The 271,170-nt window shown below is 48.2% G+C and overlaps 91 protein-coding genes across 93 annotated transcripts; 48 read left to right on the forward strand and 43 right to left on the reverse strand.

Annotated features, from left to right (window-relative positions):
• Positions 1-35,669: 35,669 nt before the first annotated feature.
• Positions 35,670-36,300, forward strand: LDX57_006847 (uncharacterized protein; the record flags this gene model as incomplete). The annotated part of the gene is made up of 2 exons (XM_046088566.1): positions 35,670-35,935; positions 35,982-36,300. 2 exons carry the CDS (start codon positions 35,670-35,672, stop codon positions 36,298-36,300), a joined length of 585 nt encoding a protein of 194 aa, XP_045944536.1.
• A 966-nt stretch (positions 36,301-37,266) lies between these two features.
• On the reverse strand, positions 37,267-37,893 carry LDX57_006848 (uncharacterized protein; the record flags this gene model as incomplete). The annotated part of the gene is made up of 1 exon (XM_046088567.1): positions 37,267-37,893. One exon carries the CDS (start codon positions 37,891-37,893, stop codon positions 37,267-37,269), a length of 627 nt encoding a protein of 208 aa, XP_045944537.1.
• Positions 37,894-38,412: 519 nt separating this feature from the next.
• On the forward strand, positions 38,413-38,621 carry LDX57_006849 (uncharacterized protein; the record flags this gene model as incomplete). The annotated part of the gene is made up of 2 exons (XM_046088568.1): positions 38,413-38,550; positions 38,604-38,621. The coding sequence occupies 2 exons, from the start codon at positions 38,413-38,415 to the stop codon at positions 38,619-38,621; spliced, it is 156 nt and encodes a 51-aa protein (XP_045944538.1).
• Positions 38,622-39,306: 685 nt separating this feature from the next.
• On the forward strand, positions 39,307-41,442 carry LDX57_006850 (uncharacterized protein; the record flags this gene model as incomplete). The annotated part of the gene is made up of 1 exon (XM_046088569.1): positions 39,307-41,442. One exon carries the CDS (start codon positions 39,307-39,309, stop codon positions 41,440-41,442), a length of 2,136 nt encoding a protein of 711 aa, XP_045944539.1.
• Positions 41,443-53,538: 12,096 nt separating this feature from the next.
• On the forward strand, positions 53,539-54,153 carry LDX57_006851 (beta-ketoacyl [acyl carrier protein] synthase domain-containing protein; the record flags this gene model as incomplete). The annotated part of the gene is made up of 1 exon (XM_046088570.1): positions 53,539-54,153. One exon carries the CDS (start codon positions 53,539-53,541, stop codon positions 54,151-54,153), a length of 615 nt encoding a protein of 204 aa, XP_045944540.1.
• A 651-nt stretch (positions 54,154-54,804) lies between these two features.
• Positions 54,805-58,431, forward strand: LDX57_006852 (uncharacterized protein; the record flags this gene model as incomplete). The annotated part of the gene is made up of 6 exons (XM_046088571.1): positions 54,805-55,326; positions 55,379-55,711; positions 55,795-55,856; positions 55,913-56,001; positions 56,055-57,835; positions 57,898-58,431. The coding sequence occupies 6 exons, from the start codon at positions 54,805-54,807 to the stop codon at positions 58,429-58,431; spliced, it is 3,321 nt and encodes a 1,106-aa protein (XP_045944541.1).
• A 669-nt stretch (positions 58,432-59,100) lies between these two features.
• Positions 59,101-64,416, reverse strand: LDX57_006853 (uncharacterized protein; the record flags this gene model as incomplete). Its single annotated transcript, XM_046088572.1, has 1 exon — positions 59,101-64,416. The coding sequence occupies one exon, from the start codon at positions 64,414-64,416 to the stop codon at positions 59,101-59,103; it is 5,316 nt and encodes a 1,771-aa protein (XP_045944542.1).
• A 3,965-nt stretch (positions 64,417-68,381) lies between these two features.
• Positions 68,382-69,568, forward strand: LDX57_006854 (ABC transporter substrate-binding protein; the record flags this gene model as incomplete). Its single annotated transcript, XM_046088573.1, has 3 exons — positions 68,382-68,553; positions 68,602-68,883; positions 68,946-69,568. 3 exons carry the CDS (start codon positions 68,382-68,384, stop codon positions 69,566-69,568), a joined length of 1,077 nt encoding a protein of 358 aa, XP_045944543.1.
• Positions 69,569-69,847: 279 nt separating this feature from the next.
• On the reverse strand, positions 69,848-70,237 carry LDX57_006855 (uncharacterized protein; the record flags this gene model as incomplete). Its single annotated transcript, XM_046088574.1, has 1 exon — positions 69,848-70,237. One exon carries the CDS (start codon positions 70,235-70,237, stop codon positions 69,848-69,850), a length of 390 nt encoding a protein of 129 aa, XP_045944544.1.
• Positions 70,238-70,916: 679 nt separating this feature from the next.
• On the reverse strand, positions 70,917-71,792 carry LDX57_006856 (uncharacterized protein; the record flags this gene model as incomplete). Its single annotated transcript, XM_046088575.1, has 1 exon — positions 70,917-71,792. One exon carries the CDS (start codon positions 71,790-71,792, stop codon positions 70,917-70,919), a length of 876 nt encoding a protein of 291 aa, XP_045944545.1.
• Positions 71,793-72,226: 434 nt separating this feature from the next.
• LDX57_006857 (uncharacterized protein) lies at positions 72,227-73,584 on the reverse strand (the record flags this gene model as incomplete). Its single annotated transcript, XM_046088576.1, has 1 exon — positions 72,227-73,584. The coding sequence occupies exon 1, from the start codon at positions 73,442-73,444 to the stop codon at positions 72,227-72,229; it is 1,218 nt and encodes a 405-aa protein (XP_045944546.1). The 5' UTR covers positions 73,445-73,584.
• A 1,063-nt stretch (positions 73,585-74,647) lies between these two features.
• On the forward strand, positions 74,648-76,631 carry LDX57_006858 (endonuclease/exonuclease/phosphatase family protein; the record flags this gene model as incomplete). The annotated part of the gene is made up of 4 exons (XM_046088577.1): positions 74,648-75,317; positions 75,373-75,741; positions 75,800-76,245; positions 76,299-76,631. 4 exons carry the CDS (start codon positions 74,648-74,650, stop codon positions 76,629-76,631), a joined length of 1,818 nt encoding a protein of 605 aa, XP_045944547.1.
• A 270-nt stretch (positions 76,632-76,901) lies between these two features.
• Positions 76,902-78,539, reverse strand: LDX57_006859 (MFS transporter; the record flags this gene model as incomplete). The annotated part of the gene is made up of 1 exon (XM_046088578.1): positions 76,902-78,539. The coding sequence occupies one exon, from the start codon at positions 78,537-78,539 to the stop codon at positions 76,902-76,904; it is 1,638 nt and encodes a 545-aa protein (XP_045944548.1).
• A 214-nt stretch (positions 78,540-78,753) lies between these two features.
• On the reverse strand, positions 78,754-80,151 carry LDX57_006860 (fungal specific transcription factor domain-containing protein; the record flags this gene model as incomplete). The annotated part of the gene is made up of 1 exon (XM_046088579.1): positions 78,754-80,151. The coding sequence occupies one exon, from the start codon at positions 80,149-80,151 to the stop codon at positions 78,754-78,756; it is 1,398 nt and encodes a 465-aa protein (XP_045944549.1).
• A 1,314-nt stretch (positions 80,152-81,465) lies between these two features.
• Positions 81,466-83,090, forward strand: LDX57_006861 (uncharacterized protein; the record flags this gene model as incomplete). The annotated part of the gene is made up of 5 exons (XM_046088580.1): positions 81,466-81,561; positions 81,612-81,772; positions 81,877-82,055; positions 82,105-82,690; positions 82,770-83,090. 5 exons carry the CDS (start codon positions 81,466-81,468, stop codon positions 83,014-83,016), a joined length of 1,269 nt encoding a protein of 422 aa, XP_045944550.1. The 3' UTR covers positions 83,017-83,090.
• Positions 83,091-85,699: 2,609 nt separating this feature from the next.
• LDX57_006862 (uncharacterized protein) lies at positions 85,700-86,065 on the forward strand (the record flags this gene model as incomplete). The annotated part of the gene is made up of 2 exons (XM_046088581.1): positions 85,700-85,825; positions 85,883-86,065. 2 exons carry the CDS (start codon positions 85,700-85,702, stop codon positions 86,063-86,065), a joined length of 309 nt encoding a protein of 102 aa, XP_045944551.1.
• A 1,079-nt stretch (positions 86,066-87,144) lies between these two features.
• LDX57_006863 (alpha-hydroxy acid oxidase) lies at positions 87,145-88,492 on the forward strand (the record flags this gene model as incomplete). The annotated part of the gene is made up of 3 exons (XM_046088582.1): positions 87,145-87,308; positions 87,377-87,714; positions 87,780-88,492. The coding sequence occupies 3 exons, from the start codon at positions 87,145-87,147 to the stop codon at positions 88,490-88,492; spliced, it is 1,215 nt and encodes a 404-aa protein (XP_045944552.1).
• Positions 88,493-90,258: 1,766 nt separating this feature from the next.
• LDX57_006864 (uncharacterized protein) lies at positions 90,259-90,417 on the forward strand (the record flags this gene model as incomplete). The annotated part of the gene is made up of 1 exon (XM_046088583.1): positions 90,259-90,417. The coding sequence occupies one exon, from the start codon at positions 90,259-90,261 to the stop codon at positions 90,415-90,417; it is 159 nt and encodes a 52-aa protein (XP_045944553.1).
• Positions 90,418-90,472: 55 nt separating this feature from the next.
• On the forward strand, positions 90,473-91,875 carry LDX57_006865 (uncharacterized protein; the record flags this gene model as incomplete). The annotated part of the gene is made up of 3 exons (XM_046088584.1): positions 90,473-90,959; positions 91,007-91,398; positions 91,453-91,875. 3 exons carry the CDS (start codon positions 90,473-90,475, stop codon positions 91,873-91,875), a joined length of 1,302 nt encoding a protein of 433 aa, XP_045944554.1.
• A 316-nt stretch (positions 91,876-92,191) lies between these two features.
• On the forward strand, positions 92,192-95,665 carry LDX57_006866 (uncharacterized protein; the record flags this gene model as incomplete). The annotated part of the gene is made up of 3 exons (XM_046088585.1): positions 92,192-94,531; positions 94,584-94,767; positions 94,830-95,665. The coding sequence occupies 3 exons, from the start codon at positions 92,192-92,194 to the stop codon at positions 95,663-95,665; spliced, it is 3,360 nt and encodes a 1,119-aa protein (XP_045944555.1).
• Positions 95,666-96,833: 1,168 nt separating this feature from the next.
• LDX57_006867 (uncharacterized protein) lies at positions 96,834-97,189 on the reverse strand (the record flags this gene model as incomplete). The annotated part of the gene is made up of 2 exons (XM_046088586.1): positions 96,834-96,885; positions 96,930-97,189. The coding sequence occupies 2 exons, from the start codon at positions 97,187-97,189 to the stop codon at positions 96,834-96,836; spliced, it is 312 nt and encodes a 103-aa protein (XP_045944556.1).
• A 127-nt stretch (positions 97,190-97,316) lies between these two features.
• On the reverse strand, positions 97,317-98,206 carry LDX57_006868 (WD40 repeat domain-containing protein; the record flags this gene model as incomplete). Its single annotated transcript, XM_046088587.1, has 2 exons — positions 97,317-97,352; positions 97,409-98,206. The coding sequence occupies 2 exons, from the start codon at positions 98,204-98,206 to the stop codon at positions 97,317-97,319; spliced, it is 834 nt and encodes a 277-aa protein (XP_045944557.1).
• Positions 98,207-98,328: 122 nt separating this feature from the next.
• LDX57_006869 (uncharacterized protein) lies at positions 98,329-100,850 on the reverse strand (the record flags this gene model as incomplete). The annotated part of the gene is made up of 2 exons (XM_046088588.1): positions 98,329-100,290; positions 100,344-100,850. 2 exons carry the CDS (start codon positions 100,848-100,850, stop codon positions 98,329-98,331), a joined length of 2,469 nt encoding a protein of 822 aa, XP_045944558.1.
• Positions 100,851-102,383: 1,533 nt separating this feature from the next.
• On the reverse strand, positions 102,384-103,180 carry LDX57_006870 (CVNH domain-containing protein). Of its 2 annotated transcripts, XM_046088589.1 has the most exons (3): positions 102,991-103,180; positions 102,740-102,921; positions 102,384-102,679 (listed from the first exon to the last, which is right to left on the reverse strand). In XM_046088589.1, exons 1-3 carry the CDS (start codon positions 103,127-103,129, stop codon positions 102,665-102,667), a joined length of 336 nt encoding a protein of 111 aa, XP_045944559.1. In that variant the 5' UTR covers positions 103,130-103,180; the 3' UTR covers positions 102,384-102,664. The 2 variants fall into 2 exon arrangements, with proteins under 2 accessions (XP_045944559.1, XP_045944560.1); XM_046088590.1 differs by having other exon boundaries at positions 102,657-102,921.
• A 429-nt stretch (positions 103,181-103,609) lies between these two features.
• Positions 103,610-105,499, reverse strand: LDX57_006871 (ATP-binding protein). Of its 2 annotated transcripts, XM_046088591.1 has the most exons (3): positions 105,309-105,499; positions 104,080-105,254; positions 103,610-104,022 (listed from the first exon to the last, which is right to left on the reverse strand). In XM_046088591.1, the coding sequence occupies exons 1-3, from the start codon at positions 105,337-105,339 to the stop codon at positions 103,618-103,620; spliced, it is 1,611 nt and encodes a 536-aa protein (XP_045944561.1). In that variant the 5' UTR covers positions 105,340-105,499; the 3' UTR covers positions 103,610-103,617. The 2 variants fall into 2 exon arrangements, with proteins under 2 accessions (XP_045944561.1, XP_045944562.1); XM_046088592.1 differs by having other exon boundaries at positions 104,080-105,499.
• Positions 105,500-106,074: 575 nt separating this feature from the next.
• On the forward strand, positions 106,075-108,536 carry LDX57_006872 (uncharacterized protein; the record flags this gene model as incomplete). The annotated part of the gene is made up of 3 exons (XM_046088593.1): positions 106,075-106,253; positions 106,306-107,518; positions 107,571-108,536. 3 exons carry the CDS (start codon positions 106,075-106,077, stop codon positions 108,534-108,536), a joined length of 2,358 nt encoding a protein of 785 aa, XP_045944563.1.
• Positions 108,537-108,812: 276 nt separating this feature from the next.
• LDX57_006873 (DUF453 domain protein) lies at positions 108,813-110,042 on the reverse strand (the record flags this gene model as incomplete). Its single annotated transcript, XM_046088594.1, has 1 exon — positions 108,813-110,042. The coding sequence occupies one exon, from the start codon at positions 110,040-110,042 to the stop codon at positions 108,813-108,815; it is 1,230 nt and encodes a 409-aa protein (XP_045944564.1).
• A 553-nt stretch (positions 110,043-110,595) lies between these two features.
• On the reverse strand, positions 110,596-112,648 carry LDX57_006874 (Zn(II)2Cys6 transcription factor; the record flags this gene model as incomplete). The annotated part of the gene is made up of 2 exons (XM_046088595.1): positions 112,545-112,648; positions 110,596-112,485 (listed from the first exon to the last, which is right to left on the reverse strand). The coding sequence occupies exons 1-2, from the start codon at positions 112,641-112,643 to the stop codon at positions 110,596-110,598; spliced, it is 1,989 nt and encodes a 662-aa protein (XP_045944565.1). The 5' UTR covers positions 112,644-112,648.
• A 709-nt stretch (positions 112,649-113,357) lies between these two features.
• On the reverse strand, positions 113,358-113,927 carry LDX57_006875 (uncharacterized protein; the record flags this gene model as incomplete). The annotated part of the gene is made up of 1 exon (XM_046088596.1): positions 113,358-113,927. One exon carries the CDS (start codon positions 113,925-113,927, stop codon positions 113,358-113,360), a length of 570 nt encoding a protein of 189 aa, XP_045944566.1.
• Positions 113,928-114,251: 324 nt separating this feature from the next.
• LDX57_006876 (uncharacterized protein) lies at positions 114,252-115,423 on the forward strand (the record flags this gene model as incomplete). Its single annotated transcript, XM_046088597.1, has 5 exons — positions 114,252-114,372; positions 114,425-114,465; positions 114,520-114,615; positions 114,694-115,164; positions 115,214-115,423. 5 exons carry the CDS (start codon positions 114,252-114,254, stop codon positions 115,421-115,423), a joined length of 939 nt encoding a protein of 312 aa, XP_045944567.1.
• Positions 115,424-117,703: 2,280 nt separating this feature from the next.
• LDX57_006877 (uncharacterized protein) lies at positions 117,704-118,817 on the forward strand (the record flags this gene model as incomplete). Its single annotated transcript, XM_046088598.1, has 3 exons — positions 117,704-117,976; positions 118,037-118,293; positions 118,352-118,817. 3 exons carry the CDS (start codon positions 117,704-117,706, stop codon positions 118,815-118,817), a joined length of 996 nt encoding a protein of 331 aa, XP_045944568.1.
• Positions 118,818-119,310: 493 nt separating this feature from the next.
• Positions 119,311-120,031, reverse strand: LDX57_006878 (uncharacterized protein; the record flags this gene model as incomplete). The annotated part of the gene is made up of 2 exons (XM_046088599.1): positions 119,311-119,761; positions 119,823-120,031. The coding sequence occupies 2 exons, from the start codon at positions 120,029-120,031 to the stop codon at positions 119,311-119,313; spliced, it is 660 nt and encodes a 219-aa protein (XP_045944569.1).
• Positions 120,032-121,366: 1,335 nt separating this feature from the next.
• Positions 121,367-122,547, forward strand: LDX57_006879 (uncharacterized protein; the record flags this gene model as incomplete). Its single annotated transcript, XM_046088600.1, has 3 exons — positions 121,367-121,387; positions 121,438-121,482; positions 121,534-122,547. 3 exons carry the CDS (start codon positions 121,367-121,369, stop codon positions 122,545-122,547), a joined length of 1,080 nt encoding a protein of 359 aa, XP_045944570.1.
• Positions 122,548-123,423: 876 nt separating this feature from the next.
• LDX57_006880 (uncharacterized protein) lies at positions 123,424-124,422 on the reverse strand (the record flags this gene model as incomplete). Its single annotated transcript, XM_046088601.1, has 1 exon — positions 123,424-124,422. The coding sequence occupies one exon, from the start codon at positions 124,420-124,422 to the stop codon at positions 123,424-123,426; it is 999 nt and encodes a 332-aa protein (XP_045944571.1).
• Positions 124,423-127,848: 3,426 nt separating this feature from the next.
• LDX57_006881 (uncharacterized protein) lies at positions 127,849-128,325 on the forward strand (the record flags this gene model as incomplete). The annotated part of the gene is made up of 1 exon (XM_046088602.1): positions 127,849-128,325. One exon carries the CDS (start codon positions 127,849-127,851, stop codon positions 128,323-128,325), a length of 477 nt encoding a protein of 158 aa, XP_045944572.1.
• Positions 128,326-129,444: 1,119 nt separating this feature from the next.
• Positions 129,445-130,770, reverse strand: LDX57_006882 (uncharacterized protein; the record flags this gene model as incomplete). The annotated part of the gene is made up of 5 exons (XM_046088603.1): positions 129,445-129,839; positions 129,892-129,956; positions 130,008-130,387; positions 130,447-130,514; positions 130,575-130,770. 5 exons carry the CDS (start codon positions 130,768-130,770, stop codon positions 129,445-129,447), a joined length of 1,104 nt encoding a protein of 367 aa, XP_045944573.1.
• A 1,014-nt stretch (positions 130,771-131,784) lies between these two features.
• LDX57_006883 (uncharacterized protein) lies at positions 131,785-132,135 on the forward strand (the record flags this gene model as incomplete). The annotated part of the gene is made up of 1 exon (XM_046088604.1): positions 131,785-132,135. The coding sequence occupies one exon, from the start codon at positions 131,785-131,787 to the stop codon at positions 132,133-132,135; it is 351 nt and encodes a 116-aa protein (XP_045944574.1).
• A 341-nt stretch (positions 132,136-132,476) lies between these two features.
• On the forward strand, positions 132,477-134,367 carry LDX57_006884 (putative isoamyl alcohol oxidase; the record flags this gene model as incomplete). The annotated part of the gene is made up of 1 exon (XM_046088605.1): positions 132,477-134,367. The coding sequence occupies one exon, from the start codon at positions 132,477-132,479 to the stop codon at positions 134,208-134,210; it is 1,734 nt and encodes a 577-aa protein (XP_045944575.1). The 3' UTR covers positions 134,211-134,367.
• A 587-nt stretch (positions 134,368-134,954) lies between these two features.
• LDX57_006885 (uncharacterized protein) lies at positions 134,955-136,938 on the reverse strand (the record flags this gene model as incomplete). Its single annotated transcript, XM_046088606.1, has 8 exons — positions 134,955-135,173; positions 135,341-135,748; positions 135,808-136,071; positions 136,129-136,387; positions 136,436-136,560; positions 136,606-136,652; positions 136,702-136,748; positions 136,796-136,938. The coding sequence occupies 8 exons, from the start codon at positions 136,936-136,938 to the stop codon at positions 134,955-134,957; spliced, it is 1,512 nt and encodes a 503-aa protein (XP_045944576.1).
• Positions 136,939-137,464: 526 nt separating this feature from the next.
• Positions 137,465-139,420, reverse strand: LDX57_006886 (Zn(II)2Cys6 transcription factor domain-containing protein; the record flags this gene model as incomplete). Its single annotated transcript, XM_046088607.1, has 3 exons — positions 137,465-137,905; positions 137,954-139,299; positions 139,348-139,420. 3 exons carry the CDS (start codon positions 139,418-139,420, stop codon positions 137,465-137,467), a joined length of 1,860 nt encoding a protein of 619 aa, XP_045944577.1.
• A 460-nt stretch (positions 139,421-139,880) lies between these two features.
• Positions 139,881-141,549, forward strand: LDX57_006887 (uncharacterized protein; the record flags this gene model as incomplete). The annotated part of the gene is made up of 2 exons (XM_046088608.1): positions 139,881-141,277; positions 141,333-141,549. 2 exons carry the CDS (start codon positions 139,881-139,883, stop codon positions 141,547-141,549), a joined length of 1,614 nt encoding a protein of 537 aa, XP_045944578.1.
• A 261-nt stretch (positions 141,550-141,810) lies between these two features.
• LDX57_006888 (uncharacterized protein) lies at positions 141,811-142,553 on the reverse strand (the record flags this gene model as incomplete). The annotated part of the gene is made up of 1 exon (XM_046088609.1): positions 141,811-142,553. The coding sequence occupies exon 1, from the start codon at positions 142,546-142,548 to the stop codon at positions 141,811-141,813; it is 738 nt and encodes a 245-aa protein (XP_045944579.1). The 5' UTR covers positions 142,549-142,553.
• A 1,015-nt stretch (positions 142,554-143,568) lies between these two features.
• LDX57_006889 (uncharacterized protein) lies at positions 143,569-143,980 on the forward strand (the record flags this gene model as incomplete). Its single annotated transcript, XM_046088610.1, has 3 exons — positions 143,569-143,612; positions 143,659-143,716; positions 143,768-143,980. 3 exons carry the CDS (start codon positions 143,569-143,571, stop codon positions 143,978-143,980), a joined length of 315 nt encoding a protein of 104 aa, XP_045944580.1.
• Positions 143,981-144,900: 920 nt separating this feature from the next.
• On the forward strand, positions 144,901-145,785 carry LDX57_006890 (uncharacterized protein; the record flags this gene model as incomplete). The annotated part of the gene is made up of 3 exons (XM_046088611.1): positions 144,901-145,000; positions 145,030-145,383; positions 145,441-145,785. The coding sequence occupies 3 exons, from the start codon at positions 144,901-144,903 to the stop codon at positions 145,701-145,703; spliced, it is 717 nt and encodes a 238-aa protein (XP_045944581.1). The 3' UTR covers positions 145,704-145,785.
• A 206-nt stretch (positions 145,786-145,991) lies between these two features.
• LDX57_006891 (uncharacterized protein) lies at positions 145,992-147,312 on the forward strand (the record flags this gene model as incomplete). Its single annotated transcript, XM_046088612.1, has 8 exons — positions 145,992-146,091; positions 146,138-146,186; positions 146,232-146,297; positions 146,347-146,504; positions 146,549-146,721; positions 146,776-146,882; positions 146,937-147,064; positions 147,116-147,312. 8 exons carry the CDS (start codon positions 145,992-145,994, stop codon positions 147,310-147,312), a joined length of 978 nt encoding a protein of 325 aa, XP_045944582.1.
• Positions 147,105-148,580, reverse strand: LDX57_006892 (alpha/beta hydrolase; the record flags this gene model as incomplete). Its single annotated transcript, XM_046088613.1, has 3 exons — positions 147,105-147,559; positions 147,615-148,374; positions 148,424-148,580. 3 exons carry the CDS (start codon positions 148,578-148,580, stop codon positions 147,397-147,399), a joined length of 1,080 nt encoding a protein of 359 aa, XP_045944583.1. The 3' UTR covers positions 147,105-147,396.
• Positions 148,581-149,139: 559 nt separating this feature from the next.
• On the forward strand, positions 149,140-150,682 carry LDX57_006893 (fungal specific transcription factor domain-containing protein; the record flags this gene model as incomplete). The annotated part of the gene is made up of 2 exons (XM_046088614.1): positions 149,140-150,042; positions 150,218-150,682. Exons 1-2 carry the CDS (start codon positions 149,176-149,178, stop codon positions 150,680-150,682), a joined length of 1,332 nt encoding a protein of 443 aa, XP_045944584.1. The 5' UTR covers positions 149,140-149,175.
• Positions 150,683-151,990: 1,308 nt separating this feature from the next.
• LDX57_006894 (uncharacterized protein) lies at positions 151,991-152,536 on the forward strand (the record flags this gene model as incomplete). The annotated part of the gene is made up of 1 exon (XM_046088615.1): positions 151,991-152,536. The coding sequence occupies one exon, from the start codon at positions 151,991-151,993 to the stop codon at positions 152,534-152,536; it is 546 nt and encodes a 181-aa protein (XP_045944585.1).
• A 266-nt stretch (positions 152,537-152,802) lies between these two features.
• On the reverse strand, positions 152,803-154,581 carry LDX57_006895 (uncharacterized protein; the record flags this gene model as incomplete). The annotated part of the gene is made up of 7 exons (XM_046088616.1): positions 152,803-152,829; positions 152,876-153,157; positions 153,331-153,844; positions 153,893-153,933; positions 153,982-154,260; positions 154,321-154,350; positions 154,408-154,581. The coding sequence occupies 7 exons, from the start codon at positions 154,579-154,581 to the stop codon at positions 152,803-152,805; spliced, it is 1,347 nt and encodes a 448-aa protein (XP_045944586.1).
• Positions 154,582-156,157: 1,576 nt separating this feature from the next.
• Positions 156,158-157,861, forward strand: LDX57_006896 (flavin-containing monooxygenase; the record flags this gene model as incomplete). Its single annotated transcript, XM_046088617.1, has 1 exon — positions 156,158-157,861. The coding sequence occupies exon 1, from the start codon at positions 156,224-156,226 to the stop codon at positions 157,859-157,861; it is 1,638 nt and encodes a 545-aa protein (XP_045944587.1). The 5' UTR covers positions 156,158-156,223.
• A 473-nt stretch (positions 157,862-158,334) lies between these two features.
• Positions 158,335-158,871, forward strand: LDX57_006897 (uncharacterized protein; the record flags this gene model as incomplete). Its single annotated transcript, XM_046088618.1, has 1 exon — positions 158,335-158,871. The coding sequence occupies one exon, from the start codon at positions 158,335-158,337 to the stop codon at positions 158,869-158,871; it is 537 nt and encodes a 178-aa protein (XP_045944588.1).
• A 1,802-nt stretch (positions 158,872-160,673) lies between these two features.
• Positions 160,674-163,373, forward strand: LDX57_006898 (uncharacterized protein). The gene is made up of 10 exons (XM_046088619.1): positions 160,674-160,859; positions 160,915-160,961; positions 161,015-161,065; positions 161,133-161,139; positions 161,196-161,240; positions 161,291-161,326; positions 161,378-161,499; positions 161,549-161,574; positions 161,629-161,659; positions 161,717-163,373. The coding sequence occupies exons 1-10, from the start codon at positions 160,806-160,808 to the stop codon at positions 162,369-162,371; spliced, it is 1,074 nt and encodes a 357-aa protein (XP_045944589.1). The 5' UTR covers positions 160,674-160,805; the 3' UTR covers positions 162,372-163,373.
• Positions 162,536-163,024, reverse strand: LDX57_006899 (uncharacterized protein; the record flags this gene model as incomplete). The annotated part of the gene is made up of 1 exon (XM_046088620.1): positions 162,536-163,024. The coding sequence occupies one exon, from the start codon at positions 163,022-163,024 to the stop codon at positions 162,536-162,538; it is 489 nt and encodes a 162-aa protein (XP_045944590.1).
• Positions 163,374-163,775: 402 nt separating the features above from the next.
• On the reverse strand, positions 163,776-165,991 carry LDX57_006900 (FAD-dependent oxidoreductase). The gene is made up of 4 exons (XM_046088621.1): positions 165,470-165,991; positions 165,144-165,415; positions 164,714-165,081; positions 163,776-164,658 (listed from the first exon to the last, which is right to left on the reverse strand). The coding sequence occupies exons 1-4, from the start codon at positions 165,766-165,768 to the stop codon at positions 164,167-164,169; spliced, it is 1,431 nt and encodes a 476-aa protein (XP_045944591.1). The 5' UTR covers positions 165,769-165,991; the 3' UTR covers positions 163,776-164,166.
• A 138-nt stretch (positions 165,992-166,129) lies between these two features.
• Positions 166,130-167,449, forward strand: LDX57_006901 (DUF3237 domain-containing protein). The gene is made up of 5 exons (XM_046088622.1): positions 166,130-166,261; positions 166,326-166,360; positions 166,431-166,567; positions 166,621-166,739; positions 166,812-167,449. Exons 1-5 carry the CDS (start codon positions 166,180-166,182, stop codon positions 166,967-166,969), a joined length of 531 nt encoding a protein of 176 aa, XP_045944592.1. The 5' UTR covers positions 166,130-166,179; the 3' UTR covers positions 166,970-167,449.
• A 61-nt stretch (positions 167,450-167,510) lies between these two features.
• LDX57_006902 (uncharacterized protein) lies at positions 167,511-168,363 on the forward strand (the record flags this gene model as incomplete). Its single annotated transcript, XM_046088623.1, has 3 exons — positions 167,511-167,793; positions 167,865-168,147; positions 168,201-168,363. Exons 1-3 carry the CDS (start codon positions 167,553-167,555, stop codon positions 168,361-168,363), a joined length of 687 nt encoding a protein of 228 aa, XP_045944593.1. The 5' UTR covers positions 167,511-167,552.
• Positions 168,364-168,881: 518 nt separating this feature from the next.
• LDX57_006903 (uncharacterized protein) lies at positions 168,882-170,860 on the reverse strand (the record flags this gene model as incomplete). The annotated part of the gene is made up of 4 exons (XM_046088624.1): positions 168,882-169,130; positions 169,188-169,830; positions 169,884-170,742; positions 170,812-170,860. 4 exons carry the CDS (start codon positions 170,858-170,860, stop codon positions 168,882-168,884), a joined length of 1,800 nt encoding a protein of 599 aa, XP_045944594.1.
• An 813-nt stretch (positions 170,861-171,673) lies between these two features.
• LDX57_006904 (uncharacterized protein) lies at positions 171,674-172,851 on the reverse strand (the record flags this gene model as incomplete). Its single annotated transcript, XM_046088625.1, has 2 exons — positions 171,674-172,433; positions 172,511-172,851. The coding sequence occupies 2 exons, from the start codon at positions 172,849-172,851 to the stop codon at positions 171,674-171,676; spliced, it is 1,101 nt and encodes a 366-aa protein (XP_045944595.1).
• Positions 172,852-173,417: 566 nt separating this feature from the next.
• On the forward strand, positions 173,418-180,759 carry LDX57_006905 (type I polyketide synthase; the record flags this gene model as incomplete). The annotated part of the gene is made up of 7 exons (XM_046088626.1): positions 173,418-173,487; positions 173,549-174,491; positions 174,543-176,451; positions 176,502-179,399; positions 179,452-179,619; positions 179,673-179,819; positions 179,875-180,759. 7 exons carry the CDS (start codon positions 173,418-173,420, stop codon positions 180,757-180,759), a joined length of 7,020 nt encoding a protein of 2,339 aa, XP_045944596.1.
• Positions 180,760-182,361: 1,602 nt separating this feature from the next.
• On the reverse strand, positions 182,362-183,383 carry LDX57_006906 (uncharacterized protein; the record flags this gene model as incomplete). Its single annotated transcript, XM_046088627.1, has 3 exons — positions 182,362-182,690; positions 182,750-183,274; positions 183,329-183,383. 3 exons carry the CDS (start codon positions 183,381-183,383, stop codon positions 182,362-182,364), a joined length of 909 nt encoding a protein of 302 aa, XP_045944597.1.
• A 543-nt stretch (positions 183,384-183,926) lies between these two features.
• Positions 183,927-185,843, reverse strand: LDX57_006907 (fungal specific transcription factor domain-containing protein; the record flags this gene model as incomplete). The annotated part of the gene is made up of 4 exons (XM_046088628.1): positions 183,927-184,199; positions 184,266-184,757; positions 184,829-185,342; positions 185,422-185,843. The coding sequence occupies 4 exons, from the start codon at positions 185,841-185,843 to the stop codon at positions 183,927-183,929; spliced, it is 1,701 nt and encodes a 566-aa protein (XP_045944598.1).
• A 3,013-nt stretch (positions 185,844-188,856) lies between these two features.
• On the reverse strand, positions 188,857-191,208 carry LDX57_006908 (GMC family oxidoreductase; the record flags this gene model as incomplete). Its single annotated transcript, XM_046088629.1, has 9 exons — positions 188,857-188,909; positions 188,976-189,110; positions 189,182-189,613; positions 189,684-189,837; positions 189,896-190,006; positions 190,065-190,635; positions 190,697-190,749; positions 190,804-191,007; positions 191,059-191,208. The coding sequence occupies 9 exons, from the start codon at positions 191,206-191,208 to the stop codon at positions 188,857-188,859; spliced, it is 1,863 nt and encodes a 620-aa protein (XP_045944599.1).
• A 529-nt stretch (positions 191,209-191,737) lies between these two features.
• Positions 191,738-193,134, forward strand: LDX57_006909 (SMP-30/gluconolactonase/LRE family protein; the record flags this gene model as incomplete). The annotated part of the gene is made up of 3 exons (XM_046088630.1): positions 191,738-192,123; positions 192,181-192,481; positions 192,532-193,134. 3 exons carry the CDS (start codon positions 191,738-191,740, stop codon positions 193,132-193,134), a joined length of 1,290 nt encoding a protein of 429 aa, XP_045944600.1.
• A 931-nt stretch (positions 193,135-194,065) lies between these two features.
• On the reverse strand, positions 194,066-196,286 carry LDX57_006910 (uncharacterized protein). Its single transcript, XM_046088631.1, has 6 exons — positions 196,099-196,286; positions 195,866-196,035; positions 195,645-195,803; positions 195,429-195,590; positions 194,857-195,375; positions 194,066-194,793 (listed from the first exon to the last, which is right to left on the reverse strand). The coding sequence occupies exons 1-6, from the start codon at positions 196,204-196,206 to the stop codon at positions 194,265-194,267; spliced, it is 1,647 nt and encodes a 548-aa protein (XP_045944601.1). The 5' UTR covers positions 196,207-196,286; the 3' UTR covers positions 194,066-194,264.
• A 372-nt stretch (positions 196,287-196,658) lies between these two features.
• On the forward strand, positions 196,659-198,296 carry LDX57_006911 (Zn(II)2Cys6 transcription factor domain-containing protein; the record flags this gene model as incomplete). The annotated part of the gene is made up of 4 exons (XM_046088632.1): positions 196,659-197,573; positions 197,628-197,756; positions 197,812-197,921; positions 197,978-198,296. The coding sequence occupies 4 exons, from the start codon at positions 196,659-196,661 to the stop codon at positions 198,294-198,296; spliced, it is 1,473 nt and encodes a 490-aa protein (XP_045944602.1).
• Positions 198,297-198,581: 285 nt separating this feature from the next.
• On the reverse strand, positions 198,582-202,652 carry LDX57_006912 (uncharacterized protein; the record flags this gene model as incomplete). The annotated part of the gene is made up of 1 exon (XM_046088633.1): positions 198,582-202,652. The coding sequence occupies one exon, from the start codon at positions 202,650-202,652 to the stop codon at positions 198,582-198,584; it is 4,071 nt and encodes a 1,356-aa protein (XP_045944603.1).
• Positions 202,653-203,241: 589 nt separating this feature from the next.
• On the forward strand, positions 203,242-204,213 carry LDX57_006913 (uncharacterized protein; the record flags this gene model as incomplete). The annotated part of the gene is made up of 1 exon (XM_046088634.1): positions 203,242-204,213. The coding sequence occupies one exon, from the start codon at positions 203,242-203,244 to the stop codon at positions 204,211-204,213; it is 972 nt and encodes a 323-aa protein (XP_045944604.1).
• A 227-nt stretch (positions 204,214-204,440) lies between these two features.
• Positions 204,441-204,818, reverse strand: LDX57_006914 (uncharacterized protein; the record flags this gene model as incomplete). The annotated part of the gene is made up of 1 exon (XM_046088635.1): positions 204,441-204,818. The coding sequence occupies one exon, from the start codon at positions 204,816-204,818 to the stop codon at positions 204,441-204,443; it is 378 nt and encodes a 125-aa protein (XP_045944605.1).
• A 420-nt stretch (positions 204,819-205,238) lies between these two features.
• On the reverse strand, positions 205,239-206,481 carry LDX57_006915 (uncharacterized protein; the record flags this gene model as incomplete). The annotated part of the gene is made up of 3 exons (XM_046088636.1): positions 205,239-205,543; positions 205,606-206,035; positions 206,089-206,481. 3 exons carry the CDS (start codon positions 206,479-206,481, stop codon positions 205,239-205,241), a joined length of 1,128 nt encoding a protein of 375 aa, XP_045944606.1.
• Positions 206,482-206,995: 514 nt separating this feature from the next.
• Positions 206,996-208,294, forward strand: LDX57_006916 (uncharacterized protein; the record flags this gene model as incomplete). Its single annotated transcript, XM_046088637.1, has 3 exons — positions 206,996-207,050; positions 207,115-208,109; positions 208,166-208,294. 3 exons carry the CDS (start codon positions 206,996-206,998, stop codon positions 208,292-208,294), a joined length of 1,179 nt encoding a protein of 392 aa, XP_045944607.1.
• An 885-nt stretch (positions 208,295-209,179) lies between these two features.
• LDX57_006917 (uncharacterized protein) lies at positions 209,180-209,455 on the reverse strand (the record flags this gene model as incomplete). Its single annotated transcript, XM_046088638.1, has 1 exon — positions 209,180-209,455. One exon carries the CDS (start codon positions 209,453-209,455, stop codon positions 209,180-209,182), a length of 276 nt encoding a protein of 91 aa, XP_045944608.1.
• Positions 209,456-211,120: 1,665 nt separating this feature from the next.
• LDX57_006918 (uncharacterized protein) lies at positions 211,121-212,948 on the forward strand (the record flags this gene model as incomplete). Its single annotated transcript, XM_046088639.1, has 4 exons — positions 211,121-211,124; positions 211,181-211,191; positions 211,247-212,035; positions 212,088-212,948. 4 exons carry the CDS (start codon positions 211,121-211,123, stop codon positions 212,946-212,948), a joined length of 1,665 nt encoding a protein of 554 aa, XP_045944609.1.
• Positions 212,949-213,799: 851 nt separating this feature from the next.
• LDX57_006919 (alpha/beta hydrolase) lies at positions 213,800-214,544 on the forward strand (the record flags this gene model as incomplete). Its single annotated transcript, XM_046088640.1, has 2 exons — positions 213,800-214,153; positions 214,203-214,544. 2 exons carry the CDS (start codon positions 213,800-213,802, stop codon positions 214,542-214,544), a joined length of 696 nt encoding a protein of 231 aa, XP_045944610.1.
• Positions 214,545-214,889: 345 nt separating this feature from the next.
• Positions 214,890-216,371, reverse strand: LDX57_006920 (NAD(P)/FAD-dependent oxidoreductase; the record flags this gene model as incomplete). The annotated part of the gene is made up of 3 exons (XM_046088641.1): positions 214,890-215,038; positions 215,095-216,060; positions 216,110-216,371. 3 exons carry the CDS (start codon positions 216,369-216,371, stop codon positions 214,890-214,892), a joined length of 1,377 nt encoding a protein of 458 aa, XP_045944611.1.
• A 766-nt stretch (positions 216,372-217,137) lies between these two features.
• Positions 217,138-218,984, reverse strand: LDX57_006921 (protein-arginine deiminase domain-containing protein; the record flags this gene model as incomplete). Its single annotated transcript, XM_046088642.1, has 2 exons — positions 217,138-218,897; positions 218,960-218,984. 2 exons carry the CDS (start codon positions 218,982-218,984, stop codon positions 217,138-217,140), a joined length of 1,785 nt encoding a protein of 594 aa, XP_045944612.1.
• A 362-nt stretch (positions 218,985-219,346) lies between these two features.
• LDX57_006922 (bZIP transcription factor) lies at positions 219,347-220,099 on the reverse strand (the record flags this gene model as incomplete). The annotated part of the gene is made up of 1 exon (XM_046088643.1): positions 219,347-220,099. The coding sequence occupies one exon, from the start codon at positions 220,097-220,099 to the stop codon at positions 219,347-219,349; it is 753 nt and encodes a 250-aa protein (XP_045944613.1).
• A 336-nt stretch (positions 220,100-220,435) lies between these two features.
• On the forward strand, positions 220,436-220,979 carry LDX57_006923 (Zn(II)2Cys6 transcription factor domain-containing protein; the record flags this gene model as incomplete). Its single annotated transcript, XM_046088644.1, has 2 exons — positions 220,436-220,539; positions 220,604-220,979. 2 exons carry the CDS (start codon positions 220,436-220,438, stop codon positions 220,977-220,979), a joined length of 480 nt encoding a protein of 159 aa, XP_045944614.1.
• A 39-nt stretch (positions 220,980-221,018) lies between these two features.
• Positions 221,019-221,255, forward strand: LDX57_006924 (uncharacterized protein; the record flags this gene model as incomplete). The annotated part of the gene is made up of 1 exon (XM_046088645.1): positions 221,019-221,255. One exon carries the CDS (start codon positions 221,019-221,021, stop codon positions 221,253-221,255), a length of 237 nt encoding a protein of 78 aa, XP_045944615.1.
• Positions 221,256-221,535: 280 nt separating this feature from the next.
• LDX57_006925 (fungal specific transcription factor domain-containing protein) lies at positions 221,536-222,921 on the forward strand (the record flags this gene model as incomplete). The annotated part of the gene is made up of 1 exon (XM_046088646.1): positions 221,536-222,921. One exon carries the CDS (start codon positions 221,536-221,538, stop codon positions 222,919-222,921), a length of 1,386 nt encoding a protein of 461 aa, XP_045944616.1.
• Positions 222,922-223,913: 992 nt separating this feature from the next.
• On the forward strand, positions 223,914-224,474 carry LDX57_006926 (uncharacterized protein; the record flags this gene model as incomplete). The annotated part of the gene is made up of 1 exon (XM_046088647.1): positions 223,914-224,474. The coding sequence occupies one exon, from the start codon at positions 223,914-223,916 to the stop codon at positions 224,472-224,474; it is 561 nt and encodes a 186-aa protein (XP_045944617.1).
• Positions 224,475-224,766: 292 nt separating this feature from the next.
• Positions 224,767-225,720, forward strand: LDX57_006927 (uncharacterized protein; the record flags this gene model as incomplete). The annotated part of the gene is made up of 1 exon (XM_046088648.1): positions 224,767-225,720. The coding sequence occupies one exon, from the start codon at positions 224,767-224,769 to the stop codon at positions 225,718-225,720; it is 954 nt and encodes a 317-aa protein (XP_045944618.1).
• Positions 225,721-226,283: 563 nt separating this feature from the next.
• LDX57_006928 (uncharacterized protein) lies at positions 226,284-227,783 on the forward strand (the record flags this gene model as incomplete). The annotated part of the gene is made up of 1 exon (XM_046088649.1): positions 226,284-227,783. One exon carries the CDS (start codon positions 226,284-226,286, stop codon positions 227,781-227,783), a length of 1,500 nt encoding a protein of 499 aa, XP_045944619.1.
• Positions 227,784-229,261: 1,478 nt separating this feature from the next.
• On the forward strand, positions 229,262-229,783 carry LDX57_006929 (uncharacterized protein; the record flags this gene model as incomplete). Its single annotated transcript, XM_046088650.1, has 1 exon — positions 229,262-229,783. The coding sequence occupies one exon, from the start codon at positions 229,262-229,264 to the stop codon at positions 229,781-229,783; it is 522 nt and encodes a 173-aa protein (XP_045944620.1).
• Positions 229,784-230,163: 380 nt separating this feature from the next.
• Positions 230,164-231,054, forward strand: LDX57_006930 (uncharacterized protein; the record flags this gene model as incomplete). Its single annotated transcript, XM_046088651.1, has 1 exon — positions 230,164-231,054. The coding sequence occupies one exon, from the start codon at positions 230,164-230,166 to the stop codon at positions 231,052-231,054; it is 891 nt and encodes a 296-aa protein (XP_045944621.1).
• Positions 231,055-231,472: 418 nt separating this feature from the next.
• LDX57_006931 (MDR family MFS transporter) lies at positions 231,473-233,379 on the reverse strand (the record flags this gene model as incomplete). The annotated part of the gene is made up of 4 exons (XM_046088652.1): positions 231,473-231,804; positions 231,859-232,232; positions 232,304-233,073; positions 233,134-233,379. 4 exons carry the CDS (start codon positions 233,377-233,379, stop codon positions 231,473-231,475), a joined length of 1,722 nt encoding a protein of 573 aa, XP_045944622.1.
• Positions 233,380-233,666: 287 nt separating this feature from the next.
• LDX57_006932 (uncharacterized protein) lies at positions 233,667-235,865 on the forward strand (the record flags this gene model as incomplete). The annotated part of the gene is made up of 1 exon (XM_046088653.1): positions 233,667-235,865. The coding sequence occupies one exon, from the start codon at positions 233,667-233,669 to the stop codon at positions 235,863-235,865; it is 2,199 nt and encodes a 732-aa protein (XP_045944623.1).
• Positions 235,866-236,224: 359 nt separating this feature from the next.
• On the reverse strand, positions 236,225-237,989 carry LDX57_006933 (sulfite oxidase; the record flags this gene model as incomplete). Its single annotated transcript, XM_046088654.1, has 2 exons — positions 236,225-237,701; positions 237,766-237,989. 2 exons carry the CDS (start codon positions 237,987-237,989, stop codon positions 236,225-236,227), a joined length of 1,701 nt encoding a protein of 566 aa, XP_045944624.1.
• Positions 237,990-239,102: 1,113 nt separating this feature from the next.
• On the reverse strand, positions 239,103-239,705 carry LDX57_006934 (MOSC domain-containing protein; the record flags this gene model as incomplete). Its single annotated transcript, XM_046088655.1, has 1 exon — positions 239,103-239,705. The coding sequence occupies one exon, from the start codon at positions 239,703-239,705 to the stop codon at positions 239,103-239,105; it is 603 nt and encodes a 200-aa protein (XP_045944625.1).
• Positions 239,706-240,226: 521 nt separating this feature from the next.
• On the reverse strand, positions 240,227-242,218 carry LDX57_006935 (uncharacterized protein; the record flags this gene model as incomplete). Its single annotated transcript, XM_046088656.1, has 3 exons — positions 240,227-240,723; positions 240,795-241,425; positions 241,877-242,218. The coding sequence occupies 3 exons, from the start codon at positions 242,216-242,218 to the stop codon at positions 240,227-240,229; spliced, it is 1,470 nt and encodes a 489-aa protein (XP_045944626.1).
• Positions 242,219-253,716: 11,498 nt separating this feature from the next.
• On the reverse strand, positions 253,717-254,109 carry LDX57_006936 (uncharacterized protein; the record flags this gene model as incomplete). The annotated part of the gene is made up of 1 exon (XM_046088657.1): positions 253,717-254,109. The coding sequence occupies one exon, from the start codon at positions 254,107-254,109 to the stop codon at positions 253,717-253,719; it is 393 nt and encodes a 130-aa protein (XP_045944627.1).
• A 1,180-nt stretch (positions 254,110-255,289) lies between these two features.
• Positions 255,290-257,197, forward strand: LDX57_006937 (uncharacterized protein; the record flags this gene model as incomplete). The annotated part of the gene is made up of 1 exon (XM_046088658.1): positions 255,290-257,197. The coding sequence occupies one exon, from the start codon at positions 255,290-255,292 to the stop codon at positions 257,195-257,197; it is 1,908 nt and encodes a 635-aa protein (XP_045944628.1).
• Between the last annotated feature and the right edge of the window lie 13,973 nt (positions 257,198-271,170).

The raw sequence follows: 271,170 nt of genomic DNA on the forward strand, positions 1-271,170 counted from the left end.
CAACCCGGACCCAATGTTGGGGCCCCAATAAAACCCAATATAACCCAATTCGACCCAACTTTTGCATAATTTTGTATAATTTTAATCATAAAGCTGCTTAGTAATTAAAATATTATATTTATGTTACAGATCTTGGCATATATGTTATGTTTGTAACCCAAGTTGGGGCCCCGGACCCAGGCTGGGTCACCCAACTTCAACCCGGACCCAACGCTGGGTCGGAGTCTTCGACCCAAAACCCAACCCAGCCCGGGTTGGGTCCGGGTTGGATCCGGGTTATGTTGGGTTGTGCGGAAGTCTATTGATACTAAATAATCTATATACAAGAATATTTCGTATAATTTCATGGCTAAAGTAGCTATGATATAAGATTAGTAGATATGGTGACCAGAACGGATGTAAATAGTTAACATAAAAAAAAAATTAATCAGCATTTTATCCATCCGAAATAGGAAATATCTTGGTAGAATTATGTAATTCAGGTTCCGTCAGGTTCGAACCTGAGTCGAACCTGATAGAGTCGCGATCCGATTCAGGTTCTAAAAATTGGAACCTGAGAACCTCAGGTTCAGGTTCGAGGTTCCGACCTTTAGAACCTGAATCGGACCATGCCGAGGTCTACTTAGATAGCTAGAAAAGAGGTCTTCAACCCCTTCAATTTGCTCGTTTGATATAGCCAATTCAATTGCTTCATTCGATCGTTTTAGTGGTCCAATCCATCCGGATCCTTAGTCATTTCGCTTGCCAAGCCTTCGCCCTTCAACAGAAATCAAGTTCGTGGAGATGTATACATGCTGGATTTCCTTATCGTTGTCTGAAAACGGTAGGCGGTGGGTGTTTGCCCAGGGCCCTGATCAGACCTGTTGGTCACGCGTATTTTGATCGCAAAATGAGGAAACGACTTCTAATTGTGTTGCAGCCTCCAACTTGTCAGTGATAGATTTACGGTTTTGAGAAGCGGGGTAATTGGAGGCAAAGCAAACATTCGGTCGTTACTTCCCCCCACCTGGAACACAGCCACCTCGGTGCCGCTTCCTGAAATTTTCAAGGGGATGTTTGGTTGCGGAGGTCGCAACACAAGACCATATCAGAAGAGAGAAAAGCTATCTGCCTCTTTTTCATATCCCTATCTACATAATTGCAACCGTGCATTCATTACTTGACAATGCTGTTATTTCTTTGCCCCTTTTTTATCTTGATCTTTTCCTTCTTATACCTCATTCATTTCGGTGCAAAAGCTCGATCCATAAGAAAAAGGGCGAGTGATGCAGAAACCCATACGACATCTGAAGAAATGAGAGTCAACCTTGTCAATCCATTTATATCACGGATGGAAAGACTCAGAGGACCTAAAAGCGGAAAGCCTTCCCAAGAGTGTGTTCCCCAGGCCGATAAGGATGAGGAATCAAACTCAGGAGACGTCAGGGAGATAGCCCCTGAAAGTATCACAATAGCCATCTTCTGTGCCCTGGCATATGAGGCTGTTGCCGTCAGATACACTCTAGATGAAGAGTACATATGTCGCTCAAAAGGAAATAATTATGTGTATGCTTTTGGAAGGTTAGCGGCGCACAAGGTGGTTATTGCCCAGTCTCAGGTGGGAACGATTGAGGCCGCCTATTGCGCCTTAGCCGTGAGCGAACAGTTTCCAAATGTCAGGTTTGCCTTGATGGTTGGTATTGGGGCGGGTATTCCCACCCTTCCCACGCATGACATTCGCCTGGGTGATCTTGCTATCAGCATCCCTAAAGATGGACATCCTGGCGTCATTCAATATGACTATGGCAAGTACGAACAACAAAACTTCAAACTAAAAGGCTGCCTCAATAAGCCCCCACGAATTCTAATCAGTTCGGATGGTGCATTATTACAAGAGCAAATGATGAAGAGACGTCCCTTGAAAAAGATTTTACGGAACATTACTGCTGCAAATCCCGATTTTATGCGGCCTGATACAGATGACGTCCTATACGAAGGGGATTTCCACCACGTTTATAGTGGATTTGGTTGCAGCGGTTGTGAATCTGCTAGTGGAAAAAAAGTTACTTTTCGTCCTGCACGCCAAGATCAGCAGCCAGTCATTCATCGGGGTCTCATTCTTTCAGGAAATGGTGTCATCAAAAACTCCTGGGATCGAGCACGATTACAACGAGACTGTAAAGATGCAATATGTTTTGAAATGGAAGCAGCTGGTATAATGGATCAAATTCCTTGTTTAGTTGTGCGAGGGATCTGTGACTATGCCGATACCATAAACAAGATGACTGGCATTATTATGCTGCGGCTGTTGCAGCTGCCTATTGCAAGGCGCTTCTATTGAAGGTTGACAGTCAGGGGGTGGAGGAGGTGCCTAGCATGAAAGAGCTACTAAACGGTGTGAAAAATCTGGCTGATGGAGTGAGTGAAATCCGAGATGCCCAAAGGTACGTACGACACCTGCATATAATTTTTATGGTTATTGCCTAGGCTGATCCTGAAGAAGGATTGCCCAGAACTCTGTCGACAGTATAGACAAGAGAATGCTTCTACAGTCGCTTCGTCCGATCAAGAAAGCCTCATTCGATTCCAATATGACTGATGTTGAAGGTGAATGTCTCCATGGGACTAGAACTGAACTACTATCAGAGATTGCCAACTGGGGCAGCTCTGCGTCAAAACAGTATATATTCTGGCTCAATGGTATGGCCGGAACTGGAAAATCTACCATATCTCGGACAGCTGCCGCATCGTTTGATCGTCAAGGCATTCTTGGAGCCAGTTTTTTCTTCAGAAGAGGTTCTGGAAATCAAGCAAATGGTAAACGACTTTTTTCAACGATCGCATGGCAATTGTCATACACCATCCCCTGTCTAGCAGTAAGCATCAAAAAGATTATTGATGAGGAGCCAAGTATCTCAGATAAAACGATTGAAAAGCAGTTTAATCGACTCTTGCTTCAACCACTTCTTGGTTTGAACCGTTCAGAGATAGGAAAACCATGCCTTGTGATTGTTATTGATGCATTAGACGAGTGTGAGAGAACTGCTGAGATGGACACAATCTTACGACTCCTGCCAAGAGTAAAGGATATCAAGTCCATCAGTTTACGATTCTTGTTGACAAGTCGCCCTGAACTATCGCCACTTCTTGGGTTCAAGAAATTGCAAGAACAAGACCGCCAGTATCTCATTTTGCATGAAATCCCCACACATATAATTACTCGGGATATATTACTATTCCTGGAGCACAGGTTAGCAGAAATCAGGAACCGGCACTCCCTCCCTGAAACATGGCCTGGGAAAACCAAGGTGCAGACACTGGTTACAATTTCCATTCCTTTGTTTATCTTTGCGGCCACTGTTTGCCGGTTCTTAGAAGATCTAAAATGGTCACCAGAAAAACGCCTGGACGGCTTTATTGCGGACCCAACTACAAGATCTGCCTCTGAGATGAACAGAACCTATTCGCCAATACTCAATCAGCTCCTAACATGCCCAGACGAAATTGACTCAAAAACGCTGAAAGAAGATTTCCGGGAAATTGTCGGCGTTATTATTCTTCTTGCCAAGCCTCTATCGATCAATGCACTGGCGAAATTTATTGACCGCGAAAGAGAGATTGTTCGAAAACGAGTGGAGTTATTTCGCTCAGTCCTCAGTGTACCAGATGATTCTGATATTCCAGTCAGGGCTCTGCATCTTTCCTTTCGAGACTTTCTTCTTAAAACTGAAAGTGATTACCAAATTAACGAGGCAGAGATGCATGGGAAGATAGGATCATACTGTCTTCGAATTTTACGAGCACGCCTTAAATACAATATTTGGAACTTGCCAAGTTTTGGGTCAGAGCGCATGGATGTTAGAAGTGACAAAATAGCTCAACGTCTTTCACCAGATCTGCAATACTCTTGTCGCTACTGGGTGTATCACATACAACATGCAAGGCCTCACGAGTGGGAAGCAGTCATATTCCCCTTCTTAAAAAAACATCTTCTTCATTGGTTGGAAGCTATGAGTTTGATGGGACTTGCATCAGAGACTGTGGGAATCATCAGTGCACTTCAGCCCAAACCGGTGGTAAGTCCCTATCTAACCTGCCCCAAGCTGCCTGTTAGAAGCAACTAAACCCTTTCAGAACAGGACAGGTACAGAATTTCACAATTTCTTACAGGACACTACTCGATTTCTTTTAAAAAACATGCAAATTATCAACAAAGCTCCACTTCAACTCTACTGCTCTGGACTTGTGTTCTCCCCTCTAGACAGCATCATTAGAAAAGCTTATAACCACCAGCGACCTAGTTGTATGCCTGTCTTGCTACGAGTGGAAAAGTCGTGGGGCGCAGGGTTGCAGACCCTCGAGGGCCATACAGATTCGGTGTGGTCCGTTGCTTTCTCACCAAATGGTCAACTACTTGCATCCGGCTCCAGTGACAAGACTATTAAGCTCTGGGATCCCACCACAGGCGAGCTGCGACAGACCCTAGAAGGTCATTCTGATTTTGTAAAATCGGTTTTATTCTCGCCGAACGGTCAACTACTTGCGTCAGGTTCCGGTGACAAGACTATTAAACTTTGGGACCCCGCCACAGGCAAGATGCAGCAGAACCTTAAGGGCCATACTGATCTTATAATGTCCGTTTCTTTCGCACAAAATAGTCAACTGCTGGCATCTAGTGGGCGTGACAAGACAATTCGGCTCTGGGATCTGGCTGTAGGTGAGCTGCAGCGGACCCTTGAAGATCATGCAGAGTCGGTATGGTCCGTTGCCTTCTCGCCGAATGGCCAAGTACTGGCTTCTGGCTCTAGTGACAAGACCATCAAGATCTGGGATTTGACAACAGGTGAGATGCGGCAGACTTTCAAGGGTCATACGGATTCAGTGTCATCGGTGGCTTTCTCGCCAAATGGTGAACTAGTAGCCTCCGGCTCTCATGACAAGAGCATCAAACTCTGGGATTTGACCACAGGTGAGCACCTACGAACGCTGGAAGATCAATCTGATCCTGCATGGTATATTGCTACAGTTGCGTCTATCGCCTTCTCTCCAAATGGTCAAGTCCTGGCAGCTGGTTTCTATAACAAGACCATTAGGCTCTGGGATAACAACTCAGGCGAACTCCTCCATGTGATTGATGGCCACTCTGATTCAATACGGTCTATCGCTGCAGTTGAATCCATTTCCTTCTCACCCAATGGTCAAATCCTCGCATCTGGCGCTAGTGACAATATCATTAAGCTCTGGGATCTGACTGTAGGTGATCTACAACAGACCTTTGACGGCCATACTGAATCCGTCCGATCTATCGCCTTCTCGCCAAGTGGTCATATGCTAGCATCGGGATCTAGCGACAATACTATCATACTCTGGAACCCCACCACGGGCAAAATGAGGCGGACCCTTAAGGGCCATTCAAACTGGGTTTGGTCTGTCGATTTTATGTCAAACAATCAACTGCTGGCATCCGGTTCTGATGACAATACTATTAAGATCTGGGATCCTGCTACAGGAGAACTACGGCGGACTCTTGCGGGACATTCACATGCAGTTCGATGTGTCAGCTTCTCTCCAAACGGTCGACTGCTAGCATCCGGTTCTGGAGATTCTACCATAAATCTATGGGATACTACTACAGGACAGCTGCTGCAGAGCCTCAGAGGCCATTCTGATTGGGTTTGGTCTGTTGCTTTCTCGCCAGACGGTCAACTGTTGGCATCAGGCTCAGGTGATAAAACCATCAAAATATGGGATCTAGGCATTGGAAAGCTGCAGCGAAGCCTTCCGGGGCATTCTGGCTCAGTCCGTTTCGTTAAGTTTCATCCAGATGGCCAGTCACTGAAGTCTTTCTCTGATGATAAGACAACAAAAATATGGGATCCCATCACAGGCAAGCTACGGCAGACCCTCAAGGAACATTGTGCTACAAGTCAGTCGACAGCAAATATTGAAGTCTCTATACAGGATAGCCAATGGATTTGTATAAATGGGCAAAAATGGTTGTGGATTCCTTCAGAATACCGCCCAATTTGTTTTGCAGCAAAGAACGGTGTTATTGCTCTTGGTCATGCATCTGGTAGAATCTCCTTTATGTCGCACTCTATTTAAATATTACGCATGAGATATTCATAGCACTTATGTACCCAAATCGGTCTCAAAATGAGGTTTCACAAAGTCCTGTTTCCAAGACAAAGAAGGGCACTCCCACGCAGCTTATTACAAGGAGGAGCTAAGTCGCTTCCCGAGCCAAGTCTGCCGAATTATGCAGCACAGCTCCGGTTCACGCAAAGCATCAAAGACGGGCACTTTGCCCAATCCAAATTTCCACCAGGCAAAGGGGATGCGCGGGGAACATATGGGCGAGGAGCAGTCATTGAATTAGATTACCATCCGAATACGTCACAAGGACAGCTGGGCGGCCTTGCCTTTGCATTTCGGATCCTTTAGTACATCTCAGAAATGTATTGGCGCTTCAATTAGCTACAGACTTGGAATGGATGGTTTAAGACTCTAGTTGCGTGGAAGAAGGCCAGAGCTAATCTTTAATATAGCTTTAAACTTAATTTAGGGTACTTTATACTATTATCTTCCCTTATTATCTCTTAGACGTCTCCGCCTTTACTCCTGCGTAAGTTACGCATACAATCTAATGCTCGATTGTAGAGTGTAAGATCTATATCCATTATCAATTTTAGATCAAAGGCCTAGAATATAAATTATAACCTTAATAAAATGCCACTAATATCATGTTTAGCGTCAGTACTAGAAGAGTCAAGTACAGATTAAGATATTGAGATCACATTCAATTTTTCAAAAGAACAGGGCGGGTCTGCTGCACCTGTCCCAGCGTCTTACGTAGTATCTACATTGTTCCCGAGGTTTGCTGGGTGCCCCACATTCACATCTAAGGTTAATAATCTATCTCAGCGAAAACTGCCTTGATACTGCACTCCCGGTCGATCGGCGGCCTTCCACGGGATTCTGTCTTAGAGTTTAGGCTTCATGATTACCTCTGAACCGGCTGAGTACCTCAGCGGCCATGGTGTTGACAGTATCTAAATTGTTGGATTTCCCAGGGCTTGCCCAGCGCCCCACATCACGGCTACGACACTGACAGCCCGCCTCAGCGGAAGCTGCCTCAGCAGTGAAATTTAGTCGACGGCGAGCTTCCACAAGGTTCTGTTTAGTTCTTTTCTCGATTATTTGTGATAGGCAGGCGTATAGTGCAACTGAATTTGAACATTTGGCATGCTCAACCATGTAATTGAGAGCCGTATCACCAGGTCAAGAACCAGCCAGAATAGATTACACTATAGCCCGAAGCGATGGCAGAGACATTAGTACACACACACACACACAATTTATTAACGCCCGGCGGCTAAGCCGAAAGGGCAACTATCACTGATCTATTATACATGTCCAAATATATATGCTGTGTCTTCTCAGAGTCCATGCATGATCATGTTTAATTTATGTTATATTAGCTGACAATATTATAGCGGGTCTTTATGGATTAATAATTTTGTTGATAGACTAGCTTAAAAGCATTTCTTTAAATATTTAATATCCTATTCTCGACAATTAAAGCGCGTCTACCGCCTCTAACACAAAATGATTGTTGTAAGTTAATTTAAAGAAGATATCACTGGTGTTAATTGAAATAGTTAAACAATTTTGAATCGACCCGTGACGATTGCAAATCATATTGAGATTTGTATTGTTTTCAAATTCGATAATTAGTTCTAATTATCAAAAAAAGATTTTTCATTTAAAAAAAAGAATATGTTTCTTTGATAAATATGGATATATTGCAACATTTCTATTCATTATATGATCCACTTCCGACATCGAAAAAAGAAATATTCAATTATTTTATTTATTTGTTCACATGCACATTGATCCGTTTGTGATACATTGATTTGATAAAGATATTCATTTAATTCTATCATATCAATTCGGAATTAAATCAACACGCTCGTTTTTTTCATGATAATCGATTATACAACTATCGGATATGTTTGTTTGAAAAAGTTATATTCATTTGTTTTATATATTTCTTTACATTGTCTAATAGACTATTTTTGGGATCTGTTTGAGAACATGCGATATTCAATATTGTCGACTTCATCTTGGAGACTTGTTCTTGCAAAATAACATCTTTTTGAATTGCAACTCTGACCTGCTTTTTGATCAGATCTAACAATTTATTGTTTTCATTAATGAAAATCCAACAGATATTGATTTGGTTTTTATTTTTTTTATAGACTTTTCATTAGCTTGTACAATTGCAAAACGAATTCCTGATTCAATTGTTGTTAAAAATTTCTTAATATTAAAATTGCCGTTTTATTGCTCGTGAACAACATAATTTTATAAATTTTCAATTTTATTATCATGTTTAATGCATGTATCATTATTGTTAATTTCATAAAGAATAAGTTTTGTTTTATTCTTGCATTCAATATAACAAAAAAGATTTTTAATTTCGGTTTTCAATATCAAAATAATCGCTTCTTAATCATTATTTCAAATCTTATCATTTTGTTCCGTGTCGAACTGCTAATAACGATCTGCATTATTTTATTTGATTTGATTTGTAACTCTAAAATTACTTATACATTAGTCTGCATGTGTGTTTTTTATAACGTTAGTGTAAACAAATTGATAATTTTGAATGTTTTCATTTTAATATTTTTCAACATGTCCGTTATCTGATACAACGATGAACAATAAAATCTTTTAAATTTTTTAATCCGAGCTATATTTTTGCGGAAAGAATTAATTTTTGATAAGATATAAATGTTCGTTCATATTTTCATGATTTGTTTCCAGAATCGCTGTTGTGCAGTAACAATGTGAATTTTTGTTTTTGTTACACTAATAATGATTGTGAAAAACATTTTTACAATGATTTGCGTTTTTATTTTTTGGATTCGGTTAATCAATTTAATAATCTTGTTTTTGCACACGTGCATTTAGACATTAAACGTGTAGTTCATTATCGAGACTATTGTCGATGTAAAAAATTGTTATATTGTTGCAAAAAATAGATTTCAAAATTGTTGAAGCTTTATTACCGCTTTCAAATTTTTAAATGTTGCTCTCACGATATATTTTTTATATTTGAGTTTTGTGTTCATTAAAATCTTTAAAATCTTGACATGGTCTTTTGATTTAACAATTAATCTTTTGATAATGAATAGATTCTGATTCAATTTATGCTTTTGGGAACAAAATATATGATAAATGTTTTGTTTGTTTTGAAAGTTGCTCCACTTTTCTTTTTTTAGTTAAATGTTTCACTAATAATCGTTTCAATATCTTTTCGGTTATTTCGTGCAATTGATTCAATTATTCATACAATAAAATCATTCATAAAGACAATCGCTTCATCCTAATTGTTGATCTGTTATTGAATAAGATCTATATTAAAAAAAAACAAAATCGGAAATAAAGATGAGTTTTGTGATAATTTAATCTATGGCAAACTTTGGATTTCAAATAATTGTTCATTAATTTAAATATTCATTGTTTGTTTCGAGCAAAATATCTCAATTTATCGAAACAAAACCTTCAATATGTTTCGGGTTTTCATTTTTTAAAACAATCGTTTTTTACACATTTCACTGTAAATTTCTTTGACATTAAAATTGATCAAATTTAATATCCGTCGATCGCGCCATGTCGTATAGATTTGCTCTTGTAGGAGCACGAGTGTTTGTTTCGCGAATTGTTGTTTTTGGATTTCAAAATAATTGATTGAGAGTAATCCATGAATTTTTATCGTATATGAGATTCTTTCTACAATCACTGATTTCAATATCTTTTTTAATGTCATTAAAAATGAAATTGATTTTCATGTCTTGACAATTGTATAATCTTCTTTATTTGCTTTTTTGAACGATATAATTTTTGTGTGTTTTCATTGTCTTGATAATGTGTCTTTTTTGAACGAGAATTGGAATAGATCAAGAATCTTATATTTGACTATAAATCATGTCATTTTCCAAACTATCACTAGTAGACCATCTTCATTAAATATCTTTCACGATTTCGCCGCCAACAATTATCGTTTTATTTTTTTATTATGATGGCTAATATCTCTATTGATGTTCTTTCAAATCTAGTTTTTTTATTGTTAATATTATTTGAAAAAAACAAAAAGAATTTAATCAACAATTTTTCTATTTGCTTCGTATGATCAATAATGGTGCTTCTATCTGTTTTCAAGAACTGCAAGATTTTTTTGAATGCTACATTCTTTTTCGAATTCAGATATTTAGCGGCTTTTCATATATTATCATTGTCTACAAGAAATTCATTCTAATGCTTTTTCTTCTGTTTTCAAATAACATTATGATATTGTTTTGTTGCATTTTGGATCGTCTTTTCTAGATGTGATATTTTTCGTTCTATTCATCGCTCAAAACGGGCATGATTTCGCCAATAAGTGTATATTTGGCGGAGCTATATCAGGTCAGTTGTTCACCATTTTTTCGCGTGTAACAACAGTTTTGTTTTTGGTGTCAAGGCATGTATCGTTTTCAAGATCACAGATATGAATCGATCAATTTTTTGTTGCACTGTGTCTTTCGACAGAATGACGGCCAAAATGTTTGTGATTTTGATATTGATCTTTTTTTATGGCGCGTTCTTCAATAAAAATTGTTTTTGATGTTTTAAAATTGGTCACGAGATATTAAATACAGTTTTAATGATGCAATGATCCGAATCATGATTTGTTTCATATATTACACATTTAGTCACAAAATCTGTCAAGTTTTCCGAGATTAGAATGAGATTAAACATGGATTCACAATCTTCATTGTGTTTTTTATTATATCATATCTTTGTATCTCATTTGAATAGATTGTTGAAAAAATATTCATTCATGAGATTAATGATTGAATCCATTTCATTTTGTCTTGTTAACGACACGTTGTTTTCTCTTCAAAGTTGATCATAACAATTAAAATCTTTTATAATCATAAATTTCATCACGGTGTTCATATCTCATTATATTTTCATGATTGTCTTTTTTAAATGATCATATACATCATCCAATGCTGAGACATCCTTTTCCGCTATGTAGATTGATGCTATAAAGATTAATCGCCCGAGAAACCAGATGATTGTTATTGTCAGATCTAGAAATTCTATTGTTATTTGCTTCGTTTTTATATCTTTATTAATTTAAAACTGTTTCGGATCGATCATTTGTTTTTTTTTTCAAATAAAAAACTTCATCTTTATTCATTTGTGATATTTCATCGGGGTAATCAAAGATTGATCTTGAATTTTTCTCATTTGAAATTTTTGAATCGTTAACGTCATTGTGTTCTGAATTTTTCTATTGTTAATTAAGCTCTCGTACATTGCATTCTACTTTCTCATATTAAGTTGAATTACTCGAAGAATTTTATTCATAACGCAATAAATAGAGCCTTTGATAGTTTTTATTATATGATTCATAAAAGCCTTCGTATAAAACACATTTTAAAACCGTTTGATCGCAGTTATTGTAACAATAACCTTCCATGACACATTTTGCACATTCTTAAACATTCTTGCATTGAAATGTCTTATAACTAATCTTCTAACAATTGTAACATTGTATCGATTGTAATCTATATTCGAAGATTCTAATTATATCAGATTCTTTTCCAACATGAAAAAATCTGTTAATTAAAAGTCTCCATGCATCAATGTCTTTCGTTAAATAAATAATTATTAATTCATAGATTTTTGCATTTTTCTTTTTGCTAAATTATACAATCTTAACAACAATAATTTTATACTTTTCACTGAAAGCTGCAACAACCCCAGCTCGGATCTCATAATTTTTATTCAACATTACGGTTTTGTTGACACTATCGACCTTGATCGAATAAAATTTATCTCGACACATCTAAATTTCTTTTCTAATCTTTGCTTTTGCCACTTTTTTAATCAATTGATATTCAACTTCATCACGACATGCTATTCTTATTCGATTTATGTTTTTCGAATCCATCATAACAACGCGACAACGTCAATGCATATGATTTTTCATTATTCAAATCTCTGTTTCAACCGTCGCCCGAATAAATGCTACAGACATTTTTCCATTTTCGTTGTTTATTATCTTTGAAATATCTATTATACAATACAACGTATCAATAAAAATACTCAATATTATATACGTCACTGAAAAAGTCTGTATATTATTCAAATGACTAATTGACGAAATACGGGCAATATCTGCATAAAACAGAAATCCTGCAATGAGATATAAAAAACTAATTGCAATGCGCAAAGATTGAATTTTGTGAAATATCTCATTGTGGCTGTTTTGAAAACATGATTCAGAAGACTGCGGTGTCAAAAGTCTATCTATCAAGATCTATAACTTCTGTTGGACTTCTGTAAGGGTGACATTAAATTCTTTCTTGACTTTCTACAATTCTTCTTGTATTTTCTACATCTCTTTTTTATGCAAATCATCTCGCCGTTTGATATCTCTCCTAAATTTCACGAATTCTTTCATCAGACTAACAATGTTTGTATTATCATTTTCAATCAAAATATCGTCTGAAGTTATCGTTTCATGTTGGATTATTGATTTGTTCTAGATCTTCGTTTTTTGTTGATAACGTATAAATTTTTGTTAAATGTCGATTTCTTGCTCTTATTCATAATTGTTAGACGATTTGATGATGCATCTCAATCTGAATAATCATAATAGTGATTTTTTGTATTCATCGCGATTAGACTTCCGCACAACCCAACATAACCTAGACCCAATCCGGACCCAACCCGGGCTGGATTGGGTTTTGGGTCGAAGACTCCGACCCAGCGTTAGATCCAGATTAAAGTTGAATGATCCAACCTGAATCTGAAATTCCAACTTGGATTATAAACATAACATATATGTCAAGATCCATAACTATATAAATTATGCATTTTTTATCGATAATATTAAATATTTTTTTTTACAATTAAATCGGCAAAAAATAAGAACGAAAAAAATTATGATATATTAAAAAATCAAAAAACAAAATATAATGTATTTTAATCTGCATTTGAAATCTAATTAATAATATTTAAAAATATCATTATCATAATTTTTGTATTTTTGTTTTAAGATCTGTATTTGGATATTATTCTTAAACAATGATATTTGGATTTTATTTATCTCACATATTTTGTTTATCTTATCTAATTTTATTTTGTTATTAATTATAATATCTTGTTTTTCAGTATCATTAATTAAATCTATTTCAATTTTGTCAGATTTTTCAATCCTTTTTTTTTTTCGCAAATTCCATTTTTTTATAAAAAAAGAATTTTTCAAGAAATTTCACTTCTTCTTTTTTTATATCAAATCTTGATGTGCAAAAAAATATCATTAATTTTTTAATTATTTGTTATTTCATTTTTCATTATTTATATTTTTGAGATTTTGATTTGTTTTTGTATATTTCAAATTTAGATTTTATAATTTTTATATTTTATGATTTTAATCATTCGATTTTTTGACATTGACGCATTTTGTGGTTAAAAAAATAATTTTATTAATTATTAATTGGATTTTATGTTAAATATTGTTAAATGTTATTCAATTTTGTTTATTTTTTCGAATATTTCATATGTGACGATTTGATATTTATTAATTATATTAAATATTTTTTATTGTTAATTTTGTATCATCTTGACAGTCTTGTTTGCTTTTTTAATACACATTTTTTTTAATTTAATGTTTTTAATAATATTTGTTATATTTGTTTTTATTATCATGTTTGTGTTTATTTTTTTTGATGAGATTTGTGTTTGTCAATCAATTATTTTTGATTTTTGTTGCTTTTAATCATTTGTTGATAAATTGTTTATTTTGTTAATTTCAATCATATATATATTAATGGATTTGTTTCGATATTTATCTGAATTTTTAATACAACATTTTATTGTTTCAACTGTTTGTCGAAACTAAATTTATTTGATTTTTTTTAATTCAATATTTTATTAATATATATATATATTATAATATGTTATATCGTTTTTTGTTTGAAATAAATCATTCTATTTTTTATTTTAATTTTACTATTTGTTTTACTATCATTTATTAATTATGTTTTCTTCATTTTGTCAACATTATAAAATTGAAATTGAATTTCAATATCACAATCTCTATTATATTTTGTGTTTACAAAATCTTGATTGATTTCAAAAAATTTTTTTAAATAATTGTTATTATTGCAAATTTTGCAAAAAATCTTATTTTGTTTCAAATTGTTTCGTTCGCTATAAATTATATATTTAACAAATTAAATTTTAATAATTTGTTTCATTATTAATTTTTCAACCTATATATGAAACTTCTATCTCATCAATAATTTTTATTTCATTGATAAATTCTTTACATCAAAGTTTTGCATAGATCGATATTTTTAATTTTTTTATTTAACATTTTTTAATCATTTTTGTTTTATTTGTGATTTTTGAATTTATCATTCAATTTATTTCGTTTATTTTGCGATTTATCACTCGCATAAATTCTTCAATATATTATGCATGCAATGTCCGACGTGATTTTATTATTATTAAACAATATTGTCATTTTTATATTTGTTGCATCCGCCTCCCATAAAGCTCGCCACGCTCAACGGAATAATATGTTGCACAAATGATCTGTATCGTTTTCTTTATTACAATTGAAATCGATATAATTTTTTTTAACAATCATTCATTTTATTGTAATCAATTTGACAATTTTTTTAATTTTATTAATCACTTTATTTATTATTAATTCAATTTATCATTTTCATCAATTATTTATCGCGATTACAATTTGGTAACATGTTCTATTAAAATCTAAATTCTATCAATTTGATTTTTTGTTTTGGGATTTTCAAATAATTTTTTATTATTTTTATGCGTTTCTTGCATTATTCTATTTATTTATTTCATATCTATTTGACGCCAGAATCCATCATTTTTTTTATTATATTAATCATTGACAATTCTTTCCAATTATTATTTTTTATTTTTTTGATTAATTTATGATTTACAATTGTCATTTTAAATATTTTTGGTTATTTTTAATCATTTTCTAAATCGTTTTATTGAAAAACAATTTCACAAACATTTCAAACAATTTGAAAATTTCGACAATCAATTGACGCGATTATGCGTTTTTGTTTTGTTATTTTATTTGTTTGACGATTTCAATTACATCACATGCAATATACATTTTTATTTTATTGTTTGACTCGTTTAACAATTCCAATTACGTTATCAATTTTTCGATTTTATAACATTAATCTTGACATTTAATTTTTGATTATATTATTTATTTTATAATCATTTGTTTCATAATCATCCGTTTTTATTTTGTTATTTTACAGGCTTGATATTTAATTTTTATTTTTGTTTTTTATTTTAATTAATAACATTATATCTCGCCGAATTTGATCATTAATTAAAAATTTTTTATAAATGTGCCAAATGTTTTTAATTTAACAAATTTTTTAACAATTTTGTTTAACAAATCCAATTCATTTTTATTATTTATTTAAAATCTTTTTTCGTTCGACGTGACATATCATTTCATATAAATTAATTGATTAATTGAACAAATTTTCATCAAATTATAAAAAAATTTGTCAAATTTATTCGTCATTTTAATTAAAATCAATAATTATTAACTAATGTTTTAAAAGTTATTTCAATTATAAAATTCCGTTTGTTTTTATCAATGTTATTCGATTTCAATTTATATTAATAATAAATTCTTCGCTTAAATGAAAACCGTTTATTAAATTTCTTGCAATTAAATTTTTTATCGATTCATTAATTCTTTAATTTGTAAATGTTTTTTAAAATCTTATTAAACTTTTTATTGCAATTCAATCATTTTATATTAAAAATTTTATTGGCAATCCATTTCAAACAATTCGACGTTTATTTGATAAAATTATTAACAAATTTTTTAATACAATTGTAATTTTTTTTTAATATTGATAATATTTTTAAAATTTTTCTTTCCTAGAATTTCAGTTTGGGCTGGAGCTGCCTTTTTCGGCCGCAAATGACGCCAAAAACGGCTGCTCCAGCCCATCCGCTAACTTAGCCGCCGTGCGCATAACGACTCCATCTCGGCCACGCACCGGATTCCTGACACGTGAGAGACACCAGTGCTACCAACTGAGCTCCCGCAGCAAGACACTGTCCACTCCTGGCGCTTTGTTAAACAAACCACAGCAATGCTCGTTTTCACCTTTCAAGATCAGCCTCTGAGAGAGCCGAAAATAGCTCTCTTCAAAGTGAAGCGCCTCCCTTCCCGAAGCAATCACCTTTTTTCTTATAAATGACACTCCTCCCCCCTCCCCTTCTCCCCGTCTATGTTCCTCAGCCATCTCATCTTTCCATATTATCTGTCTGCCGTCATCGTCACTTATCTTGCGATCCTACCCTCTCCTGATCTATTTTTTCAGTAGACCGGTCACCCAACTCTTTTCATTGAATCATGACTCGCCGCCCACGACATCATAACGCTGGCCACAACAGCAATGATAACGATGACGGAACCGTTAGTAATGCATCTTTCCGTCTAAATTCAGACGACACCGCAAGTGTTGATTTTCAAATGAATATTACAGATACCACGGACTCCAACGTGTTTTTACTCACTCGTCGAAGAGACAAGGGTCGAATTTGTTAAAACCGTTTTAAACAAAAGTCTTCGAAAAAGAAGTCTCATGAAATTGATAAAAAATTTTCTTCTTCAAACTGTATGAATACGGACTCAGACTGCAACTTTAAAAAAAATGGTATGATTGTTAATGTCAGTCATGTTTGTCGTTTAAAAAAAAGATGTTCCCGAAAAAAATCTCAAAAATCAGTTTTCTTGACAAATGTTGCAAAACAAGACGGGTATTCAAACATTAACTTTAACAATAATAATTGTTATGATAATGATTCCGTTAATGACTCTGACATAGATTTCAATATTGATTCGGATATCGAAATATCGTTAGACAGTGATGATGACAATTATGTAAACGATATCAAAAAAATATTACGCGGATAGAAGATTGATAAAATCAATATGCCGAAATTCCATACAGTCGCATAGAAGCATCAGATACAGGCTAATAAATGACCAGATATTGTCGAAAGAGAGAGAAGAAATACAAGGCGTCAGCGCGACCGGACTGCAAGTGGGCTGATCCAGCGACTGCACTTCGTGATGCTGGGCAAAAATGGTCGAAAGCTCAAGGGTATCAAGAAATTCAAGGCTCTGGATACGGACTGGAAATCGTTTTTCCGACACTATGAAAAGCTCACGAAAGAGTTGATGGACAATGCGTTCGATCGGCGAATGAGGAAGGTTGGGATGAGAACTTGTTTTTCTTTGAAATTGATTGCTAACCATCTTTGGCCCCAGAGTATCTGAAAAATTGTAAAAAAGCATGATTTAGATACAAATGAAAAAGAAAAGATTTCAATATTTATCAAAAATGTGATGTTTCTGCAGAAGACAATCTTACGTATCATAGAGAAACGTTTCGATTTTGGTCTTCAATGTATGCAACAATGTTTTTATTTTTTAATAGTCTGTTTTACGATAAATCAGATCAATGTGATGCGTCGTTTTCAATATTAACATCTATAATGTTCGATCCAATGGGATTTTTATGATGGATCTTCCCAAATCCTTTTAGAGATCAAGTATAAATTTGTCAAAATATACATGAATGTAATGCAAAAATATATAATTTTTTGCTTCATTCTACATTAAAAATTTCATTATTGATTGGCCCATCAAAAACATTTTCTTTCTTTTCAAAATTATCTATGATCCATTATTGATGTTGAGTTTTTATATGTTTTTTTTTTGAGATTCTTTTTTATAATGATGCATTTTGGGTTTTAGAAATAAAATTCATGAGAGATCTTCAACACCTGTAGATGGAAGATGATTGTTAGCAAATAGAAATCTCATTGAAACGAGACAAGATTAAATATTATATATTCTGCAAAATCACGAGCGTCCGCGACAAGATTTAGATATATCACAATTAATCCATTTTTTCAAATATTTTTTTTCGATAGCTCAAGATCTTCGATGAGATTGTTGATTTTAAATAATCATTGTTCACATATTGAATTCGATACGGTGGCGGCATTATTTTGAATGAAAACGATAAATTGTGAAATATATCATTTTGTTTATTTTTTTATCATATAATATTGATTTAAAACTGTTGAAATTGTTAGATTTTGTTAACGATGTTCAACAGAATTTGATCATGAAACATGCAAATATTTGAACATTTTTGAATTATTATCTTTCTCAACGCATCAACATTGATATGCAGGCGTTAATAAAAAAATTTAAATTAGATTTGGACATAATGAGGGTTGTCATTTGAATGAAATGATAGATTAATCAATGTCAGTTCTGAAAACTCATTAATGCGCAAAAAGCTATTGTGAAGTATGATCCAAAGTTGCAGAAAATTGTTTGAGAGTGGGATGCATTTTTCAAAAAATTTTAACACAATTAGAAAAAAAGTGATCGAAAGCTTGATAAGCTTGACAAACTAAAACGAAATGTCATGAATATATGGAATCGATTTTTATATGTGTTTTGTCAATATATGCGAAAGGAATTTGACGAAAAACAAACAATTTTTAATATTAAATGACAATTGACGAGGATTGCAATTTTAAACGAAAAAACAAAAAAATAATTTTAAATTAAAAAGCAACTCCTTTTTCAGCAGATTTATCTGCTAAATAAACTCATGATTTGGCCCCTTTTTTTGTCGATGAAAATTGAATGATAATAATGAAATAAGATTATCGAAATCATTCAATTTTATTATAATGTTTTAAAAAGTGGTCTGTAACAAGATCGACGATTGAAGCAAATTATTTTGATTCAAGACATCCGAATATTTAATTTTTTCAAAGAAATTATGACGTCGGTCAAATCTTTTCTTTTTTTTTTGTCATTTTTACGGCATGAGATCGTTTTGCAAAAAATTGACAAAAATATTCAAATTGTCGCGAAGTTTCAAGTATGCTTTCAATGCTATGAAAATCTCGCGAGATTTGACAATTGATATTTAATGTAATATTTCTGTTATAAAGATCTGTTACAACATTTCTGAATTGTGCATTTTGACAATTGTTACTGTAATTATTGCAACGAGTCGGTGAACAACAAGATGTATTGATAAAAACATATTGTAGACAAGCATTGTTTGAATGTTAGATATCTTGAAGATTATTTTCATGATTTTTAAATATGTTATGAATAATACTCTGGTTCAAGAGCATATTTACATTAGATCAGTTATAAAGAAGTTAATTGATTCGTTCACGTGTGATCATAGAAATGAAATCCTTTTTAAATATTCATTAATCTAGATTTAGATCTGCTTTCCGATTTCACGTTCTTGGTTAGAGTTTTCTGACGTCGCGCCAGATTGTATCAAGATGTTCTGCTGGGACGAGAATATAAGATCTTTTCTAAACAGACAAGAAAACCAATGTTCAATTGCCTCACACCTCAAACAAAAACAATATGATACTATAACTACCGGAAATGATTTAGTTTGGTTTACGTCAGCGTTGCCGTCCCAACCATCCTCCGTAAAAGAAACCAGCTCTACCTCTACGAGCCCCATCCCTACTTAAGTCGCCAGAAATGAGCCGTAATCCAATGTCTTTGCAAGTAATTCCACCCTAGATATTATTTCTTCAGAAAAGAAACTTCCTTGCCAGTCGCGCCATGCTGACAAGTTTTCTCCCAATTTTAGGTAGATCCCATGAACGCATGTCCCATGGAAGCGAGACTATTCTCAAAATATGTCATTTCTGAGACAAAATGTCATGAACCGACAGTTGATTCCTTGGCAGCACGAGAGGCCAAAGTGCTGAAGCGCTGAAACGGAAGGATCCACTGTAAACTAATCAGACGCACCAAGAGTCGTACTGGCAACGCTAATATCAATTACATTCTCAGCCAGATAGACTCATAGCCAATAAAAGCCTGTTTTGTTGAAACTAGACCATCGGAAAGTAACCCGCCGCAAGACTGTCCTTTTATTGCTCAGCGCCGTGCTCTCTTCCACATCAACTCTCTCTTCTTTACCGCTCTGCTCCAAGTTGATACTGTACCGGCGCACCCGAATCTCCGCGATCAATGCGGTTATCGCTTTCTGTGACGTGGAAGAGGGGTCGCCTACCAGACGACCGAACGTTTCCCAGTAGAACCATGCCGTCATGTTTCACAGCCTGACGCGGCCCAGGATGAAGTCACACCATTGCGAATTGAACACGGCGATCCAGAAGACACGGGATTCTGACGCGATATTTACCTTAGCCGCTTGGAGTGTTTCTGTTCCCTCGACTTCACGGCCAGTCATCATAAGTATGTGAGCAATAGAACATCGTACGATGCCGGCGTTGAAACCTCCCCCAAGTCCAATCTGCTCCAATACTACCAATGCGTTTTTCCATCGTGGTAGCGCCTCTTCCCACTGTAACTGTAAATGAGAGATCCTCGCAAGCGAAATCCAGACACGGAAGATATTGACTTGAGTAGTATAGTCTGGTGCGCCCGAGGTTGCAAACACACGCTGGAGAGCAAGTAGAAGTGACTCCGCTTCCGTATACCTGTGCTGCAGCAGATACACTTCTGCAAGTGATAGCTGCAGACGTCGGCCCGTGCTGATGTCCTGCGTTTTTCTTTCCCTCATTGGTTCCAATTCTCGTAGGAGGAGCCTTTCGGCATCGGACGGTTGATTTAATTCACAATACAGCTCTGCTATCCCGGAGACCAGAGCTCGATACCAACCTGAGCCCTCAAAGAAATCGTCAAGGAGACTATCCCGGAGAACACTCTCAAGCAAGTCGAGAGCCTCCCTAAATAGACCCTGAAAGCGAAGAACCTTACCTAGAGTTATGTCTCGCGCCCGTAAGGTTATTCTTTCAAGAGTAGAGTATTCTGCACGCAGCGGTGTCCATTCAGTCAACTCCGCTTTGGCTTCAGGGAATTTTCTTTGGCGAATCAGATTCTCAGAATATGATATGATGAGGTCACCACGATGCGAATTGAGTCTCGGTGTTAACTTTTCATCCTCCTCAGAAGACACACGACGCAGGAAAAATTCTAAAGCGGTTTCCGATTCCTCGTGCTTCCCCGACATCCTCAAGATTGAACTTTCTCGGTACGCAAGCCAGGCATGTAGGTAAAGATCGTTCTTATCTTCCAATAACTTTTTGGCGCGACTTATCGCTTCAACTTTCCAATTTGCGTTTGAAAAGCGTGACGCAGCAATAAGGGTCGATGCGAGTTCGCGTTGGAACCAACCCTGCTCTCCATCCTCAATGCAGATAGCGTCATATTCAGCAAGAACTCGGCTCAGATGAGGTAATATCACTCTTCCCATTTCTCCGTTACTGCGAACATGTCAGATTTTATCACTCAATGGGTGTCGTATATAACTTACAGTGGCTCAATGTACCTATTCCTCGGAAATGCATGGCAGATGAGTAGCAGGGCTTGCTTCCGCCAGCTGTTCACTTCTGATTGCGACAGTCGCTGCATCACACAGTACTGGACCAACGGATGAATAGAAAAGTTTCGGAATCCATTAGTCCCAGCATTGCAGGATATGAGCGAAAAAGCGAGCAATTTCTCAACTGCCACGTCAAAGTCAAAGTCACTTTGTATAACCCTTGATAAACGGGCATCCACTCCTTCATCCTCTGCGCGGATCTCTGTCACCTCACCGTACTCGTCCCATCTTTTCTGTGAAGACGTCCCTCGATGTAAGATTACTTCAGAAATGGTTGATGGCTCTAGGAACGAGAAGAGAAGAAGAATGCGGATTGCATCAGGTGACTCTTGTTCAAGTTGTTTGAAGTTTATTTCCCATGCTGTTAAGACTGCTTTTTCCGTGTCTCCCAGACGTGAGACAAACCGGAGCAGGTCCTGTCGGCGTGTCGAGTAAAGTCTCCGGTAATCTGCCAGAGACCTATGTCGTGAGCGTACAAATGCTCCCGCCTGCACTAGAGCCAAGGGAAGTGATCCAAGAAGTTCAGCAATGGCTTTGGCATCCTCAAATTCACTTTGGCACGGTTGCTGGATCCCGGCCCTTTCCAGTAACAACTGCACTGCGTCTTCGATCGCCAGAGGCGTGAGTATGTGACCCTCATTAGCTACAGTCCCGATAAGACCCTGGTCACGACTAGTGATGATAACATGGCCCCAATTGATGGCGGGTAAATACTTCTGGATAGGGACTGACTCCAGATCATCAGCATTATCAAAGACAAGTAGCCACTCGGTGTTTTCAGGTCTCGCCAACCAGCTCTTGATAGAACTTATCTTGCTCTTCGAATCGCCAAGGTGGAGAAGGTCATGTAATCGATCAAAGTCCGCTTCTAATGAAGCAATGGAGCTTGCGTTCAGAAAAGCCACCCCTCTCTTATATTTTGAAGTATTCGTGAGGAGATAGTGTAAGGCAGTCTGTGTCTTTCCTGAGCCACCTTCTCTTAAGTCAGCAACCACCATCGAACAACGAATTTAATAACTTACCTAGACCGCACAGGGCAAATATTGATCTTGTCCGTCCTTTGTTGCGGTCGAAGTACATCCTCATTGTTTCGAGGATATCAGCTCGACCGAATAAAGTCGAACAAGGTACGGTTGAAATGTCGAAGGGAATAGCGGGATCTTTTCGCATTAGCTATCATCAAGCGATGCTAGTAAGCAGGTAACCTACCTCTTTCCATATGTGGCGTTCTCTCTAAAGTGGAGAGGTCATGAAGATTGCCAGCAAATTCCTTCAGACGACTAACCACGGGACGGAAAGAGCGATCTTGGAGAGATTTGAATCTAACAATGTTCCGGTGATCGGCAAATTGAGGAACTGTGATTTCGTGAGGGACATTCAATACTGCGGATTGCTGTTCTACAATCTGCTGTAAATGTTAACAGCGACACTGCGAATGACGCTAGGGATGGAAGTACTACCATTTTTTTAATGAATGGGCCGATGGAAGTAAGTTCCAATTCGTAGAAAGAAACGAGATGCACCGTCCTTCTTCTCTTCACGAAGTCCTCCGTGATCTCTAGTAAGACCTCAGAGTCCTTCTGCAGATCCCTAATAAGAGTGCGTGGAGGCCTCAGAGGAGAGCATGCGGAAATAATGTTTGCCATGAGTTTGCCCATGACAGCAAGGTTGCTGCCATTGTGCGGGGTACCTGGCAGGTTGTTAGGAAGTATCATCAGGTTCGATAGAGCGATTACATACCAAGAAATAAGATCCCATACACTGCCTGTTGCACCTTTTCTTGTTCGTCAGAGCAACCAATCAATAAAGCCTTCAGCAAGAGTTAGACAGTGTTTAAGCTTCAGAGGCTGGAATCAGGCACCTTCTTCGCGACAATTCCACCCAAGCTATGGCAAACGAGCACAATGGGCCGGATCTTCTCCTTTATACTAGATCAGCAAAAGCAATCCAATCATAAACATAACCATGTTGTTTGTGTTCCCTACTTCTGCAGCTGATCTTATGTCAGCCAACTCAGTGAGTAGTTTCAATGATATACTGCGTAGGTCTTGCTGGGCGGTAAAATTTTTAAAGCGAGCATTATAGCCAAAAGTCGCTATCCTAATGTTAGGTAATGCCTCAGGCAAGAGATCCCTTAGCCACATGACTCCCGTGTCTTTATGAGTCCATGTGTCGAAGGGATCGCCGTTCAAGCCATGAATAGCAACTAAACTATCAAGCTGGTCATTATCAACTCGACTTATGTTGCGCAATGATTGTGTATCACGGTTTTTAGTCTCCAAAGAGGAGAGAATGAAAATATAATTCTTACTCGAACACGATATCACTCGGTTTATGTATCTTGCCCTCTCCTCTGTTGGATGAAGGATCATAGAGAACCGTGATTCCGTATTTATTTGCGCCCGTCATCATGATGTTGTAACCGTTCGCAATCGCATCCAGGAAGCATAAAAACGCTACTAAAAGAAGCCATCGGCAATTAAATACATCTCGCTTGGGCCAGGGGACGACACGTGTACTAACACCATACGCCGAGGAGATACGACCAAGTTCATCTGTCACACGAGCATCACCAATCCGAAAGCCCCTATAAGCGCCGACGGAAGAAACCGCAGGGTATTGTCTTATCACACCACCTGAACGGACTGCCTAGGGCGGCTTCGTCCCGCCCGAATCAGGCCAATAACGGACCCCTGTTAGGAGGATAGGATCTGCCGAGCGGGGTACGATGGGAAAGGCGCCAGGTGTGTTCATGCAGACTGGACTTAATAGTATCAGCGAACAATCGTAGTCACGTGATAATAAGCGAGGCTGATGTGTCAGCACGATGGTAAGAATAGGATTCATGATGCACTCTCAAAGTCCGAAGAATTGTAGCCCCAAAAATAGGCAGTGTCATGGTTCTAATTAGTATATGCAGTTCAGCATAGACGATTGTCGGCGGAGTTGTCATGTGAACCGTAATAGTTACAGTGGTATGTGCATCGGCCTGTTTGTCCCTCATAGACGGCAGTATGTGGCCTGGACCTTTTGAAGCAGTGTCAGGTGAAAAGAAGGACATAAATCAATGAAACCGACGCAAATCTAGATGGGCTACCAGTATTTATTTAAATACTTCTACCCTTATATTGAATGTACGTTAGCGTTCGTGGAGTGCTGCGGCAATGCCGAGTAATCCAATAGATACTGCCTAGTGCTAATTTTAAACATGGAGATTTTGGCTCACGCCAATTTCTACAATACCGAAGTAGCTGAAAGCCACCTTCTCCTCGTCAGATCCTCCAAGGAGCTACATACTCCCTCAAAACATTTTCGGAATCAATTTTCCCAACCGTCCTTAGACAAGCAATGGCCCGACCAGAACTCAGACTCAAGGCACTTCTCAACGACGATGTGCTTGAGATCGAGGCTGCCTTGGAGAAGCAGCCTCATCTCGTCATTGAAGCACTGATTGAAGCTTTTCTTCTATGTCCGATGGACGAAGGCATATTAGCTCGGCTTCAATTAGGAGACTGTTTCCGCCGATCCCTTCAATCCAGCCGGCAAAGAACACCATATCGACTACATACCATCGTCAGTGAATGTAAATCTGGAAGGACGGACTCACATTCGCTGGAAGGGAGATTTTATAACCATGGTGGTATTCGTGCTGTAGCTGCTCTCGCAACTGCAGCAACAGACAACAAGCAGGTCGTGACACTACTCAAGCACCTCCCAGAACGGCATCTGCAGGCACTTCTAAGGTCCATAGACGACATTGAACCACACCGCGGCTTCATCTTTATCGTGGAGACTTTGAGCAGGAGGAAACCGCCAAGGTTATCAAAGAAGAAGAGCATTCCAGAACCTCGATCCCGTCGGCGTTACCAGTGGCCTAATGGTGCCAATAAATCACCGAATACATTAGATGAGCAAGTTCCTGATCACGGACGGTTTACAGAATACTCAGCAAGAAACTCGCTTTCTAGGACCGGAGCAGCTGAACTCAGAAAACCACTTGATGAGCATGATATTCCATGTCCAAGATCTACCCCTCATGAAATTGAGACACCAAGCAAAGCTCCCCCCTGTGATCAAGCATCCACACACCGCTGTTACAGCACCCAACCCGCCACTGACGATCCTGCTGCAAATTTGGCAGGAGCCGACTCCGACCGGAACAAATCACAGATTATCTTCTCAGAACCTGTTCCGAACATGGCACACACACCTGTCACAGGTACACAATATCCCCATATTGCGGTGGTTCAAGAAATGAAGGAGAAAGGCACACATATTTGTGCGAGCCACGACTGTGATTTACAGTCTGCGGGAACCGTGCTAACATCTTTAACTGTCAGGTTACCCATATCCAACGGGCGTTACTTCGGACTTTGGAGGCACATGGCAAGACTCCGGTATGTGCAGGACATTTCAACAAGAGATGCAATTAACAGAGATAATAGATAACTTCCGAATTGATCTGGACAACATACATGCGATATCTTATTATGATAAAGATTCGGACAACTCTGCCCTCGAACATTATGGCATTGACTTAGATACCTTCAACGCTTCTTGAAAATGGCGAGCAGGTACAGAACCTCTCCTGAGGCGACCGCAATGTTGACTGCCTGATTGAATGACAACCATCTACCCATGATCAGAGGCTTCCCGTCTGCAGTTGATGGAAGCCGTTTGCCGTTGTTCAAAATCAACAGATCGCCTGGAAAAGTTTCGAAATCCGTTGGCCCGAGGCGTTCATTGCAAGGACCATGACACCGAATGAGAAATGCCGCCTTTCCTCTGGTCTTGCGATAGAGGTGTACTCAGTAAGAAAGCAACATGACACAATGGGATTTTGAGCTTACCTCAACACCCGCAGCCTTGATGAGAGGCATAACCTTGGTCGCCCGATCCGGGTGACTGCATTGTTCCACCACACTGCTTCCACGATAGGGCCGCCAGTGTTCCTGCGTTGTGGCTTCACTCAACCATGACGCAAAAGTATTTAGGGGTTCCATCGATCCATTAACGCCGACATAATCTTCGGGAGGGGCAGACGGAATCGACATGGTCGGAGTAAAGGAAATAGGCAAATGGCCCTACACTAGCTCACAGCTGTCGCATTATATAGACTGCTAACAGCGTCAGTAAGAGCTGCAGGTTAGGGGGAAGAGACTATTCTTACCACATGCTAACGGCAGTATCTTGTTTCATTCTTCTGGTGAACGAAATAACTGGAGTGGGGGTGCTCAGCAGCTGCTTAGCCGGACGGGGCGCCAGCACGTGATCACGCGGCTCTCTGGACCGGAGATGATAATCACACCTTGCTAATCTCACAGGTAGTGTCACAGCAATGATCTTCCCCCGGAGTTGCTTCTAAGTCAGCTACCCATGCGCATTAGCAACATGAAGCGTAATTATGAAGTATTACTCTCCGGCAATATACTGCTCTCTATACTGACTTGAACAGAATGCACTCAAGCTCCTAGAGACTCGGAGGCGAAAAGCGCGACCGATAACCCCTGCCGCAACGTTCCAACAGCAAACTGCAGCGCCCCCGAGCAATACCCCGACAGTTAGGGGTGTGCCTAGCTTGAACGGGATGAAGGGATGGCTGCAAATGCTAGGGCACACGGTATATATGTCAACTTGTACGGGAGCGCACTTCTTCTCACGCTTTATAGGAATCCGATTTGAACAACCTGAATATAATTCATGTTGCTGGTACGAAGGGCAAGGGAAGCACATGCGCTTTCGCTCGTTCTCTCCTTCGTGCGCATGGTCTGAGGACAGGTTTTCCAAGTCGAGTTGGATTATATACCTCGCCTGATTTGCAATGTATCAGAGAGAGGATACAGATTGACGACAGACCCATCACAGAAGAGATTTTTGCACGATACTTCTTCGAAGTTTGGGATCGCATCATAACGCAGAACCCTTCCAAGGATAAAGAAGGTGCTAGACTGCCCCGATATTTGCAGCTTCTGGCCATATTGGCGTTTCACACGTTTATAAGGGAGAACGTTGACGCGGCAATATTCGAAACACATCATGGTGGAGAGTACGACGCCACGAACGTCGTGCAGAACCCCGTTGTGACTGGGATTACATCTCTTGGCATGGATCACGTAGCACAACTCGGACCTACGCTAGAGGACATTGCCTGGCATAAAGCAGGAATCCTCAAGACTGGAGTCCCTGCGTTCTCCCTTGAACAGGAGGCTGTTCCTGCTCGAATGCTGCGGAACCGCGCAGCCGAGAAACGGACACATCTGGAATTTGTCACAGTCAATACCTCACTTCCTGACAATTCTAAAGTGTTGGGTGTTCCAGTCCAAAGATTGAACTGCTCACTAGCTGTCGAATTGGTCAGAACATTTGTGCAAGTTAAAGCACCTGGACACGAGTTGAATGCCGAAGATATTTCTCGCGCCGTCGACAGCTTTTCCTGGGGTGGCAGATTTCAGATCATAGAGAAAGGTTTCTGTCATTGGTTTTTAGACGGTGCCCACAATACCTTGAGCCTCGAACAAGCGGCGGCGTGGTTCTCAGAGAATACTCGTACCGTAAATTGTCGCAGGTCAGTTAGTATGGAAGTAAACCAGAGATGCCGACCATTAACCACATTGTGCAGATGTCGTGTTCTAATCTTTAGCCACTTCTCGGAGGAACGAGACGGTAGGGTGTTAGTGGAGTGCTTAGGTCGTGCGCTATTAGAACAGGGTGCGAAGCCAGAACATGTCATTTTCACTACATATAACGAAAGGGATGATGGAACTAGCAGACTAGGTAAGATTCCGCATACAGCTCAATTATCTGTTTCTGCGCTGATCAGTTACTCCACAGATAAAACTCTCAAAGTACCAGAAAAGCCTTTTCCCGATCTTTGCTCTGTATATACTGCGATCTGGAGCAGGCTGGATCCTGAAGCGGTCGTTTCGAGCAGGCCAACCATTGAATCGGCGATAAGGCTTGCGGAACAGATCGCTGCTAGATGTGGTGGAGCTCAATGTTTTGTGACTGGAAGCTTGCATTTGGTTGGAGGAGCCCTGAATCTATTAGAGTCTTAAAACGGCGCACACTGTAATTTCACTGTTTTTGCGATTTCCATTTGTATGTGTGCATGCTTGTCAGAGTCATCTATGCAGATATTATATTCTCCTTTGCACAAACGCTACTTACAACTTCCGAGTGCAATGTGTTTGTCCACATACAACTCTGGCTAGCTTCAACTTTGGCGTTTACTGCCGGCAAATTCTGAGACGGAACCTCTCTCCTTCTGGCATATTTAGAACCTTGTGCTATGTGAAAAGCAATCGGCTCTCTTGGCAGTTAGCCACACTGGCCCGCAGCAGCCCAAGACCAAGGTTTCGATATATGGGGACCACAACGAAATTTACCGTATAACAGACCAATGAAGTGCCATTCATTATGTGGGGAGGACCACTGCGGTACTACACGTTTCGACTTCCGCAGCCATCTCGGCCAATGCTATAAGCTGATATAGGCTGTCTTCAGGCTCAGGCTGTGAAGTATTGCAGGCACTAGTCAATAGCCCACGTTAGAAGGTATTGATAGATAATATGTGGTCGATACGAACGATGCTCTGGCGCTTAGGGTCACGACATTGATCCGCTCTGTCTGATTGCCGACTACCCCGAGTTATTCGATTGGCTGCAGCGAACCTACTCAAATGAAAGCGTCTATTGCCAGGAATTATTATGCGTAGAGTCATATTATCACTATGCAAGAAAAAACCACGGACCCTGTAAGTTGCGGCCAAATTTCAATTACCAAGATTCTCCATCGATTGAAACTTTGCTTACAACCAGACCTTTATAGGGCTGGACATTGGTGATTATTGTGATGGCCTTATTGATTCTGGTCTGTCACGGGTCCCTCGAGTGGACGACGAAATCAGGAAGAGACCGATATATCAAGGAACTCCTGAAACGAATTTGGCTGTTCTAGAATTTGCCCGCTCCGTGTTAAAGCAAATGGCCATGGATCTTCGAGTTTGCAGTTCCGCCTCTCCATTGTTGTTCCATCCGGATCTGCATGTGGCCAGTCTAAATAGCTGATCAATTGGGACTTGGTTGTAGACAAATGTGTGGGAATCGGGTCGATCGATGGCTGTTACGGTGAAAAAGTACGCGTTTCGGGGTCATGGGATGCCTGACGCGTGCGTGAGCCGAAGCGGGTGGGCCTTATCCGAGATGTTGGAGTCCGTTAAATGATTCCCCATAAGCACTGAGGTTCGCTGCGGTTGACAAAATCATACCCCGCAGGCGTGCTCTGCATCCGGAACCCGCACCGCAGTACTCACCATTAGCCTGTGCTCTAGACGCTCACCAAGTCCTCATCTTATAAGCCGCCCTGATCGTCACCCGGAAAATCACTTTCACCGACTCCTTTGGTCAGCTGATACATTACGGCGACCTCTCCGCATGCCCGCCTAGATGAGCGTCAATCGAAATCAACTAACAGTTTCTGATGAACGGATATCAGGCAAATGGACAACAGCAGCCCGCCAGACTACGAATCGCTCTTTTTGAGAGCTGAGGAGGAACGCCAGCGGGAAGCAGAGCTTAGGAAACAAGCAGAGGAACGCCAACGGCTAGCAAAGCAGGAAAGGGACCAGGGAAGAGAACAAACACAATAAACAACCTTTACTGAACTTATTCATTTCTGTCATGTCTACTTTTCTTGGTCTCTGCAAGCTGAAAGTCCGTCTCATTCTACAACAGGAAAGATACCAGCACTTACTAGGAAACACTGTCTGCTGCAGCTTCTACACTGAACTAACTATACAGCCGAGCAGTTAAAGATCTATTACTCTGTTTATACTTATCTTGCACCGTCTGGTCAGCCTGCCACATATTTATTCTTGCCTCGCCTTGCACTAGAAGACTTGGAATAATAATTCAACAAGAGAACAATAAGCAGTGAGCAGGATCTGGAGAGCTACAAGCAATTCAACATAAAAAATTTTATTCGTGATATCACCACAGAGCTCTGCAAGATACCTACTGCTCGAGAAGAATTTTACTTGAATAATATAATCCAGTTTAACAACCATGCTAACACTCTCGATGCAGTTAACGCCGACCAGTCACAAACAGATAAACTGTCAAGTTCCCGACGCTCCCGACCAGATCAATATTATATACACTGTATCAATGATAATTATAATATAATTATTATAACAACTAAGTACAAGCCGCCCTATAAACTATCCGTAGAGAATCTTCGAGCGGGTTTATGACCAATATTATTCTGAAATAAGATAATCAGACCAGACTCCATTCCCACAGAGAGACCTGAAAAACTAAAATAAAATATAACCTGGCTAACCGGCTCGGCTCTGATTCAGAAGTATCATATTATACTCCAAAAAGGACTTGAGTACTCATATCTAACTAATAGATTTATAATCATTTTACTGCAGATCCCCTATAATAATCCGGATATCTTATACTACCATCTCTGTGAACCCAACATAGAAATTAATCCAAATAATAAACTGAGTTCTCCACAACAGCCGCTAACAGATATTGCTTAAGTATTATGCTTATGCCTTATGAGTTTCCGCTCATAATATCATGACCAGGAGTAGTATAATATCACAAAGAATTTACCAGAATAAAAAACAAATTTCAATCATACACATTCCCAGATCCCGGAATCAGAATTGCAAAAAAACCTGCCTGATTCAGAATATACAATATCAGAGTATATGAGCTCCGAACCTATTACATCAGAATATATACTGTCTTCGTCTCCTACTCCACCCCCTGCCGGTGCCTGTCAAATAATCACCCGGTCTCAAATTAGCTGCACATCGCCAAATCTGACTCTACGTGATAATTCTGATTTTGACACAGATCAAGCTCCAAAAAAAAGAAAGCATGATTTCAATCAGATTCCATCATTTCCTTTGTCTCCATCTGCTCAACAATCAACACATCTGGTAGAATCTTGATATATCTAAAGCAGTAAACAAGGTCAGTAATATACCACACAGTTTTGCACCCAGAAATGTCTACGGAGCCTGCAACATGATGGTCAGCCAGATGATAATTGCCCAGATATCATGCTCCACTGATAGGGAGAGAACAGCAGCCAACACCTTATTAATGCCAAAATACTGATCAAGCAACTCAAGCAGCAACTAGATAAAAATATTGACCGAGACTGCACACCTCTAGGAGGTTATGACGCATCGGGAGTCCCATTTAAAGTCACCTGTGCGGCGTATAAATATACTATGATCAGTAAAGGAACAACTTCCTGACAGTAAAAGAAGATTAAACATGAGAAAGTCATATACCACATACTCAACAAAGCACAGGCTTCTGCTGTTCCTATTTTTCTAGGGGCAATCAATTTGGTCAAATTCTACTTCGTACATGGAGCTGGCGAGATCTGCCACATGCTCATAATGGCCTGGGGGGGTGAGCCTATACCTGAGATTGAGCGTGATAAGAGGACATGTGAGATTACGAGGTCTGTGAAGGAGATCCGTTCTCTGGGAGTCTTGCACCAGGACCTCCGGCTGGCCAATATTCTGTGGAACGCTGAGCTGGGACGGGCCCTGATCATTGACTTTCACTACGCGGAACTAAATCAACAACCGATGAAAAGGCGAACAGAGTCGCGTGGGAAGCGTCCCTATAGAAAAGAATTGCATAGGCGAAAACGACTTTGTATTGTCTAAATCTTAATGTCAATCTTTCCGAATCTTTTCCTCTACTCCTGAAGGTCGCCATTGAATGAATGGCAAAAGAAGAGCAGGCGACGTTAGTGATGCAATATCTTCTATCAAGGTTCCATAAATTTTTTCTTTCCTTTCTTCTGGTTCTACCATTTAGCACATGTCAGAGGAACGAGTGCATCATGAACTCCACTTCCATCGAATCAACCACTGCATGACAATTCGAAATCCCTGGTATCACACCCTGGATTTCCCGCGACTCGGGCGATACATTGGGACTATCCTGGGACATCGGGACCCCTGGGCGTTGGTTAGCCAAGAGAACAATGTATCACGCGTGATAAGCTATACTACTTGGGTATCAGTACAGCAAGTGACTACGGGGGCTGTGGATCTGGGCAGATTCTGGATGTAAGTCTCCACCGCCTAGCTCACCCCGGGCGATCATAATGCTCGACATCCTGCGGCTAGGTTGTGTTTTACCACTACGCGGCCCACGCCGATTGTGGGAAGTGATGGATGCTTGTCCAATTAGGTAGCCGGTACAGCCTTGTATCTAAAGATCACTAGCTGACTAAGTAATGGCTAGGCAATGCCCAACCACAGGGAAGGCACAAGGAGACGTCCGTAATACGGTCTTACCACACCATTATCCATAATCAAGTTCTTTATATGGTAAGATTCAAAGAAAACCTTTTAGAATAGACCTGTGAGAACTTGGATGATTCATAAACATGTCAAACTAACTATGATAGCCAATAATAAACGTGAAAATGCCCTGCGAACAAGCGAGAGCCACTGGAGCCAGCCCTCAAAACACCTGAAACCAAGCGCTGCGGTCTCCGCAGCGTATAGGTACTGAAACCATTTTCTACCGCAGCCGGAAAACGACATGCCGAGGTATGGTCTATACTTATATGTATTACAAACTATTCAGTGATAATAAGAATGGGTTCAGTAGTAAAAACCCAATTAATGCCTTTCCCTTTTTTCTGGAAGAGCTGGTATATCTCCCGGCTCTGACAGAGGCTCAACCTGGGGCATAGTATCCCCCAATACCTCCTGGATAGGAGGAGGGTAGTATGCTGCCTACTTATATCAACTTTTATTCTCAGAGGAGTAGATTGAGTATACTGTACCAGGTTGGACAGAGTAGCGATCCACTGGCTTGGCGAGGATGAATCGAGGAGATATATTTGCCCGGTTTTTCGAATTCGAACAGCCAAAAATACGTCGGACTCACATTCAAGACAGAATTCTGCTGCCTTTCTAAACAGAGTCTTTCTCCGTCTCTGCCGTTGTTGTGTTTTTGCTCGAGCGGTCTCAGCGCGACGTTTCTTCACCCAAGGAGATTGCTTGGACATACTGCAGGCTTTGATGTGAGATTGCCTGGGATTTTAGTTATTCGAAATACATATTGGAGCTTTTTATGTACTTCCCCGTAAACTTTGGGGGTCGCTGCGCTGTAATTGTTTTGTTAATATAGTTCCGCAGGCGTGCTCTGCTTCGGGGACCCACACCGCAGTGGGAATTACTTTTTATTATTGCAAAGTTACAGTATAAGAACCCTCATGACTGCAGACTTCCCTGGAGCCCTGCTGAGACCCAAATCTTCCCTTCTCTTCTCTGTCCTATTTCCTTCTCCTTTCCTGTTGGTCTGCGGCACGCGCGACATGTTCGTGGAGAGGCGTCGGGGGAGGGGCACTAAATAAGTGGGGCAGTTTCATTGTTAGCCACGATGTCAGCGTTTAGACCGTGACTCTTTGATGTGCTCGTAGGAGCTCACGTTCTGCTCACCCTTTGCTCACCCTGAGTGTCTGATCAACTGCCCCGAACATAAAAAGGCCAGCTTCTTTCACTTTCCATCATGCTCCATCCATCTAGTTTCAATGGCATGTCCATCGTTACCTGCCAAACGGCGTCCTTTCGTTCAGTTAATTCGTACCACTTCTGGCTGCTACGTCCACTCCCTTGATCATTCTCGTTAACTGACCTCGCGGGCTGGTCCTACGAACATGTTCATTTTAACGATCGGCATTCAGGGAAATAAGAACCCATTTGAGCCATTCTCACTAACTCATCTCCCGAAAGAACATTCAGAATGGTAGTCCAAATTGGACCGAGGATGCATGTTCCGATGTGAGTAGTCTCCCAACGGCCTCTATATGATGCTCACTTTAGTGTAGCTGGTCAACCATCTTGGTAAATTATTGGAGCAGGTCGGACGACTTCCTGATTTGCAGAAATCGGATGTCTTGATGCGGGCTCAACAAGGTGGATTTATCCGATACCACATTCTGAGCACCGAACAAGAGATCATTTCCTCCACATACCGGACTAGTTGCATAAATATGTTAAATATCACGGTCGGCCTCGAGGTGGGTTCGTTCTTTTAAGAGACCTGCAGCAACTAACACTCGTGCCGTAGGAGCAAGGCCCCGGAGCGATGCCTCCTCCTCTGGAAGAAAAGCAGTCTAGAAAGGTAGGTCCACTGAGAATCATGTTGGCGGCTTGTTCTTACCCTTGTAGCTTGTTCGAGATCTTGGGTCCGATCTGGAGCAGCTTGGGCAGCTGAAGATTTCCCAGGTAGCCAGCGTCGGGTACGGACTTGAAAAGGCTGGCTTTGTGGATTGTTTTGAATTGAAAGAGGCCGACCAGGAGCCATCAGTGTCCCCAGGTAAGAGCGTATCCATCTCACCCTTCTTACTGTCACTTCCTATCATACTAACTATTTCTTCTTCCGAAGTGAATTGTACTATTGCCGCCGCTCAGCCTATTCTATCCCCTCCGTCGGCCCCGTGCCTACCAATTAGCAATCCCAAGTCGTCAATCTCTGCAGATCCTATTCTAGCCGACGTCGTCAATTCATGGATGAATGATACACACGATAACAGTCATTTCCTAAACGGCGAAGTAAAGCAACTGTGGGATGTGGGAATAATACCCGAAAGCGCTCTTTATACCCCGCCAGATACAACTCTTCTCACCTCCTGTCCAGGCTTTGGAATCTCGTCACCCACAGAGACCATTTCCACACCTGGAATAAATGGGACAACTCCCTGCTATTCGACACCCTCTACTATGGGTTCTGGCTCCTCACCTGGGGGGAAACTCGCAGATGTTAGACCCGTAAGGCGGAAGTTACCCAATACAAGGAAAACTTCTATAGAGCCCAAGCCGGCAATCCTCTCACTACAATCTTGCGGCGGAGGAATATTATCCGAAGCGCATATTCAGGTGATTCTTGAAGCAGAAGTGTCTTTTTTCTCACAGACATCTCGCGAGCTGCTACGGTCTCTTTTGGATGGGTGGGACAACAATATGTCGCTCGGCCTGCACGCCCTTGGACTTCCCGTCGTTTGGAAAGGTATACAAGGAATGAAAAAAATGCTTTCCTTGATCCCGTTGCAAAGCGTATTGCAATGGTCTTGCTGTACCTCAACTACGAAGAGCTCTGTACGAACCATGACAGATACTGGCCTGCTCTTAAAAAGAAGCGTCCCAGTTCCCACGTCATTACCTGCACCCTGCAAGCATATCACGATGATCCTCGCAAATCAAAATCAGAGAAATCTCGTCGTGATCAGATTTCAGCCAGTTATGTGAATCGCGGTAGGTTGTGGTGGATACTTGCAGGGACACTGGGAGTTGGTATCATGTTAGTCGGGGGTGAGCTAATGAAACCCATGTAAGTTTACTGACTCATACAGTAGCCAGTTTACTCACGTTTCCAGCAAAAATGATTCGTTCAATGAGGATAAAATCAATGCCCTCGTCACTTTAGTCTTGAACACTCACCCAGGCACTATTTGCACCTTCCATGAGTTGGAGCCTGTGGTCAAATCTCTGATGTTTGGACAGGTCACAGAAGGTCTCCGTCAGGCCATCCTGAACGATGAGATTGGCATCTTCGGGAGACAGAGGATGGCACATACCCAAGCCGAGAATGCGGCAGCGATAGCGCGCCAGCGGACTGAGAACCCTTGGACAAATGTCGATGCCAAACATATTGCGATGGAGAATATGGCTATATTCCTCACTAACGTGCTGTAACATATAGTTCTAGTCTATTTTTCTTATCACCTACTCGAAGAGCGAAACCTGGGATTTGGGGTAGCGTCAAGGGGGTCTGCTCTTCAGCCTGATTCGTAGTCCTTTGTATTTATACATTGCATGACATTATCTGTCTTATTTGTGAGTTTTAATTATCGTCATGGATTTGATATCATTTGCTAGCCCGGGCGGTTCGCCTTGTTTACTTATAGCACTGTAGCACAATGGATGAACGATCTACCTAGGGTCTTTTTGTTGGTAATATGCTATTCCAATCTATATTGAATGCAATATATATTGAACTGAAAGGAAGGGTCGATTAGTGTGCTGTAACTAACTCGGAAAGAGCATCTGTATGGTTCTACATAAAAAGCATCAACGGTCTTTAGTGTACAGCAGCTCCTATAGTCACAATTGTAAACTACTTCTCTGTATCTGACTGAGGTGTGTACGAATAGAATGTACGTGCAGATATTAGAGCAAACCATGCAATCCCAATGAGGTCACTACGAGACCAACGGACTTCCGTCAGGAGACGTTGCTAAAAATAAATGAGCAGCTTTCAAATGTAACGAGGATACAACTAACCTTTTTTAGAACTCCCAATGAGCCGGCTGATGTCGTCGCTGACAGGAATTCAATAGCAGCTGGGCAGTTGCGCCAACGATCGAGGTTGTCAATCCCAACTGCTCCGTCATCCTTAACATATTTCTGCATGAGCTGCATCATTACTCGCGCAACGGAGGCCAAATCGTCTGCTTGGTCCGCCTCCGACGACCGGACAGCCCATAACTCAATCCGTGCTAGAAATCCCGGTCAGAGTTGCTTTCCCATGGGGCTAAAGTAGTGGAATTACCGATTCGGATCTCCCCTTCGAGACTCATGAGTATGCTGGAACAATCCAGGGACGTATGCTGGAGATTCTGGGAGACAAGGTATGACAAACCATCAATAAACTGGAAACAGTTAGCAATCAGATATATCAGCGTGAACTTGAATGACCTGAGATATAATCGCAGCCAGCTGCGGCTGGTCTGGAAAGGCCTTGCAGGCAACGACATGATCTAGCGTGAGTGGATAGAATTTGCCGAGAGTATACAGAGCATCAGAGGTGCGGAAGCATTCCCAAACAGAGTCCACGTTCTTATGGCGCGTGGACCGGAGGATAGTCAGGATTTTGTCAGTATCCTTGTGGGGATACTGACGAATCGCCCAGACTGCACGGCGACCAGAACATCGCACACATACAGCAACAGTGCCAGCCAAGTCACATTCATAATACTTTTTGAAAGTGTCCCAGGGAGGCTCCTCCCGTATAACTAGATCAGAATCCACACTGTTTCCCAACCCCGTGGCCTCCGGAAGAGCCAAACTTCGTGGTGGGCCTCGAATGATCTTATGGCTTGGGCCTGCAGGCGAGGGAGCAGCAGGCCTTTTGGTCAGACGCGCGCTGGATGATATAGTCCCATTAGGCTTAGGTCTAGGGACAGGTAATGGGGGCACTGCAGCTGCAGGATCTGGGGGAGGTTGTTCAAGCAGAGGAACCGCATCCGCCAGGAACTGGGTGGCCCGCTTGCCATCAGCCGGGGCCATGACGGTCTTGGAAGAGATCGAGTACGTATGGTCAAAGTGGCAATGAACGCGAGCGAGAGACGTGATTTTAAGTTAGGGTTGGCTGCTGTTTCAGGCCGCTGCGGGGAACTTGCGTTTCATGTTTGAAGCGACTGCGGTAGCACCGCAGTGGACGATGCATGGGAGATATATACATTCAGTCATAATACTGACTTCCTTGCCATCGCTCTTGATACCTGTTTCCATTTCCGGCCCTTGCAATGCAGCGGGCTCTCTTTACAGAGGAAGAGGTCCGGCTGGCGACGGAGCGGCGCTTGAAATACCTAGGTACAGCCAAAGTCAGTATCTATCAAATCCATTTCGATCCTCCGTTGCCCCGGGATCTTGATTCCCAAAACCTGGATCGGCTCTGTGAAATCTTCCGCAAAAACCAATGTCGCCGCCTGGATGTAGACAATCACGTCCCTGCGATCGTGTCTCGGCAAGATCTCGCTGACGCGTTGCGGAAGGCAAATATTCCGCAGCCAAGACTGCTGACTAATGACCCCCGACAATGTCCCCGACTGGAATTTGTGGTGGGGCAACTACGTGCCCTCCATGGCCGTCATCGTGTGCAGGCAGGAGCTACAGTGCTTCCTCCTATTGATCGCTGGTGGACCGTCGACCTTTACGAGCATGGTGAGTCTTGTGTGAATGATTACTTCGTCATGTAAAGACTGACAACACTTTAGATATTGGTGAAGAACTAAAGACCTCTCTGGTAGAGGAATATGCAAATCAGAAAAAACCGACCGATGGTGAAATATATCGTAAGATCCGGCAGTACGAGGGCGAGGATAATGAAGCTTTCCGAGAGCGGTGGCTTGTCCGACTGTCATCCAGCAACCAAGACCGCTTGGCTCAATTAGACAAGAGGAGAACCCGTCGTCTTCGGCGAGCCTTCAATCTGTTACTGCCAATACCCGGGCTTTGGCCACATGGGATGAGGATTAGCATGCTCCACCGATTGATCGCCACAGGCTGTATTGAAGTGGATTCTTGATCCCATTTTCCATCTTGCTCATCAATTTCTCATTTACTCTGTAGGAGATTGTAAACTATCTCGATCATATCAGAAATTTTTGGTCCTCCTTAGTTGACTCCGATCCTACTTCGATGAAGAAAATCGACACGGATACTGTTGACGCCTTGCAATTACTGACACCGAAGAAATCCCGGACCGATGCGAAAAAGGCCTGTGGGTTGATCCTTAGTGGCCAGGCATTCGCGGAATTTAGCGAGGAAGAGCGAAGGATAATATGGAGACGAATGAAAGACTCTGACGGGCTGATTCCATCCCTGTACACTTTTTTTGAGGATTTCAAGTATTTGGAAAGTTGTGCGCATTGTGTAAAGCGCCTTTTTGGACCGTCTGATGAATCTATTTGGAGAACCATGGCGTCGATGTTTGTTACCTCTTTAGATGGAGATATAGGAGAGTGTGAGATCCAGACTTCCGAGTCTACTTTCCGGCGTCAGCGTGCAACCGACATGGAGCGGCTCGACATGGGATACCTACAGGTGTGGCTATATGCAATGCGACATTATCCGTTGATGCCTCCGGACGCAAAGAATGATGATGACCTGCTAGCTAAGCCAGCGCGTGCCAAAGCCGATGAAAGAGCGATCTACGAGATGGCCGGACTTGCTCGCCGGCTCGGATTCAAGTCTCCAGAAATCGATGTTTTGGTAGATGGCTCCCCCGACCATCAGATTGCACGGGCAGCTCTGCTGCAGGCCAGGAAACCTAATCGGTTCCGATACGACACCCGACAGTTCGATATCCTGGTGAACCGAATTGCCGAGTGCTTCGCAATGGCGGCGCCCTACGAACCTGATATAGGACATGACCTTCTTGCAGAGAGCACCATGAAGCCCCGGGCTCGCTGCGGGATGCCACGAACGCGAACCCACAAGCAAGATAGCCCTTTGCTCTTCCTGGACCGTTTGCATGCCGACGACGTTGGGGCCACTGACACGATCACTAGCTTTTATGTCCGCCGCTGTGTCTATTTCTCCTTCTTCGGAAGATCTGCACGACCTGGACACACTGGCAGCGACCGGGCCGGAGAGTCTCCCGGGTATATTCCCCGGTCGCCGTTATTCGTCGGAGAAGATGGTCTATCTGGCGACCATGGATCCGCTCTGCAAGTGGCTTTACCAAGGGAGTCACCTCAACAAGAACAAGAACAGCCACAGGGGCAAGCGGCCCGACGGGATGAGGAGCAACGTTCTCTGCGCCGCCAGCAGGTACCGAGAGCTGAAAGAAAACGGGACATTGTGAACCGACGACGGACGCGGAAGGCTCAGATACGCAGGCGTCAGTTGCGTCCAACGGGAGAAGGGAACGACGATTCCGAGGAGTACGACCCCATGGAGTTGGAGTATCTGAGCATGGAGCCCTCGGATCAGGATATGTCCGACTGTTCATCCCAGGAACTCCCTGACGAAGGCCCACAAGACGAATCAACGCAGTCCAATCCAGCAACCGCCCTCACGCTGCACTCCACACATGGCCCTGCCGTCCTGGAAGAAGCAGATACCCATAGCCATTGCACGAGAATTTCACTTGAGGCAACCCCGCTTGAGCAGGACTCAGAAGACAAATCAACAGTAGAGGGTCCACCTCAGGACGATGGTCTTGAGGATCAGGCGCGTATTGATCATCCATCACAGCCACAGTCCACGGAAATTGAGGACGGCAATTCTTCAAGTGTTGGCGGCTCTGGTGGGCAACAACCGGTCTTGGATGAATACCTTGACCAACTGATGAGGGCCCAGGAAGAACAGGAAAGGTTGGAGGAGGAGTTAGAACGTGAGCGACTCGAGGAAGAGCTTGGTCTTTCTCACCAGGAGCAGCCAGTTCTGGAACCGTCACCTAGACCTCCAGAAAGGCAGAATTCACCGCCGACGCCCCCTGACGACCAACCGGCGGATGTGACGCATAATAGGAACCCAGATGTAGCACAGGCTGTTGTTCCAGAATCGTCTCAAGACCCATCGCCAGCTTCTCACCATGAAGAACAGCCGGAGCCCCCAGTGGAGAATCTCGAACATGTAGCACCTACTACCCAGGATGATGCCAGCCACCCCCTTGGTCAGGGTCCTCCCGCAGATGATGCTGGGCCTCCAGCCCCGGTGGAGGCACCAAAACCACCAGCTTTTGTTGAGATTTGCTTCTGGCGGTTTGAACGAGAGGAATGGAAGCGGTCCGACCGCCTCCGAGTGGATCCTTCCGATCCATCGCCGGTGGAACGAATTGCAAGAAAGTATTCATGGAAGAACTATTCGCTGTATGATCGGAATCTACAAAGCCTCAGCCCCGCCCAATGTTATCGCGCAGCCACTGTCGACGGCAATAATGCCATATTCCTGATCTCTGAGCATGAAGAGCAGAGGCTCGCAGCCGAAGGCCGGCTCACCAAGGACAAGCAGCTTCTATCGTTGGTCTCTCGAGTGCTAGATCGGGCCGAACTCGAACCGAAGTCTCCCACCAAACGTCACCGTTCTATGTCGCTCGGGAAAATGTGAGAGCATTCTCAGGACTGGTTTACACATATGTGGCTCTATCTAAGACTCTTATATACATATGAGCAGGATTGGTTCGAGAATGACGTCTCCGAGCGGCTAGCAGTATAAGAAAAGCCTTTTGTGTTGCCCTACGACACGTACGAATTATTTTATGTAGCGATACTTGAGCAGCAACTTATGGGAATAAGTTAATATGCGAAAGATCATAAGTTATTTTGAGACATGGAAGTGTCAGACCAGAAAGAGTCTTCCAGAATGGAATGGCTCTCATAAAAGTCTTCTTGTGAGGAAAATAGCCACGTGAGAATTGTTCTGAAATCTAAATACAAATAAGAAGCATAAAATCATGAGAAACACCTCTTCGAAACGCAGGCCTTCTGGAAGGCTTGATCTATAGCCAATACGATCATAGAACACTGAGTATAGGAGCCTGCAGCAGGAGAAGTGGCTGCTGCATCTGTCTTTGATACTAAACAAAAAACGCCTCAGCAAGAACGTCTACCTTGTTCATGACTCATATCTCATTTATCACAGCGGTGCTAACGAGTCCAATGATTACAAAGCGACTTCCAGCTGAACCGCAGTCGTCCCTGCCAAGTACCAGAAGTAAATGTTGATTGGCCTTCCGACCTAACAAGGTGGGTCATCACTGCCGTACATCCCGCAGTGACCATGAGGGGTTACTCGATTTCTTCCGCTGCGGTCCGGTGAAGCTCCCCGCACCTGCTCGTGAGTTTCCAAATCGGCATTGAGCCACGGAACCTTGACAATCAATCCTCCTGCAGGGAGAGCTACTGCGGCGCTAGTCCACAGGCCTTGACGCCATGGCTGTGAGAAGCCCATGCCCGTATATTCTCCTAAATGTACGTTAAAGTGATGTGGTCGTGCCGTCAGCCTACAAAAGCTGCTAGAGTAGCGGTACGAAATAAATTAAATATAACCTAAAATAACACTGGATTACATCCAGTACAGGCAGGATAGATGCACACTTAAAATCTATCATTTAAATCAAGCCATTACTTCCACATAGAACGAAAAATGGCTTTCTCCAAGGTTGGCACTCTGTCGAGGAGTTGTCGAAAGTCAGCATCACACATAAGGATTTCTACATTCCATACTACATAATGCTGTAGGACCATTTGTACGGCCTCTATGCATTCGCTTTCTTCGAATACAAACCTCAACAATGCCACAATATCTTGAGTCCGCTCCTTAAAGAGCTGAAAGCGGGCGAGGGAACGTATAAGCCAATAGAGCGACCGATCACGTAGCGAAACCCACTTGGTTCTACAACTGAGGCGTAAAATTTCCGCGTGGCTTAGCAAAACCGCTGAATAATCGACTGCAGGATCAGCGTTCCAAGGAACGTCGGCTTCATACCAGGGCACTGGGTCAAATCGCTCAACGTAGGGGGCGTGAGCTTGAGTCACCCTCGTTGGATGGAAAATATTCTCCGTCAGATTTGTAGGATTCCATCGAGGCTCGATTCCCTGAGATACCATATTGCTGTTGCCAGGTTGATCGACAGGGCTTCCCGAGTGGCTGGAGTTCGGCAACGGGACGGAGTAGTCGCCCGAATATACGAACTCACAGCAACGGCCAAAGACGACTTCATCCATTTCAAGGTGGATAGGAGACTGGAGTATCTCCTCTGGAAACAATCAAGCTACTGCCATGTGGATTTGGAATCTCTTTCGGTCCTTGCCAATGGTGAACTCTATAATCTCCGATTGCATGATGCTGGATAGGTGTCAACCGTCACAGCATTTCTCTATAAGACGTAGTGGCCTTACGTATGATACTCCTCGTCCAATTCCAACATTCTGGCAAGTAATATTGTACAGATAGTCGGTTCTTACTAGAGGATGATGGTGCTTGCAAGTGTCTCAATTAGTATGTGGAACCAAGTGTTGCGAGAATACCGGCATCCAACAATAACACAGTTAACTAGGCCGACTGTGCAGGTACTGGATTCAGTTCCTTGACAAAAGAATTCGTGCAGACTCTGAAGAGACGAGAGAAAGAAGAGAAGCAAAGTCTTTATGTATGTTGGCCGCTGCTTGTTCGCTTGTGTCTGGAACTCTGGGTAAAACAGCTAGTGAAGCCCGTTACCACTGCACAAGGTGTGACTGCGGCGCGACTGCGGCGCTATACTTCGCTCATATGCGTCCGCAGCCATATCTGAGACACTTGCCACTCTAGCCAAATTGACGGGCCTTTTCTGGCGTGTGAAAACACTGCGCTGGGCAAAAGTCAAGTATATGAAGAACTGTGCTATACTTTAAAGGAACATCTCGAAGATACGCTACAAGAACATGAAACATTCTTTGCTTCCAGGGAACCTTATGAGTCGTTTCCATATAATTGACTAAAGCACTTAGTCGACGTGGCTCTGCAAACGTGATAGTTGCTTCCGTAAGTCATCCAAATATGCGTCAAATGTTATAGAGGCATATGTTGCTCCATTCCAACTGAGTTCGTCATAGAATATGGCCATGCTCATTTCTTCTCTGATTATGCCCAATATTCTTTCGAAATCATTCACGGCAAAGCAAATGACATAATAGAATGAGTCTGGATTCCCTTTTTAAAAATGGCTCAACAACATAAAAAGTAGTTCGAGAAGTGAATAAAGTTCGAAATGTATCGGGTCTAGTCGGTTGCTTAATCATTCTTCTATTAAAGTTGAAAAGGCTTCAATGAAAATAAACAATATGTTGCATAGGCTCAATCGATCACTCTGAAAGTCTGCTAAATAGATTATGCGAATCTCGTCAAGGAAAAGATGTAGATCCTGCAAAAAGAATGCTATCTGGATTTGTCACAGGAGCACTAAGCCACAAATCACCTCGTGACTTGCATCAGATAATCGTCTATTTTCATAATTGCAGATTTGTTTAGTTGCTGTATAAACCTTTAAAAATGTTCTTGATATGAATAGTCGTGCTAAACATAATTCGACAAACTCCAGAGATTCTTTTGATGCATGATATAGTTGCGTTATAACATGTACGATCAGCTTTATCAAAACATTCATAACAAAAATCTCAGAAATATCTGTACCCCTGATAGTGTGATGCAAATCCTGCATCGCGTGATAAACGTTTTAAAAATTTATAGTAAAAACGATGATCAACAATGACATGACAAATCATATTTCAATGCCGATGAGGAATTTGTAGACCTCGCCACGACCCTGATATTGGGTCCCTCCTACCGACTCGCGACCCGGACCTGGACAGTTCCGGGTCCGAGCTTTATAACCCGGACTGACCCTCAAAGTCATAAAATTTCGTCAAAATCATTTTAATTATAATTCTAACTATCTTAAATTACATAATTCTTTTATATCTTTTTTAATTAAAATGAATAATTTCGCTAACATATCATTATATATTATTGTTTCTTATATCTGTTCTATATATCTAATTACAATCCTATTGATTTTTATCCATTTTTTATGTAATTTTTTGAAATAAGTCTCTTAAATAAGTCTACTAACATGATAATACTAAGCATGCCTTTTTTTAGATCTAAAATAAATGTTGTATTATGTTTTATAAAAAGTTGATAAAATCAATATATAAAGATGTAAAAATATATTTTAAATATGAAATGTTGTATCATATTTTGCAGAACTTGAACATTATTTATATATTTTTTTTAAAACATTTAAAAAAAATTATATTAATCAACATTATCATTATCATATTACTTATATTTTATCTATATAACAATTTATTCTTTTATTTTACTAATTGTCAAACCCTAGGATCCGCTAAAGCTGTGCTGACTGCTAGATTGGTTATAGTTCAAGCCTTCCAGCAAATAGTCCGACTATTCCTGAAAATGGATGATACTTGTTTAAGAGTTCCAAACTCCGAAATAATCAACAATGTTTTGAGTGAATCTTTCAGAGATTCCGATGAATTAAGATAATGATCAAAAAATCTCAATAATTAAAAAAGAAATAAAATCAGATTGATACGTATATTTTTCTGTGATAAAATATGAACGAATCATATTAGCAGTTATCGAAAAATAATTATCAAAAATAATGATTGTATTAAACGCGAAAAATTAAACAAGAATTATTTAACAAATGAATAAATGAATATTTTTATATAATTTTTTATAAATATATCATTTGACATATCATTTAATTCTTATTATATTATTTGATTGCAACATATTTGATGATATACAACATATTATATGATATCAACATATTATATCACATGATTGAATCCTTTTTGATAGTGTTATAGGTTTTGAACCGTTGTCAGTCTATCATTTCTGTTTCATGATTTTTAATGTAGTAGAGATTCGTAACATCATTCTTCCTTTTTCAAGTTCTTTGTTTTCAAAAAACAGATAAGACAATCACTCTTTCTTTTACTTTTCTGAAATAAATCATTTCTTGTTTTTCCATTATATGTTTTCATCATATCTCAATGTGATTATTATAAAAAACATTGTCAATAGATTGATCGTATCACTCGCAACAATATTCAAATTGAATTTTTTTGTTTCTAATATTTTTTATGATCTGCTTTGTTTTATAGATTTAAAAAATCGAAACTATATTATGTGCATCTGTTGTGACCGGAAATGCAAAAAGTGATTTCATAATGAGTGAAAGTGAGATTGTCTAAAATGTAACAAAGATTGATTATCTATCAAAATCGAACAAATTAAAATACAAATAAAATAACTGTTTATTAAATTAAAAAGTTTGCGAAAGCATTGCAAATTTTTAAAAAAATGTGATGGAAAAATGCTAGATTATGATTCCCTTGTGATAGATATATTAAATGAAAAGGATTTTTTGATTGCCGAGAATCTTCAAAAATTAAGATATGCTGTCAATGAGCACAAAACATTCCAATTTGTTATTATGTCCGATAATATTACATTGCGTCAATTGATAGATGATTTTTTTTTAAACGAATTTTGACTTTACCGCTGATAATGTTACTGAATTAATTAATGACATTTTATTAAGTTCTTGATAAATTCTCAAATATTTTTTAAAATATTGTAGTCTTTTCACTTTATCAAGTAATATGATTTCCTTTTAACTTTTTTGCGTTGCAGGATTTTTTCAACTTTGTATTTTTGCTTCGTGTTATCTACCATTTTCACATTTTCTGTAATCTGAACATTTTCTGGTGCAAATTTCAATAATAAGATATAAAACATTAAATGTATCTTTATTGATTCAAATAATTTTAAACGATAATTGATTTTTTCAATTTTTTTGTTGATTTTGAATGATCCAATTTTTTAATGATCAAATTTCTAATTTGATCATTTGATTTTGATGTTTTTGCAAAATAAAAACATTTTCTTTTTTTTTTAAGATTAGATCCTTCTTCATAATGCTTATTGTAATAAACTGCTGCTCTGAGATTGAAAAAATTGATATTTCTTATCATTTGTGCGTGAAAATATTTGAATGTGTTAAGCATTTTTTCCGCTTCTGCTACGACTAATACTCTTTTTCTTGATTTTTCAATCAAAATAGAATTATAACTGTAATTCACATAGAACAATGTAACTTCTATTGTCAAATGTATTGCGTTATTGTATGCGAACAATGTTACAAATAACAATCTTATCTAATTATTTTGTTGATAATTCACATAATGTTGTAAATATTGTTTTATCATTTGGTTCATTTATTTCGTTTAACCATTTTCTTATGAGTGATATATCGTGATCAATGAATAATTAATTTTCATGAAATCTATAATTGATTGTCAAAACTTCAATGTGAAGAATTTATTTTTATTTGAAATGATTTATTGTGACATTTCGTGTTGCATAATAATATATGCGATTAACAAATAAGTTATGTCATTAATAATTGTTGTAATTTTACTGGACACAAAATATGCGTACTTTGCCAATTTGTTTGTGATAACAATAATTATGTCTCATTTTTGCAACTCGGATAAAGATTTCACAAAATTTATTATGATTTATTTTTATAATCTCAAAAATGTGTCTGTTGATTGCATTTTTTCATAGAATTGATGTTTTGCTGATTTGTTTTTAATGTAAGTTTTACATTTCTTGATATATTTTTATATTTTTTATTTAACATTGAAAAAATAATAATTTTTCAAAATCTGCTTTGCAGTCTTTTTTGTTTCAAAATAATTATATAATGAATTGTTATGATATGTTATAATAATCTCGTTCTTTATACATTTAGATATGTAAATGAGTCTGTGCATATATATCATTCTATTTTCATTTGTGGTTATTTTATTTTTGTTTTCCGAATTAGTCAGAATTTCTTGAATCAATATATCATTTTTGATTGTTTCGATGATTTTGCTGATCAAATTATCGTTGATATTAATTGTTGTCAAAATTGAATGTTATTTATTATACAACAATGAATCATTCTTGTTTTTTTGAAAATTATTGATTTCACAATCCGATTAGAGTGGGCAAAGGGGAGGGTAGGTCAGGTTACAGGCCTCATCCACAACCTGACTGCCGGTTAACGGTTAGATTAGAGGGTTCATCTTTACCTGTCCAAGGTATAAAAAAAAATGCGACGGTTAACCGGATTAATCGTTTTGGGCGTCAAGCAACATGCATCTTATCTATTTGGGTTTAGCTCGGTTAAAGGTAGACGACGGTTAACCGCGGTTAATTTGATCATTTTAACCGATCTTTTAAAAATCTATATCAGCAACTTTTTTTAATTTCGAAAAAAATATAATAAATAAAAAACTGTCTCTTATTTTAGCCTGTTTGAAGAAAAGACATTATCTATAATGTAGCTAATATAAATGTGGTTTTTCTTAAATGATTGTTGTTATCTCGAGATACAGAGCAGAAATATATAACAAGTATACATTTTGTTTTGCGTTATCAGTACTAAATTCGGATTTTTAGTATTATTTTTGTTGTAGATATTAAATTAATAGCGTATAACAATAATATTATGGTTTATATCCATTCTTTATACTAAAATACCTTATTCATCATATATTATTTTTGATTTCTAATGTTTTTAATCTTCTGGACTGGCATCTGTGTGATTATTAGATACTCGAGTCAAAGATGCTATTCCAATGTGTATATGATATATCATTTTGAATCATGTTTCGCGATGCGTTCTTCTTATTTGTTTATTCAGCATCATATTTCTTAAAAATCTTTCATTTTCATCTTTCAGTATTTATACCATTCTTAATGAATTACTTTTTATTATAACAAATTTATTATATTTAGTTGATCTGGATTCTCAGAATATTATTATGTCATTTTCTTCTATTTTATAGATTTTTACGAATGACAAGGCTTTGACAGAGGTTGATAATTTTTCACTTTTTCTTTCGTTTCTTGATCTTATTTTCATACGTTTTTCCAAAGATCAAAAGGTCATTCAATATTCAAAAGATTCAGAAAGATTATCTTTTTCAAAAAATAATGGAATGTTATTTTTTTTGTCGAAACACGAAGAGAGATTAAAAAGCCATTAATTCAGTTTGGTCGGGAGAGATTATCGACTGTATGAAATGAATTTTACAAAGTTGTGGAATTCTCTGATGAAATTTTTTGTGTTTTATATGTTTTTTATTTTTATTTATTTCAACATTCATTAGTTGAGAATTTCGGGACTAGTTCAATGTTCTATCATGTTCGAAAAGGTTGTAAGAAGAAGTCTTCTTTTATTACATCTAAATGAATTATCATTCAAATGCTAAGTGAAACATCGGTAAAGTATTTTTTTTTATAATGAATTATATTAATAATATTTCTTTATTAAAACTTTATAATCATCTTCTTCGATCAAGATTTTTGTGATTAAGTCCTTCGTTTTATTATTGTCTGTTGTCTGTTCTTTCGAATCGTCGAATATATTCAGTTTAAACGAATAATCAATCTTTTTACTGTTTCATTATTTTATAAATCAAAAATTCCAAATCGAAAGCAGATTAAAAAAAGATTAATTAAGTTATCAGATGAAATACATACACAGTTTCTTTTGCGATTTTCATAGTCGGATAAGATGTCAATTGTAATTGATTGTTGAATAAGTCTGAATCAAAAGACATTTTTTGCTTTAATAGGATATTTTCTAACGAAAAATATAGATTATCATGAGATTATTCTAAGTTTCCGATCAGTATTTGATCTTTATACAAATGAAATCCTTGCTAATATTATACTTTCTGTTCTTCATAAACATAATCTATGTCATCGTTTATTAGGTGTGACGACGGACAATGTGAATAATAATGATATCCTTTTTTCTTTCTTACAAAGCAATTTCACACGCAATTGAATGAAAATATCCAATTTTAAGATACTATTATCAACTCCGAACTTTCTAAAATCATTCGGAATCAATATCACATTCTTTATCTTGCTCATGTTATTCAACTTGCTGTTATCTCCTTTATAAGCAAGTTATGGATTGCAATTGAGAATGATGCTGTTTCATATGTATAAGATTATGATGATGAAGCATTGAAATTATCTAATGATATCTTACGAATCATTGAAAAGGTATTTAATCTTCTTGGTAAATTTTTTAATATTAATATAAATCTTATAAATTTCTTTAATTTCTTTAGATTCGAAAAATCACTAAATTCGTGAATGTCAGTTTTCAATGTCAAGAAAGATTCCAACTTATATAACGCCTTGAATCTGATTCCGTATATTATTTTTTTCTTGATTGTAAGACCCGATGGAATTCCGTTTATTTTATAATTTAAAGAACATTAAAGTTTTGTCAATCAATTGAAAGCTTCATTCAACACTGAAATAATCAAAATATTGATCATTTTCGTTTTACATCAGTTGAATGAAAGCAGTTGAAATATTTTCTGGAGTTTCTTTATTCTTTTTACATCTTTATTTTTTGTCTTTCAAAGAATACTGGCCCGACTATTCATAGAATTTATAATATTTATGACGATCTATTTGATTATCTGAATCTTGCAATCAACTGTCTTCGAAACAAACAAATTTTTTGAAAACAACAAATTCTTGAAGATTTGAAAGAAATTCATAAAAAGTTTCGAAAATATTATCGGCAAACATATCAAGCAACAAATTATATTTACGTTATTGCAATTATTCTGGATCTCACATTCAAACTTGAGAAATTCAAAATTGTTATTTGACTAGATAACGATGTTGATTGATATCAAAAATATCGGACAATTTTAGAAAAAATTTTTCATTACTACCGCGACAAAAATCTTAATGTGAACACATCATCAATTGTTTCAAATCTATTGTTTAATCTAAACAAGACTTTTTTTCATCTTTCAAAACAACAAAGGCTTGCATTCTTTGCAGAAATCTTTGAAAAGCTTAAAATCTATCTTGATGTTGAAAATAAATAGTTTTATTGATAAATCTATGTCTTTATTCTGCTTATTAATAATAAGATATTACAAGTCAAACTAATATTATCATTTACTGACAATCTCGTCAAAATCAATTTCTGATTTTTTATTATATGACAAGAAACTTTCTAACAATCACAACAAATGATGTTAATGTTGAATGTCTTTTCAATAGCTTCCGGGATATTTGTCACTATTGTCGGAATCAACTACATTTCAATATAATTAAAATTATTATACTGCAGATGTGTATCAATCGTTTTACTATTAACAAAGAATATCATGATATTTTTGATGAAATTGATTCAAATTCTATTGTTTTTGTTTTTTAAAAAAATTTAATAACATGAATAATATTCTTTTCTACATCAGTGATGACGAGAATATAGATAATCTAAATGAGAATCCAAAAAATGAAACATTGCTAGAATCTGTTGAAACCCGATGCACAATTAAAATAATACGATCATTTTGACATTATGCACGACGCTCTGAACAGTATAAAAAATAGATATTCAAAAATAAATATTGCTTTTTTTTTGTTTTTCAATGTTCGTATCAAAGTAAAAAATTCAAATAACATCATTCTCGAAGCATCTCGGAAAATGGAATCATATTATTGATCATGAAATCATTAATACTGTAAAATAAAAATATATTATTTATTGTAAAATACAGAGAGTAATCAGAATGTATTAATTATTGATTAATCTGCGGTACTTAATCTAATTGCTTTAATCTGATCTACTTCACTGACGGTTAATGGGAAGTAAAATATACCCTGTCTTTTAACCTACCCGTATCACGGCGGTTATGAGCACCGTCATACCGTAACCTACCCGAGCGGTTATGGTCAGGTTATGGTTAAGGTACAGCGGTCAGGTTAACCCACTCTATTCATTTTTTTTTTCAGCAATTTCATTATCACAATCATCATTATTTTTTTTATTATTAATCATGTCTCTGTACGTGTCAAATTTAAAAATATAATAATTAAATTTTATTTTTGAATCTTTTCCAATTTTTGTACAAAAAAAACAAAATTAAATAAAATATTAATATTATTATAATTTCATATAATTTTGCTGATCATAATCATTTTGTTATTTTTAATTATTTTATTTTTTTTGTATTAAATATTCACAAATATTTTATTTAGATATATAAAAAATTTTAATCAAATCGTTATTTAATACTTTTTATAAAAATATCAAAATTTTTGAATCTATATATGTATAATTGTATACAAAAGAAGATGTTTGTTTTTTTGATTTATAATGTGAAATTTTTATAAAATAAAATTTAAATTTTACAGATTGTATCGCATTGTCTTTTATATATAAATGTTCTATTTATTTAATTTTAAAAAATCTGATTATTTAAATTATACATTAGATATTTTGTCGATTATAAAAATTAATTTTTTAAATATTGTTATTTATTAGATACATTCGATAAAATATATGTCAATTGTAAATAATTTGATATAAATAATAATTGTTTTGTTTGAAATGATATATAAATAATTATACAAAAAAATAAAAAATTTGCAATTGTATGTCAGATTTTGATTAAGAAAATTTATAATGATTTAATGTTTTTAATTGAAAATGAATCAATTATCATTGAAGATGAATCGTTTGTTATTAAGAATGAAATTAAAGAAATATAAAAAAATTTAATTAAAAATAATATTAAGATTGAAGATTCATCGTTCGAAAAAAAAGAAAAAAAAATAAAATTATTTTTGTTCAAATGTCAACTCATTTGAATCGAAATAATTTAATTGTATTGAATTAAATATATACAATTTCAATTATTTTTTTGTGATAAACATTTCAATTGTATGAAATATTTATATATAATATCTAAACAAGAATTTGTATCTTTATATAATGTTTAAAATCAATAACCGAAAAATGAAATCAAACAAATTACATATTAATATATGTATAATTTTATAATAGAACAAATTAATGACTTCTTATTTTGTCGGCAGATCCACTATAGGGTGTTGTTAACTTTAGTAACAAATCGCGTTTTTTCAACATGGCCGCTGCTATCCGCCGTAGTAACTCTGCTGACATCATCGGAACACAGGACCGGCGAGACTTTTGCCATTCCGCTTCCTCCTCCGCTCCTCTTCTCAACTCCACCACACGCGCTTTGATCGACCTTCATTCGACGCGAAGCGGATGTCCCCTACTCCACTGCCGGAAACGCAGTTGTAATGATGCCGATTGGTTGTATATTCAAGTCCACACCGCAGAGCATTGCGCTTGTATCTAGCGATCGGACCAACGCACGTCTTTCCGACCAGTGGCTCAACGCGCCTCCTGCACAATTAGCTGAGTTTGCCACGATCATTGGCCCCACGACTTGTTTCCATAGACGGGTCTTATCGGGAGCTTATCATGCAATGGACACGGACCGGACTGGGAGATTTCAGTATTCTCTGCAGGTAATCGAACGGATTGGTGGAATCTGACCCGATGAAGCAGTGATCGTCCGTCGGTCAATGAAGCTTGTGTCTGGACTCACGGGTTCGCGTTCACCAAGGCGCAATGGTGAGAAGGCGCTTATCAACGGGAGTCATGTGTCGCTAGACAGAAACTCATTTAGAAAAGGGCCTTGCCGTCTGTTCGCAGAATCCCTTTGCCCAGGAAGAATTTCAACAATCTTTTTCAAAAAGCCTTCTATGAATCACACCATGCCCGAGTTACTGCATGACTCCCTCCCAGCTCTGGCCGTGGTAGGCCTGTCGCTGAAATTCCCGGAAGATGCTGTGTCCCCCGATGCATTCTGGAATATGATCATCGAGGGGAGATGCGCATCGAAGGAGGTTCCAGCAGACCGTTTCAATATCGATGCCCATTACCACCCCGACCCAAACCGCCTTGCCTCGGTGTCTAATCGCGGAGGCCACTTCCTCACCGAAGACTCCAGCCTCTTTGATGCCCCCTTCTTCTCCATCACGGCTGCGGAGGCTGCCGCGATGGATCCGCAGCAACGGCTGACCCTGGAAACTTCTTACCGCGCTGTAGAAAGCGCGGGGTTGACCATGGAACAGCTGTCCCGCTCGAAGACCTGCGTCTTCACCGGCGCATCTGCGTATGATTACCAGACGATGATGACTAGGGATACGTTGGACGGCCCTAAATTTGGTGCCACCGGAACATGCGCTAACATGCTTTCGAATCGCGTGAGCTGGTTCTTTAACCTTCTTGGTCCCAGTGGCACCATCGACACGGCCTGCTCAAGCAGCTTGGTGGCCATTGACCTTGCATGCAAAAGTGCGCATTCCTTCGAACAAAAATTGTATTGAAACTGGCTTTTTCATGCGTCCTGTTCAGGATCCCACTTCCAAAAGCCCGAGTTGGTTCAACTTCCGGCTTTGCAGTTATGACGAGGGCAATTGGATTGAATGCTGTGCTGGATTAATTCAAATTGTGTATAGCAGGACTGATTCCTCGCCTTCTCAGGAGGACGAAAGAATATCCGAAGAGCTGCTCGCTGGCCAAGTGAAAGCTTACTCCGATGCGCAACGCAAAGCCACACTAACAATGGACAGTACTGCTTTATATGACCTTACGTCACGGTGTGGACTCGGCTATGGCGAGGCTTTTCAGTTGATCAGCAACCTGTCGTTTCACCGCGACGATGATTACCAGGTCGTGAGCCAGGTACGGCGTGGCGAGAAGGGCAATGAAACTATACATCCAACAACTCTTGACAGCGTGATCCAGACAGCGCTCTTGACGCTGTCGAAGTCTGGAACTGAGATGTTCCCGACAGTCGTTCCTAAAAGCCTAGAAAAAATGTGGATCTCTCATGAAAGACTGGTTCAGAGTTCACGATCGGAGCTTCTTCGAACACATTCCACTCGCTTCGATGACCCTGATTACGGATTCTCGGTGATATTCGTGCCTTTGATAACACGCTCCAGGATATTCTGGTCGACGTCACTGGTCTTCAAATGAATGTGATTAGTGATACGAATGCCACAGGCACTGGGGAAGATAGCTTGCAAGCCCAAAGATGCCACCAGCTAGAATGGAAGCCGGACCCCCAGCTGCTCACCAACGCGCAGGTGCTCAAACTCTGCACTGATTCGAAACCGGACAACTTCGAATTAGGTGACCTTTTCGCAGAGCTCGCATTCGTCATTTTCGCGCGAATCCTGAGGACATTATCGGACCTGCGCAAGCAAGAATACAACCCCCCACAGCCACATTTGGCAAAATACGTTGACTGGATGATTGAGCAAGAGAGACGGATGAATGATCCTGAAGTTGCTTTCGCGCATGAACCGTGGATCAGTCGGCTTAACGACCCCCTCTTCATTGAGCAGGTCGAAGAGCGCATATCCAAGGCTAATGCCCGAGGATATGTCGTGGCTAATGTCTCACGAAATCTCCCACAACTTCTCAATGGAGAGATAGACCCCTTGGCTTTCTTGTTTGGAGGAACCCAGCTAAAGGTCTTTTATTTTGAATCTGTAGGTATTGGCCTTCCGATCATTTGGGATTCACTGACATCGGTATCTCTAGCTCTACGATACTGTCGGTGTCCACCGACTTGGTACATACCTGGATGTCCTTTCTAATCACAATAATGAATTGCGGGTCATTGAGGTCGGCGCTGGCACTGGTTCCATAACGGACATCCTCATGCGATCCCTTGGTCGCACGGATGATGAGTCTAGTGAGCGACGGTATGCCCGATGGGACTTCACCGACATTTCCCGGTCCTTCTTCAGTCAAGCACAGGACCTTCTCAAGGCTGAGGGGGACCGCGTCAAGTTTAACTCGCTCGATATTGAGCACGAACCAAGCGATCAAGGATTCGAATGTGGAACGTATGATATGGTTGTCGCATCTCTGGTATGAAAGACAGACATGTTCGGGTTTTTTTTTTTTTTTTTTTTTTTTTCACACAAAGTCGTTGACAATCCCTCGTCATACAGGTACTCCACGCCACCCATGATCCGAAGACAACTTTGATAAATGCTCGGAAACTGCTGAAGCCGTATGTGCCTCTGTTTCTTTATACAACCCCTTTTGATATTAATGACCTATGCGCAGAGGCGGAAAGCTTGTCCTGAATGAGCTTGTAGCTCCAGATATTCTTCGGACGTCATTCATATTTGGCTTGCTGGAAGGCTGGTGGTTGAGTAAGTGCTTCTACCTCAGCGCATACTAATCGGCCTCTGGCTAATGCGTTCAGGCTCCGAATCATACCGCAAATTCGGCCCCTGTGTAGAAACTAGTCAATGGAACGATCTACTCCAGCAGACTGGCTTCTCAGGGGTAGACCTATCCCTGCAGGATTACGAAGACCCGCGGTGCTGGGAGTGCAGCATATTAGTCGCAACCGCTGTCGAGGAAAGCCAGGCTGCGACTTTGGACTCAGACATCGAGATTTATTACAGCAAACACTCGTCAAGACAGGCTGAGACAGCTGAGGTTCTTGCATCGCATTGCCAGCCGCTCACCAAGTCATCAGTCAACTGTTTAACTATTGAAGACGTCCCAGAGGCAGGCTCGAGCGCCCCTTCCTTGCGCATATTCTTGCTTGATATGGAAAGACCAACGCTGCATGAAATGGAACCTGATCAGTTCTTTACATTGCAGCACCTATTTTGCTCGACTACTGACGTGCTGTGGATAAACTCCGGCGGAGGTCTGTCAAACTCGCATCCTCACTATAGGGTGGCAGACGGGCTATTCAGGGCAGTTTCTGCGGAGGACGACCGCAAGAAATGCTATGTGCTCTCACTGGATCCCCGAAACGGTGGGCCACAGCAACAGGACATGGTTGACCATACAACAAAGGTGATTCAATCGCTGCTCGAGGCGGCGGCGAAAAATGCGATTGTTGATACCGAGTATGTCGAGCATGATGGCCTGCTGCATATTCCCCGATTGGTGGCTCCACTTTCAGTGAATGAAGAAATGTCTTCTCGAACGGCCTTAAAGCACAACAAGTTACAGAGCTTTGAATGCGGCATTCCCCTTCAACTTGACAGTGCGAACTCGAACCTTCTTCGCGGGTTCAAGTTCATTGAAGACGAACTTGCCGGTCAGCCTTTGGCGCCCAATGAAATGGAAATCCAAGTCAAGTGTTCTGGTGTCAACTTCCGCGACGTGCTCATTGCCGTGGGTCAGCTGAACTCACCACACACTGGATTTGAATGCTCGGGTATCGTTACTCGGACCGGGGAAGCGTGCAAACGTTTCCAAGTTGGAGATCCCGTCGCTCTGCTCAATAAGGGTTGCTTTTCAAATTTCATCCGCGTTCGTGATACTGGGGCAGTGGTGAAGACCGGGCGCAATGTCTCCTTCAGCGATGCGGCTGCTGTTCCAGTTAACTTTGCGACTGCCTTCATTGCGATCCACGAAGTGGCTCGTATGCGGGCCAACGAGACAATATTGATTCATGCCGTCGCCGGTGGTACTGGGCAAGCAGCAATCCAAATCGCACAAGACCTTGGAGTGGAGGTCTTCGCAACGGTAGGGTCTCAGCGGAAGAAGGAATTCCTCATGGAGGTTTACGCTATTCCAGAGTCCCATATATTCTCGAGCCGGTCGACCCTATTTGGTCCTGCTGTCAAAGACCGAACCCATGGTCGTGGCGTCGATGTTATCTTCAACTCCTTGGCTGGTGAAAGCCTGAGGACGTCTTGGGAGTGTATCGCTCCGTACGGACGCTTCCTGGAGATTGGAATCAAAGACATCCTAGCGAATGATCGTCTACCCATGGCCAAATTCCTCCACAACGTCTCTTTCAGTGCTATTAATCTGGCATCAATGATGACTGACCGACCGGATGTTTGTGCCACGGCACTGGATTCTGTGTTCAAGATGATTGCGGAAGGCAGGCTCCAACCCGCACGAGATGTACAGCTCTACGGTATTGGTGATATGGAGTCGGCCTTCCGTACGATGCAGAGTGGTAAACATATTGGCAAGATAGTTATTGAAATGCGGAAGGATGACCAAGTCACGGTAAGACTGGCCCCGTCGAAACTCACCTCTATCTATTGAAATCTATACTGACAATTTCACAGACTGTATTGCAGACTCATCCTAGTACTTCCTTGGATGCCAATGGTACGTACATCATTTCAGGTGGGCTTGGAGGTCTCGGTCGTACGATTGCCACCTGGCTGGTTGATCGGGGTGCCCGCAATTTGCTACTTCTCTCGCGCTCCGGTGCTCGCAGTGCCAAGGCCGCGGAATTGTTGCAAGAACTTTCCGCCAAGGGTGCAAGTGTTATGATCCCCCGATGCGACGTCGCGGACGCGGACTCTCTGGCGAGGGCCTTGTCCGAGTGCCAAGAACGCATGCCTCCGTTTAAAGGATGCATTCAATGCGCGATGGTATTGCGGGATTCCAGTTTCGAATCGATGACCCATCAGGCTTGGCAGGAAGTAATTTCTCCCAAGGTCCAGGGCACCTGGAATCTTCATCAACAGCTTCCCTCCGGCATGGACTTCTTCATCATGTTGTCGTCGATTTCCGGTGTTCTAGGATCAAGGGGCCAAGCCAACTATGCAGCAAGCAACACTGGAAAACTCACAGAATGGACAAGATTACCTTAGTCCCTCGTATAGGCCCTGTTCACTTGGCATCTTTAGCCCCGATGTCTTATCTGCAAGCTCTGCGCAGCCCTACCGGGTAGTCGTCATCCAGCCAACAATTTACCGCGCTTTCCACACTAAAAGCTAATTATGAGGCGAGGGTCGCGGAGGTGTTGAGTGGTAAACATACATAGCCGAGCGAAAGGACAATGTTACTGTGCCTGATAAGCCTACCCATCTTTATACCTCACAGTCGATACGTAATCTATACCTAAACATGTATTAGCTTTGACATACGCCATGTGAACTCGACACTCCATACTTCGGAATAGAATGCCCATTACCTAGCGGTATTCCCTGTATCCTGAATTCATTACTGCGTTCTCTCACTACTATGCAGATTATAAAATAATGAAAATACAGATTGGTGTCCGTCCCGTAAGGGAAAGCTGGAATGGAGGACCAGAACATGAATGTGCATCACGCTAAATTGCCCTGCTTTTGAGACACCACATTTGATGGGTGGAAGAAAAGAAAGATTCGTTGACTGATGTGTACTAGGTACAAAGATCAGATTCAGCAACGAACGTTCACATGTCCCATCCACCCAGCCTCGGTACCATGTCTAATGGAATAGGCGAAATCGTTATCTGGTACTGGACAGAACTTTATACAAACATAATGCCGCCCCTAGTGAATCATAGACTCGGCCGTCTGTAATCCGGCATCAACGAGGTTACTGACCGCCATAACACCGATAGGAATCTGTCGAGTTGAGGGATCCATGTCATTGACAGCCACAGCATATGACACACGGGAGATGTACGAGGTCAGACTCGACACCTCACCCACAATCGCAGCAGATCGTTCAGCTCCCTCCGGCTTCCCATTCAACTCGTAGAAGTGCCATCCGGTAACAAATAACGCAGGAATAATCAGGATAGAGTTCACAATTGCGCCCGTTGCACGGCCATCGTCGACTGCGAGTCCAGAGAACTTGCTGCTGGATGCTGCGAGCTTGCTCTGAACGGGGCCGCTGAAAACAATCTTGCTGGTGACAGTAGCCGCGGTCGTTACGTCGGAGATGACTTTGACGGCGGTGTTTTCAATCGGGGCTTTCGGGACCAGGGCATTGCCGCCACCTTCGAACGCAGCGACGATAACTCCCAGGACAGCAGAAGGAATCGAGAACGGGTTCTCGCCTGCTATGATCTCTGCTTCTAGAGAGCCCACGATGTCGCCGACAAAAAGCATAAATCCAGCGGTGGCGTGGGAGGCAATGAAGAGTGCGCTCTGCACGGCCTGTGGGAGGGTGATCAATGCCGAAGTTGCAGTGCGTCCTACTATACTGTTGACCTTCTTGACAGACTTTGGCTGAAACAAAGCCGTCAGATCATCCCAGCTTGACGCAGAAATAATGGCGCCAACCTCACTGGTATCGGGAAAGGGGGCTTCATTATTTGCGATCTTGTAAACCACAGTGTATCCAACGGCGGCGATCCAGGTGAATAGATCAAGGAAACTGATGTCAGGAACACCAATTGCATTCAGGATGTCCGAGATGATTGGGATATGCATCTTTGTATCCAAGAGGCCGGTAGCTGATTCTGCAACACTTTGGAGGACATCCAGTAAGGCATCAACCACCACCTGGGCACTGGACAACACGCCGTCGGCTAATATCACGGCAAGCTTCTTGAGGACGTCACCCACGTTTAGGCTGCTGAACTGACTAGCAAGGTCTCGAAGTTGGCTGTATACTTGTCCGAGGACGGCACCTTCGTTGGATAGCCCAGTCAAGAGTCGATCAACGAGGCTCTGAACAGTATCCTGCGACGGGAGATCACCCAGGATACTAACGTGATGAACTTGATTCTGGAAGTGGTCCGCCAGCAAACGCGAGCCCGAGGTCTGACCCTTGGCTGGGTTAGAGGTATTACCCGATGCTGGCTGGCTGGCAGCAGAGCCGATTGGGGTCCAGTCGGTTTTTGCCCACTTTCCCAACGTCTGCTCGGCCTCTGCAACGTGGGCATCGAAGGCGGCTTTAGCCCGGGGGATTTGATCCACCTGATTCTGCACGTACAGTTTGACCACGTTATGGAGCACATTCTTGGTCCTCTTGATGTCGTTCCAGCTGAAGAGAAACTCAATAAAGTGAATCAGATCCTCAATGGCGGTTTTTATCGCATTAAAGACCCACTCGACGGCCCCCACAATGGCGTCCACGGTGTCTAAGACTGCACGGTATACCTTACCGGCGATGGTGGCGATAAAGTGCCAGGTATCGCTGACAGCGTCACGCACGATGTCTATCACAGCTTCTACTCCTGATTTGAGCCAGTGAAAGAGGTCACCGGCTGCGATGGCGATATCGTCTAGAATACCGGTCACGTTGCGAGAGACGAGAAATCTTGTCGAGGGAACGACCCGTTGTGCCGGGACTGTCGATGAGACGGGCCGCAGAACCGAGCGTCTTTGTCTGTTCATATGTTTGAAAACCAATACGCTCTTTGACGGGGCCTTGTTATACAGGGTCTGGAGATTGGTCATGTGGGAAGCGATTGTTTTGACATCGTCATCGTCAGTCGAGGGGGCCACGAGAGGCGTAGACGAGGTGTCTTCAAGAACACCCCCGGCAATGGTATTAGTCGGGAAGCTTGCAGCGCGAAGCGAGTCCGCGGAATCCAGGCTAGTGAGCTTCTGGAACGATTTATCCATCGGATTGACCACAGTGCCCACGCTTCCACCATCAAGTGTGGCGGTGATGGTTACCGCGTTGAGGTCCTGGGTTGCCTGAATCACAGACAATGACCCACCGGCGTCCGTGGTCACTTTGACGGGGTCGGGTCCCAGCACATAGTAGAGTCCATTCATATAGACGGGAGTGCGAACCTCGGCGGCAATGCTCAGGGTGGTTTTGCCAGGTGGTGCATCTTTCTCTGTGTCCGTTACCTGTATATTCGTGGTGTAAGAGGTGAAGGACAGCGGTTCCGCTGTTACAGGGGCTGCCAGCTTGATATCTTGTGCTTGCCACACTTTGGCATCGGTGATCGTAGCCTGAGTTAGTACGAAGAGCCGTCCACTGCCTGACGCGAATATGGTGTTCCCCCCATCTATCCGATTGACGTAAGCAGATATCCGCTCGATGCTTGTCAAAATGGGGACTGGTGTACTCCACGACCCAGGCTTTGTCAACTCCGTGTTGAGACAAGAGACATAGTAGACTTCGTTGCTACTATTCTTGCCCCAAATGGTAGTCACCCCATCACTCATCATGGAGAGCAGAGTGTCGGTTCCAGAAAGAAAATCGTTGGTGATGAGGGGGATCGCCGTTGCCCCATCAGTTTGTGCGTTGGCAGCGAAATAGTAAAGCGATGAGCCGCTAATGGCGTAGAGATCTGTTGTTGCAAGTAAACTGGACGACTTATCCCCATTGCGTGCAGTCGTGATCGCCGAGGGAACCTGTGAGCCAGGGAGAGAAAGTCGGCGTGGAGCAACAGGTCCTGGCCCAAAGTCATTGAATAAAGGCATATACACAAGCTGAGGAGCGTCATGAGCGGTCCCCAGTGTGTACACACCGTCGGACCAGGCATTGCTGACCCGGCCAACGCAGCTCTGGTAATTGCCATCTTCGATATCCACTGGCACGTCATGTTTCACCCAAAAGCACCCGGTTTCTTTGGATGGGTCGATGTAATAGCGCACAATGTTCTTCACTGCAGAATCATTGAGACGGTCCAAGTCAACGATCAAGTATTGAGACGAGGACAGCTCAGCAAACAGAATGCCAGTGATGGTGATAGTGTCAGGCCACTCGGTCACGGCATCGAAGGGAACGTGGGTCCAGCGTGGACTGTCAACCCAGGAGGTATCTCCGCTGGGGTTTAACAACGACATGAATAGATTATCCGTTCCACCAGAAGAGACAGCCATTGCTAGACTAATAGTGCCATCGATTGCACTTTGGCCAACATCAAATGTTCGGACCACAGCATCAGCTTTCCCCGGGAAGTAAGCTTCAATGACTGCGGTGGATAGATCATGAAGCTGCCATCCGGTGCTTGTCAAGCCGCTCTGCTCCTGAATGACGTGGAATACCCCGGATGAGTCAATTGCAAATACGAGTGCATGGCCATCCTGTGTCTGTAGCGCTTCAAATTTGTTTGTCGGCGACACAATTTCACCCTGAACGTAGTTCAACATCATATCGGATGAAGATGCCAATCCTAGAGTGGGTTCAGAGGGCTCCAGCGCTTTCCTAACTCCCCTTCGGGATTTCAAACTGCTGGCAGGGTCAACGTAGACAATGTCGCACCCTAGGTCTTGATATGCCGAGAAACAGGGGGATTTGTAAGTAAACACCTTACCCCCTGGGAAGACGAAGTTTTGAATTCCATCAAGAGTAGTTGGTTTCATCTCAGAGGCTGCAAACGAGGTAACCTTTTCCTTGATCTTATCGGAGACCCCATTGATACCAGAGAAGAGATTGTTCCAGAAATTCAAGTCGGTGTCAGTTGAATTGTCCTCTGGTGTTGACTTGGTCCGGGCAATCTTGAGACGACCATAGTCGTCTACTGAAATGGTATATTCATCGGTGATTGTTTTGTCGAAGACGTTGGCATCTCCCCACTCCCAGTCAACTCGAGCATGGAGAGATACGAGAAGGTGCTGCTTCACAGTGATGGTTTGCTCCTCGAAGTACACCTCGCAGGTGTAGCTCGATGTCACATCGAGGACACAATACGTTGCGCCTGACTGACTGTCGTCACTTTTAGCACAAGAGTACTGAATCAGGGCCACTTTGGAGCCGCTGTCGGTGACCTGGGCAGTATCGGGGGTCTGGTCTCCATATATGTCCACATCGAAGCTCCCTGTGGCCCAGTACCAATCGGCATGAACTTCAGGTTCTATGCGCAGACAGCAGCTTTGAGCGGCGGGCCTTAATTGGTCAAATATATTCTGAGCAATGATGTTCCGGTTGATCGCAACCACACCGCTCTTGTCGTTGATGTTCTCGGGTAGCACCCAGTTCCAGTTGAAGCTTGAGACGCCGGGAAGCGGTTTGTTGTCAATGGCACAGAGATGGTCAAGTGTGGTGGCAGACTTCTGCAAATCACTCGGACTAGGGATCACAACGCCATTCTTGTCCTTGAGAGGGCTGACCTGTCTTTCAAAGCTGGTCATCTGCAGCTGTGAAGTATCAGGGGTTCCCGTGACGGCAGTAACTGAGACCAGAGGCAGTCCGAAGCTTTTTGCAATGTCACTGTAGGTGGATACAAACGACCGCTGTAGTATGCCCTCTGCCTGAGAGCCTGCCGGGATGCCCTCAAACCGAGGCACTGTCTGCAAGACAGCATTGTCCAGATCAAACACTAGCTGCTGCAAGCTAAAGGCCGTACTTGACAGATTCATAAGCTGAGCCTTCAGTTGGGCCTTCAGTTCCGGATGGTTGTTCAGGTACGGAGTGTCCAGCTCCTTGTCAAGGTCGGCCACAACAAGGTCGACGTTCACTTGCACATACCACGGATCTCCGGACGGCTGGCTCCAGACATTCCATGTTCCCGGGGTCCACCCATTGCCAGGGGTATTTTCAATCACGGTAAACTGTGAGCAGAACATGTTGAACTTAACAGTTTTGGCATCGTCTCCGAGATCAACAATAGGAGGAAGGTTCTTTGGCATAACACCGGGCGGCAACCCCATTTGGATCTGAATACCCACCATGAACCTGGCGGCCGTAAGCTTGGTGATCTTCGCGTCCGCGTAATCCGTTCCCTTAGGAATATCAAACGGATTGATGTTGTCCGTGAGCTTGAGTAACTCGTCCAAAGTTATCATATTCGTGGGGTTGGAATTCTCATCGGCCAGGAAGCAGAGGTATTGGACGGGCTGCTGGCTCTCGCTCAAGAAAAGAAGAAGATCCGAATTGATGCTCGCCTGGGTGGTGGAAACGACAAAGTCATATCCATATTTCGCGTTGGATAGGAAGGAGTCGGTGGCATCCATGGCGAATGTTTGCTTGCACGAGTATTCGAGAATGATATTTTGATTGAGTTTCTCTCTCTGTTGGGTACTCCTTTCTCAGGATTCCCGACCCTTTTATATTGCTTTGAGGTACCTTCAAGGTCGTCTTGAGCAATATCTCCCATTACGCGGTGGCGACAAATTCGCCATCCCCGACATCGTCTGTTGATCAATTCCTGATTCTGCTTTGCCTGCATACTTCATGTTTTATTCCCCGCTCTGAGGCATTTCCGTCCTGCAGGTTAGAGCTATACAGTACGCACTAGATGCAGCTATATTGGTGGGGGTACGAAGTGCTCAGAATCAAGTCATTGTGGGTGTTGTGTTAGTATGGGAGAAGGGAGCCCTTCGATACCCCGCTTCTGCGATGTGTGAACGAGCGCCGATGTGTTCAAAAGGAGAAGGTTTGGGCAGTTACTTCATATATCCAGTGGCAAGCTAGAAGTGATGCTGCATAAGTAGGCCTAAGCAGCAGTCGAAGACCCCTGTTGCTCACTATACGGAGTCGGGATCATTCGCCGCCTGTCGCTGTGCCCGGCTTGACCGATCCACTCTTCAGCTCCACGAACCCTGGCAACTCGATCAAGAGGCACTTTTGATTTATGGATTTCAAACCCACATTCTTCGATTTGGCTGACGCCAGACCTTTGCCAACTGCAGCGGACAATTTCATGTATGAGCGTCGTTGACTGTTCCTAACCCTCCCGAATCGACGCTGTGAGTACTGTGTTAAAACTTTGGCTGTAAACAGATACATGAAATTGGTTTAGCCATAAATCTTCAATGCTTTTGTTCACAGCCATACCTACAGCAACTGAGACTGAAATTGGTCTCATCTTTTGAGACTTATGACCAGTGAGGTAACCAATGTTTAGACAAGCCAATCCCAACTATATTATGTGCTCGGAAGCGGTCGCAAAATGGCGCAGCAAGAATATGCATCCATGCAAGCGAGATATGCGTCATTGCCTCCGGCACATACGTAATCTATGGCCCGAACTTCCCTAGATTCATCCTCACATCCATGTCACTCGGGTACTGGTAAGAGCTGCAAATGACGAGGATGGAATATAACCCTGGGATAAATGAGGGGTGAGCTTCGCTACTGCAGTGGAGGTTGCATCGCAAACGAGTCCATCGTGGTCTCGACTGATGATCAACGTTCAGTGGTGTGAGTGTTGAGTGTGATATGAAAAAAATCTCTGAAGTTAATCTTGCCAAGCCGGACCCACTGATCGGTCGGACTAGCCGGGCGCAGGGCGCCGGGAAGGGCCCGGAACACTAATTATCGTGTTTTATTTCCGGAAACTGAACCTTGATGTTTATTCACAGCTCGAATACAATAGGGCTGTCTTAGCCATATAACTGTCTCTGTTGAATGGAGTGGTAGCGATTATGTAAATAATAGATTGGAATTGCGAGATGCTAAGGAACTTATTTGGAGGGAAAAGGCGGGCGACAGAGGGAACTCAGCTATTTCTTTTTTCCAGGTACTTTTCCCGCGATGGTACAAAGTGTAGTCAAGGGTAGCGGTATCTGCTCCTAGCGAGATTTAGAGTCGACAGAGATCAACCGGTGACTTCCTAAACAGACAAGGACACTGAAGCACTACGGATGGCGGATTTTCGTTCACCCCATAGTTCTTGGTCTATGCACTCACAACACTCACGAGTTGTAGCCTGGGGCGCTTGACGTCTTGCAGGACACGCCGTCATCCCAAAAGTACACCTAGGATATGAATCCCCCCACAGCAATAACAGATCTTGAGGCAACCATCTCCTTATAGGCTCGGCGACCGAGCTGTCGGAAAATTCTACCTAATCACCTGGGCCTGCAAAGCGCCAAGGGAGCATGCAGCACTAGATGCAGGTTCATTAATTGGTGGCTGGCTGATCGGGCTAAAAACTCGAGTCAGTCATTACCCTGTGGGATGTCCGCCGGCGAAATAATGAGGGGCAAGGATGATGAGGGGAAGGGAAGGGCCCGGCGGGGTTTGAAGGCAAGTCGAAATTCTACGTACGTACCTCTCCATTTGATTCTATTCAAATCATGCCCTCAAACCCTCGGGGTGGATAACGCACCAGACCTTCACCACTTTCAACACCCCGGCTTGTTTGCTAGGGTGGTCAGCCACGGGTTAAAATCCTTCGACTCTTTTGCCATCCCATAGATTGGGCAATAATCGCTCAACCCATTATGACCGTGCCCCTGCCACGAGGTTTCTTTGGGATCCAGCAGTGGATATCTCAGTTTAGTTTGAGCTCGTAAGAGCTGTCGAATACTCTGTCAGTCTCAATGTTTGTCTCGAGGAAGATGGCTAAGCGGGCGGAAATAGCTGTTCGCTATACTTCAACCGTTGGAATCGACTAAATAACAAATTGCATAGTTGTACTCGCCCTTTCTAACCTCTTATTCACCCTCAGTGATAACGCCAGATGGTGCGATAGTAGCCTTTACTATTTCAATACCAAAGAAATTTTTTCTTTGGCCCATGGTTTGAATTTTGAGACGATAGGTAGTATTTGTAGAAAGTCACGTCTCTCTCCCAAATCCATTTATCTCGGATTTCTTGGCGTTCGCCTAAGGCAAAATGCCAAGAATTTCGCCGTTTGCTTCTCTCTTAAGGCATCTTTTAGGTGCGCAACACTATGGAAGACCTCGTTTCTTCCTACATTAATCTACCGATTAGATGTATTGTTGCTCAAGGCTTCCTTTTCGTTATTCGATTCATCGCCTTTGACCACTGCGGTGCGTGGTCCCTGCTGAACTTATAGAAACATATATATCTGGCCCGGCTTGTAAGCTCTATAAAACAAACGACCAACAATTGTTTCCATCGAGGAGCCTCCGGTATATTATTTTCTGGCTCTCACTCTCTATCAATATAGACTCTTCTTCCTCTCTCGCTGTTTCTTCTTTCCTCCCTTTTCAAAAAGAAACAATATACATGAAAACAAACTACAAGAAGAGGAAGAACGAAGCAAGGAAGGAACTTTCTCGAAAAGGAGGTACTATACTAGCCGCAGCGACCTATACACGAGTAGCCTGAATATTCCTCGAAGAATTAGCTTCCCCTCGTTGGTGTTTGATGATACAGAAGGGTTTAGCATGATCAAACCCGATAACATACAGGTAATTAACAAACTCAATATCAGCTTCTACCCATCGAATTTCCGGTTTTACCATAAGCCAACGTACGCCCGTACTTAGGTGCAACATCGCCCAAAATGGTCCGTCGACTATCATACCTATTTGAATCTTTAAACGCGCGATAGCGTCGATGACCCCTAGGCTATGAATCCAGAACCCAATCGGCAACTTTAGGCACCGCCGTAATTTCCCCGGAGCGGGAAGTTTGTGGGTCTGTCAAAGAACTAGCTTTTCAACCGCCATTAGTTAGTGGAAATGTGGCAAAGTGAAGAAGTTGATTCTCGTTGAATTCTCTCACCATCTGTATTTGCGCGGAAAGTAACCGTGGCTCTGGTCAATGGGGAAATGAGGCCCAATTGAAAGCACTTGGGAAGCGCATGAGAAAGTTTATGTTCAGTACAAGTCTATCTACTCGTTCCTTACGGGATAGCTTCTCGTTTATATTTCCCAAAATGCCGAATCCTTCAGGAATTAAGTTAACCTCAAGCATGTTACACGGGACTTAGCTCATCCTACAGAACCTTGAACAACTGCAGCCTGAAAAAAAGTGGATCTCTGTCTGGGATTGCACCATCATTGTCCTGATCTTCTCAATCTTAGTGGTTGAGGATTCGATGTTCGTTGGTCATCAACAGGGCTGTGGTTTCGACCACTACGCAGCTTGGTCATCTGTGCGGAATTGTTCCGTAAGGTATTGTATATCGCTTTATAAGGTACACCTTTCCACCAGTCTTCTGGATTGAACATACCCTTTCAACCACTGGATGTATCTTGAGAAAGTCGTGAATAGTCTCAGCATGAAGACAGCACTCCCTATTTGGGGCTTCCTCAGCCTGGCTGCTGCGGCATTTCCAGAGTGGAACTCGTACCCGGGACACTCTCCCGCGGTCGAGCACCGCACACTGGACGAGATCTACGCTGCGGCCAAGAAGGAAGAGGGTAGTCTCATTGTTCTTTGGGGAGGCGATGGTACGTATAATGATCCACCGGTGACAACTCATGACTGACATTTCACAGCCGTGAGCCAAGGCAAATCCACCATTGATGCCTGGAAAGCCCGATTTCCTGACATTGAGCTGAACCTCACCGTCGATGTATCCAAGTACCATGATAGTCGTGTCAACCGCCAGTTCCAGCGTACCGGGACTGATGGTGCCGATATTGCGGTCTTGCAAACTGTTCATGACTATGTCCGTTGGAAGAGAGAGGGCCGGCTGTACCCCTATAAGCCGGCGCATTGGGAAGATGTCTGGGCCGCTATCAGGGACCCTGACGGAGCATTTGTGGGAACTTTCATCTGTAGGCATCACCTCCCCCTCGGAAAGAATTAGCTTGTGCGAGGCTAATCAGGTCGACAACAGACGGCTTCGGAAGCCTTATCTACAACCCTTCATTGCTCAAAGAGGCCAATGTTCCGTCAACGTACGATGAATTCCTTCGTCCAGAATGGAAGGGTAAGCTCGTGCTAACCTACCCTAACGACGATGATGCCGTCCTGTATCTATTCTCTATTATCATCAACCAGTACGGCTGGGAGTGGTTTGAGGCCCTTCTCAAACAAGATGTGAAATGGGTCCGTGGTACCGGCGAGCCGGCAGCTGAGATCAGCCAGAGAAACTCAACTCAGTTACTGTCGTTCACCACCTCGCCCCAAGGGAACCTGGTCAGTAAGGACCCCAAGGACACATTTGTGTACTGGCCACAGACCGGTGCTATCTTTGCTTCGACCTCTCATCCGGAAAGCGCGAAGCTGTTTATGAGCTGGTTGTTGAGTGACGATTATCAAAAGAACTTCAACGGGAGCTATCTAGCGCGTAAGGACTTGTCATCTACTGCGGGAAGTATTTGGGATGATCCTTCTACGCCCCTGACTCAGTTCTCTACGTTCATGGAGAATCGGGAGGTTGTTGAGTGGTGGAAGCTTCAGTTTGAGACTTCGATTGGGACTGCTCAGGGTGTTATCTCGTTACTGCATGATAATTGAAGTTGATAGATTGTGACTGCCCCGCTCTGAATGATATAGATCGACTGGATCTTGCTAGGACAAAGATTGATTATTTCGGAAGATTCAAAGCCTGGCCATTTGAACAGTTTCCTCCGTAACCCCAGCTTAGTAGCCAGTGAACAACACACTAATCCATTCATCAAGGTCCTGGGCGCTGAAAAAAATATCGTGCTCAAGGGGTGGAATGGCAGGGTGCCCGAAAACCCTATCGAATTCCAGCGTAAGAGACGCACCCGTCATAGTGGAATGAGCAAGGCGTCAGCTGTATCTGGCAGTTGAGACGGGCCCCGGCACCCATTTGCTGATCGTGACCTCTTTTTCCGTTGGCTTGATCGAGAGAAGGACGACAAGGTCTACTTTGCCGCCCGAGTGTTCGAGCCACCACCTCGCAGCGGACTGCAGTCGTGGCAGAGACTGGGGCAGTCCAGCCTCGATGACAAGGTGCGGCCAGTCATCCTTGTTGGGTCGCTGACGCAAATTGATGAACGATGCGTCGCCCTCATTTGTTGACTTCTGCTGTCCCACATACTTGGTCGCCCCTTGCCCGGCAAAATCCATGAGGCCCAGCCCCATCGTTTGAGCTTTTCGGGCAGTCATCTGGCCCAGAAGACTGTGGGCTCTCCCCTGGACTGGCGTCTGGAGTTTCATGATGAGGGTTTGGATGTCGCCGAAGTACGTAAATCGGGCGTGATGTCTAAGCACAGTCCTCTGAGCCTGGAGTCTCTCGATTTGGCCGGGGACACCTGGGAGAATGCAACAAACTAATCATCCCCCCTTCCATGCTCTAACAGCTGGCGTCTCTCGTCCAGGGCCTTCTCAAAGTCCTTGACGCTCGTGAATGGGATCGGGGGAATAGTGTCAGACAGGGCCAGAACTCGAGATAGCGCAACCGGCAGCATGGCGGGCAGCATTTCGATATAATGCTCTTTTATCTGACTTGGAGCCGATATTCTCTTCTCTTGGACAAATGAGAATGACAAGGTGGCAAACAAGTCGTAAATCGATAAATATTGCTGAGGGCAGAGCAGCGCAGGAAACATAGAATAACCTTGGAGAGTTGAGGAAGGAAGTGCCCGACAAGCAGAGTGGGCCATACAAACCTTCGCAGATGTAATAACTCTTAAACCTGCCTACATGGCTCTTACTCTTTAGCTGAAAGCCTCGTTTATTTCTTTTGCTGTCGCCTTTGGCTGTGAATTGTTTAGGGGATTACTGGGCATTCGGGTGTCAAATTTTATTTCATTAGAGCAAGTGCTTGCATACCATAGCGTTTAAACTTGTAGAGCCCATCGGATTAGGTTAAACTTTCTTAATTGACCTAAGGGCCTCATAATACGCCTTGTATCAACATCGCCCATTTATCAAGATCATGATCTGTCAATATGACATCCTGTTCGAGGGGCGAGTTCGCAGGGCGGCCGACTAGCTTTTCGAACTCAAGAACCAAGGGGGCACCCGTGATAACAGAAGGTGACTCCGATATATTGATTGTGATCTCTGCGCTTCGTGTGGGAAACGCATTCGACTGCGCCAGGCGATGGCTGCGCCTCGTGAGCGCAGTTCCTGGTGTCCATTTCTCCAGCGTAATGATTTTGGCCGTGGATTGAATCCAGATCAGGATCACGATGTCGATCTGTCCTCCCGAGTGCTCTAGCCACCATCTAGCATCCGACCGGAGCCGGGGCAAGGCCTCTGACAGCCCAGCTTGAATGACTAGATGGGGCCAGTTGCTGTTCTTCGGCCGCTGGATGATGTTGATAAATGTTGAGTCCCCTTCCTTCACGGAGCCGTTCTGACCAGTGAACGTCGTTTTACCTATCGGGCAGAACTCTTGCATGTCGAAGTTCTCTGCACCGGCCACCTGACGTCGCTTTACTCCAACAACCTCCAAATATATACTCATAGACAAATTCGAGTGTGCCACTTCAGTGGCCCCCGATGTAAGTTTGATTATCAGTGTCTCGATGTCGGGAAAGTAGGTGAATCTAGCACCCTTTCCGATAGTCAGTGTTCTTCGGGCATCGAGTATCTCAAACTGCGCAGGTTTGAGGTTGCAGAACGAGAGGTACTGGTCCTGGAAACCATGATACAGCTTGTCGTGTCTCGCAGAAACAGCATTGTACAGGTCTCGAAAGGTTGTGAAAGGTACAGGGGGGTACTTGTCCGTCAGAGCAAGCTCAATTGATGGAGGAACTGCGAGCATGGTGCAAAGTGGATCACTAGCTGGAGATCTGTTGACGATGTCCTTGCTCGATTAGAGCCTTTCGGTGATAGACAAAGAGCGGGTGGCTGACGTCAAAATGACAGCCAGAGTCTACGCTGTCCAAAGAAAACCTACGGAGTAGTGTTCCGTCCAGTTGAAGTAGCATTCACCTAACTAGAAGACATTGTTACTCTCAGCCTCGGTAGGATGGGCGTACTGTACCAGCATCAAGCCAGGAAGACGGCGGGGCAAAAATTAAAAAAGAAAATAGAAGCAGGAATGAAAAGAAAAACTAAGCGCATGCGGATGACCCTGGAGGCTGTGGAGTTCCTCAGGCATCCACTCACATACGAACAGCCATCATGGGAAAGCATTGGGATTCCAGATTCAACTCGCCTTTACCAAAGATCTGACCAAGCTATCGAACCACCATCTTATCTGTCGACTGCAAACTCGGTGACCCATCTATGCTGTAGAAGGGTTTCTGTCAACGCTCGCTCCTCTGGATCGAAACAAATCATCATCGCCATGAATTCAGCAAACGCCGATACCTCCTCCTGGCTCATTCCTTCCGGGCTCTCCTCTCTTATGGATCCAGTGAGAGGCAATGTCCTCTCATCTTCTGGGAAGGGTCTAAGTAGCTCCCCCTCAATATTGACATGTTCATCGGCGGCTGACCAGAAATCGCGCAGAGACTTTGGTAAAGGTCCCAACATCTCAATGAAGGCATACATATGTTCGATGTTCGTTTGGTCAGGGTCTCCCCAGCCCTCGATGACGAACAATGGAGCCCCCGTGATGATCTGGAAGACCAGACAGCCGAGGGCCCATATATCGGCTCTATAATTCACGTCGCCTCGGACCACCACTTCCGGTGCGCGATACGGGACTGGATAACCGTATCTGTTGCTCCAAGCATTGGCTGGAGTGGAGGCGCAGCCTAGATCTACTAGAACAGCTCTTGCGTTGGTCGGAGAGGTGGCAGAAATGAGGGTTCTGTCGTCGAGTGGAAATGGCTCGTCTGGCTCATTGAGCTCATTGCCTTTGGTGTTTTTCGCACGAATCTCATCCTCGGACTCCTTGTCAATGTCGTAGGTCAGATCCAGTAGCAGGTTGTGGGCTTGAATATTGCCATGCATGATATTTTGTTGATGGAGGTAGTTGACAGCCAGCAATGCTTGGATGCAAACCTTCCTCGCAAATGGATATGGCTGATGTCGGTCCATTCGGAAGCCTGCGACCAGTCCGTCCAAGTCGCGACCGAACGGTTTGAATACGAGACACGGGTGAGTGACATTTTGCGCTTCGTGATGAAAATCATCTAGGAGAGCTTCGACATGCCTTTCTCCTGGGTGAGATGGTATAGGGCGATCTTTTAGTTGCCGAAGAAGCGAAAGCTCCCGATCCTGTGCCTGTAGTCGCCAAGCGAGACCTATCTTTATGGCGACATATCTGTCCAGAAGAGTATCCCTCGCCAACCAAACGGACGCAAAATTTCCTTCACCAAGCTTGCGAAATGGCCGATAGCGCCCATCTTTCAGGGTATCTCCTGGTTGGAACGAAATGTAACTCGCAAGACCGGTTGCTCTCTCACGCTCTTGGGCCCCAAGGGCGGATGGAAGTATCTCTTCTGACTCTGAATCCATGGACATTGTTCCTGGAGCGTTTGAGGGAAGTGAATACGAGTTTCGGTAGAAAGACTCGAAGGATGCTTTCTGTGAATTGTAATAGTGATGTTGAAACGCGAGGAAGGTTTGGAGCACACCATAAGACTTGCCGCCAGACTTCGGAGCATCACTAGTTTAACAACTTTCGTTCCGTGTCGTTGACAATCAACAAAGCAGAGTGCGGCTGTTAGCGCCGTGGATTGTTTAACTCGGAAGAGACCCCGGCGCTTATCGATGCCAGTCGGGATTATATGTTTAGTACACATGGATACCAATGGTAAAGATTTTCAAACAGATTATTACTGCACGGTTAGGAACGGTTTACATGCAAGCCACGTGTTTCTGCTGCCGTGATCCTGCCCTAGTCCTAAGCTTCTATAGCCAGAAATAGTATCTAGCTGCAATAGAAACCAGAGAGCGCGAGGAAGACAAAGGGAGGAAAACAGCTGGAAGGGAAACGAACAAGGGAATATAGAACAACAGTGGATAGAGTGGCTGCGAGTTCGTGTGGAATGATGCTCCGTATACTTCACTGCTGCAAAAGGCTCTGACGGTGAGAGTGGGTTGCTTGTTGACCACCCTGCAAGGGAAGCATGAGGTGAGCTTTCAATTCTATGAGAGTAAAACCATATGTTTTCGATTGAGACTATCTCTATGCAGCTGGAACTCAAATTGAGCTTCTCGTCTCCTTTTTTTTCTTTTTTCTTTTTTTTTTTTTTTTTTTTTTTTTTTTTTTTTTGTTTTTCGGGCTCTCCCGAGCATGAACTCAATTCGGAGTCCTCCGCTACTAGAGGGCTCCTGATGGCATGGTCCTTACAGAAAGCCAAGTTCTTATCTTCCAAATAAAGAGGGGATATTCAGGTACTGCCGACACATTGGCCTATGATCTGACCTTCTCAGAGCTGCGGGGAGTTCTTCATCAAACTGAGCTGGACGATGTAACCCCATCTGTGACCGGCCGTCTTGGCTGCAGACTTGGCTCCAACGTGGTCATTATCGCGAACTCTGACTGGCCCAGACAGGCCCTAGATATGATTATTGATTACTCTCGGCCTCTTATCTCTTATCCAATCATGGGGTATTTTGGCAGCATTCACTCACATGTCATTTAATTGCGTCGTGAGGGGAAGCTATATGAAGGGGGTGAGTCCTGGAAATTATCCGTAGTTTGTCCACAAAGTGTTCAAGATGAGGTCTTTAGCTTCGCTTTCTGCTTCGGCGCTGCTGTTCCCTGCAGCTCTGGCTGTCTCTGTTAGCGAAATCAATGGCAATCGCTTCCTGTCTTCCTACAATGGCGAAATCGTCTCCAATGTCCGCGGCCTCGTGACTGCGAAGGGATCGAGCGGGTTCTACATTCGCTCGACCAGCCCTGACAACTCGTCTTTAACGTCGGAGTCGCTGTATGTCTATGGATCCAGTGCGGTGTCTAAAGTCTCGGTCGGAGATATCATCACGCTCGGCGGAAAGGTCTCCGAGTATCGCTCATCGAAGGCGTACGTATATCTGACTGAGCTCACCTCCCCATCGGATATCACTGTGGTATCGAGCGATAACGAGGTCGTGCCACTGGTGATCGGACCAAAGGGTCTGAGTCCTCCGACGGAGCAGTTCTCTGCCTTAGACGAGGGAGATATCTTCGGCATACCGAACAACGCGAGTCAGATCTCTAGCACGAACGCCGTTCTGCAGCCGACCAAGTATGGCATGGATTTTTGGGAAAGTCTCAGTGGCGAACTGGTCACGATTGGTGGCTTGAATGCTATCACAAAGCCAAACCAGTACGGAGACACTTGGGTGATCGGTAACTGGACGGCCACGGGGAGGAATGAACGCGGCGGATTGACTATGCAGAAGAAGGGTATCTTGTCCCAGCTCCATCCAAGACGATGAGATGTATTAACGAAATCCTACAGACTCCAATCCCGAAGCCATCATCGTCGGATCCCCGCTAGACGGAACCAAGAATCCCACTGATACGAAGGTCGGGGACACTATCGAGGACATCACGGGCATTGTGACCCAAGCCTACGGTTACTACGCCCTCCTCCCCTTGACCAAGCTCTCCGTCACCGCCTCAAACTCGACCACCGCTGAAGCCACGGACTTGGTCTCCGACGGCACCTGCAGTGGCCTGACCGTCGGGAGCTACAACGTGAATAACCTCTCGCCCAACTCGTCCACCTTGACCGGCATCGCAGGCCACATCGCCAGAGAATTGAAGAGTCCTAGCCTTGTCTTCTTGCAAGAGATCCAAGACGACGACGGCGCTACCAACGATGGAGGTATCTTACACCCCACTCACCCATATCTCGCACCAACAGAGTAAACTAACACACACAGTCATCTCCGCCAATAAGACCCTCTCCGCCCTCGCCGACTCCATCAAATCCCAAGGCGGCATCACCTACGACTTCATCAACATCGACCCCATCGACGGCAAAGACGGCGGCCAACCAGGCGGCAACATCCGCGTCGCATACCTTTACGACCCTGAAGTCCTGCAACTGCGCACTCCGAACCCCGGAACAAGCAGCGAAAGCAATGAGGTTCTTTCCGGTGCTGAGCTGAAATATAACCCCGGTTTGATCGATCCGAGTAACTCGGCCTGGGATAATAGTCGCAAGCCACTCATCGCGGCGTGGGAGACCCTGGATGGGAAGAATAAGTTTTTCACGGTCAATGTGCATTTCACGAGTAAGGGGGGTGGGTCGTCGATTGATGGTGATGCCAGACCTCCTGTGAACGGGGGAATTGAGAAGAGGGAGGAGCAGGCGAAGATTGTTGCTGTGAGTATACACCTCCCGCATGTTCCCAGGATGCACAGTGCTAATAATTATAGAGCTTTATCACCGAGATCCTCGCCGAAGACGGCAAAGCCAAGATCATCACCTCAGGCGATTTCAACGAGTTCGCATTCGTTCAGCCACTGACTACGTTCACGTCAGAGTCGAAGCTCCTGGATATCGATGACGTGGTGAATACCCCGGCGACCGAGAGATATACTTACCTGTATGATTCGAACTGTCAGCAGCTGGATCATATGTATATCAGTGAGGCGTTGACGGAAGGTGCCAAGATGGAGCATATTCATGTTAACACCTGGGTATCGTACGATGACCAACAATCGGACCATGATCCGACTGTGGCTTTGTTGAATGTTTGCCAGTCTTGAGATGTCTGGTCTGAATGGGTTGGTATAATTTATGGAATTCAACGAAAAACAAGCTTGGATCCGCAGAAGAAACGAGACTCCATCACTGGACACATTCTCTTGTATTACTTACTCGTTGGAGAATCCAGAAACTCAAAATTAATACTCTATCAACACATCTCGACCCTGTTTCTTTAACCTGTAATAAAATCCAAAGACGGCTTCTGCCCAAGAGTTCAGATGCTTTTGCAGCTTATAATGGACACTGAGGTAGCAAGGCTTCGCCACATACTATTCCTCCCGCGCCATACCACTCCTCTTCCGAAACGCATGGCCAAACTTATAGAACACATACGGCACAGGTGTCATAATCAACGACAAACAGCCCAGCAACGTAAGCGACCAATGAACCCCGATGTTTCCGTACATAGGGATCGAAACAATCACCATAGCTCCAGCAGCTAGATATCGCATGAACGTGGCACTGACCAGCGCACTAGCAGCATATACCTCATACGTATCAATAAGATACTGATAACTGGAAATAAAGATGCCCTGGACTGAAAACCCGAATGCAACAGACGCCACGAGTGATGACCAGTATGAGATGGAAGGGTAGCTTGTCCAGCCCATCCAGAAAAGAGAGATCGGTAGCCACGGTGCTGCGTACATGGCGAACCAGAGGCGTTCTTCTGGCGGGAGTGAGCCTTCACCATTGTCAATCGCTACCAGCAGACGCTTTTTGTAGGACATGTAGATGTGAGGGACAAGGGCAAAGGCGACTAGAAAGCCGATATTCATTCCGATGAAGGCGAGGCCCACGGAGCCTTGCGAGAATCCGTATGTTTCGCCATATATAAATTCGTAGCCGGTCAAGAAGCCAAAAAGAACGATGTAGACGATCACCAGGTACATGGTAAACAGGGCGACCATGAGCTCCTGGAAGAACATCTCGAAGGGTCGTGAGCAGCTGGTGAAGAGGCGTTGCGCAAGGCTAGCTTGGCGGATCTCAATCTCAGCACGAAAGCGTTGGTCACCGGTTATTGCACGAAGGTGATGCGCTTTCCAGTGAAGAAGTACGGGACCGTATGTCTCGGGAACGAGAAAAAATATTCCCGCAGTGATCAGGCCCGCCAAGATCAATGATGTCCACTCTACCCAGCGCCAGCTGATGGCGGTACTTTGGCCGATGAAGGCGCCGACCATTGGGGCCATGAACGGGCCAAGGAACGACAAAGTACAACACACTGGGAAGGCATAGGTTCGGTCCATCAGATTGAAGATGTCGGCCATGCTGCCGCCGAAGGTGGTGAGAGGTGTGCAACCGAATATGCCGGCGAGAAAACGAAATGCCAACTGCGCACCAATGTTTGGGGCAAGACCGGATGCCATGATAAAAATCATCAGCAGCGACAAGGTCACCAGGTACACTGGGTTTCGTCCAACAGTTTCCGAGAAGGGTGCCGCAACAAGGGACCCAAAGCCGAAGGCAAAGAGATACAGCGCGGTGGCCAATGATTCTGTTATCTTGCTGACTCCAAATGCCTCTTGACCTTGTTGGATGACGGCGGAGTCAATGGCAGAGGCCCATCCGACCAGAAACCCCGTGGTTCCAACAATACTCAATGTGAGCCATTTATATCGTGTTGACCAGTTCTTCGGATTGAGCGGGTCATCGGGACTGTCGAATCCGACAACAAATAGTATTGTGCCGCCTCCATCGCGCGAAGTTTGGACGGTGACACCAGGAATGGTCACTCGTTGGCCTGTATGAAGGACGATTGACTTTTCTGAAGGAGACTTTTCGTCATCTAAAGATTCGTCGCTGGAATTCGCTGGTTGGTAGCTCCTGGGGACATCGTGGGCGCTTAGTTGGATTGTTTGCTGCAGATCGTTGCGCAGCCGACGATATTGCAAAAATGATTGCATATTGCGCCCGCTTGGTAGCCAAAGAAAAAATTGGAATGCTATCAGCAAACGAGAAGGCGACACAAAATAAAATATTTGTAGCTGCGATGGCAGGTGTTGACTAGATTCTCGCATCTTCCGCTCCATCCACCCTTTCCGCTCTTTCCGCCTCGGGCCCGGATGGTTCGATTCACGGCCCCTTGCTAGCGGTCAGGATCGTATAACTCAGCTTCCGTCAATTTGAGGGTTGGCCTGGCGCATTCAGGGAAGTATTGTCAAAAAGCGGGATATCAGCGCTCAAGAAGGCATCCCAATCGAGATCTGGCTCGCCGTCTTCATCCAGCATCTCCTGGATTCCGTAAATTGACTGATTCAATATATTGTCTTCCCCATCGTGACTGTCCAGGGCCTGGTTGAGATCTAACAGTTCATTTTGTTTATTCTGTCGTGACAGCCGAATGAGTGACTCGGCAACATCGACTGCGTGCCGTATACTCGCGGTGTGGAACTGTTGAGAGACTTTTCTCAGTGACCGCATTGCCTGCGGGATGTGCATCAAGGACTCCCGCGAGTCCATAGCCAAGAGCGTACAGACAACTTGAAATGGGACATTGGCAACATGCCACCAAGGACCGCGTTCCTCGGAAAGCTCTACGGCCGATTCAAGGCCCACGATTGCGGCATCGATAATTCGAGCCTGGGCATCCTTGGGAATGATAGGGCACGAGATTCGAAGGCGTCGGTAGATAGTAAGAACGAGGTTCACCCGCGATAGCTGTAGCGCGTCAGGGCCATATACAGGGATTTCCAAACGACTCAAACAATCCAGCAGGTTTGCAGAATCATTGCCATGCTCTTGATCCAGCTGCTGCGAAATTTCGTAGACACTTATCAGATCTGCCGTCCAATTGCCATCCCCGTGCAGAGGCTTTTTGCACGTCACTCCACGAATGGACACGCGGGAACGGCCGTATTCATTAGAGATCCACGCGTTCAAGGTAACAGTCACCCAGAATAGGCTTCTCGGGATGTCACAGTCGCCACCCGTGTCATGGGTGTCAAGATAGACCAATGACCCCGATTGCGGGTCCTGATGAGCGCCCGTAGCTTCGATAATATGCATTGCAGTACAGCTCGCCATCCAAGATGCATGCGGAGAGTTGGTGGTTCGTAGATACAACGTCCGGAGAACCCAGGCCGTGGCATGGTGCAATAACGGTCGTTTAATCATGCTGGTCATCTCCAGCATCTCTCTCGCACACTGCACTATCTCAGCCTCTCGTGGATGAGGTTGGCTTTCAGGTCCCGAGAAGAGCGAACCCAGGGCGGCTACACCACACAAGACGGGATCATAGCTGCCAATTATGTCCGGGTTTTGCCATCGCACAGCAATCTCTTCGAGCAACTTATCCTTGCTGAGAATCGCATAGATCGGATGTATGTGGTCCAAGTAGATGAATGTGTAGTGGTCCATTTCTGCATGTGTCAGCAAATTGGTCAGATTTGTAAAAGCGCGCGTCGGTTCATCTCTGAGGCCGAGATTCCAGCTGATGCCGTATACCCCGGGGGCGTCTCGAGGGTTGAGTTTCAACCCCAGAACATGAGGAAATGCAGTTCCCGAGGTAGCTTCCATCCGCTGTTGGCTTATCTCAATTTCATTCGAAAGCTGCCTTGGTAGTTCTTCCGTAGAGCGTATGGTCTCCCTTCTTGGCACATGTCGCGTATGGCCCGTGGCTGGCCTTTTCCGAGGCTGAGAATCGAAGGAGCAGTCATATTCGTATCGGACGCAGAAGCCACATGGATGTTTGCCATCGCACTTTCGCTTTCGCTGCTTGCATGTCTCGCAGGCTTGTTTGGCTCGCTGTCGAGTGCCCAGAACCGAGGGTGCTGCAGAGGATGGTGGCATGTCTGTCGTCGACTTTTAAAATGTTCCCCAGCGGTTTTTGTGTTCATATGAGGGCCTGAGTAGCCTCAGAAGCACCCCGTCAATGGTTCTGCCAATTGTGAAAGTCGTTCTCTTCATGGCGAGCGAAGAGTCGAAGAAGCTGTCAAGTCAGGCCTGCGCAAACGCCATGGTCACGTGATGTTTTGATGCCGGGTCGCGGCCTTGGCCTTTCTGCCTTTCTGCCTCGTTGCCTTGATATCTTGATGCCTCGTGATGTCCCGCCCTCCCAATCTTTGTCCTACGGCACATACGCAGCAATTCCATGGACATTTAAGACATACATTTAATCTATACTACATGTGAAGCGCTGTATTTCTCGTTCTCGCTGTTAGCTGGCAAGTGTTGCGGAAAGTTCCGCAGTTCTTTTCATGAGTTAAAGATATATTTGCGTACATCTCCGATGAGGAAAGAACGTCAACTCCTATTGACGGTTTGTATATCCCAGCTAGCCCATACCTTGCTCCCCGAAATGGCACATTCTATTCTGTAAGTAGATTGCACCAATTCAATGGTGTGATTCTGGAGGCAACCGATTCTGCGTTGAGCTGCATAGCCTGTTGACCTGCCATAGTCGCCAGTGACTCCGGCAGGGTCGACGCGTCTCTCAGCCACATTGCATCAACAAAAACAGGAACATGAACCACGCTCATCTCGACTTCATCAAATATGATTAATCAGGCAAGGAGCGTGCTACTACATCGCTTCCGAATAACAGATTTGGCAATTTCCAGTATAAAATCAGGTCGTTCCCGCATTCTGGCTGTCATCCCTTCGCCGAGGCGTTATACAACACGAGCGACAACGCGTCCTGAACATGACGATCTCTTCAGATATACCAGCGGTCGCTGGCTCTGGAATGAAGAACAGGAGCTTCGCGACCGATACACCCCATTCAACGTGCCTGAGCTCCAGAGAGCTGCTGCAAGAAGTGTTGACGCTACAGAATGCATTGCGATCGCTAAAATAGGAGAAGGCTCCTTCAACAAGGCGTTCAGATTAACTATGGACAACGGATTGGCTGTCATCGCAAGGATACCTCATCCAATCGCCCGACCCAAGTTCTACACGACGGCTTCGGAGGTGGCAACAATGGAGTTTGTAAGTCCTCTTCTTGCCTTGACGTTCACATATTTCTGATGACGTCCAAGGCTCGGAGTGTTCTCAACATCCCAACCCCCGAGGTGTATGCATGGTGTGCGAACTGCGACAATCCCGTTCGTTCTGAATACATCATCATGCAGGAGGCCCCTGGCGTGAAGCTGGAAGATGTATGGCATGAATTCCCCTTGGAGAAGAAGGTAGGGATCATGTAAGAGCTTGTCCAAATTCAGAGGAAGTTACTCTCTGTGTCTCTTCACAGGTGTGATATTTGGGACTAAAGAATACGATACTCCTGTGCTAACAAGGGTTCAGGTACGGGAACCTATATTTTGCTAAGGACAACATTGCCGGCGCTGTTGCAGCAGACGTCATTGGCGATGTGCCTGTGGCAGTCAAGGATAGTGTCAAACAACGCTTTTCCATTGGTCCAGTTACAGCTAGAGGATATTGGAAAAAGGAACGCGCGACGATGAACCTTGATCGCGGGTCTTGTATGTCTGAGTCGCTTGATCTATTACCTCATATGCTTATCGGTCGCAGGGAAACAACCGCAAGATTATATCATCTCTCTTGCTCGTCGAGAGCTGGCGTGGATTCAACAGCACGCGACACCAAGACCAGAAGTTGATATCTCGGAGTCGCAGAACAATCCCAATAGTCATATATCACTATTCGAAAAGTTTCTCAGAATTGCCCCGTTTCTTTTGCCAGGTGACCCCGCGATGATCGCCCCACACGTATGGCATACAGATCTCCATGGAGGCAACATTTTTGTCGACCAGGGCAAAATCTCGAGCGTGATAGATTGGCAAGGTATATGGGCCGAGCCTTTGATGCTTCGCGCACGCCATGCACGTTTGGTTGACTACAACGGGGAATTCATTTTGAAAGCCCCGGAGAATTTCAAATACCTTGATCCGAGCGACAAGGACAAAGTCAGAGAGCAAATGAGTAGCTCTATACTGCTATATCTCTACGAAAAGCAGATTGCCAACAAGGCCCCGCTTTTCAACAGAGTTCTTCGAATTGAAAACGGTCGGATAAGGACCGAGCCAATACTGTTCGTGGGTGACACTTGGGATGATGAGATCTTGCCTTTCAGAGATTCTTTGATCAGAATAGAGCGGTGAGCCTCCTTGAGTTACAACACATGGAATGGGAATTCTATGGTGATATTCATGCAAGCAATGGCTGATCGCTAGTAGATACTGGAGTAAACTGGGCTTCGACTTCCCTTGTCCTATTCATTTCAATAAGGAGGAACTCCAGACCCACACGGAGGAAGGCGAGGGGTGGAATGAAATGCAAAACTTTTGGAACATTGTTGAAGGCTTCATCGCAAGGGATGGGTGGACCCCAAATGACCGTTATGATGATGCGGTTGCTTTGTTCACCGACATACGTGAGAGCAGCCTGGAGAATAATATGAGTGAGAAAGGGGAGAATGCCTAACTACAGGCCCTCTGCTCCACACTCTTTTCACGCGTCTTGAAGAGATAAGGCTCTCTAAGGGCAAAGAATTACCGATTAGGTTTCATTTATTGATCAGATGTTGGAGTGTATCTCCTCGAGACATGGCTTTATGAGTACTGATTGGGACACCAAGAAATTAAGTGTATCGGCGACAGGAACAGAAGTACAAGCTCCTTCGTGATGGCAAGGATTTTTAATCTTCCTAAAGGGAATGACGTCATACCGAAGCAGCGGTTGATGACATAATTGCCGAAAGTCTTGGCGCGTCGCGAAGGCCGAAATAGCATCACCGACCTTCATCTATCAACTCCCCGCAACGCCGTCAGATCCTGCCGTGTCTTGACGCATTTTAGCTGGCTAGAGTCTCTAAAACTGCCGCACTGTGGGAAAGCTAGGTAATCATGCATCCCAGCAACGTTAATATCGGGTTACAATGGACGGCGGCACATCTCATCCCAATTCCGAGGCCGCAACGCCGGAAGTGAATCAGCCGGCCGAAAACAATTCCTAGCATCGTGGGTTATTCTCAGAATATTGCATCTCATGTACATGTGATACTAATTTGTCTTTGTTTATGACAGACTCCCCGCTAACCCACGACTCTGTGAAATCCTCTCTTCCACCGCCGCCCTCAGACCTCGACTACCTTCGTAACCAGGTCCCGGTTTTTCAATCCTCACCGAATACCCAGCATCAATATCCATGGTTTTCTGGTGATAGGTCGGATATACCGGTTACGTTTTAGGGTACTCGACAGACTAGTCATGCAGGTCATGGATCGCAATGGACCCCGCTCACGGACAACCCCCAAGACGCGCGCTGGCCCGGGCAGGCAGATAATGCGCAGTCGAATTGCATCTCGGAAGCACAGAAGGTCCACTTTCCACAACCCCAGGAGCCATTGGCCTCTCAGTTGTACATTGTGCCGAATGCGCTCGCTACAACTGGCAGTGGAAACATAAAGTCTCCAAGTCTATGGGACCGTGTTCTCGCACCAACGGTGCACGGGGGTCTACCTAGGAAGAAAAGCGGACATCATCTGCAAAGAACAAATTCAAAGGTTGTCCCAACATTCCTCGGAAACCCACTGGACACCCCGAATCCGATGCAGAGATGGCAGGAATCCCCACCCGAGGATGAACCGGCTTCCATGTCTGCAATTATGAGGTCCTTGGAGAGCTACCAGCCGAAGCTGCCGGGGTCGGGACGCCATATTCTTTTCAAAGTCATGACCCATTCACCGGATACCGGCGAGCCGGTTCGGCCACAAGTTCGCGAAGTAGTGCTCACAGCGCTTCTTCTCGTCACTCTGGGCGTTCTGTCAGGTCGGCAACCTCGACAACATCTTAAAAGAACCGATCCGGAGGGCGTGTGCGTAAGGACAAATCGACAACAATTCAAAGCAAAGGTCGCAAGATCTGCTGTACCTTTTGCTGTGATCAATTGAAGACCAAACATGTTTGGGCTCGGCATGAGAAGTCTCTCCACTTGAACCTGGAGACTTGGCGTTGTGCTCCTCATGGAAGCTCGGTGGTTTCTCCTATCACAAGGAGGAATCATTGCTCCTACTGTAACGTGCTGGATCCCACCCCGGAGCATCTGAACACACATAATTACCAGGCGTGCTTAGGCGGCGACCACTCGTTCAATCGTAAAGATCATCTCATTCAACACCTGCGACGGACTCATCACCTGGACACATTCCCTTTTAAAGATGATTGGAAGGGACATGCTCCTGTTGTGACCTCCGGGTGCGGAGTTTGCGACAGCCGCCTGTCCTCATGTGAGCAGCGCATTGAGCATCTTAGCAGCCATTTTCGCAGGGGATAAACGATGGATAATTGGCGAGGCGAACATGTCTTTGCACCAGAGATAGCGGCCTTGTGGCCAACTCCATGCCACCCTACTATATTGGTGCCGATTCTCGTTGTAATGTCCCATTCTCTGCCACCAATTTCAACGCTAGAGACCATGCAGATCAGGTAGCATGACGTGCGCAGGTGGGTGTTCTTGACGACCATAGACAACTTCAGACTGCATCTCAATCATTTCATGCGTGGCTCAACTGGTTGATTTCACGCATACCTTCGAACGTGATAGCAATACTATCCAAGTCTATGTAGTCTTCTGCGATTATTGTGACTTTTCGCCCAATCAGGTCCGAGGTCGTGTAGGACAGACTCGACTTGCCGCCTTGGCCGTTCACATCTATGGAATTTTGATCCCGACTGCCTCCTGACGGTTCTATGGAGTCTAGCATCGGTCGGAGCCATTGAGACGTGGTTGAGTCCGAAACAATTGTGAATACTTCCACCCTCTCTGAACTTGCATCTTTTTCTGTCTCCAAAAATGGACACCTCATCCTCGCTGTCAAAGTCGAGCACCGCGCCCTGCACAATACCAGCCGACTCAGACTCCACTGCGGTGGTGGGCGCAGGCTTAAGGCGTTGCCGTAAGACGTGAATCACTGATGTTGATTGGGTTTAACGGGCGCGGCCCACTGCTCGGGTTCCACATGGCGCCGCAAACCCTAAATCTGAACCCAAGGAATGCTTGAGAGTGGCACAAGAAGGAAGGAAATTGAGAGTCGATCCCTTATCGATGCATCATCGTCAAAGGTTTCACTATTAGCCCCCAACAGGCTCTACTGAGCTCTAGCACAATGTCTTCTTTCCCTCAACTAGCGCATCTGAACTCCTTCACACGGACACTGACCTCGGCGGACGTGAAAGACTGTGTGACTGTCGAAAGCGCCTTTCCTGAACAGGAGCGCTGCTCGGAACAGAAGGTATATATTCTCTGATACTCAAGTCGTACTCCTTCGAACTCACTAACCAACCGTCAGTTTCTCTACCGTCTGAATAAATGCTCCGACCTCTGCCTTGGTCTATTCGTCCACCCTACTGAGGCGCAAACACCCCAGCTCATCGCCCACGTCATCGCCACGAGGACCTCATCAACTCGAGTCACAGACGGAAGCATGGAAATGCCCGAGAACTGGACATCACTGCCGCCGACGAGGTCGTGAGTGTCAACGGCGAAGCTGTCGGCAGTGAGCCCCACGGCGGCAGTGTGGCTGTTCATTCGTTAGCCGTTGTGCGGGAATTCCAAGGCAAGGGGGTCGGACGCGCCCTCTTCAAAGCTTACATTGAGTACATCAAATCTGGGGCAGTACCAGCGGACCGGATTGTGATTATTGCCCATGATCATTTGATCCGGTTTTATGAGAGTTTTGGGTTTGGGAATGAAGGGCCTAATGCGTGCGCGTTTGGGGGTGGAGGGTGGTTTGATATGGTATGTTTTTTGTCCTGCGTTGCGATTGTTTATTAGCACGATCAAAATCGCACTTAGATTCCGTCTATTGTTGAAGGTATTGAAGCTAATGTTTTCGCTGGAGTTGAAGGTCTAGATACGACGAGCATACCCTGCGGAGGGGGCTTCCAGTGAGCCGGAGATCTTTCAAGATGAAATGAGTCACGAAGACCGGGATAAGAAACACTGCTGATTTTCATAGAAAGATAGAATCAATGCATCTTCTCGATAACACCACATTCCACCTGTGTTGTTGTATCAGGATGTGTTTCCTGCTGGGGACCTCGCCGGATCAATCGTGAGATTGCACTGCCGTTGACGAACCAATCTGTCTAGGGCTCTTATGGATCCTACATATCATTTCCAATGAACCCTTGGACGGGCTGTTGCAACAGCCAAGTACGGTCAATCCTGTTCTCTGTCGGCAAAATTGCAGGAACACACATGATCCTCTCCAACCAAGTAGGGGAGAGTTATTGACTGATAACAATATGTGCTCTAGCATCAATACTACAGGAAATTGTACACTAGAGTAAATCACGTTTCCGGGGATGGGTATCCAACATGGCACCCTCTACGTCTTATCTATCCACAACATCACGTGTTCATTTAGCAGGGCAAGTCACGCCGACACCTGCCTTTTCTTCTATTTTCGTTCTTCCGTTCTAGCCAATCGACATTACGTTAGTTCAACATTTATTCTAAGATAAGACCTACCGATGGTTTCTTTGTCTGGGAGATTTGGAATCCGATAGATCTCTAATTGGCCGCACTTTACTCCAACTGACCATCAAGATGGGAACCAAATCACCAGACACTCCACAACACCCGAACCCTCTAACGGTGACCGAGGTCGAGCAAATCGCGAGAGACAAGCTACCCAAGCATATCTACGAATTCTACGCCTCGGGCTCTGATGAACAGAAGGCACTTGTTCGGAATGAAAAGGCTTTCGATAGGTATGTACTCTACGCCCTCCTTCATACTCCCACTTCTCGTCCGGGAAGCCTATGTTAACTAGAAGTAGATTATGCATCCGACCTCGAGTCCTTATCGACGTTTCAGACGTCGACACATCGATCAACATCCTAGGATATCGCACTTCAATGCCCATTGGAATTGCACCGAGCGCTATGCAGAAGTTAGCTGGTGGGGAGGGCGAACTTGATATTGCTAAAGCTGCGGTTAATATGCATTTGAATATGATTTTGTCGTCACAGTCGACAACGTCGCTAGAGGATGTTGCAAGGGTGCGATCGGCAAATGAAGGCGAGGGCGCTGGGGTTGAGATGCCTCCGTTTTGGATGCAGATTTATCTGTACGAGGATGTAGGGAAGAGTGTGGGTTTGATAAAGAGGGCGGAAGGTATATCCCATTTTCCCATGACCCCAGAAAGCTACGAGTAAATTGGGTGTTGATTCATGGAATAGCCGCCGGATACCAAGCCCTCGTCTTGACCGTCGACACCCCCGTGCTGGGGAATCGGCTGGCGGAACGACGAACGCCAGTGACATTACCTCCTGGAATGGACCTACCGAATCTCGACAACAAGCACCGAGCATCTCAGTCCCAACCCAGCGTGAACAGATTGTTGATGAACGCCAAATCCGCTACTGAAGCGAAGGCGCTACGAGATGCCGCGGGCTCAACGATGCACAGCTCTAGTTTGATTTGGGCCGACACGATCGGGTTTCTTCGCTCTGTGACCAGTATGAAAATTATCCTGAAGGGCATCATGACGGCAGAGGATGCTTTACTGGCGGTGGAACATGGTGTGGAAGCGATCATCGTGTCGAATCATGGCGGTCGGCAGTTGGATGCTGCGTGTTCGACTGTCGAGGCATTACCTGAGATTGCGGCTGCGGTTGAGAAGAGGATCCCGGTGATTCTGGACGGTGGTGTGAGATCGGGAACGGCGGTGTTCAAGGCATTGGCGCTGGGGGCGGACTTTGTGCTGGTCGGTCGCCCGGCGCTTTGGGGGCTGGCGTATGATGGCCGTGCGGGGATGGAGACGGTGATGAATATTCTGGAACGGGAGTTGAGTCGGACCATGGCGTTGGCTGGGGTTAGGAGTGTTGAGGAGATCACTAAAGAGAGGATAGGGGTAATTGCTCGTGATGGGTTTGGGATCGCTCGACTGTAGTTTGGGTTAAATTGCGCATTAAACTTTGTCTACGGCCAAGAGGCGGCAGAAAGTATATAGATATAGTGCGTGTACGGGAAGTCTACTCCGGTGTATGCCCTTTGTTGCATGTGGAGCCGGAGCGTTGTAAAAACAAAAACAAAGCAAAGGAGATAAACACGTATGAAAGATATAGAGAGAAGTATCACACAAGAAGATGTTTGAGGGATTTTCTCTCCTGCTCACTGGGGTTACTTTCCCTGTCGGTAGACGTTCGTATCTTATTAACAATCATGTACTCCGTAGGATCAAACCATAGAAAGATGACGCCAGAGGCTGAAATAGGGAACGTAAAGATTCCCCGAAGTTGTAGCGGAATGATTCCGAGACTAGAGAACAGCTGATAATGATCTCAACTCAAGAAGAGATACTACACCGTAGATAGTTATCTCCGTCCGCATTTGTCACAGCGACAGCCTCACCGGGAGATAGCGGAAAGGACCTAAGACTGGCCTGAGACCAACCGGAGAAATCGAGGCCGGCATCTCCGGGCGATACCGGAGGGTCTTTGACTGACACTTTGCCAATCAGATATCGGCACTTGCCCCGCACAACTGCCGAGTCCGGACTAGTGCCCCGTTAGTCCAACCGAGTCCGGGAAACCCGTTTGGGCATGGCTTCCAGGTCATGTGCCCCTGCAAGGGGGGTTCACCGTCATCCAACCGCCTCCCTGTGATCCCAGACAAGACACGCCACCCTGCGCCTTCGACCGTGGCAATCTCCTTCCCGAACACTTGGCCTACCTTATTCCTGCCTGGTCGTACCGTTGTACGGAGTGCGCATAGGACATTCCAGGCTCAGACTGGACAAGCGGGAAGTCCGATTGGGAGGAAGTCCTACACCTGGTTAAGGAACGACAGGCAACAACCTTGCAATTCACAATGCCCCGTCCGGAGTAGAATGGATACCAGAAGGAGCCAAGATTAACTGAAGAATATGTTACGTACTCAATTCGATGTGCACTAACTGACTCCGGTGTAGTGTCATTGGAATCGACGGTGGCTGAATCCCGCATGCCAGCGTGATTGGCTCGCTGATGCTCAATTATCAGTGCCAATTTGCCAAATCAATTGTCGCTCGCTCTGCCTAGCCTGTAGTAGGTACAGTAGCGTCCATAAGATCCCACGGTCTCGTCTAGTGTCCACGCACTACCCCGCGTTACCCGTTTAGCTTCCTTCTAAAGCATCGCCTCGTGGATTCGATGTGTCATAGATATTCCACTCCGTCCCATCATGCGATGCCGACCTGGTCATGATGTCAAAATCCCACCCTAAGAAGTGGTGTAGGATTGCCCTTCTCGCCCAAAACCAGTTACCCCAGAGTCCCTCTCCGCATTTCCCCCATACTCCGTGAACCATGAGGCAATTCAGGACCGACGACCCACCGTCCCGTATCGACTCCGGTGGTCTCGCGCAGATCCCACGGACGGCTTAGTGTTATCACCAGCATCCCCTATCAGTGGGGCCACTCTCCTGTGCCACCGCTGCTCTTCGGGGGCCTATTATCGACACGTTGCCATTGGATCGCAGTCAGACACCCTGGCCATCGTGCTGTCGCTGGATTCTGGACTTTGACTCCGTAAACCACGCCATCCTTCTGTAGATATGGCATACCGGAAGAGGCCTAGCCTGAGGGGTTTTCTTTCCCTGGTTTCTCTTAAATCTGCCCCTTTCCCCGCATGAGTCTGCTATACAGTCAGTGTACACACTGCACTTTATTTCAGCATCATGTCGAAAAAAGAAAAGACTGACCTCGACCCCGAGGCTATCGCTCCGGCTCAATTCCCCGGCGACCCAGTCCTAGCGGAGAAGGCAATTGAACACGATGCTGTCTTCGGTGAAATCACAGAGTCCGGCCCGAACTATCGAAATGTGCGTGTGCTCTAATTTCTCTCTTTCGGTGTCAATATGTTAACCGTCGCAGGTCGGATGGCTCGGGACGATGGTGCTCATGATGAAGACCCAGATGGGCCTGGGTATTCTCTCGTTACCCATGGCTTTTCACTCTCTGGGCCTCATCCCTGGTATCATTATTCTCTTAACTGTTGCGACCATCACCACCTGGTCGGACTGGATGATCGGTGTTTTCAAGCTGCGCCACCCTCATGTTTACGGTATCGACGACGTGGGACGCATGCTGTTTGGTCCCATTGGGTATGAGGTGTTTGGCGCGACATTCTGTCTCTGTGAGTGCGCTCCATGTCTTTTGATCTGCTCATCATTCTCATGCCATCTAGTCTTGATTTTTGTCGCTGGTTCCGCCATCCTCAGCATCTCGATTGCGTTCAATGCCCTCTCGACCCACGCAGTGTGCACCGCCATCTTCGTGCTTGTCGCCGCGATCATTGGATTCATCTTCTCCAGCATAGAAACTCTGGGCCGTATCAGCTGGCTTGCTTGGGTCGGAGCCGGGTCTATTATTGTGTCAGGTATGTTTTCTTCTGGCCCTCCCACGTCTCCATCTAACCTCGAACAGTGTTCATCGTCACCATCGGCGTCGGCGTCCAAGGACACCCTCCTGTCCAGAAAGACGGCCTCATCCCCACCTCCGACTACAAACTTTTCAACAATCCCAGTTTCACCGAAGCCATCTCTGCTGTTTCCACCATCGTCTTCGCCTACTGCGGCACGCCCGCCTTCTTCAACATCGTCTCCGAAATGCGTGAGCCTCAGAAATACTCGCGCGCTTTGTTCCTCAGTCAGGGCATCGTCACCATCGTGTACATTATCATCGGTGTTGTCATTTACTACTACTGTGGTTCCTACGTTGCTTCGCCGGCTCTTGGATCCGCTGGTCGGCTTCTCGAGAAGGTGTCGTATGGCATTGCGCTGCCGGGGTTGATCGCTTCCATGGTTATTTATCTTCATGTACGTCCCCTTTATCCTCTCTCTGCCTATCAAGTGAAACTAATATGATGATAGCTCTCGGCCAAACACGTCTTCATCCGCTTCCTTCGTGGAACCGATCATCTCTCAACGCATACCCCCCTGCACTGGATCGCCTGGTTCGCATCCACCTTCGGCGCCACATTAGTCGCCTACGTCATTGCCAGCGGTATTCCCGTGTTCAGCAGTCTCGTCTCGCTGATCGGTGCGCTTCTTGGCACGTTCCTCTGCTTCCAGCCCATGGGTTGCATGTGGTTGTATGATAATTGGAAGGTCGGGAATTCGGAGCGCACGATGAAGTGGAAATTGGGGCTCGGGTGGAGTTTGTTTGTTATTATTTCCGGCACGTTCTTGATGATTGCGGGCACGTATGGCTCGGTTGTCGCCATTATTGATTCTTATAATGAGGATGGGGGGTCGGGCGCTTGGTCGTGCGCGGATAATTCGGGGTCTACTTGAGCGATTGTTTTTCTAGAGTCTTCCTAGAAGCTAAACATACTCCAGAATTATATATATATCATATGAATATAAATATTTCAGTCTATTTTAAGCGCCGTGAAAATGGGTGGGAAGTACCTAGCTCAGCCTCATTGTCTTTGGTTTACCCCGCGGCGCTTAACGTTTCGTTCCTCGTCGCTTAAGCTATTGTCTCCTCTCTATGCAGCTCAAAGATACCTCGAAAGCATAAGCTAGACGTAGTAACGGAACGGAAAGGTATAAATCACTCACCGGAACCAAAGTACTTAACCACACTTGGAGGATATTAGGCGCCTCCATGCCATCTCGCCATGACTATCGAATTGGATGGATATGCGCGCTTCCAGTGGAGCTGGCTGCGGCACAGGCTATGCTGGATGCAACACATTCCTCGCTGCCAAACGTCGAAGGAGATAGAAATGTTTATATCCTTGGAAGCATCGGCGGCAATAATGTCGTTATTACATGCCTACCAGCCGGAATATACGGTACAAGCGCTGCGACCGCGACCGCGACGCAAATGAGATTCAGCTACCGGTATATCTTGTGCTGTCTTCTCGTCGGGATCGGAGGAGGTGCCCCAAGCCTCGAGTCGGACATTCGACTAGGTGATGTTGTGGTCAGTGAGCCGACGCTGCAATGTGGGGGAGTCATTCAATATGACCATGGGAAAGCCGTTGATGGGGGTCACTTTGTCCCGACAGGAACATTGGATCCACCCCCAGACGTGTTCTCGAAGGGGCTTGCTCGGCTGAAAGCCCATAACATGGTGCATGGAAGTCAGGTCAGCATAATCCATACGAGAACACTGAATCATAATCCACGCCTGCGAGAAATATTTGCGTATCCCGGTGGGCAGTATGATCGGCTGTTCGTTGCGGACTACAGCCACATAGGCTCAAGCTCCCATTGCGAAGGATGTGACTTGTCAATGTTGCAGCCTCGCCACTGTCGACCTGATGATGAACCTCGGATCTTCTACGGTTTGGTAGCCTCGGGGAACAAGGTTATAAGAGACGCAAAAATGCGGGACCAGCTTGCACAAGATCACGGCATCATCTGCTTCGAAATGGAAGCTGCTGGCTTGATGAACACATTTCCCAGTCTCATTGTTCGAGGAATATGCGACTATTCTGACTCGCACAAAAACAAACGGTGGCAGGGATATGCAGCCATGATGGCCGCTGCGTATGCCAAGGAGTTGATACAATTTCTCCCCTCAGGTGAGCTGGAGGATCCCGAACAAGTGTTTAAGACCCCCCATATTCGGACCAATCGCCAGGCTCTAGGGGATTCTATCTCAACCTTTTCTCCTGGTCTCTCCCCCCTGCGCCCGAATGACATTCCGGACCCGGTCCAAACTACGTTGCCCGAACCAAGAACCTCCAATACCTCCACGATAGAAGTCAGTCCCGATCGAGAAGGTGATCATGAGTTTGTGCCATCACCTAAGTCAAGCAAGTCCAGTGAATTGCATTCCAGGGAAGAGCCCCAAGCTCTCGCCGATTCCCTCTCGCGGGACCCGATCAGTGCATATCTCGATGATTCCGACAGCTCTGACAGTAGCAACCATACTCTACAGCCCAGATACACAGAGAGGTCAGGCGACAGAAAAGGCTCAGAGACCAGTTGTCGTCTTGACAGCTACGCGGAAAATGATCATCATTATGTCGTCTTTTATCACGTCAAATGTTCCAGAGATGGAGTTCATGCAAACCACAAGGAGCTGGCCGTGTACCTCGACCATCCGCGGCTATTCAAAGGCGATAGCAAGATGAGTGCACTGAGGGGCCAAAAAGAGATTGAAGACGTTCCCAAATTTCTCAAGCACCAAGAAAAGGTTGTCTTCATAGTCAACAAATGGCTTAAGTGTGTCGATCATCTTGATACGGCTGAAGAATTCTTCCATCCCTTGCCAACGCCAAATGACCCTGAAATTCCCGAATCAGTCAAGCCGTACTTTTTCGTTCTTCCGAAGCACAGTTCACTTGCCAGAATATCCTACGAAACCATGGAATTAGTTTCCGAGACACTCCGAGCCGCAGTCGCTCATGAGATGGGGATGGATTACCATCAGCTCGCACATCTTGATCAATCGCCCAATAGGAAATTGTTTAAGCGTCTTATGTACTACGCCAGTCGGTCGGAAAACCGTTCAAGCTTTCTCGCACATGACGACCGGCTTCTTTTTGACATCCTGCTGGGGTACATGGAATCGACTAACTCAAAAGAGTACGAAGAGGTGGATAGACTCCTTCCAGATGGGCTCATCAACGAAAAATATCTGCTTAGTCTGTACGGTCCCAGGCAAATCTTGGTATCCAACGTGGATGAGCACCCTCGAGCTTATATGGTGGAACGTGCGCTCATTAACAGAGGATCAATAACTTTAAAGCTATGGTTCTGGCAGTTTAATGGTATATTCTCAAGAGAGACACTGGAATGGAACCTAGAATGGTCAATTTCCATGCCACCAGATCGACCAATTATTATCGCTAGTCTGGAGTTATACCCTCTGAAATATGCTTGTTCTTTGACGCTCAATCGCCTGAGGACCAGGGGTCGTATACTTTGGAACTGTCGTCGTGCCCGACTCGTAGCATACGATTGCCCAAGCGCCGGTACAGGTATGCATGAGGTAAGTCTATCCAAAGCTGGCTTTATGAATCATACTCATCCTTGTCTCTCAGCGCGATTCACGGTTCATGGTCGATGCAGAAACCTATCAGAAAGTGCATGGCGTTCCTTCTGATTTCTTTCCGGAGCAGCCTGTTTTTAGTCATGATACAATGCAAAACGACGAACCACCCCATGATTTTGCTCTACTACTCCCACACGAAATACATGGATTCGGGCTCAGTGACAAAAAGTGGAGTGCGTTTACCTTTTTCCCACGCGCTCATTATTTCCCAATAACAGGTGTTGACTTGGCATAGGAACTCTACTCGTGGAGCACATCAAGGACATTAATTGGAATGAAAGAGCATTTGACCGACTTGTTCTGTCGCACGGTAAGAAAGAACTTATCAAGGCCTTGGCTACATCCCACACACAGTCTGCCGGGTCGTCTGATATCATCGAGGGCAAAGGGAATGCCCTTGTCATGTTGTTTCACGGCTGTCCTGGAACAGGTAAAACATTAACCGCTGAGGCTGTGGCCGAACTGACCAGGAGACCATTGTATCGATTGAAGTGTGGAGATATTGGAACGGGCGCGGAGGCAGTTGAGAAGCACCTCGAGTCTGTTCTACTGATGTGCAGTGCGTGGGGTTGCGTCGTGCTTCTTGACGAGGCAGATGTATTTCTCGAACAGCGTCGCGAGACCGATTTACAACGAAATGCGTTGGTATCCGTCTTTCTGCGTGTCCTTGAGTACTATGAAGGCATTCTTATTCTCACCACAAATCGTGTCGGGACATTGGATAGTGCGTTCAAATCGCGCTTCCAGTTAGCAGTTCATTACCCGACACTGGACTTCCAAGGCAGATACGAGATCTGGTTGAACTTCATCAACGATCTCAGTAAAACGAATTCCGACGTTAATATTGACGATCTCAAAAGCCATATCCAAGAGCTTTCTGCAGTTGAACTCAACGGAAGGCAGATCCGCAACACTGTTAGCACATCTTTGCATCTGGCGCAGTTTTGCCAGACACCCCTCAACTATGAGCATTTCAAGCAGATCATTGGGGTGACAGAGGAGTTTGAAAAGCATTTTGAGTCTACCCGTGGATATTCGGATATAGACTGGGCTGGAGATCGTGGAATCTAACCTGAATGATGCCCGTGAAAGTTGTCCAAAATCCTAAATCTTGTGAAGTCGTGTTTACATATTTTGGTTCATGTCTGTATCTAGCTGATAAGCGCGTATATCGCCCCGTGGCAAAAGTTCAAGTGGATCTTGTCAACTATCAATTTCTTCTTTCCTTGTCAATCTTCATTATCAATTGAAATCCATTCCTTTTTCGGTCCCAATTGGGCTGCTCTCACCTGCCATCTCCCCAAGCGTTATCAGTGATCGTCGCGGATTTCCAGCCATTTCCGTGCATTTTCGCTGTTTGCTGCTAGTAACAGGGGGATATGTTGGGCTTTGTGATAGTGACCAAAACGTAAGTGGAAGTAAACTCTATGTTTGGTCTGGAGAACACTTTTTTTTATAAAACGTTGTTCACCTCTACCTTGTGAATCCCAGAGAGGTTGAAATTCGATGCACGAGTAATGTATTCGATAAAGACAAGAAAGAAGAGTGCGCCGAATAAAACGTAAAGTGTCAGCTGCAACGACTCTCCATTTATTTTCAAGCCACACTCTCGCCCATTTTTGACCTTTGCCTAGAATAAAGCCACATTTGATCATGATCGTCGAGCACGTACTTGTCTACCCGCCCGGACTTGGTTCCAATATATATAACATTCTCATGGCAAGTCCAGGCACCGCGCTGTTCCGGAGGCAGCCACAGGTATCGTCGAGCACCCTTGACAATCCAGTCATCTCGTACAGCAAAAAAGGGAGGACACTTTGGCGGGCTCGTGGGAGGACTGTTTTCCATAAACCTCTTATCTACCATGCAAAAGACTCCTCTCTCTGTCAGTATCTGCTGGCCGTCTGCTGAGAAACGAAGTAAATGTACTGGACTTGTCGTATTTATCTGCTGCAGATGCTCGCCGGTAATGGGATCCCACACGGATATTGTGTTGTCGGTTGAACTTGTCACGACACACCGGTCGCCTGGTGAGAACGCAACGGCGAGCGGATCACTTAAGTGACCCCGAAGTTCAAGTGGCTGGTCGCTCAGGTCCTGGGCTAAATGCCATATCTGATGGTAATCGTGCCCCTCACTGTCACTTGAACTGCTTATAAGGGTCTGGGAGTCCGACGAAAAACACATCGACGAAACTGTATATCCATGGTTTGGCCCTCGCAATTTGCGTATAATTCTTTTAGCGCTCAAGTCCCAGACGGAAATCGTACCCGTCCTTTGAGAGGCGGTTGCTAGAAATATGCTGTCTGGAGAGAAAGCCATGCATGTTGCATACGTACGATCATCATTCGGCAATGTGTACATGATCATGTCTGAGCCGTTGGTCTCAATACTCCAGATACCGAGTTCGTTGTCCTCAGAGCTAATAGCCAGCTTCAGGCCATCAAGGGAGATGGCAATGCTTTCAACCGAGCTCGGCGAGGACATCCATCCCTGCCAAAGGTTATCTGATGCTATCTGGTGGACGTCCCATTGTTGAACAATTCCGTTGGCGAAGCCGCACGCCAATCGACGACTATCACGCGAGAAGGTCATAGTGGAACAGCGTGAGATAAGATTGTTAAGAGCCATTGGTCTTGATTCTGAGTCTGCGTAATGGAGGTCGAAGAGCTCAATGCTCTGCATAAACAAGCATGCCAGCCACCGATGATCCGGTGATAGTTCAAGCCTCAATGGTCTGTTTGAAAGGCGGATCACTCTGTGGGGAAGTAAATCATCGCCGGGTATACTTGGATTCAATTCATAAATATTCACATGGTCTTTCCAATCACTGCAGACCATTCGTTTGCTATACCGGGAGTAGACCACCTGATCCAACGATGTCGATATTGTCGTGGATGTGATGCTCGTTGTATCGGGAGAACATTGGCCATCCTCACGTATGCTGCATGCCTTGAGTCCATGATTCGTGGACCAAATAATGTAGCTGTCGTAGTCTAGAAACCCCACAGAGCCCGTCAAATCAGTTAAGGCATGAGAAAGCATGCGTGGGACATTTCCGGTCAGATCCCACAGCCGTAGCTCCTCTGCCCATGTGAGCGTTGCTAGCATTTTATTGTTGGTGGAGAAGGCTATATCCCTCATTGCCACAAGTTTGTTGTCTGAGGCACGGAAGCCAGCTGTTCTGTCTATCGGCGGTAGCAGCGCGACTGTGTCCATTCTGTCCACATGCCAAATCTGCACGGAGCCATCTTCGAAGCCACACGCCACCAATGTACCGTCCGGTGAAAATGAAGAGGTAGACATTGGGGAATCTAATGACCTGCATAAGGTGCGGACTTGTTGCACTGACCCCATTCCCTCGTCATCCCAGAGCTGAACTGTGTCATTGGCGCTGCAGACGTGCAAGCGGCCGTCGGGCGAAAATTCAAGTGCTCTTACTGGCTTTTCGGGGCCTTGAGAGGACTGTAGTCGCGCGCCCCATTCCCTTTCCAACTCTCGTAGCATCACAAAACCTTGCAGGAATTGGTCTTTAAACATCTCTCGCACAATACTTCTCTCAGGCGTGAATATGAGCGCTGAAGTATATATCTGAAGAGGCGCCATGCTCATTGTATACCCGGCCCTTTGCACAAATCGAATGGCGTCTGCAAGAAAGCTAGTCAGTGAGAGATGGTGCGTTTCCTAGGTCTTTCATCAGTACACCGACTGCCATTGTCTGTTATGGCGAGTTATCAGAAAGTGTCACTCACAGCAAACAACTTTTCTATACTCGTGAGTTGTCTTGATACCTCTGGGACCAATCCAAGGATGCTCATCGCCTCTAACCAGTGCAAAAGATGTTCTGCGAAGAATGTGTAGATACGATCCTGGTCAATCACTGACTTTCCGTCCACAAGGTGCTTAGCCCAGTAACGACACGCATATCTCAACTCGGGGCTCAGAGCTTGCCCAATGCCGTGGATTTCACTTCGCAAATATCCGTCATTTGCTAGGTTGCACATGTTTCTTCGAAGACCTGTACGGTGGTCGGACATTACTCGAAGGCATTGATCAGCCAAATATTGATTTTGTTTAATTGGGTCTATCTTGAACGGGATCATGCCTGAAGTACTCTGGTCAATCAGAATGTCTCGGAATGATAGATGCAGAGGTTGGATTGGAATATGTTCGTCATTTGGAATTACGAGCACGGAGCGCAGGAGCCTCAATCTCCTCTTAATGGTATCTTGTCGCACCTCGAGAAGACGTGCCAGGGACGTGACTGAGAGGGGATCATAGAGAAGAACGATGGACCCGACGATGCGGTGGAAGTCTTCTAGTATCTGTTGTTTGTCGATCCCACTTTTATCGAGTATCAGTTGGTCCAATACAGTGCGGTAGGTTTGAACGAGCTTGTTGTCTGAATGGGGCTGCTGAAGAATCAGTTCGACGCGTTCCTTCGGGTCAAAATCCTCGTCCCCAACAAATCGACATATTGTTGAAGCCACAATAAACAACGGGTTTGCTTTCCCTGTCAATCGTTGCATGGTTACTTCCGGCCAGCTGGCTGCAACTCCGGGCTGTGCTCCTATTTCGCTAAATTTGGCGTGCATGTAGGTTGAGATGTCGCGTTCAACGCCTTCGATATCCTGCAAGACCTTTTCTCGGTATCGATTGCTCTCCATGTTCTGGAAGCTACTAATGACGGCCGGCTCTGGCCTTCCTGTGATAAAAAACCGCAAGTCCAACGTTTTCACGCTCTGTGTTCTCAACAGGAGCTGGAAGATCTGCATTATGTCATGGTGGTTCTGGCACTCGTCGACCGCATCAAGGATGAGAACCAGTATCTGGCGCTGCAGCATTCGTACACTGCTGAGTGGATTGAAAAATAGCCCATCGAACTGCTCCTCCAGGCCCTGGTCAAATATCAACTCATTCTTTTCAATCACATCCTGAATGTCCTTTTTGAGGCTCGGGAGAAGTTTTGTCAGCTGGTAAATAATTGTCGGCACAAACCTCTTGGCCGAGTCACAGTCTTCTTGGCCTTTCTTGAAGAAGAAACTTGCTCCAAGGATTCCTCGGCCTTGGAAGAATTTGGCGAGGGTGCGCGAAATAGTCGACTTTCCTGTCCCCGCCATACCGTTAAGCCAGAAGAATTGCGTGCCATGAGGGTCGTCCACCCAGTCAACAATCTCCTGCAAGAGCCCTTCTCTTGTGTCTTTGAAGCAGAGTTCTTCGTGACGGTCTTCCCAGGCGCCGTTTATAGCTTTGGCGGCACGAGGCAACTTCGAGAGTTGGAAGTTCTGATCAATTTTCTGAATCAGTGCAGAATTCTGCTCAATTCGAGCGAGAAGCATTTCCCCTTGTTGGCTGTTTTGGATGTTCTGGTCCAGGTCAACTAGACTATGGAGACTCTTATCTTCGTTTTCGATTCTTGCGCGGAGCGTGGATAGTTGCTGACTCGCAAGGTCGGGCACCGAAAGACTGATCCAAATTCGTTTGCCCACGCCCATCTCTCGAACGCGAGTCATCTCTAAGGCATATCGCATTATGTTCACATAGAGCCTAATAACACTCTGCCCCAGCCTTATCCGAGCATCCTTGTGGCTTTTGTGCAATAGCTTCTCCACCAGAGTATAGCGGGCCAGTATATCTGTCAGAAACTCGGAGGCCTCGAACAATGCATCCTGGAGCGTGCGGTCATTCTGGGTCATCTATGACACTGCGTCAGCACGGATCAAAGTTTATATTGGCATATTGGACATACAGTTAATCCAAGTGATACCACCGCCCAAGCGCTTGCTGCATGACCAGAAGGGTCCGCGGCTGCGATGCTACCCACGACACTCTGCATCGAGCAAGCAGTATCGAGGATGCCTTTGGCAGCTCTCCTTACTCTCGACGTATCTTCCTTCGCCTTTCGAACCTCAAACTGGGTCTCAATGGTCCTGATAGTGTCTTGCAGCCATATAGAAATGAATGGATCTTCGGAATGTTGGTTGTCGCGGTGTTCCTCGGGAACTCCATGGCGGATCGAGTCTAGTTGTGATCGCTCATCTTGGTCCAGGGATTCATAGGCAACTTGCCAGAGATTTGAGGAATCGCGATCTGTTGTCTCCTCATCTTCGTGAGGAATCGTGGTCTTGTCTGGCTCAGGGACAATGTTATTCGCATTGTCAGGATCTGCGTTTGTACCATTCTCACTCCCATAGTCCTGTTTTTTCTTCGAGCTCCATCTTTTGGGCCAGTGGATCTTGCCTTTTCGCAAGCGCATTACTTCTATGCGAGTGACTGACAGTATAGCTTCTGTTCTTTAGCAGATATCAGAGGGAGGCCGCTGAGCGCAAAGCCGGGTGCCAGTGTTCCAACATGATCCATCTGTTACATGCTCCTTTTCTGAGTTCCTGTCTCTCAATCATACAATGGTAAGCGCCGTCCCCAAGCCACAAGACCTGAACCCCTCATTCTTGGCCAATGGTTGAAAGACACGCAGACTCACATAAGCAAACATGGGAGAAAGGCTGCTCGGTAAAGATGGCAAACTGCGCCAGCCAGTCCCTGGGCCTCACTGTCCGTGTCTTCCGGTGCAATCCACCTCCGGAGGATGTTTACACCACGATATGCCGGAAATATAACATGGCTTCAGCCAGCCATTGCGCCAAGATCTAGTGAGAAGTTTACTAGGCAAACTGGACTGGTTGTTGAACAACGAGAGGTGAGGGTACTGCGGTCCTGAATAGGCCGAGTGGGTCCCCGAGTACACTCTCTGGCCTGCATATTCCGAATTCCCCACATTGCAGATTGAAGAGAGCTCGGACTATTGCGAATAACTGCATAGGAAAATCGGAGGATTCGAAATTCACATGCCAGAGAGCTTACATAGAAAGTCACTAACATTAGAACTGTCTGGTTTATAATCGAGTCCTATGATTACTTTGAAATTCAATCAAAGGTTACTTACAAGCCCCCGTATCAAGATATGCCGATACCCTCCCTGATGAGTTGGTACAGTTTCTGGGCTTAGGGTTAACTACTTGTTTTGAAGGTATCTGCGTTAAGAGATATTCCCTCTCGCAGGATTGATTCAACTGACAGCGAGAAAATAGCCTTTCTAATGCAATTATTTGGGGTTAACATTATACTGGAAGTCAGGGTTATCTCCTTTCTCTCATGTCACACCAAGACTACTTCGGTGACTTCTTTACCTGAAACTGACCATAGAAACCATTCTTGAATCATTAATAGATACAGCTGGCTATCTCGCTTTCTTCTTACCCTTTCACAATAAACCGATCCTTTGAATCTTGCATAGCCTTTTATCAAGCCTCACAGTGCGGAAATCTGGATTAGTTTCTCCAAAACCCGTCGCTCTCCCGGTGTCAACGCTGCGTTATTCGCATCCCACTTCCCAAACCCTAATGCCCGCAATCCCTCTTCGCTAGTAGGCCCCTTCATATTGTTGACCGTCGCACGGCCCACATGTTCTATTTCATTCCTTGCTTCGGGAAAATCGGGATGTTTGACATACTCTTGCCTTCGGTTACCGGGCATGCAGGGATGTATATGACGCTGGAGTCTCCGGATCCGTGATGGAGCTTGTTGACGGCGTGGGTTGCTAATATTTGTTAGGTATGTAGTGCTATTTTGGTATAGCTGGAGTAAACTCATACTGTTATAGTGGCATGCAACAATAGTCACCTAGTGCGATGGTGGGAACATGAGTCGTTGTCTTGTCGAGTTGGAAGTAAGGTCGAATTAAGTTAGTTGATTGCTCTTGTTTAATTCTATAACTAAGGCTTTTAAGAAAGTACACATATTGGCTTCTTTTTTGCGATATTCATATGAAGCTTAGACTATTATTCGTTTTGCAAATAGCCAGAGTATCTGGTTTCACATTGTATGCACATGCCATACAGGCTTGCAGTTCTCCGCACGGTTGTATTATTACACTTTCAGGCATGATCGGCGATAACATTGTAATGAACTAGGTTGCTTGATTTATAGGAAGATAATGATCTAGAAAAATACAGGATTAATATAGAACAGACAGGCCGCTGTCTCCTCTTAGTACCCTAATAACTTATGAGCCTATTCCTTCGGGTCCTATAAATGGAAAGACCGGTTAGTACAACATCAAAACCACAGCTTTGGCAGCCAACTTACAACCCATACAAGCTGACCATCCTGGCTCTCAATATGGTGAGCCAAGTTGATACCCTGCGGCTCTCCCGGTTCTCCATCGACATTATTGAGCGTTGCAGTCAACCAAGGACCGTCGTCCCGGGAGTCCAACTCGATGTCTCCAGCGCTTTGTGTGAAGTTGCCGTCGCCGCGAACGAAATAACCTAAATATAACCCGCTGTAGGTTAGAAAGCATACTCATGACCACTCCAGATATATAATAAAAGACGTACCATCCGTGTTACCAATCTCCTCGTCGAGAATAATTTCAGAGGCAGTCTCTCCACTACCATCGTCGGCTTCGGCAACGAGTACAGTGTGATCGTCACGGACCTCGATCCGAAGCAGATGACTAATTTCTTGAAGAGACATGGTGGTTCTCCCTTTGATCAATTTCGACGATCTAGAAAAAACCAAATACAACGAAGGCTTGGGTCTGTTTCGGGGAGAGCAACGGGGTTTAAAAACCCTGGCACGCCAAGAACCCCGCTGGCCAGCTGTTCAGCTGCCCCACTGCCATACAGTAGAAAGAAACTAGTTATGGCATCTAGGCAGCAGTCTAAGATTATCCAGTCAGATTCCGACGAGAGTGGCTCCTTCATGCTTGGGGGGTAGCGAGCGAGATTGATACATCACAAGTTTGGCTGGATGTTTCTGTCCGAGCACACTAGAAGCCGGAGACCTGTCTATGCTAAATTACTGCTCAAGGAATCCTCTGCTTGAGATGTTAAACGAACTATACTTGTAGACACGAGCGCTATACAGTAGGATCGGTGGTCTATTACAGGACACCTAGATCGCGATTGGGGCGCCGTAGATCTGACCGTGGTTTCTGTTGATGCATGCACCCTCACACTCATCTACATCCTCTTGACCACAAAAGTTGTGTCATCTTTCCCTCCGATCCCCTTCGCCGTAACAGCATACTGACCGTTTACCAAATCCTTCATCGTCAGTTCCGTGGTTCGTCCAAGCCCTTCCAGCTCATCCAACCGCTCGGTCGTCGCCTCTAAATGTTCTTCGAACGCCGGATCACTGACTACCGCCCGGAAGGCATTTTGCATCGGAACCGAATCAGCCTTGACTACTCCATTGGCATCGATGGCAAAGATATTCATCTGATCCAGTTTGTGGAGGAAGTCGGCTCGGGTCATTAGCTCTTGCACTTTGTGGATGGGCATTCCTGGGATTTCGGCTCCGCCTTTGGGCTTCTCCTGTTTGTTTTCTAATTCAACGAGGGCTTTGGCGAGGATCATAGCGGCGTGCTATGTGCTGTTAGTACTGTCGTCTTGTATGGTTGTGGCATAGGAATTGGAACGTACACAGTAGTCCTGTTGTTCCTCGGCCTTGTCGTCCATCTCCGCGCCTAGGATCCAGCACTGAGACAGGAGCCATCGCTTCTCCTTCTCGCAGATCGATTCACACATCCGGAATAGATCTCTTGATCTGGCGACTTGCTCCAGGAAGATCAATCGCCCGCCCACTCGGTCATAGGCTTGCGACAGGATGTCCACCGACATCGTCTCGTTGAACTTCTCTTTTCGGTACGCCTGCATAGCCGGGATGGCAACCTCCTTTGGTACGTCTCGCACGTTCAGTACTTGCATGCGAGTAGCGTGTGGTCGCAGTGTTTCTGTCGTACGGTACTCGTCGCTCGTGAAAACGAGGGTGACAAGCTCGCTTGCTGCCCATAGCTCGGCGCGCTGCTGCAGCAGAGTAAGGAGATGTTGTCCCTCCGCGCTGTCGGGGAGAAAATGGATATTGTTTACGATGAGCGTGAGCGGCTTGTTTAATTTCGACTTGCGCTTCAGCGCCACCTTTTCCAGCTTGTTCAAGGCGCGCTCGATGTCCAGCAGAGGCGTGGCCTCACGAGGTCCTCGGATGTTAAACAGCCCTCCGACATAGTCTTCGTGGTATTCATAGTCCAATGCTTTACCCAGTCGCAGTCGGAAGACTTCTAGGTCACTATGCGCCTCTAGCATAGCCACTCCACTCCCTTGGACCTTTCTCATGGCGTCAAGCAGCATAGTCGTCTTTCCGGTACCCTTTTCCCCGAAGAGTAGGTAGTAATTTCCTCTGATTTTGCCGGACACGATGGAATCTATTGTCGACTGTTCCGGTCGCAGCACTTTGAATCGCAGTTCATCATCCTGCACCGGCTCTTCGCCTGGCTCTGGTGGAACTCCATGTTGAGCTAGGGCGGCTAACTCCAGCGTGGAGAACCCGCTGGAGAACGCGTTGTTGATCTTGTGCAGTACGAGACTCTTGTAGTAGATGTGATACGTGTACCCGCCCAGGGCGAGGATCAAGAGAGACCCAAGGGTCGTGATAGAGGTCTCAAGAAACTTTCGAGGCATACTGTCATGCTTCTCATCGGCCTTTTGCCAAGATTTGCGGGGCTTCTGCCTGGAGCTGACACCCAAATGCTGTGATTCCTGAGTTTGCCATGCTCGCTGGCGAGCGAGACCTTGTCGTCTCAAATGGCGGAGCAGAATTCCTGTTCAGGCGCGTTAGCGGGATTGAATGTCATAAAAGAGAGTGGGACTGTTACCAAGCTCAGCTTGGGTGATTCTGCGAGGCATCTTAGATGCGCGGTTCAGACTCCCTGGCGGCTGTTTATGACACCATTACTCATCCAGACATGGTGTATTCAATTACGCGCGAGATGCTCTAGGAGGAATGTTTTTCAAGCATCACGCTTGGGACGATACCTGTGTTTGCGTTGATATGAAGCAAGTTGTTGACGCCAGGTTGGAGACTGCTGACAGCGCAGATAAACAATGCAAACAACGCAAACCCTGTCCGAGACACCGCCACGACTCCAGCCACACATGGCGCCTCAGGCAACATCGCCATTGTGGCTTGCTTCACCATGCGATATCTCAGTTAACAGAATGGTGATTTCGAGGTTCTTAGCCGCATATACATGAGATTTGGCTGGCCTGAGGTCTGGGAGGACCACTTGACTGGTAAACCTTGCTGATGATAATCCCTGTTCGAAGTCTATTCTGTGAGAGGCAATCGATGATATACTCTCCCCGCACCAATTGTAAGAGCAATCCTCCAGAAGATTTATGAAATTACATTCAGAACTGTTACAAAGCACGTTTCTTATCTTCACAAGTCAATCACTTGTGACTACATCGAAGACTTGAATAGTAAACCCCGAACTAGGATTGGTCAACAACGCCATCGGAACTATCCGTCAACGGATGCATCCGACGGCCCTGCCTCGGCTTCACCATCAACAAAGATTGAAATATGTAGTTCTGGACTCCATGCGACATACATACGATGGTACGCTCAATTGAATCACCATGCTGATCAAATATCTCACCTCGCGCTGCTCACAGCGACGGGGACCACCTGTCCCTTCATTGTCCAGACGTCTGCAATCATATACAACACCCGGAACAGCATCACTAAGTCGACTAGAACTCCATCACCGGGTAGACCTGAGTCAATTCCCTAGAAAAGTTGAACAACTCCGAGACAGGTACCGATACTCATTCAACCCACTCTTCAAGTCAAGTCTAATGCCCCGAAAGACTAAAACGTCCTCTCTCCTACGCCGAAAAAGTTCTCTACAGTCATCTAGACGACAGCTTCGACGAGCACATCACCCGCGGATCCTCGCAATTGAAGCTCCGACCTCTGCGAATTGCGTGTCAAGACGCGACAGCTCAAATGGCTCTTATACAATTCATGTCAGCCGGGCTAGAATCCACGGCTGTGCCGACGACCGTGCATTGTGATCATTTGATTGTTAGTCGCGATGGGGAAGCGGAAGATCTGCCTCGTGCGCTGGATGCTCATCGCGAAGTATACGAGTTCGTGGAGAGTGCGTGTCGGAAGTATAATATGGGGTTTTGGAGGCCCGGGGCTGGTATTATTCATCAGATTGTTCTCGAGAATTATGCGTTTCCCGGGGGCATGATTGTTGGGACGGATTCCCATACGCCGAATGCTGGTGGACTGGGTATGGTGGCTATTGGCGTTGGGGGCGCTGATGCGGTGGATGTTATGGCTGGGTTGCCGTTTGAGATGACCGCACCGAAGCTGCTGGGCGTGAGGTTGACGGGGTCACTTTCTGGCTGGGCATCGCCGAAAGATATCATCAATACCGTGGCTGGCAGGATCACCGTAAAAGGCGGTACTGGTTATATCATTGAATACTTTGGTCCTGGTGCGCAGACCCTCTCGGCTACTGGGATGGCGACGGTTTGCAATATGGGTGCTGAAACGGGCGCCACAACGTCGATCTTTCCATATGCGCCGCAGATGTCGGACTATCTGCGTTCAAATAACCGTTCGGACATGTCCTCTGCTGTAGAGAGCATCTCGTCTGAGCTCTCGGCTGACCAGGGAGTGGAATATGACCAGGTCATCGACATTGACCTGTCCACGTTGGAGCCGTGTATCAATGGCCCTTTCACCCCTGATCTATCGACTCCTACGTCGAAATTCGGTCTTGCAGTCCGAGAGAACGAATGGCCCGAACAGCTCACTGCTGGTCTGATCGGATCCTGCACGAATTCCTCCTTCGAGGACATGAGCAAAGCGGCCAATATCGCTCAACAGGCGTTAAATGCAGGGCTCAACCCAGCCATGCCATTGCTCATCTCGCCAGGCAGTCTCCAAACCCGCGATACTCTCCAGCAAGCGGGCATCCTGCAGGTGTTTGAGAAGCTCGGAGCAACAATGCTACCTAACGCATGTGGTCCTTGCTGCGGGTCGTGGGATAGAGCTGATATGCCCAAGGTACGTTCCTCCCCCTGGTGTTTCATCATGCAAACAGCCTAACATATCCCAGGGGACCAAGAATTCCATCATAACCTCCTATAACCGCAACTTTCCCGGCCGTCTAGACTCAAACCCTGCAACCAATGTCTTCCTCGCCTCTCCCGAAGTCGTCATGGGCAAAGTCTTCTCATCTAATCTTTCCTTCAACCCTACCCTCGATTCTTTGACTACCCCCTCAGGCAAGGAATTTCACTTCTCTCCGCCAACAGGCGAAGCCCTCCCATCCTCGGACTACCAAAACTCCGACGCAGCCTATCAATCCCCACCACTAGGAGACCGCAGCAATCTCGAGATCCAAATCCATCCCTCGTCACAGCGTCTACAAAAGCTCGCTCCATTCGCCCCCTGGTCTGGAGAAGACTTCGAAAACTGTCTCATCCTGATCAAAACAGTCGGAAAGTGCACAACAGATCACATCACCCCCGCAGGGCCGTGGTTTCGCTATCGCGGCCACCTAGAAAACATCTCGAACAACACGCTCATCGGCGCCGTCAATGCGGAAACACAGAAGGTTAATACCGTCCGAAACCAGCTCACAGGTCAAGACAAAGACGTCCCAGCCACGGCACGATACTATCAATCAGAATCGATCCCCTGGGTTGTTGTCGCGGATCATAATTACGGGGAGGGATCGTCGCGGGAACATGCGGCCCTGCAGCCCAGGTATCTGGGTGGAGTAGCTATTATTGCGAAGAGCTTTGCGAGGATCCATGAGGCGAATTTGAAGAAGCAGGGGATGTTGGCGTTGAGCTTTGTGGATGAGGGGGATTATGAGAGGATTAGGGCTTCTGATCGCGTGAGTATTCTGGGTTTAAAGAGGTTGGAGCCGGAGAGGAATTTAGTTCTCAGGGTCACTCCGAGGGAGGGTGAGGTGTGGGAGACGGAGGTGAGGCATTCGTTTACGGAGGAGCAGATTCGTTATTTCAGGGCGGGGAGTGCGTTGAATTTGATATCTGGGAGAAAGTGGCGTGAGTGATAGAGAGAGTTGCTAGATTGTTCATTTGTATATTCTATTGATTCAGTGAAATCTTTCTGTATGATAGGGTCGGTAGTATTATCATCCTGAGTTGAATGAACGCTTTCGAAATAGGTTATTGTTTGTAAGGCATGTTTTATTCAACTACCAGGCTATTGGTATCTGCACTTCCGTAAAATAGCCTGCTAATGAGGCGGATCTTGATTATACTGAGCAACAAAACGTCTCGTAACATACATCGACCACAAGGCTCTACCAGAACAAACACATTCCTGGTTACTCAGAAACCCCATCATCCTTCCAAAAGATCCGACCCTCAAACAGCCTTCTCGCCGTGCGGAAGACCGTAGCAAAGCTCAACTGCCCCTCTTCATTGAAATCCGCGCCAACAAGAAGGTTCCCACTCGCATGACCAATCGTGATACCGGCCGGGTCAACAACATCCTTATTCGATACGTGCGCAACCGTACTCCCCGGCACGCGAGCAGCAGCAGCTAATGCCAGCGCTACTGTGATCGGGACAGCTTTGTGCGGTTGGCCGACTGAAAGAGCGCGAGCAACGAGGTCGACGTCGCTAGATGTCTGTTTTTGTTCTGTACTCCGTGCGTCCGACTGGGGGGTTGAGACGAGACAGATCTTGGGGATGCTCCCTGGGACTGATGCAGTGTCTTCTGAGATGCCCATTGCCACGCCCGCTTGGCGGCGGATGGAGTTGAGTCGCTGTAAGAGCTTTTCGTCAGCGGTGATTTCGTCAGGGGTTAGATTTCCCTCAACGCCTAGGTCGCTGGCCTGTACGAAAACGCATGGGTTGCCGACGTCAATACATGTAGCTGTGACGCCGTCGAAGACGTTCGTAACGCTTCCCGTGGGAAGTAATTTGCCCGTCACGGATCCGGCGGGGTCGATGAAGTCGAGTCGGATACGTGCTGCTGTTCCGGCTACACCGTCGATCGAGAAATCGCCGCTGGATGCTGCCTCTCCGTCGACAACGGAGAAGGTGGACCGTATGATCTTTCCGGTGTTGGTGTTGTGAATGCGAATGGAGGCTGAGTCGGCCGAGTCGGGGTTGACTAGCTGTGCGTCAATAGCAAACGGACCGACCGCGCTGATCATATTGCCACAGTTGCTGGAGTAGTCGACATCGGTATTCTTTATGCCGAGAGAAACAAATGTATAATCGACATCTGCATCTTGGTGGGTGGACTTTCCGACAACACAGACTTTGGATAGACTGGAGATCCCGCCGCCCAGTCCATCCAGCTGGCGACCGTGAGGATCAGGACTGCCGATGACGCTGCGGAATATATGATCCCAGTGAGCACGACCCGCAGGTAGATCTTGCTCTTTGAAGAAAACGGCGCGAGATGTGCCTCCGCGGTAATATGCTGCCGGAAGGGAGCGTTGCTTTCTGCTTGCCGTGGAATTCAGTCGATTCCCTGAGGGGGCACAAAGCCGAGATGCAGGGCGTGAGACAGCACTTGAGGCTGTTCGCAGCGTTCCCAACATGATTATCATATGTTTCGCCGGTAGGTTCAAGACGGAACTTGATCGTTCAAGACTAGGAAGGTTGGGGTTAAAGACTAAAAACCCGGCGATTCCGGGGAATGACGATCGCCGGTTAACGGCAAAACACTCTTCGGATGCATCCGACCGGCTCACGGCCACACTATACGACACGCGGAATCGGACCGTTCTGGGAATAACCTCATGCTTGCCGCCAGTCACTAGAATCCACTATTAGTTTATTTATTCGGTAGGAATACTTAGTGTGTGTCTTTTGGTGCACATTCGCCATGTTTCCTTGGCTGTTGTTCTGCATCACCGAGGCAACACCGGCAATAACGGAAAACACGGGTCATTGATTGTCTTGCTAGGGTAGTCGTCCGGTCGATATGCTTAACGCATATCTGAGTCCCGAAAGCCGGCTGCGACTCTCGAAGAGATGGACCGGACATTTGAACGTCGTCGATATCGGCTGCTTTAAACCCTTCGGCAACCGAAGAACACGGAGAGCTTCCGTACCAATCTAACCCACGTATTGTTGCCAGTCGCCGTATTGCTAGGACAAAATATTCCAGAAATTTGTAGATCCAATATCAATCCCCTCGATAAACAAATCAGACCATGGGATGTCGACCCGGACATCAGGGAAATGCGGAGATACGCCATGAGCATCTTCGCTGGGTGCTGGATGCGTCACTGAAGGCGCTGCTGTATGAGTCTGAAGGCCGAACCATGACTGAAACTCGGTGTCCACTTCGGTATCCATGACAATATCAGAAGCTGATACATCGTCAAACAGAGTGAGAATCGCATTTCCCAGTCGTTCGACAATGTTGGAGCATTTTTCGCCAACTACCCGACCGTTGGATATTCCCCGGAACAAGGTCAGGAATGTAAGAACGTTAGTTTGTACGACAGGCTTGGTGAGTTCCTGTCGAAGTGGGGGAGAGGCTCGCAAGGCGTAGAGCATGGTGACCGCTGCCATGAACAGCGAGTGGATAGCAACAAATGTATATTTAATTTTGTTCCTCGCGTAGAGCGAACTGTATGAGCTGATCAAGCCGATTGCAGACTCGGTGCACACCCGCAGGTCGCTGGATGAAGGCATGGGAGCAGCGCGGGAGGGTCGGTAGAGAAATAAGACGGCGTGATGGAAGGCGATCTGGAACCATTCCATGGACTGAAAGGTGCACGCAGTACCGATGTATCTGGGCGCCGTGATCAACCAGTGATTGAGCTCTGAAAAGTACGAGTCCCGGCGCTTGCGGAGCTCCTCTTGCTGGGTAGTAGCGCTGCCAGATGAATGGAATTCTTGGTAAATAGCTGCGTTCAGACGGCGCAGTTTGATGATATGGATGAATGTCGACGTGTCAGTTGTCTGTGGTATCAAGGTCTCTATCGGTTTAGAAACTGCTTGGGGGAGGTTCAACTGGTCGTCAGTCAATTGGAGCGGCAGTGGAGTCGTGATATCGGATTCTTGTATCCCCAACGGTCGGCCCATGTTGATGGCCATGCTGCAGTTCATCACATATGTGCTCCAAAACACACGTTTAACCATTTCCGCGTGCAGACTGTCTAGACCAGACAAACTCTCTTTGCGATGAAGGTCGATTCCGATAGCCAACTGAAGTGCCATGCCGATGGTATACCACATGTTGACGGACTGCGGCTCGTTATGGCCATACATGCAGAGAAGCAGTAGGCACTGGATGCAATCAAAGTCGTCGGTTGACATGATGACGGACAGATGTTTGACTGCTGCTTCGAAAAACAGTCGATGAATTTGATTATGACCTGGCCTGACACCGGACCTTTCGGCTGCTGCAATGGCGCAAACGATGTTGACCATGAATGTGGACACAGGGCTAACGTTGGAACCTCCAAGGAACGGAGATAAATGCTTACCGACAAAGCTTTGTCGGTGAAGCACTGGTAGGTAAGGGAATCTATAGGTGAAGAAGACATCCACGAGGTCCTCGTATGCAGCTCGATCGAGTTCTGGCAGGTTGACCGCTTGTGATGTGGCATTTACGGGTGTCATATCATCTCCCCACAGCTCCCATGCACTACTAAGGGCACTTCGATTCATGCCCTTTGCTTGAGCTCGCTGGGAGAAGGTGGGCCGAAGAATGCGGCTAGATGATCGGGAATCCAACCCTACGGGCGAGTGACCATTGATATGTGGTCTAATATCGACGTAGCCATTGTTATTGCTCAATGTGTTCGGTGCCAAGATTGGTGGATCAGAGACAGTGCTGTGCTGCATACGCATCTGCTCGAATTCTCGAAGCAGGTCATCGTAGCGATACTGCAGTGCATTTAAACGCGCCCGAAGCGCGTCACATTCGCGAGTATCGCTGACCTGCTGGACCACCAAGCGCTCTGACGGAATACATTCGGCACCCACCGATGCGCAGGGACTGCATATCGGGGCCTTGCCGTCACACTGCCGATTCATTAGCGGGCGAGGCCATCTCCGACCATGATCGGGCAGCGTGTACCTACCTTTTGCTTTCGCCTCCTACAGCGCTGGCAGGCTGCAGCGCTACGCGTCAATCCGCGCCGATGGCGCCGAGCTAGAGACCTGGGAGAATCTTCGCTCATTTTCGAAGTGAGAAGTGTATGAAAAGATGCAGAAGTGCCAATCAGGAGACGCGACAACGAGGAAAGATGGCACGTGATTGTAATGACTAAGTGGGGTATCTCGGCTGTTGATTGGCTGCAGTGGGAAGTATACAATGCAGCCGGCGTTTTAAGGCAACAATTTGGATACTTGTTTGGAGGTTGATTTTAGAGGAACAAATACTGTTTGAACTGCGATTGCCTACTGATACCACCTCTCAGGATTATTCTTTAGCATCTGTCGCATCTTTTCCTCTCCCAGCCAGTCCCTCAAGCTTTGCAAAATACCAAGGTCATCAATCTTCCGAAAGGGCTCCTTTACATCAAGATTCTTTCCTCCTAATCGATTCCTTCCTTCGCCTGTATGTGGCCAGTCACTCCCCCAGATAATCTGCCCGGGTGCCTCCTCTGCAAGCTTTTGTATGAGCGGTCGCAGGTCACTATATCTACTCGCTGACTCGTTCGAAACCCGGTACAGCCCGGACACTTTGATCACAACACGGGATTGACGTGCCAGCGATACGAGTGATTTGAATCCCGGCTGTGACAATGCGTCGCCTCGATATTCAATTCCAAGCTTAGATGTCCCAAGCATACTTCCAAGGTGGTCGGCAATGATCACAACCGGAAGAGTTTGGATACCGTCATGCAGAACTTGAATCCCACGTCAGTAAACGAGCTTCACTCTTCAGGGATCTACCGACCATCCCATGTCCAACCCGGAACAAATAGCTGAATCATCCATCCCCGTAGATGGCGGATTCTCTCTGCAGCTTGTCGCAAGGCAGATATCAACTTCGTCGTATCAACCTCCTTCCCGTCCGCCTGGAAATTCAATCTGATGCCTCTGGCCCCTAGCCGATGCATCTCGTCCAGTTCGTGGTTAGTCACACGCTCCAGATCGACAACAACTATTCCATATGCCGTGACTTCTCGCCGGTTCAGCTCCTGTAGACTTTTTATGAGAACCGTGCAGTTGGTTTTATATGGCGATGGTTGAACAAGGACAAGCTTCGTGGGTTTCTGCTCGGTCGATAACATCTGGTTGAATGCGAGGAGCTTCTGGAGGGGTGCATCCTCCGGGGTGTATGCTCGGCCGGCAGCGTATGGGCCTAGTAAAGGGTCGAAGACGTGGGCGTGCGTGTCGAAGGCCCCTGGTGGTAAGAAGAAGGGTTTCGATCGTTTGATCATATTGGACGCAGATTGGAGGTGTCGCATCGAGTTTGTATTTTCGTCGTCCGGCTGGTTGCGATACGTGGGGGCCATTGAAAGTCTCACAGAGTGGCTTTCCATATGATCTAAAAGGCGATATCACTCAACAATTTGGCATTAAGTCGTTTATGCATATCAACAAGGTGACCCAGAGGCAATTTCCCAGCCGTACCTGGCGCCTTACTACTGATCGGATGAGTCCGACATACTCCACTTTGGCTTCCATTCGTGCCTCGGATGCTTCCGACCGGAGAGAGCATGAGGTTCACCACTTTTAAATCAATATATCAGAACAATCAGCTAAAGAAATAATAGCAGATGCTTTTTCGACCCTCCAGTATCCAGCCGATTGTGTAATACCCCGGTCGCAAATTCTCAATGGCACTCCACGCCACCCCAACTGCGCAATCACATGGCGCCCATGCCCCCGACAAACAGGAACGACGTCCAATCCCATTCCGAAATCTAGCTGTGGGCGCGTTCATGAATCTGTTTCAAGGTATGCACTCTACTCTAAATAACGGAACACGTTCTTACGAATTGACAATCAGTCACCTCTCTCGGTCAGCCCATGGAGGTTCTCAAAACACATGTATGCGTTAAGACCAAATCCAATCTCAGGGCGGAAAGGTTAATACGTGTATAGCTGGCAGCTAATAGACATGATACTTTGCGCGACGCTATTTCGAAAACCTGGACTCGTGGGGGTGTGTCTGCGTACGATCAAGGGTTGATTCCGTGGGTACGTTCTAACCGCCAGTAGCCTCAAAAATATATACTTCCGAATCTCCACGACAGAAAACCAACTAACCGGCCATAGGCCTGGCTCGAAGCCTCCACGAAAGGTGCAATCCTCGTCCTAACATCTAGCGAGATCGAATACCATGCGCGAAACAATTTCAACGCGTCCCCAACAATGTGCGGCGTGTTGGGAGGTATCGGCGGCGGCATCGCCCAGTCCTACTTAACGATGGGCATGACGACATGTATGAAAACGGTCGAGGTGACGCGGTCTAAGTTGAGTGTGCAAGGCGCGAAGGTGCCAAATGCGATGGAGACGTTCTTCAATATGCTGCGTGAGAAGGGAATCCGTGGTGTTAATATGGGCGTGAATGCCGTGGCCCTGAGACAGGTGACCGGGTGGTCGTCACGAATTGGGATCTCGCGGTTCGCGGAGGAAAGTATTCGCTCTGCTACGGGGAAGAGGGAGGGCGAGAAATTGTTGATTTGGGAGAAGGTGCTGGCGTCGACGATTGGTGGTGCGTTGAGTTGTTGGAATCAGCCATTTGAGGTGAGCTTTATTTATATGGTGTCAGGCTGGAGGTATTGACATTCTATAGGTCCTTCGCGTGGAGATGCAATCGATGAAGAAGGACCCTACGCGTCCAGTTTCCCCGACTATGATCTCGACGTTCCGACACATTCTCCAGACGTCCGGTGTACGAGGACTCTTTCGAGGCGTCGTGCCTCGAATCGGCGTCGCAGCGTGGGCTACGATCTGTATGGTAGGATTTGGTGATGCCCTAAAAGAGGTTGTCCAGAAGCGATAATTGAGAGTGTACAGCCTGCATTTTCAGCTCGTAGATAACCTCATCTCGCTTCGCCGCGATCTAACAATACAGTTAGCCTAGTAACATCACTTAATCGATCCATATCATCCCACGTCGACTGGGGAGGTGGAGAGCGCTTCGCTTCTTGGGTTACATTGAAGAGAGGCTGGCTACCACGACCGCATCTCAACCAAACTGGCGAAGGCACCGACCCCAGAATTAATTTACCAGTGACGCCAGGAAGAACAAGACCGGCCTCTCACGATAAGCTACGCACATCACCCGAGATAGACCAACTATTCTCCGACACAGCCTCGTCCATGTGGGTCTGCTGTGATCGCTTAAGATTATTAATTTCGGTAATCCAGCCTTGTGCATCTTGCATAGCCCCTAATCTTGACAGGGGCTGTCCAAGCCAGGGGTTCATGGCCAACAGCTTGGCAGGAAGATTCTTCGCTCCTTCGCGTAGGCTTGAAGGGTTCATGGGAGTTCGATGTACGGAGTACAAAGTAGACAGTTTTGTAACGGCGAAAAGGAGAGAAAATTTGGACCAAAGCAGGGTGATGGCTAAGAGTTCATAAAAAATCGTTTAGTGTGTCAGGTTGGTACCGTAACCCATAATTTTAATGGCTCATTCATTTCCGCTCGCCGACGGGATAATCCCCGTGTTTAGGTTCATAAAAGGTGATAGACGTATAATATCGGGTTATTTGATCCCTGCTGGTCTCATTCGGAATTGAATCGCCCTGCTGGGCTGCCAAGTTCTCGAATCCGCCAATGCCAGCGCCATGTGCGGGGGTTACACGTCGAGATTCGATGACATCGATGGCGGTGCGGGTTAAAAATACGACAATCGGCCATATCTGGCTTGGGTTTAGAACCTGAGAGTGCACAAGGAAAAGAGACGGTTCACTCCGCCAGTAAAATGACCAATTCAGCCGGGATCAAGGTGCCAAGGGTCGTTTCCATTGGGCATCGCCGCTCGGATGATGGCAGTCCCTTACATCCGAAGTATCCTGGAACCTTGGCGGTTACAGCGTAGGGCTGTGGCTTCCACGCAGTCCTGTGATTTGGATGCTATTCGCGCGCGGTTGTGCGTCGGGCGAATCTTTGTGCATTCCCTGCGCGATATATTGGGATGCCTGTCGAACCAGCATTATCCCAATCAGGTCGGCGCAGCGATTCTTTGGACACAGATGACAGGCTGAAAGGGCCGTTGCAAGGGTTGGGGCACTGCCAGCGCACCGTAAGGGGCGCGTAGCAGCGCGAGTCAGCGACCGAAACTGGCTTACCTACCAGAAGACCCCTGTCAGCAACAGGGATACACGCTTTCGTAGCGTCTTCCATAGATAGATAGTCCGGAGCGAGCGACAAATCTTGCCAGTGGGCTCTCCGCTGTGCGATCATCGGTGGGTCGGTTAGAGGGGTTTGTGGGTCGCGATGGATCCCCGGAAGTGCTGTTTATCATGTTCTTTGTCTGCCAGCAAACAAAGAACCAAGTCAGGCATCGCCGCCTAAAGGCGATGCAATGCACGTTCCTGCATTGGGCCGATGGTCGTGGCGGTGTGTAAACGGATGAGATCATGAGATGGTCAGTCCTTGTCCGCCCAGTACCGGTCAGATCAGAATGGACGCTCTCGAGGCTGTCGAGGCTGTCGAGGCTGTCGAGTCTGCTCGAAACAAACATGTTCAAGTTTCATCGACGCAGGGATTTTCCTCACGCTTAGTAGACCAACACGAAATTTGAGAGCCGCCAGGAATTCAGGGGCAACGGTATGCCGAATAGCAGGGCATAAGGCCCCAATGCCAGACAGCAGGGGGGTGTTTCGCCCCCGACACTACTGGGAATGGCCCCCAAGGGCTGGATGGGAGATGAAGCCGTAGTGCCTCTCAGGGCTGACGGGCGGCCACGAGCGGCCAATGACGGCCCGAGGTGTCCTGCACGTGACCACCGGGCGCACCGTTGACGGCGCCAGCGACCCAAAGCGGCCTAGCGTCAGGGGCCATACGAGCTTAGCGCCGGCGCCAAGCCTCCGCTAGCCCCTTTGGCCCCGGTAGATCCCGCTGATTGGCCGGGCGTTGCCTCTCAGCCTCAGGCCGCTTCGACTTGACGCCCGCGTTGCTTATAACTCGCCTGGCCAGCTCTTTGCCGTCCTGACCTGATCTTCCCTTCGCTCTCTTGATTTTCTTTTTTTATAATTAACTAATCCATTCCTTCAACGTTCCTTTCGTGTCGACTATACCCCGCCAACGTCACGTTAGGTCCATCTACAACCCATCATGCGTCTTTCCACTAGTGTCCTGCTCGGTCTGCTGGCCGCCAACGTCTCGATAGCCGCCAAAGTTGGCAAGTTCGACGCCGAGAAATGTGCCGACCCGTCCGGTATGAAGACCTGTTACGACAAGGCCAAGTCCACCTACAGCGACTGTGAGAAGAAGTGCGACAAGGAGGACAACGGCAAGACCAGCAGCGACTCCGACTGCTTGGACAAGTGTTCCTGCACCCAGCACCAGGCCGAGATTGACTGCGCGGCTAGCTCTTGCTGGAACCAAGTATGTGGAGGATTTCCGGCCGTTTCTGTGATGCGTGCCTGCTAACCGCCGTTTCGATAGGTCTACAGCTGCGAGTACGACCTGACCGTCGGCGCCCTGCTCGAGTCCTGCGAGGACAAGCAGTCGGTCGATGATATTCCCTTCTGGCCCGCCCCCGAAAATGCCGCCGGTGGTTGCTCCTGCAACGTCGGCAAGGTCGACAAGATCTCATACGGCGCCTTGGCAAAGGTAGAGAAACAGTGTGGCCTCAAGGCCTCCGCGGATGACAGCAAGATCCAGGGGTGTGCCTGCTGTGGTTTTAGTGCCGCGCTTTCTGCGTAAGTATCGCGTTTTGTCCCCGTCGACTTCCTGTCACTTCAACTGACCGTTTCGCAGCTTGCCCAACACCTGCCCCAACGCCAACCCCTCCGACCTGAATCTCGACGGCATGGAGGAGCTCTTCGGCGACATCTGGGAGCAGTGCACCGACGTCCTCAAAGACCTCGACTGTGCCAAGGAGTTCGATTTCCCCAAGCTCGACACCTACTACGCGCCCGGCAAGGTCCCCAAGGGTGGTAACGCCACCCTCTCCAACACCAGTGGCTCCCTCACTTCCCCCGTCAGCGCTACCATCACCTGGTCCGCCGGCTCGTCTGCTCACACCGTCACCGCCGTGTCCACCGACGCCGTCAAGGCCTCCGGTACCGGTTCCGGTTCCAGTGCCAGCGCCACCACTGGCGACTCTGCCTCCGGCACTGCTTCTGCCTCTGCTACCGCCACCACCGGTGCTGCCGTGCGCGCGGGTATGGACTCGTACCTGTGGGCCGGTCTGGCTGTTGCCGCCGTTTTCGTTCAGGCTTAAGCGTTGGTTGAGCGAGGTTCAAACCTGCATGGACTGTGCTCTGGTATCGTCCGTCGGGTTGGACCGCCTAGGTGGTGGAGATTTCATTCGATTCACTAGACTGTAACATTAGCACTTGACTGCTAGTTTTCTTTCGCTTTGTTTCTTATACATATTTTTCCAGGCCTGACTAGGCACAATTTATTCCTTTTATTTCAATGCTTGGATAGATTGTAGGCTAAAGTGGCCGATGGTCCTTGAACTTGCTGCTTCGAGGACCGAATTTCTAGGGAGCTCAAGGAGTCGGCATGTGCCACCATCTCAAGATATACTTCCACGAAGGTATTCATCCGCGGAGAAAATCCTGCTGTCTCCGTCTTTGAATATAAAATCCCGTTCTAATGAGCAAGCCGGTAAATCACGTGTAGACGGACTTCTGCAGTTAGTCGATGTATACACCACAAACGTACTCCATCACTCGGCGGACGTTCTTGACCAGCATAACACACATCTTCTAGCTGGAACATCGGCCGCCGAGCTCAGGGAAAGGTCCCCAGACGCGGACCTCGCCCACATCTCGTTTCACGCCATCGTTTGCCTCCTCTTGAACGGCATATATGATATAGAAACCCCAAATATCACCTACAGAGATAATTCTAATCATTGGTGGTGGGTTTTGGGTTCCAGACCGATGCTGAAAGGCCCATGAAAAGACCCCGAGTTGAACCTGGGCTTCAAGCAAATTGCCATCTCGGAGTTTGATCACACAACCACAGCCCAACACTTGTGTGCCTGTATGAGGATGATCGAGATGATTTATGAACGGGCTCCGAAATTTGGCAGCGGCGCTACCATACAAAGACTCCCATTGCTCTTCGGGGAATCCGACGACCCAGTCTATTTTGCGATCGTAGTGATCTCGGGCTGTGTAGAGCGGTTGGTATGCACTGGCCGTTTCCGTTAGGCTTGGTGAGAAAATCGTCAGTACGGCCAGCTAGAGGCCAGGACTAGGAGTTTAGAACGTACACGCCCCAAGATTCGAGAGGTAGATCACCAATTGCGGCTTGAAGTATAGGTCGACTGACTTCGGTCATCCAGGAAAGTTCACTCCGCTGCTGGGTCACGTATTTCCGAGAGCCGGTAAGCACCTCTTGGATCTTATTGGGATCCGGCTCCCAGTCAGGAGTGTCCTCTGCTAGAACGTCTCGTAAGATAGCGAACTCTCGGGGTGGCATACTCCAGGAGCCTCATGTGTCGGGCTGGGCTGGTCGACCGCCGACGTTCTGACTGACTGGCTGTGGACACAGACGGGGAGAGAGTGAGTTCATCGCGCAGGGGAAGAATAGACGAAGACGTTGCTCAGTTTGTCTCTGAGTCCCTGGCTCCACGTCGTGGTCTTTTAGGCGGTTCCATCAACGGTAGTTGCGGTTCATGCTTCTGTTTGGCAGCCGTGCCTATGGGGGGAAGCGACGTCAATGGAGGGGTAGGCATCTTCAGGTGCTTGGACCTATCATCATCTCGACTATCGCTCGGTGAAGCGCGCTGGGACTCAACCTGGTCCAGCCACTGCTGTACACTGTCAAATGACATGGTTGCCCCGCCAGGGTCTAGAGCAAAGCATATTCAGACATGTACAAGACGATAATTGTGGCCTCGACAATGCAATTGATTCGAGGTCAGTCAAGTCGAATGAATGCAGGAGAAGAAGTTGTCCTGCTGTCGACGTGTTGACAATCGACACAGTCACGTGAAGCTCGTGTTAGTCAGCTCCCCCTTTCTGCCATCTTTTGGTGCAGCAAAGAAAATGTTGGATGATGCGGGATACACCTTACCTCCCTTCTACCAACAGACGACCACGACTGGACCGCATCAACTTGCGCAGCAATTAGACGTCTTGCCGGCGCTACAGATCTCTGACGCCGACGCTCGCACCTTGTCCCCAGATCGAGACTCCGGGCCAGAACGCTCTCCTATGGGTGATGGATGGTGCTTGCACGCTTACACTGGCCTCACAATGATACAATTTCCCTCTCTGGATTCCATGCGAGGCCAGCTATCGTTGCGGATATGGCAGCTCTGAATTCCTCAACTCCAATTCAATGGTCGCTTCCACTGCATATCCGTACCTGTGCACGCACACATCGCACAATTCTGCCTACACCAGGCCCACTTGACTAACTCCACCGGGCGCACACCGAGGAACCTAGTTGGACTGCGCCACACAGGTCCAGCTGGATCTACACCTGAGAAGGTGCTGTGGCGTGGCCCTAGCGATGGGATCATTGCGCAATCTTCCGGGGAATGGATCGTGACCCAGATCGGCCCTACGGTTAGACGATTTCGGGGACCTTTTCCATGGCCGCCAAGCCTGAATGGCGCGATGGGTTGCCCCTCTGGAGCTGAAATGGGCTGAACCGAGCTGAAGCGTCTTGGAGGAGCTGTGTGGTCCATAAATTGCTCTGTTGACCCCTTTTCGCTCTTCTGACTTTCTCACTTGTTTCAATCTTCTCTTCATCCTCTCTTATCTTCCGCTCGTCAAAACTGTTCAACGAACTCCAGCCATTGTAATCATGTCTTACAACAGAGATACTGTATGCGTCCTTGTTCTTTCTGAATAGTTCCGCCTTCTAACTGTCACTAGGAAGCCGGCCGTTACGGCGAGTACGGTAGCAACGATAGCTACGGAGTAAGTCTCTCGGAAATTCTTTCTTACATATCTCTAATAAATGGACTACAGTCGTCCAACCGGACCGGAGGTTCTGACTCTTACGGCGGCACCGACTCCTATGGCTCCTCGAACCGCTCCGGCAACGACTCGTACGGTTCCGGTCGTGATAACAACACCTATGGCTCTGGCAGTGGAAACACCTCCGGATCGTCCGGCGGCTCCTACGGCTCCAAAAACGACAGCTACGGCTCCTCGGACAACTACGGATCCTCTCGTCGCGACAATGACTCTTCCGGGTCGTCCGGAAACACGTACGGATCGTCCAACGATTCCTACGGATCCGGCCGTCGCGACAATGACAACAACAACTCCTACGGCTCTAGTCGCCGCGATGACAACGAAACCCCCTACGGGTCCTCAGGCAATAATAGCAGCTCGAAGAGCGACAGTTACGGATCTTCAAGCAACACCTATGGATCTGGCTCTGGCTCTGGCAACAACTCGTACGGCTCCAGCCGTCGGGACAACGACAATAACACCTCTTACGGCTCCTCCGGAAACTCTCGGGGCGACAACTACGGATCATCGGGCAACACCTATGGATCTGGCAATGACTCCTACGGCTCTTCGGGCAACAACTCCAGCTCGAAGAATGATAACTACGGATCGTCCAGCAATACATATGGATCCGGCAATGACTCGTACGGGTCCAGTCGCCGAGACAACGACAATGACAAATCGTATGGTTCATCCGGCTCTCAGAATGATACCTACGGATCGTCGTCGGGCAACACTTACGGGTCCTCTGACTCCTACGGCTCCAAGAAGGAAGGGTACGGATCCAGCAACCGCTCCGGTGATAACTATGGCTCGTCATCTGGTAACACGTACGGCTCTGGCGGCGACTCATATGGTTCCTCTGACAACCTGAGAAACGATACGTACGGCTCCTCGAACTCTGGTTCCAACCGTCGTGATAACGACTCGTACGGATCTTCCGACCGCTACGGCTCCGGTAACACTTCGTATGGCTCTTCGAACAATGACTCGTACGGCTCTCGGGGTGGAAGCCGATATGACTAGGACAGTGCTGCTTATTGAGGGAACCTAGCCAGTGCATGTCTATGTGACGATAGCCTGTGTAAAGAGTTGCTCTAGCTTACACATAAGAGTCATGATGAATACTACTGCAATACCGGTAGATAGCTGAATTTTAGCTTTGCGGGATCTTGCTTGAACATCATGATGCTCATGAGACATGTAGCTCATATTCTGCGGACACCAATCAATCTAGCCACAGCGTATATGCCTTCATACGCCTTGCGTCATCTTCCTTTCTCCATCGCCTAGGAGTTGTTATTATAACTTAGCACCTACATTGCCCTTTTCTATCGTTATGGTATAACAGATGCATATTCGTGACTAGGAGTTGAGAGAAGATGGACTCTGAATGTGCTGTTCACACATGGTGGAGTACTGATGATGTATGTACTACGCTAGGCTCTACGCCATGAAACACTATCGATCGTAATGGCTTGTCAATTTGTAGATCACGGCCATGATCTACTGTGTTCTTTTGGCGTAAGACCTCGCCGCGTAGTTGCTAGTTTTGTCGGTGCTATGTGCCCCAAGGGAGATATCTTGCTACAAATTCAGGGGTTTAACGTAGTATTCCTCTTGACAAAACATAGAATACTCTTCTGGTTAGCAGGTTCGTGAAAGACACCATCATTCACTTCATTGTGTTACACCATGGCTATGCTGGGTGGTAAGCTTCCATAAGCAGTAAATCTATTCGCAAGTATCGACAAAGACATGAGCGCTCATAACACGAAAGCAGAAAGCCAAGTAACCAAACCAGCAAATCGTGAATTAAAAAGGGTATATAACGTTCGACATGTCGAAACAATCGCTGAACCATAATACAGAATATCCGACCCAATTTCCCGTAGGAACGCTCTAAACTTTTGGATGCAACGCCACAGGATATGTTACAACTCGAGTATCATCCTCCAGTGGTGGAAGCGGCGCTGTCCGTTGATAGGACGCTTCCACGACCAAGTCGCCGTGATTGTCTCCGTAATGTCCATCGCGTGGGAGAAGACGCAGGTTATCGTTCAAGGCGGCGCCGCCGTCCGGGGTGTTCATTCTGCGGGAATCCGAGTCCCGGTGTTGCTGCGAGTCCACGACGCAGTCGTCGATGGTGGTGTTGGTCCGCACGACGCCGATCAACCGGTTCAGCATGCTGAATTCCATTTTCAGTTTGACACTGTAGACGACGGTTTTGTAGGTGGTTTGCACGTCGAAGTTATTCGTGTATTCGGTTGCGAGGAGCGACGCGTCCAGCAGGATGATGAAGCAGTTGACTACGATGAGATGTAGCCAGACGTAGTGACCCTTCCGTCCCTTGACGGCCAACACGGGGCGGAGGACTGCCGTGGCTTCCCAGATGTAGATGGCGCTGATGAGGATCTCCTGGGCGCAGAATCCAGCCAGCTGGATCTTCTCGTAGATGTTGAATGGTTTAACGAAGCGGTCGTCGCCGGCGTTGCTCCCGATGAAGAGGATGCTCACGGGAATGTGCAGGATGCAGAAGTTCGTGATGATCATGTACAGGATCCAGCGATATCGTCGTGTGTCGCCGGTGACGAGGTAGAGTCGAGAATAGAGCACCACGGATTGCCCCGTAACCATGGCGTACCAGCCCAGCACGGTCAGGACGCACATGGGCAGGTTGGGTGCTAGGCCGAAGAATCGGAGAAAGACGACGATGGCATGTAGCAGGATTCCCCAGTTGGCCGCCAGCATGCTCCAGAAGTAGAGCCCTCGTCGTCGCTTGAATGTCGTGAAAATCGTGATAGTGATCTCCAGCACGTTGTAGCAGGAGATGGCAAAGAAAGCGGCGATGAGCATCGACATCCCCCGCGAGAGGGCTATAGGCCCTGTTTCGCCTGCCATTGTAAGGTGACAAGGGGAGGAGAATAGAAATACAAATTACGAAGCTGCTCAGTGCTCACAGAGCGATCGAGATCATTTGCGATATCGTGGGGAAGGGCTCAAGGGCATTATTGGCAGATCTCCGGCGAGGAGTAGGTGACAGGAAGAAAAAAATCAAACCACCAGGGCAAACCATGCGATATAATGGCGACTAATCGACCTGCAGGGGCCGTCGATCTACGTCCCGCCAAACATTGCCAGATCTCGTATTTTCAAGCAAATGGGGGGCGGCGCAGTTCAAAGCACTAGGGATCGGCATGAGCAGGACGTCACGGCGCGACGCCGTTGAGCTCGGCAGGGCCCATTCTTGGGCACAAACCTCATTCCAGAGATCCAAGCTGGATAGGAGGCCCTCCGTACTTTGGAATTTTGGTGGCGAAAGCATAACCGGACTTGGTGCGGCAATAAAAAAGGAGCCAGACTTTTTAGGGTTTGGCCGATCCACGCCGCTGATGTTGGTCCATCTATTAAGCTTCACCCAGTTGCCTCTTCGGCGCTTCACTCTGGATCTAGTCGGGAACTAATTGCGACGGTCTGCCTATTCCGGCGTCCAGTCTACACATCGCCATTGTCTACTGGACCGGACCCCTTTATTTGTTTGGAACAGACATTCGAATTCTCATGCCAAGTGGAGGGAACTATTGCCGCCTCCCGTCTGTCGCCCCTGCTGTCACTACCTAAACACCGCCATTACGTGGACCCCTGGACTTTAAGGGCTTCCTTGTCTATATCAGCATTGTTTCTCAATATCCCGTTGTCATTCTCAGACTCAGAAGGCAACAGGGGGTGGTTAGGTTTCTGAGACACGGAGCAGGCCGTACGGAGTGGGGATCTGGACGAACCCCCTATCTCAGGGATTCACCACTCAGCTTTCGCCATTAAGGACATAAACTTAGACCCACAGTTGCTCCCAACCCCTCAAGCGCACATGCAGCACCTGCGAGCTGACTGGCCTGTGACTGTGAGCCAGATGTGGGTAGTGAACAGTCCGAACATAGCTACACACGAGCTCGTCCCGCAAAGGAGCAGCAGATTCACCTACACGGGCCATTATATCAAATCCACTGACATGGCATATCATTCTCATCTCCCGGATCCTGCCGGCTTCAATGTGACATCTCTGCCGTGACGATCGCACGCTTGCAGGGTTGCATGCGCTAGGGTTAGGAATCTAGATTCGCACAGCTTATGCAGCGGACTTTTTCTAGTGCAAATTATCGTCCGGCCGAAGAAAGGACGGGCTTGGTATTCTCCTACTCCGTCCTCCGGAAAGTTGGTCGGTTTCTCCTTTCATCTTTAGCCCAGACTTAGGGCGTTGTGGCTCAGACACTCCTATTTTGATCCTGCAGTCCTGCACACTTGGTCTCATTCTCAGGTTACTTTGACTGTCGCACTATGATGCGACGTTTCACAAGCGCAACAATCTGGTAACACTATTTTCATTGAGTACTTTCAATCTTCGAATGTTTGTTTTGAATCGCAGTATTCTCAAGACCCTCCCAGGTGGAGCATCCGATGGTAGCCCAGCATCTCGTGGGAATAACACGGCTCGCGGCTCCACCGGTGGATATCCCGCCTGTCTCCAGGGAAATGGCATGTTGGGCATCTAGCTCCAACGGAGCATCCTTGCGGTGAATGCTGATCCATGCACCAGTTCGGTGATCAGCCATAAATGGCCAGAATCCATATCTAGACAGCCCAAACTATACTGATGGTTTCGCTCGGTCTGTCCCTTTGGGCAACCAGCTAGCTGAGCTAGAAGTTTTCTATCGGTGCTCAACTATTGAGGATTTCCGGATCTCCTGGTGTGCTACACTGCTAATAGACCTTGCCCGCATGCCGATATTGGCGTGTTTACCCAGCCGACATACGACCGTCGGGTGTGTTCGGTCCTGGCAGCAGCAGCGGAAAATCGCCGAGATGTATTCCTGATGAAGTTCCTACTTGTTGATAAGAAGTAGCTATCCAACTGTCAGGGCTTTTTCTTAGGCCACAGTTATGTCCTGCCATTCTATATAAACATTGGGCATTCCTTGGAAACCCATCCCAACCCAGCCATCTAGTAAAGAGGCAAACGCCTCGTCATAGGAGAAGGCATTCTGTCTGTGGAACTACGTGAGTTCAGGTGCAGCGAAACTATCCTATTGGTTGATGCATGTGTAACGAACATGATGCTCTTAAAACCTTGGACCTAAGGTGGTCTTTCACAATCTCAATATCATCTCGGCCACGGAACATATCTGAAAAACACGGCCGCTTGTATTTGTGTTGGCTGATTCTGCTTCTGATACAACTGCTAGTTTTGTTGAGACGTTACATTTTCCACACTATGCCCAATATAAAGCAAGCCCTTCTTCGAGAGTCTGAAATTGGCGCCAACACCAACTGGTGTCCGTTATACAAACTAACCGCCACTCAAATTCGGTTCCTATGCTGGCCCATATCGGTTCTCTTTGTCCTCGCCATTCAATCTGCGTCAGTCAATCTACTTCCGGTTCATCCAGGCCTAGGGCACGATGCCGTGGCTCTACATTACCAAGATCACTATCGGGGCTTTCGAGCCGGCGTCGCTTTTGCGTTTCTAGCCTTGCTTTTCAATCCATTCTACGCATTCGGCATGACCGCGGTCTTCTTACGCATTCCAAAAGTTAACCAGATTCTCATCATGGCTCAAACTACCTCGGGATTCGCAGTCGGGCTCGCATTCATGGCTTTAGGCTTTCTATTTGGCACATTCACATTCCGTCACGACCGCGACCCCCAACTGATTCAACTCATCAGTGATACCGCCTGGCTATACTTTACGTTGTTAATCGCAGTGCTGATTCTTCATAATGTTCTAATCGGAATCTTGATTCGGTCGGACCATCGAGAAAGACCTCTCCTTCCCTCTTGGCTGGCTTGGGTTCATTGGTCAATCCCCATCAGTTGTATAGGGATTTGGGCTGCTCATTACTTTCAATATGGCCCCTTGGCGTGGAATGGGGGTCTTTATTTCTGGTCGCCTGTCGTCGGGTTCATTGTCCAAGCTGTGGTGCAATTGGTGTTTTTCTGGATCGCGGCTGGGGAGCTGGATGATGAGTAGAACCAAATTATGTCACGGAGGTCTTCTGTTTGAATTATGCAATTCGACGAACTCAGCGATTGGCTGGATGAGGTTAAAGGTTATCATGCAGGTGCAATCGCGTCGCGTTTGAGCTGGAGGTGTCCTTCTTTGTTCAATACGAACACGAATATAAAGACAAGTTTAAAGGCACCAAATGTGCCGGATCTCTCCCCTAAACGGAAGAATATATAAACGCGGTCATTCCATCGGTGATGACCCTTTAAACAATGTGCATTTACCCGTGCGGTCACACAGATACTTCGCTGCCAACTGACTCTGCCATGGACACTGTGTACATCCGCGGCCTCTACATCTTCGTTCTTTGGATCAGAATCGCCGCCATTATTAGAGCCACAGAGGATACGCGGCCCCAATGTATATTGCGAGCAATTCTAGACAATTACATCTGGACATGCCTCGTCCGTTCTGTCATCGTACCCGTTTTCGAGCTGATTCTCGTCCGCGGTCGCACGCTCAGCTTTAGAGCACTCAAGACAGAGCTCTTCTGGGGTCTTCTCCGACTCATCCTCTGGTTGACCTCCGCCGTGTGTCTTATCTGGACCTGCTATCTTTTCAACTTTGTCTCTCAGGGCCTATGTCTCTTTCCGAGTAGCATTGTCTTCTTCCCTCCGGAGCCCAGCATTGCTGATTCGTTCGCCGACTATATGAATGATCTCCACCGCGCTTTGTGCAGATGGACATTCGTGACATTGTTGCTCGCCTTTGTGATGTCTATTCAGCTGCTTGTTGAGATGTAGGGTGTTCGGGATATTAAATCGGCCGTGAATGGTTCGGCTTTCTGAACGGTCTGCTCCGGAGAGTGGCGCAAGTTCATTTCGTTAATTTAGGACGGGCCCATTGACATATGGTCTATCGGTACGGGTTCGTTCAATCAGTCAATTCTTTCCGGGATACTATACACTTTTCACTTGTTTATTTTATTTTATTTTATTTTATTTTTTTTTTCTTTCCTATCTCGATTACAATACAAGATATTGGTGGGTTTTATGACTTTAGATATGAGGTAGAATTGTACTTGTTTTGCTTCAAGCCATTGTTCCTCGTACACACGATGTTCTCTCCTTGGGTCTATTATATATAGCTGATCCTCAAGCATAGTCTAGTACCACAGAGTAGAGCCACACCACAATGTCACATCTGATATTCGGTCGAGTTACAATATGGGTGCCAATTTTATCTAGTCTCTTAAACGCGTAATCCTATAATCAGTGCCACTCAATACTTAATACCAACTGAGTTCGTTCCAGCGGGAACGGGGGAAGGCGGCGATAGCGGTCCGCGAAGGTTCGGCGCCGGTGGAGCAAATGACGCGGGGAAGGCGTTCCGGAGCTGGCGGAAGTCAAATTGAAGAGAGAAAGTTTGGGATTGATCATTGATGTCAGCATTTGCTTGTCCTTTGCCCTTATCCTGGTTGCCATCATACACCGTAAGTAAAGGTTGACGGGAAGCATAAGTGGATACATAAATCGGATTGTGATCGAATTACATAAGAGCATATCCCGCCCGGTGGGTCTCACGTGATCTGGAGGCAGTTGCCCGATTGAGCGAACTCCACGACGCGTCGATCCTTTCGATCCTTCCTTCGCCTTGAAATAATCCGTCATCCACCATCAAGCCTCGTCTCTCTGCGACACTCGGACTGCGCGCCAAGATGGTCCGGCCATCGACTACGAAGGATGGACTACCTGACCAGCCGTCTGGGAAATTGCCTAACCGTCGCCCTGGGACGACATAACGAGGCTGTCAAGGAAATGAAGGGGAATGACCTGCCGACAGTGTTTGAGACCACGCTCTGGACGGTCTAATTTCCCAACCCTCTGAATCATTATTACTAAATCTATAGAACTTTTGATTATTTACCGCGGCCAAACATGACCGGATACCGCGTCCGCATTGTTTAGGTCCGACCGACTATCCGTGTCCTGTTGGATGGTCGTATGCACCGCGATGGCTTGCATCTCCAAGTCCGAACTCCTCCGACTCGACCCGCCCTGCACATGGGGAGATTTGGATGCCTGCGATAGGCCGTGCGGATCGTGAATTTTCTGGAACCCGTCGTTGTGCGTGTTGACGGTGGAGTGGAATCCGTATAGCTTCGTGCCTGACGACGGATGCGATCGGCCCTTGGACACCCCACTCTTGACCTTTCCCAGAAATCCCTGCACCAGGGGTTTCATGAGAGGTAGACATCCGCAGATGATGGCGACGTCGATTTCGAGACAGGTCCAGACAGACTCTTTGGCGCTCGAGGCTTCGAAGGGATTAGATAACGCGCGATAGACTGAGGACCCGGGGCAACTCACAGGCTAGATCGGTGACCACGAAATTGCGAAATTCGATGAGACGCAATAGACTGAATATGCAGACCCTGTTTACCATCAGCAAATCCGCCCTATTGAACTAGAAGGCGAGAGCTTACAATCCACCAAGCGAAAACACCAGTGTAATGGCCATTTTTTGTCGGAAAGTGATCTGTAACTTCCACACCACCGGGATGGGCAGACAGAGGATTATGACATCCTCAATCAAGGAGATGGATCCCATAGACTGGAAGAAGGCGCGCTGTCCTCCCATACAGTGCCCGTTCAGTGTCTTGTCATAGTAGTATTGAGGCGGAGTGCACTGGAAGATGTTCACCAGCAGAGCCACGACGGCCCAGACTGCGATGAACACGATCAAGCAGTTGGAAAGGATCGAATACGTTCGGAGGGTGCCCAAAAGACGCTTCAGGAACACCACGATCGAGATTTTGATAAAGGCCATTGACGGCGCCCAGAATTTCTGGATCATCCACGATCCCTGCGAAACAACCCGGTTAGCATTTCAGATGTTGCATTCTGGCCAGACGGTGTTCGTACAAACTGGATTCGATGTCGCTCGTCCGGAGGAAGCGTCTTGACCGGGATACCGACTCCATTGAAGGCCGCTTGACACAGGCAAAGATGTTAGTCACTGGGCGCAGCGTCGCGCTTGAAGGGACACTCACTGTAGACAACAAAGGCAGTGGCACAGTAGGAGATCAGCAAGCCAATGCCCATCAAAAGATCCTCCAACTTGAACCCGGCCGCGGTGAATTTTCGCGAAAACAGCCGCAGGGCATATGAAATGGTGGCTAGAGCCGCACCCACAATGGGCACGACCGTGAGCACATTCTTCCAATATTTGTTCTCTTCGTAGGTCATCCTGCACTGCCAGGGACACGACTCAGGTGGTTGTCCACGACAGCGCACTGACGATCGACAATGCGGATCGGAATTCCATCGAGCGGCAAGTCAGGGCGACCGCCGGGTTATATTTGAGACAACTTTTTTTTTTTTAGGTACATTATTTTTCGATCTGGTGCACACAGTGCCGTGTGCTCTGAAAGCAGAAGGGGGCCAGCAATCTAAGCAGATTAATTGGCTAGGTCCGGAGCTACTGCTCAAGCATAACCACAGGACACTCTACGATTAACTTTGGCAAAGCCCCCATCCGGCGCGAGGTTTTGGGTGATTTGATGTCATGCCAAACTTTGTGGACGCCAAGAGTTGATTCAAGATGGCAAATTCTCCGCGATCATTACCATACAGAGCTAGGACGAAATGGTTGCCAATAGAACATACCAGTCCGTATGTACAATCACTACAACAACTTGTTGGTCCCTGGTTTGGAGGTTCCCTGAAACGCCCCGATCCAAGTTCTGTCCTGGTCGACTCCGGGGTGGACGCAGGAAGATCTTCGACCGAAGGAAGGAGTTCGTACGGCATTCATTCTTATGCAAGGGGCAACGATTGTCTGCGATCTCGGCTCCTGCTTGAGGAATCCCGAAGAATCTCCAATTCTCCATAGTCCCGGACGAGACTATTCTAGCTTCTGAACTTATCGGCTTGAGACACTGATGCGGATTAGTTCTGATCAGAAATCTCTTGCTCGGTCTACGCAAGACAATAATGGTCTCGGATGGTGTTGGGACGGAGCGTCCACTTTAGATTGCTCAGATGGTCTGATTTGCCCTGTTCCACCGAACAACGTGGTGTGCTCCGATGCATAATATAAGATGGAGACCAGTGGAGTGCTAAACATATTGATCTCCACCCATCCGATACGTGCAGGGCACTGCAACTGTTTATCAAGGGTGGTTGATATGTCGAAGTAATGCGCGTTGGACGACTCTTTGGCACGTTCAACTGTCATACCAGCCACTCTTGACGGTCAAAATGAACTTCGTCGGTGAGCGTTTGTCGATCTGCCGGGTGAATGGCGATATACGGTCCCTGCGCGGCGCCCAACATCCACCCATCCACACCGTGCGATACAAAAAGTCAAGATGTTTCTACGACACTCGGAAATCGACCGAAGCCCTAGAGGAAAGCTTAACCCGAGGTCGGTCCGACTTGTTCTTTTGGGAATGCAGCTGTGCCGATCAGGACCAGCTGAGTGGCCACTCTGGGTCTCATGGGGCCACTTGGGGCCACCTGGGGAGTTGCTGGTGGAGCCTTCCTTCCTTCGTCACAACTCTAACGACGCCGCGTCTCCCCAAACCCCCAGGCACCATCGAATGTCGATAAACGCTCCCACGGAGTACTTCCTACAGCGTTAGCAGTTAGCAGTTAGCACTGGACAGTCATCACGATTTCAGCGAGCGTTCCATGTCCGTTCTCCGTGGCACCCGTACGCTATTGACACCCTAGATTCACCTGATTCAGGGTCGGCCACGTTCGCAGTCCACAACTAAAGATCATACTATGTGTTCGAGTGCCGGATTCCGGAAAATTCCTCCTCCCTAGCCTCGTTCCTGGCGTCGTTCCGACTGTTTTTAATTGGAACCCGCCGCACTTCTCGAATTGTGGAAGAGATCTTCGCTCTTTCCTCATTTCTCCCCAGAATTGTCTCATCCTCGCGTGGCAAGATGGCGTCTTCCACAGTCTCGGGATTCAAGTCCTCGCTGGCCCTGCTGGCGGTCCAGTTTTTGGGCTCGACCGTGGCTGATGGAGTCTGCCAGGCTCCCCGGTCGCAGTGCACCCTGGATAGCTTCAATGCCACCGTCCAGGGCCGCGTGCAGCCCCTGACGCCTTTCTCCCTGCCATGCTTTTCTGAGTACAACGGCAACGCTGTGACTCCGGATGATGCGGCCTGTGCTGCCGTCCAGGCTAACTACACTAGCCCCTGGATGCGCACTAACAGTGTGAATGGTTACATGAACAACCAGGTGGAGATGTGCTCGTCGGATCCCGAAGATCAGTGCTTGCTCGATAGCAGCGACCCCACCGATGGCCTGGCCTTTGATAATGCCAACTGCCGCCAGGGCAACATGCCTTCCTACTACCTGGAGGTCAAGGATGAGAACGACGCCATCGAGGCCTTCAAGTACTCGAGCTGCTCCGGTCAGCGCCTGGTGATCAAGAACACCGGCCACGACTACCTGACCCGCAGCAGCGGCAAGGACACTCTGGCGCTGTGGACTCGCAACCTCCGCGACCTGTCTTATGACGAGGCGTTCAAGCCCGAGGGATGCTCAACCAGCTACAAGGCGATCACCGGCGGTGCTGGTGTCAACTTCGACGAGGCCTACAAATTCGCCAATGAGCACAAGGTGACCATTCTGGGTGGTTACTCCTCCACCGTCGGTCTGTCCGGGGGCTGGGTGCAGAACGGCGGTCACTCGATCCTGTCCCCCGTGTATGGTCTCGGCGTTGATCGTGTGCTGCAGTTCAAGGTGGTGACTCCCGACGGAGAGTACCGCGTCGCCAACGAGTGCCAGAACACAGATCTCTTCTGGGCTCTGCGTGGTGGCGGTGGAGGTACCTTCGGCGTGGTGATGGAGACCACCCACGAGGTCGAGCCCGCGATCAGCTTCGTGTCTGCCAACATCAAGTTTCCCAAGACGGACAGCAATGTCCTGCCCTTCATGGACATCGTTGTCAACAACACCCTCAAGTGGGCCAAGGAGGGGTGGGGTGGCCACATCACCGGAAACACCCTCGTTAACGTCTCTCCCCTGCTCTCCATCGACGAAGCCAAGGAATCCCTCGCCGAGGTGATCTCCTACGCGAAGGCCCAGGGCGGTTCCGCCACCATCGAGGAGTTCTCGACATGGTACGACTTCTACGACAAGTACGTGACCTCCAGCTCCGTCAGCGTCGGCGTCACCCATTTCGCCGGCAGCCGTCTGATCCCCCAGAACGTCTTCGAGACCGCCGAGGGTCGCCAGAACCTGATGGACTTCTTCTCTCTCATTCTCGACGTCGGCCAGTCCCCCTACATCCCTGTGGTCGGCCCCGTCCTGTACAACTACACCGAGGGCTCCACCAGCGCTACTCCCGCCTGGCGCTCCGCCGTCTGGGAGCTGGGTTCCGGCGCCGCCTGGGCCTGGAACAGCACGCTCGAGACCCGCGAGCAGAAGATCTCCAGCATCCAGAACATGACAGCTACTCTAGAGCGCATCACCCCGGGCAGCGGCGCCTACAGCAACGAGGCCAACCCCTTCACCGAGGACTGGCAGGAGGCCTGGTGGGGAGACAACTACGACAAGCTCGCCGAGATCAAGTCCAAGTACGATCCCAAGGGTCTGCTCAACTGCTGGAAATGTATTGGCTGGAAGGAGGAGGATGCTAAGAACTCTTGCTTCTCGGCTTTTGTTTGAGATCGTGCATGAATTGATACCCGTATACTTGCATGCATTCGATGGTATTCAGCCCTCGTGGTTGGTGTATATACAAATCCTAGGCAAGTCCGTCTTTATACTGGGACTTGTGGATAGATTAGATACCGATAATAATGTCCCGGCTATGTGAAACCTGGTCGGTTGATAACTTGCATTCATTTCAGCGTTTGTCGTCGTCGCAATTCAGCAGTAGTCACACTTTGTAGATCACCTACGTAACGGGGCTTATGAGCATAGCCCCAAACTTTCGACTCAAAGCATTCTTAGTGTTGCTCTTTCCTCTTTCGGCAAAATTGACGCTATTCGCAGCTCTCGGTCGTGGCTTCCCCACTTGTTTTTCCTCAGGTAAGATACAGATGCGCTCCTTCCCTTTGGCTGACTCTTCTTCTCTTTCTCTCTTTTCTACTTTTAATTTCTTTATACCTTTTTATCTGTCTTTTTATATTCTTCTTGATGGCTTTCACCTGCGACGCATTCTCCGCGATCCTGAGTCACGATTATAAGTCTCGGATATTAACGCTCTACTCAAATGCATTTCTAATCCCAAGAAAGGACTTGCGTTCCATCAAATAATCATATCATTAATACTAACCAAGTACTCCTCTTTCATGACTGCATCTCATTACTAGATAAACCATAGTGACCCACATTCATAAATTACCACCACAATATAGCACAAGCTCCTTCCCCCCCCCAAGGGACCAACAGACCATAGTGATCAAACTAAAGAATATACCTAAACCCCCCATTCTGCATATCCGTCTCATCCACGCCCTCGAGCTCCTCGTCGGCGTGTAAATCGATCTCTCGACTGTCTTCCGGGTCAATGTGTATGCCTTGTTCGCGGTCTCGACGCGAATTCGTCCATGAGAGGTAGATACGGAGAAGGACCGCCATGACGATTGTTATGGCGAAACAGGTTAGGATTGTGGTGTATGCAGTCTGTTTTCATATTAGTTTCTTCGGTAGGATTGGGTTTTGTAGATGGGGTTGCGGTTTTGTGTTTGGAAGGGTGGTTGGAGCATGGGAAGGCGCTCGAGGGGAAATAGTCATGAGGAAGTGAGGTGTTGGTTTGGGTTGGGTTAGAAGCGAGATGTCCAGTTACATACCTCGTAGCCCGGCGCCTCCTTGTTATCAAAGAATTGCGGACCAACGAAATTCCCCACGCAGTATCCCACAAAGATCAGCGCCACGACGGTCGACTTCTTCGTGAATCCGGCCGTGTTACTCGCAAACAGGGACATCATGAGCGGAAATGCCGGCGACACGGCCGTCACAAGCCAGTAGCCTGCCAGTCGAGAGAGCTTCTTCTCTGTCGGGAGGAGCTTGATCATTAGGACTCCGGCCATGGCGAGGAGGAAGGTGGCGATGACGGCCCAGAGGCGCGATTTGCGGAATAGTGTCGTGAAGACCGCGGCGAGGATTACGGTCGTTAGTTGGAATGCGGCGGCGGGGAGGCCCATGAGGATGGTTTGGAATTTGTCGTAGCCAAAGCTGTTGATTATGATGGAGTTGAACTGTTTATATTGTTTAGTAGGAGAGAGAAAAGGAGGACAGACGGAGAGAGAGGGCATACGCTGGTGATACCACCGTTAGGCACGCAGATGACAAACGAGAATAGCAGAAACCACCATGTCTTGGGATCTGTGAAGGTCTCGATAAACTGCGTCTTGTCCCATTGCTTGGTCTGCGTGGTGCGCTGGAATTTCTTCGGTCGCAGCGAGGCGAATTCTCGCTCTGTCGGGGTGAGGAAGTGGGCGTTGGACGGCGCATCAGGGAGGTAGAACCATAACACGACGGCCCAGACGATGGTGATCAGACCGAAGATTAGAAAGAGCATCTGGACAGGATCAGGTTAGATGAGTCCCAGTGGAGAGATTGTGGAAATGGCTCCCACCTTCCATTGAGAAAACCCTCCTCCGTAGTGCAAGATGCCGTATGCGATCATTGACCCGATAATGCTGGCGGTGGCATTGCCTGCGAACCAGAACGAGTGGCGAGACATGTGCTCCTTGGGCGTGTACCACATTCCAGTGATGAGCGAGAAACCAGGGCTGATGGCACTTTCAAAGATACCCAAGAAAGTTCTTAGGACCATCAAGCCGGCGTAGTTCCCGGCGACAGCATGGAGGGTGAGGATGATGCCCCATAGCAAGCTAAGGATGATATTAGCTCTGTATAGCAACAGCCATGAATGCGCCTACATCAAGAGACTGAGGTATCTGCCTAGTGGAAACCGAACAAAGCCGAGCGAGATCGGCCACGAGGCGACCAGATATCCAATATAGAAGATACTTGACGCCCAGTTGAATTGCTGTCCGACGAGATTCTATTCGAGTTAGCCATCGTCCGTGCCGACTGGAGAGGGTCATACCAGATCCTCGCGAATGCCCAAAATCGCGCTGTAGGCCAGACTGGTTTCTATAAAATCGATGAGTCATGAACCAGCTATCATCCTGAGAAAGCTTACTGTCGAGGTATTGCAGGCCGTAGCTGACAATGAGCAAAGGCATTAAGCTGGTCGGGTTAGCTGAATCTCTAAATATCGAACGGACGCAACATACTGGAAATCAATCTTTCTAACGAGCTTCTTCTCTTCCTCGGGGCCCAAGATATCCGTAGTCCCCGGTTCCTTCTCGACAGGCATGGTTTCGCTCTGTGCGGTCTCTTTGGCCTCAATATCGGCAGTAGGTTGAGGCGCCGACATGGTGAGGAAGGAGAAGAAAAAACCTCCTTGGACCGATCCACAATCGGGCTGACGATCGCAAACTCAGGGACAGCACGAAAGACAAACCATGGGACGAGTGGGCACCGGACTGATATATGAAATTTGTAAATACAGGGTGTCAGCGCTAGGGAAAGGGAGGACGCGGGGATGCAGCTGCAGCAGATAACAAGTGGAGAAATCGGGGTCGGCTCTTGCATCCATGTTTTTTGGTCGTCCAGATAGTCAATAAACCCGGACGATTCAGCTCGGGGGATCTTTGCAACGGACAAAAACTGATGTTATTGGTCCGATTAATCGACGCGACGAGGCCGATCTCGGTTCGACGGTCCACTTAGTCGATGGGATTGGAGATAACATGCTAATATGCCTTCCTCGGTTGGTTATTGGTGCAGATAATCGGCCTTCGAATATTTTGTAGTATCCGTGCATCGCGGAGAAACCTATGACCAGCTCGACAACACTGCAGAACAAGTGGTGAGCGAGAATGAAAGGAATCAATTTCTGTTTACCGAAGCGCACCAACTAGCCCGCCCGAGTTAGTTCCGCCGATCAGCCATCTGAGTTTCGCCATCGTGATGCAATTGGCAGATGCTTGCTTGATCGTCTGGATCAACTGGATCCCTTCTCTGAGGCCCGGATCAGAAATGTGGTCCACGAGCCACTGCCGATGAACGGGGTCATGGGTCTCCAGGGCCCCAATGAACAGCGACCACTGGAATCGTTCCAGCAGCTGGACCGATCCAGCATTGATAGTGTGATATGCAGTCGAGACTAGCGTGTTTAGAGCCGTCTGCAGCTCGCTTGAGACCGGTCGCTGCCCGAAGCCAGATGCACGACTTCGGTAGAAATACACCTGGAGGGCATGGAAGAAGGTTATCGTAACATACGACATAAGCGAGAGTCGAGCGTTGCTTTCCGGTCCAGCAAATGGAAGAAAGAGATGGTCCTAAACCGTCTGTGAGAGTGCAATCGTGAGTTAGATGGGTCTACTCACCTTTTGAACCGCTTCCATTCGACGTCGCAGTCGGGGTTCGATTTCGGCTGCTTGTTGCTCCGAGTACTGGCTGTATTCGTTGATTTCTTGATGCAAAACGATCAAGTCAAAGTAAGCGTCCAGGGTCGCAGCGTCTTCCGTGTCAAATACATTGTAAGGCGCTTGCGGAAGGAGGAACGCAGTGCGCGACCGAATCCAAATCTTTCGTCGCTTTTCCGCATCTTCGTTCATCTGCCGCGCGAAGGAGCCACCGCAGCCGAAGAAGCTGCAAAATCCATCGCGATCGTAAAGATAGACGAGAATTCTGGCCAACAGAGCCTGGTCAGGTGGAGAGGCTAGGCTCGTGCAATTGGTCCCCGTGAGCGAAGCAAGATCCTCGCTGGCGCAAAGCTCGTCCAGCTCGTGCGCTCTCACGTAAAGCTTAACCGATTCGCTCAGGTCCTCTAGTTTCATCGGATCCAGCCGATCACGTCGCATCCAGAACATATAAAGATAGAGGAAGGACAGCATTGTGCCGATGTGGTCCGGGGAAGCGAATGGATTTTGTGTCTGCAAAAACAACTGAGAGCCCTGTTCGAAGTGCCTCTTGGACTCCTGCGGCGGTCGGGAACCGTGTCCGTAGTAAATAGCGAGCTCGCTATAGGATAGAGCGAGCAAGAAATGGAAAGCCATGCGTTTATCAAATGCGCGGTCCACGAACAAGGCCTGTGCCGAACAGGTCCAATGTCGAGTGGACTTCAAAGGGGCAAAGACCGCGCGATGAAAGATAAGAGCCTGTTTGTCATTACTGCCGAGAGCAGGGGCCATGTCGGCGAGATGAATGAAAGATGTACTAGACGGCATAGATATATGCGGCGACATAGGCAGTTGCAGCAGGGAAATAGTCTCTTGCAGACCGTCGTGGACGCTGTTGGATAGGGAGACCGGGGTTCCATAGCCTGCTGAAAGTACCGTATCACGCTCGTCTTGATTGGGCACAGACACTGCAGCGAGTTGGCCTTGCTCAATCATCTCCTCCGAGTCTGCAAGTGAGCGAGAAGCAATTTGTGCAGCTCTGCTGTCGAATGCTTGATCACCGGCATCGGTGACTGCAGGATGGATGTTGCGCGCAGATGAAGGCAACTCATCCGAACTTGGCGAATGGTTCAACTGCACCTTTGGCACAATAGAGCAAGGGGACCAAACATGCCTATCACGGCGCTTGATAGGACCCAAACCTCGACGCCTCTCAGCCAGCGAAGGTTTGGGTCGGGTCCATTCGCAAGTCAAGTGCAAACGCACGCAACGACCGCAGTAGGGATGCTGCTCATCGCATTTGACCTTCTTGGCGAGACATGTTGCGCAGCCTAGTCCTCTCTTAGCGTTGAAGCAAGATAAATAGTAATAGAACTCACCGTTCTTGGAGCGCTTGCCTCGCTCCACTCGTGCACGACGCGGTCCGCCTGCAGCACCATCGTTGGGACCCATGGATGCAACCTGTGCGGGTTCTTCATCCTCCCGTATCGTAGGGGAGACGGATCAGCTGGAGTCGAGGTTTTACTATCTATTGCCTCAAGGAACATCAATCGATTATCGCCAGGGAGATGACTGCAAAGACGTTACAGAGTCCAGAAAGAGAGGAGATAAGAGGAGGAAAGGAGCCTGAGGCCGCTTATCGCCAATGCTGACTCATCTCTGACTCAGTGTGTTCGTCGATTAAATGAACCAATCAGCAACGCGTTGGCAGTTGGAGACGCAAAAAAAGGAGGAAAACCGGAGAATTTGACAGGCGAAGGAGGGGAATTAAATAGTGCATGTGAGAAAGTGGGTTATCATGGGTTTTTGTCGTGACAGCGAGGGTGGATTGCGTCTTCTGCCAGCTTAACGGTGCGCGAGGCCTTAAATTCACTTCATCCTTCGAAGCAGTTACTTGGAAATCCGGTATAACATGGGCAACAACATCTCCTACCAATCCTCCGAGTGCGAGGTACAACTCCCCGGCTCAAAAGGAAGTATCAAGGGTCAACAGTACGGCCAGAAAGCCCGTCGCTTTGCCAACGTCCCATATGCTCTGCCTCCTACTGGTGAGCGAAGATGGCGCAAACCAGAGGCCCTGCCCGAGTCGTTTTCGTACTCGACCGAGGGGAAACCGTTCGATGCGACTGCATTTGGCCAGGTATGCCCCCAGCCAAACTATTCCGCGTCGGTGAAGAAGAAGACCCCTCAGCATGTCTTCGGGGAGGACTGTCTGCGACTCAACATTTGGACGCCCGTTCGTAAAGAAGGAGAAACCGACCCCAAATGGCCGGTGATGGTTTGGTTTCATGGAGGTTGGTTCCAAATCGGCGATCCCAGTCAGGAAGAGGCCATGAATCCGACGGAGTTGATCTCGACTGGCAATCTGAATGCCGTGTTCATTGCCGTCGGATATCGTCTCAACGTGTTTGGTTTCTTGGCGGGGGATGCCTTGCGAGACGAGAGCCATGCAGGAGAAGTGGGTAACTACGGTCTGTGGGATCAGCGACTGGCCATGGAATGGGTCTACGAGAACGTCGCCGCGTTTGGTGGCGATCCAGGGAATATTACGCTCTCCGGACGAAGTGCTGGTGCTTACGCCGTTCAGGCGCAGACTCTGTACGATTTCCGAGGAAATCTCCCCGAGGCGTCAAGGGACAAGTTTCGCCGGCTGGTCATGTACTCGAATGCAATTCCGACGCAACCAAAGACACCAGAGGACTGCCAATCGCAGTTTGACGAGCTGTGCGAGCATTTCGGCATTGCGTCCTCGCTCCCAGGGCCGGACAAGCTGACTGCACTGCGTCAGGTCAGTGCCCAGGACCTGTGCGATGCTATCATGAAATTGAAACATCACACTTTCCGTCCGGTCACTGACGGAGTCTTCATCCACCCGAATATCTTCAATTACTACCGCGACGGGTCGTTTGCTCGCGAGTTCAAACGTCGAGGACTGCGTATCTTTATCGGAGAGGTGTTAAACGAAGAAACACTCTACGCCGTAACAAATGGGCCAGAGGCGAGTCGCGAGTCTCTCGAGTTACAGGTCTCAAATTATTACTCTCCGTCTACAACGTCGCGTCTGCTGCAGCATTACTCTCTGCCGACATCGACTGAGAAAAATGATTGGGAAGCCGTATTTGGGCGCATCGTGTCGGACGGTCAGGTCCGAGCTCCTTCGCGCTTCCTAGTCGACAACCTGCTATCCAACGGTGTGGATATTAGAGATGTGTGGCGGTATTTGATCGCGTATCGTCTGTCATTCATCACGCCGCAGGTGGCGCCAGAATCGTTTGGCGTTAGCCACGCTATGGATCGGCCGTTCTGGAAGTAAGTCATTGACTTGAGGCTATATGGTATATGAGAGACTCTAACGCATCTGCAGTTATTCAATCATGCAGGGCCCTACAGAAGCGGAGCGACAGCTGATGACCGACTGGATCCGCGACTTGTCGGCGTTCGTTGGTAACGAGAAGGGTTACGATTACGGGACAAAGAAGGAAGATGAATACAAAGTCATTACGCCCGAAGGGAAGGTAGAGGTCCAGGACGATCATCGCTGGAAAGAACTGCTTGATTTGATGAATGTCTTCGCAGGTTGAGGGAGTGGCAGGGTCGGACATACGGATAGTCTATGGAATACATTGGTCAGCTACTGGATTTTGGATGACCAGAAGAGATTTAAATGATAAATTGACATATACAGGCTTTGGTATGCCTTGGTCGGCACCAAACTGGGAAGATATACAACTCGAACAAAGCACGCACACTGGAGATGCCAATAAAGCCAACCCCCATACACATAACAACCCAGCACTCCCTACCATACAATCACATCTACCTCGAGACCAATTGACGGGCATTTATTTCAACTCTCCCTCACCATTGCAGCGCTTTAGCGGATATCCATCCCCAAGACAGGTAGTCATGACACCCTTGACCCACGACAACGAGTTCTCGCCATATGTGTAAGTCTCCGAGTTGTATGAATCCGCCTGGTAGTACTCGAACTTTCCACTGCCGGGCTGTCCGCTGAAGACGTATCCACGCTTGCGCTGCGTCAAGGGGTTGCTGACGATGGCACCCCATTTGTTTTTCGGAATCGTCATGGTCACGGTGCCGGTCAGCGTGCTGGTCTCCGTGTGGCCGTAGTCGATGCTCGTGGTAATGGTGAGGAAGTCTTCCACGCTAGCACCAAACGAGTTGCCCACTGTGATGCTGTTGGCGATCATTTGGCCCGAGGCCATGGCGACGGTTGCGTCCGCTTCGTTGGCGTGAGTGACGGTGGACATGGCGATGTCCCAGCCGAGGAATTCTTGGTCCGGAAGGGGGATGATGAGTTGGGCGTCGGAGCCGCGCTTGGTCAGGTGGGTGACGGGGCTGCTGGCAAGACGTTTGGGGAGGTCGTTGCTTGGAGGAGAGAGTGCGACGCTGCCCAGGTGCGAGGAGAGGTCTCTCTTGTCGACGGTCACGGTGCTGCCATCGTTGAGGAGGATGGTGGCCTTGTCGAGTCCGGAGTCCTGCAGGGTCTCCGAGTGATCCTGAGGTAGGGCGGAGGCAACCGCGCAGAGCGAGGCAAAGAGAACGAATGGGGCCTTCATGATGTTGGTGGTTGGATATGTACAAGGAGCAGAGGAATGGTGTCGACTTCTGCAGAAGGACAGGGGAGATAGTTATAGGAAGGAGGGTCTATATAGAACAAGATAACCATTTTGACTTCTACCTAGGCAATCATCCCGACACCGCACGATAGCTCACCGCTGCGATCCGCTACTGCCAACGTAAATCCTGTGCCTGTCATGATAGAACGATGGAATCCTTCGATGATGAAACTCCCGAAGTAACCCCGGACAAAGATGATCCATGAGGCATTTGCATGCAGATCATCACACCAGCTGAACGGAGTCGATAACCGGACAACGGCGGATGAGAAGACCCCGATGTCTGCAGAAACGTTATGCTTAGTGCACATGTGCCTGTCAATCGTTTTCAGTGGACCAATACATAGAGAAAGGTGCAACGGCGGCATCGGATGGTTAGGGAAGAAACCTTTCCAAGTGGAGTCTGCCCAGTCAACATAGCCATGACTATCAATCTTATTAGATTAAAATAAATTAAAGCTGCCTCCAAGGTGTTCTTCTTTAGGCGTTGTGCACCTGCGGAAAAAAGAATAAGGATCTGCAGGCCTGCATTCGGAACTTCAATTTCTTAGCCGCGATGATCGCTTCCGAATTCATAGAGCCCCATAGCATGACGAGACCACAATTAAGTTGCAAGTGAGACATTCAGGCGCAAAGCGGTGGCAAAGGATGCGATCCGTCTTATCAATGTCTCCAAGTTCCCAAAGTGAAACATCACCATGTCCAGCTGAAGTCAGGTACGCTCGTAGACATTGTCTTTTGGGGTTGATTTGCATGTCTTTCTGGAGAATCTTCGGCCTTTCGCGTCATGGCAGGATGTAGCTTCAAACTAGGGGATCGGAAGATATACCGCCGAGAAGCAGCGACTTGTTGTTTGTCTTAAAGGTAGCTACCTAGGCAGTCACGGAAGTTGAATATAGACCAGCCATATCCCGTCGAGTTCAGATTAAGCCAACAACGCAATTCGAACAATTCATCACAATGAAGCTCTCCATCTCGCTGCTTGCCTCAACCCTTGCCATCGGGTATGATACCTTGCCATGACCTTTGGGCTGATGCTAATATCCACAGCGCTTTCGCCGACCTCCACTACACAGGCATTTGTTATGACTCCCCTGGAAAGGGCGTTGTGAGTTCCTCCTAGATGTTGGAATAATGACCGGCTGCTGATATTCTGTAGTCAGTGTACAACAAAGACGCGACGGACAAGGCATGTGCTGCATACAAGAAGCGAAACACTGGCGACAAGCAGTGGGATCAGTGCCCTGACTGCACCTTGTTGAGTGACCAGGATCTCCTTTACTACTGCCAGTCCGAGGGGCAGCACATTGGCGGAGATGAATTGAATTACTACTGCAAGCAGAACGGTGCTGGAGGTAGCTTGGCCTGGTAATGGGGTTGTTGATTGTTGTTGAATTTCTGTATCTGGAGGCGGTATAACATTTGTAGATATATTTAAATGGCAGACGTGTTTGCCCTTTTGCCTTGCTGTTTTCTACGATAACTTTATTCAACCTGTTTTACGAAAGCAAGAAACTCTGTTTACTAGGCGCTATGTCGGTCCAATTCTCGGGATGGAAACAGCCAAATCTCGGTTATCCCAACGTAGAAATTAACGAAAAAGGTATAAAGACCTAGGCAAACCTGAGAGTCTAGCTGTTGTGCCTTTGTAGGAACCCATCCAAGCTATTTTGACTGCTTTACATCTAACAATCTCACTCGAAAGCAATGAAGATGAAAACTCCTATTCCGCAAACTATGCACGCTTGGAGAAAGCACAAGGGTAATTCAAAACCGGTAAGTCGCCAAATATCAACCAGATATACTTCGTACGTTACAGCTCACCACCCAAGGTCGAAGGTATGGGAAATAGTCCCTGTACCCAAAACACCATCTACCGGGTTTTTGGTCAAGCTGTTGGCCGCGGGTGGTATGTTACCTGATCACGATTCACACGTTCTCCAGTCAACCGACGCTTCGCAGTATGCCACAGTGATCAAGCCCTGTTGGATGTTGAAGACCGTCCTCAATTCGAGGAGAAATATATCTTAGTAAGTCTTGATCCCTTGTTTGTTTTCAAAGATTAATGTAATGCAGGGGCATGAGGGATGTGGTGAAATAGTGGAAATAGGAACTGGCGTTGACGATACAAGATTTGAATTAGTAGTCTCACCGGCTATTCTAGCAAGATATGCAAGACTGACACGAGATAGGGAAGCCGTATAGCAATACTTGCTGTCCCAGGCTGCGGTAAAGAAGACTGCAGCGAGTGTTCCCGGGATCTGGCTCAGCTCTGCCCGACTGGCAAGCATCATGGAATTGGCCAGGACGGGTTCTATGCGGAATATGTGGCTATCGATGTGCGAGCTGCTATTCCTTTACCAGATGGTGATCGAGCCTTTCATCCAAAATGGTAACCTACGAGATGCTGACAGAATACAGCCGTCCCATCCGCTGTTGCAGCCGTTGCTACAGACGCGGTCACCACGGCATACCATGGTATCGTACGGCGAGCTGAAGTTAGAAAATCGGAGACGGTGTTCTTGTTCGGTCTCGGTGGACTAGGATTTAATGCCTTACAGATTGTTAAGGCAATAGGTGCGAGGGTTATTGTGTCTGATATCCGAGCAGAGAAGCTTGAAGCTGCTGCGGAGCTTGGGGTTTCAGCAGAGGATACCGTCCCAGTGGGAACACGCATCCAGGATTTCGTGACGCACAATAACCTGCAGGGAACAATAGATACAGTATTGGATTTTGTTGGCTCGAATCAAACGTTTCGAGATGCACAGAATATTGGTAAGCTTTCACTGTCATTGACTGATGAATGATGGAAGACCGGCTGACCATGGCTAGTAAGGCCTGGTGGAAAGATCCTGTGCATAGGGACTGGCGATCGTCAAAACCAACTTGAGATGAAGGTTGGGATTAGGAAGCGGTTGAGCATCATTTTTTCCTACGGTGGGCATTATCGAGATTTGGTTGAGGTTCTGGACCTGATCGCCAAGGGAGTTATCCGACCTCAGGTCGAGACGAAAGGATTGAGGGATTTACCAGGCGTATTGGAAGATTTGGGAAGAGGCAAGATCAGAGATCGAGTGGCCTTGATCAATGTGTAATTATCCGACCAGTTGCTTCATAGTATTCAAACAAGGTGTACATGTCCTCTTACCCCTACATTCCTCGGTAGAGCCGATTCTGTCTCTCCGGTAAACCCAAAAAGGAAAACCGGGAAGCCAAGACATCCCCGCAAGGTTGAAACCCGGAAATGCGGGGAAGTAGAGGACGGCCCAGACAAGAAACGAAGTATACTTGAGAGGAGGATTCACTTATCTAAAATAGTCTATCACGCCGATATTAGCCCTGGTGTTTCTAATCCACCCAGTGACCGAAACGCAATAGCCAACATGCCCCAATTACCGCCTTACGAGTACACCGGCCCGGTTGACTGCAGCATCCCATCTGATCGCACGCAATTGAGAGGAAAGAGTGTTATTGTCACTGGAGGTAGTTTGGTATAGCCAATGTAGCTATGAAGAGCTAATGAAAATAGGTGCAAATGGCATGGGAGAGGCCACTGTCCGTGCATTTGCGGCAGAGGGGTACGCATCCTTCTTCTGGTGACAATAGTATACTGACATGACCAGGGCCTTTGTGAAGATTGCCGATGTCAACGAAGAACGTGGTAGAACTTTCGCGGCTGAATTGCGACCGTGAGTTAATTCATGCCTCGACAATAAACATGAAACCTGAGTGATTCAGAAACGCGCAATTCGTCAAATGCAACATTTCGTCGTGGGAAGAGCAAGTGCAAGTCTTCGAAGCGGCCATTTCCAGCTCTCCACATAAGAGTTGTGATGTTGTCATCGCCAACGCGGGCATCAGTCGCGCGAGCGGAGATGATCTGTGGCCACTGGATGGTATGATTTCAGGAGGATTCTCGGGGTGTGACTAACTGCGATAGATCCGAACCAGCCTCCTGTGAAGCCCGAGCTGCGCATCATGGATGTCAATATGACCGGGACTCTTTACACCTGGAAGTTGGCGGTACACTACTTCCGCAAACAGTCGGATACACCGGACCGAGACAGATGTTTTATTATTACCGGGAGCATGGTGGCGTGGATTGACTCGCCTGTATGTTCCGTCAACTACCCTGGTTTGTGGCCGAAGGAATGCTGACCGTTGAAGGCAAACTGGCAATATACATGCAGCAAGTACGGCCTCAGAGGGCTGATGAGGGTCGCTCGACGTAGCTCGTGGGAACAGGGAATTCGCATCAACTACGTTGCCCCATGGTAGCTTACTTCCCTTCATCCACTGCGATATGAACGTGCAGCTAACTTCAATAGTTATATTAAAAGTGCCATACGATCGCCCGAGTACGAAGCAGAGTTAACCAAAAAGGGCGTAGAGTTTGCGCCACAGGAAGATGTGGCAGAGTGTATGATGAAGCTGGCCACAGATCGAACAATTAACGGTATGTTTTCCTTTTGGAAATTCACGTAATACGTTTAGTTGACATTGCCAGGTCATTCATTGATGGTCACGCCAAAGTCTGTAGCAAAGGAAGGCTATAAAGATGTGCATATGGATGACCACATTCACGCAGGGTATTTCAAAAGAACGCAGGAGGTTCAGCTAAAAATCATCGAGGACAGATCGGTTGAAGGATGGAGCAAGACCCGGACCGCCGAGGGAGCGAGCAGAGTGAATGGTAGTCATTGAGTCCTTTTTGTACTTTCAATCCTGTATTTAAATCCGACGGAAGTATCCAAAAGAGCCCAAGTAAAATCCAAGACTATGTGTATCTCATTTCTCCTTAATCACAAAGGCCCCAGTGGCGGCAGGACCACTCAAGGCCCACTTGATCCCCCGGTTCATCACTGCATCCCATCGTTTACTTTCCGAAAGAGTACCATGTCTTCTGAACCCATGCGGCAGACCAGTGAAGACATTGACATCCGTCGGGACACTGGCATCATAGTTAGCAGGATGTTTGCGGCGTTCACTTGCTGGAACTTGCTTACCCATTTTCACTTAGCAACATCGCATACAAGAGCCCCTCGTCCCTCAAGGGGTCTCTACCTGCAATACCGAATGTGGTCGGCGGTAATCCCTGCACTTGCTCGGCCGTCGCGTTTCCCGGATTCAATCGCAGGTCTGTCTCGACCCCAGGGTGTCCCAAAAGTCCACTGAAAAACTCAACCCGAGTCACTGGCAGGATCGGGGCATGTTCATTTTGCACATAGCTCGACACCTCCGGGGCCTTCAGCTTCGCAAGCTGTTTCGCGTAACAGTTTTGCGCGACTAATGCCGGGATCATCAACACTTGACCCTTTATCTTTGGTCGCTTAGACAAGGTTTCGTCAGTGCCGAGGTTCTGTGCCAGCACCAAGGAGGCAGTTAGATGAGCACCGGCCGATATGCCACCGACGACGACTTGATCACCGTCGCCGCCGATCTCCGTGAGGTTGTCGTGGACCCAGTGGAAGGCATCTTCGACGTCGTTCCACGCAGTCGGGTATTTGTGCTCCGGGGTGTGCCGGTAGTTGACGTTGATTACGACCACCGGGGTTGATTCAGCGACCAGGCCGACGACAATACGCGAACAAATTGCATCTTCCGATGCAAGAGTTCCTAGAAGAAAGCCACCGCCGTGCAGGTGTATATACACAGGAAGAGGCTGCGAGGAAGGCAGAGAGGCTGGACGATATGTTCTGGCCTCGAGAGTTGCCCCGTCGCGAGCAGGGATGGAATAGTCTCGGAAGGAGACCTGCGATTGGAGACCTGGTCACTTGAATTAGTTCCTGTCACAATGAAAGGGAGCGTCTCTTACCCTCCGCAACCAGGGCCTTCGTAGCGATGGCTTCACGCCCCGCATTGGCTTCGGCTTTCAGAGCTTCCAAGGAGGCGAAATCCGGAAGCGCTGGCAGGGTTGCTTCCAACGCCAGCCACTCCTCACTAGGACCGGTGTATCGGGAGAAGTCAGCCATGTTGGTCGGAGATGCTGCGATTGGTGTGGGAATTGCAAGTTGTTGGATAAATCAGTCAGGGATGAACGGGAAATGAGGTGAAATGACGAAAAATGCCCCGCTTCGATCGCGCCGAGGTGATCTGCTCCTTGCTCGGCTGCGTCGGTCATGGAGAGATGCTTGGGGAACTTCCCCAGGATGGTAGGTAGTGGAATGTCCCGTGCGTTTTAGAGGGTACACGTCTCGAAATTGTCTCGGCATGATGGCTTCCCCGCATGATCTCTCGAGCCCTAGTTGGGTATCCCCACTCTGCTGGCTCTCCCGGCACTGCTGCTCACTATCTTCCTACATCCACCATGACCGACGGTTATCGCTTTCAGGAATTCGCTGCTCATAGAACAAGAAAACGCAGAGCAGCTATTGTCTGTATCGGTTGTCATGAGAGAAAGGTATGGCCGACCGTGGGTGTCTGGTGGCAATACTGATGCATCGCAGGTGAGATGCGATCTGCAGGAAACCTCCGGACGAGGGCGCAGTAAGTGCAGTAACTGCGCAGCGGCTGGGGTAGCTTGCAGGTAAGCTCCGTGTTGATCTTTTGAAGACGCACATTAATGACATGGCTGTGTCCAGCACCCGGCCATCCAAGCGAAAGGGCCAAAGTAGCAAGACATTGGGCGCAACTCCTGCCAACGAGAATCGAATTGTCCCGTGTGCAACTCCTCCGGTATCAAATAGCTCCAGTCAGGGTCTTCCCAGAAATGACACCCCCTCGAGAACCAATAACGGCATATCGTCTTTCGGCCTGCATGACCTGTGCACGGCCGCCTCGCTAGCAAGAGACGACTATACCAGTGACAACCAAGGTAACGAGGCGACATTTTCTCAGCTCGATAGGGAGTTGATCTCTCCTCATCAAGCAGATGCTGCGGACAGTTATCTGGGAGATACTGGATACGGCGAGATCTATGGCTCAGAGATACGACTCAATGCCGATGATCAAAGGAGGCAAGCGGAGGTGCCGCTACCTTTCGTTGATTTGCCGCCGCCAGAGCTTGTGCAGGGATTCGAGGAAACATACTTTGAGTATTGCTCTACTTGGTGCCCCGTCCTTGACAAGAATACGGTTCAAAATGACCTGGAGGCATCGCCATTGGTCATGAATGCACTCTCCCTGGCCGCAAGCCATGTGCAGCCCCCCGTGATTATCCATGCAGAGCCTGCCAGCTACTACGATCGCGTGAAGCAATTATTCTATGGCGACCATGAGCCAAATCTTCTGCTGTGCTTGAAAGCAATAGCCTTGGTCTATTGGTGGAGTCCTCGCCCCCCATCTAGAGTTCATCGCGACTCGTCCTGGTGGTGGACAACGGTCGCGATCCGACATGCCCAACACGGAGGGTTTCACAGGGAGCCGAAGCCTGGTCAGTTGGAACGATCGCAGATTTACACCGGTCTACGACGAAGGCTCTGGTGGACATTTTATGTAAGTTGTCATGGCCGTAGTAGGATGGATATCTGTTAATGGGCAGGCACGAGAACGATTGACCGCATTATGCCAATGCCGCCCGTGCGTTATCGATATAGAAGATTGCAACGTCGCTGAACCAACCCTACAAGACTTCCCTGTTCAGGACATAAGGGCTGAGATATTCATTCAGTGGGTGAAGCTTTGCGGCATTGTCGGGAATATCGCCAAGCATCTCATGCGCACGAGCAACAACATGGTCTTGCATTTTCCTGTCCACCATGCACAGGAGCTCATCTCATGGGCGCATGCCCTTCCACACCACCTCTCGTTGCCTATTGAATCTGACTTGACCGTGTCCTTCAATCGCGACGTGCACCAGCTACACCTGCCGTATCTTGCAACCATCATCGTGCTCCACCTGAGCCAGTCAACCAAACCTCTTCCTCGAGCGTACCCGGCAGCCATACTCGCAGCGTCCTGTATAGCTCGGATCTTGAAGGACTGCCTGGCTCGCGGTCGGATTCGATACCTGATGGGCATTTCGTGCTGGTATTGTGGGATGGCGATGCTTGCTCTCCTGCACGCACGACGCATACCCCATCTAGCAAAATGTGCAGAAGAAGACGTCAGGATTGTTCTGCTTGCTCTTCAATAGCTCAGGATTATGTGGCCGACAGCCGATATATTCCTACAAGGATTTGAGCGGCTTCGTAGGACGGCGGCCGAATCGCCGTCCGCTGACGAGGCATTCGATTTAGAAGATATCAGTTTGATTCATGGAATGGAATGGACGAGGTATTTCCCATTTGTGACGACTCAGACGAGTGGACTAGCGCACATTCTGCTGAACAATCGACAGATGGAGCTGCCGCTTGACCAGGCGGGCTTGGAACTTAGCACGTTCGAGGTGAATGATCTGTTTCGACATTTCGACGGGTTTTTGGATATGACCTCTTTCGGCGGATGAACTTCCAGTGACATTTAATTCTCCCAATTTCTATATGGTGGTTCGTGAGTCGCTGTATTTGTCTATAGAACAATTCCTGGTAGGAGTCAATCTCGGACAACCCCCGAGAGGGTGGATAAATAAAATCTGCAACTCGGTCAATAAGTGAGCGCCACAGCTGCAGGAAGCCTTACTCCGTAAGCCAGGCAACCACTGGAAGTGCCAATTGGTCGGCAATGCCGGCACTCGGTTAAACTGTCGCGGGTGCGGTCATCACGAATATATGTAAGACAGGATATTGTGATAGCGGCACCCATGCGTTCTAGATTATCGAGTTCCGGCGCTTCTGAACTCACCACTAACACGCATCATGTCAGACGGTCCACTCTTTCCTGTCCCTTCAGGGGATACGTCCATCAGTGTCAAACTCATCAACCCGGTAAATGCGGGTCCGGCCATTCTGAACCGATTTATGGCACCGCCGGTCTCAGGCCTGGAAACATTCACTTCGTTTCCTTCATTATGTTTTTTGTTAGAGCATCCCTCTGGACGGAAGTTGGTTTGGGACTTGGGAATTCGAAAGGACTATGAGAACTATGCACCCAAAATCGCAGAATATATTCCCACAACGAACTACCGCATCGATGTGGAGCAGAATGTTATAGATATTCTAGAAGAACATGGTGTGCGTGGCAAGGATATAGAGGCAGTGATATGGAGGTATGGTTCGGATTACCTGACATGTCTTTGTGAATATCAAAGCTGATAGGCAGTCAAGCCACTGGCACTGGGATCATATCGGCGATCCATCTACCTTCCCACCCTCAACTGATTTGATCGTGGGTCCTGGATTCAAGGAAGCTCTGCTGCCGGGTGCTCCTGCAAATATAGACTCACCCATACTTGAAAGTGACTACAAATAAGGCATCAGTCTGTTCAACTTGCACCACCAAATGACTGAACCTGTACAGTGGTCGCACTCTCCGTGAGATCACATTCACCGAGCCCGGGTTAACCATGGTCGGCCAATTCAAGGCATTGGATTACTTTGAGGACGGCTCATTCTACCTCCTCGATAGTCCCGGTCACGCAGTTGGTCACTTATGCGGTCTTGCCCGCACAACCACAAGCCCGGATACATTCGTCCTTCTCGGTGGCGACGTGTGTCACTTTGCAGGGATATTTCGTCCGTCGGTTCATCTTCCAATACCGGCATCCATTGTACCACATCCCGTGCTGGGCGGTGATAGCGTTGGGCTTTGTCCAGGAAGTGCATGGGAAGAACTACAGTTGTCTCGCGGCCGAGATCTCACTCAGTCGCTGTATGATCCAACGTTCGGACATGATATTCCGTTGGCGAAACGGACGATTGGGAAGTTGCAGGAGGCAGATGCCAATGAGAATATCTTCGTTATCATTGCGCACGACGCACAAGTTAGAGATGGAGTGCCGCATTTCCCGGCTAGCTTGAAGGGATGGAAAGAGCATGGATGGGGAAAGAACCTGAAATGGGCGTTTCTCACAGTTTTGGAGCATTATTGGAGGGAAAAGGGGGTAGTTTAACATTCTTCGACTGAACATCCGGAATGTTTGGGGTTTGTGAAATATCTGTTAAGGAACCGTTTCTGTGGCTGTATGCCCCATCAATTTAAATACAGCATTGCTATGTAAATCGAACTTAATGATAGAAGACTTCCCGACGAACGTGTGAATTTCTCTCCCTCTAGTTCAAGTAAGAGAAAAGAAGAAGTTCCAGAGCACACAGTATCCCCAGAAACGTAATCGTGTCAACTGCAAACGTGATCCAATCAAACAAACAACACGCTGCATTAAAGAATGTAACGAAACTCCGGGTTCTGGTCACAATTAGCAGGATTTAATCCAGCACTTCTGTAGACTCACCGTCATGTCTGTCAGATCATCCTGATAAGCATTACCGAACCCTTCAGCCCCTTGCTTGTCGCGTCGTCGATTGTCCCAGACACAAAGGTATCGATACACAAGTACCAGAAGGCCAGCTGCTATCGAGGTCGCAATGACTACAATAAACCCAGGAGCATAGCGAGGGGCGTCTTTCTCCTCAAATACCATAGGCCCGACGAAGTTTCCTGTCACAGTCAGGCTGGCTGGCTGTCTCGCCATATCGGACGAACTCACCAAGACAGTATCCGATATACAATCCAGCTGATGCCATCACGCGTTTAGTATACCCCGCTATGTTGGCAATTTGCAATCCCATGAGGACCGAGTATCCACCTCCGACCAAGGATATAGCATGCGAACAATAGTCCGCCGGTCGCCGAGAATGGCAGACACAACAACAGTAAAGAAGCCAGTGTAGTTACGACCTGGCATACGAAAACTAGCCACGACCGAATTCCGACACGAGCATATCGATAAGCCAAGTATGGAGCAAGCAGCTGTAGTGTCCCAGCATAGAAGCCAGCCGGCATCATGAGCAGCAACGAATTCAAAGTATTGAAACCCATCGAATAGATGATGATGGGCGTGAATGCCGATATGGGACCGTTTGCTATCATGCTCAGAAACGCGATGAGGAACATGAGCCAGAATTTAACGTCCATGAGTAGCTCGGTTACTTGGCCTTTCTTGTAGTGCGTATTGCGTACCCCGGAGTTGTTGACGCGAAGACGCGCAACGGAAATGAATCGTTGGCGGTCATCGAACCCTTTTGCTCGGATGGGATCTGAAGGGAGGAGGAAAAGAATAGCGATTCCCCAGAGGATAGTGATTGCGCCGGAGAATAGATACATATATTTCCAGGGTGAGAGAGTCCCTCGGATGTGGCCGAGTCCGTAGTTTACAAGGGGAGAGAAAATGGAAACGTATCCAGTCCAGCAGTACCAGACACTGGGATATTAGAACCATTGTTATCGCATCCTGTTTTGATTGACTTACCCCATGCGGAGGGCTTGTTCGTCCTTCTTGTACCAACTTCCCTGTTCAAGATTAGCCACTAAGCCTAAAGCCAACTCAGGGAGACATACCACGATGAGCATAAACATAGGACTGATACCCGCCTCTAGCAATCCGAGGAAGAATCGTTGTGCGTAGAGTCCTTGATAATTGTAGCATACAGGAGTGAGTGTCAAGCAGATGCCCCAAAGAGTCGTGATCAGAGAAGCAACACGCTCAATGGGGTACAATTGCGCGAGGGTCATGGCCGGGTATGCCCCCACTATGAAGCCCAGGTAGAATATAGATGCTGAGAAGGAGTAACGGCTGCCTTCGATCATATCCAGGTCATCGCGAAGCCCGAACAACGCCTATAAGTATTATCAGAATTCAATTCAAGACCTTGGACAGTCGGGGAACGATAGCCGTACGGCTTGCGAAAGCATCGCCTTGTCATAGTACTGGAGTCCATATGTCAGACAAAGAAGCGGAAGTAACTTTCTGTCAATCCTTCGCACCAGTCTCTTCTCTTCAGCGGGTGTCCAGGTCACAACGCCCGTATAGTTCTCTAGGACTTTGAGAGCCTCATCTTGATGAACAGTGTCCACAACCTCGACCTTCTCAGTATGCTTGGCATCACCTCCCTTGCCCTCCTCTGTCACAGAGTCCTGCGAAGGGGGAGAGTGCGACATCTTGCAAAGACAACAGAATCTAGGGATAGACGGGAAAGACAAACAGAATGGGTCTTTCGACTGCCTTAAAGCATTGCCGGGATATGCCAGTCTTGGCCTTCAACAGCCTGAACTACAGTAAATTACGAGTATTTAAAGAATGAACATGACATGGCATAGGGAGTTGCGTCCCTGTATGGTCGGGTTCAACTTGGCTTGTCCGCTAAGGACGAATTTTTCTAGAATTACATGCTTCCCTTGATGCCATTTGCTCACATATTCCCCGACGCAGCTTTTGTTCTCCACCCTAAGGTAATTGCCTGACTTACTAAAATATACTTTGTTTGCTCTAATGTGCTCTTATAATAGTCCACATGACATGGCACATTTACGTGGTTACAGCTGACCTGACCTCTTGAAAGTGGGTCCCGCGAATCGAAACCGCTTAATCAGCAGGTTTTGGTCATGTGATGTTCGCACCAGCTTTGTCAGGAACCTTCCGGCTTGTTCCCAGGAACTTGCCGGTAGGATCCCTCCGTATGGAACTTCCCGCCAGGAATCTCCCGATTCCTGGCAGTCATGTTGGTAGTAGGCAGTATCATAAATAGGGGCTTCTGCCCACACCCAGCTGCTGCAACCCATGCAGCTTATTCTTTGCTAATACATACCTACGTTCAATGGTTTATGTTCCTTACAAGCTTGATGTGGCCGCGGAACTGACTAAGCAATTACTTCATCACCTTGCTCAACCGATTGAGCAATCGATCAATATTGATCGTACGATTATAGAGCTTGAATCGTATGATCAAGCCCTTTTATTGCATATCTGAAGCCCCTGAAATTGCATAAATATCGGCTTCTTTTTGCAGTAGATTAGAATAATCAAGACCTTCAATCGTTGCAGATGATCATATAAACTCGGCGTATTAATCAGCTCTTTGCCAAGACCATTTCTGCCACACTTGATTTTTTTTTTTCAATTCACACGACCTCTTTCAATACATTACATTATTTGACTTATTCAATTTATTGAATAAATACTATATAATAAATAAGTACTTACTAAGTGTTTGATAACTGTTTAGTATACAAAGTACTTAGTGAGTAGTTTTTAAGCACTTAAAAGTACTTGTAGGGTATTAATTAGGGATTATGTAGGGTAATTATTAGAGTAGGGTTATTAGGTTAGTAGGGTTATTAGGGATTAGGGTCCTTTAGAGAAAATTGTATATATTTTAAGTAGTTATTAAGTATTTGTTAAGTAGCTAATAAGTAGCGTATAAGTACTTAATGATACTTAGAAACTACTTAGTAGATTCTTATTCTTTTTACTTTAAATAAGTGAAATAGAAATACAAAAAGGTCATGCGAATCGTTCTGCTTATAAATCTGGTCTTGGCGGACCCACACCATGGAACGGTTCAAGCGAGCGTATCGATAAGCTCGCGTGAACTGTATCCACCACATTTACTCCACCATGCAATTTCCCCGGATTGCGGGGAACCGGCGCTAGGATTGCCGGTTGCAAACCGGTTAACCATCTGAGGCTTAGTCCTGTACGACGACCGAGGATGATTAGTCCGACTAAATAAGAACACTACATGGGTCGCTGTAGGTCTGAACCTGCGCAGACTCCACACAGCGAACAAACGATATCACCAAAATGGGCAGTATACAGAGTCCAACATTCCAACAACTAAACAGACACCTTGACTACGATGTCCTCATCATCGGGGCAGGCCTATCTGGCATGTATTCCATCTACCAGATGCGCCAGCTCGGTTTGCGAGCCAAGGTGCTTGAAGCCGGCGGAGGGGTCGGAGGAACTTGGTATTGGAATCGATATCCCGGGGCTCGGTTCGACTCGGAGAGCTACTCTTACGGCTTCTCTTTTTCCCAGGATATTCTCGATGAATGGAACTGGTCGGAGCATTTTGCTGCCCAACCGGAGACTTTACGATACTGCGAATTTGTCTGTGACCGGTTCGATCTTCGCAGAGACATGCAATTCAATACGCGAGTCAAGGCAGCCCTTTTCCAAGAAGAGAGTTGGTCGTGGCTTTTGACCGATGAGGAGGGCAGGAAATACACCAGTCGTTTTATGGTGACGGCCATGGGAATTCTCAACAACTGCACCTGGCCGAATATCCCCGGGGTGCACGATTTCAGCGGCCCTTCGTATCACACAGCGCGATGGCCTCAACAACCGGTCGACTTCCGGAATAAAAGCGTCGCCGTCATTGGAACAGGCGCGACAGCAATTCAAGCAATTCAGGAAATAGCAAAAACAGCCGGCCATCTCACCGTGTTCCAGCGCACTCCGAACTGGAGTGCACCGTTGAATAACGAGAAGATATCGCCGGAGGAAATGGCAGAAATCCGTTCAAGATATCCGGAGATATTCCAGCGATGCAGAGAATCTTACTCTGGGTTCATACATATCAGTGACAAGCGACGAACGTTTGATGTCGACCCGGAATCGCGAGAGAAGTTGTGGAATGCACTATACGAGACTCGAGGCTTCCAAAAATGGCTGGGCAATTTTGGTGATATCGCCACTGATCGCCGGGCCAATGCTCTTTACAGCGAGTTTATTGCTAACAAAATCCGCCAACGCGTCCATGATCCTAAGGTCGCCGAATTGTTGATTCCCAAATGCCACGGGTTTGGTACGAAGCGACTGCCTCTTGAAAGTGGCTATTTTGAAGTCTACAACCAGCTGAATGTCCGGCTCGTTGACGCGAAAACCAATCCTATCCAACAGATCACACCTGAAGGTATCCAGACACAGGATGAGCACTTCACAATTGACATCGTCATCTACGCGACCGGCTTTGACGCAGTCACTGGGTCATTCACAGCCATGGACATCCAAGGACGTAACAAAGTTCAGCTGGCAGATCAATGGCGCGACGGTCCCCGAACCTTCTTGGGAATCTTTGCTGAGCATTTCCCCAATATGATGATGGTAATGGGTCCACATCAAATGTTTGGAAACTTTCCGCGCAGCATTGAGTACTCTTCCAAGTGGGTGGCAAACTTCATTCGCTATGCTCGGGATCATGGAATTACATGTGCCGAATGTACGCATGAGGGTGTTGTAGCGTGGACTGAGCATGTTCATGAATGCGCCGAGGGGCTATTGGCAAATGAGGTGGACTCTTGGATGAGTGGTGTAAATAAGAATCTGGCACATAAGCAGAAGCGAATCGTCGCTCGGTACAATGGACCTGCACCTGGCTATAGGAAAAGAGCCGATGCTGTGGCTGCGAGGGGATATCGGGATCTAATCATGTCATAGTTCACGATAATCTAGTTGAATAATTCTCTTTGGAGCCACTTTCCAGCAGATGATGTACAATTCTCTCGGCCAAGTTGGGCCATGGCGTAGAGGTACGGCATTTAGCCAATTTTTCCCCCGCTCAACATGTCGATGGGGTACCATGAAGCTACCGGCAGTATTCGATATACAGACTTAGGGTCAGAATTTCCTAATCAGGTAAGCCGAGAACCGGGTAGAAGGACTCACACTTAGTGTTTTGATAAGTGGGACGGAGCATCGGGAAGCAAATCTAGTCCTGCCTATCTTTCAGTACTGTTTGGTCTTTTCTTAATGCCGAGACCCTTGGAGCTCGGCTCTCTGTGCCATCAATTGGGATGAGGCAGAGTCACACCATCGCTTGACATAGCTTTGACCTCTCACAAGGTGTTCAATAAAATCGACACTTCCACTCGCAGACAACAAGACCAAATAACGAGAAGAAGTCAATCACAATGACAGTCGCTACCACCGCTCTCCCCAGAGACGGAGAAGTGCCTAATGCCCTTCATACCAACGGGACCCCCCATTCCAATAGGACAAACTGGGCGCACAAGACAAACGGCATCAACGGCACAGGAAAGCTACATGGCCACTCTCATACGAACAGCGCTTCTGAGGAAAATCCCTTCACCATCCCGATGAGTGCCGACTATGCCTACACACCCCGCAAACTCCGCGTCGTGACTATCGGGGCCGGCTTTTCTGGTCTCCTGATGGCCCATAAAGTACAACATCGTTTTCCAGAGTTACAGCAATACGTTGAGCATACCATATTCAATCGAGTTGATGGGAGAGTTACGGCGCTGTTCGGGGGAAGTGCAGTGTTGTTTAATCGCATACTCCAGGATATTCGGGCAGAGGACTTTGAGATTGAGTATAACAGTCCGAATCCCTTCCGGTTCATGGGGAATGGGTTCACAGCTTGGGAGATGGACGAGGAGAATGATCTGTCCTGGTACGTGGAGTTGCCGGAGGAAGTTCACTCATGAATTTCAACGTCTCCTTTTATATGAAAGAAAGAAGTCCAATCTGTTCAAATCCGTTCTTCCTTGTGCGCCATCATGGTTGCCATACATTCTCTTACCAATGTAGCCACCTATGACCCTCAACCATCGATAGCAAAACAGAATGAATAACATCGTTTCAAGCCAGGTCGCGCTGATTGACTCATCTCATTGATTAATTCCAATTACGGTACCGCTTCATGGACTAATAGGGGCGTCTCTTGGGCTGTAAACCCATCGACTCAACCTAACTTTCTATCGTGAGGCAGAGCATTTAATTTCGATAAATTTATTAAGATTTGAACATTTTATCTTTAGACTATTCAACTCTTATTATTTTAAATCCCACAAGATATTGTTCGGGTATAATATCCTCATACTAACTTTTTGATGACACCAGATGACATACTACCTACCAAACTTCATCCTACGATGTTGACCCTAATCTCAGAAACTTCGATCCTACGGGCTCTTATGTCCATCTTCACTTTTGCACATGTGCGAACCTCCCTTTTAAATCAGTTGCAATGGAAGGCGCATCCCAGTTTGTGAAGGTTGTGGAAGCCCACGCCAAGTTCTTTGAGACACTCCTCGAGTGCGTCGGCTTAAGGAAATGCGCCCAGCGAATTCGCCGAATAATGAGTCACCACATTGCCCTCGAGCCTGTACACTGTGAGAAGTTAAAATAGTGGATACAAATGCGCGTTGATCTCGATTTGACTGTTCAACGGCTGGGGAAATACAGGTGGAAGCAGTTATATCGACCCGACGATAACGGAAGTTTCACAAGCGAATGGTCCTCTGACAGTGAGCTGTTTCCCTTGGAGGATAAAATTGCGGCCTACAATCAGTGCGCTTTCACGATGCAGCTAGCCCTTCAAGATGATCTGGATCGATTTCCGAAAAGCCCAGTGAAGAGGGCCATTCTGTCCCTGCGACGAAACACACAGTGGGACAATTCTAAATGGCTACGGTCGCAATGTGCTAGGAGGGGTGGATGCTACGCTCGTAGATGTGGATGCTATCAGGTTCAAGTCATCGTCAAGGGAACAGGACATTGTACTTCTGCTTGTATCTGCTGCGAGCAGAATCGCGGTTTCCGGATTCATACCTTGGAAGGCGATCCCTTTGGGCCGTTCCATTCTGCGAATGCGTTGAATGTTTACAAGTCTCAGAATCCTTGGCTGAATGCGTTTTTTTGGGGCATTTGAAGCGACATCCTGTGTGAGTAGCGATGTTTTTTTGCTTTGATATTGGCATGTTTTCCAGGACAGCTTGAACCATATACCCAGTCTTTGTTTGTTGCAGAGCTTCACGGTATCCTTGTTTATGATATTTGCAATCTCGCTCCGGTGACTTCCATTCGTACTTTAAGACCTATTATGCGCAGAACAGATGTCAACAGTCCTTGATGCTGTCTTATGCGACAGTGTAATTAGTCTCTTCTGCTAATGTCTCATAAAGTTTATCGGCTCAGGGGTCTCTGTGATCTTCACAACTGTCGGCAGATGGACAACTCCACCGCATGGCAATCTAAAGCGAGTTATTATAGCAAATCAACTCTCCTACATCAATCAGAATTCTCACACCGGGAGGAAAACGTATCCCACGCGGGAAACTCACCAAAAGAGGGGATTTCAGCGCCAATTCTCGCTAATGCACGACTAACACGACCGTTGCACAAATGAGTTGCCCAGTGCCAATCAACGAGGCTCCACTAATCCTTCTTTTCTCCACGGCCTTCTTTTAGCGCCTTGCAGCTGCTGGCCTGATCCTTGTCCGTCGGTGCAGGGATTTGGTCTCTTGAAAAGTGGCGCTCGGCAAACAACAGCATGACCCTTTTGGCCACGCATGATGTTTTTCTTTGTATGCTCGAACGTTCCCCCCCTTTCATTCCGTACTTTTGACTCACTGCAATAATGCCGCTCCAAATTGGCCTCAGCGAGGGGCCTGACAGTGGCGTGGAAGTTGAGGTGAGTTCGATTTACCTGCCGGTTTGCATTGCGTTTTGGTCATGACAATATCAAGGACGACGATCTTCTGTACGATGACGCAGGGAGTTCATTTGTCAATAGGTGCGTGGTTTGTGTCGGATACACCGGATAGGACCTAATCAGCGTCAAACCAGCTCAGGGCTCAGTTCAACTACTTCAATTGCCTCCAGCATTAGGAATTACCAGTATGTTCGAATCCTCTTCCCTCACACACACACACACACACACACACACTGGCTAACCAGGTTGTAGATATGAAGTCAGCAATTTTCCCTCGAGTAAAGGCTGTTCACACATTTGACCAACTCTTTGCAGAACGGTCGCCGATATCATGCGTTCAAAGAAGGCCTTTACACAATGGTAAAGGAAAAAGTCCTGTATTTCAAGATAGCAAGGGCTGACTTGACCAGCCCAACGATGAGCAGGAGCAATCGCGACTCGAGCTTGTTTGTACCACAATCTTCGCAAATCTACCACAGTATCTAATCGTCGACCAGCATCACCACATTCATCGATTGAAACTCGGTGGACACCTTTACCGCTCCCCAATTCCCCAAAACATCTCCACGATATTAGACCTGGGAACGGGCACTGGCGTCTGGGCAATTGAAATGGCAGAGTAGGTTGCTGCATCGTGCTTTTATGAGCAGTTAACTCACTTGCTGTAGCAAATTCCCGAATGCCAGGGTCATAGGTGCGAGCGCCGATTTCATAGATTGGGTCAAGTCATGCACCTAATAGCGCACAGGCAATGACCTCAGTCCAATACAACCTCCTTGGTAATCCCTACAGCAACCATTACGTCCTATAGCTCTTAGTCTGACTACGGCCTGCAGGGTGCCTCCAAATTTGCACTTCGAGGTCGACGATTTCGAAGCCGACTGGAGCCATGATACTCAGTTTGACTTTATACACGCGCGCGACCTTCAAGGCTCCGTCTCTAATTACGACCGCCTCGTCAGCCAGGCATACAATCAGCTCAATCCAGGCGGGTGGTTTGAGTTTGCCGAGGTTGACCTGATTGTGTGCGGTGACGACGACACGATCCAGCAAGCAAAGAGCCTCAAAGAGACGACCCGACTCGTGAAGGAGGCCAGTGCTCGCATGGGCAGAATAATGGGAACGGCTACGGAGCATATGCAGCGTCTTTCAAACGCGGGTTTTGTTAACATCAGAGAAGACGTCTACAAGGTAAGCCAACGTCTCTTGCTGTGCCGCCCCCGGTCGCTCTCTGACCAGTTGCATTCCCAGATGCCCATGTCACCGTGGCCCAAGGATGCGAAGTTGAAGGAACTCGGTAGATATTATCAGGTTAACATGCTAGAATCGCTGGATGCTTATAGTTTAGCGCTTTTAACGCGGGTGCTGCATTGGCCTGTCGAGGATGTACGTGTGCTGCTGAATGGCGCCCGAACAGAACTCTTGGATCGGAACATTCATACATATGCGAAGTGGTTTCATGTTTATGGCCAGAAACCTAGGAATTCTTGATGACGTTAGCACCCTCTAGTCGTTCAGATTTCGCAACGTTCCCACTGCGAGAATACATCTCGCCTCTCAGGTCACAGCATGCCTCAAGTTGTTGGGACGCAAAGAATGCCAATTATACAGGTCGGAGATATGTACAAAGTCTACTGCTTTTCCCGGTCTATCTCTCAACAGATTAGCGGCAGCTTTTCCTTCTCCAGAGTCACTCGTACCGCAGGGCGTGTCTCCAGATTCTTAACCAGCGCGCCGTACTTGGGAAAAAGCGACATATTCTCACCCATCATCGTCCCCCATCGATAGAACACGTAAAGAAACGGATCCACGGCCGTAAAATACCCTCCGACTGTATGATCTTCGTCTAGTCTCTCCTCAATAAATTGGAAGCTCTCCACCACCCTCTCCCGGGCCTTGAGCTTCACTCCCTCCAAACTCGTAAGATCAGTCGCCGTAGTCCAGCGATCAGGGCGAAACAAGTGGCCGAATCCTCCGGCATGTAATGTCCCGGATAGATAATTCATCCACTCGTAAACACGAACAGTGTCGAGGGTATTCTTCCCCATTAGCCCTCTTTCGGGCGCCAAACTGGATATGATTGTGGCCACAGCGGGAAGTTCGGTGATCACTTGCTCGTCGACTGCGATCATCGTAACACGCATTTTGGGGTTGATCCGATGAAAGTCATCTGAGAATTTCACTTCCGGGCCTTTGTTGATAACCTGGAAAGGCTTGAAGTCGGCTTCAATTTCATGTAGGAGAATGTGGGGGCAGAGTGAGCAGGCCTCGAGGCGAAGAAAAATCTGATCTCGGGCATTTTGTAGCGACGTTACACGTTGTAGATGCAAGTGAAAATATCGGGTCAATTTTACAGCATGCAGAAGCTTAGTATCCAACTCGATATATATCTGCTTACGACGATTGCTAATCTTCATCCGTTCTCCGGAGTACTTCCGCACTTCAACTTCGGCGTCGACTTGCCCTGCCAATAATCAGGGAATGCCACGTTCCTAGCGTTGGCGTCCGCAGGCCTAACGCACTGTACGGAGTAAGCTCGTTTCCTTGCAGCTAATCAAAAGTACTCAAGCGTGCGGCTTTTGCTCTTTCTTTCTTTTCCCTTTTTTTGTTTTTTTTTTTCTTTCTCTCTCCTTTTTTCTCTTTTTTTTCCCTTGCGGAATCTGTGGTCTCGCCTCGAAACATTTTGGAGGCTACCATCCGCCAAGCCCTATCCTCATCCCCATTACTTGGATGAATTCATTTTTGATCATCTACAACAGTTTTTCCTTCACATAGGCTATTTGGTGATCACCTTGGAATATGTCCCCAGCAAACTGAATCCAATACCTGGCCAACCAACCTATCAAGTTGGCCTCACTGAGCAATATATATAGAGTTCACCGTTGTCACAGATATGTAAGAGAAACCGATATTATTCCTGTAGAAAATCAAAGAAAGAGAAGGATATGATGGGAGGAACAAAGAAATAACAATAAAAATTAAAATTAAAAACAAAAATAGCAATAGGAAAAGACAGATACATGTTTATGTCGCGATATGAAAGTCAGAGAGAGAACGATTGTGAAAACATCTTCAACGTGATCTTGTCGATTAGTGACGCACAGGAATACCGTGCTTCGCTTTTTGACTTTCTCTTAGATCCACTTCACCAGCTACCATTAGCCCGAATAAGTAGACTTTTTTGTCAAGTTGCTCGCGTAAATAAATTCATATCTGATTCTGTCCAATCTAATGCGTTCACTATATCCTCCACACCAAACCAATGAGCAACAGCGAAATGAAATCCTCACAGTTTGATACCAGACAGATAGAAGAACGAGAGTCCAAAAGAGAGCAGCACGACCGGGATCTGAATCAACCGTCTCACGCTGCTAACTGCAGCCTGATGAGCCCCTAAAGCCCGTTGCCCGTCATCCTCCCACGCCACGGTCCCTTTCCGAGCGGGAGAAGTTGGAACATAGTCCAGTTTGGCTGCGGCTTTGATCAGCTCTGCTGTTCTCTTGGCAGACGTCGTATCTGGGAAGTAAGGAATGACCCGGGAGAGCGTCTTGTAGTACAGGCTGTCCCAGGCTTGCAGTCTGGTGGCCTCGCCGGAGAAGTGGATGACTTTCTGCATGCGATCGTATCTCAGGGTCTGATATTCTTCCAGGATCGTCTCGAGCATCTTCTTATCAGGCTTGCCGCTCGGATGGGCCTGCACGGCGCGATGCAGAAGGTTCGAAAGAACGACAACGCTCTCCATGCTTGCGTTGCCGCCGAGTCCGATGTTGGGCGTCATCTTGACATGCTACTTAGCAAGGTCTGAGCATAACCAAAACGGGAGGTGGAGGTACCTTGTGAACGGCATCTCCCGCAAGAACAATCCGACCAAAGTACATGTGTTTGAACAGGCCCTCCTCTACATTGACCAGGTCGCCTCGAACGCGAGATCGCCACAACTCCCCAAACACCTGAGTGTCGGAGATGGGACAGTCGGCACATTCCGCGGCTCGCTTCTCGGCGTCCTGGGCAGTCCATCGAGGAGAGCTGGGCCAGTAGCGTGTCTCTTCGTTCTTGAAGAAGACGAACCAGAAAGTGTACTTCTTCTGACCGATCACTAGGAAGGACTTGCCGGGATAATGAGTGCAAGTCATGTTGCAGTTGCTCATTCCTGGAACTGTAGGGCTGAAACCTGCAAGGGCTGTCCAGTCACAAATCAACGCTATATATATTTCTGTCAGTTTGCAGTTCATGTGATCATGAATACAAGGGTAAAGAGATTACACTTCTTTTCTGCGGTCGTGATCAACCCTGGGACCGCAGCGTTGGCATTCCGCCACATGATGTTTCGGATGTTGCTGTGAACACCGTCAACACCCAAGACTAAGTCTCCTTCTTCCACGCTACCATCAGCCAGGATAGCCTTGACACCCGTCTCGTGGTCGATCACATCTACCACTGCGGTTCCAGACCTAATCTTGGACTTGTCCGGGGTGTTCTCGTAGAGTATTTCTAGGAACCGGCGTCGCTCAAGGACGGGAATGGGGTACCCATGACTACTCATGTGTCAGTCAATAGCTTCACGGATGACCAGAGCAATGCGACCATACTATTGCCTGCTGTATTTGAAGAAGTCACTGCTGAAGATAGTCCGTCCGTCCGGCAAGAGATTCTGACTCTTGCCCAGCGTGACGCACTCGTCCTCCACGTCTGCCAGACACCCTATCTGTTCGAGGATTCGAGAGCCATGGGGATAGATACCAATACTCGCACCCATAGGCGGAGCAACAAGTCCTTTCTCCAAAACAACATAGTCGATGCCAGCTCGGTGGAGGGTGTGGGCGGCAGTAAGGCCTCCCACGCCACCGCCAACGACGATGACACGGAACGGTCTCTCGGCAGATCCCATCTTGCAAGCTCTCTTTTGAGCTTCTTAATTTGGATGAAGAGGGGATTGAAGGGACAGGCGGGATAAACAGGACGCTTTGTGGCTCGAGGGACTCCGGTTTCGTCTTCAAACAGCGGCAACGACAGACCATATGAATGCGCATTAAGCAATTCCACCCCCTTGTAACGCGCTTGGCAATCGGCATGGGTTGATATTGATAATCAGCAGGGTAGTAGTCGGCGAACGACTCCGGGTGAACGCTTACTCTCCGTCTCACGCTCGGCTTCCGGTCCGACTCATACAAACGTGTCCGATGACTGGACCGCAATAGGCTACTGAGGGCTCTGAATATACCTTATAAAGAACAATGTGTAGTACGGACCGGAAAAAGAAGCTTTATCTTTGGCTGAAACATATTGCTTCACCACCAGAATGAGTCCCCCTATCATCAACTTTCCGTCCCTTCAGCCTGCCATTGTGTGGAAGGTCAATGTGGGTGCTGGCCACCCCATTGGTAAGTCTTCTTATCTTTCTGCACTTTTTTGAGTTATACGAAGTATCTCTAATGTCTCGTCTAGGGCCCCGTCAGAGCGGTGCTACTCTGATCCATTTTGTAAGTGCGAACCTCCAGGTCCAGGAAAACATGCATTTTCAGCAACTAATATAATATCCTTGAATGGCAGGAAACACCCACCGGCACAGTCGAGACTGTGGAAGGATTTGAGCCTAAATTCAAAGCCAACGTTGTCTTTGGCGCCGACTGGCTCGAGTTTGACCCAGACCAGAAACATGCGCGGATCAACATGAAGGCGATCGCCCGGTATTATTATCTCTTTTTCGAGAAAGATTCCGCAGAGCTAATACATATTGTAGAACTGAGGATGGCAAGGAGATTAGCTTCGGCTACACTGGCATCATTGATACGAATGAGGCCGTCCTCAAGATCTTCCATCAGCAACCTGACTCCGTCAGTGTGCCGTTCGGGTTCAGCAGTATGTCATGACATTCCACTCTTTTTTCTTAATGCCACACTCTACTAATCACTTTCTGTCGATCGATAATAGCTGGCGCTCATACCTTCCACAGTGGGGACCCTGAGCTCCAGGAATTGCAGAACTTTACGTTGATTGGCAACGGTCGGATGTTGGTCGACGAGAAGACCCGTGTTATCACGGTCGAGTCCCGTCTCTCGAAGGTGGTTCCAGCTACAGGTTTTGATTAGAAACGCCTGGATACGGTGCTTTGTAGAGATCATGGTGCAAACGTAGGATGTTGTCTCGACTAACGTGCCGTGTTGAACCGAGACCTAGAGAATGAAGCGTTGCTATTATAATCGCAAATTGCCCTTAAATTGAACATAGAATAAGTTCTGCATTTTTAAGCTAGATTAATGATGCTCTGGCTCCAAAATTATGCTCTGCTTATGCATGTACACCCTGCTTCCAGGCATTGTCGAGCAGCAGTACACTGAGTAGTCAAAGCACAACTGCGGCTTACATGCAAGGAAGTGGGATCAAGGAAATTATTTTCACGCCAATATCCCAACTCGTAGGCTTGTTTTGCTTACATTTTAAACCAATAACAACGCCCGATGACCGAATAATAGCTGTGACATCATCACCATCGTCGGCGAAATTCGCCGTCCCCTGCGCTGTACCCCTCCGAGGACGACATCCCACTCCTCTTAGCTCCTTGTAGTCGCATTTGCAAAAAGTCTATATATTATACTTCCAATTCGCTCCTTATGCAATTCAAAAATCCATCAATCCTTTACCCACATTCCAGTCCAATCTCCATCCCACACCATGACCTTTAGCCCGATCCTCCTCATCCTGGGCGCCGGACCCAACGTCGCCAGCTCCACGGCGGCACTATTCGCAGCTCAAGGGTACAAGATTGCGCTTGTGAGCCGTGGATTCTCCGCATCCTTCGATTCCTCGTACACGCACATCCGAGCTGATCTGACGGCGCCGGGAACCGTGCACAAGGCTTTTGAGGAGGTAAAGGCCAAGTTCGGGAATCCGCCCAACGTCGTCATTCATAATGGTGCATCGATAAGGCCCCCACTTTTGAAGTTGAACACATCCCAATGGTCTCGTGCTAACGCAACGTTTCAGCTTATCACGTCTTTCCTGCCGCCCCCGGAAACCCTTTGACTCTCAACCAGGATGAGTTGGAGCATGATCTCGCGGTTAACTTTACGTCTGCGTACCTGACTGCCCAGGAGGCCGTCAAGGGATTCGCTAGTATTCCTGATGACGTTCCGAAATCCTTCATCTACACGGCCAACGGACTGAACCTGAAGCCCCAGCCTCGGTTGGTCAGTTTGGGTGTTGGTAAGATTGCGATGGGCCATGTCATTGAGAATGCGGTGCTTGCATTCAAGGGAAAGGGATATACGTATGTATTCAACATGCCTTGTTTTTCTCTGATTTTACTAACGCCAGGAATAGCTTTTACTATGGAGATGAGCGCCTCGACAACGGCGATTACGCCAGCGGTGCCATCAGCGGCCCCGCGCACGCCGAACGATACTGGGAATTGAGTCAGGATCGCACGCAGCACGAATGGATGGACACCTTTGTGGCTGGAAAGGGATACAAGAAGTTTCATTAGACATCTGGGTTGCATACTTCTCTCTGGTATAGCAACACTCTAGCATAGCAATAGCAGTCTTTCTTCTTTGGCTTTCTTCGGCATTTCTCTATTTCGTAGGATTTTCCAAAAACAGAAGAAAAGTAAAACAGCCCCACTTCATCTATCCGGCCCGAGGCCCCGAGCCAATGATAGCAAGCACCCATCAGCCGTATTCTTGGCATTGTTGACGCTCGGGCCGAGCCCGTGCGCGGGAATGAAGGAAAAGCCGGCAGCCCATACGAGCCTTTATCGAGAGATCATGGATCTGCCAAGGGATTAAAGATGTGCTCAATGTTGAAGATGTTTGTTGCTTAACGGCCTATCTGACGTATTGTTCTATGTCTGCCTAAGTTAAAATGCTTTATGGCCAGCAACATAGCTAAATTGTCTCTAGATGTATAGACTTCGCTAGGCCCAACTACAGGCCCTAATCAAGGGAAACAAACAGCACGCCAAGTAGATCTAGGAAATGGAAACAAAATCAAAAAATCTATTTATCACGCAGTAATCACCTTGCTCAGCGCAACCAGAGAAACAACCAGGCTTAAGCCAACCCCCCACAACCGAGTAAGCAAGTGAGACTGGACTTCCTTAGGCTTGCCGACTGACTCGTTCAGTCTCTTTAACATGTACTCGTCAATAAATCCGTTGAAGTCCTCTGGCCGGTAAGGAGAGAATATCTCCGCCAGAACATTTGATTTGCGTCGGGAGTTGATGCCGAGGTCTTTGCATAGAGTGTCAACGTACTATGGGTCAGGTTAGCTAGTGATAATGGGAAGTTGTCATTACACAGATCATCATACCGGAAGAAAATCGTACAGCGAGTAGGGGAACTTCTGTCCCTGGCTCAAGTACCGCTTCTTCGTCCAGATATTCCATTCGGCAATCTCTTTGACCATAGTATCATGATCGGGCAGTTCAACCTTGCCCAGCAGATACAGAATAGCCCAGAAGGATTGGACCTCCGCAACCAGAGGTGTTTGCACCGTGTGGATCTGGCCAAGGATCGCGAGCGATCGATCTCCCTTCTCGGCCATCTTAATAGGCACCACGCGACGATACAATCTCCACTTCCTCTGCGGCTGCAGGAGATTCTTGGGATTCCGCACCACCGCCGACTTCGCCAAGAACGGCAGTTTGCGATTCACGGAATCCTCGGCCTCTGCGTCGGACTTCACCCATGCTGGGTCGACGGCCCCTTTCGCGGTCAGCACCGGCAGGCCCACTTCGCGTTTCGTGGCGTCATCGAACATGGCGAAGTGGTCGCCCCAGCCGGTGCACATGAGGACGTAGTCGGATCGTACGCTTTCGCCCGACTTGAGCTTCAGCGTGTCGCCCTTGATTCTGTCCAGGTCGTCACGGATCACGGTGACGTCGCCTTTGTGGATGGTGGACCAAAAGTCGTCCAAGGTGACGACGCCAAGGCCAGAGTTTGCCCAGAAGATGCTATGAGAGGTATTAGGGCATGACATGCGGTTGATGGGATTGGACAAACTTACCCCTTGCCGTCGATTTCCGGTCGTAGCTTGGCCACATGGTCCCCTTTATAGTATCCTGCGTGAATGTCGCTAAGGAGTGCCACCGTGTCCCAGAAGCGTCCTGTCACCCATCTTCCCAGGGGGCTCTTCTGGAAAACGGAGTACAGGAGACCGTTGGTATTGAAGATCGAAGGACTCAAACCGGTCATCAGTCGCGTTGAGGCCACTCCAATACTCGTCCAGAAGCCGAGCAATTTGGACGGGAGAATGGCCAGAGGACCGGCACCTCCTGGTCGAATCACCCAAGTGACTTTCTTGCCCATGGTCAAGAGAAGATAGACAGCGTCGTATGCAGACTTGGCCGCTCCGACAACCACCACTTCCTTGATCTCGGGTCTCTTGATATCTTCAAACGACGCACCCAGGTTCATGGAGTGGATCACCGGCACGGACACATCGGTGTCGTCCAGAGAGGGCATGTTAGGGATAGACGTGACCCCCGACGCGACCATTAACTTGGCAGTCTCGACGATGTCGCCGGACTCGCGGAAGTGGAGACGCCATCCGCCGGATATCTTTTCCACTCGGTTGACGAAAGTATTGAACCGGATATAGCGAAGGAGATCGTGGTCTTCGGCGTATCGCTGCAGATAGTTGTGGATCATACGACCGGTCACTTGTCGGTCCTTGGTCATTCCGGCCGCCGGCATGGGCGTATCAGTGTAGTTGAACAGACCAAGGTTGACCTGGGCGACTAGATTTGGGTATAATCTGTCCTCGCTCCAAACGCCGCCCACGGTGGAGTCGGAATCAATGACGAGTAGCTTTGCATTGGGGCAGAGACGGAGATATGTTCTGGCTGCGACAAGGCCGTACCATCCTGTTCATACCAGCCAGGGGTGATTAGCAATGGTCTCTTGAGGCGCGGATTGGATCCAGATTCACTTACCTGCCCCGATAATTGCGACATCGACCTTCTGAACTTCGATTGATCCCATCCTGCGTTGTATTCTTCACAATAGCAGGAATTTCAGGTCAAAGGTTCCATGGGGTGATAAAGACCAGCTCGTCTCGAATCCGAATGAGAGACCAGCAGGCGAAGAAAATGGGGATTTCCACGACAGTTTAGACGAATTATAGGATAATCTCCGATAACAGTATTATCACAAGACTATTCTCCATCGACGTAAGAAACACATGTTAATGGATAATCGATCCCCCCTCCTTGCGAGGTGGGAGCTACACTCGAATACGACCCAGTCCTCGGGTTGGGGTCCGAATATCACTGCATAAGGGATCCGATACCCAGTCAGATCCCTTTGCCGGACCGAGGGGTCCAGCGCCCTACTGTACTCCGAGATACCGCCGGGGCGGTCTCCGAACCTGGTGACTGCTGAGATGAGCGAGGGGGAAATCAGCATTTGTGTAGAGGCTCTTGGCTTGTGGCGCTCGCTATCCAGACTGTGAACGGATGGATGGCAACGTGGTAATGCCCTGTGGTCAATTAGCAACAGCTTAATCCAATTATCATCCGTTTGTAGGCTATGCAAACGCTGAAGCCGGTAATACAGGGCCCCCAGGCTCTGTTTCGGGTCATCTCACACACTTATGGTGAGGCTACAGCTTACGTACTGCTCAGGAAACAAACCTATCTCTGATGTCTGAACTTCAATTGAACATGAGACCATCATTCATTTCTAGAGTCAAATATGATATATCGTAATCAGTGAGACGTTTATGGTAAGTCCTGTAGCAAGCCCTATCGGGATCAATGATATGTCCCCACCACAGCGTCAAGAGGCAGTCCCACTTCACTGCTTCAATTTATTGAATGACTTCCTGGGTAATCTCCGATCCTTCCGGCTCACAGGAACATTTCCTTCCCTCCAAAACAGCGCCAAAGAAACAGTGGCACCAGGCCCCAGGATCACCGACCCCACTATGAAAAGCGTTGGTAACACCACGAGGCGAGGCAGCGCTCCCGGTGTCACCAATCGCGAGACAAGAATATATGCCCAAGACACGCTTGCCAACGAGTATATAATAAGGTCGTATTGGAGGAAGAGCCAGGGACCGCTTGCTAGTCGGACCGTCGCGTCCTGTGGTCCGTTCACCAGATGCGGAATATACATGCGTGGAAAGCTAAGTCGCTCATCGGACGATGTGATAACCGTCCAAAGAGTGTGTGAATGTCCGATCGTGCACGCCACCGCTGACAATAAGAGGGAGGCCCGCGTCCACCACACGGCCTGGTTTGCGTTTTCCGGTGCGGAGAACAACTTTGTGAGGAATGTTTGAATGACTGCTACCCAGACAGGGTCGGGCTGCCATGCTGCTAGGACGGACTGATGGACATGAGGAGATCGAGGGTACCAGGTTGGAAGCATGCCTATCACAGCTGGCAGAACCGCACCCAGAAGAAAGCTGAATGGAAGTGCCTTTGCGGACGATAGGGAAAGCGGACGAAGCTGTCCTTGTCGAGAGTTAGACCATCGAATGTGATAGAAGAAATAAATAGGCCAGGCAATGGCGCCGCCGAGTGCTTGCCAAAGGAGACCCCAGATGAGAGGACTTCACGGAGGTTGAAATTGCGGTTAGTTGATACAAAACTCTCAGTTCGGAATGTACGAACGTTACAGGAGGCTTACTTTGCAATCGGATATGGTTTGTCCTCTAGCCGGAGTCCTTCAGCATACAGCCAAACAAAAGCCAGCTGCAACGTCGAATACGCGTCCACGAGGAATTGCTGGTAGCCAGGGTGCGACCCGTTTGTTCCGTAATAGAAAAAGGCCACTAGAACAGCAATAGGGAAGTCGAGTGGCAGAAAGCCAGTATAGTCAGTATGAAACGGGGTGCCATCTTCAAATTTGCCACGGTAAGCTGTCAGAAGCAGTTCCTTGACAGTCCCGTTCCAGATACTGACCCCCCACAGGAGGGACGTTGCAGCAGTGGCGAGAAACAGAAACCAGATTCCGCTAACAGATGACATGGTAGATTATGCAAGCACGTAAGGATACAGTAGAGACAAAATGGGTAAGAGGGGCCATCAGACTTCCCCGCGCCGTGGCAAGGGGTGAAACGTTGAGGAAATAGGAAAGAAGAGGCTTCCTCTGTCGAGATAGTCTGCTGCCAGTCATGTACTAGCCATGTGCCATCTGCCCGGCGAGCTCCGTCAGCCTCGCCGAGTCCCCCGAGTACGATGCAGCAGTCCGGAAACAGACTTCGAGCGATGACCGTCCTGACAAATCTTGAAAGTAATCAAAGTTTCGCCAATCTGACTTCTTCGGACCGACTGAGGGCCAATCGAATCCGTCTTCTCCGTCCGAGCAGCGGCGCGCCGCCGAATCCGCCCTGGAAACGCCGTTGGAAATAACAAATCCAATCCCGGTCTTGTGTGGGGGCACGACAACCTCAACTGTATATTGATATAGCCGTTCAAGACAGACGGTGGTCTGATTTTCGTTCCAGTGCACTCAATCATTCCATTCTCTAATCTTCCAGTCTAGTGCGTCGAGTTCTGCTCATACGATTCATCAAACCGCACGGCCAATCAACATGCCTCACTTTGAAGAGACCAAGTCCGTGGAGGACACTGTCCTCGAGCCTATCGCCATCGTGGGAATGTGTAAGTTCCTCTGTTGCTCAGTTGTTACTCGTTTTGTGCTCTAATCGAACGATCAATATAGCATGCCGCCTTCCTGGTGGTGTCGATTCCTCGTCCTCCCTCTGGGACCTTCTGGTCAACAAGGGCTCTGTTCAGACTCCTCGTGTCCCGGAGTCACGGTTCAACATCGATGCCTACCTGCATCCCAACCTTGAGCGACCTGGAAGTTTCAATGTCGCCGGTGGTTACTTCCTGGACAAGCCGGTGGAGAGCTTCGATCCGACTTTCTTCAACATGACCCCTATCGAGGCGCGGTGGTTGGATCCCCAGCAGCGAAAGATGCTCGAAGTCACGTACGAGTGTCTGGAGTCGGCTGGTCTAACGATGGAGAAGGTGGCTGGCACCAACACGGCTGTCTTCGTCGGCAGCTTCACCAGTGACTACCAGCAGCTGTCCACTCGCGAGCCTGACTTCCGCCACAACTATGCGGCCACTGGTGTCGACCCCGGGCTGATCAGTAACCGTATCGGAAACGTCTTCGACCTGAACGGCCCTAGCTTCACCATCAACACTGCTTGTTCGTCCTCGATCTATGCCATCCACAATGCGTGCCATGCACTTCGTGGTCGGGACTGTTCTGCAGCGCTGGTGGGTGGTGTCAACCTGATTCTCACCGTTGACCAGCACATGAACACCGCCAAGCTGGGTATTCTCTCGCCCACTTCGACCTGCCATACGTTCGATGAGACGGCTGATGGGTATGGCCGTGCTGAGGGGGCAGGCGCGTTGTTCCTCAAGCGCTTGTCCGATGCTATTCGCGATGGCGATCCGATCCGTGGGGTCATCCGCTCCTCGGCGGTCAACACTAACGGCAAAGTCCCCGGTATGGGAATCACCCATCCCAGCAAAAAGGGCCAAGAGCGTGTGGTCCGAACAACTTACGAGAAGGCTCGCTTGGACCCGTCGAGAACTGCTTACCTGGAATGCCATGGTACTGGTACTCCCGTGGGAGACCCTATCGAGAGGTTGGTTGCGTCTTACCATACATGATCGTATCCGTTTTAACTCTCCTCTAGTCACGCCGTTTCCATGGCCATGAACGATACTCGGAGCAAGGAGCGGCCGCTATTAATTGGTGCTATCAAGGCCAATATCGGGCACAGTGAGGCAGCCAGTGGTATTTTCGCCGTCATGAAAGCCGCCATGATGACCGAGGCGGCCGTTATCCCTGGAGTGTCTGGGCTTAAGAACCTCAACCCGGCAATCCAGGAGAAAAACTGGAACATCAGAGTCAACCGTGACACGATCCCCTGGCCAGAGGACTTCCCCGAGCGTCGTGCCAGTGTGTCGTCCTTCGGTTACGGGGGTACGAACGGCCACGTCATCGTAGAGAGCATCGAGTCGATCTACCCTCACTATCAGCATGGCAAGCCCAAGAACGAGGCCACCTACAATCACTCGGCCTCGCGACCCTTCCTGGTTGGTCTCTCAGCGCACGACAAGGCGACTCTGTCGCGCAACATCGTCGCTCACGCCAAGGTTGCTGATAAATTCTACCTGGCCGATCTGGCCTACACGCTGTTGCAGCGCCGCACGAAATTTCCCCACCGGGCGTTCACCATTGCATCCGAAAAGACCCTCGAGTCCGACTTCGCTCTGTCCTCCTTCCAGTTCGGCGTTGCACCCAAGAATGCGCCTCAGCTAGGATTCATCTTCACGGGACAGGGTGCGCAGTGGGCCGGCATGGGGGCAGAGGCAATGAAGATATTCCCCTCGTTCCTGGCCACCATCCGCAGCCTGGATTCGGTCTTGGAGCAGCTCCCATCAGCTCCCGCCTGGACTCTTGAAGGCGCCCTGCTGGAGCCGAAGGAAACCTCCCGGGTAAACGATGCCGAGATTTCCCAGCCTGTCTGCACGGCAGTCCAGATCGCCATCGTTGACCTCTTTGCCGAGTGGAACATCGTTCCCTCCGTCACTGTGGGCCACTCATCCGGTGAGATTGCTGCGGCCTACGCTGCCGGTCGCATTTCCTCCGCTGAGGCTATCGTAGCGGCGTACCTTCGTGGATTTGCCGTGACCCACCACGCGCCGGTTGGTGCCATGTTGGCTGTTGGTCTGGGACGCGACAGCGTCGCGAGCTACCTGAAGCAAACTGAAGGGGACGTTGTCATCGCCTGTGAGAACTCTCCCGTCAGCGTCACTCTGAGTGGCACAATCAGCGGTGTTCAAGCGCTCGCCGCCCGCCTGCAGGCAGAGGGCATCTTCGCGCGCGAATTGAAGACCGGAAAGGCCTATCACTCGTGGCAGATGGACCCCGTATCCAAGGTGTATGACGTCCTGCTCCAAGACGCCTACCACTCGTTGTCCCCCGATCTCCTGGAGGAACGCCGCCCACGCGCCAGCTGGGTCTCATCGGTGACTGGTGAGGCGATCGAGGAAGAAAATGTGCCCTTCACTTATTGGAGCCAGAACTTGCGCAGTCGCGTGCTTTTTGACTCGGCCGTTGCCACCCTTGGTAAGCTTGATGCGTTGAAGGACGTGAACGTCATGATCGAGGTTGGACCTCATTCCGCTCTCAGCGGGCCCTTCAAGCAGATCTGCAAGGAGAACCAGTTCGACCGCTTCACCTATGTGCCTTCGCTGCTACGTAGCCAGGACAGCGCCGTTCAGCTCTTGAAGACGGCCGGTGCACTATGGGCACAGAACTATGCCGTCGACATTGACCGCGTCAACCGCGTCGAAGTCGCACAAGGACTCAGCTTGCTCAAGCCTCAGCGGCCTTTGGTCCTCACCGACCTTCCTCCGTACCAGTGGAACTACGACCAGACTTACTGGGCCGAGCCTCGGCCCAGTAGCGAATTCCGCAGTCTTGTCCATCTCCGTCACGATCTGCTGGGACGGAAAGTGCCAGGACTTTCGGACCGCTCCCTAGTGTGGCGAAATGTTTTGCGTGGACGCGACGTGCCCTGGCTGGCCCACCACAGAGTAAGTCTCTTCCCATGGGGCGATATTATTGTTATACTAACGATGCTTAGCTTGGCGGGTCCGATGTCTTCCCTGCTGCCGGACATTTGTCGCTCGCCTACGAGGCTGTCCACCAAATTTGGGACCAGGAGGGTCTCTCTCTGTCGAGCATCACTTTCCGCGACGTCTCGATCAAGGTCGCTTTGGTCGTGCCAGAGTCGGACGATGGGATCGAGATCCTGGTGCAACTTACGGCATTGCAGCCCAGCAACGAGGCCGGGCAGTGGTACTCGTTCGCCGTTCGCTCTTTCTCCAACGAACAGTGGAACGTGCACTGCGAGGGAAAAGTCGCAGCGAACTATAACCCCGAGCCCTCGGCGGCCGAGCACAATGACCACCCCGTCGACGTCTCCGAGCTGACCCGCCGCGTGCCCGGGCCTCGCTGGTATGAGGCATTCCACCGCGTCGGCTTCGAATACGGCCCGAGTTTCCAGCCCTTGAATGCCATCCGTACGAACCCCAATCGCTACCAAGCCGCCGCGCAGGTGGACATCAAGCAGGAGAGCGGACTGATTGTGGGCGAATCGCGATATCTGCTTCACCCCTCGACCATCGATGGATGTCTACAGCTCATCATCATCTCTATCAACCGCGGTCGTCACCAGGAGATGCCGCACGGTGTTGTGCCGATCAACATCGAAGAGTTGACCATCTGGTCTCCTGAAGGGGAAGGAGAAACCGTTGGAAGCGCCGTTGCATGGACCGACGAGGTCAGCGGCCGTTATTTCAACACGCACACCAAGCTGTCCACTCCCAGCGGCAAGCCCGTCCTGGATGTCAAGAGCCTCCGATGTGTTGCCTACGAGGCGGCGGTGCCTCCCCAGGTGGGCGAGCCGCGCGCCCGCGAGCCATACATGCAGACCGTGTGGAAGCCCGACTTGTGGACGCTGACCAGAAGCGAGGAGCTGTCGGCGCTGCTGCCGTCTCCCCAGTCCGAGGCAGAGGCAACAGCCTTTATCGTCGAACTGGCTGATCACAAGAAGCCTATCAAGAGTGTCACTTTCGCTGGTCGGCCAAGTGAAGAAGTGATTCAGGCCGTGCAAACTCAAATTCCGTTTGCCGGCACTATCACTGTCGTGGACGCGTCGGAGGAATACTTCGAGTCGCTGAAGAGCAACATTGGCCTGCCGAGTACGGCATCGTGGCTCGCCACGACTGAGGAGCTAGCTCCGTCCGAGCTCCTCATCCTCGGTCCTGGCACAGACCTTACCGCTTGGAAGTCCTTCCTCGTTGAGGATGGGAAAGCCCTCGTATCGGTAGAGAGTTCAAAGGCTTCTCAGCTGGCGAGGGAACTGTCGCTTACCGGTTTCACTAACCCCCTCCTGGTGCCGGTTGGTAACAACACTGTCCTGTATACCACTAACCCCAAGCCCTACCAGAATGGCCACGCGCCTTCTGACGTCCCGGTGGCCATCTTCCACCGCGGCGTCGAAACTGATACGCAAGCGACCGTTCTCAAGAACCTGTTGGCTGATGGTCGTGGTGCTGTTGAAGCCGAAATCCTCTCGGAAGTCACCGTCCGCCCAGACGATGTTGCCAAATTCATCGTCTACGACGCCGACGGCCTACTGCTGTCGACTCTGAATGAAGACAGTTTCAATGCCCTCAAGACCATCCTTACCTCCGGTAAGCCCGTCCTTTGGCTGACTTCGGGTATCGGAGAGGGTAGCTCGCCCTCTGCCGCCATGGCCCAGGGCTTCTTGCGTGCCGTACGGTCGGAGCAAGCCACGGCCAAGATTACCCTGCTGGACACTGACGTGGCTACCAACGCGACTGTGCTCAAGATCGCCGTCGAGCAAGGTCTCGAGCACATCGAGACCAAAGACTCGGGTGAAGACACCGAATTCTGGCTGCACAATAACACCTTCCACGTGCCTCGCGTGGTTCCCAATGTCCCTCTCAACGACCGGTTCGCGGCCGCTCAGCAACCCGTGCAAGAGCAAGCGCTGCAGCATCTTCGGGCGTTGGACGGTTCTGTTGTCGAGGGCTCCTTGGTCTTCCACTCCAAGGGCCTAATTGGCCCCAAGGCAAATGAGATCCAGCTACAAGTCGAGGCCTCGGAACTGGAAAGGAGCGACATCCAGTCCACCGCCCCTGCGGGCCCTCGTATCGTGACGGGTACCATCAGCGCGGCGGGTCCAGGCCTGGACGCGGGACTCGTGGGACAAAAGGCAGTCACTTATGCGTATAGCTCACTGTTGACGCTTGCCACCGCCCCCAGCAGCCAAACCGCCGTTTACGCTGACTTTGACGGTCTCGAATTGGCCGCGACGCTCCCCAGCTTGCTGCCCGCCGTCCTCGCTGTTCGCCAGACAGGGCGTGTGCAGGCACACGACCACGTCTTGTTGCTTCCCAGCCCTCTGCCATTTATCCAGAGTGTGGCGGGTCTTCAAGCTGCTTTCGGCTTCCAGTTGGACATTCTGGCCACCAACGACGGGGAGCGCGAGCAGATCCTCCGCGAAATTCCATCGTCCGCGAAGGTGAACATCCTCGTGTCGGGCGCTCAGCCATTGCACCGATTGCACCCGGAGAGTGGCTCGAGGCCGACAGTGATTATCGCCAACGACTTCTCCACTCTGACCCAGGAGGCCTGGAGACTCATCGCGCCGCTGGGTCGATTTGTGATCGCCTCCGGCATTGTGGAAGACACCCCTGATGTCCTTCCTTTCAGCCGCGGCGCAACCTTCTTGCCCATCAGCATTGATACGCTGTACAAGAAGGACCAGAAGAGGCTGGGCGATCTCCTAAACGAGACACTTGATATTCTTCGCCAGTACCCAGATCTCGTCCAGAAACCCAAGATTGTGGATGTGACGGCGCTGAGCGATGTTGCCAGCGTCCAGGAGCAACTGACATCCCCCTCAGCTACGGTCCTACAGTACAAGTATGGAGAGGATATCGTCGTCAAGGTGGGTTCTGCAGCCTTTTACTTCAATTCGGACATCCACTCACCTTTCCCAGATCCAACCCGAAGCAGAGAAACTCCAGTTCTCATCCGATGCAACGTACCTTCTCGTTGGGTGTCTGGGTGGACTGGGACGCAGCTTGACCAGCTGGATGATGGACCGAGGAGCCCGAGACTTTGTCTTCTTGTCTCGGTCTGGCACGGATAAGCCCGAAGCCGCGGCAGTACGTTGTTTCTCTGCTTCCTTTCCTACGCACGTACTAATAACATCCTGAAGCTTGTCGAATCCATCCAAGCCGCCGGCGCAGTTGCCGACGTCTTCCGCGCCGATGCTTCCAACGAACAGGACGTTGCTCGCGTCATCGACACCGTAACGAGCCACCGTCCTATTCGCGGTGTCGTGCACGCGGCCATGGTTCTTCAGGTATGAACCTTCCATGCATTTCTTTTTATTCGAGCAGGTGCTAACTGTCCTCAAGGATGGTATCTTCGACGGCATGAACTTCCAGCAGTTCCAGGCCGCCATCGTTCCCAAGAAAAACGGAGCGGAGACCTTGCACCGGGTGATCCAGTCAGCCCAGCTGGAGCTGGACTTCTTCGTCATGACCAGCTCCATTTCCGCCACGCTGGGTAACCCTGGCCAGACCAACTACAGTGCCGGCAACAGTTATCTGGACGGTCTCGCCTGGCAGCGCAACCGACACCAGCTCCCGGCCACGTCGCTCATCCTGCCCATGATCCTCGACGTGGGTGTGGTCGCCGATAACGAGAACATCGAGCTGGCCCTCACGCGCAAGGCGATGTACGGGATCGACGAGCAGGAGATGCTCCGTGGCTTCGAGACGGCCATGTCGGTGCCCGCGCCTTCGACCACCAACCCCGCTACCATCGGCAACTCCCAGATCATTCTGGGTCTGGAGCCCTCGTATCTTGCCGCTGCCATCGCAGCGTCGGACTCGAGCGACGAGGCATACTGGCTTCCGGACGCACGTCTTCGCGGCGTCCGCGCCGCTGTCGAGTCGGTGGCGGAAGACTCTCTGGCCGGCGGAAGTGGCGGCGATAGCGATCTGGCCAGCGCCTTGAAGGCAGCACGGGCCGAAGGAGTTGATGCCGTGGTTCAGGCCATCGGGGCGGCCGTCATGGACAAGCTGTCACGGATGTTGCTCGTGAGTCTGGACCAATTCGAGTTTGACGGCGGATCGGTGGCTAGCTACGGCATCGACAGTATGATCGGAGCGGAGTTACGCAACTGGCTATTCAAGCAATTTGGGTTGGATCTCTCGTTCCAGCTCTTGTTGGCCTCGACGATGACGGTGAAGGCGTTGTCGACAGCCATTGCGGAGAGCATGGGATTGCTGGAGTAGATGGGTGGAAGAAAGGGATATGATCCAAGGTTCTCCTTTGTCTAGAATGCATGTTTCTGTTGTTAGTTCTGGTGTTAGTTTGCTCATATAGAATGACCTTGAATATGACCTGTTGAGACTCGCATGGATGGCAACGGTAGAGGCAGGCGAGCGCAGATGCCGAGTCACGCTAACTAACTAGTCCTGGAAGGGAACCGACGCGCCCCTTCCTCATCCGGCAGGATTGAGTCAGGTGACTACGTGGCGTTTGTCCTGTTTGCACCGCGCGCCTATCGACACCTTAACACCTCAGGCTGCCACATCCGCTGCCCACCGCAGCCTTGAGGCCTCAGGCTTGCGTCCTGCCCAAATCTCTTGCTACAGTACGTTGCAGCTCTCGGGACTCAGACCCAACCAATACGATGTAGTCTGGAGCATGCAGACTCTCCCGGGTATTCGCCGAGCCGCAGCCGGTTTGCCGTTGCTTTGCATTACTCTGTTAGAGCTGGCTGGATGGTGGTCTGTGTGGCAGGAGGGGCCGCGGGAGGTACCTACAGTACGGAGTACATACATACGCACCACAGTTGTCGGCTGATCTCTCTCTACTGTACTATATTGTAAATTAGTATGGCAGGGACGGGATGTGTAGGAATGTTCCGCCAATAACTCGCATGCCCCGCCTCTGCAGAACCGGCATCATTGCCCCGATGCGGGTTTCCTTGTACGGAGTATGGGCGACGCTTTCCAATAGGGGAACTACCCATGTCTGTCCATTTTCGACTACATTCGATTAGAGTGCCTTTTCTGTTTTAGGTAGGCTCGTTTCTTAGCCGGCCTTGATCCACATCTCTGCAGATACTTTTGTCCAAGTCTCTGTGACCTGGTGACCGGGAAACAATATATATAGTTATCATGAGTCATGACAAAGACATGGACGGCTAACTACAAGAATCGATATATGCGATAACCACTTTCTTAGATAGAACAGGTAAACTTGGGCAAAGGAAATACTTTCAAGTAAATACATTCGAGTATGTCGATAACGTTATAGGAATCAAGTTAATCAACCTCATATGATAAGTTTAACCTTCCAACACAGCCCAAAATAACCACGGGGCCACCCGCTCGGCGCGACCCGCAGCCACAATGTTTGTTTGACCTGTTTGCACTGTGCAACTCGGGTGGCCACGGATTCATGCGGCAGGACCATCTCCCTCTTCTGCTATCTTCGCAAGTTCTTCCGCGACTCAAGGTCAAGGCCGTTTTAAGCTTAGCCCTCTACAGCTGCGTCCCTGATCTGCAGGGTATCTATCTCTACGGGTTAGTTATGAAAATTTCGAAGGGCTGATTTCTAAGAGACGCGTCTAGACCAGAAGACCCCTGGTAGCATGCTATTAACCGAAACAGCTGCTCGCGTTATCGGACTAGCTGTACGCCGGTTGTCGCCTCGTTAAGGCACGTTCCAACCTCTCTCTCGCCTTAGTCTGTTGAGACCGAGGCCAATCCATCCCGCGCGGGGCATATGGAGAAAACCGGTACTCCGTTCCAGGAATACGAAACACGCTTTCATTCTGGGAGCAAACACCCGATGTGCATCGCTATCGACATGCATTAACCGCCAATTCAAAGCTCCTCGCCCATCCCGCTAATCCCCTTGATTGCCTCAAGCTCTGCCAAGGAGCTCTCGTACTTGGACTTGGCCATTTTCCAGCAGGTCGCGCCCAGGGGAAGGCGTAGGGGCACGCGCTCGCCCCGACTGGCGACCCGAAACAAGGTCTCCGCCACGGCCGACGGTTCGAGACCCATGCCGGCCTGGATACCCTTGCTCACCCACACGGCCAGTTTCCGCGCAGGCATGTCGTCGGTGTATTCGGGATGGGGTTTCGTGTTCGCCTTGCTGTGCCCTTCGAAGTTGGTTTTGACGCCGCTGGGCTCCACAATGCAGAAGTTGACTGTGTAGAGGGGAGGGGTCAGCGAAATGAGTTCTGCGACACAGTACGGCGGGACTTACTCTTCCAGTCGGGGTGCATTTCTCTGGCCACCGACTCGGTCCAACCCTCGACGGCAAATTTGCCTGCGTGGTAGTAGGCATGGCCGGGGAAGGCGCATAGACCCGCCAACGAGGAGATGTTGAAGATCAAGCCGCCGCGGAAGCTGCCAGTCTCGGGGTTTTTGGCTTGACGCATGACCGCGACACTGCGCATGGTCACACGCGCCGTTCCAAAAAATAAGGTCTCGATCTCCTGATGACTCTCCTCTTCCGTTGCGGATTCCGTGTCGCCAGACAAGGAATAGCCGGCATTGTTCACAACGACGTCGAGGCGAAAGTCCTTTCCGAAATGCTTAGCAGCCGCGTCAAATGCATCGTTCACAGATGTCGGGGATGTGACATCCAACGCGAGTCTGAGAACGTTGCTGGTTTCGGGAAGATACGAGAGACTGGACGGGTTGCGCGCCGTGGCAATAAGGCGCTGGTTCGGCTTGCTGGCAACTAGACTGGCGATTTCTCGGCCGATGCCCGAGGAACACCCGGTGACTGGGGGTTTGGTCATCAATCAAATCCCGAGAAATAGTATAGATCTGTACTCACTCAACCAGACGGCGTCATCGGGCAGCTGGTAAGCCTCGGTGTTGACGGGATTCATTTTGCAATGTGTTCTGCTGGGTATGGGACTCGCGGATTTGGATTCGAGTGCATGGCTCCCTGCCTTGGACAGTCTTCCATTCCACCTTTATACTTGTCTAGCGATCAGTGAGGCCTCAAGTCCGCGCGTAGAGATGGCAGCCTGAGGCTGGTCGGCGTCCCAAACAGGCAAATCGCGATGAATCAGCAGCCTGGCGGCGACCCGAAGTGGCTTAGCGCCCGCCGGTTGATGCCTGATTGGGGCCGAAGGATTCAGGCGCCACACCTCATTCCAAGGCGAGGACAAGTAGTCAAGCATCAACCAAGGGAGAACAAGCCTTCACTGCGGCCCCCACCAACACGTTCAGCGGGTTCAGCGGGGCCAAACCCATATACAAGTGCTCGACTTGGTCAATAGAACTCTAAGATGTCATTTATAGTGGCATATGAAAAGAAACTTTCTAATATAAACATGAACAGATCGCAACCCGGTATGCGAGACAATGGGAAAGCAAGCAAGAGATTAAAGCAACGTTAAGGGCATATCGTCATACAATCGTGCATCTTACAACTCCAGTCCGCAGTCCAGCCGACCAATGGAGCGGGTATCACTCACGGCTTTGCCGCCGTTCAATTCCATGCGAATCTGGCTGGCCAGGACTCCCGCAATGGGGTTCGTCGATTCCAAGACCGATAGGGCCGAAAGAAGCGACCGAAGCGCATCCAGGTACCCCAGACGTGTGCTCTTCTGGCTCTCGCCGGGGGATGAGCTCCCGTGGAGGTGACGGACAAAAATTTGTGCAGCCACGAAGATCGACCAGGGAATGAAGGGGCTCATCTAGCGATGGGTTAGTGACCGCTCATTGAGCTCGGAGAGAGAGAGAGAGAGAGAGAGGACTCATACCCTTGCCACATCCATATGCGTGATCAGCTCGGCAATCTCCTTGACTTTCATCGCGGCCGTGAGGCATTTGTCGTCGGCGTTGTTGGGGATCGGAGGTCGGATGGCGCTGTCGGTCTTTGGGGCGCGCATCCCGGCGGCGTAGTAGAGGGCAATCAGGGTGGCCTGCAAGACCATGTTCTTACAGAGCGTGTCGGCACTCATGGTGGTAGTGATATGTTTCGCCTCGGTGGCGGCCAGAAGACTGAGCCGTTCGTAGAGATGATAGTGGTGCATCCAAAAGTCGTAGTTCCAGACGTCCGGAATGGCTTGCTGGCTGAGAGAGGCGCGATTGACGTGCATGAAGCCTTGTCGGTAGAGCGTCGAGGTGACGATATGGCCGTGGGCAACACCGAGGTCCTGGGACCCGGCGAGATGGAAGGCATCTCGCAACGTGATGCCGGACGCCACGGTATACATACTCAGGGAACCGTCGGCGGGCAAGAAGGTGGTGATCTACGCGACTTGATGGTTAGTCGGAGACTCGTTCATACTGACAATGCATAGCAAGCATGAAAGTGCCTTACCTCGTTCGGATCATCCGGCATTCCAGTGTTCCACCCGGTCGCAATGCTGGCAAAACAGCTGAGGTTAAAGACTGACCAGAAGGCACGTCGTTGCTCCTCCAAATATCGTCCGTCCGTGAACGGATTTTGCTTCAACCCTGGCAACCCGGGTTGATCTAACTTGTGGAGTCCGAGCATCTCGGACATGAGGATCGCCTGACGAACCCGATTGCAGGCCCGCACAAAGTTGGCCTGTTTGAACTCGTAGAGAGCTAGAAGAACCCAGGTCTGTAGAGCGGCGATACTAACAAACTGCTCGGCAATGTCGACCTGTTCGACCAAGTCGCACGCCTTTCGGTAGAGTTTATCCTTCAAATCGCCGTACGAACGAGAGAAACACGCCCCGTGAGCCAATACGATATATCGAAGGCTGGCGACCTCCGGCTGCGTTTCCGACGTGCGCATGCGCATATGGAAGGTATCTTGGTCGATAAGGAAGCATCCCGTGTGCGCATTGTCGAAGTACAGAGGAAGCCTGCGCGTCGCGGCTTGTCAATTCAGGATTCCGAACGGTCAGATGGGATAAAGAAGCCATATGATAAGAGATTACGTACAATTCCACTTGCACCTGCTCAGGGACAAGGTCGTCTATCCATAAGGGAGTCATCGGGGCTATATCTGTCATGGGCGGGAGGAAGTTCACGTCGTCGAGCTTGATGTCCTCGGGGCTCCAGGAGACATCGACCCCTGAGATACCAGGCGCAATATTGTACCAGGATGCCTCGTCTGCCGGATTGAACCCGTTGAGCGACAGCATTGACTCGAGTTCATCGTCCCAGCGCACATCATCGGGTAAAGCAAAGACCGGCGGGGATGTCGGTCGAGTCGCCACGGGACTCTGACCAGCAGTCCTGCTATCGTCGGAGGAACTTTCCAAGGGAGTCGGGCCGTAGCTATCTCGTTGAAGGGCTAGGGCACTCTCGGTTTGTACTACACCCCGACAATCAGCCACCCCAGAACATGGCGAGCACGTCATAGGTAATTAGAGACCATGCACTTACACAAACGCTCGTTGAGGTCATTGAGCATAACCAGAAGTTCCTGTTGGTCCTGTGAGGAGTGTCGGGAGTACACACATTCGTCCCCACGCACGGCGCAGCGATTGCACCGAGGTTGGCCGCCGTCGCAGCGAACTTTGCGCTGGCGACAGGAGGTGCAGGCGGTGTGTCTTGCAGAGGTACGCATGATGCCAGGTTGTGATGCGTTGAAATTTGCCTAGGGAAGTGATATCTATCATGCTGGTCGGCCAATTTAAATTGAGGGAGGCCCATTCACAGGGTCCTGCCCCCCCCGGTCAGTCGGAGTTGCCTATACAGCATTTGTACAGAGTTATCTCAGCCTCCTGTGGCCTCGATGCACCAATTATGCGCGAGAGCCGTCCGCATTGTCGTAAGACGCGATAAGTTGTATGTCCGTTCTTCGCCGTTGCATTGCCTCTTCATCCTTTCTCTCCGCTAAGACACCTCCGATAGGCGGCCAAGCGTACATTCGAGACGGTACTTTTAATCTGCACACGTGTAGTCGCCATTGAAGGATTAATGTCCAGGTCTGGAGCCCTCCTTCGGACAGGGGGGGGGGGGGGGGGGTCATCGACGAGACAGGCTGCAGTTTCAACCGCGGATTAGCGCTGATGTACTGATTATGGACGCGCCCAGCGCGTGCAGATGAAGCCAGTTGCATCTTGCATGCCTCAATCAAACGCCACCCCGCCGCCATCCCGCGGCGAAAATGGCCGCCGGCGGCTCTTGACTGGATCGTCGGCCAAAGTGGCGCCATAGAGCCTGCAGATGTCGCCAGGATCCAGACAAGAATTGTGCAATCAGAGCGTTGGGCTGACCTTGGTTTGTCTCACGTCAGTTTGCTCTGTGCAGGGGAGGGGGCCTGGCTATGTGCGGGCTATTTCGATCCTCGCATGGCCTCACTATCTACCCGGTACTCCGTATGTATTACACCTTGATGGTGGAGTCCTGCAACCGTTCCTTCGATCGGAACCCCCCATACCTATGAGGAGGGGGTGTGAAGAATTTCTTTTTATTAGAGGCTGAACACAAATTCAAAGGCGGGGTTTAATGCAACATCATTTCACACCAGACCGACGGGAGAGTTTAACGACGTATAGAGTTTCTTCCGGGCGTTGACTAGATAACTAACTATTATGTTAGAGATTACTAAATTAGGCGAAGGAAGATATAGATACCACACCTTACTCGGCGGCACGGAAACATCGATCACGATATTCTGGCGGATCGAACGACCCACCTACCCCCTCTCGATGCTATGATTTTAGAGCATGACTAAAAGAACGAAGGGAATCTATGAAGGAGGTGGTGTGCTCACTACGCCCGGCCGGGTTGTTTCAATTCGAGGAAAGCACTAGCTACTAGTCTCGACTTTTGGGGTAAGCTTTTACGGAGTCCAAATCTCCACCAGAACTCGCGAGTGCTGTTAGATCGCCTCCGTTTACTGCATAGAAACCTCCAGAGACAGAGCGACTCCGCTCGATAAGCAACGCTGCATAGTATTTGCCTGATTCGGTATTTAACGCGGCATATTCCTGTGTCTTAGCCGGGGTCCCCTGTTGCAACTGCTAGACAGAAGGCAATAACCCAAAGCCATCCTACTCCATATCAACGCATCCTATACATCTAACCCCTCAAGGGTGGATCCGGAGTTTCCGGAAAACAGTGCAGACTCCCTCCTTCCGTGAAGAATTGCCAGAAAGTACCCGACTAAACAGGAAGTTGCCATCTGACAAGAACAAAGGGTCTTCAATTCCGGTCTGCGCCAAGAGAGATCGGCGCCCTCGAGAGCTCCAGCCAGCAATCTCCCGCCCACCCGGTGATCCAGAAGACATGATCGGCCTTCTACTTGGCGTTTGGGTTGTTCTTTTAGTCTCCTTGTCCGCTCGGCTGGATTTATGCTACCGGCCGAAAAATGCTACCTATACGAGGCCACGGATTGATATTGATTGGCAGGAGTCGGGCATCGGGGGAGAGATGGCTCCGGAGAAAAGAGATAGTAGTACTGTCTGCACTAGCAGCTCACGATATGAGCACATTCTCCAAAGCTAGCAGGGTACTCCTCCCGATGGGGGCTTTTATCGTCGCTCTTACGGAGTACTCCATTCCCGAGCAGTCCGTCCCCACTACGCGGCGGGTCTCAAGGAAAAGGATTTTTAACTCATTCTACCCTAAATAGATCTGGATGTTTCGTCTCATGTCATATCCCAAGGAATAGGTTCCCACGATTGAACTCTAGCTCAGCACGGACTGAGCCGAATCGCCTGCCAAGAGTCTTCCAGACGTTCGGTTTTTCTAAATACATCAAGATTCAGGGCTTATGTTCACGCCACGAAACCCTGAATACGGCGAAAGTTCCTCGGCCGGTGACTTGGCGAGATAGAGGGGGAATCAACGGATTAGGCGTCCACTATCAACGCTGGTCAGAATTTAGTCTGCCACGCGGGCAAACCAGTGACTAAATTCTCACCACATTGAAAGGATTCCGTTCTGGGTCTAATTTAACCGATGAAACAACTCATTGCTGCTTGGGACGGCGAGGGAATTGTGCAATGCCTCATCCATTGCTCGAATAGGAAGGCAGATGCCTCGTTGGATCTGGGACATGAATTCATCGCAGCGGGCCAAAGCACTCCGCACTTTCTGTTGCTGTCGAAGAAGTGGCTGCTGTGCCTTCATTTCATCCAGAATGAGGTGATTGATTACAATCATTGCTTACACTAGCATCATACTCCAAGGAAAGGTACGAATACGTGAAGGAAGACTCGTGTTATGATAAGAACAGTGGATTTGAGTTGCCTCGTCTCTAAGTACATACAGCGATCCTTCAAAGCCGAGCTTACCCGTCAAGTATGCAGGTCTAAAGATGATCTTATCCTTCTACTCCCCTCCTTCTCGTTACCGCCTGTCCTGTCGCTTTCGACTGCCGCGATCGTCCCCTATGATACCTCATGCACCTCTCTGCGCCTATCATTCTAGCTTCCCTTTGATGATTGCATTGGCGATCTTCTCCGCCAGCATGTCTATCGAAACGGTGAGAAAATAATCTCGCGGTAATGGACTCGTCAGAACGGGCCAGAGATACTTACAAATCGTTGCCATGGGATGACCGGGACCAAGAGTCGGCATGGAGCTTGCATCGACAACCCGGAGTCCCGAAACTCCACGGACACGAGCTTCAGTGTCGAGCACGGCGGCCGGGTTATCATCCCTTCCCATCGCACCTGACAGACTCACGTCAGCTGGAGATTACTTGCATTCCTGCATGTTAGTGCACAGAGAGGACGCCACTTACAGCTCGAACTGACGTGATAGATAAACGTCGCTTCCTGCTTGAGCCACTCGAGGATCTCCTCATCTGTCTTGATCGAGGCAGGAGGATCAAACTCATCCACCAGAATGCCTGACCCTCGGCCCCATTCGCGATTACGTTTGAAGGCCTCCACCGCAACTTCTTGGTCCACCGGGTCGAGCAGGTAGTTCATTGTGATGACCGGGTAATCGTTCATGTCGGCGCTCTTGATGGTGACGTTTCCGCGGGACTTGGGCGTCAACAGAGCCGCACCGAGAGTCATATAATTGCCATCCGCAGTGATGTTCTCGGGCACTGCTGCGAAGGCGATGTCCTGAAACTCGATATCGGGCCAGTCTGACGGGAACGAGTCCAGCCATTCGAGCGTGGCGTTGCTGAGATTCCTGCGATTGGCTTTGGGAACTTTCTCCCATCCTACGTGATGCAGCAACTGGAGTCAGAGAGACTGCTTCCGTCATCGACGCAAGGGAATGGCATGTCATACCTGTAAACTCTCCGGCTCCAATGCCGGACAGCGGACCAGACTGGTTGGTCAGATACTCCTCCACCGCAGGCACGACGTAATCGGGGTTACCCAGAACTATCTGGGTCTTGGTCTTGACACTGACTCCCCAGGAGAAGCCGAGCCACACTTGGTCCTAAACAACGATACCTTGTCAGCATTTTGCATGTGTCTACGCTTGAAACAGGCTTTACCTCGGTATTCTGACCAACTCCTTCCGAGATAGCAACGGTCGAGATGTTGTGCTCCTTCAGGATCTTCTCCGGTCCAATGCCAGACACCAAAAGCAGTTGGGGAGAGCGGAACTGTCGATACTAGTTAACTACTTGTCGTCACACATTCTGAATCGGGCGTGACACATACCGCTCCAGCCGAGACAATGACTTCCTTCGTCGCATTCAACTTGTAGGTGAAGGGCCTCGGTCCCACTGCCTCAACCTCCACACCAGTGGCCTTCTTGTTCTCGTCGAACAGAATGCGCTTGGCGGTAGTGGTCTGATAGATCTTGAGTTTGGTTCCTTCGTCGATCGCTTTCTTAACAAATGACGTGGCCGAAGTATCCCGAGTCGCCGCCTTGGGATCAACAGTTGCGCTCATGGTACCATATCCAATGAGGTAGCCACTGTTGAGCCCAGGGATGTGATCCAAGCCCATGTTTTCAAATCCTTCGGCAACACCGGGACCGTAGTCCTGATAGTTGTTGCCGTATGAGATCTGTAGAGGAGCGTCGGCGTCCACGTCAAATGCCGCGGCGTCATAGCTGATGTTGAACCGAGGATCTATCTTGTCGTAGTTGGGAGGAGTGAAGTTTGCGCTCTTCTTGTAGAAGGGGAACACTCCATCCCACTTCCAGGAGTCGTCGCCAATCTTCTCGGCCCATCGATCAAAGGTTCCCACAGTGAAGCGTTGGTAACCCATGAGGTTTACGGCCGAACTGTTATGGAAGTGTTAGTATCTTGAAAAGGATGAGCCTTTGTCTTCTGCAGACGACTTACCCTCCACCAAAGGTTCTTCCAGCCGAATAATGCAGTTGACGACCATTCAAACCCTAACGCAGTTAGAATGGCATGCTGCATCGACAAACATCGTTGGCTTGACTTACCGGCTCCGGCTCGGTCACAAAGTCATAGTCAACTAGGGAGTCCAAGGGGTCATTTGGATGGGTGGTTTGGTCATAGCCCGGAACCGTGGTCTTGTTCCCATTGTCCAGGTCGTAGAACGAACCGGCCTCGACAAGTCCGACAGAGAAGCCAGCAAGAGCCAGTCTAGCAGCGACGGCGCCACCAGCTGTACCTGCACCAACAACCTGTCATTGCGTCAGTGTCTTGCTGTGAGGGAAGGCAAGATCTCAACGTACAATGTAGTCATATTCCGCCTCAACGCCGGACACGCCAAATGAGTTCCCTAACAGCGTAGTGGTTCCGTTGGAGACATCCCAGCTTGAAAAGACCTGTCCCCTCACGAGGAGAGGATAGAAGGAAGCCACGAAGCCCAGAAATCCCCGCATGACGAGCTATCAGCAGACATATGACTCTGTAGATGAATCCGTTGTGTCGATCAAAACCTGGTTAGGGCTGGTCGATCTGTCGTATTTATTTGGTTCAGGAACCAGCGCCTCTCATATGCTTCTGCCTTCATCTCCGAAGCCTAGCCCACTCTCACCCGTTCATCCTGAAGGATCAAACTCCACCCCATCCGGCCATTTTCGTGGAAAGAGAGAAAAAGCCTCATCCGGCGAGCGGCCGACGTTAGGGCTGGGATGGTCCCATTCGGGGGCTCGGTCCGCCGCCCGTGAAGATGTCTCGCCCGATGCACCTTAGTGTCTGGTGCTTTCGACGTCATGTCATTCTTGGCCGGCTCGGTGTGCATGAGTGAACTATACACTCTCTTTTTCAGTTTGTCTCTTGCTGGTTCTTCAGGGAGCCGAATTGCCGACAGCATGTATATAACAGCTACCCCAGCGGTCAGAGATAACGTGTAGGAGCAGGCACTAAGCAAATCCTTCAATCCTCCCGTCTCACCTGCTCAGAGTCAGCATGGTTGCTTTTTCGAAATCCTGGTCTTCTCTGGGCCTCGCTCTCTGCGTGGCCCACGCGTCGGCAGCAGCCATTTCCCTGCGAGCAAGCAATTCCTCTGCTAGATCGGTGGTGAAGAAATGCGTAGGATACGACTATCCTCGCGTACTCTGCCTCGATCGCTATGCCAGTGTCTTGAACCCTGACTTTCGTCGACCAGCCAACAATGAACTTGCCAACCCGGACAAACTGACGGACACCGTCGTTCCGAGCGATCCGCACTGGGACGATATAAAAAAGGCCGATTTCGTCATTTTCGATGAGAAGCTGGCGGCAGAGTTCCTCGGCACTGATGATCAGCTCGAGTTCCTGTTCGAGATCACTGCCGGTGGCCATGAAGCTCCTGTGTACGTATCCCCATTCTTGCATCCTGAAAAGAAAGTCTTGCTGACCGAATCTAACAGATATGCCCCAAACACCAACGAGTTCTACTTCTCTGATCTCGCAACGGGAGTCGACGGCCTGTCTCAACAGGTTATTGATCTGTCCACCGAGCCCCCGACCTTGGGCCGGGTCACCGCGGATCCCCCAATCTATGCTCCGGCCGGTGCTCGTTACCGTAAAGGTCTGATCTACTACTCGACCGCGGGAGGTAACACCTCGCTGGATGGACTGACCTACCGGCCGGGCGTTGTCAGCTTTGACCCTGTCACTAAGAAGTCCGAGGTGCTTGTCAACAACTACTACGGGTACTACTTCAACACGGTGAGTAGCCACTCCCTGACGCAACCATCTGACAAAGCTAATTCTAGCAGGCCGACGACCTTGACATTGACGAGAAAGGCGGTATCTGGATCACCGACCTCCAGTATGGCCGGAACGTTGGCCTCAACACCGAATGGCAGCAGCTGGAAGCTGCCACTTACCGTTTCGATCAGGAGACCGGAAGCGTCTCTCTCGTTGAGGACTCTCTCGGTGCCCCGAACGGGGTCTCCTTTTCTCCGGACTTCAAGACTCTTTACCTCACCGACAGCAACGCGGACTGGGCCAACACCGATCCCACCGTCCCAAATGAGGAGGTGCAATATCTGACGTACAACACCACCGGAAAACGGACGATCTATGCATACGACGTGGACGAAACCCAGACTGTCATCTCAAACAAAAGGGCCATTTATCTGGCTGTGGACTTCGTGCCCGACGGCTTGAAGGTCGCCGAGAATGGATATCTTGTGACCTCGACGGGCCACGGAATTGACGTCCTGACTCCCAAGGGCGTCCCCATTCTTCGGATCCAGACCAACTATACCACCGCGTCAATCGACTTTGGTGGTCCGGACTACGATCAGTTGTTCATTGTGGGTCACGGAGGGGTCTCAAGGGTCAAATGGGGTCTGAAAGGCCAGGCATTCAAGTAAAATGTTGCGATGTGTGGAAAGTCAAAGTGGACTGCGTGGCTGGGCTGAAGTATGAGGTGGATGCACTCGGTTGAGCGTATTGGATGGCTGGTTACTGTTATGACCGTGATTCAATTGACGAACCGCAAGGATAAGCATATAGTACTGACAGTTGCGTTGTTAGTTGAGGCCATTGAATCATGGCGCCCTTTGATGACATGTTACCTAGTCTGCTCCCAAGGACATATGGTGGGCTCGGAGGTAAAATATTCTGCAGTCCAGGATAAAGACATACAGAGAAAGCTATAGATTATTATCCTCCGGAAGTCAATCATCTGTATGCCCAAACTCATCGAATATCGCGAACTCAAACTCCGTATAGTCCGGGGGATATTATCGGCAAAAACCGGCGGAAGTAACCGGTCGGTCGCAGTGCTGCCTTAGGCATAAACAGGACGGGACATTTCTGCCTGAAACGCCAGGGGATCAGTCGATCGCCAAGGAGAAATAACTTACACAAGAGCAAGTTCCATTCTTTCGAAAGTAAAGGGTTGTGGTTCTACGAAGACCAAGTAAACCCACGTGGGATTCAGGAGTAGATTTTATTTTGATTTTGATGATGTGGCACCGGGTCAGCACGGGTTTCCCGATTGGGAAGGCCCGCTCGGGGAGGTCCTCAGGCATCCAGTTATTGAGGAAGCTGTTAGTGATTAAGATGATACTGCGTGGAGGCTTATACTGTTGTACAATGGATGCTAAAGTCTAAGAGGTGACACTGTAACTCCTGTCTTAGACGTTCAGCCAATCTGACCTAATGTTTGTCCCATAATTTGAGGGCGATCCTCGCGAATAAGGATATATATTTTCAAAGACTGGTTTACCAGTTCATGGAAAGCTCGCAGGATTCTCTTTACTTTATTTTCAGGGTTTCGTAATTTCTTGAAATTTTCACAAGGTTAATAGATCGAGGAATTATATCTCTTCATTCTAAACTCAATCTAGATCAATCTATTCTAAGATACCGTACGGTTCACCGGAGATAAAAATTAGGCCACAGCGATCCAAGCAAGCAAAAAGAGGAGTAGAGAGGAGATTCGAAGACTCGACTGGACGATTCAAATAACCATGGTTGTCTTTAATGGACGTGAAAATCACTTCTTGCCGAACAGTCGTTCTTTCTTCATCAACAAGGCGGCAATGAGCGATAACCCACCGGCCGCAATGCTGATACTGTACACGCGGCTCATTGCCTGAGTAATGGCCTTGGTGCTCTCATAGGCCAGCTCTTTGTTGAGATGCTCGAATACGGAACTCTGAGTACCGGCAACAACAGAACGGATGTCTGCATCGCTGTATCCCTCAGGTCCGAGAACGGCTTTCAAGTTGCTGAAGGCGAGACTCTGGAAGATCTGTCCCGAGATCAAAAGACAGAGCAGCGTGCCGCCGACTTGGGAGATGTTTTGGAGAGAAACAGCCATCTGAATGTCTTTCCCTGGCCAGCCTTTCAGGGAAACCTTGATACCGGCCAGAGTGTAACCCGCTTGGAACGTCAGGCCACTTCCTATAGCAAGGAGGACGCTGTATCCGTATATATTGCCGGGTTTGGTATCGATGTTCACGGTGTACATAAGAGCGCCACCAACAGTCATCAAGACACCGGTAACGACGTAGATGGCCCAACTAGACGGAAGGTTAGATCATCAATTCAACTGTGTGTGTGTGTGTCTCTGAACAGAAACTCACTAGTAGCCAATACGTGGCAATAGAGCCCCGGATGCCATGTTGGTGCAAACAAGCAGCAGGATGAAAGGTAACAGCCGCACTGCAGCCTTGACTGCCGTGTCTCCCTGCACGAACTGAAAGAAGAGCGGGATGTAATATAGAGGAACGTAGATGTTCGCCACCGTGGCCGCGGTCTGGATGTTGAAGAGAACCTGCGAACGATTCTTGAGTATGTGCCCGGGAGGCGACATCCGGTGTTCTTCATCTGTCAAGAGCATGAACTTCTGCTGTACCACGGTGGCAATTAAGAGAACTCCGAAGACCACCCAGGTTGCAATCGATCGGCCATCATCCCAGGCCCATCCCGCTCCGTCGAAGGTCAGGACCATGACAAAGCACACCACGGCCCCGGAACTCAGCAGGAAGCCCATCCAGTCCATGGCCCCTAATCTCTTCAAGACGGAGGTGTTGGAGGCTGCGGGCGGCTTAACCGAGGGTAGATAGAAGACGTAGACCGGAGCACAAATGGCGGCGATGACTCTTCATGGACCTGTCAGCAGCCGATCGCTCAGATGGAAACCCGAGGAACTCACAGATTGATGTAAAACGACCAACGCCAGGTAGCTGAGCTATCAGAAAAGGAGCCCCCAACCACAGGACCCAGAATGGCGCCGACACCCCAGACAAGACCAATGCCCGACACATACCGGCCACGTTCTTGGTTGGTGGTACAGAGAGAGAAGTAATTGAGGATACTTGAGATTCGATCAGTGGAAGCTTTCCCAGATATGCAAGAAATAGTATCATACCCAATGTAAACCCCCGATCCTCCCAGACCAGCAAGAACACGTCCTACAATCAGGGCATTCATATTAGGAGCAGCACCGCAGAGCACAGAGCCGACTTCAAACAGAACGACACTGGAGATGAAGAGCATCTTGAGGTCAAAGACAGCGTAGAAAGCGGCACTTCAAAAAGCCATCGGTCAGTCGATGAGGAACACAGGAGCTGAACCATTGACAATACGTACGCTGGCAGAATAGCACAAACGGAACCCAGGGGAAACCCGGTGCCGACCCAAGTCAGCTGGTCCACATTGTCGAATCGCTTAATGATAGCAGCCTGGATGTCGGCCGCAATGGTGGTGTCCAAGCCATAGATCAACGATCCGACATATAGCGATATACAAACCAAGAACCACTAAGGTTTGGCTCGATTAGTGCCCGTCAGGATAGCGACAGATTGGAAGACGAGATATCTCACCTTAAAGCCATGAATTGTTCGTACGCTTTCATCCTTGGGCTCGGGCGGCGGCGATTGAGTCTCCTCCGACGGAGGGATTTGTGTAGAAGAAGAGTCTTTTTCGTCCATGATGCACAGCGTCAGCAACAATCAAAAGAGAGATGAACAGATGGACTGGCTAACGAAAGTAGGCCCGGGAGCTCGACTCACGCTTAATATCTGAGCAGGTATACGCTGGCCAGGTTGGCCCCCTGACTACGAGTCTGCAGACTGGGTGTTTGTCAGCACACAATCGACCTGTGGGAAGGGAAACTGGCCGTGACCGATTTGACCGAGCGTCCGGCCAGAGTGAGGGTATATACAAAATGGCCGATACGAGAGAGAGAGAAAAAGACGGCGAAATTGGCCGGGATGGCGTGACCAATGGAAACCCTAGCGGTGGCGGCCTTATCAATCGGGTGTCATCCCTGCCCACCTGGCCATTTGTCATCCTCCTCCTTCCTCTCCTTCTAACTACCAAACCTGCCGCATCTCCCCCCCCTGAAGAATGAATGGCTTTGTCGCCGATCCCTGCTGGACCGATGGACGCGCAGATTAGAATGTTCTTCTGCAACCTTTGCCAGAAACCCTTCACCCACGAGGCCTCGCGGAACCGCCATGTAAGCTACTGTCGCCGCTCGCGAGATCGTCCCCGCGTGCGGCATCAGTCGTGTCAGGCCTGCAGCGCCGCCAAAGCCCGCTGCAGCTTTCAACCTCAGTGTTCACGCTGCCGTCATAAGGGTCTGGAGTGTGTTTATGACCATCCTAACGGTCGGCAAAATGCCACTCTAACGCCTGCCGCCCTGAAATCCAAGGCCGTGCCCCCGCCAACCCCGGTGGATACGTCGACTCCGACGCCGCTTCCCAGGAGCGAGATCATAGCTAACAACATGGAACTGGTCGGCGACGAGTTGTCGTGGGACATTAATCTCGATCTGCTGCAAATTAATCAATCGACGTCGACGGCAGCCCCGGTGTGCGACACAATCTCTGCGCCCACGACCGCGACCACTAGTACGTATGTCTCGGAGGATCCGCAAGTGTCCGATGCGCAAGCCATGGCCTCGCTGGAAGAGCTCTACACGACTGGAGAGACACCAGTCACCGGCAAAACCGACTTTCTTTCGACCATCACGATCCCCCCTGCCTTGACTACTTTGGAGACGTCCGGGTTTCTCACTCCTCTGCCCATGAGCAGCCCTGCAGCGCAATGCAACGCCAACTACATTATCCAAATGTTGCGTCCGTTCCCGCAACTCATGGTTCAAAAGGCCACCTTCCCTCCTTTTATCCATCCTTCGTATTACAAAAGATGTACCGATAGCCATTCACCCGTACTGCAGGCCCCATTGGCAAACTGTATGAGCATTGCGCAGATGTTCGTGCCTCGAACCCAAGAGACCAAGCCTTTTGTTTGGAAGACCATTCGGATGGAGCAGCGCAGGTTACTAAGTGAGGTACATATCCTTTGTCGGTCTTCTCAAGAGACATTACTGATGACTCTGAAATAGATGGAAACATTCGACAGAGAAGAGCTCTTGGCAGCAATCCAAGTATACATCATCTACCTGATCATGCGCATTGTCGACGACACTCTGCGGCATTCTGAGCATGACTTGCATATGCTCTTGTCTTTCCAGGTAGATCAACCTGTTTTGCCCTACCTGAACTTCGATTGTTAACCAAGGAACCCAGCTTCTGTGCGAACAATTTCGCAAAATATGCGCCCAGCCATTCGCGCTGGACGAGCAGGCTAATCCCAACCACACCTGGCAAGATTGGATTTTCTCGGAATCCCGACGAAGGTGCGTGTCGCTTCTCTCTCGTCCCACATGAGTCAAGTGCTAATTGTTGATTGCAGAGTCGCATGTCTCTGGTTCATCATAAGTCGCGTTATTTGCGTCAAGACGGGCATTCCCTGCGACACAACCGAGGTATACCGCGCCATCCCATTACCGTCAGGCCACTCACTGTGGACCGCCAACTGCCACGAGGTGTGGGAGGCGGAATACCGAGCGAGTCAGATGAATTATCGACGACCTCGACTGGCTTATTTCGGGGAGTTGATTGAAGCGCAGCGGAATCCCGGGGATGGGTCGAACTCCCAGAAGCTGGATCTTTGGCATACCGACGCAGATCAGCTGGGAATCATGCTAATGTTGGCTACTGCAATGGTATAAACGGAAAACGATGCTACGACGTATGATTATGGTTGCGACTGGCTGGCTTGCTGTTGCCTTTGTGCGGACTACTTGTATAATTTTGCTTTTGTAATTTACTGGGTTGTTGTGTGAATAATATGACCGAGTGGCGAATTCGTTAGATTATCGCGTTGTAAGAGTAATGTCATGAGCGAAGGCGAAGGTCCATTGGCCAAGAAAAATGACAATCGAAATTAGAGATAGGTCAAATAGTTCGTTCCAGAGTTTGATACATCATCGCTTATATGAACATGCGTATGCAGCTCAAGGGCCAGAATGAATGAAAGGCCCCAGCAGCATCGGATGCACACCCTGTTGTTTCAACTCGCCTATTGCCATATGAAGAGCATGCGGTGCCCTGGCAAGATCAACTTCTCCCGATTCATTTTTGAGTCGCTCATAGAACAACCCAGAGAGTTGGGCGGAAACAATATCCGATACCTTCCACAGTGTGGAGATGACATGTGGCACGCCGGCAATATGGAAACCTCCGCCAATATGGATGCCCTCGTCTCGCACTGCGAGGTCCTTGCTGACGCCGGACTCACACGCAGATAGATAAACAAGCCCACAAGTCTTCAGCTTGAGTTTCAGAAGTGCTCGCACGGAAAATGGTGGCACCTTCGCCTGGTTGTCTTGTAGCATGATAGCGCTGTGTGAAGGGTCTTCTTTGTCAGCGCGACCGTGGCAGGCAAAATGACCAATGGTTGCCGTGGACAGGGCTTGCTTCACAACCTTTGAGTCTGGTTGTCTTAGCAAATTCAGTTTGAATAAAGTCCCAAGTGTCCTTTCAAATGACCTAATTTCGGGTTCGACGTCTAAATCGTTTTCTGGACCCAGTCCGGGCGTTGTCGCCATGGCGGCAATCATCGCTTGCCTGGAACCAGCGCCTGACTCGGTGCCGATTCGTCGAGCATTATGTTTGTTGACGTCCAGAGCCTTGAGGGACGTAGTGTACGACGAAACAACCATGTCGTGGACACACGTGGGCTCATCGCTCATCGCGGTGCTTTCGTAGTCGCCTGCAGCGTGGATGGGAAGCACGCTGACCCATCCCGTTGACACCCAAACGATTCGCGGTTTTCCGGACGGACCGGGCTCATATTTCTGCCAGTCAATGCTATCGAGAACCGGCTTGGCAACGGATTCCCAGACCCATTTCATGACTCCTTGATACTCCGTCAGAGCGACTGCTTGCTCTGCATCTCTGGACAGCATATCCAAAGCATGCATGAAGCGTGCTGCATACGGCATAACACGCTCCATGTTGAAAGCAGGGAGTGGCAAATGCTCAATACTGTCCTTGGTGATGACCAGAGCGTCACTGCGATATTTACTCGCATTGATGAAAACAATGGGTGCGTCCGCTGCATAACTCTGAAGGTCCCGCGGAGCATCTGGGGTTCTTAAAAAGGAGCCGTGTCCCGGGAGGGCTCGGATCTGCTGAAGCAGCTGGCGATAAACATCACCGTCATGCTGCCGTTGGAGCCTATTGAGGTCATCTGGGGCGACCGAGGCCAAATCCACCCTACCTCGCTTCCCAGCCGGCCCGCTCTTTTGGAAGATCCGCTGCTGTACTGTGCGAAACTTGCCCGCTAGCTCCTGATGCTCAGCTTCAAGAGCATCAATCTGTGTTGTTTGATTCTCGATTCGGTCCCAGATGAAGGCTCTTGCAGCCTCGAGACGCTGTATAACTACGTTTGGCGGATCTCCCGCGTTGAGAGACAGCGCGGCCACGCTGCTTGGAACATAATGGCATGCTCGGACAAACTTTAGCTGCTCCAGCCGGCTTTCGTGCATGAGGATTGCTTCTGGAAGCGTGTCAAGACTGACTAGGATATAATCTCGGGCTTTTGCTTGATCATCGAGTAAATGCGAAGTAAGACTGGCTGCGAGAGAAGCAACGCTGATGCGCGAAGCTGGAGGTAGATTTGGCATGTGAAGGAGCTCTTGGTACTTGGCAAGAGCGCGGAGCCCATACTCTTTGATGTCCGAACCTGTATGTTTGTCATATACGCTGTACAACAGGTTGGCTTGATTTAGGAGGATAGACCAGAAACGCGGATCATTTTTGCTTAGCACCTGCTGGGCCTCCTCCATGGTCTGGTTGCTCGCTTCAAAGTCAGACAGTAGCCCGCTGGAAACAGCCATTAACCTCTGCACTTCAGCTTTGTTTATCATTGCCGTCGCACGGGCTGCAGGAGAACACCCCTCCACTGCAATGGCCGCAGTGTAATTATCAATGGCATTTTCCAAATCGGTTGGTTGTTTGCTGAGAGTGAAAGAGCACAGAAAAGCGTTGCCAAGATGGTTAAATAGCCCATTTTTCATTTCATTGCTGATTAGCTTGGGTGACTCAAGCGCGCTTCTAAGAAGCCGTTGAGTCTCCTTCAAGTCATCCAGGCTTCCCTTGATCCCGTTCATCTGGCACCGGAGTTGTAGCGCGTAACACAAATTGCTCACGCGGGTGATGTACCTTGGATGACCTTCATGAATGCCCAGCAGACAGCGACGAAAGTACGTTACAGCGGAGTCAATGTCGGTCTGGGCCCTCCAGGTCTGGAAACGCTGTATCATGACTGTCCCAAGCGCTGCATTAAGCATGAGGATATCAGGATGCCGATCGGAATCGTATATAGATTGAAGCCCGGAGAGAGACGTTTGATATGCCTCGATGGCTTTCTCTAGCTGCACAGGCAGCGCCTCATGGCTGAATAGTTGCGCGTAAGCGTTGCCCAGGTCATTCAAAGCTAGGCAGCGTGTTACGGACTTTTTGGACATGAGCTGGCTGCAGACTTCGAAGACCTGAATTGCCTGCCGAAGCAGTTGAACATTTGGCATCATGTCGTATGTCAATCTGGTAATTTTCCCCACTACCCATTGACAGCCCGCTTTCTGTTCGAAGTTCTCAGGGCTGCACGCTTTGATGGACTCGTGCACCGCAAGCGTGGCATCACGCAGGTCTTCCACGCGACGGAGGCTTTCAAATCGAGTGATCAAAACCTGAGCTAGTAGGCGGTGATGATCCCAGAGATCGTCGCTGTTTTGATCCCGTGTCGCCCTCTGAGCGTACTCTATGGCCTGATTGAGATCTTCTATCTGACCCAGAAGTTCGTATTTGGTGTACAGAACAGAGCTAGAACGGGCGTTGGCTAGTCCTGAATTTGACTGTTGCAAAACTGACATATTAGCCGCCATTAGGGCCAGGGAGGTAGCCTCTTCGATTGCTTCGACGGTAAGAGTGTCGCCCAGGGCCTTTGCCGCGGTTGAACGGTAAAGCTCTGCAAGGCATGTCCTTGCGACCACCGTATTAGGCCTATGCTCTATGACTTTCCTCCAAATATTGGTCGCTTTTTCCTCATACTCCGCGTTGCCCCATAATTGCGCTCTGAAATTATACACGTTGCCAAGCTCATTCATGAAACGTTCCCAGCCGGCACTTCCAACTGTCTCGAAGTCGACTGCCTTTTCCAGCAGGGAGGCAGCCTTGTCGCCATCTTCCGGCCGCTTCAACAGATGGAACTTCGCGAGGTATGCCTGGGCGACATTGCGGTGAATATTGCCGTAAGGAATCTTAGGCCGTTCAGATAGAGCCAGAAGAATCCCACAAAGCTCGAGGGCCTTCTCGTGGTAGCCAATTGACTCGGTAAGAAGTGCTTCTCGCTCTTCGTCATTGCCGAATAACGTCAGACGGATTGTCTCCCCTTTGTTGGAAAGATGGATCGCTCGCTTTGGGGACTCGCCGGCCAGCTCAATAGCTTTGTCAAAAAACTTGCGTGCATCCTGCCGGTCGCTCGGTTGTTTGGTTCGATTCCAGCGCTTCGTGACAAGAGCGGCCACATCACAGGACCAGTCACTGATCGTCTCGTCCGTTTCCTTAGCAGTGTCGACTGCGATTTTGTAGTGGCGAATCGTGTCATCGAGATCAGAGGCGATGTTATCATTCTCCCACTTTTGTTGAAACAGCTTTCCCATGTGATTGTTGGACTTCCCACGGCCCGGGTGGCCAGGCGGGACATAGCGAAGAGACATGGCTTCCATGGCAAACGCCATGTTGAGTTGTTCCAGATCATGGGTCACAATATATCGCGTGAACGCCTGCACCGACTGGATATGACAGAGGCCTGGCCTATCCGGATGGTCACCCAAATGCTGCACGGCACAAACTAGAGCTTTGGCACCGTGAGGTAGGGTATCAAGGTAACTCGGGTCATCGAAGAAGGTTCCCGGTCGGAGATCATCTACAAGTGGCCGATCGCGAGCAAATGCAGCCTTGGCCTCGTCGATATTCTCCTGAGGAATGGTGGGTGGTGATGGCGATGGCGGTTCTGCCATGGTCAAGTTGCCAGCGGCGGAAGTGTAACTAGCAAGGGTGATGGATAACCTGTCACCAGCTCTGCACACCCGAACAGTTGGTCTTATAATGTCTTCCAAATTAACGTATCGAGAAGCTCGGGCTCCGGTTGCCTGGCACCATCGGACAGAACAGGACATTGCAGGCGAGCGCGACAAGGATGCGAGGTAATGCAGCGAATCACCACTCGGAGCGCATTCTCCTCAGCTGTACGTCAGACGGACGAAAGGCTGCGGGCGGAACGCAGGGGACATCGCCAGACCTCATCTCGACGCGGGGCATCGTGCGGCTGTAAAGGCCAAGTTTGGCCGACGACTCGCTTCCAATCAACGCGAGCGCCATGCATGCAGTCGCGCATCTCGTATTTACTCACCCGGCTGACACTCTTGACGACGGCGTCAGATGTTTCACCCTTGGACACCCCGACTCATTGTGGCCTGTTGGTGATTCACTTTTGTGTTGGCGAGCTCCCAGGAATCCTCCAAGCTCCTTCAGGCTAACGATCATTGTATCTCAGGAACGTCAGTTAGCTCTTAGCTCTTCCCCTCCTTCCCGGTCGCATTCCCCACCATGCCGTCGCTAGGGGCCAGCTACCAGCAGTCGATGCTGAACCACCCTTATGGCTATGCGTTATACGAACCGGAGTCATCCATAACTCTTCAACCGGGCTTTTGCGGCTATCTCACCGAGCTCGGGCAATGGACGCCGCTCTTGGGAGTCGATCAAGCACCGATCAACCTGGGCGACGCGTCGTCGCTCGCTCGCAACGGCCTCACGCCGTTTGCCCACTTCCAGCGAGCTCCTTCCGACGAGCGAGCATGGGGTCCGAAGATGTCCGGTCGCATGAAGCAGAGAAAGGTAGATTGGGACGTGGGAGCGTCGCTGCTACCGGCCGGGATCCCGGCGGATATCGGCACGCTGTACAAATACAGCACGAAGGACGGCTTTGGCGCGATCTTGATGACCGAAGGTCCGGTGGTGAAGGAGTTCATTTACGGCACGACCCCTTTTCGTCAATGGTGTAAAGCCAACTCGGAAACCATCCTGCGACAGTGGCCGGACGTCCGGGATCGCGGGTTAATTATCGTCACATCCGCCTACACGACCAAGCATGCCATGATCAATGCCTGGTCGGAAACGGAGAAGGAGATCGCGATCGGCTTCCGCGCCGGGGCGATTGAGATCGGCGAGGTGGCGCCTTCGACTGCGTGGTACACGTCGAACGGAGACAGTGGGTGGGTGACATCGAAAGCCAATCAGCCAAATGAGAGGAAGGTGGTCTTCTTCGGGGGCTTGCATTTCAAGTATCGCAAGCTGGCAGCCATCCTGCCTCAGTCGCACGCCTTCAGCGCGGGCTCGGTGGAGAAAGCGCGGTTTCGCGACGCGGACCCGGAAGCCCGCGAGTTCCAGGTGCGCGAACAAGTCAACAAGGAGGACCCATCGGATCTTCTAGTCACGTCGGAGGAGTTGGGAGAGATGGTGGATTTCCCACGCGAGGAAGGAGAAGGCGATGAAGAGGAGGAAGAAGACGACGATTTCTAGACACATCCATCCGGGGCACGTGCGGTGTTTGCATCGGTTGCCCGTCGGTCCCGAAGAGGAAGGTGCTATATGTATGCATGACCCTCATAGGCACTATTCCACTTGAATCGCAGTCATGCATTGTCCGTTTGTGTCAGAAGACGAGATGGCCCTGGCCAACCAAGGCCGAGAGTAGGCAGAGGTAAAAGAATGTGGGAAGCAGCAATCAGTACAGTCATATTAGTATACTAGAAGATATTACATGACCTGGTCGTCGACTTTTGTGCATTGTCATGGGAAGCATTTGAGAGACTTCTTTCAAGCGATCCAGGTCGTAGACGCAGCTTCTCGACGTGTCTCTGCACCGGCACCGGTGCTACGATCTCGGTTAGGGCTGGATCAGAATCGTCGCCCACTCCACTGCTGGGATGCCGCAAGTCCGACAGTACTCCTTCGAGGAAAGGCCCATGCTCCAGGTGATGTCTTTGCAGCGGCTCAGGTGTCGCAACCTCCGTGAGAGCACTGGAGTGGTTCGTGGTGGGTGAAGAGTCGGAATGCAGAGAAAGCTCGCGGCTGTTCCTGGGTTCGGCTGACGAAGGATCGCCGACAGCAGTTTCCGTATACATCTGAGGCATTAGGGCACCGCACACAGCCTGAACAAATTGATACGCTGAAGGGACAGGGGAATCGAGAATTCCCGTATGGCAAAGGAGGGGAGTTGCTATTCCACTGAATCCCGCGCAAGCCACATTAATCACCGCTTTCCTTTTGTCGTGCCTCGGTCCACGGAATTGTAGTATAACGCGGGAATAATATCATCCATATGGACCTTTTGGCCCGATGCGACGGGTGTGAGAGGTATGTACGCTGTCGAGGTACTGCATATATTTTACCAGCTAGCAGGTTCTACAACGGCAGCTATCGTGCAATTGCCAATATAGACATACGGCCGGTCGACTGGGGTCAAATCTAAGCCATGCGAGAGACCTTTTAGGCAGACTAAAGCATTAACCAACGGCCAGCTCCCCAACCTCAATGGAGAAGAACTAGCTATAGTAATTCGGGACCTTCAGTCCCTTAAACTCAAATGAAGTGTTCTCTCGGCGATCGATCACCTTCTTGTGATGCACGTCGCGAACGCGAGCGCGTACGTATTCCGTGCCCGTGGCCACCGGCTGATCGGTTTTATCGTCGCCGGTGAGCAACCCAAGCCTCTCAAGCAGCGGCGATGGAACCGTCTTCATGACCGTGTTATCGCCGGGTCGGCAGAAATAGAGGAGTCCTAGGCGAGCAATGTGGATTTGGTCAGCCGGTGGCGTGACGACTCGATGGATGGTAGATTTTAGGAACCCTATGAGATCTGTAAGCCAGTCTTCTTTGGTATTTGTGAGACGATCTCATGCATGATCCCACCATTTGTCAGGAACGACAGAGTGTCGGCCGTGTTGCACGTAATCCCTCCTTCAACGGGCTTTACATATTTCCAGTCGCCCTCTAAAGTTCGAATTTGCAAGCCAGCAACATTCTGCGAGAACAAAAGCGTTAAACTCCCAAAGTCCGTATGTCCACCTTTGGTATAGCCCTGTGCCTTGGCCCATTCATCGGCAGTACGGGTGTTATAGATCATATAACGCAGATGATCGTCGGAACGCTCGTCATAGTCGTGCGCATCGGTCAGGTAATTCTCCGGCAACTCGAGGATGATGGAGGTCAAGACAAAGAGTTTGCGCAGAACCTTGTCAAAGAGATCGCGATGGAAGCTTGCGATCTCATCGTAGTTCTGTCGCACGATTCGGTGTTTGGGAATGTCTTCCCACGCAGGGATTGCTTTCGGGATGTTCAGCTGAAGCGAAGGTGTTAGAACGAGCAGGATGTGAATGTGTTATGTCTGCATACCATCTCGACATTGTCCTTCACTCCCGTATCCCCAATCCATCGCTCATTCTCCCGATATCCAAAGTACTCCCCGTCGGCGAAGTTGCACGGGAAACTGCGTTTTTCTTCGATGGGCTCTTTGAAGAAAGCGTTCCCAAAGCTGAACTGACGCAGCACACGGTCATCGTCTATTCCATGGCCAACTACGACCCAGAATCCGACGCGAGTGACGGCATCGTAGAGCTGCCTGGCAAGTTCGTCCTTTCCGCCTGGGTCGTCAAACCGGGACAGATCAATCTGCACGAGAGGAGCCCAATCAAGATCTTCTTTCGTTGGTGTTGGTCGAGCCCATGGTTTAATGAGAATCTTTTCGGTAGATAGGCGGGATTCTTGTTCTACCGCGGAGGGCGCCATTGTGCTTTTCGGTTGAGGGGAAACAGAGAGACCCTGGACTAGAGGTTTCTGGCGTGCAATTTAAGTTTCATTCTCTACCACATAAGTATTGAACAGTGAATAGTCACAATATGGCAGGGAATTCTAATGCCGCGGAGTCCAAAGATGCGGGGTTGGGATGCGTATCATCCTTCGCCGCAATTGCGTTATACTCCGCGAGTGACAATGCCGGCTGAGGCCGCCGATAAGATGCACGTCGTAGACGAATCCCAGGCTACGGAACATGACCTAGGGGTTGTTCATGGCGTGCGCTCACACTATACGGTGGTACTGTGCAGAGTCGAGGTTTAGATAGCTGTGCTTGGCACCCTCGCGAAAAATATAGATCGTCCTATACCCCTTTTCGCGCCCTGTTAAAGGTAGAGGGCTATGTATTTCGTGCTTGACAGATGTTGATCTTGCTTCATTTCGGGGCTTTGGCAGCCGGGAATGTATGTCGTGATCAAACCTATCATGGCATCAGAGTATGCCCAGCATGGTGTCGGCATATGTGGGAGGAGCTGCACACCATAAATGCTCGTTGTTCGGAGGTATCGTCTTCCGCAAATCGGACAAAATCATAGTAACGACGGTCTATTAATTCAAATACCATAGCTGCCGGGCTTTCCAGTCGAGCAACAATGGCTACCGGCAAAGGAGAGGAGCACGTAGTGACCACTACTGTGCCTCCTTCACCACCCATCACAATAGATGGCAATCAGAATTGCAAGTATAGCGATGAGTTCAAGAGAAGAGTCATGCGAAAGATCGATTTCTGGCTGGTTGGCTTCTACTCCGTCGTCTATATCTTTCGCGTCATCGACTCCGGCAACTATTTCAACGCCGCCATTATCAACCTGGAAGAAGGCAGCGGAATTAAGAAAGAGCTCGGCTTCAGTCCGTCCCAGTGGTCCTGGACTCTGTCAATCTTTTCCTACAGTTATCTCTTTTTTGAACCGTCTAACACGATCTTCCTCAAAACCTTCGCCCCTTCACGGTGGATGTTCGTCCTCATTCTCTCCTGGGGCATCTGTGCCTGCTCTGTGGGCGCCGCTCGGGACTTCCCGGGCATGATGTGCGTGCGATTTGCAATAGGGATGGCTGAGGCGGGTTTCTATCCCTCCGTGTTATACCATATGGCGTTCTGGTATAAGCCCAGTGAGATGCTCTGGAGGATTTCGCTTTTCTATTCCTTAGGCCAAGTGTCTAGCGCGCTGAGTGGGCTCCTTGCGTATGCGATCAGCTTCATGAACGGCGTGAGTGGGTTATCGGGATGGCGATGGCTCTTCATTCTCGAGGGTCTCCCGGCCATCGTGCTCTCTGTCATCGCTCTCCTCGGTCTGCCCGATTATCCTGAGACGGCCCGCATGCTGACTGAGGAAGAGCGCGAGTATCTAACAGGTCGGATGTCGGATTCTGCGCCGTCGGGCAAAGACAAGAGCTGGGACTGGCAAGGAATCAAGGACCTGTTCTCCAGTCCGACTCTCTATTCCTTCTCCGTCTACTGGATAGGCCATGGAATCGGCGGTTTTGGCGTCCACTACGCATTGCCGACCGTGATCTACGAGCTGGGCTTCACCACGACGGCGTATTCGCAATTGATGAACATTGTGGGTTGATCATACTATTGTGCGGTCGACCAAACTTTAGCTAATGCAGTCTTTAGCCTCCCTACGTTGCATGCTTTATCTTTCTAAACATCCTCGGCGTCCTGCTGCACAAAGGGATAATCAGGCCCTGGACCACGGCGGTTGCCAGTATGTTTTACCAGACCCGACTTCCTTTAGGCAAGTGAACAAGCCTTGTGCTAACGCGGGTTATAGTCGAGAGTACCATCATAATCTGCTACATCGTCCTCGTCACGGTCTCCAATTCGATCGTCAAATACCACGCCTTGATCGTCGCCACTGCATGCGCCGGGTCCGCCTATCCTGTCATTTGGCCGGAGCGCATTCGTGACCTTGATGGCACGGTGGCTTCCGGCATCGGCATTGGGTATACAAACGCATTGGCTCAATTCAGTGGGATCGCTGGTCCTCATATCTATAGCGCAGTCTTTGGACCAACATATAGCGTTTCATACATCATTTGTCTATGCTTCCTTTGCGCTGCCATCTTGGGCATTTTGGTTTCGTGGTGGCTGGTGTGGCGGAAGGATCGCCGGGAAGGAAGAACATCTGGGTCAGTGTGATGAGAATGAAATTGCTAACACGTAAGATCAAGCATGTCAATTACATTGGGCTTGGCCAGGATTGCCTACAATACTCCTACCAGCTTCCAAATGTCAAAATAGATGCATGTCTCCTGAACGTCAATATATCCGAGCCTACCAAAAATGCACAAATACGATCCATTTCTCAAACGATCAAATACACATGACAAGGAAATGGTTATAGGACAAAGGGTGGTATAGAGGCAAAATCGATAACATATCCAAACGGTCATAAACTGTGAAATGAGGCACCAAAGCGGCCTGTTCTCCTACCGGCCGCTGTGGTCACGAGGAATAATGTCGACCCCCTTCGCTCAGGACATGAGCTTCTCGACCCGTGAGGCAAATATAATACGCTGGCTCAAAAACCTGCAAAGCAAACCAATACGCATCAGCAAAATTGAACGTGAATATCTGCTTTTAAAGAGCCAAGAATGAAGGCCTTACCAAGCGGTCGTTTCCCGAGTTTCAAACCTGTCCTCGAGGGTCAGCCGGCTGCTGCACAGGATAGAAGACCGGCTCCGGCTTGTGCATAGCTGATACTGGCGAGGCTGGATGAGGCCCCGTGGCCCACTGGGTTATAGGGGGCGGTTGGAATTGCTGGAACTGTTGGCCCTCGATGGCCTTATCTTCGCGCTTGCGGTCGCGGTGGCGCTTGATGAGAAACCAGACAACGGCACCCATCAACAACACCACCACAACGGGGATGATGATGGCTTTGAGGAGGATCTTGGTCAAACCCATCGTGGTGACTATGAACTGGTGTGAGAGAACGAATGCGTTGAGGAATCAGGAAGACGGAGGAAACTGCCAGTGCAAAAACATGATGCAAAGCCGGGATTTATCCCCTCTCCAGCCAGCGAGCAGAATGCTGATGCCTTGAGCAAGCCATGAGCAAGGATTCCAGAAGGTAGCACCTACACACCACATCCTTGTATGCCCAGCGCTAAGCCTTGATGCTTGATTTGGTGTGATTTGGGCGAGACAGTGACGGTGGGGTTGTGCTGCCGATTCTATCACATCGGCACGTCCATATGTCTGCAGCCTAGGCCGTACGACATGCGATCATTGGCGGATTGGGGCTGGGATGGGTCAATGGTCGCTGCAACCTAGTCTGAGAGCGCCTGAGAGGCCGATCCCCGCGCAGGTGGGCTCGCACTAAAGTGGCCAGCGTCTCTCGTAGGGCTGTAGGGCGACAAATCACACGGCGGGACCACCGGGGCCAGGAACAACTTAGGGCTCTCTATAGACGCCTTTCTCGTTCAGCACTGATTCCATCACAAAGTATGTTCAATATTCTTTATAGCCCGGATTGTAGATCGCAGAGTTTTTGTTTTTGCAGCTCTACATGTTAGATCACGATCAGTTTCAAGCCGACGTATGTCAGGAGGAGTACAAGGCACTCACAGACCCGGAAACCCCGTTGCGCCTTAATTACCCCTTTCGGTTTCGCTTTGTTGGAACCAAGCAATTCATATCCCGTTTTATTTCTCTCCGCGACCTCTTCGCTGTGTCTTGCGAAATTTCGGTCTTCTTCTATAGTGGCCATCCAGCCTTTTCTTTCCCGTACCTTCAGCTCCATGCCGAATTCCAGGATCGAAATGTAGATTATGATCGCAAAGAACCGAGTTCCAGTGTCGAACGACAAAGCGATGATGCAGTTGCTACCACTTAGTATCTTACCAGTGACTTCACTTCAGAAGAAGCTGAAAATCCTACCATGGTGACTGCTTCAAGCCCGGCTAGGTATACAGTGTCATCAGTCTTGGAACTGGTCCTTTCGCTTACGCTGGGTCCAAACCACGCTTCCAGAGTAACATTTCCATTCATCTCGCGGGCGAGCGAGGGCTCGAAACGAGGCTATTCGGAATGTCAGAATACCAATCTCGTCGGGAAAGATGTAAGAGACTGATGAAGATGGATGGGGTCAGGAAGAGGAAGAGGCGCGACTTATCCACCTTCTTGATGCGGTTAGACCGGTGTGGCCTGCGACTAGCCCAGAGGGGAAGGTCCACTCAGGGGCAGAGGCCTTGCTGCCTGAGATCGGAGAATCGAATCCCCGCCCCGACGCGCCAGCATGATGACTAATCTCCCTCTTGCCGGCGTCGTCGAGACGAGGAAAAACAGCCCTCTACTTTTTCCTCTTGCTTCTAGGCAGCAGATGCAGAGAACGTTGCTTCCGAGAGTGCCTGTTCGTTAAGCAAGCGACAAATAGGCTGCAGACCTGTGGGTTCCTGGGTTCTAGGCAGCCGGTCGCGCTTGTGGGCCAATACGAAGAGATGTGGAGCCCCGATGCTGCTCTACCAGAGGGACGCTGAGTATTTGTAGTCTGCTTGTGCACCGTCATGTAGACTTGAATCTCTTGTGATATAGGATCAAGAAACGAATACGCCACACTCACCGACAAGAATGGGTCAGTTTCCTAGTCCCTGTTCGGTTTCACGGATTCCGGATACTAACAGAATCCAGGATACTCCGAGGTGCGGCGTCATAATTTATCTGAGAAGGGGCATCGCCACTAACCGTTGCGGTCAGATTTACTGCCATCTTTGTGGGGTCAGCTTCAATATCGCGCGCAGTCGCGTTGCTGGAGAGCCGGAACTGGCGAAATGGGATTATACGGGCCGAGAGCCGGACCTAGGCGTCGACGAGGTTGACGTAGAGAATTGTACTCGCAATGGCTGCCACGCCGCTGTACGCCATCCGAAGGGTGGGGACGACCCCTTGGATGACCCGGACTATACTCCGCCAGAAACAGAGGAGGACATGAGCCATGAAGAATCTGAATCTGAATCTGAATCTGAATCTGAATCTGAATCTGAATCTGGATCTGGATCTATCAGTGGACTCGATGAAGCGGATACCAACTCGGACGGCGACGTCGAGGACCAGTGGTACCAGGATCACCTCTTCGATATCAATATCTCCCAGGACCGTTTTTCCGGGGAGCCCCTTTGGTTACCGCTAGATCGTCGCAATGAGGATGTTTTCCCAATTGCCTCGGAGCACTGGCCACAACAGTACGAACCGGAAGACTTGGAACACATTGCCGGTCCGAATTGTACCGAACCGAATGCATATTCTGGTCACGCCATTTCGCTGGAGGAGATGCAAGGGTGTCGAACGGCCCAGTTTCTTATTCACAAGGTTGCCTCGGGCGCCCAATGGCAGCCTGACGGGTTGGATGAGGAGTGGGAGCTCTCGGAAGAATGGTTCCTATCGGGCCTTTGTGATGGCGTGGCATCTCGAGATGTCGGTTATCAAGAAGTGTATCCGCTTCGAGGCAGTATTAGCTGCCCGCGATCGGATAATGTTAATTTCGATGTGAGTTCGAAATGTTCTCAAGACCTAACGCCCCTAGGCTTACCCAAGGCAGCCGGAGTATACCGCGGCAAATGAATATGCCATGCCATTTCATCCATGGTGTTTCGATATCTTCTGCCGCCTGTCCAAACTTCACTTCAATCGTATCAACATTTCTGGTCTTGTGAAGTGGCGGAATGCAGAGTTCTCGTGGGATGACTTCCGTGAATTTCCCCGGACAGGAGACGTTGCCGGCGCGCAAGAACAGTTCTGGCTCCATGACCCCGGCAATGAGTACTTGGCTGCCAATCCACTCTACGTGCCCCGATTGTTGCCTCTGCTTGATGCTTCGGTCAAAGCCGAAGAACACGATTCCAGTCTACAGAGCGGGGCTTTCGATCTCTCTTGTCGGCCCAGCTGCTCCCGGAACGAGTCCGCTGATCCTCTAGCCGCGTTGCCGATGGATATTCGTCTCCTGATCCTGTGCTATCTCGGATCTCGCGATATTGCCAGTCTTAGACTTGCTTCCCGGGGCTACGAACAACTGCCCGCTGGCCTGTGGTATCGTCTTGTCCGAGAAGAAATGCCATGGCTCTGGGAGGCCTGGGATGAGACGGAGCGCGACCATCGCCCGTCACTATGGACATCCATCACAGCGAACGGGGCCCACCTGCTTATCCAAAGAAGGGAGCATTATGCTAAGGTCCTGAGAGAGGAAGGTCAGGTGGGCAACATTGATGATGCTCTGGACTATCTGTTGCCTTGGCCAGAACCGGCAGCACAACGACCTATACTCTCAAGAAGGCAAACAAATTGGTACCAGCTGTATACAGCAATCAAGCGCAACTGGCCGCAGCTCAAGGGACTACGGAATCGACAGCGGATATGGGAGGATGTGGAAGAAATAATTAGCAGGATTAAACAGCAACCCTAAACTCTAAACAACAAAGCACTATTTACTCCCTGGTCGCTTGTACTCCGGGTAAACCTAGAGCGTTTCTCGGGAAGTCGATGAGGAACTGCGCACAAGTTGAAGTCTGTCCATTCCCTTTAGACTTGGTTCTCTACGATAAAGCGAGTGAATGTACAGATAACTAGGAACTATTCTATTGGCGAGGTGTCGACAGGGAGCCACAAATAATATTAAAACCCTTATTCGAGACCATATGGACTGATGCGGTCTACACGACATTCAGTGGCCCATGTTTCCCTCGACTCAAGACAATCAGCCCGCTCTAGACTTGGACTGAATGGGTATCAGAACCATTAGAGGCCCTTTGCATCGTTAATTTAAAATAAGGTTTCTGGGCTGTGCATGTGTCTATTCAAAGGCAGAGGCCGATCAAGAGCAGCGCAGCCGTGGATCCGAAGCCAGAACAAAGGAAGCAGCAGCTTTGATCGTCACAATCACAGCCCACCTTAAGGTCTTGAGATTGAATATATTTCCAGGTCATATAGCTCTCTCATGTACGCATCTTGTATCTCTATTGTCATCCGTGAATTGCTATGGAGAAGCCGTCGATTGTGATTGTTCAAGATGCTTTTCAGACACCCCGGGTTTACGCCGCGCTTGCTAAAGGTCTCACTGTCAGGAACCTTCCGGCATGTCCTCATGAACTTGCCGGTAGGATCCCTCCATATGGAACTTCCCGTCAGGAATCTTCCCGATTCCTGGCAGTCATGTTGGTAGTAGGCAGTATCATAAATAGGGGCTTCTGCCCACACCCAGCTGCTGCATCCCATGCAGCTTATTCTTTGCTAATACATACCTACGTTCAATGGTTTATGTTCCTTACACTCACCGAAGCAGGATACGAGACAGTTATCCCTCTTCTCCCCAGCTGTTCCAACATAAACGCCGAGGATTATCCCACTCGGACGCTCGACGACGACTCACTTGCCATGACCCAGGAAATAGGAACACTCGTTGAAGGCCATGGAAAGCTCGTCGTTATGGTCATGCATTCATATGGAGGTGTGGCTGGGAGTAACGCCAACCCAGAGAACCTGAGCTACAGGAAACGCCGGGAAAAGGCACAGAAAGGAGGAGTCATTCACCTCTACTATATCTGTGGTCTGATCCTCAACGAAGGCGAGTCAGGTCAAGACACCTTAACATTCCTCGATGAAGATGACAAGGTAAGATACTCTTAATCGCGAGCAGATACTGATGTAGAATGTAATGTAGGCTAACGGTGTCTGTTGTTTCCGCAACGCGGCGAAACTACTGTACAGCGATCTGGATTATGCTGAGGCCGCTTTGTGGGAGTCGCGCATCATTCCGCAACCTGCTGCTGCACTATGGACCCGAGTGGCTCGCGCTGCCTACAGATACATCCCATCGACGTACCTAGTATGCGAGAACGATGTTCACATGCCTCCTCCTTTTCAGGAGGCGTTTTCCAGTTTTGCAGAGGCCGAGGTTGAACGCTGCAGCGCAGGTCACGCGCCCATGCTGAGCCAGCCCGATATGCTGGTTCAGAGAATATCGACTGCAGCAACCAGAGCTATGCAAATGGTGTCAGATTGATTTCGCTTTTCTACCGAGACGCAAATGGCCAGAGCACGGACTTGCCATGAGTGTGCTTAGCAAGTTCGTGGCAAGTAATTAAAGATTCCGTATTTTTAACCTGGCGTGGCAGGCACCAGACCTTTCTTTTCCGTACACCTTTACTCGTCGACTTATGGGTTTCAGTAGCAGTACGGATCTTTTAATATAGCCAGTGAGTCCCGCTTGTGCCATGAGCTTTACAATCCTAATATTCGCACCATAGCTGATAGCTGTGCACTAATTTGTATCTCAAGGTCTTGGGCATGTTAATATGAATTGTTATTCACAGCGTAGTTGGAACTGCTTGAATTCCCGCTCAGCTGCTTACAGGGAGCTCTTGATATTGCTTCTGGTGTATTTGTCGATTCGTGCTTTTCTGTATTGAAAGCATTCGGGCAACCCAGTCTCCTCCCACGATTGCCCGTTGACCAGTTTCACCAATCCTGGTGCGCATGTGAAGATACCTGCCATCCCTAGATACCACTTAGCATATGCAAGCAGGACTATCCCAACAATAGCGTATACTTACCATGTCCGTTGAAACCCGCACAGATCCATTGGCCCTCCAGACCCTCAATGGGCCCAACCAGGGGAATTTTATCTGGCGTCACGCCAATGATTCCCGTCCAGACATGGTCCAATCCTTCGCCATGCCGACGCGGCTCGGTCTCTGGCTCCTGTGACAATTCGTTAAACTCTCTGGTGCTGTTGTCAGCGATGTGCTGGCTGTATCCTGAATCGTCGAAGGTGGCTGCATCGATTGACAGATCGCCCTTGTCGGGGGAGCTAGTTCTGGTCCCCGACCCGCCTAGTAGTATCGTGCCATTGAGCAAGGAGTTGACTGAGAAGAAATGCTCCGGGCCGTATCGGAGGGCCATGGTATGCTGCAGCGAGTCGCTGCCAGAGAGAGAAAGCCTCGGTATAAACGCGTGGCCCTGTATCCGGCCGGGACGGATGAATTGACTCAGTTCGGGTAGCAGGTAGCCTGCATAGGCATTGGTACAATGGATCACGGTCTCAGAAGCCACTGTTCCGCGTGCAGTGTTCACATCCCATCGACTTTCTGTGGAGCTTTGGCTCTTGACGATTTGTATGGCGGGGCAATGCGTCCACAGCTTGACTCCCTTGCTAATCACGTCGGTCAAGATCCACTGGCACAGTTTACCCGGGTGGTTCGATGCGGCCGGTGACTCGTAGGCAGACAAAGCACTGTGAACTCTGGTTCTTGCTTTGGCTTCCTGGCCTTCAAAAACCCTGATATGCGAGATGTCACCCCCAGCAGCCTCATATGCCACCAGAGCCCTTGCCGAGCTATCCACTATCTCCTCCGAAAGACAGACCTCGAATGTGTTGGTGTTTTTGAAATCACAGTCGACACCATTGGCTGTGACGAATTCACGTACACGTTCAAGTACGACTCTCTCATTCTCCAAGATCTTCCTGGCCTGTTCTGGTCCGTGCACCGCGGCATAGCCAGGAAAACCGCGAAAGGCATCTACAGGAGCAGGTTAGTAAGAATTTGTCGATAATTGGAACAGTTTCACCTGGTCGGATATGTCCAGCGTTTCGTCCGGTGGCCCCGGAGACAGCTTCTCGCGCTTCCAGAATTATAATATCCTCGCCCTTGACGCCAGTTCGAAGTAGTTCATACGCCGTCAGGGCCCCAGATATCCCGGACCCAATAATAAGATACTTGGTGCATGGCGGAACGTCGTTTGACCGGTTAGCATGAAGATAGGGGAATGAGCGCGTAGTGCGATGCCAGATGGAGAGGGTAGAATTGGGAAAAGGAAGTGAGGGCTTCATGTCGTCAACGTTGATGGTGTTGAATGCTTCTTGATTCTGCTTGCGTCACATGTGTCCGGAAGGATGACCTTCAAATGCCACGCCAGCTGGACACAACGTCGCTTATCGCTCGGCAACGACCGCTCGCGCGGTATTCCCCGCCGGGGCGCTAAAAATTGAAGCCAATAATGGCTGATCTGTCTGGGATGATGGGCGCAGTGGGTCAAGATGGTCACTAATGACTGGCCCGGCTACGAATTGGCCGAAATGATATCAATTGGGTCCAGACTGTCGTGCAACCTGTCCAGTAATCTGCCTCAAGGATCAACGGTATCAACACTAGATCTAGGTACCTGCCGCCATAAGGTCTGGATAGCATTGGGTCTTGACGACGACTATGGAGGCGGCGTGATCTTTGGCTACCGGCCCCAGTTGCCTCCAGGGAAATTAAAATTAGGGTTACGAGCCACTTCACCGCTGGCAACCTTGTCGTATTTCCAGGAGTGGAGTCGCCTCATTTCCTTGTTGATATGTATTTAGTGTTCGGATTTTCTGGAGGGTTCTTTGCTGTGACTATGTTGCAGTGAATTTAAATTATTGAACTGACCGGAACAATGTCTTGGAGGTATAGTTATGCCTTGAAGATCTTGGGATAGAGGGAGGATCGAGGCCTAGGAGCCCGGGTGCCTGGGTGCCTTCATGCCTTCATGCCTTGACGCCTTACCACCACTCGGAAATCGACATCCCTCACGCTCTTCCTTTCTTCCACTCCCCTTTCCGCCTTCATCTACCACCAGGGTTGCGACATGTCCCGGAGAGTGTTGCTACCGCAATGGACTTCGCCTCCCTCCACATGATGGCTGGTCCAATCGTCGATGAATTTGATTTCTATTCCCAGCTTGGCATACTGTCTCCGAATGGCCTCCGCCAGGACGTCGGTACCGTTCGGCGAGGGACCCCAGGGATTCGGCGCAACACAGGTGCGAAACCCCGTCAGGACAAGGTTGTTCACGGCGCCAGGAAAGAAGGCGCCGACTTTCAGCGTCGCCTGCGTCACCTCAGGGCCTTCTTCCTCCGGGAAGGGGTGGTTGCGGAATAGGGCCGGGATTCGCAGCACGGCGTCGTCCGTCAGACCCACCTCGCGCTTCAGAATATCCAGGTTAGCGTCAATCCGGTCGGCGCAGCGGAGGTTGACCTGCATCAACTTCTCGTCGGAGAGCAGCTGCTCGATCGTCGTCGCCGGAACCGGGGCCGGGTCGCAACCCCAGCCGTTACACCCGCGCGGCGTGCGGGACTCATTGCGCGACAGGGCATGCAAACCACCGTGTCCCTCGTCGCGCAGTGTCCGGAGTAGATCGATCGCCGCCCGGGGATCGTCGACCATAGCGACCCAGCCGCGCTCGGTGTCGGCCGGGAGAAACTGCAGGAACTCGTCCACGTGCCCGATGGCCAGCCAGTCCGTGTCGAGAAGAATGGGCTCCTGCGTCTCTTGGGCCTGCAGATAGGGCAACAGGTGGTGCTGCCGAGCCCCGTGTGCACCCATGAGGACGCGACCGGCTGGCCAGGCACGACCATTCAGGCTATGGGGCGGCACCGCTTCGACGTTGCCGCCAGAGTTGATCTCCTCATTCGCGCCGCCCAAATGCTGAACGGCACCGACTCCGGAGCGACGAAAACTCTCAAATAGCTGCCGTCCGGCCACACGCTCGTCCTGCGGCGACCGGATCATGATGCGGATGGCGACGGGGCCGTCGGGGCCTGGCATGGTGGCAAACCCGGGCTCGACAAAATCCTGCACCCAGACGTCCTCGCCGGTCTCGAAAAGGTGTATGTCAGCTGCTAGTCCGGCCTCGCGCACAACCAGGGCAAGGTCATGAGAATACCGATCCACCCACGGTGAGGCACTCGCATTCCCTCGCACGGCCAGTACTTGCCCCACGCGCTGCAGGTGGTGGTGGACGAGCACCGGCGCCACGCGCAGCTGAACAGTGTCACTAGAATGCCAGTCACCCTGGCGCACGGTGAACTGCAGCGTCACCCGGCCATCCCAGCCCCCGGGCCGGCGCGTATCGCGACCATCCACTCCGAGGGTAAGTCCGGCCGTCAGCTCGTCCTGGCCGAAGGTATGGTTACTGCCGACATAGACCCAACTGCTGCCGTCCGGACGGAAAATACGCACGTTGTCGCGCGCGACCTCTTCCGCAATTGAAATAGACCCGGTGGCGTTGCTCGACAGGCCGGACATGGGTACCGTTCGAACGACGGCCATCAATTCGGGTGCTCGCTGGATGTCATCGGCGGCGTCGTGACAGTCATCCAGCCGGGCGTTGCTCAACCGAGGACCGACAAGAGCCTCCCGCGAGCATCTCCTATCCGTATCGCCGATGTTTGGCAGAAACAGGGCGCCGCGAGTCTCGGTCCAGTGGCTCTTCCCGTTGAGATCCGAGTCGCCCGCGAGATCCACGAGGCCGTCTCGATTGGTGTCGGCGCGGATATCCGCCTTAGGGCTGCCATGGGCTTGGACGACGATGGGCAGTAAAAGAAGCCCTACACCGTCAGATTAACGACCGGCTGTAAAGATGCATGATTCAATTAGCTTTCTGACTCACCGAGCAGTTTGCGAAGTAGGGCCATGGTGCGCGACTAAACGACGTTCTGCGTCTACTTTTGTTTCCGACCAAAACCGGGCGACATGGTAGCATCCGGGTTTAATGCCGGCTTTCGACGGCCGATCTTTGCTTCTTCCGGTTCCCCCTGGCTTTATCAGGGCTCGCACCCTTGCTTCTCTCATCATGATGATCGACGCCTCGAAGTGAGCTGTGGCATATCTGGTTTCGATTTGTCCCCCCCCCCCCCCCCTCGCCTGCCAGGAATCCTAATTTGGCGCCCTCAATCTCTCAAAGACGTCTGTTATTGCGTGATTTATTGTGATAAGCTGACATTATATTACATTCGATGGATTCATGTTCACCGTGGGCCCGGTCTGCCTCCTATCCTTAATCGTCTGTGCGATTCTCGAGCAACTTCCTCAGCACCATCACCTCCCCTTCCCATTTGGCAACTCGCAGGCGCAACTCGTCGCGCTCCTGCGTCACGGCCCCTAACCGGGACTCCAGGTCGGAAACATGGTCCAGGTGTTTCTGCCGCAGCTTTCGTGATGCCAATTTATTGCGGCGCCGCCTTTCCTGCAGCCGTCCTTCCTCCGAGCCGGGCGAGAGGGAGCCGTCATCTGCCCAGGATTCTTCTCCGGCGGGACTTGGTTGGCACCGTTGCCGGGCTCTTGACGACTGAGCGGATGTCAGTTGAGATCCCCTCGGGTCGTTTCTGGGCGATGACACGGGCGGCGATTGATGGATATTCAGCGGTAACAGTGACGCCATTATCGGCGTCGGAGCGATGCTGGACTCGGGCATGGCGGGGATAAGCTCCCCCATGGGGATATCGATTCCTGGCATGCCGGCTTGGGGCACTATCAAAGGGTCCAGGCGGAAGGCCAACTGGTCGGCCGACCTCTCATCGGCCACACCACTATTTGGGGACGAGTTGACCGGCAGAAGGCCGCACCCGGTGGTCGGGTAGTAGGAGCAATCCGAAAACATGAAGTCGGCCCAGAGCTCCGGTGATGGAGGAAGAGAGCCGCCGAGGACTTGCATGTCTGTCAGTCGCGAGGCTGGTGAGCTGGATGGCGTCACCGGGGCGGATCCTTCAGCGGGCGAATCCCAATCGTAAAGGGGGCTGCTATAGGGCATCTGGCGAGTTGGGTCCATTTGTTGTGGTTCGAGTGGTAGGACTAGAGCGCCGCACTGGAAGGGGGTCAATCTGTCTGCACGCTCAATTGAACTGTATGGATCTTCAGGCAGGACTGAGACTGACTGATTTATACCTCCCTTCCTCCACCAACAAATCCGGCGCTACTCAAGGAATGTCCGGCACTAGGCTGCAGTGGGACTAGCCCGCGCACACTACTCGCACTGTGCAGGAATAATGCACCATGATTCAGCAGTGCGGCTGATGCCCGGACTTATTCAGAGGGGCCTTTCGGAGGTAAAGTGGACATTTCTCACCCACTGGCCGCCGACATCAACATGGACCCTGCTAGCACCCACCACGATGTAAATCCGACAGCTCCACCGGCCAAAAAGCGAAAGCCTCGCCCTAAGCTGTCATGCGTCCCGTGTCGCCAGAAAAAGTCCGTGATCGTCCCTATGCCCCTGAGGTACCTACGTAAACTCCTACTGACGGTCCCCCTGCAGACTGAAGTGCAACCGTCTGCATCCTTGCGACAGCTGCATCAAACATTGTCGGTCCTACATGTGTCAGTACGTGGGGCCGATGTCGAGAAAGGAGACGCAGGGCATCCAGAGTCATATCCATAGTCTCGAAGCTGGCATTCGCCAACTATCAGCCGTCGATGTCCCGTCGGTCACCAGCAACCCGGCTGTTCTGCCACAGCAGTCACAGTCGATGCTCGCAGACGAGCAGGCAGAAGATCCATTGGCACTCCAGAGCAATTACCCCGGTACCATGCTGATCAGTCACGAGCATGGCACGAGCTATCGCGACCCCACCCACTGGCAGGCGGTGTTGGACGAAGTAGATCGATCCTGTCTTGCCCCAGTCTCCGACTAACCCGAAGTACAGATTGAAGAGGTCAAGGAATATCTCCAGATGAGCGAGGACACCTCCCCCGAAGACGACGCGGAAGGGGAGCCTTCGACCCCCGACGCCTCGGGGCCTGTCCTGCTGTTCGGGAATGCCATTGCCACCACCAAGGCCGATTTGCTAGCCGCGTTGCCGGCGCGGACTGTTGCCGACCGCTTGGTATCCTCCTATCTGAATTCGAAAGAGGCCCCTCTCGGTACGCGTGTTTGCGCCGTTGTCCCGGGGTATCAACCGGCACGCTGACCGGTGAACAGTTGTGATGCACACCCCGACGTTTGCCAAAGAGGTTGGTTGAGCCCTCAATATTCCACCCCTTGTCTCTCCGGGTACTTACCGTTGCGCCCTCCAGTATGCTGCTTTCTGGAAGAATCCCGACGGGGCATCGATCAACTGGTTGGCGTACTTGTATAGTATTCTCGCAGCCTCTGCCGGCTTACATCTCTTCTCCACGGCCGGTCGCGCCAACGGGGACCTGGCCGAGGCATTTGACGAGTATCACCGCAGGGCCGCGCACTGCCTCACCATGTCCGTCTACACGACACCCGGACGGTACAAGCTCGAGGCGCTGGTGCTCACTGTCGCTGGCGAAATTCTTCGCAGCACCGATACTCACGTCGGTCCCTCCGTGCTCCTGGGGCTAGCCAGCCGGTTGGCCATGCACGCGGGCTATCACCGCGACCCGCGCCATTACCCTGGAATCTCGGTGTTTGAGGGCGAGATGCGCCGTCGCGTGTGGATGTATCTCTCGCTTCTCGATCACTACATCTCCCTGCAAGCCGGTCTACCGCCGACGACCATCCAGTCGCAATCCGACACCGCCGAGCCGCACAACCTGACCGACGATGACCTGGATCCGTCGATGCCGGCACTGCCCGCGCCCCGACCACCGACCGAGAAGACGCATATTCTCTTTCCCACCACCCTGAATCGCATCATGTTTGTCGGCGCCGAGATCATCGGCAAGGTGTGTTCCGTCCGGGGCGTTCCTTATCGTGAGGTGCGGCGGCTGGACGCGACCCTCCGAAAGCTGCAGGCGACGGTTCCCCCGCCGCTGCGATTCCAGGCGCTGAGTGACTCGATCGCCGACGCGCCCACCACCATCATGGACCGCTATAATATCGAGCTGATGTACCAGAAGGCGCGCTGCGATCTGCATCGGCGGTATCTGGCCCAGCATCGACTGGACCCCAAGTACGCGTATTCACGCCGGGAGTGCCTAGACGCCGCGCGCCGCGTACTGCAGCATCAATGCGATATCTTCGACGCTAGCAGTCCCGGCGGCCAGCTGGGCTACGCCTCCTTCTTCTTTTCGCCCGTCGTGGTCATGCACTTCCGCTCCGCCGCGATGTTGGTGTCGTTGGAGATTGCCTGCCAGTCGCGGCACGACCTCAAGCAGAGTCTGTCGGCCGACCAGCGACAGTCGATCCTCGCGGAACGAGCGCAGCTCTCGCACGATCTAGAACGGTCGTACGCTATCTGGAACCATCTACGACACCAGTCCAAAGAAGCCCTGAAAACGGCCGAGGCGCTCCAGATCATGCTGAAGATCGCCAACACCCACCTGCAGCATGGGTCCACTCCGGGGCAAGACGAGTCTGCGGCAATGGGAAGCTTCAACAGCCAGGCCCTGGCCGAGACCTTCACTCCCAGTGATCAGGATCATCAGGAATTGTTGCTTGACACTCATAACACCAGCCCCTTGGATGTCGACCTCATGGATGCGACCTTCTATCTGGGGCAGAGTGCGACGGACCAGGCCCCAGGCACGCGATTCGCCGGGTCCACCGACGTCGTGGATTTCTATGATCGGTACTGGGAGAACCTGATGTTGTTAGGAGGGGACCAAGGTTTTAATGACTTTGCTCTGGATGGTTATAATGCGAATCTTCCCGAGTCCAGCCTTCCCTAGCTAGTAGGTTGTTGAATGGATAAAACTCGCACCCGACCACCATGGCAGGGTGGAGTATACCACCTGGAGTAGGTCATGTTGTTTATGTCGTTCGTATTCCTCTTAGATTGTCTTTGTTATGCACCGACTACCCACTGTGGCCTTGATGCCTGAGACAGCATCTGCGCGGGTCGCAGTTGAGCGCAACACCTCCTCTACCAGGGGATATCATGACATTTGTTCCTCATAGGCATATTGGCTAGAATCCTACCTTATTGTTGTGCCATTCTTTCGCTCGCTGGAGTCTAGTTCATGAAGACGGATATATATATTTTTTGACATCAGAACAGCCAGACACACCCCACGAGTCATCACGGATTGCCATTTTATTTTGGTAGGCTGACTTCTGTATTTGAACACGCACACTATTCACCGCGTGAACATATTTGTCTAGATCCATGAATAATTGAATCACGTCAAGTTCCAGCAAGTTCTGTTGCAACCTGCATGTATGGTAGCTGCGGTTCCCCCTACTAGCCCGCGGTCATTCAACCGCCCTTCCTCTCCCTCCCTCTCGCTGGTGAAATCAATCTCTCCCTGAACAACGTTCTCTGCAGGACATCGACGACGCCAGCGTCCTGATTCAGGGCTTCCCACGATGGCTCATCGTCGCACTCAATTCCCGCTCTGCTTAGTCGAGCCAGGCCATCGTGCACTAGCGGAGAATTGACGAAATGACGTGCTTCCGTATCGCGATGAGCACCGTGCCTCGCCCGTCATTATTGGCGTCAAGCCTCGCCCTAGTGGGGACACTCATCTCTTAACGAGCAGCCGGAGATTGAGTCGCCCAGTCACACGGCAACGATACCGGTGATCTGGCCGGGGTCAATCTGGGATCAAAGATGGCCCGGCGCAGAGGGAGCACCGTTCTCCCATAGTATTAAAGTATTAAACCGGCGCAATGCGGACGCCGCCTCCTACTTTCCAATGCAATCTGTTATAATCGTGAAAACATGGTCGCAGACGTGGACGAGACATCACCTCTCAACCCTTCCGCCCGCGAGAATCAGGATGGAGGAGCATCTTACCAAAGTATCGCCAAGGTCGCAGACTCGGCTGGGGATGTGGCTGGCGATGAAGAGAGCGCGACACGCTCTTCGTCGGCCGCAGACCTAGGCGCCGTGCAGACAATGACCGGTGTCCGGACCATCGTGGCCGTGCTGTTGGTTGGTGTGTTGATGGTACCATCGGCTTTTGCCTGCGCTATAACTAACATGTCGCAGGAGAGTTTATATCCAACGCAGACAGCACGCTGGTCATGGCTACGACGGGCAAGATTTCCTCGGAGTTCAATCGATTACAAGATGCTAGCTGGCTCTCGACCGCCTACACGCTGGGGGTGTGTGCCGCACAGCCAATGGCAAGTTGTGACTCTTTACTCCTTTGAAGGAAGCTATATACTGACGCAATTGCAGTACGGGAAATTGAGCGACATATACGGGCGGAAGCCTTTGCTGCTGGTTGCCTACGCTCTGTTTGCCGCGGGCTGCTTGATATCGTGGGTGACCCGGTGAACCCCAACATGAGAGAAATGGCTAACGGGGAAGCAGTGGTATTGGAAGGGACCTCTGGATGGTGATCGCTGGTCGTGCCGTAAGCGGGATTGGCGGTGCCGGGATCATGACCCTAGGATCCATCATCATTACAGGTATGCAAAAGGGAGGCTGGGCGTTGAGTGACTGGCAGTGTTGACAAAGTGGATAGATACGGTGCCCCGGCGGGAGATCGCCTCGTGGAGAGCCTATGTCAACATCTTCATGACCCTGGGCCGCAGCCTGGGCGGTCCCGTCGGTGGGTGGCTCACTGATGCGGTCGGATGGCGCTGGTAAGCATGCCCTTGGTCCTTGGAGCCAGAATTTGATGCTCACAATTCGATCAATCAGGCTTTTTCTGCTTCAAATTCCCTTCATTGCCCTCGCTGCGTCTCTGGTCTTTGGGAAACTGAAGCTTTCTCATCGTGATACGTCGAAAGCATCCATTCGCCGCGTGGACTTCCTGGGAACTGCCCTGCTCGGCCTATCTATCGTCGCCATTATCATCCTACTGGACCGCGGCGGCCACGCCTTCCCCTGGGCCTCGTGGACCACTCTGGTGCTCGGTAGTGCCGGCCTGGGTTCTCTGACAACGTTTGTTTGGGTCGAGCTGCGCGTGGCCTCGGAGCCCATATTTCATTTGGATATCCTGCGCCGCCCTAACGTGGCTGCCAGCTACCTCGTCGGATTTCTGCAGATCGCGTCGCAGCTGGGCATGCTGTTCTCCGTGCCGCTTTATTTCCAGGTCACGCAGCGGGCCTCGGCCACGGTCGCCGGCGGTCATATGGTCCCGGCAGTGGTGGGCAACACGTTTGGGGGCTTACTGGCCGGGGTATTCATCCGACGAACGGGCCGATTCAAGTCTCTGCTGATCGTCGCCGGACTGGTGGCGTCCATCTCCCACGTGCTCCTCCTGCTGCGATGGAACGGACGGACCGGGCCGTGGGAATCGCTATATATAACTCCCGGCGGACTGGGCACCGGAATCGCATCCGCGGCGGCGTTTGTCAGTATGACCGCTCTCCTACAGCCACAGGAGGTGGCAATGGCGACGAGCGGGTATATGCTTCTGGTCAGTCTCGCCATGACCACCGGCGTGACCCTAACCAACACCGTGCTTGGACTCGGGTTTAAGTCTCAACTCCAGCAACATCTGCACGGCGAAGGAGCCGCCGAGGTGAGTCTCTCTCCAACGATGTTGAAGCTTCTCGCTAATCATACTAGATAATCCGGTCGGCAACCTCGGACACGGGCTTCATTGCTCGTCTCGACGGAAGAGTTCGAGAGACCGTGGTAAGATGTTTTGTGGCTGGGCTAAAAAATACATACGGCAAGTTTTTCCGCCTGCAGAAGAGACATGAAATAGGAGATTTGTCGGCTGACTTCTTGACAGTGATCTCCTTGGCCTTCTCCATCGTTGGCTCCATTGTTGGACTGGGAGTTCGACAGCATCGGCTGTAGAATTAATGTCTCTGGAACGGTGGTTCTCTGTACGCTGTGTGCCGATATCGGAAGAATGACCCTAAAGGATAGACCGTAGTTTAGCAATACACACACTGCATTCGTCAAGATCCCTTCTCCGATGCCTCTCACGATCGGACGACGACAGGCGATGTCACGTGCCACCCGGCGTGCCTGAACGATGACATCATCTCCGGTACCGGGCGGTGAGGCGGGGCAGTATGACTGCTTTCGTCCCCCACATACTCTTTCTCGCTCCTTTTTTTTTCTTCTCTTTCCATTCTCTGGAACAATTCTACGTACGTCTTGACCATTGTCACTCGAGAGACAATGACTGCCCCATCGCTCGGGGCAGACCCCCTCGTCCTGCTGCCCCCCGAGATCGTCCTCCGCATCCTCGACTTCACCCCTATCTCCGCCCTGGCATGCCTGACGACCGTCTCCAAGGCGTGGCACCAATTCATCGACGGAACCCACCAAGAAGCCATCTACAGTGCCGAATCCAAAACCAATCAACCGGCCGGAGGAGTGCGAGACTTCTCATTTTTGTCCGACAATACAAGCTTCGCGAAATTGTTCGAGGGGACGGCGTCATGGAAGGACCTGTGTAAGCGTCAGACGCTGCTGGCTCGCAACTGGGCTCAGTCGCACCCTGTGAGCCGCGAGTCGGTGCTGCAAGTGGGCAACGATCCCGTGTGGCGATTCCGGGCCGACTTCAAGCGTCGCTTCTTCATCTCGACCTCCCAGGCAGGCGGACTGAGCGTTACCGATATGGATACGGGCCACATGCTCTGGCGACTCCCCTCCACGCTGGATCGTGACGAGGACGCCGTGCGCCCCTTCGCGCATCTCGAGTATCAGGACGGCATGGCCGTGTTCGATCGGGAAGGGGATGCCGTGGAGGTCTGGCAGGCGGATCAGGAGGGTGCCGCGCGCGGGGAGTTCCGTCGCATCGCCATTCTGGACCACGATTGTCAGACTCGGGGCTTTCAGCTATCGCATTGGACGCTGTGCGTGGTGTCCACCCAGGGGCAGGGCTTCGTCTATGATATGACACAGCGACCCCCGACGCGGATCACGCACCTACAAATCGAACATGACGCCGTCGGCCACTTGGACCAGAGTGCGGACGTTGTTATTTACTCCATGGGCCCGCGGGGATACCATGCCTACGATAAGAAGTCGGGCGAATTCCTGGGCGCGTTGCATCCTTCGCATTGTACCGAAAAGTATCACATCCGCCCCCCGGCGGCTGCCGCTCCCTCCCCAAGCGCAGCGTTGGAGGCTGCCGTGCGTCACGGCCCTACCCATGAGTTGTTCCGGCCCTGGGAACCTCGCAATGACTGCCTGGTGCCGATCCAGCTGGCCAAGGGCCCGCTTTCGCCGCCATCCGACCCGGAACACGTGTGGCACGCCGAGGACGAATGGGGCGCCGGCATGCTACACGGTGACCTGTTCGTGGGCTTTTCGCGCGCCGGACGAGTATTCGTCTGCTCGGACTGGCGCAAGGCCCTCTCCGGCCCCGATAGTCTGGCGGCTCACAGCGCCCTGCTGGAATGCGAGACGGACGGGGCCAGCTTCGACCTGGGTGGTTGGTTATCGGTGCGCAACCATCGCATCATGTTCGAGATCCAGGATCGCATCTACGTCGTCGCGCTCGATGACGAGAACCGCGTACAGGATGTAGATCGACCGGCCCGTGCGTCGTACTCGCTGCTGACGAGTTCCATGCCCCAATTGGCAGTCCCCGTCAGTTTCATGGCCTTGTATGACGACGCCATTATGGCCACCTATACCGTGCGTACTCCCCTAATGCACTTGTCCCCTTGAAAGGAGTAACCAAGTCTCATATCCGCAGACCCTGGGTTGGCGCCAATCGTTGCCCAACCTCCCCGGCGACGTACAGCCGCAACACCGCCAAGGCCGCGGTCGCATCTTCCCGACGAAGGCGATTCGCATCGTGAGCTTGGCTCCCGACCTCTCGGAAAAGCCGTCGGGCGCAACCGATACCGGTGAGCCGACGCCGGACGCCACGCAGACGAACGACGGGTCGTTTCATGCCGAGCGACAGCATCCGCCGGCGGACGAGTTTTGGCGCTCGCAGGCCGGGCTGCTGCAGTTGGTCAGTATGATCGGTGGCGAGTTCGGCGAAGACGAGGAGGCCGATGACGACGAGGAAGGGGTGATAGTGGACCATTTTCAAGACGACTTCATTGATGGTGAATGGGAGGACGAGGAGGATGACCAGTCGAGTGAGACCGACGACGGGGAGCACGCGAACCAGCCTCCCCACGCGCCGGCGGGGGCCTAGGAGTGAAGGCATCTTCCGGCGGATGTTGTTTAGCCCAGTCTCATTGGACTCATGCGCAGACGGCAGCTTGTGCGGGATGATTCTGTGGCTATGGCCAGTGCTCAGCACAATTCAGAACGCGTCGGACGACCGGCGAGGGTTGCCCTGTCCGGCACGAGTGCGACTTCGTACCAGACGCAATGTATGTGGGTTATTCCCCTCTGAAGAGGCATCCCTGAGGTCGAGAAGCTATGGCTGATATAGCTGAGCAGGCCGTGGATTTGAAAGCATGGCTGGTCATAGGGAGCAACAAACACATGCCAGATGACATGGCCCCAAGATCGGTTATATATAACCAAACGATGCAGCAGGAATTCAGTAGTAGCGCATACCACATAGAGCCATATTCGAGAACTGGTGAACACTGATTCATCATCCTTTGTATTGATTAAGAATCTCGCGCTGCGTAACCACTTGGATTAATCTAGGAGGTAGGATCACTACTCCGGAGTTACGAAGAACAGTTGTGCTTCATCTTCTCGGGGAGAGGCGGCAGCAGCCCGACGGATGACTAATCCCTTCTCTTGTTTGTTTTCTTCTTGTTTTCCTTCTCTTCCCTTCTGGCATTCTCTGGATCTGACCGATTCTGACAGATTTTAACCGGCAAATCCGGACTGGAGACGAGGTGGGCTACTCCTGCCAACCAAAAGGACTCGTTAATCTATTTTCTCCAAGCTTTCCAGTCAGAAGTCAGACATGCCCGAGACCGAACTAATCACGGTGGAATTCGGCCAACCAACGGACCCATCATGTCTCAGCCACAACTCGGTCGGCCTTATCGCGAGGACCACCACACAATAATAATGGTCGCCCAGATTCGGCGCAGCCACAACGAACACGCGACCGACCAGTTCGTGAGGAATACGACCGGTTGCCAGGCGGCGTTGTGATTGATCCAGGCCGGCGTAGGTGGCTCGGCAGCGCCCTACAGCAGGGGACGATGGTGCGCCTGGCCTGAATGACGAACAAGCAGCAGAACCCGAGTTCAAGAGGGCGACGGCGATGTGGACCAGAGGCTCTAGAGCCCAGAACTCGGAAGAGGATACGGGGGTGGGTCATGCAATCCGAGGATGCCGTCACTGCTGATCTCGCCCTACGACCCGCCAACCTGGAGAGCGAGCGAGCGAGGCTGCGAGAAAGCCAAAGGCCTACACTGTACGGAGTAAAGGCCAAAGCCCAGAGGAAAGTCTCGGTGCCTCCGGTCAATGTCTCGCCGGTTATCCGTGCGAGGCTCATGCGCCGCTCATCTTCGCCGACCGATTGGGAGTCCGCTCCACCCGAATCATGGAATCACAGAGACCGGCGAGCTATTTTTATGATGGATTCTGTCGCCCAGATCTATTCTCGGTGGTCTCCAGCCCGTATCAGGCACCCTGCTCGAGCTCACCTGTCTCTCATGTCCGTTGGCCATGGCAGCCGTCATCCTGCCCGTTGGCGGGAGATAAGCGGATTAGTCGCGACTCATCCGGGTGGACCCTGAGTCAAGCGATGGATGGCAGGGTTTCTCCCGCTACTATCAATAGCCTGGCGAAAGCTGGAACTATCTTGCGGCGGACCCTGAACGGTCGGGCTCTAGTGGTGCTGGGGGAACGGGGTGGTTCCACTCCAAGTCCGGAGTATGCTGATTGCTCTCGGACTCGCGTTTTTTCTCTCGCTTTTTGAGGGTGCAAATGAAGGTGAGAAACGAAAAGCACAAGTTGGATGCCGCCAGAGCCGGACACTTATAAAAGGTCCCACGATCCCTCGCCATTCGATCTGCCATCCTGTCTGATCGTTCTACACCAGTCTATCGTTTCATTTCCCCGGTAATCCACCGTCTCTCGCTTTTTCTTCCCAACTGCAACGATTACCTTCTCAACCATGCACCACCTCTCCGTGACTCTGTTGGCATCCCTCGCTGGCTCTGCCTTGGCTCTCCCTGGCCGCCACAGTTCCGCTCCCATTCCCAGTGGAATCCCGAGCCCTTCTCTCTCCCACTCTGCCTCTACCCTGGTTCCGACCCCGAGCCAGAACGGCACCGTGACCACCCACTTGCCTTCCACCACTGGAAACCCTTATAGCACGGGATCCACGGTCACCGAGACCGGCTCCGTGTCCACCATCACCTCCACCATCACCCGGACCAGCTTCGAGCCCTGCTCGACCGCCGTCAGCACCGGAGATGGCACCACCTACTACAGCACCTGGCTCAGCACCTCGGTGTATGAGACCACCACCTGCTACACCACCACTTTCGACTCTACCCCTGTGACCACTATCACCCATCTCCCCGGTACGGCCGAGACGACCGTCCCCACGGCGCTCCCCGGTGGCCACGGCGGCCACGGCGGATCGGGCGGATCTGACTGCCCGGCACCCGTGACTGTGACGGTGACCGAGACGGTCAAGGAGGGATCGGGATCTGTGCCCACCGTCCACCCTGGCAAGCCCTGCGCCCGCTGCGAGACCATCACCTACACAAACACCGAGGGACACACCAAGACCATTGTCATCCCCCCGTCGGGCGAGCCCACCGCGGAGCCTACCGGTGAGAAGCCCGGTCACTCCACCGCGACGGCGACGGCCACCCAGTCGGACTCGGAGTCCGCCACCACCACCGCTAAGCCCACCTTCACGCACACCCAGGCTGCTGGCAACGGCACCCATCCCATTCACACCAAGCCCGTCAGCAGCCCCGTGGGTAGCGGCAGTGCGCAGCCGTCGGCCACCCCCTCCATCCTCCGCCGCGTTGCCTGGAAGCCCCTTTACTAGGCCATGAACTGAGGCGGCGGATAGCCACTCTGGTGATACGGCCCCGAGTGAGATACGCGCAAGGATATTTAATTGACTGAATGAGTTACGAGGTATTATAACTCTTAATTTCGACTTGCATTTGCTCTAGACAACGTAATAAGGATGCACTGATTGTTTATTGGCCTGACTTTCGACTTGTTTGTGTTGCTCTCATGTATGTATTTTGCATTCCTTAGATATATAACATGTAGAATCTTGCAATATATACTATACTTTATTATGATATTTAGATTTGGTGTATATCCTCTGGACCAACGTGTTGGGGCCTGTCGGCGACTATAAGTTGGGCCAGAGACGGGCTGTTGTAGAGCAGTCTCGCCACTCATAGTGTGCGGATTGTCTGATGTATGTCCCATTCTTGCCATCCATGTGGTAGCTAACTGACCCGGACGGCCGCCTCCTTATCTTGGACTATTTTGTCGTCATGAGAAGGCAGCTTCTTGAAGGGAATCACCATCGCCAGCACAACTGTCAGTGCTGCCCCAGCCATAGCGAAGGCAAAAACATCCTTGATCCCAACCATGTATGCCTGTCGCACCAAGGCTAGCTCTGAACCTCGAAAGGTATTCTGAAGCTCGGACACCCCTGTGTAGAGGATCTTCTGCGGATCAAGTTGAGGGGCGGTTATCGCGAGTTGTTTCAACAGGTAGTTGTTGAATAGTGAATTACCCGCCGAAACAAAGTAGGCACCGCTGATTGATTGACACACTGACGCAATGTATTAGCAGGAGAAAGTGGCCTTGTATGAGGTGATATACTCACTGAAAGCTACGCCCATAGTAGCCGCTACAGTTTCTGGCGTCGCGAAACCTTGCAGCGCCGTGACGGGGACCTGGTTCCCCAGACCAATTCCAAAGCCGAAAGGAATCTGGGCGCCGATATACCAGGACTTGGGAGTGTTGACTTCAATGCAGAAAATCAGCGCCGCACCCAGAATAGCAATCAGGCCGCTGGCTAGCTGTAATGGCTGCAAGAGGCGGGTTTTTCCAACAAGAATACCGCTGAGCACCGCCCCAAAGGTATAGAAGGCCATGAACGGAAGACTATAAACACCGCTTTGTATGGCAGACATTCCGTGGATAGATTGGAAGTAGATGGGCAGATAGAAGAGGATCTGGAAATTAGCCAGGTTGGCGCTGATTCAGGAACCCAGGTTAGTCTTCTCGTTTCAGTTATCAACATCCAGATGACCGTGGCTTTTACTCACATCCACGCATACAACAGGTTGGACCATGTGATCCTGGGCTTAAGCATTCTGAGGGGCATTATGGCATATTTGCCCTGGAACCATTCGATGACGAAAAAAGCACTCGTCAAAATGACCCAAACAACCAAGGTCGCGATGACCGAGCCGTCACTCCACGGTTTGCCCAGACCGCCCCATTCCATGGCGAGGAGGAAGCAGACGATCGAAGTGAGCAACAGCGTCCATCCGGGGAGATCCAGATGAAGGAGGATCTCCTTCCACGTGGCCGGAGTCGGCTTGATGTGCTTCGGCATTCGCAGGAAGAGGAACTGCAAAACGATGGCCGGGCCACCCACCGGTAGGTTAATCCAGAAGCACCAGCGCCAGGTGATCTCCGTGGTGAAAACTCCGCCCATGAGAGGCCCAATGGTGGTGGCAATCATGAAGACGCCCATCCATAACCCAATCAGCATCGGACGCGCCTTGGGCGCGGCCGTGAAGTTGATGATGAGTACAGAGCCCCCAAGGGTGCCGGCACACCCCCAGCCCTGAATAGCCCGGCCAACGATCAGGGCGATGCTATTCGGCGCTGCTGCAGCTACGATGCTTCCAACCAGGTACAGAGAAAGAGCCGCCATGTATGTGTACTGCGCTGAGAAGTATTTGTACATCTTGCCCCAGGGGGCGGATGTGGTGCCGACGAGAAGGAAACATGCTCCGCTGTACCATCCGATATGGCCCAGGGCGTGGAAATCGCTGGTAATTCGAGGAATTGCTGTGGCGACAATACCCTATAGTAGGAACCAAAAAGAATTAGTGCTGATCGAGGATCTGGTTGCAAATGAACTAACGAGATCCAACGCGGCAATCAGAGTGCTCAAGCTCAAAGTAAACATGATGATCACTAGACGGAATGGGGTCGCGTATTCCAGCTGCGGATCGCTAATATCGCTGGGCTGAAAAGTGCCATCATTCCCCCCGCGATTCTTCTCGAGAAGATCGCCTGACAAAAGTGAGGGTACTTCATGGCTGGTGGTGCCCGTCGGACGGCTTTCTTCGGCCGTGCTCGATTGGGGGTAGGATGTGAGCGGCGGCATGTTGCCACTATTCTTGGATCGCCGTGGATTGATATGCGTTCAATGGGAGAATAATTACCAAGGGGATGCCAGCGCCAGGCACTATATAGGACTGTTTCGACCGATATGGCGGCGGATGAAGCTAGGGCAAGGGAAATCGGCTGACAAAGACGTGGTCTGTTCCGCCGGGCTTACGGTCGAACCGCCTTCCCCGCTCATCTCTTTATTTTCCTGAGGAGAGAAGCATTTTTCCCACCGGAAACTGTCTTGCGAACCTTCAACTCGTTGTCCTGAACTCGAGTCCAACCATGAATGCCGTACCTCGCCGGAAGTCCGCCGATGACCCGGACGATTCGTCCGAGGCTCCTGGCGCAAAACGCAGGAAAGTGCGTCGGGGAACTCGCAGCTGCTGGGAATGCAAGCGGCGGAAGATGAAGTGCGTCTTCGAGCGTCCAGACGATGCGATCTGCATTGGATGCCATCGTCGGTGGTCGAAATGCGTCAGCCAGGAGTTCCCGGAGGAAGCGTCGACACCGTCCCTGGACAGCAACGACCGGCTGAGGGAGCGCCTTCGCCGCGTGGAGGCACGACTGGACCACGTTCTGACGCACAAAGGGACTCCAGATGATGGCATCCCTACGCTTGTGCCCCCCGAATTTCAGAAGGCCGTCCCGGTGCGCGACAGCGGCAACGCTCAAGGGGCGTTATCCGCGGCCGCCATCCGTCCCGAAAGGGGGCAATGTGATGATCTAGCGCGCACTCTCTGGGACTCCTTACCCTCTCAGGTTGACACTCGTCGGATAGCCAAGGCGAGCAGTCGCCACTCCGTGCCATTTCATGAAGTCCTGACCACGCCGTCCGCGATGCTCGATCAGGATGGCTTCCGATCTCAACGCCGCCTGATGGAAATACCGGGGCCGGATGCTCATCCCGTCCTGCTCGCCCGACATATGCTCTATGTCTCCAGCCTCCTGCAACACCTTCACCCAGATCTTCATAAGGAGATCAGAGATCTTTCAGAGCCGCCTCAGGTCATGAGGGAGCGCTTAGTGGAGCTGGTTTCCAGTCTGGTCACAAGTAGGGACCGCTTCGTTGACTGCGTGGAATTTCTCGAATGTGTAATGATCGAGAGCCAGTATCAGGCAAATTGCGGCTTCCTGCGACGTAGTTGGATGATCGCCCGAAGAGCCATGGTGATTGCGCAAGCGATGGGTTTGCACCGACCGGGAGGTTGCTTGCAGTACAAGACTCTTAGTCCTCACACCAAGGCGGACCCGCACTTCCTGTGGTTCCGGATCGTTTTCTATGATCGTCAAATGTGCCTGATTCTGGGCCTACCGCAGGGTACGCTCGATAGGAATATGGCAGACGAAGCGATTCTCGCCGACGAGTCTCCAGGAGGCCGCCTCGAGCGCCTCCACTGTGTGATTGCCTCCCAGATTCTGGAACGCAATGAGTCGAACGTTGGGTATTGGGACTACGCGCTGACACAGGCGCTCGAGCAGGATCTGCGACGAGCAGCACGGAGTCTCCCTAGCCGATGGTGGCTGATGCCCAACCTTAGCAGTGAAAGGAATGACCCCCAAGCATTGTTCTGGGAAATGCGCCGACTGTCGGAGCAAGTGTGTCACTACAACCTGCTTAACCAGCTTCATCTTCCCTATATGCTGTACCACTCAATTGACGGTCGGCACGAGCACTCGAGCATCGTATGCGTGAATGCATCGCGGGAGATCTTGTCTCGGTTCATTATGTTGCGCCGCTGGAATCGCGTCGCGTTTAGCTGTCGGACGATCGATTTTACCGCTGTAATGGCCGCCATAACCCTGCTGCTGGCGCATCTCGCCAGTCATCGCTCCCCAGAGAACGACAACTTTCTGACTGTACAATACCCAGGCGACCGTGCTATGATCGAACAGGCACAGGACAATATGGAGGACCTGGATCGGATAAACGGGGATCCTCTGAGCGCCAAAAGTGCGGCCCTACTTCGCCGCTTGCTGGCCATCGAGGCACAAGCGGCCGAAGGAAACCACCGGAGCGCTCACAGCGTCAGCGTTCAGGAGCCTGATACTGATGTTGCGACGGGAGACGAGTCTGCCAGCGGTGATAGAAGTGTTTATATCCCGTACTTCGGCGTGATAAAAGCCGCCAATGAAGCCCAGCCATGTGAAAAGGATGTCTCAACGCGATCTACGACCCTAGAAAATACCGGAGTCGAGCAGCCTGCGGAAAAGCAAGGACCAGTATTGAATGTAGGAGCGATGTCAGATTCGGTCGCTCCAGGACTTCCAACGTCGTCGCTATGGCCGAGTAGCATCAACGGCATAACTACCTTTGCGCCACTGTTTTCCGATGTGTTATTCGCTGACTCGCTGCAAACATACAATCCTGAGGCGATGGAGGGTCTTGAGGAAACCTTGGGGCAAGATGTAGACCTGACCTTTCTGAACAGCTTCTTGACAGACGTTGGGAACGACGGAAAGAATGACACCGCGTCTCATTGACAAATACAGAACAGCATGGGGTCCCGAATGATTGTTTGCTCGTTCCTTCACCACATCATGAGTGAGATGCCGATGCGTATAGCGTATTGTTATTTGTATGCTACCGGACCAGCTACGTCAAGCACACCAACGGACAGATCTGTTTACTCCCGTGGCTGCAGAGGGAGATAGCTATCTCTGACTTGGCTAACATATTACCCAAAAGGCTAGTGCGGAGGCGACGGAAGTGCACACGATGGATGTATAAGAAGAACACAATTGGATTCTCGTTCTGCCATTTGGTGAAATCAGAGCGCAGGAAGCCACCAGCTGTGGATGACACTGGAGGTCGGTTGAATACAAATAGATAAAAGCTATCCTCAGTCATCAACATCGCGGGGCTCATGTTCCTTCCAGTACTGTTTGTACTCCTCCATCGTTTGACTCGGAACAATCTCGTAGCGGGTGAGGGGGGCAAGAGGGATACCAAGCTGCTCCATCTTGTCCAGGCGATCACGCGTAATAGGACGACTCTTGTTGATGCTATAGACGCTGATCCGATGCGCCGATTGAGTAACGTGAAGACCCCAGTTCCAGGCGGCGCGTACATCCAATGGCTGTGTATTAATTGCGTTGTCCCAGCAACGGCAGACGATCTCGATCCAGCCCTCCACGTCGCAGGGCAGGTCTATCTCCCAGGTACGCCAGACCCAACGACCCTTCTTGGATAGCTTCTCCGGGGGCACTTGATACCAGGTGAATCCGCCATCCGCGGACAGCTCCACACGCTCCGGCCATCGGCCACCGCCGGAGTAGGCCCATCCTTTGCATCGAATCTTTCCGGTGTGAATGATAGCCTGTTTGGCCCACGGGGACATAATGGCCGAGCTAACGGGCATCTCTTGAATCTGGATCCCATCGGTCGGTCGCAGGTTATATTTGCCCACCTGCTGGTTAAAGTAAAGATACTCCTTGCTTTGGACCGGGGCAAGAGAGGGACCTTCAATAGCCTTTATCCGATATAGCCATTTCACACTGCGTGCGCCAATATATCCCAGTACAACGACGCGAAGAGGATACCCATGGATTTTGGGCAACGGCTCGCCGTTCATCTCCCAGGCTAAGATAACCTCATTTGCCTTGACCTTGGACCACGGGACACTGACCACGTAGTTCATCACTTCCAAATCCTTGACATATGTTTCCGCGCCATACATCTCCAGGTGCTTGGCCGGGGCAAGAAGGCCGCCACAATCTTTGATAACCTTCTTTAAACTGATCCCCCGGTATCGTGCTGTTCCAATGGCCCCCTCAGCCCACGGTGCCTGGGGAACCTCATCCCCTTGCCCACCGTAGCGGCTGATCTGTTCAATGCGGCGCGTTCCCGAACATTGAATGGTGACGGTTTTCTCCATCTGCGGAAACTTTGTCCCATCCTGCAGGTCATCCAGGCTGTAAGACTTGGGATGATTGACCAAGCCATCTAACGAGAGACTCCACTTATCATGTTCAATTATTGGAATCCCACCATGGTTCCGCACAAAGTGAAGAGGATTCGGAGTCACAACCTTCGAGGTAACCAGCCGTTTCGGAGGTTCACCATTGTAGGGAAATTGCAGCAGGTGAAGCATGTCCGGATGCTTCTCACGCAGGACAGTCCGCCAGGAGTCCTCCGGTACACTGGTGAGTTCGCCGCCAATTGCCCAATGCCATTCCTTGAAGTCGTCCCCAGGAAGTACGGGGTTGGTGCCGGGAATCGGTCCAAACATGAAGTCTGGACATGGGGCAAACGTCTGCGAAGTCAGAATCTTACGCGCCTTGGCCTTCTTGTCCGGGAATCTCTCCCATTCAACGTATCTGCAGTGGTTCAAGATGTCAGACAATTAGTGCGACGACTATCGAATTTCGATCATTCACCCACCCTTTCCAGCCTTCCTTTTCTCTCTTGAAAATGTCATCGCGCTTGCCAACAGCGGCGATCGCTTCTTCGTCCTTCATAGTATGCCCATCTGGAGGGGGATAAATGTGAATAGTATCACTGCCACTTTGATCAAGAATGGGCAATTTGTGACCGGCGAGACCTTGTTCTATCTTCCACTCATCGGGGCGGTTTGTGGTGTCCATCTGAGCGGGAAGGACTTCCATACTGGGAAATGAACTGATAGAACTGATGAAAGCTCCGTGAGAGTCTACCAGGATAAGGCAGTAGAGCTAGCAGTGGGACAAGTTTTTGTCTCCTTGCTCCCAGGATTCCTGGTGACTTATAAGCACCATGTAACCTCCGGGACGGGGTTGGTCCCAAAGACCTGGAACCATTGTATTCATGGGGCACCTTTGCCTTTTGTCAATTGGCATGTATGGCTAAAGATGTATACAGTGTAGTGAGTGACGCGTGGATTTCGTAAGAGCAGCATATCTCCACTTCCGGTGTGCGCCGGAGCTTGGGAGCACCAATGATGAAGTTTGCAATGCGCCACGGTTGAACACAGCAACGTCACTCGCCCCAATGAATCTGGTAATTACCGCTGACTTCCGGTGGATATAACTGGATCTGCCAAACGTCCAGGTGTCAATGGGTCATGGGTTTTGTTGTCATGCATCGACTGTCAGACCCGAAGCTGTTGGCGTTTGGATGCCTGAGGCGAACTATTCGATGCCTGAGGCCAGCTGCCAAGCACTTCGCGTTTTGCCTAAGGCACCTTTTCTGTTGGCAACACCCTGGAAGACCTCGTTCTGCCTTAATCAACTTGATGAAAGCACCCTTTCCATCATTCCCAGGGCACTGGTATTACGGGCCGCTTGGAATATCCCCCGGAAGTGAGCCGTCTGATAGACCATTTTATTGATCATGTGATTGTGTGAACTGTCTCCCCAGAGGATGTTATCACGGAGCCAGGCCATGACCAGAGAGTGTGTATTGATGTAGCAGTGCATTATGTGGTTGATGATAGAGGCAGGTCTCTAATCCCCAAGTTTACCTTCTCGCATTCATCTCAGAATAGGCTACTGGGAACGTTGCGGCATTTTAGTTATCCCATTCCTGGGTACTGTTCTCTATGGTAAAATGTGCTGCTCTATACTGCAGCCTTACAGCATGTGGGTTACTCATGGTAAGTATTTGTTCGTGGAATAAAGACTGGTGTCATGTATTTCGCACTTCATTGCATGCCGAAAGACTAATCATTATCATGGTAGGACCGCAGGATATACGAAACCATCCCACGGTGGATTGTGTACAACCACTGTGGCCACTATTCCTCAGATAACCGGAAGAGGGTCAGCCTGTGCAGGTCGAATGATCTTGATGGTCATCCCTGGCCTGATCACTCCGCCTTGTTTCACCGTTGCCATGACACCTGCGAGGTGCTTGGCAACCCTGTGCCCTTCGTAGCGAATGGTGAAATGGTCTTTCAGTCCAGGTCGACACTTGTCAATCCCCGGGCCCGGATTGCGCAGGCCTGTGAGCACAACAATTGCTCGATCACCGGATTCTTGATCGTCGACAAAGTGTAGTTCAGTTCCCCGCGGGAGGGTTGGTAAATCAATACCCTCGGTCGTCACGTTCTCCCCAATCTCGCCGGCTAACAGAGGGTTCGCGCTGGTTAACTTGGCAGAAACTTGTTGGAGGCTCTCGGTCGAGACGAGGTGGACCTGGCGTAGGTTAACCGCCCCAGGGTTGGCATGACGAAGCGACTGATGCTGTACGTTTCGCCCCGAATGACAGTCTCCCTGAACCCCCAGTCCGGCCACCAACGTGATGGAAGGAGCGGGGGATTTGGATATGGTATGGGACGAGGACCTGCTGACCGAAAGCACTTGAGCGTGGTCTTGTTGCGTGGAGGTGATTGTGGTGGTCGACATATTCTCCAAGTGCTCCGCTGGAGAGAAATGGTACTTTGGTATTAATGACTCGCTTGTAATTGCTGGTGCCAGACTGGAATGCCCTGAAGAGCTCTTGATCTCTAGGCTGAAGACCGACTAAATGAGCGAAAGCGGGGATTTGGCTTGACCCTGTACGATGAGGGGTTGCTTGGCTGCCAACTCATGCATCACCCACCAGAACTAATTCGGACATGGTACAAGGATCCTACATGAAGATCACCGAGAATTGCACTTCTAGTGGGAGTACCACGCTGTGTGCAACAATTGACCGATATATCTGTCCTAGAGGACGTGGACAGCCTTGTGTCCTTTGGTTGGAGAAGTATGTATTTCTTACAGTGTTTCCAAAATTTCTATCATTACAGGTTCATTTTCGATTGCCAACACTAGGTACCTAAACTGGCCTGATAAGAAGCCTCTGCATTTTCATCACAGCACGGAGAAAGCCTCAAGGGACGGGGGAATATTCGCACCAAGACATGATAAACGAACGGCGGTGGCTACTTGAGCGAGAACTTGACTTTTTTGCCCTTGCGCAGTGTGTGCTTCGTAATGTTGCCCTTCTGAGAATACAATAACGCAAAGATCGGGGGTGTCGAGTTCTCAAACTGGTTGATCCATGAGGCATCAATGATAGTATTCCCGCCGATGTAAATGGCGAAGCCGACGAGCGGTCCAACGACCGGGATCAGGTCCGCGGCTACGGACAGAATCTGCACCATAAACAAGGCAATCTGCTTCTCCAATGGTGATGGTGCGGGGAGGTAGGTCATGGTCAGACCGAGCTGGCTCTGGATGATGCCCGGGAAGGTGATGGAGCTGGCAGTGACCTTGGTCGTGAATGCGCTGGCGTTGCTGGCTACTTTGATATCCCGCGCTGCAAAGGCTAGGACGAGGTTCCTACTGTAGAAGTCGATGGGGAGGCCTACACGCCCGCCGTCGCCCCCCGAGACTTTCTGGAAGCCTATTCCTTGCCACCGGCTCTCCTCGTCAACTCCTGCGGAAGAGCGAGACAACACATCAATTCTCGCACGTCGATTCGCATCGTCACCTCCGGCTGTTTCAGACCTAGGCCCAGCTCCGGCTCGGTGGTGAAGTCGAGGTGGCCCCAGGTTTCGCAATCTGGCTGACCTCCGGGCGACGAGAGTAACGTTAGTCTATCCTCGTGCGTCCACGGGGTAAATAAGGGGATCCCTAGGAACTCGTCCCTTGTCTCCAGTGCCCTGTTCCTATCGGGGTAAAGCAACTGCCGGAGCTTCGCCATTTGCCCGGGAAACCGATCCTCCTCTTTACGTTCGAGGTCTCCGAGCTCACCTGAAGCGTAGACGAGCGAGTATTGCAACCTGTAGGCGTCTGCCAGCTCGTTCACCAGGGCAGTGATAAACTGCTCCCGCTCTGACGCTGACTGTTCAAGCATCTTCTTGATTGTCATCTCTCGGAATGCCGATTTCAAGAGTATCTTCGCCACCCATCCATCAACCACCAGATCACTGAGCTTTGCAGCATTGGCCTTCTTGAATTCCATCAGCCACCGCTTCAGCGCCTGGGGAAAAAGCTGCGTAGCATCCCGAGCCAGATCGTCGCGGTCAATCTCAGCCCGGTAGTATTTCGGATTACGGTCGATCCCGTGCCTCTGGGCGAGAGCGTCCAGCTGCTTTGCCCGTTCCAGCTTTCCAGCTCCTCCTTTGGGCCCTTCCCACTACAGCTTTGAAGCGACTTGCTAAGGGCTTGTTTAGCTTGTTTTGTCGCAGGATCTGTGGCGGCATGCTCGAAAAGCCGCTCCTCAGACGTCTCCCCGTCCGTATTTTTTCTCCTCTCGCCGAGGATTTTCTTCTTAAATCGCGTGGTGTTCTGCAGCACTGGATGCAGCACTCCGTCGACGATGCTGCGCTCGGGCATGATCTCCAACCCAGCCTTTTCCACTTACACCGGGGGGAGGTCTCGCTCCGGTTGCGGAACCAGCGCGGCATCAAACGGCCGCGCGAAAGGCAGCCGGATATAGCGATGCTTGAAGTCCAGCCGGAGAAGCTGCACGTACTGGTCGTACGGCCAGGGCATGTCGAAGCAGAAGGGGAAGTACACCCCGCGCACCCCGTAGGTAGGTCGATCCACACAAAGCGTTCCTCGGGCTCCGGTAGGGGCACATTTACCAAGTACGCCTCGGTACCCTGCTTAGCGAAGAGCTCGCCGTCCTGGTGGAGGACGTGGGTCCTGGAGATTTCATGTGCGTTCTTGCCGTACATGACTGTGATCTTGTCGTAGCTTCCGGTGGCACCGCCGACGGCATACTCGGTACGAGGATGCTTCTTCGCCGGCGGACTCGTACGCTTCCCGTTTGCGGCGAGGTCGAGGAAGAACTTTTGGTAGAAGGCCTGCTCCTGCTCCTTTTTCAATTGCTGCCTATCAACCCCGGGGTTGATGGCTTCGTCCTGGTACCATGCGCCCACGGCGCCTTTGGTCATCCAGACAAGACCCTCGGGTGGACCGAACATTTTTTCGTTGATTAGATTTGCAGTAAGGCACTTGCTGAGTGGGTTGGCTTGGTTGCACAATGTGCAGGAGCGTAGGTGAAATATATCTGCATGCCATAGACCAAGCTATACCAAGTCCATCAATTGTTTGTCTACAGCGAAAAAAAGACCGCAGCTTGTATACGTCCGGATGGTCCGGAGATCCCTCAATTGGCCAAAGCGCCAGCTGAACATGCATGTCAGACAATTCTGCACACTATTTGGAATTCCATATGACTGGGAGTCATCAAAGTCTACGCACGGTGTGATCTGTATACTTCTAGATTTGGCGACGTGTTTGCTGCCCTGATCTGCCTAGGTCCTTATACCCAAATCGCGTTGTGGCTTCGCCCCCGACACGCAATTGGTGGATCTTTGGCACAGCGCTCAACAGTAAGGGTAAAGTCTAACCGAAACAATCGCTCATGAATTATGTTAACAGCCGTATAGAGATGGCCATTGCGGCATGATCCTGGTCAACTCCTGGGTGAAGTTTGACTGCGCAACTAATTGGAGAATGAGGCATGTAAGGTGCGAGGGGCACGACTTAGAGAAGATATATAGCAAACAAACGAACAAACAAACAAACAGCAGCCGCCAGTCTGCTGAACCATTCTATTTGGTCGATTTATTCTGAAATGAGAAGCCATTCTTCATATGGCAAAGAACAGCCACTCCTAACACCCGGAGGTGGTCCCCCCCCCATAGCCCACAGCTCAGTCCGGCGTCAATAACGAAAACAAACCCCGCTCCGGGGAGAATACGACAAAGAACCAAGTCGCTGTCACCGCTCGGGTTCTAACTTGGATGGCATTTCTCTGGAACGACAACTTAGAGTTTGGTCTCCAAGGACATGAACGGGAAAAGGAAGCGAACTGGAACCAAGAGCAAAAACACGGGAATATTTGGCTTTTGTAGCACCCAAGCCGTTCAGTCTTACTTTGTACTGTAAATACATCCCTGATCTCCATACGTGGTCACTTTGAACAGGCTAGATGTCTCTACACAAGTTGTACGCGAAGGTTTAGATCGACCTGGCTGTATGTAGTCAACCGCCTACCTAAGACCCAAGGTAGAAATGTCAGAAAAACCTCTCCTATCGGTCTGTGGTTGTCTTTCTCCCGCTCTGCATCCCGGAGATCTGACATGGATTGAGATCGATCACATTCCAGATCCGATCATGGTACGTGAGTATCTGTACCGATTTGTCTCCTCGATTGCAGGGAAGTCGATCTTCGTCCTCGACCATGTTATGGCTTGCAAGTAGAACAAAGAATTTGGCAGCTAATGAGAGAAGCGCATACAGCAGAAGACAGAGGGTGTGACAAGGTTCAGAACACGAGAAAATCTTTCGCGTTGAATTTTGAACTAGCACGCAAGATGGCTTCGTAGCATGTGATCTAACAGTCTGCCTACTCAAAAGAAGCATGGGAGGTACAAAACAGGGAAGACTGGTCCTGCGCGGATAAATACCACCTAGCTGACCTCGTCCGAGCCACAACCATCGTATTGAATCATTACCCTGTGGATTCACTCATTCTATACGGATTTCTCCATTTCCATGAAGCATGATTGTCCGCGGGCACGAAGTTTTCTCTCCCATCCTTCGGGTTGGGGAGTTGATCAGTGCGGCCGTCGTTGTAGGCATTATATCTCGATATTTTCACTTTGTCGATCGAGCCGATGGTCCCCATGAGGGCCGGATGATATACTCCCTAGTGATTGCTTGCATCACTCTTTAATACTCTATCTTATTACTGATCCCATTCCACGCCACTTTCTATTTCTTCGTCCTTGATATTGTCATGTTCATATGTTGGATGGTTGCCTTTGGATTGATGGCCAATGCAAGCACTCTGCACCTTGAAATATTTCCCAATCTTCCTTTGCATGGCTAACTGTTCCTTGTTTTGTAGCTGACTGCATCTCACGGATGTGATTCTTACTGGATTTGGCATGACTGGGGCTACTATTGGGGAGAATGGTACCGTGTCCTTCCGCTGAATGAAGCAAATGCGGTTATCGTCGACACCACCTACTGCCCGCGATGGCGTGCAAACTTGGCATTTGCCTTCATAGCTGGCATTCTATGTCTCCTAAGTGCGATACTTGTAAAACGCCAATATCCCCTTCCCTTGCAGATGTCATATTAATGGTCAATATAGGGCCTTTACGTGGTGTTGGAATATCCGAAAGGTGGTGGTGATCAGAACGGAAGAACTAGGAGAAGTCTACGGAAGCTGGGCCATTTCAAAAGGTATTTATTTCTCATCTAGTAACGTTCTACCGATTCCTTGCCTTTCTTTTCTTCTCTTCAAAAAGAGATAGTGCTAAAGAAACCTGCCTTTAGACAACCCGTAGCGCAACCTGAAACCGTACAGACTAATGTTTGACAAGAACCGTTATACCTCTTGGAGACCGGGCCTGCTGTAAATTTTGGTATCGGGAATACTGCTCGCTATGGAATAACTGCAACCTACGATGATTGAGATGTCAAGGACTGAGTCTTTCGACAATGCGAATTGCGCTATCCCTGAGTTCTCTCTGCAAGAAGTTTACATATTAATGTCCAACCGTGCTGTTTGTTCTCCCAGCGCTGTGGAATCCTGCATGTGACTTGTTTTCTATAGTATTGATCAACTGTTAATAAGGGATCTTTTGGTATGATGGGAAAGCCAAGACGATATGTTTTGGCTGTCCGACCGTCCACTTAACAATGAGCATGCCCAATTAGTGTTGTTGACATACAAGACCACACAAGACCACACAAGCCGTAAGACATCGCAACTCGATTTGTATGTTATAGACTGTTGTAAGAGTCGATGCTTTTGGCATAGCTGTGATACCTTGTATCGAAGAAGTGGATAAAGGCAGAGCTATTCTGGTGTTGCCTAGGCTCCATACGTACCGCTTTGTATAGCAGGGATATCTCATCAGCGCAACTCTTCATGCATGGTGCTATCATGTTTCCGATGATGTCATTCCGTGCAATCGGGGGTCAAGACTCAGCTTTCTCAATGACCCATGGAATGCCATCTCTCTCCAGACGGATATTCAAACTTTAAACCTCGTATTAAGAAGATATCTCATGATCTGCTTGAGTCACTACGTACATCATCAAGGCAGGGATGGGGTCCTCTGAACCGTAACATACCTAATGTCGGGGCTACTTACTTTACGGTAAAAAATGTCTTTTATGCATAGGTAGAGTGGGTGCGAGTCTGCGTTTCCAAAGGCATTCAAGAGACATGTTTTGTGTGGTAGCTGACATCCTATATGATGTCCACTTTCCGCAGTGCTCATATCCTTGAATTGACAGTCTGTTCTGATGTTACCCCACCTCAGATTCAACCCATTCATTACTATCCGACTTTGACGAGCCGTCCCCAGTTTGACAACCCTGGAAATTGCATCCCAGCCACCGATTATGTCACAACAACGTGATCCTTCGGGGGTGAATCTCTGGCTGCTTGGAGGGGGAATGGGATGCCTAGCAGCTGCAGTTCACTTGATAAACGAAGCAGAAGTTCCGGGTCTACGTATCTTTATCATCGAGTCAGAGGGGGAATTTAGGCACAGTAGCAGTACGTACGGTAACGCTCAGTCCGGCTACACCATTCATGCAGGGCTTCAGCCATGCTTTCAGGAACCGTGTGTAAAACATCTGCTTTCATTTGTGCCTCGCCCTCTGCATCCTGGCGAGACTTTGATTGATGCACTCAACGAGGTAAATGGAGAACGACCGTCTCATCAAGGTGCATGGAGTCGAGTCATCGGCCCGGATAAGTCAGGTCCCAAGCCATTGGATATCAGAAAGTGGGGTATGCGCCTCAAAGATCGACTGGACGTCGCAAGAATTATGATGGAGAGTGAAGACAGTCTGGGCGAGAAAAGTATCAGACAGGTGTTCGACAGTGAATTCTTTGACTCGACATTTTGGATACTGTGGTCAACTACGTTAGTCTTCCAGAGTACCTTGCAAACCATCGCTAATTAGAGTTCTAAATCCAGCTTTGCAATGCAATCATGGCATAGCGCGTCGGAGTTCAGGAGACATCTATTAAAATATTTACAGGACGTCCAGCAATTCAACACCGCTCCTGTATTCGGTCAATTGCAGTATATTTTCCAGGAAGCTATCATAGTTCCGATCGTCGACTACCTCAGAGCGGAAGGTGTACAGTTTATCCAATCTACCAAAACGGGCCTGTCATTTCGTACCCATGACAATGGTGCCCTCATACCGTCACAGCTCACGCTATGCTCCGAGAAACGCGGAGAAACGAACACAATGACTCTATATCCAAGAGACCTTGTCATTGTCAACATTGGACCCTCACGATCAACCTCGGTGCTTGGCTCAAATGTAAGCGCGCCTGCACATTGTCCAGTAATCCCAAAAGAACTACAAGACCAAGGTCCATGGTCTTTGTGGGATGGAATCTCTCAGCATGGTCGGCAATTCGGAAATCCTCTAAACTTTCATTCTCGCCTCTCGGAGACGAGACTTGTTACGTTTACTATTACCTTGAAAGACCCGTTGTTCTTACGGCTGTTTACCAAATTGACCAATAATCAACCAGGAGAAGGAGCATTGACGACTCTTGCTGGAAGCAGCTGGAAATTAAGCTTGAATGTCCCACGGCAGCCGGTATTCCCGGAACAGCCTCATAATGTCCAAGTACTCTGGGGATATGGCCTTGCGTCAGAGCAAGAAGGTGATTATATCCGAAAGCCCATGACGGCCTGCAATGGCGAGGATATCATGTTTGAGCTTTTATCACATCTCCAGTTCCCACATGAGCCGACCCTCTCGAATGCTATTGTTATTCCATGTGTTATACCATACGCAACTTCCTCAATGGTAACCCGATCACCAGGCGACCGGCCCCAGGTCATACCTTACAAGACAATGAACTTTGCCACTGTTGGTCAGTTCTCTGAAATGCCATGCGATACAACTTTCACCACGGACTATACAATCCGAAGTGCTCAAATGGCAGTTTATAGGCTCATGGGGCTATCCAAAGAGCCACCGGAACTCAGAAAGAATCATTTGAAAGATATTATCGACTTTTTGAAATAGTTTCAGATGCTGGTGGTGACTTGATTGTTATGCCCATCCAAACGTGCAAGCACACAGGAATTTTGTTTTTTTCCCTATTTCACTTTTTCATTCCCACGCATCTCCAACCTGTCAGGTTCTGGATGGAGTGTTGGAAAATGTTACATTGGATTGAGTGTTCAATTGATTGTTTTTTCCTTTATATTGGCTTGTAGAAGAATGTGGACACTGCAGGCGTTACAATCGAAAGTGGGTAGAATAACATGTTTGCCATCAAACAAGTTAGCCAAGAAGTCTTTTTCCAAAAGGTAGTTCTCGATGAAAGATCTCAGCTTCGTCTTTGCTCTCGAGGAGTAAAAATGACGATGAATGCATTGGGCAGCATATAGCTATAGTCACGATACCTGTGACACAGTCTCCAAGATCATAACTCATATCATAATGCCCAGGGGCGTTTATGGATAATGTAATTGGTAAATTTCAATTATATACAAAACAACATTCACGCGATATTACACAATAACAAATTTCCAGGTCGGTACATACAATGAGCTAATGGGCCATATTGGGAAGCCAATGTAACTGCCCTACAGTCGTTCAATGATTACACAATTTGCAAATATGTACCACCAGTGGTCCTTGGCAGAATATTGAACAAAGAGACCCAAAGAAATTGAGTTATGAGTTGTCAGTGTACCACATAAAATGCCAGTCCGACAGTAAGCAATAAATACGAGGTAGGCCCCTGTCATAATGTCTCTGCTGTCCCGTTCCTCCGTCGTCACACTGAGGAAATCTCCCTCGAACGTGTCCATCCAGCCTGTCCATCGAGACGTTTCCCAACCACAACGAGCATAGTATTGATCTGCACTATGAACCCCAGCCTCCGCAGCCGACTTGACAAGGAAGATATTCGAGAGCTGATCGTACAGGAGCGCTACTATCGAGATACTAGGCAGTGGGAGAAACTACGGGCATGCTATCACCCAGAAGCATCCCAGACCCGGGTGGCCGTCACCTGGTACGTATACAATTCTCATGGGCTTCAATTGCTCACGAGGAGTAGGATTGATGACAGTATTGATGACTTTATTGGTGCTGCCAAGCAGCTATCCGATTGGGGCGAAAACCCATTTCATGCGATAATGCCTGCGGTGATTCATATCCGAGGAGACAAGTCAGTGGTTGAGTCTAAATGCATTATCCAGCTCAGACTACCAGAAGAGGAGGGCGAGTACGACTTTACCTCACAGGTTCGATTAGTCTCCAGGGTTGAGCGTCTCCAGGGTGGTGCATGGAAGTTGCTGTCAGTCGAGACTATATATGAGCAAGATTCTATGGTTCCTACTGGCCCAGTCCCAGGGTTGCTACCCTATTCCAAAGAGAACAATCGTCGGAGTAGCTACAAACACCTTTGTTGGCTATTGGAAAGACGGGGGTTTGATGTCAGGAGTGACCTTCCGGGCACAGACATTCCAGAAACAGTTGAAAGGGAGATGAAGAGACATTTCACATGGTTAGAGGCATAGGCCATTTGAGGTTTCCGAATCACGCTGTGGGTTTCATGGGTAAAAGCGGGATTAACTTGATCTTTCCTTCTTCTATCTCCCTAACTCACACATGAGTAAGATCCATAAGGCCCTGGTAATAATTTTTCCATAATTACTAGTTAGGTATGAGCATCTCCACGATAGCCTTGTTGTGAGGGCGGATAATATCGGCCCATTGAGGCGAAACAATTGACACTGACACCTGAGACATGGTCGAGTGTCGTCGCAACTAGTTATGTCACTCTTCTCCCCAGCTATCTCAACGAGATCTCTTTTTCCCCTTGATGCATGGCGCATTGACCTTTAATTTCTGTCTTCTGCAACGTTCACATGCGCGAGACACCTGATGAGTAGTGACGGGGGAAGTATTTGGGATGGGAAGCGCTAGATTTCCGTTGCGTTCCGTCGGAAGGCGGAATCGGGTGGAAAACACGGTGCGGGTCTACTTTACTCCGCTCCGGCTTATGACAATGCTCTAGTCAGGCATACCGTCCTTGGTGGCGCAAGGATGTACATAATACTGACTGGGACTTCGGGAGGAACGCAATAACTTCGGCCATGAAGTCGTGGAATGATAGTATAGTGGCTGTATGTACATGTTCCGGGCCTTAGCAGACAGTCTAGAACAAGGAGTCCCAAATATATATCGTCCGGCCCATTCAACTTTCGAGTATCGTTTCGAGTATCGTGTACCATATGCATTCTAGCAAAGCGTCCCTTTCTCGGGCCTCATGGGCGCTTACAGCGTTATGCTACCAGACCTTGAATGCCTAACGCCGATTTTGTCAAATCGCACAAAGGTTCTATGATAAACTCAAAGATAGTGGATGGAAATTTCTCACAAACCAGATTGCTGCGCACTGGCCCCGGGGTTCTGCAAATGCTACCAAAGCTGATGCTCGGCTTTGCTCATGTAGCTCTCGTACTCAAGATCTGGTTGCCCCTCCCAATTTCGCGTTTCTAGTTCACCCGAATTCTCAAGTGTATACCTCGCGCTTTCGTCAGGAATAGTGATTTTTGGAAGACCATTCGCTGCCGCAGCCTCGGCTAGTAACTGGCACTGACAAGCACGCTCCGTGAGGGTCATCAAGAAGGCTGCCTCTGACACTGTTGATCCTACACTAAGAAGTCCGTCATTATGCAGTATTATACCTTTTCCGTTATGCCCTGTTCAATTAGAATATGAGCTGAAAGTCTAGAAATGTCTCTCATACCCAGGCAAGAGGACAGCGTACCTATAGCCGCACCGATTCGATTGCCTTCCTCCTGGGCAAGAACGACGCCCACGGAATCCTATCATCAGTCAGTTTATCCGATGCGGTCATTGGGAATTTAGCTACGTAGCGAATACCTCGTAAATTGCTTGCGCGTGACCATAGAGATAAGCGGCATCTTGATTCAACATCTCCAGGGGTCGTCCGAAGGCGCTCCATGCCATCCCGTAAGGGCTATGAGTATGAAACGCCGCATTGACATCTGGCCGAGCCTTGTGCACCGCACTATGGATGAAAAAACCTGCGGCGTTGGCCGGTTGGCTCATATTACCTAGGATTCAAGAATTAGGGGCATAACAGCCAGGCTGGAGAAATAGTGTTCTTCCCACCGATGGGCAGACCCTGATAGTTGACAAGAATTCTCAGATCCATAGCAATCGCTCTCGCCAGTTGTTCGTGGAGTTCCCTGCGGGCTGGGATGCGACGAATGAGCCCACCGACTCGGTCGATGAGATCAGAGAGGCAGCCTGTCAGATCAGAGGACTATTGCGCTGTACATATTTGGGGTGTGTAGAGCTTACACGGGACGCCCGAGACATTTTGGGGCTGACGAGCCTTTGGGCACTGCAGGTCATCTTGACCACCGTTTCGGGCTTCGCGGGTACGGACCTTCCGCTGCGGCTCGACAGTAGTCCTGATATAGATTTAAATTGCCTGCAAACGCTTCCCTCTCGGATGGCAGACATGTTTGGAAAGGCAGACGACGTCCGCGACGTGCCGGCCACGCTGTCAGCCATTGCCGCTCTCGTCCAATGTTGCGCAAAGGTCCTGTCCTCTGGCGAAGCAGCCGTCCCCTGGGGAGCGACAACCGACCGGTTTAGCAAGGTGCCAGATCGCTTCAACGACCTGACTTTGCGTAACGACCCAGCCGCTCTCATTGTGGTCACTCACTGGGCGGTATTGTCGAACGCTCTTGTTGCTGGTTCTTCCGTGGCTTGCCAACAACCATAGTTCAACAAATCGTTGGATTAATTTCCAGTAACGATGTTGAATTACGACATTTTGTTGAGAACCTCATAGACTCACTACAACACCAATAAAGTTCTATGTCTACAGCAGCAGGGACTATGCGCTCGGGAGCGTAAACGCTTTCTTTCCTCTTCCTCCAGCCTCCCAATGATAGATATCGTATACTGCATGATCACCCGACCCCAAAAGGCAAAGTCGAAAGCAAGCAAGAAAGCTGCTCTTAGTGGCCAAAAGATGTTGGTGGAGATTGGAGTCATCGGGGAATTACTCGAGACACCTGCCGAGCCTATGGATCTCTATCGTCTGTACAATCAATCTTTCGCATTCCCCACAGAGATACGCATTTTTATTCTAAATAGTGGAGAGTGCATTTTCTTTCATAACTTACTCGTTCTTCTATTCCTTCATATGTTAGCGTGTTTCCCGGTCGACTGAAGAAAACTTGCTGCGACTTACAGTAGGATTAGTGGTTCTATGATTCCTTCCTAGCCGTGAACAAGTGCCTCAAATCTTGACCAGCAAACGTGTGTTTATTAGGCTCATTATGCCGGGGAAGCTCGCTATCATTGATGAACATTTCGGGTCAACAAAAAGAGGGCAGTAGTTGTGCTTCGCCTGACAGGGGATGTGATATAATGGCATTACTTCGAGAACCTTGCAGAGAGGTTGGTGAAGATGCGGCACCTATCTATTGGTGAAAACCCGGGATTAAAAGTGTTTCGGGATGTAGTTCATGAGGTAGGATGCTTTAGTCCCAGCTTTCCGAGGGGTTGATCCCATCAGTGCTTGAGAACATAGCTTGAGAATCGTGACATGACGAGGTTAGTAATACCTCAGGTCTCTTTGCATCTGTTGTGGCAGACTCTGTAGGTCAAAGCGACATCCACCTTTTGCGTGCTCCGGCTTTCCCCCTTCGAGGAAATCAGTAATTGCGGAATCACGAGCCATTACTCTGGGGACTTAATGAGTTTGCGCTGCGCAATACGGCTTTGCAGTCGTAAACGCGGTGACTGTCACTACAGGGGCCCCAGGCTCTTCGCGAAGCACGTTCATGTCAATCAGTGCCAATTTCGACATGCTATTGCGTGCTGTGGTCTACTGTATGGGGCACAACTGACATGCCTTGACAAGCTTCCTTTATATCATTGGGATCCCCTCAGATTTTAGTTTTAGACACTTGTGGCTATTACGAGCAAGCAGGCTATGAGCGTGGATCAATTTGTTTCGGAGTTCCTGGCCATTGGTCTTATGTTCAATGAGATGCATTAGATATTTTTAGAGCCTACTGCAGGTCTTCGCCAACATGCGACAGCAAGCTCAGAAGTCCGCAGGAATTTACTTCTAGCCTCATTAGATCTACTAAGGTGTCAGGCGGAAAGAACTAAAAGACGTAATCAGAATTAATGGAATATGTTAGGCATTCGCTCTGTCAGAATAGTCAGTTTGCAATTCGGCCGTCTCGACGATTTGGCAATGAGACAGAAAGCCCAAATACGACATCCGAAGGGTAGGACACTCTTGCCCGTGCAGGATTCTTGATCTAGCCACTACGCGTGAGACTAAACCCCGCCTAGGGACATAAAGGCGGCTTGTCCATATGGGCTCTCAGATCCTAAGCCGTAGCTCTCGTATTGATGCCATAGGTCGACGGTGGCCTAAGTTATTCCCTGCAATGGAACGTGGCAATTATGTCATTGCGGATATTACTGAGCAGACTAGTGATATTGTTAGCAAGGAACCTGCTAACGCGTATCTGCTTTTGGAAACCTCGAGAAGATTCAATGGATCTCTAATCTGACTGATTATTATGATGACAACCAGCGCCGCCAGAGGATCGGGTGACTCAGTCCTGATATGACGCTTGCACGGTTTATCTAACAATTATCCAGTTACCATATGGTCACTAGAGGTTGAGACTCGTTGGAGAGGTATGGAACCTCATAGCTTGCTTGGGGCGAAGCACTAGACTTCCGGTCAAAGACGTTTGATGGATTTGTATGGTCTTGATCATCTTTCTCGTCTTTTCACCCTCCTCGGCATAAAGGTGAACAAGGCATGTAGGTTCATTTTAAAGAATATAATGTTGGGGCGTTGTTTCCGTGTTTATTGTCTTCCTCACTGTCTCCTTTATAATAGACCAGTGTCAGGTGTATAAGTTGGATGGATATTCATCCTTTTAGGAGATCCTAGAGGAGGGTTTATACGTCCGAGATCTTGTAAAGCAAGGGAGGACGAAGAGGCCAGAGGACACAGTGTATCCGCAATGCAATATACATCGATCCATCCGTATTTGAGCGAGTACCATTGGGTTTACTCGTCAACCACCGCGCGCGCCACAGTGCCTACAACAATTGATCCAACCGCTCGCGAGAATGGGGATGCCATCATAGAAAGGTGATCTGTGAATGGTGAATGTCAGGGGTAGCTAATGTAAACCCTAAAAGACCATGGTGCACGAACTGCCGTCTGCAGTGTGAATCGAAATGTCATCTCCAAGGAGTTTCTTCCATATATTGGTCCAAAACTGCTTACGGCGACTGTAGAACCATGAGTTGAAATAATGTTCGAACTCGGGCAGCGTCATCTCAATCAGGGATTTGCCGATGTTCAGCCCAGTGCGAATCATCGCAGAAACGGGATCATCTGGTCGATTCTCGAGTCCGAGTCGGGCCCAGATGACGGTGATGTTGCGTGGCTGGCAACCCGGAGGAAGGAGGAAGCATCGTAACGCGGCAGAGCCCGACAGATGGTCATTAAATGTGCTTTTTTCTTGGCGGAAAGATCTTCGGGCAAGTCGCGCGCGCAGTTGATACCCTGGAAGGTACCGAGCTTTTCGACGAAGTCTGTCAACACGGTGGTGGTCGGGATGAGAGACGGGGCACGCATGCCAAGAATAACGAGCGCTGTTATGGTCTCACCCTCCCTGACGAGGCGATGGGCCACTTGGTAGGCGTACATCGATACAACGGACCATCCGCCGATGGGATAGGGGCCGTGCGGTTGAATCCTACGCATGGTTCGCAGGAGGACGGACGCCATCTCCTCGATGGAGAGATCAAACTCTTCGGGGCGTTCTAGGAACGGAGATTCAAGCGCGTAGATACGGCAGCCCCGTGGCAAGATCTATCGTCTGATATGCTACTCGGAGCGGACGATGACGATTCCGAAGTTGCTGTTCCGGACAAGCTACTGTAGCGTTCCATTTGACACGTGGATTGGCTTGGATACGCGACTTTGTGGCTGCGCCGCAGCTGGGCCGGTTAGTAGGGCAGAGAAATCTCGTTTTCTTCAAACGGACATTCGTGTTGAGCGTAATGAGGATATTATGAATGCCAGTAAGCTAGATGTTGTAAACCGGCTATATGGACTAGGGTGTCGATCGCGAATGGATGATATGACACCCGCCGCCGCTCCGCTAGGCCTGATGTTAGCCTTGATAGTATCAATTACGTGGGGCTGATCGCGTCGGGGTCGGTTCGGAGAGGGAAAGACGCCCTGTATTTCTACGGGATCGTCCGCTTGGGCTTTAGTGCCGTGCATTTCGACGACGCCGGCCTTATGCGGATGTATAGCGGCCTGTTGCAGCACGCGCCAATAGAGAGTTGCCTGTGCATCCTTATCTGGATGCGTAATTGGGCCGGTCCCGGCGTTGTAGTTGCGAACTACGCCGGTAACGACAGCTAGCATATTATCTCGAGCACGACTGGCATCGCTAAGACGTTTGAGCACCACGATACCAACCCCCTCGCCTCGACAATACCCGTCGGCATCGTTGGAAAAGACCTTACAAGCGTATGCTTAATGTCCACAATTCGACAGACCAACCAATGGGTTCCATTGCAACCAATTGGTCGCGTGAGGAAAACCTCGATCCGGACGAGGCCAGCTGGCGGCCCGGCCGGGTCGCTGGGATGTGACGTCAAATTCTCACCCTAATGTAACATTCCTTCGTTAAAGCACACATTCCAGTTTGCCTCCTTGTATGAGTTAGAGTTTTGACACAAAGCATGCTGACATCACTAATATAACTAAGACCATGTGGTTGTGTATCCAGCATGGCGCCCCGGAAGTGAGGATATAATCCCGCTCTACAGGGGGCTCACTGGGGGGGAAAAAGAAATCTAAATCGTTCCCATCAGCATAATAACGATATCCTGGGACACGCGGGTCGGCAGCCCGCTTAGCTGGCAATGCAATGCGATTACACTACGATCCAATTCTTCCATTGCACGCGCGATTGCGGAAAGAGCGGGCGCGTGTCCCCACGCCAGTGCAACTAGATGGCAAGCTCTACGATGTGATGGGCGTGAGCCCCGAAAACGCACTGGTGCTGCGTGATCAGCGCGCCGTCCACCAGGATATGCGCATTGAGGAATTTGCCGGCCGCCCGGCGATTCTCGATGGTATTCGCTGGCGCGTAGTATCGCTAGAAGTTGCACCGAACATGTTCGACACGACGCTACAATTGGTTGACCCGCGGGATCCGCCATCAATGGTCACGGTGGCCGGTGCCGACCTGACACACGTGCAGTTTCCCAGCGAGAATGGCTTGCATATGCTGGGCCCGTTGAAGCATGGGATCATACGTATGGCCTCGATGATACCCCGGACTGAGGTGCGACGACCGCTCCGTCAGGGCGAGCAGTTCGAGGCTCGTCTTCGTGGCCGTGAGCTTGATGGTCCGTACATGATTAGAGTGGGAGATGGAGGCCAGCTGATGGCAACCGGCATATCCTACAACGGTTCCGAGCAGAGAATTGTAATCGAACCGGCCCAAGTCGCACCCCGCTATGAGACTGTCATGTCCCTTGATTTCGGTGCCACCTTCGATGTTGACGCTTTCTTGTTCCGAGAAGACGAGCTCCGCGGCCAGGCAACCATTGGTGGGCCAAGAAGGAAGAGTGGGTGTTCGCTGGATCCGCTACTGGGCAGCCTGCCCTCTGGCACAGTTCCACTACTGACTAATGGTGCTGAGCATCTCGCCGTGTTTGAGCAGTTCATTCGAGACCATGCGCAGCCTGAGGGGAACGTGCATTTCCGGAATGGTGTCGATTGCATACCACGCAAGCTAACTGTATTCAATCTCTCAGTGAGCAGCCAAGGCGATGCTCGCAGCGTTCTCCATGCGCTGGTTGACTTCCGATCTCAGAATCCAGATGCTGAGATGGCAATTGTTGCATCTAAGCTCGGACCGACCCAGTTCCAGGAATCACCAGAGTACCACAAGTATCTGAAGGTGCTCACCGACAACCGTATCCATGTGAATATGTTCACTACCCCTGCTAGCGGAACACGCCAGGTAATGCATGCTAAAGGTATCATCATCGACACCCATGTGATATTCAGTACAGGTGCTGTTATGGACACACGGCCCATCGACAAAGCAGATTTCTCAATCAAACTACCCTCAGCGGCTGCCGAGGCATTCCAGCGTTACGCAGACGAGGCCATTCATCATGATGCGACTGAAGAGCGCCGGGCCGAGCTCGCCTCGGAGCTGGCGAGTCTCGGAGTGGTGATCAACGACCCAGTCGCAGGTCTCACGTATATCAGCCGCGCCCAGGATGCATTGATCCGTGGCGCTTCGAGTCAGCTGATAGTCAGCATTTCCGAGCTTGTAGATCCCAGGATGACACAGACACTCATAGATCGCGTGGAGAATGGTCTCGATGTACATATACAGGTTCGGGAGGTCGACCCTACGTCCGCGCTGCTCCTCGCCGACGCAATTTTGCAGTATCCCGCAAACCTGCGAGTGGAGGACACGAGTTGGTGGGAGCCGCGCCCGCATTTTAACGCTATCATCGCTGACTGTGACGCTGCGTATCTTGGCACCTCGTACCTATGGCCCACACAGTGTCATATGGTACACCAGGGCCGGTCGTTCGAGAACGGTGTGTTACTTCAGGGCGATGCCACTACGAGCCTGCTCATGCAGCTTGACCAGCTTCGTGTCAGTGTCTATGGCAATGATAATATCTGCCCAGTGACCGTCGATGAGGCGTTGGACTCGTGGAGGTGGCAGCGAGGCATAGTCAGCCCTTGTATGTTTCCAAGATACACCATCTGCCTAGAGGCATGGCATCACAAATCGCCCGTTTGACCTTTAAAAGGGGCAACAATCAATCAAAACAAGAATTTTAGGCCGCGCTCGGGCGTCCTTATAACCCATAGCTTGTGCATGCGAAGAAAGCTCAATGAAATTGATGAATTGATTGGTTGTCACTGGTGGCCTTTGGTGTGACGGTCTACAAAGGAGCTTAGTAAAAGACAAATTTTCTTATGAAGAGAAAAAGAATTATTTAATAAAGGATTTTAAGATTTTTATATATTAATAAGATTTAATTAAATATAGAAATCGTTTATTTTTTATTTGAAATTATTAATAAAAATATTAAAGTTTATTAAAGTTTATTAGAATATAATAATTTTTTTTAGGAAACAGTTAATTTTGCAATCTTATAAATTTATAATATTAAATTAATAAATTATTCTTATTATATTTATTTGAAAATTTATCATTGACCGCAACAGCAAATTAATTATGAAATTATTATAATAATTTTAATTAGAGTTGGGTTTAGTGCAGATTCGGGCGGGAATTGATCAAACTCAGTGTCAAACCCTAGGATCCGCTGAAGCTGTGCTGACTGCTAGATTGGTTATAGTTCGAGCCTTCCAGCGAATAGTCCAACTATTCTTGGAAACGGGTGATACTTATCTAAGAATTCCAAGTTCCGAAGTGATCGACGGAGTTTTGAATGAATCTTTCCAAGATTTCGATAAACTAAAATAATGATCAAAAGATTTCAACAATTAAAAAAGAAATAGAGCCAGATTAATACGTATATCTTTTTGTGATAGAGTGTGAACGAATTGTATTAGCAATTACCGAAAAGTAATTATCAAAGACAATGATTGTATTGAACGCGAAGAACTAAACAAGAATTATTTAACAGACGAATAACGAATGTTTTTATATAGTTCTTCATGAATATACCATCTGGCATACCATCTGGTCCTTTCTATACCATTTGATCGCAACATATCCAATGGTATACAACATATCATATGATATCGACATACCATATCACGTGATTGAATCCTTCCTGGTAGCGTCACGGGTCCTGGGCTGCCGTCAGCCTATCATCTCTGCCCCGCGGCTTTTGGTGTAGCAGGGGTTCGTAACACTCAGCTTGTCTACAGCGAGTTTTAGATATAGAATTTAAAATCTATATTACAAGGACCTTAGACCTTGGAGGGTTTTGCAATAGATATAAAAGACAATAATATCTAAGAAAGTGTCACGGTGCAGACCTGGATGCCTGAGGCACCTTCTAACCATGGCCCGGAAGGCCATATTATCCGTTCCGGGATCTGCATATCTTCCCGCTTGCTTGAAGATTGTAAGACCCTCGCGATATATATCTAGCTACAAGACCATTCGCGGATGACTCAGCTGCGGGCTGAGTCATCGCACACATAGAACCCATCCTCGCGGAAGAACCACGTTGGCTTCTTCAGCGTTAATCTACCATATTGACCTTATTCTTGAAATGATACCTCGCGACACCTGTTTCTTAGTCATTATTACCTTTCACACCTATCGCAAACCCCTTAGAGACCCAAGGTCCTTATAAAGATCCTGTTGTAGCTCTTCGAGCTACGTCTTGTCTATCAGCCTGTATATAGCTTGATCCTGTAGCAATTCAGAGACACTATGAACTATTAGCCTACCTGCCTGCCTGCCATCAGCTCTACCACCCCCGCCAGCCCGCACCTTGACACTACGTAGCTCCCCTCTTTAGAGCTGGTGTCCGCCCAAAAATGACAGCTATCTCGAATCCCCCGTCTTTCCCGAACAACCCAGAAGAACTAGTCCAGCATGTTGCTGAACATGTCTCGGAATGATATAGTTACTGCAAAAAGATTCACTCTTATGCAGTGGATACCAGTCAGGATCTTAATAAAAAGGAATTATTGCTAGCTTTTTAGACTGAACAATCTCAGCAAAAAAAAATGAAGATGATTCATCAGCTGGCTGAAGCCATAAGTGTCTGTAATATAGCTTTTAAAGAAAGAGATCAAGTTATAAAGGAACAAAATCAGACTATTCAGATAATTACATCAGTAGTTAGCGCTCTGACTTAGATTCTTGAACCATTTGTTGAAAAATTTTCAGTCACTTTAGCGAGAATGTCTACATCAATCAATTCCGGATCTTCTGTTTTTGCTTATTTTTCCGAACGCCTGTCCGATTTCGATAAATTTGAAGGTATCTAATCAAATCTCTGTCGTTTTATCTCTCAGATTAAGGAAAAAATGACTGTTAATCGTGATCGTTTTTCGACATCTCAAACCCGCATGGTTTACGTTTCCAATTGTTTGAAGGGACTGTTCTATGTTCAGGTCTTATTGTATATCAAAGACAGGATCTGTCAATTAAATGATTATATCAATATCTTGAAAATATTGGATCGAGTCTATGGTGATCCAAATCGCGTTTATAACATTCAAACTGCTCTTTATAGTCTGCAGCAAAAGAATCAAGAGTTTTCTGTTTTTTTTGTTGAATTTCAACGCTTTGTTATGGAGAGAGAAATCGCTGAAAATGGCTTTTTTACGTTTCTTGAAAAAGCTGTGAATCAAGAATTAAAAAATATGATGATGCATCAAGAACTTCTTACTGGCAATTATATCGATCTTGTTATTTTTTTGCAGAAGTTCGAAAACTGTCGCAAACAATATATTCGAAATTAGTTTTGGAGACCGATTTTCGGTATTCAAAGTTTCTCGTGTTGTCTTGTTATCGAAAATCCTAGAAGCTTGTTTTGAAATGTTATTGCTAAAACATTTAAATCTGTTTTAGCTATTTCTGATCCTGATGCTATGGATCTCTTTTTCACACGTTGTCCGCCCCCTAAACCCCATGATTCAACCCGCAGAGAGCGAGGTGAATGCTTTCGTTGCGGCTCTAGCCAACATCTTATTAAGGACTGCCCCGAGTTTGATAATCGCACTTATCAGATCAACTATATTGCCCGTTTTGTCTCGCCTTTTAGAACTGCTTTGTCTCCTAAGAGATGGTCACTTGCCTCTGTACCGCATTCTATATTCTAGAATCTACTTGTATCTTCTTCAATTCAGGCTTTCCAGTCCTGCGCTATGCTCCAGCCTGAACGATTATATTTCCTAGATTCGAGCGAACAATTAAAAGGAATCAGCCTGGCTTAAATCGCAGCCAAACGGATCTTCCCGTGCGAATATACCGAATATCTGAAGCTGTTATTAGAGAACTTTCAATCGAAAAAGAATTCTGAAAGATTGACTTATTGGTTATTTTTATTATTTTGAATCCCGGACAGGGCGAGATCGTTATTTATATTATATTTGATATTGATTGTTCTATATTTTGTGTTATAGATAAGAGCTGGGTCGAAGCCCATCATCTGATTCTATATCTCTTGAACAAGTTTAAGTCTATAATGGGTTTTGATGGCTATAAAAACGAAGCTGGCATTATCATCCATTATATCCGCATGACCTTAAAGACTCATGATCACGTCGAAAAGGATGTCTCATTTTTAATTATTCAGTTAGCACATTTCTCTATTATTATTGATTTATCATGATTAAAGATTCATGATCCCTGCATGAGTTTTGTAGAACATATTTTCCAATTTTTCAGTTCATATTGTCAGAAGCATTGCAATATTTCAGTTCAATTTGTTAAGATCCGAGTTCTGCATGATGTCTCTGCCCGAATCAAACTCACAAATCTGAAGGCTCCTGAATCTCTGAGAGATTGAGACTTCCAAATGGTCTCATTAGCTATTTATGTTGCATACGCCCGCAGGGAAAATAAAGTCTATGTTTTAATAATTGAACAAATTGATAAAGCAGTTCAAATTATTTCTAAGTTATCCGAATCTGAGTTTCCAGATGAATTTAAAGACTTTGCAAATGTCTTTTTTTCAAAAGAAGCGAAAAAACTTCTCTCACATCGAGATTACAATCATACGATTATTCTTGAATCAAAAAAAAGACTCCCGTTTAGGCCATTCTATGGTATGTCTCGAAAGGAATTCTCAGCGCTCTGAAAATAATTATTAAAAAATCTAAAAAAAAGATTTATTTATTCAAGTTTTTTGTCTGCTGCATCTCCAGTTCTGTTTGTGAAAAAACCAGACGGAAATCTGTGCTTTTGTGTCAACTATCAAATTTTAAATGCAATTACTATCAAAGATCGATATTCGCTACTTTTCGTAAAAAAGACTCTGAACAATCTCAAAAGCATGCGTTACTTTACTAAAATCGATATTATTAACACGTTTAATAATTTCCGTGTTAAAAATGGATAGGAATGATTGACTGCCTTTCGAACCCGTTTAGATCTATATAAGTTTTTAATGATGTCTTTTGGACTGACAGGGACCCCCGGAACATTCCAACAATATATAAACGATATTTTGCGAGACTATCTTGATGTTTTTTATACTGTTTATTTGGACGATATTCTGATCTATAGCCGCATCTATTTCAAACATATAAAGCATGTCTGTTTAATCCTCCAAAAGTTACAAAACGTTAACTTGTATGCAAAACTCTTTAAATGCGAATTCGTAGTTTCCAAAACTAAGTTCTTGGGCCTGATTATCGACCAGAAAAGCATCCGAATGGATCTCGCAAAAGTTAACACAATTGTTAATTGGCTCATTTCTATTTGTGTAACAGATATACAAGCGTTTTTAGGATTTGACAATTTTTATTGTCGGTTTATCAAAGATTTTTCAAAACTTACTATCCCGTTTGTTGCCCTGACTCGAAAAAATGTCCCGTGAGAATGGACGTCTATTTATTAAGAAATTTTAAATAATTTAAAGAGAGCTTTTACTGATGCTTTGATCTTGCAATCATTTGACTAAACCCGTGACATTATCTTGGAAATTGATATTTCTAATTACATATCTGTTGGAGTCTTATCTCAATACGAAAATGACAGAATATTATATTTTATCATATTCTTTTCAAAGAAACACTCTCCGGCTGAATGCAATTATGAGATTTATAATAAAGAATTATTCGCTATCATTCGATGTTTCAAAGAATGACGTCTCGAGCTCGAAGGAACTCTTTTATTTATTCAAGTTATCTTTGATTATCGCAATCTAGAATATTTTATATTAACAAAGCTTCTGAACCGCCGTCAAATCTATTGATCCGAATTTTTGTCTCATTTTAACTTTAAAATTATTTATCGATCTGGAAAATACAAAATAAAATCTGATAGCTTGACCAAAAAGTCAGAAGATCTCTCCAAGGAGAGAAATGAGCGTTTGTTATATCAAAATCAAACTGTCTTGAAACGTGAAAATCTTGATTTGCCTAACCTGATTGAATCAATCAATTCACCTGAATCAACCAGCTCGTTCGAATCAATTAGCTCGCCTGAATTAATCAACCAATCTGAATCAACTAGCCCATCTGAATCAATTGACTCACTTGAGAACCTTGAAATCTCGTATGTAGATGAGATTTCTGGTCGATTAGTCTCTATTATTAGAGTCCAAACTCGAAGAATTGTTATTTTTGAAGATAAGCAAAGTTTACAACTATCTTTTGAGATATAATCTCGCCTATGTGAAGCTTATAAGAAAGACAAAGAAATCCGAGATATTTTAAAGGTTTTGATTACAGATAAAGATTATCATTCAAGAGTCATTCTGGCTGTTTGTGAGTGAAAAGATAGCTTCTTATTTTATGAGAACTGTCTATGGATTTCTGACAATGATCAGTTAAAAGCAGACTTAACCCGTCTGGCCCATAATAAATCTGTGTCCGGACATCCAAAAAAAGCTCGAACGTATAAACTTTTGTTTCAAAATTATTATTGGCTCAACATGTATAGATATGTGGCTCAATAAATAATAAATTGCCATATTTGCCGCCGTATAATCTTGTCTCGTGAAGCGAAACAAGGTATTCTGAAACCTTTATCTGTATTTAAACGTGTTTGGAAAGATATTTTTATAGATTTTATCACGCATCTGTCTGAGAACGAGAGCTACGACGCGATCCTAATTATTGTGGATTGTTTAACTAAAATGAAACATCTGATTTTATGCAATTTAACTGCTAATGTCCCAGCTGTAGTTGCGATGTACATGCAGCATATATGGAAATTACATGGATTATCTTAATCGATCCTGTTCGATAAAGGTTCTCAATTTATTGTTCAATTCTGGAAACATCTGATTAAATGTTTGGATATTATCAACAAATTATCAATTACTTATTATTCTGAGACCGACGGTCAGATTGAGTGTGTGAATGTTATATTAAAACAATATTTGTGAGTTTACGTGAATTATCTGCAAAATGATTGAAATACCTGATTTTCCTTGATTAAATTTGCTTTAAATGTCACACATTCTGAGTCTATCAAGATAATCCCATTTTTTGTGAATTACGGGTTCCATTTTCGTATGAGATTTGAATCAATATTTATCGAGAATCATTATGATTGTAATTAATTTGCTGTTCAAGATACAGAACAATTTGTTATTCGAATATAAATTATTATAGAATTTGTTTATGCAGAAATGTTATCAGCTCAAATCCGTTACGCTGAATAAGCTGATAAATAACATTGTCTCGTTCGAAAATTCAAAAAAGATTAATTAATATGGCTAGATGCTCGTCATATTAAAACTTTACAATCTAGCAAAAAGCTGAATTGGAATATCTTGAGCCCATATTATATTGAAGAAGTTATTAACTCGCATGTTTATCATTTGGAACTTTCGTTTAACATAAAAATACATTCTGTATTTAATGTTAATCTATTCATCTTTATCTGTCCAAAATCCTTGTCTGGCCAACATCATTCCCCGTCATCGCACGTGGAAGTCAATGAACTGAAGAAATGAAAAATCGAAGATATCTTTGATTTGTTTTAAAATCGTTGCGGTCGCGGCCGCCATCTGATCTATGTTGTCAAATGAATCAGATACATGGACTCTACCGCTGAGTCTGCTGAATATCTTGAACACGCAAAACAGATCATTCAAAACTATTATCGCCGGTATTCTGATAAGTCTGATCCTCTTCGGCCTCACGGAGCTCGACTATAAAAGGAAAGCATACTGTCATAATGCAGATCTTGATGTCTGAAACATCTTTTAATCATGGCCCAAAAAGCTATATTATCTGTTTTGGGATCTGTATATCTTTCCGTTTGCTTAAAGATCCTGTTGTAGCTCTTCAAACTATGTCTTGTCTATCAGCCTGTATATAACTTGACTCTGTAGCAATTCAGAGACACTGTGAGCTATTAGCCTACCTGCCTGCCTGCCATCAGCTCTACCACCCCCGCCAGCCCGCACCTTGACAGAAAGGATGTCGCAAGAATAATGATTTCAAAAATCAGATCAATATTAGAGATTAATGCTGAAAAAGTCAATATGATTTTTTTATAAGAATAAATTTTATATATATAATAATTTAGTCTTTAGCTAAATTATCTATAAATAATTTTATAATTAAATATATATTGCAAAGGTCTTGCAATTATATCTTTTTTAAAAATTTTTAATCTCTTAAAATTTACTTGCCAATCTTTAATTTGCAAGTATAGACTGTCACAACCCGGCACATGATATTACTGACTGCCTGTTTAGAAAGGCATTAGAGAAGGTTCCGGTTAAGCAAAGGAATATCCCAGTCTGCTTGAAAAATAATCTTAAATAAAAAATAAAAAGTTTTTATATCTAATTAGATCTTGTTAATATATAAAAATTTTAAAATCTTCTATTAGATAATTTTTTTCTTTTCTATAAAAAATTGTTTAATTATAAATTATAAGTAAATTTGTTTTTTATTAAGTTCTTTTATAAATTGTTACATAATCTTTTTATTATTTAATTCTTTTTTACTTTAAATAATCACGTTTAAAATATATTGTTGTATTTTTTATGCAATAATAAACTTTGTAATTTATTTAAAATCTTTTTATAATATAACAATATAATATTTAGATTGTATTGAACAAATTAATTAAATTAATTTAAAATAAATTTAATAATCATTTTTTATTCACAATTGATTCATTGATCTTTGCAAATATCGAATCTAATTATACAAAAATGTGATCCACATTAAAAATAACACAAAAAGATTAGATTCAAAAATGATTTTAACAAAATTTCTGATATACATTTAAAAAAAGAATAAAATTGACAACAATGACTAGACCTCTTCAAGTCCCATGGGACTAGGACAAGTCTAGTCCCAAGTCCCAGTGCACTCCACTCCCGTGGGAGTATCGAGCATTTCTAGTCCCTCCCATGGGAGTGGAGCATATTCTCACGGCGATTCTCTAATTCCTCGTCAAGGCCTCAATTTTGCATAATTAATAAAATTAATATGGATAAATTCGCTGACTACTTACTTTATATTATTTTTATTTACATTTGTTCTGGTTAACAATGTTATTCATATTGATTTTTATTCAAAATCTGAATAAAACCTTTTAAAGTTTCTCTGTATAGGATCCGTCTCTTATAATGATATAGTTCTACGTCATTTACAGGAATTTAATATGATTTTAGATGATTGAGGATTAAAAGGTGTAAATTACATCAAGTACTTGAATAAATATATATATTTCTTATAGAGTAAGTACAGTTATATATATCAGAATCTTTTGAACTATAATGACATTTTGGTCTTGATAATAATCCTTATATTTTTAATATTAAAATTGAATATTTATTTTTTATTCTTGAAATAGTCTCTTTTCAGGTGGTTTTATTTAATGTAAAAGAAATAAATCTCTATATAAAAGTTATGATAGATGAAAAACTTCCATGTAAAATCAGCGGGGGACGGCAAAAACTTTCAAAAATTATAAATTGAAAATTGGTCATTAGTCCTATGAGAATTGTATCGAGACTGATGAGGATTGTATTGAGACTAATGAAGATTTTTTATAAAATTAAAGAGAATTATTCAATTAGCGCTGAGCTTGTAAAGATCTCTTTTTTTTTTATGATATATTAACTTTTGTTTATTATTTATTAAACGAGCCTAATTTATGACTTGAAAATTATCACGCTTTATAAAAGTTAAATGTAAATTCTCTATACTCTCTCTTTATTATATAATTTAATATTATGGATCAATTTAGCCAGTCTTCTGACGTTGGCCTCTCAAATTATTATAGGGATCATCTTGACAATTTTTCATATATTTTATTAGATCTTTCACAGCTCTTTACATATGATTTTAATTATAGTCAAGCAACAACAATAAATATCTTAGTTCTGTTATCTGAGTTTTTTCAGTCAATATTAGGCCCTAATATCCTTTGACGCGTTGATTTCGATCAAAAAAAAGTTTTTGTACTTTATAAAACTATGTCAAAGGAACAATTTATCTTTTGATGGCTGCAGATACAATATGCAACTGTGAAAAAGAAAAATAAAAGAATTCATTGGAATACAAAGCATATTTCAGATACATGAAATCATTTTGACTAAGTAGTTTATTAGCTTATTGATGAAGTAAAGATTATGTGTTAAAGATGTGAAAAAGTTCTTTTGTATCCACATGATAAAGGAGATGAAACAAATTCTATGAAATGTTATCTTGGATCAAATTTATATCAGAGGATTGCTGATGATTAATTGAAGTAGCAAGATATTTAATAACCATTCGAATCTATGGTATTTTTATTCTATTTAATGTATTAAAACTTATATACTAAATTTCTCTGGAAAATAGGCACATTTTAGTTCGCAGCGGTCTAAAAAGATCTTTATTCAGGACTAATGAGCACGCAAACAAATTACCTTAATTGCTTGATCATCGTTTCCATTTTAGTTCTTAGTTCATAAAGACTTTGCAGAACTCATTGAAATGATTTAATTAGTCTTATCAAAATCTACGTTTCTCATTTCATTGATTGCTTGTTGTCACCTTCAATCGATAGTTAAAGATGATCAACAAAAAATTCTCCAAGATCTTTCATTAAAAGTAAAGCTCTCGATTGTTTTTGATTGTTAGATTTTTTCATTTTAACAAATCTTTATAACAATCATTGATTATTTTATTGATAAAGATTGAAGATATTGTGAAATTTTATTTGGCTTTGAACCGCTTCATGGAACACATTTTAAGATCAATTTGAGCAATATTCTTCTAAAGATGTTTTAAAAATATAATATCACCAATCGAATGTTAACAATTACAACGGATAATGTATCAAACAATAATATTTTGATTGAAAGTATTCAAGAATTAATTCAGTCTTTTAAGTTTTTTAATTAGATTATTATTGTCTGAATCTCATGCTTAGTTCATGTGATTCAGCTAAGTCTATGTGAATTTTTTGGTTAAATCAAAGCCAATTCAAAGAATGACAACTTAGATAGAATGTGGTTAAAGTCACAAACACAGTTTTTTCATATTAATTAACGTGAGCAGGGAATCATTTATATTTTTGCAAAGGTAAATTTTTTTTAATATATATATTTTTTAATAGTTTATTAACAAATTGTTTAGATCTGTGGATTTGCAGCATTTGTCAATGTTAGTTCACAACGAAGAAAAGTGTCACGGTGCAGACCTTGATGCCTGAGGCACCTTCTAACCATGGCCCGGAAGACCATATTATCCGTTCCGGGATCTGTATATCTTCCCGCTTGCTTAAAGATCCTGTTGTAGCTCTTCGAGCTACGTCTTGTCTATCAGCCTATATATAGCTTGACCCTGTAGCAATTCAGAGACACTGTAAGCTATTAGCCTATTTGCCTGCCTGTTATCAGCTCTACCACCCCCGCCAGCCCGCATCTTGACACTACGTAGCTTTCTTTTTTAGAGCTGGTGTTCGCCCGAAAATAATAGCTATCCCGAATCCCCCGTCTTTTCCGAACAACCCAAAAGAACTAGCCCAACATGTTGCTGAACATGCTTCGAAATGATATAGTTACTGCAAAAAGATTCACTTTTATGCAATGAATGTCAATTAGAATCTCAGTAAAAAGGAATTATTGCTAGCTTTTCAAACTGAACAATCTCAGCAAAAAGAAATGAAGATGATCCATCAGCTGGCTAAAACTATAAATGCCCGTAATATGGTCTTTAAAGAAAGAAATCAAACTATAAAGGAACAAAATCAGATTACCCAGATAGTTATATCGGTAGTTAGCATTTTGATTTAGACCCTTAAATCATTCGTTGAAGAATCTTTAGTCACTTTAGCGGAAATGTTTATATTAATCAATTCCGGATTTTCTATTTTTGTTTATTTTTCTGAATGTCTGTTCGATCTCGATAAATTTGAAGATATCTGATTAAATTTTTGTTGTTTTATTTTTCAGATTAAGGAAAAAATAATTGTTAACCGCAATTGTTTTCCGACATTTCAAACCCGCATGGTCTACGTTTTCAATCATTTGAAGGGACTGTTCTATGTTTAGATCTTATCGTACATCAAAAATGGAATCTGCCAATTGAATGATTATATCAATATCTTGAAGATACTGGATCGAATCTATAATGATCCAAATCGCGTCCGTAACATCTGAATTGCTTTCTATAGTTTGCAACAAAAGAACCAGAAGTTTTCTGTTTTTTTTGCTGAATTTCAACTCCTTGTTATGGAGGGAGAAAGCGCTGAAAATAGTTTCTCTACATTTCTTGAAAAAACTGTGAATCAAGAATTAAAAAACATGATGATGCATCAAGAATTTTTTACTGACAATTATATTGATCTTGTTATTTTTTTGCAGAAGCTTGAAAACCGCTATAAACAATATATTCAAAATCAGTCTTGGAGATCGATCTCCGATATTCAAAGTTTTTCGCGTTGTCTTGTTATCGAAAATCCCAGAAGCTTGTTTTAAAATGTCATTGCTGAAACATTTAAATCTGTCTTAGCTATTTCTGATTCCGATGCTATGGATCTTTCTTTCATACGTCATCTGTCTTTTAAATTCCATGGTTCAATCCGCAGAGAGCGGGGTGAATGCTTTCGTTGCGGCTTTAGCCAACATCTTATTAAGGACTGTTCCGAGCCCGATAATCGCATTTATCAAATCAATTATACTGTCTGTCCTGTCTCGCTCCTTAAGACTGCTTCGTTTTTTAAGAAATGGTTATCTATCTCTATACTGCATTTTATATCCTAGAATCTGTTTGTATCTTCTCCAATTCAGGCCCCCCAATCTCGCGCTATGCTCCAACCCGAACGATTATATTTCCCAAATCCGAGCGAACAGTTAAAAGGAATCAGTTTGATTTAAATCACAGCCAGGCAGATCTTCTCACATGAATATACCGAATATCTGAAGCTGCTATTAGAAGATTTTCAATCGAGAAAAAACTCTGAAGAATTGATTTATTGATTATCTTTATTATTTTGAATCCCGGACAGAGCGAGATTGTTATCTACACTATGTTTGACATTGGTTGTTTTATATTTTGTGTTATGAATAAGAGCTGGATCGAAACCCATTATCTGATCTTATATTTTTTGAACAAGTCTAAATCTATAGTGGGTTTTGATGACCGTGAGAACGAAACTAGCGTTATCATCCATTATATTCGCATGATTTTAAAGATCCATGATCATGTCGAAAAGGATGTTCCATTTTTAATTACTCAGCTAGCACATTTCTCTGTTATTATTGATTTATCATGATTAAAGATTCATGATCCCCGCATGAATTTTGTAAAACATATTTTCCAATTTTCCAGCTTATATTGTTAGAAGCATTGCAATATTCCAATCTGATTTGCTAAGATCCGAGCCCTGCATGATGTTTCTGTTCGAGTCAGACTCACGAACCTGAAGACTTCTGAATCTCTGAAAAATCGAGACTTCCAAATGATTTCATTAACTGTCTGTGCTGCGTACGCCCGCAGGGAAAATAAAGTCTATGCTTTAACAATTGAAAAAATTGATGAAGCAGTTCAGATTATTTCTGAGCTATCTGAATCTAAGCTTCTAGATGAATTTAAAGACTTTGCAAATGTCTTTTTTTCAAAAGAAGCGGAAAAACTTCCTTCACATTGAGATTACAATCATATGATTATCCTTGAATCAGAAAAAAGACTTCCGTTTGGATCATTCTACGGTATGTCTCGAGAGGAACTTTCAGCGTTTTGAAAATGACTATTAGAGAATCTAAAAAAAAGATTTATTTGTTCAAATTCTTTGTCTGCTGCATCTTCAATCCTGTTTGTAAAAAAATCAGATAAAGGTCTGCGCTTCTGTGTCGACTATCGAACTTTAAATGCAATTATTATCAAAAATCGATACCCGCTATCTTTTGTAAAAGAGACTCTGAACAATCTCAAAGGCATGTGTTACTTTACCAAAATCGATATTATTAGTGCGTTTAACAATCTCTGTGTTAAAAATGAACAGAAATGATTGACTGCTTTTCAAATCCGTTTAAACTTATATGAGTCTTTAATGATACCTTTTGAACTAACAAAGGCTCTCGGAACATTTCAGCGATATATAAATGATATCTTATGAGACTATCTTAATGTTTTCTGTATTGTTTATTTGGACGATATTCTGATTTATAACTGCATTCATTCCGAACATATAAAACATGTTCGTTTAGTCCTCCAAAAGTTACGAGATATTAATTTGTATGTAAAGCTTTCTAAATGCGAGTTTGCAATTCCCGAAACTAAGTTCTTGGGTTTGATTATCGATTGAAAAGGCATTCGAATGGATTTTGCAAAAATTGACACAATTGTTAATTGATCCATTTTTACTTGTGTAACAAATGTACAAGCGTTTCTAAGATTTGACAATTTCTATTGCCGATTTATCAAAGATTTTTCAAAACTTACTGTCCCGTTTGTTGCTCTGACTCGAAAAAATGCCTTGTGGGAATAAACATCTATCTGTCAAAAAAACTTTAAATGATCTAAAAAAAGCTTTCATTAATGTTTTGATCTTGCAATCATTTGACTGGATCCGTGACATTATCTTGGAAACTGATGTTTCTGATTACGTATCTGCTGAAATTTTATTTTAATATGAAGATGACGGAA

This window comes from Aspergillus melleus (genome assembly GCF_016097325.1).
Source record: "Aspergillus melleus strain CBS 546.65 chromosome Unknown contig3, whole genome shotgun sequence".
Classification (NCBI taxonomy): domain Eukaryota; kingdom Fungi; phylum Ascomycota; class Eurotiomycetes; order Eurotiales; family Aspergillaceae; genus Aspergillus; species Aspergillus melleus.

Bases quoted from the DNA above. Each gene is read 5' to 3' on its own strand.
- LDX57_006870 (XM_046088590.1), bottom strand. From the start codon at position 103,129: ATGTCTCTTCAAGAAATTAGTCATCTGCTTCGGATCGAGGTCCGTGAC. The intron at 102,922-102,990 runs GTACGTCTTTTA...GGTTATATTTAG, and splicing joins GGAGATTGGTAACACGGATG to GTTATTTCGTTCGCGGCGAC.
- LDX57_006871 (XM_046088591.1), bottom strand. From the start codon at position 105,339: ATGCCTCGCAGAATCACCCAAGCTGAGCTTG. The intron at 105,255-105,308 runs GTAACAGTCCCA...GCGCCTGAACAG, and splicing joins AATCACCCAAGCTGAGCTTG to GAATTCTGCTCCGCCATTTG. The intron at 104,023-104,079 runs GTACGTTCCAAT...AACAGCACATAG, and splicing joins AGGAACAACAGGACTACTGT to CACGCCGCTATGATCCTCGC.
- LDX57_006898 (XM_046088619.1), top strand. From the start codon at position 160,806: ATGCCGCTCCAAATTGGCCTCAGCGAGGGGCCTGACAGTGGCGTGGAA. The intron at 161,327-161,377 runs GTTTGTACCACA...ATCGTCGACCAG, and splicing joins AGCAATCGCGACTCGAGCTT to CATCACCACATTCATCGATT. The intron at 161,500-161,548 runs GTAGGTTGCTGC...CACTTGCTGTAG, and splicing joins TGGGCAATTGAAATGGCAGA to CAAATTCCCGAATGCCAGGG.
- LDX57_006900 (XM_046088621.1), bottom strand. From the start codon at position 165,768: ATGGGATCTGCCGAGAGACCGTTCCGTGTCATCGTCGTTGGCGGTGGC. The intron at 165,416-165,469 runs GTATGGTCGCAT...ACACATGAGTAG, and splicing joins TTCAAATACAGCAGGCAATA to TCATGGGTACCCCATTCCCG. The intron at 164,659-164,713 runs GTACCTCCACCT...TAGCATGTCAAG, and splicing joins CGGGAGATGCCGTTCACAAG to ATGACGCCCAACATCGGACT.
- LDX57_006901 (XM_046088622.1), top strand. From the start codon at position 166,180: ATGAGTCCCCCTATCATCAACTTTCCGTCCCTTCAGCCTGCCATTGTG. The intron at 166,262-166,325 runs GTAAGTCTTCTT...TGTCTCGTCTAG, and splicing joins GGGTGCTGGCCACCCCATTG to GGCCCCGTCAGAGCGGTGCT. The intron at 166,568-166,620 runs GTATTATTATCT...TACATATTGTAG, and splicing joins AACATGAAGGCGATCGCCCG to AACTGAGGATGGCAAGGAGA.
- LDX57_006910 (XM_046088631.1), bottom strand. From the start codon at position 196,206: ATGGACGAAAAAGACTCTTCTTCTACACAAATCCCTCCGTCGGAGGAG. The intron at 195,591-195,644 runs GTATGATACTAT...TCGAATCTCAAG, and splicing joins GGATCGGGGGTTTACATTGG to TATCCTCAATTACTTCTCTC. The intron at 195,376-195,428 runs GTGAGTTCCTCG...AGGTCCATGAAG, and splicing joins TGGTCGTTTTACATCAATCT to AGTCATCGCCGCCATTTGTG.